Source organism: Mytilus californianus, unplaced genomic scaffold (genome assembly GCF_021869535.1).
Source record: "Mytilus californianus isolate M0D057914Y unplaced genomic scaffold, xbMytCali1.0.p SCAF_12, whole genome shotgun sequence".
NCBI lineage: Eukaryota > Metazoa > Mollusca > Bivalvia > Mytilida > Mytilidae > Mytilus > Mytilus californianus.
The window spans coordinates 1,309,829-1,598,186 of NW_026262604.1; the positions used below are offsets into that span (position 1 = coordinate 1,309,829).

Here is a 288,358-nt window from a genome sequence, read left to right on the forward strand (position 1 = left end):
TATATATATTATCTTTTTTTTTAAACTTTATATCATCTTAAATTCAATATGAAACTGAATTAATGTCGTCTGTTTGCTAAGTACCGAGCATGATCTTTTCCCGAATATGACTGTTTTGCCGATTGTGAATTTGCATTGCTATACGACGTGTCTCGGTATTTTTACATCCTACATTCATGTATTTAGTTATGATGTTTCTTTTGTGGATTCTGTTCGATATCGTGTTATGTCTTATCGTTTGTGGTTTGAATTCTGTATTATCGGTACATCACATATGTCTTATTTGTCAGTATAGGCGAGTTAATTTTCATTTTCCATGGATAAAGTATTGTGTGAGTCCAAATACTTATGACGTCGTCATAGCATTTATTTAAAATAGCCTTTCAAGACCGTCATAATCATGATAATTATTTGGACTAGTATTGTGAAAATAAATGTGAATTTTTAGATCTAGTTCCATAAAATTGTTTGAATTTCAAGATTTTATATACGTCACAAATATACGTCAATGTTTGTGGTGACCTGTGCTGTCGTTAAGGTGTAATACCACCATTGATTTTCCCCTATTAGTCTTTGTTAAATTTGCACTTTTCAAAAAATAGCGCAGAATTTATCTTTGTTTCAAATAAAGAAATACTTGGCATGAGTAAAGTTGTATTCTGTCCAGTACTATAGAAAAAATTTCACATAACATTTAATTGCAAATAAGAAAATAATTGTCACTGAAAGTTAACCAATCAAATTTTCCCCCTTTTTTAACCTGTGTACAAGCTTAAGTAACCATGTAACCTCAAGTTTCCAAAATATTCTATAGAAACCCCAAATAAAGAAATAATGGTGCTTTGAAATACCCAAGATATATGTTTATGACTCAGAAATGTTTTACTGCAATGAAATGTAGGATCAATTACCTACAACTGTCAAATTCAAGGGAATATTTTTTTTCGACCTATTTTCGTATGCAACCGGATGTGACGTACTATGATTTGGTGGTATTACACCTAAAGAAGACTTTTTTGTTAAATAAACTGAATGTGACTTTTTCCTTTGTAATACTGGTTATTTCAAGCATTCCTGTCAAGTTTTGTCATAATCAGTTCGATAGTTTTAGAAAAATCTAGTATAATGTAAGACGACATCTACAGTGATTCGAGCAAAATTTCTTCGAAAAATTCAAACCAAGCCGCATCATGATAGAATATAGTGTGGACCAATAAATGATCAAATATTTATCTCATCTGCCTACAAACAGTTGAATATGATACAAAAGATGACTTTAGGATGATAAATACTACCAATGGACCTCATTGTCTTCCTTATAAGGTCTCTTTTGGTCCATTTATACCTCTCATTTCCTCAAAATTTCAACTTTTTAGGCCAATAAATAAAACTTTTGGGGTAACTTTCACTCATTTATGATAGAAATGTTATTATAAATGATTAATTGAAGTATTCAAGCTGAATGAACTATCCGTATAAAAGTTTACTATCTCCAAGGAGGTTTCAATAAGTCCTTACGTAAAACTTAAATTTACGCCGCGTTCCAGAGAAGGACATAAAAAACTTCTCTTTTGGTGAATAATTTGTTGTTTCTGCTTTAAAAATAATTTCATTTACTTAAAACTATATATTTATTAAAGTATTTCTTAGGAAAAATTTTCTAGTATAGCAGAATATAAGAAATAAGGAGAAAAAGCTCCCCAAGAATCTCAGTATGGCTTGTTCTGTCAACTAATATTCATGGTAAAGTACTATTTCAAGGACATTTTCTCATAAAATGTATTTTGGAGACTCAATCCACTCAGAATATTTCATTATTTGTAATATTTCACTTAAATAGCAAGAAATTTTAACACATGAGAGTACTCACAAGGTCAAAGGTTCATGTACAGCTTCCCATATTAGGTGTAATACCACCATTGATTTTCCCCTATTAGTCTTTGTTAAATTTGCACTTTTCAAAAAAAATTGTGCAGAATTTATCTTTGTTTCAAATAAAGAAATACTTGGCATGAGTAAAGTTTTATCCTGTCCCGTACTATAGAAAAAATTTCACATAACATTTCATTGCATATAAGAAAATAACCATCACTGGAAGTCAACCAATCAAATTTTTCCACTTTTTTAACCTGTGTACAAGCTTTAGTAACCATGTAACCTCAAGTTTCCAAAATATTCTATAGAAACCCCAAATAAAGAAATAATGGTGCTTTGAAATACCCAAGATATATGTTTATGACTCAGAAATGTTTTACTGCAATGAAATGTAGGATCAATTACCTACAACTGTCAAACTCAAGGGAATATTTTTTTTCGACCTATGTTCGTATGCAACCGGATGTGACGTACTATGATTTGGTGGTATTACACCTAAAAGCAAGATGTCCGTTGTTTTTCTGCGGTTCACATGTTGTGCATGTTTTAATGCACTATTATATTATTTATTTATACGTTTCTCTGTGCTAAGTGTTCTTGCGTTTGTATGTACTGTATTCCTGTCACTTAGTATTGCCATATAAGCCGGAGGTTTGGCTAGCCATTAAACCAGGTTCAACCCACCGTTTTTTTCTAAAAATTTCCTGTACCAAGTCAGGAATATGGCAGTTGATATCAAATAGTCCGTTTCTATGTATGTTGGCGTTTGTTTTTGTTGCAATTCAGTGTTGTTCCGTTGATTTCCTTTTCCTCTTATAGTTGATGTGTTTCCCTCGGATTTATTTTGTAATCCGGATTTATTTTCTCTCAATCGAATAATGTCATTTGAACAGCGGTATACTATTGTTGCCTTTATTAAATAATAGTTTGTATTTTCTAACTTCCTATGGACTTTAACAGAAAGGCTGTCCCACGAAAATTTTATAAATTGTTTGCAAGTTTATAAAGGTTAAATGGAAGATTTTAGAAGTTGTATGAAAAGACAAAGTGAATATTTGAAAAAAGAAAAACGATTAATATTTAAGAAAATCAGACGTTTGAATGTTCTTTTGTTTCTTATTAGATCGCTATATTCATAAGTTATTTTTAACAATAATGACGAAACTTAATTTAAAAAAATGTCACTTGTTCATTAATTTCACGGTATGAATGTTAGATAGTCTTTGTTATGTGGATGCGATATTTTTTTTAATTTTTTATAGTATTTGAATTAAAATAGATTGTAATTATCATTCTGAAAACGTTTTTTCATAAATTGTTAAATACAAGCCAGATAAATATACAGATAAATCTTTATATATTTCGATTTCAGTTGTATGAAAAAACAAAGTGAATATTTAAAAAGGAAAAACCATTTAAATAATAAAACATCAGACGTTTGAATGTTCCCTAGTTTCTCATTAGAACGCTGAATTCATAAGTTATGTTTTGCAATAATGACGATAATCAATTTACCAAATGTCATTTCTCATGAATATTGCAGTGTAAATGTTAGATGATCTTTGTTATGTGGAGCGTTAATTTTTTTTTTTTTTTTTTTTTGTATTCAAAATAAAATTGATTGTTATTATCTTTATAAAACATTATTTCATATTTAGTTTTTTTTTCAAAAAGCCAGATAAGCATGCACATACATTTTCCGAACTCAATTTTAACAGTTCCCTGAAAACTGCATATATAGAGACTCATTCACTTGTCGATCTCGCTAGTGTTATGCATTGGCACTTAATTAAACACACTCAAAGTATTTCGGAAAAAGCGGGGGGAAAATTAATTTCTTTTCATGGTAATTTAATAGGCACAATATGTACCGTCTGGCATTTTGATGTTTGCGGTATACCATCATTTCCGAAAGTTTATTGTTTTCTCTTTGGTATTAAATCAATAGTTAAGATCCATTTTGTTACATCTTTGTGCTCCGTTTATTTGGCAATCGTCAATGGCAGTCAGAAGGGTTTAAGAACATCAGTTGTTCGACCTGCTAGTCAAATGTGTTTTGTTAAAATATACTTTTCCACTTTTTTGGTCTTTTGGAAAATGTTGTTTGTGCTGTATTTAGACCCCTCTACCAAGAAATTTGTTTTGCATGCACACGTATAAAAATTGCGGTTTTTATCCAACGCAATCATAGGTTTGAACGTTGTTTTCAATTTAGACTTGTTTATATTTTTTCGTTTGGGCTTGTATTATATTTGCCTTCGGGTTTATATGATCCGTTCATTCTTTTTCGACTCTTAAAAATTCAAGAGTCTATCCTAAATTGAGGTAAATTATATGGCCTTCCAAATACCGTTTCGATTCCTAACATCACTGAAGAGACATTAATTGTCGAAATCCGGATATGGTGTTCTAATTTTTGCACCTTATGTTTACGATATACCATCTTTTCCGCAAGTTTATTGTTTTCTCTTTGGAATTAAATTAATAGTTAAGATCCATTTTGTTACATCTCTTTGTGATCCGTTTATTTGGCAATCGCCAATGGCAGTCAGCAGGGTTTAGGAGCATCTGCTGTTCAACCTGCTAGTCTAATGCATTTTGTTAAAATATACTTTTTCACTTTTTTGGTCTTTTGGAAAATGTTGTTTGTGCTGTATTTAGACCCCTCTACCAAGAAATTTGTTTTGCATGCACACGTATAAAAATTGCGGTTTTTATCCAACGCAATCATAGGTTTGAACGTTGTTTTCAATTAAGACTTGTATATATAGATATATATATAAAGTGCCTAGAAAATCAACCTAACGATGTTAGAGTTGATCTGATTCTTAACTTCCTCCTCAAGCGGGGCTGGAACCTGTACTTTTTATTTCTAACTTCTACGACAACACCGCCTAGCATTGCGCAGACACCTTATCCCCTCCTCTAACTATAGCTGATAAAAATCAGCATTCTTTTAGGGAGATGTTACCTTCTATGGATATGGTGTACAATATTTTGCACCTCATGTTTGCGGTATACCATCTTTTCCGCAAGTTTATTGTTTTCTGTCTGGTAATAAATTAATAATAAGATCTATTTTGTTACGTCTTGTGATCCCGTTTTTTTTTTTGGCAATCGCCAATGGCAGTCAGAAGGGTTTACGAACATCAGTTGTTCGACCTGCTAGTCAAATGTGTTTTGTTAAAATATACTTTTTCACTCATTTGGTCTTTTGGAAAATGTTGTTTGTGCTGTATTTAGACCCCTCTACCAAGAAATTAGTTTTGCATGCACACGTATAAAAATTGCGGTTTTTATCCAACGCAATCATAGGTTTGAACGTTGTTTTCACTTTAGACTTGTTTATAATTTTTTCGTTTGGGCTTGTTTTATATTTGCCTTCGGGTTCATATGATCCGTTCATCCTATTTTGACTCTTTCAAAATTCAAGAGTCTATCCTAAATTGAGGTAAATTATATGGCCTTTCAAATACCGTATCGATTTCTAACATCACTGAAGAGACATTAATTGTCGAAATCCGGATATTGTGGACAAATTTTTGCACCTCATGTTTACGATATACCATCTTTTCCGCAAGTTTATTGTTTTCTCTTTGGTAATAAATTAATAATAAGATCTATTTTGTTACATCTTGTGATCCCGTTTATTTGGCAATCGCCAATGGCAGTCAGCAGGGTTTAAGAACATCAGTTGTTCGACCTGCTAGTCAAATGTGTTTTGTTAAAATATACTTTTTCACTCATTTGGTCTTTTGGAAAATGTTGTTTGTGCTGTATTTAGACCCCTCTACCAAGAAATTAGTTTTGCATGCACACGTATAAAAATTGCGGTTTTTATCCAACGCAATCATAGGTTTGAACGTTGTTTTCACTTTAGACTTGTTTATATTTTTTCGTTTTGGCTTGTATTATATTTGCCTTCGGGTTCATATGATCCGTTCATCCTATTTTGACTCTTTCAAAATTCAAGAGTCTATCCTAAATTGAGGTAAATTATATGGCCTTTCAAATACCGTTTCGATTCCTAACATCACTGAAGAGACATTAATTGTCGAAATCCGGATATTGTGTACAAATTTTTGCAGCTCATGTTTACGGTATACCATCTTTTCCGCAAATTTATTGTTTTCTCTTTGGTAATAAATTAATAATAAGATCGATTTTGTTACATCTTGTGATTCGTTTATTTGGCAATCGCCAATGGCAGTCAGCAGGGTTTAAGAACATCAGTTGTTCGACCTGCTAGTCTAATGCGTTTTGTTAAAATATACTTTTTCACTTATTTGGTCTTTTGAAAAATGTTGTTTGTGCTGTATTTAGACCCCTCTACCAAGAATTTAGTTTTGTATGCACACGTATAAAAATTGCGGTTTTTATCCAACGCAATCATAGGTTTGAACGTTGTTTTCAATTAAGACTTGTATATATATATAAATATATATATATATATATATATATAATATATTACACTTCTATTACATTACCATTCTGGAAAAAGAGTCGGTTCACAATGCGACAAATTTTACAAAGAAAAAAATATGATACGACTAGCAAAACAAAATAGTCCTAATTTATGTTGACATGACAATTTTTTGACTATTCTGTTTAAGATTTTATATCTTTAAGGTTTATATATTTGGCCCTAAAAACTCGGTATAAGCGTTCCTTACAAAATGTATTTAGGTACGCCTGAAGAAGGTTGTTCTATAACGTACCATGAGCATTTAAACCGGTATCATGTATGTTCGTACACAGATCTCAGATCTTCCATTAGAGAATATTTTTCCTTCATCAACGTTATTCACATAGTTGGATGGTACTTTATTTTCATATACGAAAAGAAATATATCGGTGAGTATTTCAGGGGTGGGGTATGTATTGCATATTACATCCCATGATGTGTGAGGAAAACGGATTAAAATAGTATAATTTTGAAATTTTACTGAATTAATTGTTTGTTTTTTGTAAATGGTTGATTATATCTTTTCTAATCAAATACATTAAAACTTAATAATTATTTATAATGTGCTTCACTTGATAAGTATGAAATTTTCATCAGCTACACCATAGTTACATCACGAACAGATGCGGTCCTGTATGAAGAGGAAAGATACTTTACGTCAAGGACCAGTATGTAAAGGTTGAAACATTTGGAAAATGTTAAGCTCGTATAAATATTTTTATCAAAAAGTGTCGTAGTTCAGTCGTTCTCCGGGTACTATACGTATAAATTATCTGTTATATGAGATAAATATAAAGTAATAAACAAAAAAATCCACTTTTTTAATAGCTTCAGACCTTCGCCCACGTGACTGCGCTGACCTCCCACAAAGAAGTTGTTCGGGGATATATACAATATATCCATCAAATCAGATGTTTGATGTTTACTGTGACATGAATACAGCAGGATTTGGTTAGACTGTAAGTGTAAATGTAGATGTAGATTTTATTTAACTTTTTTTTACTGTACTGGTATCATTTTATTGATACATAATACAGATATTAATGTTTAGTGTAACTTACTTTTGAAAAATTGATGTTCGCTTTGTCGAACAAGTGAAATGAATACCAGTATATCTCCGCGAAAGATTTCACGACACATGTGTCGCATCAAAAGATAGTTTAATCAAATAAAAACACGACAATTACAAGTTTCCTTTTTGGGTTTTTTTTTGTAAGTGCTGTTTCCCTTTTCCTTTTTGTCTTTAAGTATTTGCTTTCTGATAGGCTAGATACAGACTTTTGCACTTTGTATTTTTTTTACCGGTTTTATTTTGGTTTTTTTTTCATCAAACCCACGAAATTTGTTTAAGCTAACTGTTTCTTTTTTCTGAAGTTTTATTCCAATTATTTTTATCATCTTAACTTCCAAAAGAACGTTTTTTTTTGACTGACAGGTTTAGCCATGTTTGGAGTTTCATAACTTGATGAAACTCGATTAGAAGTTAAAATAGTAACAAATCAAAATTCAGAAAATAAGCTTCTATCAAATTTGAAAATATTATAAACATATTACATTATTCAAAATCTGTCTCTATTGATTTTCGATTGGAAGAGGTAAATCAATTAACCACACATAAACGTATATGACATGTACGATATCAATTTCAATGAGGAAAACACTCTTTACCCTGATCAGATATATTTTATTAATAATGTTTGGATATCTGGTGAAGATTTAAAATACAGTTAGGCATATTCAACTAATCTATCAATGCTTGAGGACCATTCAGTTTCAGTTATCCTACTACAAATGTAAATATATAAAAGTTTTGATTAGTAACATATCATCTTTCCAAGTATTCGGGGGAACACTAAAAACATAAATATGAAAGCGAAAGAGGTACAATTAGATACACATATTAATAGCTATACATTTGTCATGTTTGTAAAAAAAAAACTAAAAAGTAGAACGATAAATCGAAATAACGATGCTGCAACCACACACAAATTTACTTCTGAGTCAGTGGAAATGAACTGATCGTTGAAAATGCCGAGAATGTGTTTTATTTAATTTCATTATTATTAATGGTATATGATTTTTCAAAAGGATTTACAAAGCAGAATGAACGGAAATGTTGATTTTTACAGAGAGTTGAGCGATTATGAGATTGGATTTGGAAATTTGAAATGCGAGTTTTGGTTGGGTAATTTTCTCTTAAACATTCATTTTTAAAAACAGCTTATCCATTCAGCACAGCTATTTTAGCCATCTTTATTAAATTATTTTTACCTATTCGAGGACAAAGTTTTCAGCTTTCATGAAGACAGATTGATCAATAATTTTCTGTGTGTAAGAATATCAAGCGGAGACAATTCACGTTTGATTTAAAGGTTATTATTTGAGCATATTCCTGACTTGGTACAGGCATTTCGAAATTGGTGGATTAAAACTGGTTATATATCTAGCTAAACCTCTCACTTGTATGACAGTTGCTTAGAACTGAAACAATTTCTTACCAAAACAATTAAGTACAAACTGAGTATCTTTCACAAATAACACTATCAAATTAACCCATACAGTCATTTTAAGCGCAGTTAAGACTTATAGGATTGAACAAGAAATGATAAGCCGCTCGATTGACATTTTTTCGTAGATTTTTTTCTTATTTCATTTTTTCACAGGCAATGATTTCATAAATCTAATTTCTTCTGGAAACTACAAGCTTTACATACACCTTGCAGATTTTGAAGGGATTTCGAGATATGCAGAGTATTCCGAATTCATTGTCGGAGATGCCACAACAAAGTATACTTTGAATATAGATTGATATATTGGTGATGCAGTTATAACTTCACAATTTCACATGAGTGTTTTGTAAACGTTTAGGAATTTTTGGTTCTCAATGCTCTTCAACTTCGTACTTTATTTGGCCTTTTAACATTTTTTTATTCGAGCGTCACTGATGAGTCTTTTGTAGACGAAACGCGCGTCTGGCGCAAATACTAAATTTCAATCCTGGTATCTATGATGAGTTTATTGAATAAAGGGACGTGTGTGATATATTCCAATAAGGTGTCAATCCAAAGCCAAACAACCTTCTATCTGCATAATAAAATCCGGAATTATACTAGCTCAAAATGGTTGTTTCATTATCATTGAAACAAAATTGATTAAAGCTATAACCGGTTAATTTTTACAAACTTTTCATAAAATTCGTATTCAGAAAAGAGGGACGAAAGATACCAGAGGGACAGTCAAACTCATAGATTGAAAATAAACTGACAACGCCATGGCTAAAAATAAAAAGACAAACAGACAAATAATAGTACAGAAGACACAACATAGAAAACTAAAGACTAAGCAACACGAACCCCACCAAAAACTGGAGGTGATCTCAAGTATTCTTAAACGTTTTTTAATTCATTCACAACGATTTGAAATAATAGAATACAAATATTATATAGATATCAGCTATGTTGGGTACGAAATTTCTTCTTTACGAATTGAAGGAGAACGAATGCACAATGTTTGATTGTATATTTATATATTCATATATATCGATATCGAACGATTAATTTAAGTCGTTCTTCCTCATAACCTTGCTGCAGCAGTTTATACAGTCTGAGTTTATTTGAAGTTGCATAATTTCTCCCAGAATTGTGATATATACCCCGTTATTCTATCGAATTCCTAAAGTGTGCAATATGAACATCTTGTTAAACGTGATGGTTTCGGTTTATAGCCGGGTACTCTTATATTTCCTGGTTATAGTATTGTCCTGAACATGCTTATAATATTTCCAGCTTTATATAAGGAATAGGTGAAACATACCAGAGGGACATTCAAACTCATAAGTCGAAAATTAACTGACAACGCCATTGCTAAAAAAGTAAAAGACCAACATACAAACAACAGTACACAAAACACAACATAGAAAACTAAAGACTGAGCAACAGGCAACAGGAACTCCACCAAAAACTGGGGTTGATCTCAGGTGCCCTGGAAGGGTAAGCAGATTTTGCTCCACATGTAGCACCCGTCGTGTTGCTTATGAAAGTACAAAACCGGTGATATGCCTGATTCAGTAGGTCATTTTGAGGAAAATGGGACGGGATTGAAGTAACTACAATTGGGATATATCCGTCGTCGTCCGTGAAACAGATATTCCATAATTGTCACAAACTGCGTGAAAGCTGATACACTGAAACAGAAAGTTCCCAATTGGTAAGCTGAAATCATCTCTTTTGTCGTAAAGTGTTGTGTTCAACCAACCTTCATTGTCGACTGCTAGATGTAAGTCAAGATATGAGTCAGACTTAACTGTATCTGTTGTATCCCTAATCTCGATTTCGATAAGATAGATGCGCTCAACATAGTCACTTATACATGTTATAATGCATACAATAAACAATCATTCAATAGTATTTGTTAATATATTTTGGAAAGATCAAATATTTCACAAGAGAAAAGTATCAAATTCAAAATACATTCAAGGCAGATCGGGTTTGTTCCACAATCTCGGATTGTAAATTGCAATTTGACTTATTCTTTAATAAGATATGCAAATTTTGAAACAGGAATGCAACTAAGCAGTCTTTTTTTTATTTACAAATTGGCGGGAGATACCAAATGGGCATTCAAATCATCAGTCGAAGACGAAACTTCTGTTTACGGCCCAAAAAAAACGAAAACAAGTCAAAGGACAAATAATTAAACAGCCTATAAAATACGGCATAGTTAATTAAAGACTGAGCAACATAGACGAGTGACATTAACCATAAAATTTTATTTTTAATGCACCCACCTAACATACGGCTAAATCATATACCTTTCGTAAGCACATCATCTGTACTATCTTTTTTGCCCGGTCGTCAAAAATTCGTATGGTGCAATTGCCGTCAAATCGCGATGAAATGGCAAGGACAGACAATTTCTAATTTTACAAGATGTCAGCATTTTTGCATATTCTGTCTTCTGAATAATAATATTTTGTATGGAAATGTGAAAATCTGTTAGAACAGTTATTTATCAAAAGCACGTTAAAATGTTAATGTCTGAATTTTAATAAATAGCGCCGTTTTCCAGAATTTCCAGTGAAAATGATAAAAGTGCGTGAAAACCAAAATTTTTGTCTGTGATTCAATTGTAATTCACCATAAAACCAAATAACATATTTTATTTAGTGCTAAGGATGTTTCAGACATCATAAAATTACTGCAATTACGCTTCTTGTTAATTAAACAGCCAATTATAAAAACCCATGCAGTTACCCAAAATACCGCCATCTGCAAAAGATAGCCTTTTTAGTTGTTCTATGTTAAAACAAATTGTATGTTGTCAATATTAGGTTGAAAAAACACAAATCTTAAAAGTGCAAAAAGGTTAAAGGATTTAATAAACAGAAAATTCATGCTTTAAGGGGAAAGTTTGGAAACGACACTTTTGATATTTCAATATTTTTATGTGTTTTCTTGTTTGCTTAAACTGCATGGCGCATCGACTAAGGAAGTGAAAGCTTTTATATAAACTAGCCACTGAAAATGTTCTTTAAGCCTGGCCGAAGTATTCAATCCTATCAAACTACGTAATTTCATGTTAATAAATTGAGACATGTTGCCATTATATTTACGTACATTAATTTTTGATTTGGAAATTCTAGGCTAGCATTTCGCAATAACAATACTTACACTTCCTGAATAGTTAACATATTAGTACATTGTAATATAAAGATGATTGATTGATTGTTGGTGTTTAACGCAATTTTCAGCACTTTTTGCTTCTCAAGTATGTTGCGGCGATCAGTTTTTAGTGGTGGAGGCCAATGGAGTGCCCAAGGAACGACCGACCTTCGGCAGAAACAACTGGCAATGCCCGTCAACAATACATAAGTTATATTCATTAGTATCAAGGAAGAAATAACTGTGTAGGTGTCACAACAACAAAATCTACCAATCAGCATCAATAGCCTTTTGTCAAAGTAGGCAACATCTTACTAAACAAAGGAGTTTTGATATTTATGTTTACTTCAGCTACATGTCACAAATAAATTTGCTAAATAGAAACTGAAATATAAAGGCATTTGAACCACTTTTCTTATAAATTTAATTGGCCATGGTTTTGCATTAAAATTTCAATGTTGATGTGCAACATAATATTTTCATTTAAGTCATTCAGAAAAACAGAGCGCTATTTTGGTAGATCATCTTTCAAGCATTGATTGAAAATTCGCATATTAAAGATAGTACATGTACATTAAGAATATATATATGGTTAAAATGAAGTTATTTTATTCTAACATATGTATACAGTTGTGAGAAATGAAAATTGTGGTTGAATTTATCCAGTTTTTTAATTGATTTTATGTCATCTAAAATCAAATATAAATTTTGCACCAAGCTCCCTGTTGTTGATCTGACAGCAACTTTTGGCGATTTTCTCACTTTATTTTCATATTTTTTTAGTTGGGGTTCTAATTGTGCGAAGATCTCACAACAATAATAAGTGATATTAGTTAGATAAACGTACAAAATGGTATGTATACATGTAAGTGTAAAAAACATGAGTTAAAACAATCTGACTAAAATTCAGATATATCACGACTCGCCTGCTCATATATCGTATGAGGATAACGAAATCAGAGATTTACATTTTAATTAGATTGGGGTTAACTTTATGAGATAGCTTAAAAGCAGGTATGTTACGGTAAATTTGAAGTGCTTACTATTTAAACTCTATTTCAATATGTGTATTGTGAAAAAAAATCCTTTCATGTATCACCTCCATATGTGCACTTTTAAAATTTGAACTTCACTAAAATCTACCAAGCAATGTATGAAGAATATTGTTCATTACGAAGTTGTTTTAGACTAACTGATGGATATATGAATGGAAAGAACAAAGAAAAAAGGACGAAGGGACAAGATGATTCCTACATTTCCGCTATATATTATATAAAGGGGGAGAGAGAGAAGAACGAGGTTTGTGACAATTGTTTTCCATTCGTTTGATGTGTTTGAGCTTTTGGTTTTGTCATTTGATAAAAAACTTTCCGTTTTGAATTTTCCTTGGAGTCGGTATTTTTTGTCCTTGATTTAACCTTGATTTAACGAAAATTGCACCGTACGAATTATTGACGACCGGGCAAAACAGAAAGTACGGTTTATAAGCTTTCGAATGATATATAACATAGCCGTATGTTAGGTGGGTGCATTAAAGTCGTTAAATATGCGTCTTTTTCAAATGTATCACTCGCCTAACAGGAGGCCCATGAAATACCGTGTGTGATTTAAGGTACTACTCAAGATTGAGTAGATCATTCTATTTACATAAATAAAAGGTATTTTAATGTGGAATATATACAATATTGTGAAAGCTAGAAGCTATGTGACCAAAACTTTATATTTAAAAAGAAAATAACAGCACACGATAAGTATAACGATAATTCTAATGCTGTTAATTTTGACGCTTAAAAATTGATTAATCAAAAGTACGTTGTCACGAAACACATTCCATAATCAAAATCAAATTATTCATAAAAATTGCACACATTTATGGCTCCCTTAAAGGGGCACTAGCTACGAGATATATAAAAAATCTAAAGTATGATATATTTTGTTCACTCATTAATGTAAGTGAAATAGTGAAATAATAAACTGTTATCACAGAGATATGTCTCGCCTTTTTGTAATTTTGATAATGCAAATGTTGAAATTAAAATAGCAATACTTTAACATGTAAGTTATGCAAATATTCAAAGTCGATGAACCATGACTGAACAATCTCCATGGAATGAGATGTGCCAATGCTAATACAACTACATACCAAATACCATTGGCTTATTATAAGTCTCTCCTTTAAAAAAAACCTAAACACAAACATTAACTTGTAAACTATGTAAAAGTTTCAAAGTCAATGAACCATGATCAGGGGTGGGGCTATGTAATCTCCATGGAAACGATACTTGCAAATGCCAATAAATTTGCATACCAAATATCATTGACTTAACATTAGCAGTTCATCTTAAACTGATCTAGTCACAAACTAATACATGTAAACTAAGCAAAAGTTTCAAAGTCTATAGACCATGACTAAGGGGACAGAGGCAAATAATCTCCATGGAAATGAGATATACCAATGCTTATACAACTGCATACCAAATATCATTGACCTACCACTAGTGGTTCCCCATAAATTGACCTAATCACAAACTAATACATGTAAACTATGAAAAATTTCAAAGTCAATAGACCTTGACTGAGGGGGCGGGGCCAAATAATCTCCATGGTAATGAGATGTTCCAATGCTAATACAACTGCATACCAAATATCATTTACCTACCACTAGTGGTTCACCATGAACTAGACCTAATCACAAACTAATACATTGTTGACGCCGCCGCCGCTGACGCCGGAAACAGCATACCTATGTCTCGCTTTTTGACTCCGTCAAGGCGAGACAATAATTCGCTTTTAGCAGCCAGAATGGTTCAATTTTGTCAAATTAAGCTAAGAAACATTGTTGATGAATTATTCACTTGCAAGTGAATAATTCGACCTCATTGAATCCGTATGCATGTGAACTTCAATTTAACCCCTTAGCTAGAGATGGATAACGCATGCATTGTACGTGTTCGGTTATCTAAAGGGAAAGAATGTCAACATTAAAAGTGAAACAAAGGTAAATCATTTGATTGACTGATTCGATCCACAAAAAATCATTCTTATATAGGTAAAAACGATTATTAACATATATTTTTAATCTATAATATGAAATTAAACAGAACTAAGTCTAGTAAAATCCAAATGCACGAGTCAGATTTCTATTTATATCTTTATTTATGTTTATATCGCTTAGTATGTGACCATCGGAGGTCTTCGGAGGTCAACTCGATAGTTAATTAGATGGCGTCAAGACTAAAATACACACGAAACGAAGCTACATAATATCGAGGCCATGCCCTGTAAATTGTTTATTTTAGACTTTTTATAATTTGGATAATTGTTTTACATGGTTATAAATCGAATATGAGAATTTGAGTCAAATCGGTGAACATGAATTTGACAGCTAGTGTCCCTTTAATATATATAATATATCTATATAAAACAGTCACATTCAAAAACAAATAAAATATATAAGAAAAGGCGTGAATACGTCAAAAAGAAAGCAGCCCAACATCTGAGCAAAGCTACAACATCTCCGGAAGTACTAATTCGCGATAAAGGTTTAGCAAACCTAAGACTTACCACCTAATCAAATACGTATTACTACGAAAAAGAAATACCACAAAAAACACAGTAAATTTGGACAGGTAAATCAATATTTCGTGGATTAAACTTGTTGCTTTCCCATGTCGATATTCTCATCAGAATTTGTGGATTTCTAAATGTGTGTTTATGGTTTTTGCTATGGGGTAGGGTGTTTTTCTATTATTTATATGTATTATGTTGTATAAACGACATCTCCTAGTTAGTTTCTGTGTTATTGTTTTACCTTTTCTCTCTATGGCGATAAAGAGCTTGATGAACGTGACCTACTCAAATAGACTTATTACCGGATTTTTACTAACATAAGCAACACCACGGGTGCCACATGTGGAGCAGGATCTGCTTACCATTCCGGAGCACCTGAGATCACCCCTTGCTTTTGATGGGATTCGTGTTGCTCAGTCTTCAGTTTGCTATGTTGTGTTTTGTGTACTATTGTTTGTCTGTTGTTCTTTTTCTTTTTTTAGCCATGGCGTTGTCAGTTTATTTTCGACTTATGAATTTGAATTTTCCTTTGGTATCATTCGCCCCTCTCCTTGACATTATATAAAAACTTATATGGCGACTTCTAGATGTGTAATCATACATTCTCTCTCACACACCACAGAAGAAATTACGTTATAACGTTTTTCCTGATTTGTAGGCATAAATACTTATTGGAATATGCAAGAAAACAATATACCTTCATATCTTATTTTTAAGGATACATCTATTTCATTTTAATAAACTTGGTTCAGGTAATAAAGCATGAATTTAGTTTTGCAATATTTTTCAAAAACAAATGAAATAACTTTCTTACGAAATGAGTTATTATCATCCAGTGTTGGCAAAGTGTTTCTTACATAAAAATATATGGAAGTCAACTATATCCAATCTTTATTTATTTGCCTAGGAGATATCCTTAAGTACCATAACGGCATGAAGTTTTCTACTAAAGACCAGGATAATAGGATAGCTTCATTCAGCTGCGCACAAACCAGTAAAGGAGCATGGTGGTACAACTCATGTTATCAAGCTCATTTGAATGGGGAATATTTAGGAGGACTGCACACGAATTTTACTCAAGGGATGTAATGGGGAGCATGGAAAGGCGATTACTACTCATTAAAATCTTTAAAATGATGATCAAACGACACTAAGAACAATTTTGTGAAAGACTCTGTTTCAAAGTACACAGTCAATTGAATTTTATAAAAGTGGTGCAATTACGAAATCTATAAACAGTTTGAAGATAATCAAAGAGTATAACATACATGCTTAATATAGAGAAATAAACTTTTGCATTGTGTTTGTTTTATTTTTTCTTATCAACTATCTTTTTACTTTCTGTTTGATGAAAGATCAATTTTAAAAAACTATGAAACAGAGTAGTTAACAAAGTATAAGATAATGCTGGCGTCTTCGTGCTTCTCTTATAAATCCAAAATCAGTAAAGAAACTGATGAAAATGACACAATAATTCTGGTACTCGAAAAATGCAAAAAACAAAACATTCACAATTCGTTGCCTTAGATTTCTCTTGTCCAGATTTTGAAGTTATTATTCAGATATTTTCAAATATTTTTCCTGTAGTCAATCCAGTGTGTTAAGTAGCTTTTCTTACAACTAAATATGTTGTTGTTTGGTACAGGTAAATATCTATCTCTGAACAGTCTGGACACAGACTGAACATATATTAATTGAATATAATTTACGGATCACTTTAAATATAGGGTGTTCGGGATATGCAGAGTAAAGCGAGTGTTGTACTGCTACATCAAACAATGCTTTGAAAGTCAATGGATATACTGGGACTGCATTATTTGTTTGTCAAATATAAATGAAGATATGGGATAAACGTCAATGACACAGAACCACATTAGACATCATTAAAGCTATACTAAGGTTCTAATCATACTAGTACAATTTCTTCTTTGATAACAATTGAAACAAGCTGTAAGAATGAAACACCTTTTATTTCAACAAAATGTAATCGGTAATGTGTTTCTCACACTTGCCATTCAGAGTTTTGTTGTTTATCTGAAATTTGGTTATTAATTTGATAGAAAAGGAATATATACCTTTTGTTCGAAAATTAAGTAAAGCATGTTGTAAATAAAGGCAACCGTAGTATACCGCTGTTCAAAAGTCATAAAACGATCGAGAGAAAACAAATCCGGGTTACAAACTAAAACCTAGGGAAACAAATCAACTTTAAGAGGAAAACAACAGAACAACAGAAACACTGAAGTGCAAAAATCAAACGAACTCCAACATACATAGAAACGGACAACTGTCATATTCCTGACTTGGTACAGGACACAGGACATTTTAAGAAAAAAAATGGTGAGTTGAACCTGGTTTTATGGCTATCCAAACCTCCCGCTTATATGGCAATGTTAAAAAACATCTCTAAAATGACAACACTACGTGACAGGATACAGTACAATCAAACGCGAGAACACTCAGCACAGAGAAACGAATAAATAAATAATTGAAATTCTTTTCACAATACTAGTCAAAACTATTATCATGATTATGACGGTCTTGAAATGCTATTTTAAAATAATGCTGTGACGACGTCATAACTACTTGGACTAACACAATACTTTATCCATGGAAAATGGAAATTAACTCGACTATACTGACAAATAACACATATGTGAATTGTACCGAAAATGCAGAATTCAAACCACAAACGATAAGACATAACACAATATCCAACCAAACCCACAAAAGAAGTATCATTACTAAATACAAGATGTTGGATGTTTAAATACCGAGACACGTCGTATAGCAAAGCAAATTCACGCTCGGCAAAACAGTCATATTCGGGAATAGGTCACGTTCGGTACTTAGCGGACAGACGACATAGATGTTAAACCACAATCTAAGACGTGGTAAGAAATGTCGTTAGTTAATAGTTTAGACACAGACACATCGTATAGATCAACCAATTCGTGATGGTCTCCATAAAATTTACGAAGAGTCATTTTTAATTTTTCCTCCTCATAACTCTGTCGGAGCAGTTTACTCCTTTATATGAAGTCCGTTTAGTCAGATTTAAAGCAATTAATCGATTAACTAAGATTATGTTAGCCTATAGTATATTTAAGACGAATATTAAACTGATAAAGTAATTAATGAAGTTGTAGACGAACCCATAACATGGAGACATGCAAACACTTTTACTTGAAGAATTTATTTTTGTTGGTTGTCATGTTCATTCACAGACCTTTATTTGACAAAAAGAGGTTGTTGGTAGCAACTAAATTTATTCTCTGGATGTACAATCCATTCAAATGCCAATTATAAGAATGACAGTGTCTGAACTTGCAGAAAATATAATAGTGCATTAAATTCGAAACAAGAGAAGTTAACCGATGTTCACATTTATAAATCAATTCAGAGGTAAACGAATGAAAACTTAGAGAATCGCATGAACTCCAATGTAGACAAATTCAAAAATGTGAATACACGGTTATTTTCAGCTTTCATGATCAACGTGAGATGTGAGAATAGTGATTGTTTACATCGGGACTTGTCAGTCCTCGATAATATCGGGACTTTAGAAGCTATTGCCGATCTTAAGTCTGTTATCATGGGTATCGATTCAAAGGTAACACTCTTAACATCAAGGCGAGACTCTGTTGAAAAAAATTTAACGCATCTAATTACTGAGGTCAGGTCAGAAGTTGTGCAAGTAAAGTCAGATCTTAGTACTACACAAACTGAGGTGGAAAAGCTTAGACATGGACCATTTGATTTTCGGTGGGGGGATGGGGGCTGAGTTTTTATATCAAGCCAGATTTTTTTTTATCATGCAAACCGAGCAAGAATATTTTTTTCAACATCATACATGTCACACTTGCTGAAGATTAAGCCAGAATATTTTTTTTAGCAACTGAAAAGGCTAGATTTTGGGGTCAAAAAAGGGCGATTATTTAAAAAAAAAACAGCCCCCCCCCCCCCCAGAAAGTCAAATGGTCCATGTATTGGACTAGATCACAACGAGCTAGAGAGAGGTATAGGGCACATAGAGTCACAACTCAATACTCTAGAAATGGGCAAACAAATGGGATCTCTGAAAAAAAGCATTGACGACAAACTTTTCGCATTGAAAGAAAATCAACTTTTTCTAGAGAAACATGAGCGTAAATACAATATTCTCATTAACGGTATGAAACAAAAACAAAATGAGGACATATGGGAAGTAGTAGACAATTTCTTTGTGAAGGAGCTGGGGATAGAAAAGTTTAAAGCAGAAAGTTTTCCCATTGCAAATGCCCACAGGATCCCATCAAGAGCCCCAGTTGTTGGCCAAAAAAGACTAGATGCTAAAATTGTCAGATTTATGCACTACTCAGACAAACAATTAATAATGAAAAATGCATACAAAGTTGCGAATAAAAAAATCAGAGTAGTAGATGATTTACCCGTTATAATGAAAGAGGCAAGAAACGATCTGGCAAAAGTTATAAAATAAGAAATGACGAGAAATTACAAACCAGAATAAAAGTAAGAGGCATAGTCCTGGTCCTAGAAACACGACTTAACTCAAAGTATGTGTGGAATACGTGCAAAACAATTAGTTGCGTCAGATGATACAAGTACATGTATTACTGCGACTACAGAAATTGTAAGTACATGCTGATGCAATCTTGTGCTTTTCTTTTTTTGTTTCTATGACTGAAAAAATTTTCATACAACTTTAACATATTAAAATGTTCAATCTTTTGTAGGACTTGCTTGTCAGTAAGTATATTGCTGTGTTGAACTTGTTTTTGCTTGTGTTTTTTCCATTATGCTTTTGTTGAAGTTGCAATCACAAAGTATATACATAGGCTGCATGTTAGTTCATAGTCTTATTATTTAAGCCATAATTTCATTTTTTGTTGATTTGAACCCCCATTTGGACCAACTTAAAAACTGGGCCCAAAAACAAAAATATAAATACATGTTTAAATTCACATCATTTCAAAGAACACCAAAACATTCAATTTTCGTTAAAATCATCCTAAATAAAATTGAGAATGGAAATGAGGAATAAGTCAAAGAGACAACAACCCGACCAAAGAGCAGACAACAGCCGAAGGCCACCAATGGGTCTTCAATGCAGCGAGAAAATCCCGCACCCGGAGGTGGTCCTCAGCTGGCCCCTAAATAAAATTGTGTGCTAGTTCAGTGAAAATGGACGTCACACTAAATTCCAAAACATGTAAATGAACTAAAATTTAAAAAAAATACTAGACTAACAAAGGCCAGAGGCTCCTGACTTGGGACAGGTGCAAAAATGCGGCGGGGTTAAACATGTTTTGTGAGATCTCAACCCTCCCCCTATACCTCTAGCCAATGTAGAATAAAGAAATACATAGCAATACGCATAGTAAATCTCAGTTTAAAGTTTATTTTGGACCCTTTAACCCTTAATGTGGACTAATTTGTAAACAGGGTCCAAAACCAAAAATCTAAATTGATGGTTAGATTCAGAATATCAATGAACCCCAAGAATTAAATTTTTTGTATATCAAAGTTTCATTTTGGACCCTTTGAACTAATTTAAAGTCGGCTCCAAAATTCTAAATCTAAATACATCGTTGGATTCAGCACATTAAAGAACCCCAAAAACTAGACTTCGAACTTATCTGTCCTCATCTGTGAAAATGATCAAAGAATAAGCAATTTATACAAAGTTTTAAAAAAGTATTATTTTTTGCCCCTAATGCCTTATCGGTTAGGGCCATAACCATTAATCAATCCCAACCTTCTTTTTTGTTATAGAACCTTGTATAATTTCATAGAGATCCATAGATTTGTACTCGAGTAATTGTCCGAAAACCAGAAAATCCTTTTTTTTTTTGTCTCATTTTGGCCCCTGATTCATATAGTTTGGGCCATAACCCAATCAATCCCAAGCTTCTTTTTGAAATATGGAACTTTATGGTACAATTTCAAAGTTATCCATACACTTATACTCTTTATTGTCTGGAAACCAACTGTCTTCGAAAAACGACAACAACTTCGCCATGCAATTATATGTTTGCAATTTTTGCGGTCGTATACAAACTTTGTATTAACCAAAGAACCATGAAAATGAGGTCAAGATCAGATGAAACCAGCCAGACTGACATGTACATATTAAAATCATTTCATACACTACATAAAGTTGACCTACTACTTATAGTTTCTGAGATACGGACCTAATCACGTAATTCTAACCTTAATCACTGATCCATGAAATCATATGAAATGAGATGGAGGTCATGTGAACTCAAATACTGTAACTTTCGTCACAGACAAAAATTCGTAAGGGTTCCGCAGAACCCAGTGTCTCGCCTACTTTTTCTGTTAATCGCAGGCTCAACAAAAATGAGGAAGTAAATCAATAAAAATATTCCTCTTGATACTATCTTTTGATTGTTAGTTTATGAATCTAATAAATGTTTAAAAACTTTAACTGCAGACTGAATGTAATGTTAACTGGAAGAAAACAAAATTTCCTTCTAGATACTAGCATTTGATCATAAACAAGCTTCTGTCTAAGTTTGGTACAAATCAAAAATAGTAAAAGAAAGTTATTAAAATTTTAAAAACTTTAACCACAGAGTGAATATGTTGTTTCCTGGCAGAAAATCTAAGTCCATTTAAAAGTAAAATACGGAAAAAATGGATTTATTTTTTTACAAAATTTCCTTCTAGATACCAGCTTTTGATCATAAACAAGCTTCTGTCCAAGTTTGGCACAAACCCAGGATAGTTTAAGAAAGTAATTAAAATTTTAAAAACTTTAACCACAGAGTGAATGTAATATTTCCCAGCAGAAAAACTAAGTCCATTTATTAGTAAAATACGGAAAAAATGGAATTTTATTTTTACAAAATTTACTTCTGGATATTATCTTATGATCATAAACAAGCTTCTGTCCAAGTTTGGTAGAAATCCAGGATAGTTTAAGAAAGTTATTAAAATTTCAAAAACTTTAACCACAGAGTGAATATTTGTGGACGCCGCCGACGACGACGACGACGCCGACGGAATGTAGAATCGCTATGTCTCGCTTTTTCGACTGAAGTCGAAGGCTCGACAAAAATCTATTAATTAGGAAGGCGACTAGAGCTTTGAGAAAAATTTATAATAAAGTGCTGCGCTATGAAATGAAGTCGAGGTCATGTCTGACGGACATGTAAACGATGCAAGGAACCCATATACCAAAAACAGTTATTCTTATATTCATAAGTGTGAAATTCATTTTCCAAAAAACTATAATTACTATAATTCTTTTTAAGCAGGCGCTGAACCATGAAAATAAGGTCAAAGACAATGGACATATGACAGACGGAAAATTTGTATCATAAAATATCTGCATACAAGGTATGAAGCATCCAGGTCTTCAACCTGCTGAAATATAAAGCTTTATACAAATAGTTTATATCTCCGCTGCAGCTGCCGCCAGATAGTAATTCTCCGTCTCAAATACTGTAACTTTCTTCAAAGACAATAAAATGCTTCGCTGAGCGCAGCCTGATACGACCGAAGAGGTCGAAACCCTGAACAGTTGGGGCAAATTTGGACACAATATTCAAGCTTGATACTGTCTGAATTTGGATTGTGATCAAATTTTTGATACAATATAGGTTTCTTACACAAAATAAATGTGAACAAAGATCTTACAAATCTATTGCGCAATACTGTGAAATTTAAGGTTTCTTCTTTCTTCTTGAAACTTTTCAAAAATTTGAAATTTGCAAAAATTTTGAAAACAAAATATGAAGCCCTTATAAAAAAAAATTGGAACCCCCCACCATTTTTGAATCCCTCCTTGGAGCAATTACCTCCAAACTCAATCCCAGCCTTTCCTTTGTAGTATGGAACCTTGTAGTACAATTTCAGAGAGATCCATTCACTTAAACACAAGTTATTGTCTGGAAACTAGAAAAATGCTTGTTTTTGGCCCTTTTTTGGCCCCTCATTTCCTGCATGTATGGAACAATTACCCCCAAACTCAATCCCAGACTTCCCTTTGTGATATGGAACTTTGTGGTACAATGTCAGAGAGATCCATACACTCACACACAAGTTATTTTCTTGAAACTACAATAATGCTTGTTTTTGGCCCCTTTTTGGCCCTTAATTCCTAAACTGATGGCACCATAACCCCCAAAATAAATCCCAACCTTCTACTTGTGGTATTAAACATTGTGGTACAATTTCAGAGCAATCAAAATACTTATACACAAGTTATTATCCTGAAACTAGAAAAATGCTTGTTTTGGGCCCTTTTGGGCCCTTAATTCCTAAACGGTTGGGACCATCATCCAAAAAAACAAACCCAACCTCCCTATTATGGTATTGAACCTTCTTAAACAATTTCATAGAGATCCATTCACTTAAACTAAAATTATTGGACGACGACGACGACACCATACCATTATATGATCCCAAAAAAATTTTTGCGGTCGTATAAAAATCCATTAATCAGGAAGGTGTCTAGTGTTTTGAGAATAATTTATAATAAAGAGCTGTGCTATAGATGCATAATATGCATGTCACGTTTTTGTATGAATACAGTTCCATAACTCCTCAATGTCATATTAGAAATTTATAAAAAAAAAAAGAATTAAGAGGGAAGTTATTTTAAAGATATAAAACAGTCACCAAAGTTTCATGAAAACTGCTAAAAGCACTTAAGAGTTGTCTGAAAACTTGAAAAAATATCCCCTTTTTTATGAATAAAATCCCATAACTCAGAAACAAATCTAAAAGCTCGAAAATTCAATAGGCAGGTCACGTCAATAGATATAAACAATTTACCAAAGTTTTATGCAAATTGGTTAAAGTGTTTTTGTTAATGTCCAACATGTTAAGGACGAATGAACAGACGGACAGACAATGGTATACCATAAAACTTCCTGTAAATGGACGTATAAAAATAGCGTAACAGATTTTCTCACATGCACATTTTTAATCAAAAACAGTATTGGGTATCAAAGTTAGTTGTTTAGCATGACAAAGAATCAAATTTTTAACTATGAATAAAAGTAAAAGACGACAGAGTCAAAAGTGTGTAATCATCTCCGAATAACATTGAAAGGTGACAGAGTCAGGTGTGAGTTATCATTGAAAACAACTAAAAGGTGACAGAAAGAGACTCCTTCATATTTTCATCACAGTGTCAGTGAGTATCTTTTAAAAAAATAAACCATAAGAATTAATGGCATGTGACAAAAGCACTTAAAAATTGTGATGTCACGCATATCAATTATATCCTGGGAACAGAATGCAAAATACTACACATTTATATTATAGTATAAATTGTCCGTTAATTTACATTTAACTCAATGAGTTAATAATTTGTTACAATCAAGCTTTCATATAACACTGATTTCCTTTTTCCTGCTGTTTCAAATGATTTAACAGTTCACTATTAAAGGAGAACATAAAACAACAGCAAGTGAATAATCAGTTAAGACTTGATTAAAATTTTGATGTCCATGGCATATCTATCGTTTGTCGTCTATACAAAAATATGTTTAATTTTGTTTTATGCTAATTCATCAGAATCACTGAATCCCCCTATTTTTCAGGATACTTTCTCCTCGAGTAAACATGTTGTAGAGTGTTTTAGATAATATTTATTTCCTTGCTCTAATTAGCCTTTTAAACTGTTATGTCTACAAAAAGCAAGTCCGCTTAGCTGGGGAAAGACTGGATAAAAGATGATTCTTTCATCATTTTTCCCTGCCAGACAGACATGTCCACCTTTCAATCATTCCATAACCAGATGTTCGTTTACCCATTGTTAATAGTATCTGAGAAAGACCAAAACACAAAAAATTACAATTGACCAATGAACCATGAAAATGAGGTCAAGATAAGATGATACCCCTCAGAAAGACATTTACACCTTACAACCATTCCTTAAACCAAATACTGTGGATTCATTTATTTTCGTGGGTACCAATTTTCGTGGATTCAGAAAAACTTACACTTTCGTGGATATTTAATTTCGTGGTTTTACCAAAGTCTGCATACAGGCCAAAGGTAAATTTAAAATTCGTTGAACATTTAAATTCGTGGTTCACCTGTACCCACGAAATCCACGAAAATTGGTATCCAACGAAAAATAATGAATCCACAGTACTGTAAATTCAGAAATTATTGTGTGCATTTATTATTGTGATTTTTGAAGAATTATCAAAAATGTGAGATTAACTATTGCGATTTCTTGTAAAGCTGCATACAGATATGTGTATCAGAAATTATTCACATTAATAACAACCTTGCAATAATTTCTGAATTGAAGCTGTTATCCTAATGCTAGCAAGTTAAGGGTTTGGTTGACTTGCTTACTTTGTTTGTATAAATGTTTGCTCAAGCATTGAAATTAAGATTGACATCTGTTATCAATAGATAGGCGGGGCTTCAGCCTGTATACATTATACTTATAAATATTATTGGAAGTTATGCATACAAGTTGAAGCCCGGCCTATCTATTGATTGCAGATGTCAATCTTAATTACAATGCTTGAGCAAACATTTATACAAACAAAACAAGCAAGCCAACCAAACCTTTAACTTGCTACCATTAGAATAACAGCTTTAACAGTTATGTTGACCTATTTCTTATAGCATCTGTGAAACAAACCAAAACACAAAAACTAAACATCAACAAATGAAGTATGAAAATGAGGTCAAGGTCAGATGAAACCTGCCAGTCTGATATGAATACCTTACAATCATTCCATACACCAAATATAGCTAGAAAGGGACCTAATCACGTAATTTTAACCTTGATCACTGATGCATGAAATGAAGCCCAGGTCAGGTGAACCCTGTCTAATGGACATGTTGACCTTGCAAGGATTTCATAGACCAAATATTATTATCATATTACTCATAATAAGTGAGAAAGTCACATGATAAAAAAACTGTATAATTTTTATAAGCAGTCACTGAACATGGTTGTGTGGTCAATGACAATGGTCATATAATAGTTTGAAACTTGTAACACAAGGCATCTATATACAAGGAATGAAGCATCCAGGTCTTCTGCCTTTTGAAATATAAAGCTTTATACAAATAGTTTACGTAACGCCGCTGCCAAGGATTGTAAACCCTATATCTCGCATACTGTGACTTTGGTCTCAGGCAGGACAAAAAAACTATAACGAATCATTAAATGTTCATGTTCATCTCAGAATAATCTCTATTTTCAAAAATGTTCATATATGCACAAATACCATTATTCCATAGCTAAAAAATAAATTCAATAATAAAATAAATAAAATGCTTCGCTGGGGCGCAGCTTGATACGACCGCAGAGGTCGAACCCTGAACAGTTGGGGCAAGTATGGACACAACATTCAAGCTTGATACAGCTCTGAATTTGGATTGTTATTAAATATTTGACACAGCATAGGTTTCTGACACAGAAAGAATGTGGTCTAAGAACTTGAATTTTTTTAATTTACCTATTATGGTCCAATGTCCAAAATCAAAATACATGGTTAGATTCAGCATATCAAAGAACCCCATATATTCAATTTTTGTTGAAATCAAAAAAAGTTTAATTTTGGACCCCAACTTGGACCAACTTGAAAACTGGGCCCATAATCAAAAATATAAACACATGTTTAGATTCAGCATATCAAAGAACCCCAAGAATTCAATTTTTGTTAAAATCAAACTAAGTTTAATTTTGGACCCTTTGGACCTCAATGAAGACCAATTTAAAAAACGGGACCCAAATTAAAAATCTAAAAACACGGTTAGATTTGGCATATCAAAGAACCCCAATAATTCAATTTTCGATGAAATCAAACAAAGTTTAATTTTGGACCCTTTTGACCTCAATATGAACCAATTTGATAGCGGGGCCTACAAATAAAAAATCTAAATACATGGTTAGATTCAGCATATCAAAGAACCTCATATATTCAATTTTTGTTGAAATCAAACAAAGTTTAATTTTGGACCCCAATTTGGACCAACTTGAAAACTGGGCCCATAATCAAAAATCTAAATACATGTTTAGATTCAGCATATCAAAGAACCCCATATATTCAATTTTTGTTGAAATCAAACAAAGTTTAAATACTGGACCCTATCTTGGACCAACTTGAAAACTGGGCCCATAATCAAAAATATAAACACATGTTTAGATTCAGCAAATCAAAGAACCCCAAGAATTCAATTTTTGTCAAAATCAAACTAAGTTTAATTTTGGACCCTTTGGACCTCAATGTAGACCAATTTAAAAAACAGGACCCAAAATTAAAAACCTAAATACACGGTTAGATTTGGAATATCAAAGAACCCCAATAATTCAATTTTAGATGAAATCAAACAAAGTTTAATTTTGGACCCTTTTGACCTCAATATGAACCAATTAGATAACGGGGTCCACAAATAAAAAATCTAAATACATGGTTAGATTCAGCATATCAAAGAACCCCATATATTCAATTTTTGTTGAAATCAAACAAAGTTTAATTTTGGACCCCAATTTGGACCAACTTGAAAACTGGGCCAAAAATCAAAAATCTAAATACATGTTTAGATTCAGCATATCAAAGAACCTCATATATTCAATTTTTGCTAAAATCAAACAAAGTTTAATTTTGGACCCTTTGGACATTAATGTAGACCAATTTGAAAACTGGACCCAAAATTAAAAATCTAAATACACTGTTAGATTCGGCATAACAAATAAATAAATGTGATCAAAGATTTTACAAATCTAATGCGCCATACTGTGCAATTAAAGATTACTTCTTGAAATTTTTCAATATTTGAAATTTGAAAAAAAAATAATATTTGAAGAATAATTCTTTTTAATTTCTGAAATCTGAAATGAGAAAAAATTGGCCCCCCACAATTTCTTTTTATCCCCCCCCCCCTTTTTCCCCCAAAAAAATTCTTTCCCTCAAGATATGGTCATAATCTCAATTCAAATTTCCAATGGAGTTGGCAACCATAATTACCCATTTAAATTTACCATAGTGCTAACTTAATCTATTTCATAATAGAATTAATAAAAATATAGTGTCAAATCTTTCATATGGATTTTTTTGTAAAAAAAAAAGATGAAAACATTTGCAGATATTTTTACTGGTCTTCCTTTATAAATATGCATTTCTTGAAACATAATTTAAAAGCAGTGTAAGGGAAGTAACCAAAACGTTGTATTTGGATTACCTCCCTTACACTGTTTTAGATTATCTTTATTGTTCATTAACCATTACTTTATACATAATTTAAAAGCAGTGTAAGGGAGATAATTTCAATGATGTATTTGATTTATCTCCCTTACACTGCTTTAAATTATGTTTTGTACTAAAGTATTTGTCCATTAACCAGGACAACCTTGTTTTTCCCCCTTTTTTGCCCCTAATTCCTAAACGGTTTGAGCCATAACCCCCCAAAGCAAATCCTAACCATCCCTTTGTGGTATGGAAACTTGTAGTATAATTTCAGAGAGATCCATACACCGTTCCACAGTTATTGTCTGGAAACTAGAAAATGCTCATTTTTGGCCCCTTTTTGGCCCCTAATTCCTTAACTGTTGGTACCATAACCCCCAAAATCAATCCCAACCTTCCTTTTGTGGTATTTAACCTTATGGTCAAATTTCAAAAAGATCCATTCACTTAAACTAAAGTTAGAGTGCGAAAACCAATATGTATTCGGACGACGACGACGACGACGACGCCAACGTCATACCAATATACGACCACAAAATTTTTTTGCGGTCGTATAAAAACAGAACTGAAACAGGTAGAATTTTTCTGGCCTGATCTAAAATTTTAACATGGAAAAATTAAAGTCACTCCATGATTTCACTAGTTAATGAAGCTATTCCTATTGCAGCCATGGCAGAATCCAGTTATGTTCTTCAGATGCTCATCAAACAGTTAAAGAACAAATGTGTTTTTCTATATGAATCTTATAAACATATTAGTTAGTCAATTCCACTAAAGCTTCTACAATGTCTCCTTTATGCTCTCGTAGCTTTCTTTCTGCTAAAGATCTACCAATCTCCATTTCAAGTACCTGTAAAAATAAAATTACACCCATCATGTCCATGGTCATATATATATATATACAAATTTAAATTGAAAACAACGTTCAAACCTATGATTGCGTTGGATAAAAACCGCAATTTTTATATGTGTGCATGCAAAACAAATTTCTTGTTAGAGGGGTCTAAAAACAGCACAAACAACATTTTCCAAAAGACCAAAAAAGTCAAAAAGTATATTTTAACAAAACGCATTTGACTAACAGGTTGAACAACAAATGTTCTTAAACCCTGCTGACTGCCAATGGCGATTGCCAAATAAACGGATCACCGATGTAATAAGTGGATCTTAATTATAAATTTAATACTAAACAGAAAACAATAAACTTGCGGGAAAGATGATATACCGCAAACAAAAGGGGCAATGGTTTTTGTACACCATATCCTGATTTCGAAAATTAATGTCTCTTCAGTGATGTTAGGAATCAAAACGGTATTTGGAAAGCCATACAATTTACCTCAATTTAGGATAGACTCTTGAATTTTGAGGAGTCAAAATAGGATGAACGGATCATATAAACCCGAAGGCAAATATAATACAAGCCCAAACGAAAAAATATAAACAAGTCTAAATTGAAAACAACGTTCAAACCTATGATTGCGTTGAATAAAATATATATATTGTTTTAGTGCTTCAGCTTAATACATATATAATATATGTGCTTTATTTATGCATGAAAGGACTTGTGTTTGACATGTATCTATGGACATATGTGTGTATATCTGTATTGTGCATGATATGTCTTGCATATATATAATTTGTATTTATGTTTAGTATCTATGTTGGTTTTAAGAGACCTGATGAGATTATGTTGTATTGTTGTTATATACATGATATAGGTAGTGACTCTAAATAAAGCTTTTGATTTGATTTTGATCAGTCAAATCATAAGTACCATCAATGCTCTTTGGATTTTGTAATCATAGACGTAATTATAGGTTTAATAACGAGCCTTTAGCGAGTTCATTATTACTTTTTAAATTAAATAAAGAGAGTTGGTATTTAGCAATATCCAATTCTAATGAGTTGTTCAACATATTTCTCTTATAAATAATGGACACTCTCAATGTGTTTAATTCTGTGAATCTTTGATCTTGTCTTTTGCACATACCACCATCACGTCATATATAGATATAAGAAGATGTGGTATGAGTGCCAATGAGACAACTCTCCATCCAAGTCAAAATTTATAAAAGTAAACCATAATAGGTCAAAGTACGGTCTTCAACACGGAGCCCTGGCTCACACCGAACAGTAAGCTATAAAGGGCCCCAAAAATTACTAGTGTGAAACCATTCAAACAGGAAAACCAACGGTCTAATCTATATAAAAAACGAGAAACGAGAAACACTTATGAACCACATCAACAAACGACAACTACTGAACATCAGATTCCTGACTTAGGACAGGTGCAAACAAATGCAGCGGGTTTAAACGTTTTAATGGTACCAAACCTTCACCCTTTTTCTGAAACAATAGTGTAACATCACAACATAGAAAGACACACTATAAAATATCAACTGAAATAGCTTAACTCAATCAAATATGTCCTCTTCCAGCTTCAAACTTTAAAATCATACATTTTTAAACTTTAAGTACCCTTCAAATGTAATTAAATTTGTCAAAAAGAAGATTTCCAGGTGTAAAGTGTGAGTGTTTTGTATATTCTTAAAGAAATCACATATATGTCCGTTGCTCTGGACGAAATATGTATTGTCTTAACCAAAGAAAGTTATCAATGACCAGGGATAATTCTACTACATAATTTAGGACCGCTTAGCGGCTGTAAAATTTGCAGGCGACCCCAAAAAAATGTATGCAAAAATAAATTCCCCATTCAGGAAAAAAAAAAATCGATATTTCGGGAAATGTTTCTGTTGCTGATTTAGGCAACTATAATTTTTCATAGTTTTGTTGTCAAAGCGTTTTAAAATCTGTACAAGAATGCTGTCAACGATCGCATTTTAGTAACAACAATTCAATTATGTCAACGTGTGGTAAACAATTTCAGCAGCGGAATCAGACCCCTCATATACAATTGACGAAAATACTATGGGAGTATTTGATCTCATAAAAGTAATTCAAATAATTATGACGTCTTGAAAGGCCAATCAAATTTTTTTTGCTGTGACACCTTCCTACGACAGCAAAAAAATTAAATAACCTTACAAAGACGTCATAATTATTTGGACTAGAGTAAAAGCAGATCGCCCAACAGGTTGATAAAAAAAGATGTTTTTTGTCAAAATGGGTCTCGTAAAAGCAGACCTCGGCAGAGACCAAAATTTAAATTTTGATATATCATTGATGAATTTAATGGGCGCCAATCTCGTAAAAGCAGATCGCCCAGCAGAGCTGATTATATAATATGATGGAAACTTGTTTTACCAAAAAAAAACAAACAAAAATATATATATTTTGTCTGGCTTAAGACAAAAGTCTGACTGTCTGAAAGTTTTTGAAAATACATGTTGATAGATCATTCATGAAAAAGGATGTCGATACACTATATGACTATGGAACTGTTTCAAAAGTTGTGTAGATGATCCAAATAATATTATAATACAAAGGTTCAATGCTTAAATTTCCTAAGTATAATAGTCCCAGAGTAAAACATACATATTTTTAAAACAGCAAGCAAAAATTACAAAACATATCTTATTAATTAAGTACTAAAACTTTTGTAATTGCTTTTCTGAATTCAACAGTTGGCCATTTCAATTTGAAATCCATTTACATCAAAGGTAAATTTATAAAGATGACCTGTTGTTGAAAATATTACCCAATGGATGATTTTTTTTTCAGTGGTATATCTTAGCTGTTATATATGTAAAAGGTAACACCATAGCTAAGATGCAAGCCTACAAAAGATAATGCATCATGTGCAATGATTTTCATGTAACAACTTCCCTGGTCTCAATCCACTAAATGTAAAGCGAACTGGCAATCATATATATATAACATCACTGAAGAGACATTAATTGTCGAAATCCGGGTATGGTGTACTAATTTTTGCACCTTTTGTTTGCGGTATACCATCTTTTCTGCAAGTTTATTGTTTTCTGTTTGGTATTAAATTAATAATTTTAAAAGATCCATTTTGTAACATCTTGTGATCCGTTTATTTGGCAATCGCCAATGGCAGTCAGCAGGGTTTAAGAACATCTGTTGTTCGACCTGTTAGTCAAATGCGTTTTGTTTAAATATACTTTTTCCCTTTTTTGTCTTTTGGAAAATGTTGTTTGTGCTGTATTTAGACCCTTCTATCAAGAAAATAGTTTTGCATGCACACGTATAAAAATTGCGGTTTTTATCCAACGCAATCATAGGTTTGAACGTTGTTTTCAATTTAGACTTGTTTATATATATATATAATTTATATTTAAGTGTACAGAAATGATCATTTCTGTACACTTAAAATACTTTGTGTATTGCGTCTAGATGTCCTTGTTTAATTCCTACGAGAAGGTAACACCTCCCGAAACGAAAGCTGATTTTTTATCAGCTATAGTTAGAGGAGGGGATAAGGTGTCTGCGCAATGCTAGGCGGTGTTGCCGTAGAAGTATGAAGTGAAAAGTACAGGTTCCAGCCCCGCTTGGGGAGGAAGTAAAGAATCAAATCTACTCTAACATTGTTAGGTTGATTTTCTAGGCACTTTATAAATATTCTAAAGCCTGGCATTTCTTAATCATAAGAAATCCGATGGACAAGGTATAATTTACAGTTGTCACTACACATAGGCAGACATACATATATATAAATTTACAGTGATTGTATGCTTCTAAAAATAGAACAGCATCCTGTAATTATACTAAAGAGATGAGTAGATGATCATTTCTGTACACTTAAAATACTTTGTGTATTGCGTCTAGATGTCCTTGTTTAATTCCTACGAGAAGGTAACACCTCCCGAATTGAAAGCTGATTTTTGATCAGCTATAGTTAGAGGAGGGGATAAGGCGTCTGCGCAATGCTAGGCGGTGTTGCCTTAGAAGTATGAAGTGAAAAGTACAGGTTCCAGCCCCGCTTGGGGAGGAAGTAAAGAATCAAATCTACTCTAACATTGTTAGGTTGATTTTCTAGGCACTTTATATATATATATATATATATATATATATATATATCGAAATCAATAGCCGGTCCAGGATTATTCCAAATGTCACAAATTTGTACAACAGTGTACAGGTAAAACTAAATACATTTTCCATTTTTACAGGAAAATAATGTTATTTCCTCAAAGATTTTATGCATAAAAAAATTCCCAATTGGGATGAAAATTCCAATTTGATGGTCAAGGGACCCATTTGAAAACAGCTGGAATCATCCCTAATGACCTAACCAATAGCTAATGGAAATGTTGTAATGTTGTCTCATGATGCTGGATAAACCAATCAAATTAACACAATTTTGGTATATTTTTTTTTGTATCACACTCTGTGCAGTGTCATATGAAAGTATCTATTGAAGCAAGAAATAGTTAACAGGCCACAATCATAAGAGAAAGCCCTTTCTGACACAATTATCAACCTATTTTTTTATTACTATACATGCTTTATGCTTTTATGTAATTCTACAGTATTCATGGTGTAGGTGCCAGTTTTGAATTTTTACACATTTTTTTATCCCCTTAAATACTCAGTTTATACAGAAAACTAATGGGAAATTGTCTCCCCTTTCATAAGGTTGGTTGATTGTTATTTACCTAATGGCAGTGGCATATCATGCATATGTTGACAATATTCAGGATGAAATTCATTTAAAACAGAAGTGGCTGCTGTCCAGATCACTGTTTCAGAATCTAATGATTTCTTGGTAACTTTTTCAAAAGCTTACAACAAAAAGTTTTGATCAGTAAGAACTCAGACATACTGTGAAAGTACTTTTATTTGTGGGGTTCCAATTTTCGAGAACATTGAATATAAGCAAATACACTATGAACAATATAAACAACTTCAGACAAGATTTTAAAAATCCTTAAAAAAATTCTAAACTTTACGATCTTTAACCTTTTAGTTTTCATAAAAATAATATTTTTTGATCGATGAGAGTCTGACAGATTTCCCGTGGTGATATGCCGGATGATAAAGTGTTCATTTTCTCTCCTCATAATTCTTATACAAAAAAAAGTCATATCGGGCTTGCTCTTTTATTTGAATAGAATTAAATTCTACAATTTAAAGTACATTTGCAGCATTTTGCTATGTAACTGTTTTCTTTAAGTGACATTTTTGTGGCCCAAAAAACACCTTCATTTTGACCTTTGATGATTGTTAATCTATTGCTCTCAGGTTAATTAGTGTCATCACTTCTGAGTTCAGGTGTTCAACAATTAAAATTGTTTACTTACATGTAGCAATTTCCTTCAATCAAGACAATTTTTAATCATACAAGCTTAAATCCAAAAGCAATTATTCTATTAAAAATTTAATGAATGTTGACGAACAAGTAACTTAGTAAAAGTGAACACCTTATTTTGCTGCAATGTCTTCTTTGCTTCTTCAGAAAACCAAAATCCATGAATTTAAGAACCCACAAACATGTAACTTTTGCTCAAACCACGAAAACTGGTACCGACAAATAAAAGCACTTTCACAGTAAACAAGTTTTTTTTTTGGTTTCTGACTTAAAGTTCTAAGTCAATTTATGTATTATGATGAAAATGTGTTCACTTTTTTTGGACTTGCATGTTTAAGTCAGAAAATTACAGAATTCAAAGTCAATTTATGCTTAACAAGACAGGATGAAAACACTTCAGGATGAAAACACTTTATTTTACTTTGTGGCCAAATTTCCTCACCTCATGACAATAAAAACTTTTCTTAAAATTTACAAGGACCTGCACTATCTCCAAGTAATGATCTGATTGAACATGTGTTCCTCCAGTGTAAATTATGTTTCAGTTTTAGTGGAATTAACATATTTAACGGTTGTGTTAGAAAGTAAATAAACATTATCTCCATTTTTAGACAATCATTCATATTTTTCTTCATAAAACAAACCATTGCCTTACAATGTCGTCTCAATTTCATGTTGATGCTTGGATATATTTGTTCATTGGTCTTGAAGTTAGCCAATTTTAATAACATATTGACTTGTAGTTCTCTATAAAGTCAATAATCACAATACTTTGATTCATGTCAGATATTTTTGCCTAACATTAATTGATTTAAATTTGTTGAAGTCCTATTTAATTTTTAAAGAAAGGGAGACAACCTATGAAACATAAACATTTAGATCCCTATTAAAAGAAAGAGAGAAAACACATTAAACATAAATATTAAGACCTCTAAAAAAAGAAAGGGAGACAACACATGAAACATAAAAATTTAGACCTCTATTAAAAGAAAAAGAGACAACACATGAAACATAAACATTTAGACCTCTATGAGTCAAAAGCAAAATTATTTATGTCTGAACTCTTGACTGTTGATTGGTTTAAAATGTCCATAACATTTTCAACCAATGATGTGATGTTATTTACATTTCGGTTGAAAACAATTAAATTACCCATAGTTCTTTAGATTCAGAAATGAAGAACTGCCAGTCCTTCAGAACTCAAGTTATAGTAAAAATTGATAAATAATAAATGATAAATCAATTAAAATGGAAAATGGAAAATTAAATACTTGTATGTAGTCTTCTTTTCATAATAACCTAGAAGGACTTTTTTTATTAAGGCCGAGAAAAAATTGTTCAAAGGTAAGTTTTTAAAATTTAATTTGACATAGGATATATATTCATTGATACTGGTGCAAGGTTTTCACTTTAACATTGCCTGTTCAGGACTGTCAATCAAACAGCTAGTGTATTAAAGTATAAAATATAGATATGGCAAGGTTACCCTGAACAAATCATTTTTATTAAGTCTAACTAATATGCTACACTGTACATGTATCTGGCTTCTGTTAAACTGTGTTCCTTACATACATGTATCATCTAACTGACTATCAGACAATATTTATCCAATGTAGGAAAATGTAAAATTTATTTGTTCTACTTTACTAACAGAGAGAAAAGCAAGGCACGCAGAGCCAAATACATTTTATATTTTGAATATACGAATATTGTTTTTATCCTGCAATTTAACATTTGCACTTAAACGTCAGAACATATTGTTTTGTTTACTTCTTAACCGTTCAATTCATTTTTTAATGAAATCAACATGACTTAGTTGCGGACCGCAATGAAGACACCAAATTGAACTATGACTAAAACAGTAATTTGAATATAACCAGACACTCACAACAAAAGCAGGATACCAGGAGACTTAAACTTATACTATACGTTTATCGCTTCATGTTATCTGTCAACCTCTATTTGTCATGTTTGTAAAGTAGAAGGGTTGATTGCAGGATAAATCTAATAATTATGCACCTTTCATATTATAAAAATAAGGAGATGTGGTATGATTGCCAATCATGCCAATGAGACAACTATCCACCAGAGTTCAAATAAAGTGGATGTAAGCAATTATAGGCAACCGTACGGCCTTGAACAATGAAAAAAAACATACCATATAGTTAGCTATAAAAGGCCTCGACATGAAAAATATGAAACAATTCAATTGAGAAAACTAACGGCCTAATTTATAACAAAACCATGTACGAAAAACAAATATGACAGACATGAACCAACGACAACCACTGAACTACAGGCATAGATATAAAAAGATGTGGTATGAGTGCCAATGAGACAACTCTCCATCCGAATCACAATTTGTAAAAGTAAACAATTATAGGTCAAAGTACGGCCTTCAACAGAGCCTTGGCTCACACTGAACATAGTCTATTTGCCAATTCTGTAATTAGACATCAATTTTTTTAGTTGCTGGCCTTCGGAGGGACATACATTTTCATTAACAATGAAGAGCTAGCAGAAATACCAAATTTATCTGCACCTTATGTGTGTTATCTTAGTTTTCAAATATTTTCATTTCATTTAATCTTTTGTTAGCTCTAAACTTTTGATATCAATAGTTATTTTTTGTTGAAAATTGATTAAAATGGTTATATCATGTATATCACTTTCAACATATAATGATTGGCATGTCCATTTTTCCCCCGGATAGAACCAGTATACAGTTGGCAAAGCGAAACAATCTGCCTTTAAAGTGTGTATAACAGAATCAAATCAGTAATTGGCAAATGGACTATTAACTTAATATTATACTTACAATAAGATCCACATCCTCTTTACTTATTTTTATCTTTGACAATTCTTTTTCTCTTGCAATAAATTCTGCTCTTTCTTTGGTCTTTTTCTCTGTCAATTTGTTCATAGCCTGAAATTAAAAATTTCAAATATGTGTTCATTACAATCTTGTTCCATTAGGGTTACAAATTCAACACAATATCTTCAAACTGAACTAAATGTCAAAATGTCTATGTTCTTCTGTGTACCTTTGTATCTACAGTTGTTTATCAGAATAAAGTTAACCCGAATAATTCAGTCCCTCCCTGTGATCGACTCTCCCACTCGCGAGGGCCTGAATTCTTTATACAATAAAAACGAATCACGAATCCAGGATTTTGATAGGTGCTCTCTGTGAGAGAGAGCCAATCAGCTAATAGCTCAATGTTATCGAAATAGGTAAATCCCGAGCTAATTCCGAATGATTATTTGACGATTTTTTATTAACAAGGCCTTCAGGCGTTAATGTAGCCATCGTAGATCAGTGGAATAAAACGACTGAATTATTCGGGTTAGAATAAAGTATATATATATATAACTCAATTGGATCAAAAAGTATTTTTCCAATAGGTAAAAGTTAAATTTTGCAGGTTACAATACACCTTATTGCTTTTGAGTCCAATCCAGGAAAAACAGTAACGTAGACAACTTCCTGTTTGGGTCAAGCGTCGTAAAAACAAAGGTCATCAGTAATGAGCTGAGGGAAGAAAAAGTTTAGAAAGCGAACATTTTGAAACTTTGATACATTGTAGATTATGATCAACTTTTTTAAAACACAAAATAAAATCATAAATGCTTTGTTTGAAGTGTTTATGATGGTTTAAACATGTCTCTTTGAAAAGTTTTTATGCATAATACATTCTGACGATTTTTCGCTTAAAACCTTTATTATTAACTTTTTGAATAAATTGATTAGATGCAAACCGCTGAAAGGAGTAAGTTCTTGAATGGTCAAAATTGGCCCTAAGATTTTGATGATCAGGCCAAAATACTACAACTTTCACATCGAAACAGTTGTGATATTACTATTAATACAAAATAACTTCATTTTGGCACATCACATTAAAAATGGAGAAGTATTCACTCCTTAAGTATGCATTATTTGTGTTGTAACGTCAATTTTGGTCAAATTTTCAATAATTCTTAACAGTATTTAGGATAATTTACTTTGGCCGGCACCTATGATCTAGAAAGTTTTTGTGTCTAGTGATTCAATTTCATCATTGGCAACTTTTGGTTACAGAACATTTTGGATCGTAGGTTGCGACCAAGGGTTTCCTTGAGCTTTTAGGTCCAAAAAATACACAAAATCATCGTATTTTGACAATATATCCAAAATATGCTGATTTTGTAGTTAAGAATGTACTCTTATATGCTTATGAAGAGATTTATTTTAAGAAAGAAGTAAGGCGTTTGAAATAGATTCATTTAGAAACCAAATTATGGCCATTTGAAAACTTTATGATAAAGTTGACATTCAAGGCCATATTTGGCCTAAAATGAACCTTGTCCTTTAAAAAAAAAAGTAACTTTTAAATAAAGACAGACGCTCAATATTCGTTACAAAATAGTTTACCTGTCAGGGGTTCAAATTAGCGGTGGTCCGAGGTCCGTGACCTTCCACTATTGCAATCGGACTTTCATTTTTGTTACTAGCTACGCCCGACGGACCTTCGATTTGAAAGAAAATAAAAATTAACTTTGCCAACCCTTTTAACAATCAGTATCGTCATTTCAAAGCCATATTACTATTGACATGGTATACCCCTCGAGAGCGTACTTCAAACCATTTTAAATGTCGGCAAAATAAGTTTGTTAACCCATTAGAAGTGATGAAAGTTGCCTTAAGTAAATTTGTAATTCATTCAGTGCATTAAATATGTCATATTCCTTCCAAAATGCGTTTCAGACATCGTTTAATTTTGTAAATTTTCTCGTCCGTCATTGAAATATTTGTACAAACTACTGGTCGTATTCGGGAAAGGACCAGCTATGAATGAAATCCGGATTCTAAGGATAATGACTACGGACCCATAAATGGCACATCTGACAGAAGAATATTGACCCCAAAGCGAAAATTAAGCATTTCACGCTTTATTTTCATTTTTGATGTAAACAAAGTTCTTTCTTTATTAGTGCTAGATATTTAGTTAGTAGTTTCTGACAAGAGAGGAACTAATATAATTGTGTAACATATGATGAACTTACACAGCCAGGGGCGGGTCCAGGTGAGGGCGCAATGGGCGTACGCACCCCCCCCCCCCCCCTAATCTTGTTACATTAGTGCACTTCACAATTATTTTATGTTTTTTAGCAAAAAAAGGTACAAAAATATTTGATTCTACGCCCCCTCTTTATAATATCATAGAAACGCCCCTGACAGCTATGAATTTGAACTGTTACTTTAATTGTATACTCGGTTATGACTTGAACAGTATAAAAAAAGATACATATAGCCCTTTATAGAAGTCACTTCTCCCTATGATCTGAAGTAGTGTAAGCCCTGAGATAATGGTATAATTACCAATAATTGAGACAACACACCCACTCACAGTGACACCCTCCCCAATACCAAAAAAAAAAGATTATTTGAGTTCATAATATACTTGTAAGACAAGTTTATTATTATACATGTTATACCACAGTGACACTGACAGTTTAGTGCTACATTTATATGGTTGCCTGGCAATAAATTTGTAAACTGAACAAAATATTGCATGCAGTTCAAATATAATTAAACAAGCTAACCTAAGACCAAAAACATATTAATTTTGTATCTTACTGAGTTATGAAAAATTTCAAATAAAGTAGGACCTGGGATTTAGGTTGTGGACCTTTCAGTTTGGAGTGTCAAAGGTCCTGGACCTTCCAGTACCAAATGTTAATTTGAACCCCTGCCTGTTGCTTGTAAATTATGAATGGATCTTATTGTTTTAAATACGTTTTTCTGATAGTCTCAATCTGTTTTGCTAAAATGTAGTTAGATTTAAACCAGGAAAGTTTTTAATCTAAATAAAATAAAATGCTTCGCTGGGGCGCAGCTTGATACGACCGCAGAGGTCGAACCCTGAACAGTTGGGGCAAGTATGGACACAACATTCAAGCTTGATACAGCTCTGAATTTGGATTGTTATTAAATATTTGACACAGCATAGGTTTCTGACACAGAAAGAATGTGGTCTAAGAACTTGAATTTTTTTAATTTACCTATTATGGTCCAATGTCCAAAATCTAAATACATGGTTAGATTCAGCATATCAAAGAACCCCATATATTCAATTTTTGTTAAAATCAAACAAAGTTTAATTTTGGACCCCAACTTGGACAAACTTGAAAACTGGGCCCATAATCAAAAATCTAAACACATGTTTAGATTCAGCAAATCAAAGAACCCCAAGAATTCAATTTTTGCTAAAATCAAACTAAGTTTAATTTTGGACCCTTTGGACCTTAATGTAGACCAATTTAAAAAATGGGACTTAAAATTAAAAATCTAAATACACGGTTAGATTTGGAATATCAAAGAACCCCAATAATTCAATTTTTGATGAAATCAAACAAAGTTTAATTTTGGACCCTTTTGACCTCAATATGAACAAATTTGATAGGGGGCCCACAAATAAAAATTCTAAATGCATGGTTAGATTCAGCATATCAAAGAACCCCATATATTCAATTTTTGTTAAAATCAAACAAAGTTTAATTTTGGACCCCAACTTGGACCAACTTGAAAACTGGGCCCATAATCAAAAATCTAAACACATGTTTAGATTCAGCATATCAAAGAACCCCAAGAATTCAATTTTTGTTAAAATCAAACTAAGTTTAATTTTGGACCCTTTGGACCTCAATGAAGACCAATTTAAAAAACGGGACCCAAATTAAAAATCTAAAAACACGGTTAGATTTGGAATATCAAAGAACCCCAATAATTCAATTTTCGATGAAATCAAACAAAGTTTAATTTTGGACCCTTTTGACCTCAATATGAACCAATTTGATAGCGGGGCCTACAAATAAAAAATCTAAATACATGGTTAGATTCAGCATATCAAAGAACCTCATATATTCAATTTTTGTTGAAATCAAACAAAGTTTAATTTTGGACCCCAATTTGGACCAACTTGAAAACTGGGCCCATAATCAAAAATCTAGATTCAGCATATCAAAGAACCCCATATATTCAATTTTTGTTGAAATCAAACAAAGTTTAAATACTGGACCCTATCTTGGACCAACTTGAAAACTGGGCCCATAATCAAAAATCTAAACACATGTTTAGATTCAGCAAATCAAAGAACCCCAAGAATTCAATTTTTGTTAAAATCAAACTAAGTTTAATTTTGGACCCTTTGGACCTCAATGTAGACCAATTTAAAAAACAGGACCCAAAATTAAAAACCTAAATACACGGTTAGATTTGGAATATCAAAGAACCCCAATAATTCAATTTTAGATGAAATCAAACAAAGTTTAATTTTGGACCCTTTTGACCTCAATATGAACCAATTAGATAACTGGGTCCACAAATAAAAAATCTAAATACATGGTTAGATTCAGCATATCAAAGAACCCCATATATTCAATTTTTGTTGAAATCAAACAAAGTTTAATTTTGGACCCCAATTTGGACCAACTTGAAAACTGGGCCAAAAATCAAAAATCTAAATACATGTTTAGATTCAGCATATCAAAGAACCTCATATATTCAATTTTTGCTAAAATCAAACAAAGTTTAATTTTGGACCCTTTGGACATTAATGTAGACCAATTTGAAAACTGGACCCAAAATTAAAAATCTAAATACACTGTTAGATTCGGCATAACAAATAAATAAATGTGATCAAAGATTTTACAAATCTAATGTGCCATACTGTGCAATTAAAGATTACTTCTTGAAATTTTTCAATATTTGAAATTTGAAAAAAAAATAATATTTGAAGAATAATTCTTTTTAATTTCTGAAATCTGAAATGAGAAAAAATTGGCCCCCCACAATTTCTTTTTATTCCCCCCCCCCCCCCCCTTTTTCCCCCAAAAAAATTCTTTCCCTCAAGATATGGTCATAATCTCAATTCAAATTTCCAATGGAGTTGGCAACCATAATTACCCATTTAAATTTACCATAGTGCTAACTTAATCTATTTTATAATAGAATTAATAAAAATATAGTGTCAAATCTTCCATATGGATTTTTTTGTAAAAAAAAAAGATGAAAACATTTGCAGATATTTTTACTGGTCTTCCTTTATAAATATGCATTTCTTTAAACATAATTTAAAAGCAGTGTAAGGGAAGTAACCAAAACATTGTATTTGGATTACCTCCCTTACACTGTTTAAGATTATCTTTATTGTTCATTAACCATTACTTTATACATAATTTAAAAGCAGTGTAAGGGAGATAATTTCAATGATGTATTTGATTTATCTCCCTTACACTGCTTTAAATTATGTTTTGTACTAAAGTATTTGTCCATTAACCAGGACAACCTTGTTTTTCCCCCTTTTTTGCCCCTAATTCCTAAACGGTTTGAGCCATAACCCCCCAAAGCAAATCCTAACCATCCCTTTGTGGTATGGAAACTTGTAGTATAATTTCAGAGAGATCCATACACCGTTCCACAGTTATTGTCTGGAAACTAGAAAATGCTCATTTTTGGCCCCTTTTTGGCCCCTAATTCCTTAACTGTTGGTACCATAACCCCCAAAATCAATCCCAACCTTCCTTTTGTGGTATTTAACCTTATGGTCAAATTTCAAAAAGATCCATTCACTTAAACTAAAGTTAGAGTGCGAAAACCAATATGTATTCGGACGACGACGACGCCGGACGACGACGACGACGACGACGACGCCAACATCATACCAATATACGACCACAAAATTTTTTTGCGGTCGTATAAAAATAACTTCCAAAAAGAACGATTGATGTCCGGTACAAATAGTTTACAGGGGTTAAAAAAATTTGTTACAGCTCACTAGCCCAGGACTTATTGGTAGCAGGATTTTACTAGCCCTGTTGAAAGAGCTGCTAGCCCATCAAAACTGACCTGCTAGCCCGAGTATACCTTTCAATTTTGGAGTGGGTATCCCTTGTTTTGAATGCGGCATTATACACAGTATTTGATAAAATAAATCAAATAAATTTTTGTTTTATTAATTATAACAAGGATCTCTAGACATCTTTTTGGATATCCCTTGTACTATGGGTTGTTAAATATTTTCGGGCACAGAAAACATGTTCATTGATATTGTCATGTTAAACCAGTGGTTCAAATCGTATATTTGTTGTTCCCACATACAAAGCAGACTTTTTATCAGCGTGATCGGGAAAATAACAGCAATATTCACAAAACATCATCTCTTGTTTATCATCAGTAACAGTCGACCTTGCCCATGGGGAATCTTTCTGTCCATGACACTATAAATGTTTTTTTCCGCTTTTCCTGGTCATATTTGGCATTTTTTGGGATAAATTTTCAGCCTCATTACCCCCTTCATCTACCGTTTTTCGTTTTGAAACTGACAAAGTTCCTGTGGTGGCCGTACTAAAATGTTTAGAAATAATTTGTGCATGGTTTCAAGCTCAAATTAACAGCTGTCCGACAAGACAGGTCAATATCGATCATTACATCATACATCCAAGTACCATTAATTGAAAATCTCGGCATAAGCAATGTACAATACCCCCTGTATTGAGAAATTGATATTGAAAGTACGTGAATTGCGATCAATACATGATACCGGTCCACCCAGAGTTAGTTGTTCTATTTTTAAAACATGTACAAAATCGGTTCAAATATTGGAATCCAGGATGACGTACGTAATTGAATCTGATTGGCTAAGATAGAATAGTGATGAGGGGATTTTCCACTTACTATTTTGGAAATGCCAAGAATTGTTTGTTACTAGTTCGTCGGGCATATTCGGTAACAAGTTTTAATTGCCCGAAGTGTAAAAGTCTAGTCCCGGGCGTCGGGCTAGTGGATTTTTTAACCCCCACAGGTGATCACAGGTTAATCATTCCTGTTAGAAACTTAATTAACCTTGATTGTAATGAGAGGGGATTATAGTAGGGCTTGTTTATAGAGTACTGTCACTTTTATGACCGGAAAAGTGTGGCTGTTGAAGGCACAAGGTCAAGTCAAAATGGTTGATTTTTCTGATTCACATGAACGTTGATATGGTAAACCCATGTAGGATGTCCGTTTCATGTTTTGCCAAGTCAGACAATGTCCAATAAATTTACATTTGTCCGGCAAATATGACCGTTTTGGAAGCCTTGCTATATATCCCGATTGGAATAAATAGCGATAAGGTGTATAACAAGTCAGGGGAATTACTGAAATAAGGGAATTTTAAATCACTCATTTAAGTAGCAAATTAGAAATTCTGTGATTTTGTAGTTTTACCTAAATTTTAAACATTCAGGTTTAGATTATACCTAATATACCTTATCACTATTTGGGAATCTGTGACACTTTACCCAGGAATCTTAGACACTTTAACTTTTGCATACCTGCCAACATTTCAAAATGCCCATGGGGGTTTTATGTGCAAGTTGGCTCTCAATAGTCCTACAAAACCTTTAAACTAAAGGGGCCTTCAAATTTATTTTAATGTTGTTTATTTGCTTCTTCATACTTTTACAATCCTATACCCATGCATGGTTAAATTGATTCTATTGATTTAAACTGTGGACAAAATTGCTCTTTCAAAATTTCCAGTTGGAAGCCTCAATCATGTCAATGGGGGAAATCCCCCGCAAATAGCAACAGTTGGCAGGTATGCTTTTGACGTCTTACAACAATCACTTTTCCTTCATAACGTCAGACATTTTCTATTGTGATGTCAAAATTTAACGGGTACCTTTACGATATCCAGTAATGGCGGAAAAATAGCGATAAGGTGTATTATTAGTCATGATAACTGCAGGTAACAATAAAAAAAATATCTTATTGTTACCTGCCATTTCCCTATGAAATAATTTGGGTCCTGTCCGGATATACATTTCGTAAATTAGTCTCAATTAGTAATTATTTGTTATTGTTACCTTTTGTGGGTAATCGTAGCCAGTACCTATTTTTATCTTAAGTGTTTTGTAAATTATTCTGACAAATGAACAGTGCTGGGAACAGTATTTATCTAACGTCAATATATATGTTCCTGAACAGTGTCATGATCAACAAGATCAAAGGCCAGGTTCATTCATATCAGACTTGAAAAATCAAACTCGTCACAATAAAATACTATTTCAGTTTTGAACTTCGATTCTGCATTTTGTTTTAGAAAATTATGCACCACTTACATCGCCAATACTTTGTGCCGAGATTTCCGTTTCTTCGACATAATCAGTAACTTTTTCTAAATCTGCCGCCCCTGAATCATGTTTCTTTGATTTGTCCTTTTTACTGTCATCCTCTTGATCAGGCTCCTCTACTTGTTCTTCTTCAGTTGTCATGTTTTTTACTGAAAATTAACTCTTACAGTACACAAATAACGTGTATTTTTCTTTTCGGTCGTTTTCACGTGTGTTGTTTTGTAAGAACGATAACTCTGAAGAAAATAACTGAATACCGAATTAAAGTATTGTTCAAGAACGGACAACAATTGCGAAGCTCCTGCTAGAGGAGGAACATAAAGAGAAGGTTATTTCTTTTTATGATTGTATGTGATTGTATTTTGCATAGGCGGATCCAGGGGGGCCTGGGGGCTCCACCCCCCCCCCCTTTCGTTGTAAAAATTTGGTTGATTATATAGGGAATCACTGAAGCGTGACTGGAGCTGGGCCCCCCCATAGGTCAGTCAGCGGGCCCCCCTCTTACAAAAAGTTCTGGATCCGCCACTGTTTTGTATATGTTTACCTCTTGTTTCACATGACAATAAGAAGTGATTATATATACCAGTTCACACAATGAATTAAGCTTGACACGAACATTATTTGAAATTATCACAGATAAAGGCTCAAAGCCTCAATAAAATTAATCATTGAAAAAAATAAATTCATTCACTATTAGAGATGGATTTTAATTTGTACGTCAAATTTTTTTTTTTACTTGTACTTTGAAATATATTTCTTTAAGCAACTTTTAACGAATAATTTTCTGGTAGCGAGTTCAACGCTTATTTTCCCTTTTTTCTGTAACTCTTTCCAATGCAATATGCTTCATTTAAAAACACTCTGTCACATTAACATCATAAACATGTTAAAAGGACCCAACCTCACTGGAAATAAGTTTCATTATTTTTTGTGGATCGTCCTAAGGTATGAGACTGCAGTGAAAATCTAGTCCATTTAATAATTTTACAGGTTAGTCAAATATTAAATTAATGAAAATTTCCATCATTTTATCTTTTATTTTATAGTTTTTAGGGCTCATAACTGTAAATCATTTTAATGTCTGTAACTGTAAAATATTATTCATGTCGAGTGCTATATCTGTATGTCACTTTACTTATTGTGTCACGCCTTTTTTTTTGTCAAATTTTTCGATTTAAGGTAAAACTGTGCATTTAGACTTTTAAATTGATGGGTCACAAAATTTTGGAGAAGCGACAACAGATTTCAAACCGTGGCAATTTAAATGAAGGAATTTCGACTTTCACAAAATTGTGGGTTTAAATTTTACGGTTGGCAATGTTCAGATTTCAAATAAATTAAACCCCAACTATAAAACTAAATAAACAGCTACAACAGTTATTACAGGCCGGTGTGAAAACACGCGGGACCCCATCTCCTCTTTTAATAAAAAGATCCTTTTTAATGTGCAATTTTTTTTAAACCATCAGTGACCGGTAAATATGAACATGTGTAACACAGAATGTAGGACAAAAAGTCACAGGACAAAAACATGAAAAAGTCACAATTCAGTTTTGAGATTATTTTTGTATTTTTATTGATTTATTATATAAAGCTACTTTGTAAACAAAATTTATTCTGAAAAAAAACCAATAACGATCGTATAATTGTTAAGAAAAAAAAATTGACAAAGTGTCTTGGTACTTATAGGGCTTCATAGTGTCAAGAAATATATCCTTTGAATGTTTAAAATTTGATAAAATTTCCTTGATGAACGATTTCCTTTACTGTAAAATGAATATATGAAAAGAAATTATTTTAAGAGCTTTCTCTTATATATTCTAACAATTTTAAACAAATTATTTGTGACTTCAAGTTAATGTCCTGTGACTTTTTGTCCTATCAAATTTGTGACTTTATGTCCTGCGACTTTTTGTCCTTGGACTTTCTGTCCGTTTACCGTAACACAATGCGGATCATAACTTTTCTTAATTGCATAACGACAAATGTGTATTGCATTAACAGACTATACAGATGGTGTTACAATTATTTTGACAATCGTTATAAAATAACCGTTGGAAAATTTATCGTTAAGGATGTACTTAGGTGATCTAAGGTAAAATTAAATAAATCAAGAATTCAAAATTGATACTTTAAACTGGAAGAGTATAAACTAAGTATCAAAATAAGCTAAAAAAAATTAATAGGTCATGAAGCTCCTTTTCGAGATTTTTTATTTATAAAATATGGCGGGAAAAGGCTGACTCGGACTTTTACCTTATATTTGCATTGGTATTATTTTGGTCTCAAATCAAAAGAAAGAAAATCAAGAATCTGCTTAAATTTTGACAAATGACCTTTTATTGGCTATTAAGTCTTATGTTAAAAGATAAATAGGTGTTGTGGAGAAAAATATTCTACCTTGTATCGTATGGAAAAACACCAAGGAGTCCGAACATTTGACACTTATTCCAAAACCTCACCTAAGTACATCAATTACAGAAGTGACCATATACAAATTGAAGTGAATATCATTCCAGTACGTGTAACTGATACATGTATCCTGTCGGCAAATAATAACCTTGTCCGCAACACGGAACCTAAAACATAAGATAGTACATGTATCCTGTAGACATTTAATCATGAACCTTGTCGCATACCGCTATAATTACTAGGAAAGAGAGAGACAGAGCAGATTCCACCAGGTTTACCCCCCCCCCATCCCCTCGTAGGGTAGGCAGGAATTCATTCACCATCAGAATTCATTCTAGTCAGGATCGAAAAATTATACCACTATACGATTGCGTGTCCGTGTGACAAATTAAGAACTTTCGACATGTTCGAACAATTGAACATTTGAACCTTTGAATCATTCATTAAATTGTATTTACATAATAAATTATGTTTGTATTATAAACCAACTTCGTTATAAAGCAGTTTTAGACTTGCGGTAGGCACATGAATATTTGGTTGGGTTAAACATGTTAAACTAGTGTTTTAGATGGTAAACCCTTTCAAATTTTTGACCGATGGACTAAGTACGTAAAAGAACAAATAATAACAATCAGCACATGAAAAGCAATGGCGAATCTGGTGCTGATTGCAGATCCATGATTGTCGCTGTTAAATTTATTACAATGTTCATTACTTTAATTTTGTATACCAAGCGGGCCGCCGTCCGTCATTTTGCTCATGGCAAGTCTAAAATTTCAAACTTACGGTTACAACTGACACTGACGCCATTTCAAATAAACTGTTAACACAGAGATATGTCTCGCCTTTTTGTAATTTTGATAATGCAAATGTTGAAATTAAAATAGCAATACTTTAACATGTAAGTTATGCAAATATTCAAAGTCGATGAACCATGACTGAAGGTACATGGCTAAACAATCTCCATGGAATGAGATGTGCCAATGCTAATACAACTGCATACCAAATACCATTGACTTATTATAAGTCGTTCCCTATAAACAAACCTAAACACAAACATTAACTTGTAAACTATGTAAAAGTTTCAAAGTCAATGAACCATGATCAGGGGTGGGGCTATATAATCTCCATGGAAACGATACTTGCAAATGCCAATACAAGCAGTGTATCTTAAACTGATCTAATCACAAACTAATACATGTAAACTAAGCAAAAGTTTCAAAGTCAATAGACCATGACTGAGGGGGCGGGGCCAAATATTCTCCATGGAAATGAGATGTGCTAATGCTTATACAACTGAACACGAATTAACATTGGCCTACCACTAATGGTTCCCCTTGAACTGACCTAATCACAAACTAATACATGTTAACTTAGCAAAATTTTCAAAGTCTATAGACCATGACTAAGGGGGCGGAGCCAAATAATCTCCATGAAAATGAGATATGCCAATGCTTATACAACTGCATACCAAATATCATTGACCTACCACTAGTGGTTCCCCATAAATTGACCTAATCACAAACTAATACATGTAAACTATGAAAAGTTTCAAAGTCAATAGACCTTGACTGAGGGGGCGGGGCCAAATAATCTCCATGGTAATGAGATGTGCCAATGCTAATACAACTGCATACCAAATATCATTGACCTACCACTAGTGGTTCACCATGAACTAGACCTAATCACAAACTAATACATTGTTGACGCCGCCGACGCCGGAAACAGCATACCTATGTCTCTCTTTTTGACTCCGTCAAGGCGAGACAAAAATGAAAGACGACAAAAAGACTAACAAAATCAACAAGACACTACAGAAAACTAAAGACTGAACAACAAGAACCCCATTCGGGTCGGACGATCTCAGGTGCTATGGAAGGGTAAACAAATCTTGCTCCACTAGAGACACCCGTCATATTAATCAAATCATACTGCCAACGCCTAAATATGGCGGTATTTGTCAAGATCTTTGCCAATTAAATATTGAATAAAGCCACGATCACATAATTAATCCAGATTTCATTGTTTGTGAAATTAATCTTTTATTTTTTATAGATTTCCTTTTAAAGATTACAAATATCTGAACGAATGGAAAATATATGTGAGACGTTTCGGAGGGTGTAAAAGAAGTGATTTAGATAAGTGAAAAAGAACGAGTAAAAGTATTTGCAAAGTATGTTAGATAACATATAACAATGTGTTTAAAAATACCATTGAAAGTTCCTTATATGATAAAGGACGTGATATAAGTTTGAATTGCATGTGCAAGAATATGTCACATTTCCAAGCGAGATAACCCAATCTGTTTATATTGGACAGTAGATAATTAACGTTAACTCCTTCCAATAGATGTCGTTGCATTTACTAATCTTGTTAAAAACAACAGAGACATGTCTCTGATAAAAATTAATTAGCGTCTTCACGGGAGTTATAAATTACGATACTTGAGTTAGTGGTCTTTAAAAGGACTATGATATTGAGATCAAAACCGCGTCGAGATTATAAATCAATGTACGAAGGGGAAATTATTTTGAAAAATTAGGGAAAAAATCCATATTTTTTGTTAATTGATCGTGAATGACATTTTTTAACAAACAGTCATAAAAACGTATCTCATGAGTTTTGATGTTCATGTATCTTTAAAAATACCATCTAGGAGGTTATATGACATCCTTGTTACCAAGAAATTTAATATTTTCATTTGTCCTTATGCAACAGAGCTGACGACGAAATTGGTACCGAACCGTAGCTTATTGCAGTTTAATCACCATTAGTAATGAAATTATATGACATAATATCAGCTGTGTTTTTTATAAACATATTAACACAAGCAAACACAAGTTTGTCCAGCTTTCTGACAATAGGCTATATAAATTCATTCATTTCAGTACAATCATTAATTTATGCCTTGGACAAATAAGTTGCTTTAACATGATGCTATATATGTCTTTGAAGAAATAACTTACAAGCTAGATGTTTTTCATTTTTAAAATTTTTTATGTAAAAACGGCTAAACATATCTCAACCATCTTTAGTGAGGTAAGGCGTAAGCAGACAAAAGGTTCAATAAATCAAATTTAGACAATTGGTGAAAATTAAAGATATAAATTCTAAGACTAAATAATTGAAGAATAAGTCATTCAACAGTTAAAATATATTTTTATTGATATTGATAAGTAGAGCTCTCTCTCTGATTGATAAGTGAAGATTTATCAATTGTAGTAACTAAAGAGATCATCATGAAGCGAGTTAGGTCGCAAGCGCGCTTTTATAGTGGGTCTCCCTTTTTATGTGTGTTTAGGAGTAACTCTTATTTGAAAGTTTTCTTTCATATTTCAACTTATTTTCACTTATCTAAAATTTTCTAACTGCTATCAGTGCGATTTAATACTATCAGTATTTATATCTGATGTCCCTCTGTCCTTATTTTCAACAGTGCAATAAAGGTAGAAAATTTGTCTGAATTAAGTCACGGATAAAAATTCACAGGACAATAAGAGACGACATCAAAAGTTCAATGTAGGATAAACAAACTTAATTCACATAGTTTTTTCACTGGCCCCCGCCCCCTCTTAACTTAATTTGGGAAAAATTGATTGACCAATACAGATATATGTAAAATCGATGTCAAATAAACAAAACTTGCAGCAATTTTTACCCCCACCCCCCTCCCCCCCCCCCAAACTATTTGAATTAAGTTTTTTATCCTACATTGATCTTTTGATGTCGTCCCTAAATCAAAGCTCATTTATGCGATTCATAGTTTGTCTTTGATAAATAAATCGCCTTTAAAAAAAGCAATTTACATTGTTCATGCACAATTGATTATAAAAACTTAGGAAACATTTTTCTTGTTTGAGATTTTTTTCCACACAGCAAGAAAGATCGAAAATTTAAATTAAAAAAAATCTGGGACACAAATTCGTCGGACAAAACTAAATAAATAAATATAAGTTAGTTTTTATGAGTCGTGGCATATGCACCAGACAAAAGGTGTTTTGAAATACAAGGAAACCCCAACATATCAACGAAGAAGGGCTTCTTGTGCTGTGCATAAGATTAAAACTTGATACCAGGTCTTCAGCAATCGGCTTTTTAATATTCATTTACAATGACAACACATTCATCATTATAACAGAAACCAACATTCAATGTGTTGTAAGCGTTACATTTTTTCACACAAGAACATTTTGAACAGTGTATTTCTAAAATGACTGAGAGACAACTTACGTGTGTTTTGTATTGCACCATTAAGTAATTAAAAAAAAACATATATAGAAAATGACAAATTAAAAGAAATAAAAAAGTAAAAGCTGCAAATTAAACTATCTATACATAGATAACACTAATCAATTTACTTCCATGGTCAAACTAAAGAGCGAGGAACACGATTCCCTAAAAAGAGTGATTTGAAAGATTTTTTGCATTAGTTTTCGAGTTCTCAGATTTGTTTTAATAGTTCCACCACATTGATGTAATGTCATTACAGGATGAAAATTCCACAACAAACCGTGCATACATTCATTACATGTACATATGTCACCAATTAACACAAGTTGTATTGTATCACATTCAATTTAATAAAACAAACAGTGGCATCCAGTTGAGCATATATAAGACATCGATATCGTAATTGGAGATAGGAAAGACAATCAAGCGACAGGGTGCCTGCTGATAATAAAATTCATTTGACAATATATCAATTTCGAACTTTTTTAATATACCACCTTTTCATTTTCTTTAAATATTATCGAAATACAAATGATGGAAAAATGTTTTACGGGTGAAAAAAAATTGAACAGCGAATCGTTTATTATTATTTAAATGTAAATGTATACGTAATCATTTATCATTAAATACGTTTCACCAAATATGAATAAAAAATATCTTTATAGTCTCTATTATATGAAATTATACGAACTATGAACTATCATGAACAAGAACCCTTACAGTAAAACTCCATTATGTCCTTTGAACAGATGAGTTATCCCGACGAATACAATTTAATATAATTAAATATAATTTTATTTTGTATTCAATATTTATCGTTTCTATTTGAACAATAAAAAATAGCCGCAGTGAACACTTTGAATATGAACTTATTATGTATTATTTCATTTATTTAAGAATAACCGGAATTTATTTTACTTGTATAACAGTATGATCTCGCTAATGTACGTTGTTTTCGTATATTACATTTGTGTTGGTTATTTTTTTTCAAAGACAACTTTTCAAAACGCCGGAGACCTAAGAATTTCTTAATTTAAACTGACTTTTCTGACATCAAAATATAGCTTATTGACAGGAGTATTCAACAGTATGTGTTAATAGTATTTCCTCCGCATATTAAGTGTGCTTCAATTTTTTTAGTTACTGTTGTCTTGTTTCTTTTGAGGTAATTCATCGATATTTACTGATGTGAGTAAGGGAATTTAGATAATGAAATTTCAAAAAATCGGAGACCTAACAATGAGATAAGATAAACTGGATTTTTTAATACCACCAGAAAGGTAAATCTATGTAGAATTCGGTCGTATGTGTTAATAAGAATTCAGATGATTAATAAAAATAATATGAAGAATTAATGAAGGGTACCCATTTATTTTCCCATTACTTTCTATGTTAATCGAACATCATTAAAAACATTGCACCCCGGGTGTCGCTGATAAGGGTAATCGGCCATTAGTGTCCTTCATTCTTGGGTATGTCTGTTAATGACAAGTGTTTTTACAGGCAATGTAACACCTTTGTTCGATAGAACAGCTGTCAATCAACCATGGACTGTAACAATATCGTTCAACCTTGAGTGGTAAAATAACAACCATTCGTTCTGATTTTAAATCAGATATTTAACTTTCAAGGGGATTTATTACCAGCTATATATGATGTCAAATATAGGGATCACTTCTTCATCTTGTAAATATTTCTGTTTACCTACCCAATAGGGGTAAAAGCGCGTATTATACACGACTAAATACGGTAAGTGATTATTTACCGCTATCTAAAGAATCGATATAGAAAGCCAATTCAACGATAACAAGTTTCGTGGGTCTCTATACTCTACATGTAACTGCATTTTGTCTACGGTTTTCTTTTTAAAAGTGTAAATTCAAAATTCACTAAATATGAGTCTTACTTCTTACTTATGAAAAAAAAACTTAGTATATATATAAACATTGGAGTATATATTAAAAAGACGATTTATGCTTAGTATCGACTACATAACATAAACTGTCGACACAGAGATATGTCTTACATGTCGGCAAAAAATTCAGACAAAAGTCGCTGGACCATGAACTAGTGGGCAGGCCTAGGGCCTCGAAATGTTCAACAAAATGAGATGTACAGACAGTAATGTAACTTAATAGAAAATATCGTTGTCTATTGTAAGTAGGACCTGTCAAACTTACTTTTTTTTTAAAGCAGAAATGTAACATTGCCGAATATTGGTAATTAATTAAAGGTCACTGGACAATGAACTACGGGGCCAGGGAGTCGAAATAATCGTCAAAATGGTATGTACTGATATAGTAATGCAACGTTATGGAAAATGTCATTGATCTATCACAAGTAGTTCCTATCAAACTGACTTAAGCAGAAAACTTAACCTTGAAAATTGATTATTGATTGAAAGTCACTGGACCATAACCTAGGGGACAGGGCCTAAAATTAGTCGTCAAACTGATATGTACTGATAGTAATGTAACTTTATTGAAAATATCATTGATCTATCACAAGTAGATCCTATCAAACTAACTTAAGCAGAAAACTAAACATTGAAAATTGCTTATTAATCAAAAGTCGCTGAACCATTATCCAAGTCGAGACAAAAACCATTAGAATGTGAAGCCATATAACGGCCAAATATTTAGTGTAGCGAATATTAAAATATCCAAGGATTCTTACTATATAGATCCTTGCAATATCGTACAACACACTCAACTTATCATATTTTTTTTTTAAATGACAAGGACTTCATCCACGTTTTCAAACAACATAAGGAGTTTACTCATGGTTTTTCCCCCATCTTAAATTATTGGCCGTTTATTTGGTTGTTTTTTCATTGTCTGTATGGTGTATTTTGTGTTGCTAGCTATAATTTATGGAAGTATTGTAAAGATGGATTGATTGATGATTGCTCAATATCAGCAGCAAATATTATATAAAATGCATATGAAAATATATTGATTTTGTACTTGACAAACTAGTCCGAATTTGTGTTGACGTCCACAGGTTGTTTTAGAGGACTGGTTAGGGCCGTGAGACCATTAATCACGCAGCTACTGGATGTAAAGAAGCCATCCTTCCTTCCAATAGGCTTCATGAAAATGAGATGCAGTGATTATACGTCAAGGTCAATTGCATCCAAAAAACATTGATCCTCCCCCCCCCCCCCCCCCCTCAACTCCCAGTGTCACACCATAATGTTCCTGTGTAACTGATATAACTACATTTTCTATTCAATATTTAAAGACGGTTGTAACTTTCAGTCAAAAGGGTAGATGTACTATTTGATGGTGCATGGATTGGTGTATAACGTCCAGTGACAACTATTACATACATATCAAGAAAAGAACATGTTGATGATAAATGAATATATCTGTACTAGACCCACACGCTCAATCGAATTTTTAACGTTCTAGTTCACAAGGTAACAGTCCGCATGAAGACATTTCACCCTACTCGGGCATATTATTTCGACTCCCGAGTCTACCAGTGTTTGCTACGACTCCTAAATACTGTTGTCTTAGCATAAAAGCAGTAATACCAATTTTCAAGTCTTTGGTTTGCCCTGGCTATGGTTCGACACAAGACCTCCCGACCTTGAGGCGAGCACGATACCACGAGCTTGACCGAGGTTGTTTTTCACCTGCGTCAAAAAAGCAGGTTAAGTAACCGCTGAAGTCCGTCCGCCCGTCTGAAAAACCTTGGGTAGATATGTAGTCTATGAATAGGTTTAAATTACAGCCATTTTTTTGTGTGTATCAAATTATGGTCCTCCCAACTTCAAATTATCAGGAACTCTACCCCCTAAACATCAAATGCTGGATCCGCGCCTGTAAATTGCCCTGCGGCTGTGTATGTTGAATTGTAGCATGTAAGCAATTTTTACATCTGCCGTGCAGCCACTTCCTGTTTTCTGCTGGTAGTTTGAAATTTTACAACACTCATTGCCCAAGAAAAGTTTGTTATTGACTTCTATGAAAAGGAAGTTAAACGTGACGATCTTATATTTGGTCTGCAGCTTGATTTTATTGAATTGTAATGTACAGCGTGTAAGCAATTTTTATATCTGCCTTGCAGCCACTTCCTGTTTGACTATAGTTTGAAATTCCCTCATTGTACAAGGAAAATGTTCCGTCAATTCGTCAAATTTTACTTGGCTTCTATGGGAGGGAATGATCACTTACCGCATGATTCAGTGACCATGTCACTTCAAACATTTGCATGCAGAGAAGCAGGTCCAGACCCAGTATTGGTCTTGTTAGATTGATGGACTGTTGGTTGCTGTCCTGTAAAAGGGGTCGTCCGGGATGAAGGTCTGAGAAATTTGGACTGCCACTGGAAATTGAGAGTGCACTGGATTGGGACAGAAAATTTGACTCGCAACAGACCACCTACGGACCAATCAAAAGATTGTTGCAAGGGTTCTTAACGTGCAGAGAACGTGGCATTCTCTTTTCAAGCGTTATCGGATTTAACGTCCCCATTCTGACCGAATGTGACTGCGAATTTGTACATCCCGCACAGTCAAACGGGCGCCTCACTTTGGAGGGAGTTTTATTGCCAGTTGGAAGAAGACTAAAGTGATCGTATTTCTATTCCCCAGTCACCATTGGGGGTGTTAAATAAGAAGAGATAACCTTAATACATATATGTAGATGTACATTGTAGCGAAATATATAAGTTATTTGTACGAGAGCTTTATTTGATTTTTGAATTCAAGGGACCAAAATTGACTTTTTCATACCTCCTCCTTTCCTAAATAAACTGTTGACACAGAGATATATCTCGCCTGTCAGCATAAAACTCAGAAAAAGACAATCTGATGAACAGCAACATTGCCAATTTATTCAAAGTCACTGGACCATAAACTACAGGACAGAGCCTCGAATTGGTCAACATACTAAGATGTAGAGACTGTTTTATAACTTTATAGAAACAGTCATTTTCTATTGTAAGTAGTTCCTAGCATCTTAACCTATAGTGAATAATACAGGGAAAATTGGTCCTACCACATTCAAAACAAAAAATAGAGTAATTGTTGTATGGTAAATGTATAATTTTTTTTTAGGAAACATCAATCAAAACCACAAATTTTAATACCAAACAAAAGGCAAATTTGTGAGAGGCAAGGTTTGAAACCCAACAAACCAAGAATACTTTTTCTGCAAATGAAATCCTTCTATTAAAGCAGATGAAAATGGAAAACTTAAACCTATATCATGTATATACATATCTCAAATAAATTTGTTCATAGATGATATATTTCCAAGCTGAGAATAAGTTTAGCCATTTTGTTAGTATTTTAGTTCTAAGGCAATACAAAAAACGACACATTTAAAAGTTTTTAAATACATTTTGAATACAATAAAAGATAAATATCCTAATATTCTACAATATATTAAACACACATATATGTATACGAATTAAAATGGTGGGACTATGAGATTTCATGTTCAGAAAAGTTGAATGAGTCGACTGATGAGTTCAGGCATGTTGACTGATTTGTATTTCGTGTACAGCTGATAATTTAAACTTTTTAGTTTCTCTCCATCTATAGTTTACTAAAAAACCCACAAAATTGTTAAAAACCATCATTAAAGGACAAAAACTCCTATAAGGAATCAATTGACAGTTTCTGCCACGTTGACTTACTAGTAGATCTTGTTCTGTTGGTCTTTTTTGCTAAATACAACTTCTTTTCATCTACCAAATTTTTTTCCAACAAAACACAAAAACACAAAAAAAGGGCATAGCTCCTATAAGGAGCCAACAAACAATTTGGCCATGTTGACTTATTGGAAGATATTGTCCTTCTGATCATTTTTGCTTCATCTACTATAGTTTACACAAAAATATTAAACAGAAAATTGTTAAAGATTGTCATTAAAGGGCAATAACTTTATATAATGGGTCAACTCATAATTTGGGCCATGTTGCCTTAATAAAAGATGTTGTCATGTTGTTCATTTTTGCCATAAACAGTTTCTATCTTCTATAGTTTAAAAAAAAATAACACAGAAATGGGTAATACGGGTCTTCCAAGGGCAATAACTCCTTATAAAGAGTTGACTGTCAATCTCGTCCATGTCCAATAATTTGTATATCTTGTCCTGCTGATTAATTTAGCTGTTCACAGATTCAATCTTTCTACTCTAGTTTCAGAAATAAAAAAAAAATGTACAATGTTCCGTATTTCTATCTAAGTTTTGAAGATACATGTAATAGCAAAAATCACCAAGTGATGGGAAAAGCTCACACTGGCCCTATGCTATGGGCCAGATGAGCAGAAAAAAAAGAGATTTATGTAGCTAAATTAAAGAAACATGTATTAAAATACTTTTCATTAACTACTTTAACATCATAAATGATAATTAAATAACGGACAAATAAATGATTTAGATAAAATGATAAACTGAAAATTGATTTGAGGTAGTAAAATTTTTACCTGTATTACAATGTTAGACATGATTTATAAACACCAGTTGATCAGTGGTTGTCTGGTTTATGCTCTAATGTTGTAATTATATTTGACAGTAAAACATACCAATTCTTATCTACTAAACATAAGTACTGTAAATTCAGAAATTATTGCAAGGTTTTTATTTATGTGGTACATAACACTACAGGGAGATAACTCTGTAAAATTCAGCTGAACGTTTTAATCACATTCTATTGTTAAGGAAATATTAAGCTTCTCAATGATCAAAATTAGTGTTTATCAAACTGCTATATATCAAATGAAATTTTTCAGATTAAGGGTGTGGTTCTAGTTTTTTGAAATTTTTTTATTTTTGTCAAAGGGTCAAGGTAAATATTTTGTCAAAATTTTGTGAAAATTAAACGAGCCAAATTAATTTTAGTCAAGGTGTTTGGTACCCACTTAATGCAAATAATACAAACTTAGTCATTATCGCAATAATAAGCATAAGAAAACTCATTTTGATATCTAATAGTCAGGGGAATCAAATTGTGATTTTGTAGTTTTATCAAAATTTTAAACATATAGGTTTAGATTATATCTTATTATTAGTAAAATTGATAAAAAATGAACCGTTTGCTTCTTTTAAGTAGCAAGGTTTATGCCTTTGATGCAATCAGTTAGCTGTAAATTCTATATTTGTTGAAAACATGCTATAATGAGGGCTTTACATAATGAACTGATACTTTCTTAACATATTTTTCCCAGCAGTGGGAGTATTTTTCCTGTAAAATTCAAGGTTTCATCTTACAGATTATGTAATAAGATTTTACTGTTTGCGATCAAAATTTCACTGTTCAAATGTGTTGAAATTAGTGGGGGTTATTAAAATAATAGTACTTAAAGAAGTGATTTTTTTTTAAGAAAATAGAGGTATGATACTTAAACAAGTGATTTTTATGTCATTATCCCAAATTTAGTACAAGGGTCATCACCTGACATGAATGGTCATCCTATCAACACAGATGTTATTTGTACTACTTAAATAGGTGATTCTTACTCTTACTTCCAACATTTGTGGACAAAATGTTACTTGAATCAGTGATTTAGAAATCATTCATTTAAGTAAGTCCCTTGACTGTCTAATACAAAGATCTGTATGCAGCTTTTCATGAAATCACAATAAAAAATTTCACATTTTTGGCCTTTCTTCAAAAATCACATTAATAAAAACACGCAATAATTTCTGAAATAAAGTTCTGTACCATTGGACATATTAGACATTGTACGATTCCAACTGCATGTAAAATCAGACGACTTTATTGACTTTGGAATACAATAAAGTCAACCAACCAAATGTTCTAAACCATTGTTTAACACGCCCCTGTTTTTCAATCAGCAAGTCAGCAATATCATAATATTTCAGTTCTTGAGCTAGTACTAATGGAGTCTTTCCTTCTATTGTCATTTCACAGTTGGCTCCATTTTCAAGTAATAAAGAGACTATATGTTTATTCCCATTTAGTATAGCTTCCCACAGACATGGGTGTTCTTTCCCATTTGTGGCGTTAACATCAGCTTTATTGTGTATCAAGAGTTCTACCATCTCTAAATGTGACAAATGTACTGCAATGATCAAAGCAGTGTGTTTGTCAGTAGTTTGTAAGTTCACATTAGCTCCTGCACTAATTAGATACTTAGCAACATTCAAGTTCCCAAGTTCTACTGCCCTAAAAAGTGGACTGATGCTGTTTTTATTACAAAAATTTACATTTGACCCAGCATCAACGAGGCATTGTATTAATGGAACATCTGCATGTCGACATGCAGCAAGCAGGACTGATTCGTCATCCTGGTCAGTTGAATGAATATTTGCCTGATGATCCAGCAAACACTGCATATATTCTTTTTTACCATAGAAGGCTGCTATCCATAATGCTGTTTGATCTTTAATATTTGTTGCATCAATTTGGGCATCTGAGTTGAGTATTAAGACTAATAGTTCAGAATGTCCTTGTCTAGCTGCAGACATAATTGGGTAAAGACCTTCTGCAGTTGCCAGATTTGGATCAGCTTTGTTTCTCAATAGAAGTTCAATGAGCTTTGCATCACCATGAATGGTTGCCCTCAAAAGTGGACTAACACCGTCATTTCTGCATTGGTTAACATTAGCATTGTTCTGAAGGAGTATAGTTGCTATTTGAAGTAATCTCCTTTGCACTGCAACAAACAGTGGTGTTCGTCCCCTATAAGTAGGTATATTTACTGAGGCTTTCATTGAGAGAAGATATTTCACAACTTCAATATTTCCTCTTTCAGATGCTTCAAATAAGGCAGTAGCACCCTCGACACCTCGGTAATCTATATCTGCTCCATTTTGTATCAAAACTTTCACTACTTCTAAGTGATTGTTCAAAGATGCCATTGAAAGTGGGCTTGGAGGAATGTTATTTTTGCAAGGAATATTCTTCTCACAGATTGATTTTGAACTTATTGTTTCATGATTGCTGATATTAACATTAGCATTATTTTCGATCAACATTTGGATGATTTTGACCTGCCCTTTTCCAGCAACTACTGTCAATGGTCTGTACCCATTATCCATACTATGATTCACATTACATTTTCCTTTAATTAAAAGTCTTGCAATTTCTTCATGACCGTTTTGTAATGAAATGATAAGTGGAGTCTTACCAATTTCTGTTGATATCTCTGTATCAGCTTTATGATCCAGTAAAAATTGCACAATTTCTGAACTTCCAATTTTACAAGCAATGAACAATGGTGAGATACCCTTAATTTCAAGCCCAATTTTATCAGTCTCACCTAATAGTTTCTGATGTTTGCATAAGTTAACATCAGCTTTTGATTTATGTAGAAATTTTACAATTTCCAGATGTCCTTCATGACAAGCAACAAACAGTGGAGATGCTCCATTTTCTTTGCATTTATTGACGTCTGCACCATTTTGAATAAGAAGTTTTACAATGTCTACATGTCCTCTTTGTGAAGCAATGAAAAGTGGAGTCACATTTTGCTTGTTAACAGAATTAATATGAAACCCCTTTGCAATAAGAAACTCTAATACATCAATCTGACCTGAATATGCAGCAACCCAAAGAGCAGATTCTCCTGATTCTGTCTTTTTAGGATATATAAGTCTTTTCTTGTGCAAGAATTTTACCAGTTTAAGGTTTCCAGTAAAACACACAAATATGAATATTGGGTAGTATCTTTTATCATTTTCATCGTCCTCAGATGCCCCATGTGGATATTTTATCAAAAGTTCACTCAAAATTTCAGTTCTTCCTTCTAAAACTGCTAACGAGACACACAAGTTATAGTTCTGCATAATTTTTTCTTCAACATATTTTGGAAATCGTTCTAAAACATAGCTAAAAATTCTGTCTAATCCTTGAGCCATTAGCCAATGAAAAGTACTAGTCTCCTCCTGGTAAAGTAAAGAATTCATGTAAGAAAGATGGAACTTTGCTATTTCATCCATGTCATCGGATGAACTGGTAAGGTTTGGAAACGAAACAATTGCAGAATTGCTTCTTTGCAAGAAATTTCCACAAGCTTTTGAATAATCGCCACTTTTCTTCATCATCTTTTCAAGATCATCATCATTCATTCTTTCAAACTGTTTGATCAAAGCATCTTCAAACGATCTATCTTGCATTTGTTTATTGAAAAACACATCTTTAATATTTCCATCCATAATATCTGCAAACATTCTTTTGAAGTAATCATCTTCTAATGAACTTTCAAGAACAATTACATTCTCGTCATAATTTTTAAGACAACCAAAAAGTCTTACTCTTTCTCTAATAAATGTACATGAAGAGTATTTCAGTAAGCAAAGTCCAACAGTTGGCCCTATTTTTGATGACAGGAAGTCAAACATCTTGTCATGCAGGCTTCTGAACTTTCCACTGACTTTTCTTACATAAATATTTTCCAAACTCTCAAGTTCTTCCATGATACTTTGCCTTGAAGTGCCTTTTGGTTGACCTACTTTTCCACAGATGGCATCAAATTTTTCTTCATCTTCTTTATCTACTTCTAATTCTGACAACATTTTCACACTCAAATTGTCATCAAAAACAACCAAAATTGCTAATGCACAGAATTTTAGTGACTTTTTGTTCATTTTAAGTCTTTCTAAATCTTTGCTATATTCTTCAAATGGATTTGAAAAGAATGCCTCAGGATCGTTTCTCAAAGATTTGTTTTCCCCAAACAATTCACATAAAAGGGGAAAACAATCTTGACTTTCCAAGCTTTCTTGGCTTATCTGAATTTTATCAGCTTCATCGTTTTCAACATCATCACCTTCATTAGAAAGATGCCTCTTTAAGATTGCCTTTCTTTCAGATAAACTTAATCTATGATGTGAACTATTAAGATTTACTATATACGGGTCTAAGAATAACATCATTTTAAAGCATTCATCCTGAGAAACAATAAGTCTTGTATTAATTAGGAGTTTCATATCTGTGTTATCAAATAAAAGTTTTAAATCATCTTCAAACCTGATCCATTCCTCAATAACAGCGGTATCTGCATAATATTTTCCACAAGCATTGTCACACACAAAAACTTGTGATATATTTGGATTATGATATCGGAAAATGTCACCTGGCTGTATAATTGGGAGTATTTTATACCCCATGTTCCTAAGTTTAAGAGCCACATGATGTATGACTGCAGATTTCCCAGCCCCAGAATTCCCTGTTACCAATACGCATTGATTCTGCTCAATCCCTGTCCAGATAGCATTGTATGAAGCTGTTTCTATAAACTTTTTGTCCTTCTCTTCCCATCGCTGTATTTTCTTGTCAATTATATCTATAAATTTAAACAGATACAGTAAAGGATTAACATGATGCTGTGTCTTTCGTAGTGCATTTCTCGTAGAAAATAAATTCAAATTAAAAAAATCCCAATATCTTAAAAAGATTTTTACAGTGTACTACATTTGTGACATATATCAGAATTATATTAAGTCTACCAGCTTTTACTCAAACTAAGGACAATTCCATGTTAAAAGGGGAGACTAAAATTCAGTTTGACTGCTCCAGACATACTTATTTTTAACATTTTCAACTGGACCAAATCACTACTTTTAACTAATACTTCTTCACCAATTTGTTTGAACATGTAATTTCGTCCCCTACTTACTATTCTAAGTATAAAATATAAAAGAATAAATTTGAAAAAATTTCCACATTTAGGACTATATTTGTAAACAATAAAAATCAGAGGATAAGAATCTGTGTCCCTTGACAAAGAGAACAACGTTTGAATGTCCCTCCTTGTGTAGCACATATTTTATAAGTCCAAAAGGCAGTAACTGAAGTATTTTGTTATGTTCTTTCAAATTTTTTAATAAAATTTTTACCAAAAAATGTAGCTATGATAGCACATAAAATGCAAATTTGTATATTTCTATTTACATTGGTTGTGAGAACTGTAAACACAGTTGATTGTTGTAATAATTGTAAAAAAATATTACATGTAAATTTCAATACAAATACACAGAGTCACAGATGAATCGACAGATTCTGATATTTTTATGTCCCCAGCACCACATTGCAACAGCAGACAGAAAAACAATGAAATGATAGGGGAATTCCCAATCTTACAAAGAAATGGCAAATTTTGTGATCAAGTCAATAAGTTATAACTATAAAAAACACCTTTGTATTGGAGAATGAACCCTCCAGCCATTGTGGATCTTAGGTGAAAGAATATGTTGTTATACATCCTAGGCTTTCAACTATTCAGCTTTGAACGTTCCTGGTGAAGGTTAATCCAAAAAGTGCTTAATTCAGATGCATGAAATTTGTGAAGTATTATTTTTAATTTTTAATCTGAAAACACTTTCACAAAATGTTAATTTCAGTCTAAACACTCATTGACATATATACCAATGCCAACCCTGTCATACAACTTTACTGGAATGTTTTTAATTATAAATCAACAGTAGTAATTTCTAACCTTGCTCAGCCCAGGGTACTGTTTTTTCTCGTTCTTCTCTCAGTTCTATTCTCAGCTGTTTAAGTTCTTGATTCGTATTAACTACTTCTCTATAGACTTCTCTATCAGAACCATCCAAACAAGCTATTCTCAAATCATTACAATCCTGGTCATACCGACCAAATCCTAATCTACTAATCGCCTGAAGAAGAAGAAAACTGTCATAAATGCTAAGCCATATAAATATTTGCATAATTTGTACTTACATAATGGCTAAGATCTTTTAAAACAATCAATCACTTTATACCCTAGGTTAAATAACTGAATTCAAAGTTACCTAAAGACTTAAAAGTTGGATCTTTTAGCTTCTCCATCAAGCTTGCAGCTTTCATGATGAGTAAAAGAAGACACCATTTAAATTGGAAAATCAAAATAATATGTGATGATTTAGCAATAGATCCCTGAGTAAGAGAATACACCATTTAAATTGGAAAATCATAATATGTGATGATTTAGCAATAGATCCCATGTTCTCTAAGGAAATGTTATGTTGAGAATGTTACTATGTCCTGTGTTACTGAACTTGATCTATGTGCATTTTCAACATAGAACATTATTCATGACTAGGATTTCATTTTGTTGATATCATTTTGATAACATATCGCTGTTAACATTTTTCTTTATCTATTGTAGTTTTTGCATAACTAGCAAAAATTGGCAAAAATCGTCCTCAGAGGGCAAAAACTATAAAAAGGATTCAATTGAAAATTTCAGCCATTAGATATACAGTTGAGGGGCCAGCTAAAATTATTTGAATTATCTGATGTTCCGACTCATCGAAGGTCGAATGTGCCTTAATAAATTTTAAATGTATGAAATACGGTACGAGATTTGTGTAAACTAGATATATTGCACATTGTGCCTTTTTTTATATTGTGTATTTAAGCTCCATATTTTTTGGTCCATTTTAATAATTAAACACACAGAACAGACACAAAACATTCACAAATAAAATCAATGCACAAATATTAACAAAGGTCAGTCACATAAGTGATGGAATCACTCACAAACAATTCAGTTAGAGATGACTCATTTGTTTATACATAATATATAATGTCTTGCTTATCATTTTTGCTTTTTTAAGTTTCTATCAATTTATTATAGTTTTTAAGATAAGCAAAAATACAAAAAAATTACAAAAATCATTTTACAACTATGTCTCTTAAAAGTAGTCAACTGAATAATTCAGCTATGTGTTGACTAATTTGTAGATCTTGCTGATCATTTCTGTAAGTTAGGCTTATTTTTATCATGTTTATCTATGATACTTTCAAATAATAGACAAAAGTGCAAATAATTGCAAAAAAATCATCATTTTAAGGCAATAACTCCTAGAACGAGTGGACTGAAGATTTTGACCAAGTTGACTTATTTATAGATCTTGTCTTGTCTATGATTTTTACTTTTTACAGTTTCTCTCCATCTATTTTGGTTATCAAGATAATAGGCAAAATGGTAAAGATAGTATTTAAGGTCAATAACTCCTTTAGGAAATTTAAACCTGATCCAAAATGGACAAACTGATGGATCATTAGCAAGGAGACAGCACAACACCAACCCAATAACACCAAAAATCTAGAAGTCATATGATCAGACACAAAATTTAAGCTAGATAAAATAAAATGCTCCGCTGGGCACAGCTTGATACGACCGCAGATGTCGAACCCTGAACAGTTGGGGCAAGTATGGACACAACATTCAAGCTTGATACAGCACTGAATTTGGATTGTGATTAAATATTTGACACAGCATAGGTTTCTGACACAGAATGAATGTGGTCTAAAAACTTAGAAATTTTTAATTTACCTAATCAAACCAAATCATTATTATTTGCTTTTATATATAAATCAGAAATAACCAATTTAAAATTTAAAATACCCCCCCCCCCCCCAAATTTTTTGAACCCCCTTATGATTCATCATCCCCAAACTCAATCCCAGCCTTCCCTTTGTGGTATGGTACCTTGCAGTACAATTTCAGAGAGATCCATACACTTGAACACAAGATATTGTCTGGAAACTAGAAAAATGCTTGTTTTTTTGCCCCTTTTTGGCCCCAAATTCCAAAACGTTTAGAACAATTACCCCCAAACTCAAACCCAGCTTTCCCTTTGTGATATGGAACCTTGTAGTACAATTTCATAAAGATCCATACACTTACACACAAGTTATTGTCCTGAAACTAGAAAAATGCTTGTTTTTTGTCCCTTTTTGGCCCCTAATTCCTAAAATTTTGAGGCACTTACCCCCAAAATCAATCCCAGCCTTCCCTTTGTGGTATGGTACCTTGCAGTACAATTTCAGAGAGATCCATACACTTGAACACAAGTTATTGTCTGGAAACTAGAATAAAATGCTCCGCTGGGGCGCAGCTTGATACGACTGCAGAGGTGGAACCCTGAACAGTTGGGGCAAGTATGGACACAACATTCAAGCTTGATACAGCACTGAATTTGGATTGTAATTAAATATTTGACACAGCATAGGTTTCTGACACAGAATGAAAGTGGTCTAAAAACTTAAATTTTTTTAATTTACCTATTCAAACCATTTCATTATTATTTGCTTTTATATATAAATCAGAAATAACCAATTTAAAATGGAAAATTTTAGAGAAAAAAAAGGAAAAAAAAATCCCCCCCCCCAATTTTTTGAACCCCCTTATGATTCATCACCTCTAAACTCAATCCCAGCTTTCCCTTTGTGGTATGGTACCTTGCAGTACAATTTCAGAGAGATCCATACACTTGAACACAAGTTATTGTCTGGAAACTAGAAAAATGCTTGTTTTTTGGCCCCAAATTCCTAAACATTTAGGGCACTTACCCCCAAACTCAAACCCAGCTTTCCATTTGTGATATGGAACCTTGCAGTACAATTTCATAAAGATCCATACACTTACACACAAGTTATTGTCCTGAAACTAGAAAAATGCTTGATTTTTTGCCCTTTTATGGCCCCTAATTACTAAAATTTTGAGGGAATTACCCCCAAAATCAATCCCAGCCTTCCCTTTGTGGTATGGTACCTTGCAGTACAATTTCAGAGAGATCCATACACTTGAACACAAGTTATTGTCTGGAAACTAGAAAAATGCTTATTTTTGGCCCCTTTTTGGCCCCTTATTCCTCAACTTTTTAGGCAATTACCCCCAAACTCAATTCCAGCTTTCCCTTTGTGATATGGAACCTTATAGTACAATTTCATAAAGATCCATACACTTACACACAAGTTATTGTCATGAAACTAGAAAAATGCTTGTTTTTTGCCCCTTTTTGGCCCCTAATTCCTAAAATTTGGAGGCTATTACCCCCAAAATCAATCCCAGCATTCCCTTTGAGATATGGAACCTTGTGATACAATGTCAGAGAGATCCATACACTTACACACAAGTTATTGTCATGAAACTAGAAAAATGCTTGTTTTTTGCCCCTTTTTGGCCCCTAATTCCTAAAATTTTGAGGCAATTACCCCCAAAATCAATCCCAGCAATCCCTTTGTGATATGGAACCTTGTGGTACAATGTCAGAGAGATCCATACACTTACACACAAGTTATTTCTGGAAGTTACAAAAATGCTTATTTTTAACCATTTTTGGCTCTAATTCCTTAACTGTTGGTACCATAACCCCCAAAATCAATCCCCACCTTCCTTTTGTGGTATTGAACCTTATGGTAAAATTTCATTGAGATCCATTCACTTAAACTAAAGTTAGAGTGCGAAAACTAATGTGTCTTCGGATGACGACGACGACGACGCCAATGTCATACCAATATACGACCACAAAATTTTTTTTTGCGGTTGTATATAAATTTGTAAGGGTTCCGCAGAATCCAGTGTCTCGCCTACCTTTTCTGTTAATCGCAGGCTCAACAAAAATGAGGAAAAAAATTAATAAAAATATTCCTCTCTATACTATCTTTTGATTGTAAGTAGCTTCTGTCCAAGTTTGGTAAAAATCCAGGATAGTTTATGAATCTAATAAATGTTTTAAAAACTTCAACTGCAGACTGTATGTAATGTTAACTGGAAGAAAAACTAAGTCCATTTATAAGTAAAATAAGAAAAAATGGAACAAAATTTTAACAAAATTTCCTTCTAGATACTAGCTTTTTTAAAATCATAAACAAGCTTCTGTCCAAGTTTGGTACAAATCCAAGATAGTTTAAGATAGTTGTTTAAATTTTAAAAACTTTAACCACAGAGTGAATGTAATGTTTCCTGTCAGAAAAACTAAGTCCATTTATAAGTAAAATACGGAAAAAAAGGATATTTTTTTTACAAAATTTACTTCTGGATACTATCTTATGATCATAAACAAGCTTCTTTCCAAGTTTGGTAGAAATCCAGGATAGTTTAAGAAAGTTATTAAAATTTCAAAAACTTTAACCAGAGTGAATGTAATGTTTCCTGCCAGAAAAACTAAGTCCATTTATAAGTAAAATACGGAACAAATGGGAATTTTTTTTTTACAAAATTTACTTTTGGATATTATCTTATGATCATAAACAAGCTTCTGTCCAAGTTTGGTAGAAATCCAGGATAGTTTAAGAAAGTTATTAAAATTTTAAAATCTTTAACCACAGAGTAAATATTTGTGGACGCCGCCGCCGACAGAATGTAGGATCGCTATGTCTCGCTTTTTCGACAAAAGTCGAAGGCTCAACAAAAATGTTTATTTTTGTCCCCTTTTTGACCCCTAATTCCTTAACAGTTGGTACCATAACCCCCAAAATCAATCCACACCTTCCTTTTGTGGTATTGAACCTTATGGTAAAATTTCATAAAGATCCATTCACTTAAACTAAAGTTAGAGTGTGATTACCAATGTGTCTTCGGATGACGACGACGCCGTCAACGTCATACCAATATACAACCGCAAAATTTGTTTGCGGTCGTATAAAAATGCTTATTTTTGGCCCCTTTTTGGTCCCTTATTCCTAAACTTTTTTGGGCAATTACCCCCAAACTCAATTCCAGCTTTCCCTTTGTGATATGGAACTTTGTAGTACAATTTCAGAAAGATCCATACACTTACACACAAGTTATTGTCATGAAACTAGAAAAACACTTGTTTTTTGCCCCTTTTTTGGCCCCTAAATCCTAAAATTTTGAGGCAATTACCCCCAAAATCAATCCCAGCATTCCCTTTGAGATATGGAACCTAGTGGTACAATGTCAGTACAATGTCAGAGAGATCCATACGCTAACACACAAGTTATGTCTGGAAGTTACAAAAATGCTTATTTTTGGCCCCTAATTCCTTTACTGTTGGTGCCATAACCCCCAAAATCAATCCCAACCTTCCTTTTGTGGTATTGAACCTTCTGGTAAAATTTCATAGAGATCCATTCGCTTAAACTAAAGTTAGAGTGTGAAAACCAATGTGTCTTCGGACGATGACGACGCCGCCAACGTCATACCAATATACGACTGCAAAATTTTTACCAACAAATACCAATTTTTCAGTCTTTGGTTTGACCTGGTTGGGGTTCAAACCCATGGCCTCCTGTACTGGACAATGATAGAGGTAAACATGCTTTCACAAAACCACAGCAACGATTATATTGTACCTGAGATAAGTCATTCCATGCTGTATTAAACTCAGTATAATTAAATGTTCCATCAGTGTTATGAGCAATAAGATTTCTGTAATATTTGATTCTGGCCAAATCGGCCCCTTCTGTTGTATCATGATTATTTGGTAGCTGATCAAACCCTGTTCCTGGTTTTCTTATAGCAGGTATTGCTATGTTTCTGAGCAAACAGATGAGCAAAGTCAAATCAAAGGTACCAGATCCTACAAATATAGATAAAACATATACAACCATGATAATTGTGCAACTGGTTTTTCTAAATTCTTGGGGGGGGGGGGGGGGGGCGGCCTCGTTGGCTTAGTGGTCTAAGTAGTATAACTACTGTATAAATAACTATCCAGTCAACACTGAGGTTGTGAGTTTAAACCCCTCCTGTGCAGGTGCACTCGACTACAATCTTAATTGACCAGGATTGTCAGTTTTCTGACCTAAGGTCTGTGGTTTTCTCCAGGAACTCCTGCTTCCTTAACCAATAAAAACTGATTGCCATGAATTAGCCCAATAGTGTTGAAAGAGGCATCAAACACCAATCAATCAATCAATTAATCTAAATGTCTTCTTTTATAAAATTAAAGTGTCTAGCAACCTTGAAAATAATGATTTATGATGTTTTCTTATATAACTTTTGTAAATCCACAGAATCAAAGTTAAAAGAGGGTACATGTATGTTGAGTGCTAATTATAATAATGTACTGTAAATTATTGCAAGGGTTTAGATAATGCAAATAGTGCAACTGTGTGAGTTTCTCAACAATAAGAACTCACATTTTGATATAAAACAAAACATACATTTGTATGGAGATTTTCCTGAAATCACAATTATTAATCTCACATTTTTGCCCATTTTTCAAAATATAACAGAAGTTTGTGTTGGGTAAAATTTCTCAAAAAATATGAGTTTGATATCCCAATTCAGGAGCCTCTGGCCTTTGTTAGTCTTGTATGTTTTTTAATAATAATGTAAGTTCAATTATATGTTTTTTAGTTTTGTATGACGTCCATTTTCGCTGAACTAGTACACATTTTTGTTTAGAGGCCAACTGAAGCCTGCATCCAGGTGCGGGATTTTCTCTCTGGGTTGAAAACCCGTCGGTGGACTACGGCTGTTTTCTGCTCTTTGGTCGGGTTGTTGTCTCTTTGACACATACTCCATTTCCATTCTATTTTAACATTGGACTCAAATCTTCAATTGACTAGGATTGTAAGTTTTAATGTCATAGGTCCTGAGTCTCTGTGAGCACTCTGACTGTCTCTGGCAAAAAAAACTGACTGCCATGATACAGCCAATAGTGCTAAAAGTGGTAGTAAACAAACAACAAGAGGCTGTTAGATTGATTTTCTGCATGAAAATGATAATTGCAAATCTGGACCCCCCAAACAGGATCAAGTAAAAAAAATATTTGAATTTTTGTAGGGTTCAGAAATAGTTTTACACTAGTCATTTTTGGGGCCCTTTATAGCTTGATGTTCGGTGTGAGCCAAGGCTCCGTGTTGAAGACCGTACTTTCACCTATCATGGTTTACTTTTACAAATTGTGACTTGGATGGAGAGTTGCCTCATTGGCACTCATACCACAACTTCTTATATCTAAAATCAGTCTAAGTATCACTTTTCCCCACTTAAAGGTCTGCAAATCAACATCAATAAAAGCTAAAATCATGAAAATCAAACTTGACCTTTATTTAGCATGTTGTTTAGTAACAGGGAATTTGAAAAACCATTTAATGAATGACTATTATTTATTTTGAATTTATTGAACCATAAAATTAATTTTTGACTCTTCACATTGAATAATCCGCGAAGCGGATTATGTAAAATGTGAAGAGTCAAATATTAATTTTATGGTTCAATAAATTCAAAATAAATTATTGTCATTCATTATAAATAAATTTCTATCAAAAATAAGGCTCAAAGAGCTTTTTATATTATTTATATTAACAATAACAACGTACACACATGTTGGCGTATGAATACACAACGTCAGAGTGGGCGTGTCGCCATAAAAATTGACAACATTGAAAATAAAGGAAATACTTTTATCCAATCAGAAGACAGTAAATACACCAAATTTATTTATTATTGATTTGACCAGATTTCGTCAAAGTGTTTTCAAGTTATTGCATGGACACTGTTTATATTTTAATTAGCAGCCGCCCATCCTTTGTAAACATGGTAAATCACCAAATTAATAACTGGTATTATTTTTTTTGAAAATCTAGTTTAAAATCCATCAATTATCATAATCAGGTTTTTTTCACACCGTTTTTTTTGTGTGTGATGTGATGACAAAATGGGCAGTTTAAATTTTCACTGTGTATAATTTTCGCTGAATGGGAAAAAATATGCAAAAAAATCAATGTATTCACTCAGAACTGTTAAAGATGTAAATAACACAAACTTGATTGACTGACAGAGAATTGATAACAAGTAATACAAACCGTGATTTGTGATTTCGGGGCCTTTTATAGCTGACTATGCGGTATGGGCTTTGCTCATTGTTGAAGGTACATGTAGTACATAGCTGTTAATTTCTGTGTCATTTGGTCTCTTGTGGAGAGTTGTCTCATTGGCAATCATACCACATCTTCTTTTTTATATGAAATACACTTAATCATGTTAATGTTTGGGTTATGACAACAGTCAATTGATGATCGCTAATTTCTGTAACATTTTTGAAGATGTCACTGATTGCTGTGTTGTTAAAAGGGATTACATGTATAATTATTTTATTTTATTGATGTCTTACCAGTATTTACTGGATACAACAGATCCCATTGTGCTTGGTTGATAATTTTCTTGTCATTCAAACTTTTCAACTTGGAGACTTTTCTGTGTAAGATATTCGTCAGATCTGTTGGTGGAAATTTGTTATCAAACAAAACTCTGACAGCCTTAGGTGACAACTTAATGACTAGGATGGTTAGCCGTAGGAAGTTGGTTTCTTCTTCTGTCAGCGACATGACAACAATACATCCAGTATAACTGAAAGAAAATTGTTTTGAACACATGACACGACACAGAAATTGATCAAATTGGTTAAGGACACATGAGTGTATGGTGACATGTAAGGTTTTTAATTTGCCTCCTCAAAATGGTAATATACAGAAGATATCGTGAAAACAAATGCAATCATTCTGTGAAAATTTTGCCTCAGCCATTATATATATATACTCTTTGTAAACCTTGAATGCTCACCTTTATTTTGATCATTCACCGAATTAATTTATATAACACACAGCATTTGTATACAAAATGGACAATAGATAGATCTCAACATTCTTGACATTTCTGTCCCCAACCAGATTTTCTTTATCTATAGAACATGTAGAAGTTTTCAAGATAATTGTCCGAACTTGTTTTACCCATTTGTTCTATTTTTTGCTGTGTTGGCCATGTAAGCTGGCAGGCAGGATGATCAGACACAATTTTTAAACTAGATACCCCCATGCATGATGATCGTGGCAAAGTTTGGTTCCAAATATTGGCCAAATAGTTTCAAAAGATCAAGTGAGCTAAAATGGAAAAGGCAGAGACTGAGAGTCGGTGTCAATTTGGTCTGATGATTCTGAGTTCAATAACAGCTTTTAAGAGCTTTGCACATTATCTAGACACCCGTCTGTTGTGGAAAATTGTGAATTCTAGTCACTTCAGCACCTGGTCAAATTGGCCCACGGTATAGTCAATTCGGCATCTAGTCAAATTGGGAACTGGTAAATTGGACACCTGAGGCAGTTACTTCGGCACCCATGTTTGCAAGTAAAATACTCCGTTTTTCCCCCTATTTAAAAACATATATGTTTAAACTCGACAATGGTGCAATTAAGTCAGTTTAGCCTTTTATTACTTCTAATTTTCACATGATCAAAACACAAGGACTCATTTAGCAGATATATATATATACATGTACATGATTTTAAGTCATGTAATTCAAATAGCTTTTTTGTATTTCCTATCTATTTGTATAATTATATAATTTATCGTTGGTACTTGGATTTTTATGTTTACTAGCAATGTGCAGTATACTATTCATGGGATTGTTTACTATACGTACCTGGATAGTGTACTGCACATTGCTAGTAAACATACAAAAATTAAGTAGGTGCAAAAGTTAGTCCTTTAAATTGTATACAAGAAGACAGGAAATGCAGAAAAAAAAACAATTTTAATTATAATGATTAATTTTTTTTATATCTTCATCTATGATTAAACAACAGTTTGGGTAGTGGTGTCTTTGTTTTATTTATTTTTTTTGTAATTATAAAACATCAAAAACTACATGAAAATGGTTAAAACAACAAACAGGTTATTTTTTTTAAGGCACTAGCTACATTTTTTTAGCTATGATAACCCACAAAAAGTAAAAATAAGAAATAACTATTTCCGAGACTAATTGCCGAAAAGCATTTCCAGAAAGGACCCGATTTCATACGGAAATTGCAGGTAATATAATTTTTTATTGCTACCTTAGGGGCTTAGATTCAAACAACTCACTTTTCGTAATAATACATGTAGATATGAGTGAGCAAGATGTCTGATTTGTGGTCGCTGAAAAGTTTATATCCATTTAAGATTTCAACGGTTCCAAGATGCAAGTTTGCAGTTACATAGAAAAAGTTCTTATAAAGAACAGGATATCACTGAACATGCTAAAGAAGGATATATATAGCAGAATGGAACTGTTTAGTGTGCTGTATAGATGTGCATACAGCATGTACAGTATATATGGATCTATAAGCTGTGACAGTTGTCTGAAGTGGTATTACCTGAAATGTGTTAGCCTAAATAATGTTACATACTGACTGTGCTGGAAGTGCCATCAAAATATGTATCTAAACGAATTCTTATTTATGTATAAATGTACTTTCAATTTATCATTATCGACTGTGTGAGACCCTCATGGGTAGTCAAGGTCGTTTAAAACCCCCTTATGTTTTTAATTTATCATTGATATGTTCAATAAATAATTTTCTATCAATATAAATTTGTTCAAATATGTAAAACAAAATATATGGGGCACAACACAAATACAATACAAAATATAAAGATGCTACACACAAAAAAAGACATAATTAGCAAATAATATATGTAAAAATAAGAAATAGTTATTGTTATTTCCTAGACTTATTGCCGAAATGTATTTCTGGACAGGGACCGTATTTTGTATTATAATCCTATGACATATGACTGCACATTCTTAATCAATTTTTATCGTTTTTATACTGATATTTTCATTTTTTTTTGTAATGTGTTTCTTACTAAAATCATGAAAATTGCAGGTAATTGGTTTTTTTTTTTTTATTGTTACCTGCAATTTTAGTGCGAAATCAGCATGAACAGGTCCCTGTCTAGAAATACAGTTCGGCAATTAGTCTCGGAAGTAACAATAATTATTCCTTATTGGTACTTCAGGGGTTAAAAAAATTCATGGTAATTGAGCCAGTGTCTTTTTTTCAATTGGTATAATTTCTGAAGATTTTTTTTAAATGAAAACCAATCAAAACATTATTAATAGAATATCATGAGAAAACTGAAAACAACAAACCAATTTATTATTTTTCGTTCTTAATTACATGTACTGAATTTTTAATGATGTACGAAATGTACATATTTCATTAACCTCTGAAATTGTATGTTTGGCAAACATATGTTCCCCATAACAAGGATTATACAAATCCTTGTCCATACCTCAAAAAAAAAGGAAAGAAAAAGGTAAAAATAATATTACGTCTAGATGCCCATTTAATCAGGTGCCGATTAGACTTTTTCTATATGTGCTGTATCGACCAGGGGCTGATTTGACTTGTACCCGAAAATCGTACATTAGTCATTACAAAAAATGTATGTTGACGTCTAAATATTCTTCTTCATTTTGCTCTCATAAATTATAATTTATATAATTCATTCATATGACATATTTTGACTATAATTTCGTACACATAAATTACTTTCAAATTCCTATGGCAGTTTATTCACTGTAAAACCATGTCTACTCATTAGTCTCCACATTGAACTGTTGAAAAAAAGGAGCAATGACCCATGTTCAGTTAAAATATCTCAATTTTCTTCTCCTGGTTCTGGCGCATAATTGGACACGTACTTGAACAATGGATAATTTCTGGAAACCAGTGTTTACTAAAAGTAAAATTAAAACAAAGACGGACAGAATTGATTATCCGTAATTTATTTGTTTTGATTTAGGCAAGGATTTGTATAGTGAGTATACAAATCCTTGATTTAGGGAGCTACCATTTGATTTTTATTGGGGGGGGGGGGATGAAATTTGGAAAAAAGGCAGGACAGGAGTTTTGAGTCAGGACCGAATAGAGTGAAAGGCAGGACAGAGATTACAACAAAAAAAAATGCAGGACAAAATTTTTCATCCTAGCCTCCCCATAAAAATCAAATGGTAGCTCCCTTATATCAGTTAATTGTCAAAATATGAAAATATGACCAAGAAAATAAAGAATAGAGAATAATGAGGTGTTAAAATATAAAGAATAGAGAATTATGGGTACAAAGTATAAAGAACAGAGAAAAATGGCCTAAAAAATAAAGAATACAGAAATGAAGGACCACCCATCCAGACCTAAGTAGTCCAAACCCTATATTTTTTTGAGATAAAATTATTGAAATATTCTTTATTAAGCTGAGGACAACCCATGCTTTGCAAATTTAAGGGGGCACACGCCCGCCACGCCCCCGCCTGAATCCGCCCCTTCTAAAGTCACTAACCCCCAAGGGTGACTGGGGAATAGAAGTATGGTCACCATTGGTCTTCCTCCGACCGGCAGTAAAACCCGTGCTAAAGTGGGGCGTCCGTTTGGCTGTGCGGGATGTACAAATTTGCAGCCACGTCCGGTCAGAATGGGGACGTTAAATCCGATGCCTCGTGTAAAGAGAATGCCACGCTCTTTGCACGTTAAGAACCCTTGCAACAACTCTTTGAGGGGTCCGTAGGTGACCTGTTGCAAGGCTAAATTTCTGTCCTTATCCAATATACCCTCATTTCCCGTGGCAGTCCAAATTTCTCCGACCATAATCCCTTAATCTATTACAGAACCTACCTATTGTATTTATTGTGAACTTGTTCTTGTCCTGAATATGCATGAAATATTTGCCACTGGACGTTAAGCAACCAACAATCAATCAATCAATCAATCTAAAGTCACTAGGACCCAATACATATATAGCACTACAGATCGAGTCACTGAGGTGCTTGGGTCAAGGATTTGGATTTTTTTTTTTTCATAAATAAATTGTTTGCACTGAATATTAAGTTTTCTATTTTTCTATTACCTTGTTTTTGGGTGAATTCTTATACAATTCCTTTTTTACTATTTTAGTTCCTTACTTTATATTAAAAAAAACAACAACATAATTATGGATAGTAAAATAAGGGATTGCATCAGAGTAGAAATTAACCCAACACAAGGTAGGACAATCATTATAGTGTTAAGGGAGCTACCATTTGATTTTTATGGGGGGCTAGGATGAAATTTGAAAAAAAAAACGCAGGACAGGAGTTTTGAGTAAAAAAAAAAGGCAGGATGACAATTTATGTAAAAAAAAGTCAGGATAAACTAATAAAAAAAAACAGGACCGAATAGACTGAAAAATAAAAAGGCAGGACAGAGATTACAACTTAAAAAAAATGCAGGACAACATTTTTCATCTTATCCCCCCCCCCCCCCCCCCCCTAATAAAAATCAAATGGTAGCTCCCTAAGTATGTTTTATAGAAAATTGAATATTCAGTGCATTAACAATCAAAAATAATATCCAAATCCTGTATTCAAGCGCCTGAACGCAGAGTAATTAAAACAATATATAAAATTGTACTATTTGAGTAGGAGCTGTTAACCCTTTTAATACACCTGAGATCATCCCTTGTTTTTGGTGGTTTTTAATTGTGTTGATTTGTCAACTTTTAGTTTTCTGTGTAGTGTTTTACATTCCATTGCTGGTCTGTTACTCATTATTTTCTGTTGCTTTAAGCGCCAGTTATGTTTCCTTGACATGTGCCCCTTATATAAATCTCCCCTTTTTGTTTTGTAAAGAGATATAAGATGTGGTATGAGTGCCAATGAGAAAACTCTCCATTCAAGTCAAAATTTATAAAAGTAAACCATTATAGGTCAAAGTACGGTCTTCAACACGGAGCCTTGGCTCACACCAAACAGCAACCTATAAAGGGCCCCAAAAATTACAAGTGTAAACCCATTCAAACGGGAAAACCAATGGTCTAATTTATATAAAAAACGAGAAACGAGAAACACTTATGAACCACATCAACAAACGACAACTGCTGAACATCAGTAAAGACATAGATACAATGTAATGAATTGTCAAAGTGGTAAAATAAAAGTTTGTCAAAAATGTTATTTAATTTAATGTTGTCAAACAAAATATTCCATACACCCCTGATTACACCAAGATGTCAATTGATAATTTTGGTGATTTTTATTATTTGTAGATCTTTACGTTCTGGTCATTTTTATCTGCTAATGTTTCTCTCTATCTATAATCAGTAGATAATAGTTTTCTTACTATTTTACAGGATACATATCCGGACTTGCTGATCATTTTTAATCCTTTGGTTTTTCTCTAACTTCTCAAGTTTTTAAGACATCATACCAAAACTGCAGTTTTATCCCTGATCTATTTTTATCAACAGCAGCCATGTTTTTGATGGATCAAATCTCTGTATAGTATACAATTGTTAAACTAAATTTCCTAAGGATCATTCAGGTAAAGTTTGAACACATTTGCCCAAATAGTTTCCAAGGATAAGATTTATAAAAAAATACGACAATGGACAGAGGGACGGACAACTAATGACACCAAGTGTTGAAAAAAGCTCACATGGCTTTAAGGAGGCCAGGTGATCTAAAAACAGACATTTTCATGAAATTTTTAGGTTGAATGGCTTAATTTATGTTAAAAGTAGGTCAGCTAAACAAAACATGCATATATTTCTCATTGTTGAAGGCCTTGTGGTTGCCTATATTTGCTTATATCTGAACTCTGGTGGATAGTTGTCTCATGATCTCATTGGCAATTATACCACATCTCCTTACTTTTATATATAAATTGCAACTGATAATATTAAACAACACATATTATATAAAAAGATAAACACTTATTTCAATTTTATTAAATTGCATTCAGTAATATCACTTAGGCATATGTCCGCAATGTTGAGCAGCAGTTTGCCAAGCATTAATAATTTATAAAATCACTGCAATTTTTTTAAAAGATTGTCTCTATGTAGCTGGAGAGCATGATTCTTATTACAAAATCACATTGTCTCCACCGGGACTTGAACCTGGGACATCATGGACATCTGTGTTACAAGGCAGTGCTCTAACAAACTGAGCTAAAGAAGTACTGCCTTAGCTCAACCGCTTACCACTGATTAAGTATCTACTATTCAAGGGAAGCAATCCTGTCACATCTTATCAAAAAAATCTTTCTAAATTTTAAGTATGATTACCTGAATATTAATGATTATACAACAAAACACAAATATGTGTAACCATTTCTTTTTCATATGAAAGCCACTGTTACCATGGTTACTACTGTATACTACTACTGATAACATATGTCAGTTTTATTGTTTGTATTTCATGCCAAAACCATTTATTGTAAATATGTTTGTACATACAACTATTGTCTATCCTGTTTATTGGACATATATATAATATATGTATGGTACTAAAATTCAGCAAATAATTATTAACAGAGATGACAATAAAAATTTTAATTTTACCTATTTTATGTTCTTTTTATCATTATTATCAATTGTTTTTAGAGATGCGAATCTAGGTTGTTTATTGGACACAATTTTAAAACAAGGCATGCTGACTGAGTAATTTGGTTTCAGCTCTCAAAAGCTTTTAAAACAGTTTGAGAAGCCTGATAATGGATGTGAAATGATCAGATAAATAATGAATTTCAGAAAGTTTATAAAAAACAAAAGAAAAACCAATCCAGGTTTTCCATGTTTTTCTTTACTTTCACAGATGAACGAATTGGTTACCATCCAGTGGCAAATATTACATGCATATATCAGTAAAATAACATGTTGATGTGATATGATTATTAACCCTGCTTTGTACTAAAATGATGTGCTACCCGAGTCAGATTTTTACCGTGCTAGGTTCACAAGGTTCATTTATCAATGTATCCATTTCAAGGAATCAATTTATTCATTGATAAAATGGACATATTGATCTAATTTTGTCCAAGATTCTGGTTAGAGTATAAGTTATTAAATGTTCCAACAAGTGGATTTTCACTACCATAGGTTTCAGAAGTATGTCTTTCTGTATAGTAATTCATGGGAAATCCATGAACAGTGTTCAATTGATGAACATTCTGAACAGGTTCTTCATGAGATGTGTTCAAGTGATGCACGTTCTGTACAGTGTCCCTATGAGAAGTGTTGCTATTGGAAACCAAATTCCCATTAGACCTGCACACAGCACTATAAATGTGATCAGAAAAACGAGTTTCACATGGCATGTATATACTTGAAGGATCTACATCAATTGTTGAAAAATTATGCCGTGGACGAGGATCATTTTCAGTTTGATGAGTTAAAAGATGTTTTTTAAGGGTTCTGTTGTAAAGAAATGACTTGTTACACACAGAACAGGAATATTTCTTATCATTTAAATGGATTCTCATGTGGATCTTGAGCTGTTTCCGGTCTCTGAAACTTTTATTACATTCCAAACAACTAAACGGCCTGGCACCAGTATGCTGCCGTATATGATAATCATATTTTTCTTTGTTTGGTAAAATCTTTTGACAGTAATCACAGGTATAGATTTTATATCCCCTTTCTTTGGCAATTTCTAAATGCTCTAGAACCAAATGTCTTCGGACAGCAGCAACACTCAGCGCTTTAATTCCACAAACATCACATTTCAACCCATCTTCCCGATGTGTGCGTTTATGTTCATAAAGTCTATGCTTTTGTGTGTAAAATTTCCCACATATATCACACATATATGATTTCTTTGGTAGATGAACAGACTGTTGGTGGTTGCGCAATGCGTCCCAGCTGCGGTAAGTCTTTGGACAAGATTTACATTTGTATGGTCTTTCTCCAGTATGAGATCTACGATGTATCTACAAATAAAAACATGTCAGCCATGAATAGTTATTCCTTCATTCTTAGCTAAAAGCAATATTTTTTGGTATCTAAAATGCAAAATGATATATATTATATATACAAAAAATTGTACATGTCTGGGCCTTTTATAGACGACTATACCATTATGTATTTTCTCATTGTTGAAGGCTGTATGGTCACTATGGTGACCTATAATTACTTATATCCACTTCATTTGAATTCTGGTGGATAGTTCATTGGTTGTCTCATTGGCAATCATACCACATCTCCTTATTTTAATATTGAAATTTAATTTAAAGAAAGACAATTGCGATGTATTTATGCAGAATTTATATCCTTCATGTCCTTATGATAGTTCCTTCTTTATAACTATAATACACAGTTATGACAGTAGAAAGTCAATTTAAGTGTAAAACATGTAAAATTTATATATACCGTAAATTGGGTTATTTTGGTTGTAGTTTTTATAAAGTGCTAAAATTAAACACACGAAAATAAAGCAAACACTAAAAATTGAAACGCCAAAATCACATACCGGTACGACAATGTGTAATGGTAATTGTTGGGGAAAATGTTTTATGTTATTATATCTTCCGTATATTTCCTACAATTCTATATACATAGCCAAATCTGCAAATAAATACCTGGTATACTTTTACAACAACACTATATAATTTTTACTTAATTGTCAATTTTCTGAAATTGTTAATAAAACACAATATGAATTTTTATTCACACATGTCATAAATATGCCAAGCTATTCATGCTATTGCTGATTAGACGCCGTTATTGGTAATTAGAATATCAAAACTCCTTGTAATCCTTTATCTTCAATTGATTAACATATGCTGCCAGATGCATAAGGATTAAAATTTAAATCCTTGATCATCAATAGAGTAACATGTACTGCAATAGAGATGATTAAAATTTATTTCATATGATATTTGTAAAAAATAAATAATCTATTTAAAAAGTGATTTTAATGTTTAAGATTTTATTTCATATTTTCTTTCAGTTTTGAACCACAATATACGGAATTATTTGCAATTGCATCCATATCAGATTCCTTCCTTAAATTAACTTTGTCATGTTTCTAGTTTGAGAAATTCAATGATATTTTGTCAATAAATAGGTAAATAAAGGCAAATATGAATGACCTTGCTCACTACTATTGTTCTAAAATTAAACATATCAATTGGACGAAGCACCAAAATTACACACACCAAAAATAAACACACATGCCTTTCGAGAGAAAACCGCCAAAATATCCTGACGCCAAAATTTCCCAATTTACGGTACATGATATTGTAAAGTCATGCAATTTTAGTTTCTTGTGTATAATTTGGAGTTTAGTATGACGTCCATTATCACTGAACTAGTATACATAATTGTTTAGGGGCCAGCTGAAGGATGCCTCCGGGTGCAGAAGTTTCTCGCTGCATTGAAGACCCATTGGTGGCCTTCGGCTGTTGTCTGCTCTATGGTTGGGTTGTTGTCTCTTTGACACATTCCCCATTTCCATTCTCAATTTTACTTCTGTTTTTTTTTTATAAATCATTAGCTGACTTCTTTTAAGTTTCTAGCGATCGTCCAATTATTAAAGATTATTTAACTTCAATCAAGTTTTAAGACTTGAACCTGTTTGAATGTTGTTTATAAATTATTGGGGTTTTTGAGCATTAGTATTAACCAACAAACATGACAAATGTGGCTATCTTACCTCATTCTTAGACTTGGGTGATTTTGATCTGGACTTATGGTACAGACACTTGCAATGCTGATGTTGAAGACCATAATTGACCTTTTTGTATTTTGTCTCATTAAAAATAATAATACCCAATATCTCATCTCAAAACTGGAATTAAGAAAGCCTGATCTTCATAGTGAATATTTTTCCATTTTTCCTACCTATTCAACCAAGTTTTTAGCAATTTTTAGTAGCCTAATAGCCTTTAGCATAGACTTAGTGGCTACAGCTACATACCGGTTAATAATCATTTAAAGAAAGATGGTAGATCTAGAAAAATTCATAGTAGTCTTAAATATACCTTCAAAGTTGTCATATCTCGGCAACACTGACCACAGAATTCACACACATACTCCTTCAATTTACTGTGAACTAGAAAATGTTTCTTTAGACAGGTACTAGTGGCAAACCCTTTACCACATTCTTGACAGCGATGTGGCCTCTTCTCGTCAGGCAGATGTAAAATCATGTGATGTTTAAAAGTCTCTTCATTTTTACAAGTTTTACCACAATGCTGGCATTTAAAGGTTGACTGATTGTTGTGTAACTTTACATGACGTGCAAAAGCAATTCCAAGTTTAAAAACACGACCACAAAATTTACATTTAAAGGATTTTCTAGCAGTCCCACATTGTTGACTGCTTTTACTGGATATGTTTTCTTCTTTACCTCCCTTTAAATCATTTGAAGTGGTTTTATTTTTAGCTTTTTTATCTTCATCCATTATATCTGGATTTTTTAACAATTTCAAAAATAACTCTCTTAAATTTTTTCTTCCGGTACTCCCAGCATTATCATGATTATTTGTTTGATTGTTATCTTTTTCCATCACATCTTCATTACTTGAATCATAAAATTTTCTGATATCATGATTAATTCCGGACTTTTTCTCATTTTCCGAATGTGTCTCTTCATGCTCCTTGAGTTCCAGTTCATCGGGGAAATACCTATTACAAATCAAACATAAATAATAAGCATGGCTATCCTTCATATGTTTTCTCAGTAGCTCTAGGTTTTCAAATTCCTGCTTACACATAAAACAATGTTTTCTTTCCTTATGGGACCTCATGTGAGTCTTGTAATTGTTATTAGTGCCAAATGCACGGTTACATAGTTCACACCAAAATCTAGCAGAAGAATCGGCATGAACCGCCACGTAATGGTTCCTGACGCCATTTTTACTTTTGTATCCGCGTCCACAAATTGTGCACTTAAAAGGGTTTATGTCACTGTGTTTTTCGCTAATATGTGTTTCAATACTCATATCTTTGACATGAATCAGTTCATCACAAATGCTACAAATTTGATATTCCTTGTGGGAACGGATATGATTGACATAGGCAATTTTACTGGACCAGTTCATCTGACAGATTTGACAGGTAATTGAATAACTAGGCCACTGCGCTCCTATTCGATACAAATCAATGTCAGTTGCCATATTTTCTTTACTTTTGTCTGCACTGAATTGTGTATTTCCTTGAGTTAATTCTCTTTCACAGCTGCCTTTTGTTTCTATTCTACTTTTTCCTACTGTTGATGATGTGGTTTTTCTTTGCACTCTTGTTGTTCGATCATTTTTTACAGACTTTGACATTTTTCTTTTCTTAGGGGCAGAAGTATTGAAGGTCTTTTCCTTTGAGCTGAAAGAACAAACATTAAATAATTTAAACATTTAGGTGTTTCAAGAATTAAATGTACGGGGGATGAAAGGTGTCTAAAATTAATTTAAAGTGGGTAAGAATTGGTTCCAAAGAACTTAACATGAAGTAAAATTATTGGATGGGGGTTTAACTTCCCATACAAAAATATAGTAAATGTTTTTTTGACTTGATAAGAACACTTTCCAAAGGAAAGCAGTGAGTTGAGCTAGGGTCAAAAATGCACATTTTAAACATTCAAAAGATTTATAGAAAAAAAATACTACTAAATTAAATTAAAAAACACATTGTGTACTAAAGCTTATATAATAAAGATAACTTGATTTAAGGCCCCAAAAAAGTATATGTGTGTTTCCTGCCTTCTGACCGACTCTAAGTTTGATCACCGACCCTAAAAGATTTTATTGCCTTTCCAAAACATTATTCAAGAAATAGTATTTAGTGTTGTTAGAGTAGACTATGAATCCTATTTCCGCTGGATAATTTAGTCAAACTTGTATTAACAAGTTTGACCAAAATCAAGCAAAAAAGTTGTTTGGACATTGGAAATTACAAATATACCATTGTGCATGCACAAAATACTGGATGTGTTTTGTAAATTGGGATCAAACATGGAGAAAGCAGATTTGTACTGTGACCTATAATGGTTTACTTTTATAAATTTTGACTTGGATGGAGATTTGTCTCATTGGCACTCATACCACATCTTCTTGTATCTATTGTCAATTTGTACAACGAAATATCACACTACCCAGACACATTACTCAAAACTATAAGCAAAACAGTCTTTGCTCTTAAACCTAAATGCTGCATGTAATGTGGAGAAGCTGCAAATACCAATTTTCAAGTACCGGGTATTTGGTTTGATCGGCCAGACTTACAACCAGTTTCATATAAAAATTAGATGAGGTATGATTGCCAATGAGTAAACAATCCAACAAGAACCAAATGACATGGAAGTAAGCAGTTGTAGGGGTTCTTATGGTTTTCAACAATGAGTAAAACCTATACCGTATAGTAAGCTATAAAAGAGGGATGAAAGATACCAGAGGGACAGTCAAACTCATAGATCAAAAACAAACTGACAACGCCATGGCCAAAAATAAAAAGACAAACAGACAAATAATAGTACAGATGACACAACATAGAAAACTAAAGACTAAGCAACACGAACCCCACCAAAAACTGGGGGTAATCTCAGGTGCTCCGGAAGGGTAAGCAGATCCTGCTCCACATGTGGCACCCATCATGTTGCTTATGTTATTACAAATCAGGTAAATAGTCTTATTCGGTGGGTCACATTCGTGAAAAGGGAAGGGTATTGTAGTTACGACATAAGGAACATATCCAATATCATCTGTGAAAAGGTTATTCCATAACGGTCAACCAACTCTTGATGGCGTCTGTAAAATTTACGAAGGGATGAAAACGCCCGATATGACAATATATAAAGCATTTCAAACAAGAAAACCAGAAGCTTAATTTATGTTTTAATCCACACTGCTACAGTTTATTACCTGATAACTATACTATCAACCGTTCTGATTTTTGGTTTTATAGTCTTACTTCTTATTTCTTCTTTTTTACTAATTTCAGAATCTGTAATTACAAAACTTCAAATATCAAAACAAGCAATTTTTTGTATGTTGTTTTTAAGGGGTTTTTTTGTATGCTTTAATGTTTTTTGTTTTTGTGGTTATTTTTGTTATGCTTGGTTTTTTGTTTTTGTGTTGTTTTTTTTTGCTAAGTTAAATTTGTTCAAAATTCTTGCTTTTTTTACTTGACAAATCCTTTGTCTGTACTATCTAGATTTTTGACCTGTCCTTTCAGATACATATAAAGGAGTTCACTTTAAACAATAATTAAATAAATAAATTTCTAGAATCTCACTCAATTCTTAGTGCTAGGGATGCATTTACATGTATTATTATTGTTTTACATATTTTTGTAAAATCTCCCAGTAAAATAAATAAAAAAAATATATGGGGAGATCAAAATAATAAAAAAATGGAGGGGGGGGGGGGGGGGGGGGGCTCTGATAAAGAGCAGGCTTCAGACCACAATTAATTCCCTTTGTTCGTGGTCTAGGAATATAGTTCCCAATTTTTATATGGGGTATTTCTTCCTAAGTATTCTGACTACTGTTTTCTTTGAAATGTTTACTATTTAAGTGGTCCTATCAGTTGCATATATATATATTGAAATAAGTAAAACATGTGAAAAAAAATTTATTGTTGAAAGTGAAAGTAGTGATTTGGCCAAAATGAAAGTAGGGTAGAAATTAGCCTTCGTCATTTATTCAAGATTCAAATCCTACCATTGGCATGTTAATATGGCTCTCAAAAGAAAAAGCACTGATGGATTGTCCTGGGACAAGCATATTTTGTTCAAATAATAATGGTCTATAAGCAGTTAAATTTATTTCATGTTTGAAGCGGTGCAATTTTTTAATTCAATTTAACTTTTACCAAAAAATGCATTGTAACCAATGGGAAGAATAATTGTGGTCTGAGGCCAGCATTGTGACCTTTCAAAAGAAATATACAAATGTGATACCACATTAGTATAGTTTTGTTCATTGCTTTGTTAAATAGATATTATAGAAAAATCATTGGATGAAGTAATAGTACAGTAAAACTCTGCAATGCCTGAAGTTTGTCAACAGCTACCCTGCCGTTTCTTGAAAAAGAATGCATTTCTTATTGTTCAACACTTACATGATATTGTTATTAAAAAAAGGGGCATTGTGTGTAATTCCTATTCACTTTTACAGAATTTTTATTCATTATCTGGATTAATGTGTGCAAGTTCTTTTCAAATTTTGATGATTTTCACATTTGTCAATTTAGAGTTATGGAACTTTGTTTATGGAAAAAATTGAATTTTAGATGACTGAAGTTTGTTTTGACCAACTCTGAATTCTTTGTCATTTGTGAGGTATCAATTTTCGTGTATTTACTGGGTATAGTTGAATGAATACCAAATCTCAAAAAGGCTAAAGGGCATACGATACAGTTACAGGGGAGGTAATGACATTGCTAATGTAAAATGTTATTTTTCGCAACGTCAAACTGACACAGTGTTCTCCCCAAAAATTTTGGATAGCATCACATTTGGCGTAAAAAAATAACCTGTATTTTTTTATCAATGTCATTTGACGCGTGGCGGCGATGCTCTATTTCCTTTCTGTTATATATGTTTATATTGTTCAATTCATAACTGAGAATACAATTAAACTTTAACCATGATAACAGTTGTTTCAGTTTATGTTTTCTATATTCATTTATAGTTACAGAATTATTTTTTTCCTCTTGGGCCAAATAAAAATATATGTGTGGTTCCAGTTACCCTACCTACCCAACTAAATGAATGATTGAATGAATGAATGGTTTATTATAGTACAACCTGTATATATACAATACTAAATATCTAGCCAGACAAAAATGAACTGGTTTTTATATAAAAAGGGAAGAGAAAGTATCATATAGCAATAAAATTCAAATTAAAAAACTTTTTTCTTTATCATGTCTATGAAATTCCTTGTTTCATGGTACTCAATGAATTAGTCCCAGTTGTTTCTTTATATCAAAATGATATTTTTAACAAAGTTAGACATATTGGAAAAAGATGCATTTTTCAGCAGATTTTTATCATTAACTTGAAAACGAGTATGTTCATAGATCTCTCTTTTTTTTTATTGACATCTGGCTTGAATATGTATTATAGTGTGTGATAAGATTTTGTGAGGGAATTCGATGTTTGCTATACCATGGTTCATTTAAACACACTTCATGACAATTCCCCTGAATAAATCAGAATGAAAGTTTTTGCAGTATTTTAAAAAATGATTTTGCTATGTATCCTTGTATGATATGTTAACAAATTGAGGCTTTAAGAAAGTTCATTTTCTGTTTAAAGTCAATAGTTTTGTTGACTTTTCAAGTCCAAACTTTCTATTGCTTTAAATACACTAATGATAGATGGAAAAACAATGTCAATACACACATATAGGTTTCTGAATTTCTAAAAAAATATTTGGATGATGAGTGTTTTGTAGTAATAACAAGAAATTGTATTAAAAAATCTCTCATTTTCTCCCAACCCAATTTGCCCCTAACACTTAGTTTGATATGGACTGGTCAGTGTTATTAAGACAAGGATGGCAACTCTAGCTCCGAAGTCATAAAATCTTTAGGAAATTATAAAACTACTGTGGATTAACAATTATACTGTTATGGTTTGTCTTAAGTTTCTGTATTATAGGGTTATTGCATGAATATTGGGGAATATTGTCCCGAGTAGAATTTTATATTGCACGAGCTTGCGAGTGCAACATATGTTCTACGAGGGACAATATTCCCCAATATTCATGCAATAACCCTTTTATTGTATAGCAATATAATATTTGAAAGTAAAAATTGGTTTAAACTAAGATTTTGTCATTGATGACGTCATTAATTTTGAAGATTTATTGCACTAGTGCAAAATTAGAATTTATTGCACGCTAACTTTTGGTTACTTTCTGTGGGAAATATTATATTGCTATGCAATAATAATATATATTGTACTCAAAGTTTAAGTCGAATTTTAAAAATTCATTTTTTTTTTAAACTATAAAAGCAATGTTCTTCAACTATCTAGAGTCTGTATATGTTACACCAGTCTTGAGAATAATGGGAAACATCAGTGAAGAAAAAAGAAAAATGTCTTAAAAATTAAAGAATATAGAAATGAAGATCCCCATCCAGACCTCATACTTAATAAGTCACAATTTAACTTTGCTAGACGTTCCTAATTTGAATGTTTTTAAAGTATAATTATATTCTCTATATCCGAAAACTGGTTAACTATTTGCACTTCTTTTTACACACTCATGTGTGGTTCAATTGACCATCAAACTATTCACTGGACGAGTTCATGATGTTTTTATGAATGAAACAAAAGGTATGAAAGGTTCAACTTTGCAATTCTTACTTTTTTACGATTTTTTTGTAATACAGTGAATTTTTACAATATTGAAAGACCGTATTCTTCAGATATTTGAGAAACTTTACAGATCAGGTGTTTTCATTCTTTGAAAAATATATTACTTTGAAGAAAAACATTGAAATATATATTATGCACCTCTATGCATGATAAAAAGCTTGTGTGTTTTAACAGAAAATAGCATTTTTCAGCCTCATTAAGCTATTATCAGTCCAATTTAATCCAAATGAATAAAGTCAAATATGACTGATATGCCTATTTTTATACATAATAAAATGCTTTGCTGAGCGCAGCCTGATACGACCGCAGAGGTCGAACCCTGAACAGTTGGGGCAAATTTGGACACAATATTCAAGCTTGATACTGTCTGACTTTGGATTGTGATCAAATGTTTTACATAATATAGGTTTCTGATACAAAATAAATGTGGTCAAAGATCTTATAAATCCATTGTGCAATACTGTGCAATTGAAGATTTCTTCTTGAAACTTTTCAAAAATTCGAAATTTTAAAAATTTTGAAAAAAAATATGAATCCCTTTAAAAAAATTGGGGAAAAAATCCCCCCCCCCCCCCACCCAACTTTTTGAAACCACCCTTGGAGCAATAACCCCAAAACTCAATCCCAGCCTTTCCTTTGTAGTATGGAACCTTGTAGTACAATTTCAGAGATATCCATACACTTACACACAAGTTATTGTCTAGAAACTAGAAAAATACTTGTTTTTGGCCCTTTTTTGGCCCCTAATTCCTACATGTTTAGGGCAATTAACCCCAAACTCAATCCCAGCCTTCCCTTTGTTATATGGAACCTTGTGGTAGAATGTCAGAGAGATCCATATTCTTACACACAAGTTATTGTCTGGAAACTAGAAAAATGTTTGTTTTTGGCCCCTTTTTGGCACTTAATTCCTAAACTGTTGGCCCCATAACCCCTAAAATGAATCCCAACCTTCTACTTGTGGTATTAAACATTGTGGTACAATTTCAGAGCAATTGATATATTATACACAAGTTATTATCCTGAAATTAGAAAAATGCTTGTTTTGGGCCCCTTGTTGGGCCCCCAATTCCTAAACGGTTGGGACCATCATCCCCAAAATCAATCCCAACCTTCCTTTTGTGGTATTAAATCTTCTTCAAAAATTTCATAGAGATCCATGCACTTAAACTAAAGTTATTGTCCGGAAACCAATGTGTCTTCGGACGACGACGACATCATACCATTATACGATCCCCAAAAAATGTTTGCGGTCGTATAAAAAGTCAATTTGATCAATTTAAGGCCAGATTCGTCTACCCCATAAGATTTTGTTAGGCAATATAAGATTATTTGTACCAATTTTTAGGAACAAACCACTGACCAGATTTTTAAAATTACATAAATATGTACAGCAAAAAATGCTGTTTTTTTTCTAAAATCATGATAATTTATTGAAAATGGATAATTTCCAAAAAAATGTTACACAAATTTATAGCATACTTATGCAAAGAAGATATTCCAAATGATTTCAGAAAAATCTGTGCATGTTTATGTTTTGCAACAAAATAGTTAGGTGTGTCTATCCAACACAAATAAAGGAACATAACTAAGGGGTTATCACTTAGTAAATTTTTAAGATGAAATGCCAAAAAGAAGTTTTATCACAACTTTTCTATGTGAAATTTGTAGTATTTTAGCCTCATTGAAAAAGCATCTACGGGTCAAAACATGCCCTTCTTGAATCTAATTCTCTGTGTTGTGTTATATTTTTAATCAATATTTCATAATTTTAGGTGTAATACCACCATTGATTTTCCCCTATTAGTCTTTGTTAAATTTGCACTTTTCAAAAAATTGTGCAGAATTTATCTTTGTTTTAAAAAAAGAAATACTTGGCATGAGTAAATTCTTATCCTGTCCAGTACTATAGAAAAAATTTCACATAACATTTCATTGCATATAAGAAAATAACCATCACTGGAAGTTAACCAATCAAAGTTTCCCCCTTTTTTAACCTGTGTACCAGGGCTTCCAAAATTATTTTTAGCCAGCCGGACATTTTATATATTATCCCGATTTTAATCCCTTAAGACTAAATAAACAAAAGGCAATTATGGTAATCAGTTGCAGAGGTGGCCATCCCAATGATTGACATTAAAAAAAGACGATATTAAACTTTCTTTGATTCAAATTCGTAGTTCTGACGTAAAATGTTAAATTGGCAGTGCATCATTTGAAGTGTGCAACATCAGCGTACTTATATCTCCCTTAGACTCTTTATTTGTGCAAAATAACGTTGTCAAAAACTTTACTTTCGTTTTTAAATCTAATACCGGATGTTATCTTGACAATGGTAAAACATGGACCAGAGACGGAAGTTTCTACGTTATTTCTTCAAGAAAATATTCGAAATAAACGTGAGATAAAGGTATCAATGACAATTTAAGCATTTTTTGAAGAAATTAGGATGCAAAATTAAATTTCACACCTGCGCACACGTGTACTTGTTCAAACAGACATGTCTCTAGTTCAAACAACGTGGTTATGACGATTTTTCATTTTCACCTTTTAAATTTTTTCATCAAATCATATTTGTAAACGTATTTCTGATAATTAAAATCTTTTTGACTAAATTAATTAGATGCAAACTGCTGAAATGTAAGAAAATAACTTTGAACAGACCGATCAATGTCCGGTTCAAAATAGTTTACCTGTCACCTGAACAGGTAAATTTCAGCTGTTCGACAACTAATTAGCCTTGATTAAAATGAGAAGGTATTAAAGTAGGGGTTGTTTTGATAGTACTTAATGATCATGTCACTTTTATGACCGGAAATGTGTGGCTGTTAAAGGCAAAACGTTGGGTCCAAAAGATCGCGAATTATGTTAAAATGACCGTCTCTTAAAGCCTTGAAAACTAAAAAGTGGATGACCGTTTCATGCTTTGCCCAGCCGGACTTTTACCGGACATTATACAAATGTCCGGCATATATGACCGTTTTGGAAGCCTTGCTGTGTACAAGCTTTAGTAACCATGTAACCTCAAGTTTCCAAAATATTCTATAGAAACCCCAAATAAAAAAATAATGGTGCTTTGAAATACCCAAGATATATGTTTATGACACAGAAATGTTTTACTGCAATGAAATGTAGGATCAATTACCTACAATTGTCAAATTCAAGGGAATATTTTTTGTTTACCTATATTTGTATGCAACCGGATGTGACGTACTATGATTTGGTGGTATTACACCTTTATAGTATTTTAGAAAGATTACTATTCCATTGACAAAAACAAAAATTATTTGTAGGGGTAAAACACCTAAATTTTTGGAGTTGGTTGCTTAGTTGGTTGGGGGTGATTTTTTTATCTTTATTGATTTATGTCATTCATTTTTACATAGGTGGGGGGTTTTAAAGTAAGTGGTGTTCGATCCCCCACCCTACCCTTAATGATTTTACTGGTTTAAACCTGGTCACTTTATGTTTGATGGAACAAGTGGGGAGAAATAATGTAGACTCCTTGAATGATTCCAATATTGTAATCCATAAAAAATACTGTTGGTTGTGATGCATAATTCATAATAAAGAAAATTAGACTTTTTCATATTCCATCTTTTCACTGAATTTTTTGTCAGAGGTATCTTCCATAAGTCAAAGTTTCCAATTTATCTTTTTTTTCTTAATTTTCAAATGTTTTATGTTATTAATGTTTCATTGCATGTCTTAGAATTTAGTCTGTTCCATTAAAATGATGAGAGGGTAGGAATTGAAAATTCATTTCACACACAACCCATGGGTAATTTTTGGTTATATCTCCATTTGTTATATGCAAAATAACTTTAATTATGTTGGTAGTGGGGTGATTTTGGATGTCCTTTCCTATCCACCACCTCCCTCATTTAATTAAAAAAGCCCTCACATAAAAACTGAAAATATACATGACAACCCTATTGTATCCGTGAGAGATGCTTATCAAAGAATGAAGATGTGAACATCAATGGGAGACAACTCAAAATAATTAAAGTACTTATCAAGTATATTTACCTGAATATTTACCCAATTTTTGATTCTTTTCCTGTAACTTTGTCTTTGTGTTTTTCATATTTATAGGAGGATCTTTCATAGTTTCCTGAAAAAAATATAACTTTTTACATTAAGAAAAAAAGATATTTGGTTTATACCGTAATGAAACAGCAAACCATCATTTGAAGTTCACATGCTGAAATTTCTCTCCTGAATATAAGAGTTTGATCTAAATTTACATCTTACATGTAGATGCATACTTTTTTTTCAAATGCCAATTTTATGACAAATTTTCCAAATTCTTCATAATGCACAATTGTTTTAAAATTCCACTGTAATGGCATCTTTTTAACTCAATTTTGGTCAATTTTATCAAAATATTTCACAAAATAAGTCAGTAGGTAAAATATTTGTAGTAAATAAATTGCTATTTCTTAATAATATTTTTGTGGAAGGGAAATTAAAATTTTGGGGTCAGAGTTTGACACATATAGGGACTCAATCAGAAACAGATGTACTTTGCCTGATAGATCGAGGTCAAAGTTTACTTACATAATCTGAATAGTCTTCTGTATCCTCATCTGATGACTGGTTTCCTACAACTGACTGATTCACCTTTTCCCAGCTCTTATCTTGAACTTTCACCTCATCTTCATTTTGGATTGAACCAGTTGAAGCATACAAAGACACTGTAAATAAACCTCTGCTAAATTAAATGAAACTAGATATCATTGAGATGGGAGCCATCTCTGTGGGCCCCGCTGTGAATAATGTGTGGTAAAAAATTTGTATCTTTATCATTGGACATGGGGTTGTCAACTGAAACCAAATTTTTTGACCTTGACCTTTGACCCAGGATGTTGTACATAAATTATGACACACACTCTGGTGTTGGTTTATATACATGTCAAGTATAAATTTTGAAATCATAACGGTTCTCAAGATATAGAGCGGACACGATCTTTACCATAGGACATGGGGTTGTCAACTAAAACCAAAGTTTTTGACCTTGACCTTTGACCTAGGAAGTTGTACATACATATTATGACACACCCTCTGGTGTTGGTTAATATACATGTCAAGTATAAACTTTGAAATCATAACGGTTCTCTAGATATAGAGCGGACACAATTTGTTACAGACAGACAGACAGACGGACGGACGGACGGACGGACGGACGGACGGACGGACAGATGGATGGACAGACTGATCACTATAGGGCATCTGCCATTCGGCGGGGCCCTAACAAGATTACTCACTAAGGCCACCCTTAAAAAAATTGTTGTTTGATGTTGCCTACCCATGCCTTGTAGGGTTTGGTTAGGTAGGAAGAGATTTTATTGTTTTGGCCAACAACATAAGTTACATATTTAAGACAAGAAAATGCATTAAAACATTACAGGGAAAAATCTTTTCAAAATAATTTGAAATGATTTGTGTCAATCATAAACTTTTTCAGGTAGGCTGGTTTTTAGGTTGGAAGGTAAACAACATCAAACAATTTCAATTTTATTTTTGGCCTAATATAAATGATATATATTCCCTGCTTTAAGTGTCCAATAAACTGGTAGATGATGAGTTATTGATGTGATAACACATTATATCATGCTTCTCTTTGCCTATATTACCCTACTCAATCACTCTGTAATTCTTGTATCACAGTTTTGAGATGTGAGCAGAACTTATCAGCGACGTCACAATGTCTGAGTGACGCGAAGTTATCAATAATAATAATAATAATAATAAATTCTTTATTTAAAGAGGGTAAACACAGTTAGTTACAATTACTAATCTTCCCTGAGGCCCTCATATACAATACATGTAAAAAATAATAATAAAAGTCAAAAAAGCAAACATACAACATATTAACACAATCGTATAATCATGATAGTTCAATATACATGTATGAATTCACATTGTATGAGGAGACGTCATCAAGCTTCTTTATGTGAGGGGTTAAACTATCTATAACAGAGGGGAAAAAGACAAAAGTTAGCATGATAATCAGATAATCAGGTTTAATGTGTATAGATATCAGATTATTGTAAAATGTCTGCAGCTCAACACAATGTGAAGTTGTTTGCTGATTCTCTACATTCACTTGCAAAAATAAATGCGGAATGTGTCCATAGGACACATATGATGCCCCCGCTTGTTTATTATATAAAGTTATAAAGAGACATAACTGAAAAACGATAATAGTGACGCTACCCAAATCCGTACTGGATCTGAGTTTTGTGGTAATAAGCATTGTGTATAAGTTTCATAGCATTTGGTTGAGGCAAATTAAAGTTAGAGAACGGAAACAAAAAATTCAGCAATTTTTCCATTTGAAAAGGGGCCTAACTCTAGAACGGTTAAAGTGACACCCCCAAAATTCAAACCTGATCTGTATTTTGTGGTAGTAAACATGGTGAATAAGTTTCTTAGCATTTGGTAGAGGCAAACTTAAGTTAGAGAACGGAAACTAAAAATTCAGCAATTTTTCCATTTGTAAAGGGGCATAACTCTAGAACGGTTAATGTGACGCCACCAAAATTCAAACTTGATCTGAATTTTGTGATAATAAGCATTGTGTATAAGTTTCATAACATTTGGTTGAGGCAATCTAAAGTAAGAGAACGGAAACCACGTTTGGGACGTATGGACGGACAGACAGATGTAGTCATCATGTACGTAGAGACGGATAAGGATAAAACTTAATGCCCCCTCCGCATGGGCAGGGGCATAAAAAGGTTAACATTGCAGCTGATATTTTAAATTATAAATGTGTAGAAAACCTTACTCTAAACACACAGTACAGCATGTTCACTTAAAGCTTCATACCAAATTTCAATTGCTTCTGGTATGAAGTGTCATAAAAACATGTGATGAATGTTTTATAGGACAGACATACAGACAAAGGTACCGGTAAACCAGTATACAACCCCTTTTTAGGTGTTGGAGTATAGCTAAAAAAAAATTACAGTAACAATAACAGCAAATATCATTAAATATACTCATTGGAATTCAGAAATCAAGTTACCAGAACAACAATAAATAATAAGGTAGTTAATACGGATTTATTCTATAATTTTGACAATTTTTTTATCCTGAGAACATAGCAGGAGATCTTTTTGTCACAATTTATATTGACAGATTAAAAAAAATTAGACATTTTTGGCCTAAAAAAAAGGATTTCAATTGGAAAATAACACTGAACACAAGCCTTTTTTTTTGCCCTAGCATTATATATAAGTTTACATTTTTTTCGTGCTTCTTTAATAGTCTAAACTCACAACAAAAATCTTTAAACTTCTGTAAACAATCTGGATTCTTGTCAAGAAAGGTATCAACTGGATCTGATGTTTGGCATGTTGTTTTCTCTGTTTGTCTATTTATTGACATGACAACGGTGTCATTTCCATAGTCCTGTAGCTTCTTACACTAGAAATAAAATAATACACTACAAAATTCTGACACATGAGGTGATGATGATGATAGCATTTAACGTCAAGCAGCAAATTAATATGCATATCGGTATTCAGGACTAGAACATGTTAATGTATTTATGAATATTAACCCTGCTTTGTATTACAACAACAACAACAACTCGACCAACACGTTGAGCCAGATTTTTAATGTGCTAGTTAACAAGGTAGCAGTCTGCAGAAAGACATGTCACCTTACCCGGAAACATTATTCTGACTCCGAGCCAACCATTCTTTTCCAGATTTCCTAAACGCTGCATATTTAACAGGAAAGCAGCAAATACCAATTTTAAAGTCTTTGGTGTGATCCAACCAGGGTTCAAACCCACGACCTCCTACACTTGAGGTGAACATGCTACCACGAGACCACCAAGGCAGTTCTGACATACATCTTACATCATTGTGCATAATTATGGAAACTGTCATGTATATTATAATATGGTAATGTTATAAGAAAACATTTCTATATCATGTATATGAAAGCATTTTTGTGCCTGTCCCAAGTGAGGAGCCCCTGGCCTTTGTTAGTCTTGTTTTTTTTAACTTTAGTTCATTTATATACATTCCCCATTTCCAATTTCAATGTTATCCTACTTTGTAGATCAACTTCAAAGTCAGATTTTGAACCTACTCCCACACAAGATTGGCACAAGATTGGTCAGGTTCAGATCTCACACTTTCAATGCAATAGGTCATAATCTTTCATGAGTTACCTCCCATAATTTTTTTAACCAAATACTTTCTTATACAATTCAGATGAGATATCATACAAATGTTTTCTCTTCACATAAGCATTTCAAATTTCCACTTCTTCTTAAGCGCTAAATGTATCCATAAATGATTTTTAGATGTAATTATATTCAGAGTTGTGCATCTACATTTTAGTCCCTAAAACAAGCCATGGGGCCAAGTTCATGCATTAATTGACTTGTTCTTTAAATAGTGTAAATAAATTAAATATGCTAGCCTAGAGGGTAAGATGAACTTTAGCTAAGCTTCTACTCTATAAAGTCTGCTTGACATAGGCCAGTAGAAGACTGTTTATTTCTGTCAGGCCAAATAAAATAGTATGTGTGGCTCCAGTTACATCTAAAAAAAAGTTAGGGTAGGCAGGTAGGTATTTTTTTTAATTTTATGTTGGTTTTTTTTTACATTGAGTCTATGGGAGCAACATTCTGACTTTAACAGTGCTTAATGAAAAATAACAAAAAAAACTTTTGGGTAGGCTATTATTAAGACTAAAAAGTAGGGTAGGTAGGGTAACTGGAACCACACATATATTTTTATTTGGCCTCAGAACACACTGATGCTTCTGAAATAACAATCACCAGATAAAGTTGAAGGAGTTAGCAATTGGAATCTAAAAATATAAAATATTTCAGAACACAGACTTCTAAATGCTAATACAACTGCTTACCTTATATCATTGACTTAACATTAGCGGTTAAACTGATCTTATCATAAACTTAACATGTAAACTATGCAAAACATTCAAAGTAAATATACCATGACAACGGGGGCAGACCGCAGACGCCAAATAATTTCCATGGAAATAAGATGAGCCAATGCTAATGATCCTACATACCAAATATCCTTGACCTATCATTAGTGGTTCCTCTTGAATTGATCTAATCACAAACTCATACATGTAAAGAAAGCAAAATTTTCAAAGTCAAATACCACGAATGAGGGGGCAGGGTTGAAAAATCTCCATGAAAATGAGATTTGCAAATGCTAATACAACTGCACTCCAAATATCATTGACCTATCAATAATTGTTTCCCATAGACTGACCTAATCACAGAATTTTATCTAAAAAATATAATTTATAGCTTAAACCATTTCTGTTTTAATGGTTTAATGTGATTATTATTACCAAACTTCTAGCTTCCCGCCATATATCCTCTTCAATTTCCATTGTCTTCCTGTCTTTTTTAAGTTTTATGAATACGTGCTCTAGGATAGAGATCTGAAATATATAGGGATAACTTCAGTATAAATGTATATGTGTCAGTTTTCTGACAGAACTGTTTGAACAAAAAAGTGTATTAAGTGGCTTATATACAAGACATGATTATGGGGAGATACGTCAATACACTGGCTGTGTTTGGATATACACATAAGGTGGTCTACAGTTACCCATAGGTACCTTTAGGTGAAATCTAGACACTTCAGCACGTAATCAAATCAGCACCTCATAAAACTTCTTTCATGCACGGGTAAGCATGGTAAGTAAAAGCAAATGTTTTGTATTTTTGTCCCTCTCTTCTTTGAGCACTTATGCTTGTAATGCTAAAACAATAAAATAAAGTTTATTTACAGGTATTTGTCATGTTTGTCATGTTTGTTGTCTTTAGAATTGTGGGGATCAACTGATAACCCGGCACTGGCCAAGCTGCAAACACAAGCTATATGTACTTTTGATCTTCATTCAGAAATTATCAAAACTTTCATAAAATATTGCAGGGACCGTACATCAATCATGTCAATAACGGATTACCTTAAAGCATACACAAAATAAATTCTTGTTTAACAGTTATATAAATTGTTAAAGCATTTTAATTATAATATCATTTTCTCTTAAATTTTAATGATACCATGAAAATATAGAGATAAAATACAAGGAAGTGATTTGTCTTGGTCAAGAAATGTGCTGACGCCAAAAATTGTTTGAAAAGGTGCAAAATTATATTTGAAGCAATTGCGCTAGATTACAGCTCTGAAACCCTTTGACCCCTTTGAGTATACCCATGGTTTTGATTGATTGATTAGTGATTTCTTTACTCCTCATCAGCACAAACTGGTACCATAGTCCAAAAAATTAAAACGTCTTGAACATTGTTGAAAGGCTATCTTAATTTTTAGCTGTGACCCCTAATCCTACAGTGCCCCTCATACAACTACACAAAAAGGCTATTATATATATCGTGGCAAGTCCTAGTCCAAGATTACTCTGCCCAGCCCTAGCTTGCCTGGCAAACCAGCCGTTGGATGTCAGAGTAATCTCGGACTATAGGCAAACTAGTCCATGGTTTGCAATATTACTTCTCAATATTAAACCATGGGTAAACGAAAAGGTAATTACCTAAAAGCAACTATAGGCCGCCTTATACGTAACTTTTTTTTTTATCATAATCATGTATATATATATATGGCACTGGCTACGGTTACAATATTGTTACATTGGAGACTAATTGCCGGAATGCAGGGTTGAGTAAGGAACCGATTAATTACGAATGTAACAATAATATTTGGGTCTACGGTTACATTGCGTTATTGCTACATTAAAGCACTGCAATGTACGATGGGAATAGTAATAAATATGTATTAAAATAAAACTTGAAAACTTTTTTTTTATATTTACAATATTGCATACAATATTTTGAATTTTTTTTCACAATCATGACAGTTTCTACAAATCTATTATGTTGTTTTTGGAGCATGTTTTAGTTCGACGCATTTTCGGTGAAACCACTCTAAGCAGCCATCACAAACCAGTGATATGGCAAATTTTGTGCATGCTCTATATTGCATACCGTACAATTCCATTCTGCATTTTCCCTTTATGAAGTTTAAGAAACTTTCAATGTCTGAATGCCATGCTTCAGGTGAAAAATATTTTGTTACTCTTGCGATGTATACATTTTCGTCCAATATTTTTTTTGGAAGCATGTTAGGTTGTTTAAATACAAGTCAATTGTGAAAGCAATTAATGTTGACATTTGCCGACAGATTGAAATTGATGGAAACAGTGTTTTCATTTTCAGAGTCCAGATATTTTGTGATCTTATCAGTCATGACAGTACATGCTCTAATGAACAGTTCATTAAGTGTTCATCAATAGTGATATTGAACTAAACTGTAGTAGTCATGATTTTTAACAACACCAAAACAATCAATACTTATTCGCTGAATAATATTATTATTATATATATTATCTAGTACATATCGAAGAATTAAGCAACATAACTATAGAAGGTTTAAGTTTAATAAATCTATCATACATTGCAGTCTTTAATGTAACAATAACGCAATGTAACCGTAGACCCAAATATTATACACCTTATCGCTATTCCCGCTTGACCCGAGAATCTGTCCCGCTCGAACTTTTGACGTCATACAACAATCACTTTTCCATTGTGGCGTCAGACATTTTCTATTATGACGTCAAAATTTTACGGGAACTTGTGTGATGTCCAGTAATGGCGGACAAATAGCGATAAGGTGTATTGTTACATTCATAGTTAATCGGTTCCTTACCCAACCCTGCATTCCGGCAATTAGTCTCCAATGTAACAATAATTTTTATATTATTGTTACATTTCGTAACCGTAGCCAGTGCCATATATACTTCTAGAGCACTACAACTTTCAATGTCTGAATTTGTCAATGATATTGTAGTGACATCACCAGGGGCGGATTCAGGATTTTGGAAAGGGGGGGCGAAGTATGTAAATTTTTTTTTGACCTTTTTTTGCTAAAAAAACATAAAATAAGTGTAAAATGCACTTTATTAACGGTTCCTGACGTAAGGCATGTATATTTTATAGTTAAAGTGTAAGGGTTGGACATTTTTGATGCCGTATTCTCCCCATTAATTGTCTATTATAAAATGATTGGATGGATCCAAAGCTATGAACTAATATATTTGATGTGGGACTTGACATGGAAAATTCTCGTTTGTTGTATGTTGAGTTAGCATAACATCACGGATTTCTTGTTGTAAACAAGATATACGCCGGGCTATTCAATGAAATTTACAATACGACCGACATGAGTTAAGAAAGACAAACAAACAATTTTTATCCAACTGTTTGGTTGAAATGTTTCACCTAACAAGGGAAGTGAGGGGTTTCAAATCAACCAAAGGCTACAAATGAGTCTGAAATGACAACGAATATATGAATGACGGTCGACAAATGGAGACATAAAGGCCACACCCAGCAGGCAGGTTGCAGTCGGGCTTTGAAAAAGTATTCATTTTATCATTTCGACGAAACAGACTTTCCGGTCAGATATTGGATTTATATGCAAACCCCCGGCCCCAAAAAAATTACGCCTGTTTTTTTATTCATCATGTTCATTTAATGCTAAATAATTCTGTTGGAAATTTTTGTTTCTAATAGCAAAAAAAGTGGACAAGATTATTGTTTTTAATCCAGATACGGCCAGAATTTTTGTTTAAGGCAAAAATCAGGGTCAGAATTTTTTCTCTCAAACATCTTAAGACTGCCCCTTCAAATCAAATGGTCCGTACCTTAGACTTTAAATCTATCTAGAGCTTATTGACTGGGGATCATTATTCAGCTATGTTATTAATAGGCTGGGGCTTGTTGGGTTAAACATGTTTTCGTAGGTAAATAATATTGCTGTGGAACTTTTTTTCATGAAAGTGTAATAGAGTATTACTTTCTGTTCGGTGGAAATGTGAAATAGAAGTCAATAAATACGTTCTTGCACAATCCTTTGTCGCTTTGAAGGTGTCATGCTTGTCATCCTCAGCCTACGCAATGTGTTACTGTAATTTGAATTTCAAAATGACTGAGTGACGTTTTTTCGACGCACTGGTCAACTCCACCGTAGGCTAGCGAATCACATCATCAATAATACATTGTAATATATTACAGTAAATACGAGCGAAACATATCTTTATAAGTAAAGAATTGACGCATAAAAATTAAATACGCGGAAAATGGCAAAGTTCACGAAGTCTAGTCTGATTAATCATTTCACAAACTGAAAAAAAAAAGTGCAAGCAAAGGGGGGGCCTCTACGCCCCCCTCTTGATCCGCCACTGAATGTGATTCACATCAACACAACATCAAAGTTTTTGCATGAGTACTGTTGATTTACTATCTAAAATGTTGAATACATTTAGTTAGCTACTTCATGTGATTTCTAGGGCTTCAGGCACGTCTAATCGTTTGTCTTATTCAGTTATTGTCTGTTCCACAGTAAAAGCAGTTTGATGTTTACGGAAAATTTCCGTTTCGGTTTACACATTTATAATCTGCGGTCTCACTAATTAGCGACAAGAAGCGACAAGAAGCGTCAAGAAGCGACAAGAAGAATAAATTTAGCGACAAGAAGCGACAAGAAAACTTAAAATAAATATATTAAAAAAATATGCATTGACATTTTTATTTTACTATACGGAAAGCAAAGTGATTTTAATTTTTTTTTAAACATATTGATAGATATTGATAAATATAGAAATTTCCCTGTCATAGTATGATATTAATTTTTACATGTTCTTGTATTTTAGAACAATAATATATTTATTTAACACTCTCTTTGTCTAAAATATAATAAACTGACTGCATGCAAAATGCATTATACGTGTATCAGTGTCCAGAAAAGATAATGTTAATAAAACATGAATATTTTATTTGGGTATTGACTTATCAAACGATATGTATACTACAATGGCCCTCACTAACTGAGCGTCGCCTCAAAACCAGACTAATCATGTTCTATAAAGTAATACATGGACTCATCGCAATTCCATCACTAGTCCTTATACCATCAGATACTAGAACAAGAAAATCACATACCCAAACATTTCGGCAAATATCCACCTCTAAAGACAGTTACAAATGGTCATTTTTTCCGCAAACAATCATCCAATGGAACATGTTACCACAAGTTGTAGTAGCATGTCAAACAATTGAAACCTATAGAGATCAGTTGACACCAACTGTTCTCCACAACATAAATTAACTCTATAAATACCAATGTACATATTTTTAATCACTTGTTGTCTTTGTTTCATGTAAATATCACCAAGTATTCTACAAATTTAAAGATAAATTTTTGTTCTATATAATTTTAATCATATACTCCGCGCATGCAACAGTTCGTAATCTTCAATATAAATGAAGCTGTAACTGTATACCAGAAGAAGAAGAGAAGTATGATGTTTATGTATAGTTTAAAGTTGATTGAAGATTAAAGGTAATTAAAGACAATGTTGAGTGTTCAACAGTTGCTCACTATTTACAATTATTGTATAGTATGGCGTGTGTAGTTGTCACGTATAGTCTGACGCGTGTACAAAGTTATAGGTGTTAATTGACTGTTATTGTAGCAATACAATAAGGGACACGCATCCTTTACTCCAACCATGATTATAATTTGTCCATCCTTAAGCGTCATTATGCTTCTATGAAAAGAAGTAATTCTTACAAGACTGAAAATAATCAGCTGGTTCGAAAAAAAATGTCTGGCCATTCTCTTGAAACCATGAATAAAGCAATAGCAGAATACATAGGTACCTATCCTATTAAACAAACAAAATATTGCTGATTATATATGCAAGCTGTCATCAATATTAATTCTTTGAAAGAAATTGTTCAGATCACAGGCAAACCACCAAATGTTATCTTGGCTCATTAATTTCTTCATCTATCAATATAATAAAAAAAAAATGAAAATCTCTTTGTCGCTGTCAATGCATATGTTTTTTAATATATTTATTCTAATAATATTTTTTTAAGTTTTCTTGTCGCTAAATAGTCTTTCTTGTCGCTAAATTTATTCTTCTTGTCGCTTCTTGTCGCTTCTTGACGCTTCTTGTCGCTAATTAGTGAGACGCATAATCTGCATCGACGTCTCTCAGACACTTTAATTAAACAAAATTGGTAAAAACCTCAAAAATTTCTCAAGCCATGGGGGCAACTAAAACATAAGCTATAAGGTATCATGCTATATATTTCTCTTGAATGACGCACAATAGTATATGACAATGAAAAAGAAGAACAAACATTCCACAAAAATTATACCACACACAAAACTAACATCACTAAACGTAAACAAATGAACACCTATTCTTGAATAGCCTTGCCAGACGTCATAATTCGTAGGAAGGCGTCCCAGAAAAAAATTAAAATAGCCTTGCCAGACGTCATAATTAGTTGGACTAAGTCTTGAAAAGCTATGCATCGCAGTAAAGCATCAAAGCAAAAAAAATAAATCAGCCTTTCAAGACGTCATAATTACTTAGATCAGAGACATATAATACAAGAGATTCGCAACTCTAGTAGAGTCTATATAACAGCCAATGAAATGACGTGGCCACCGGAAAGCCGATTAATCCGATGGATTTATGGGTAATAACCCGTATTGTTGTGTAAAAGGTTCTACGCCTCACGATTTTTCTAATGGATAATGCCGATACCTTTCACAGCTAAAGCATGCAAGTATATCTAAAAGTTACAAAAAACTAATTCTAATAATTTGTTATTGATAAAATGTGTTCTAATGATGAGATTAATCAAATACAAACAAAGTTAAAACTCGGCCCATTTTACTTCACCTATTGCCGTAGAAACCATTTGATCTCCCAATTTTTTTCTTAAAACTTGAAAATATGTTAATAAATATATAATTTTATGGGCCAATAGTACTCCCAAATGTTGTTTCGTGAAAATAAGACTATTTTCGTAAAATTTGATCCAACAATGTGGCGATTTTTTCTGATTGATACCCGAAATTTTTTATTAAACTGGCTAAATATTGAAATTGTTCATGGACAAATTTCCTTAAATCAGTCCTTCTTTTTTGTGCACTATGAAATTTATAGCCTGCATTTTGTTAGACATTTTATTCATTTTTCATTCTGTTTATAGCAAAGTTGTTTATTTTCTCCAGAGACATATATTGTATTGTATGTCTCTGTTTTCTCCTATTCTGAAGTCATTGTTTTTTTCTTCTTTTTAGGGTGCCAAGATGAACGAATGCTGTAAATTTACAAAAGGAGTTAAATTTTCCTAGTAAAGGAAACATTCTGCTGGTCGTAATATTATGAATGAGCTTCATATGCATCTGTTGTCGTTTCAGACTACGCTTCTCGTTCAAAACATGAACCTAATTCATTTTTAAATTAAAATCGTATTGAGGACATTTCAATGGTGACTGCAAAAGATATATATATATATATTTGATAATAAAAGATTTTATTAACACCAAGGATTTGTATATGTATACACATAAACAATCTTACTTTTAAATTGCCATCTCTTTACCACAGAATAAAAAACAAAAACCGCTACAAATGATTAAAAGACAAAAACCACTACAAATGATTGTCTCGTGGAAACAAGGTTATAAAATACTTCTTAAATAGTGTCTTCCGTGTTGCTTTGATGTATGACCTGTGTTTTTTTATAGATTTTTTGTTGCTTCGAGGACACACATATCCATCTATGTATGCAGTATTGTCAATTGTTTTTGTTGGTGGGTCTCTCGCTTATGTTTTCGTCCTTTTCACTATCAACAGAGTTCGTTATCAGTTTATTCAACTAGGAGTATATCTAAGTCGTAACTATTAAGATTGTCATCCCACGAAATTAAGATTGTCATCCCACGAAATAAAATCGGAATTTTCCATATTGCGTGCACATGAATGAAGCTTTATTCAAATGAGAAATTAATTGTAATTTTCTTAAATATTAATTCTCAATACACACTTCCAACATGAAGAAACCATAAATTTACCGACAATCATTTAAAAAAACAACTCAATGCAAGCCTATATGATAAAACTGTCAAACAACACTTAGAAATCAAACATTTACCGACAATCCTACAGGAAAAAAAACTCAATGAAAGCCCAATAAATGAGGAATATAAAAATAAATAAAATTTTAATAATTTATAAATATCAAGAATAAAAAACAAAGCCTATCATGATTAACAATTAATTAACAAATAAATTAAGTTTTTTTCCATGTGAATTAATTATACATTTTGTGACTTGTATTTTTGGAAAGAGTGTGGACACCTGTGGTGTGACAACTTCTTGTTTACAAGGTGTCAATTAAAACTCATTATTTATAACATGTTCGTGATTTACCTGGTCATCGAATAATTCAAACCTAATATACATGTCACACTGTGAAATTATGTCTCCGAGACAGGTGTATATTCAATAGAAACCCATTATGTAACTATCAAATAAAATGAACTCTGACACAATTTATCAAGTGTTAATTATTTAATATCAGTATTTTTTTTATACAATATCAAATTATGTCTCTTTTTCAATAATACAAATCTAAAATCAAAATTACATTAAAATAAATAATTATATATGTACTTATGTATGATAAATTTAACACTGAAACAGTTTATGTTATGCTTAAACATTCGTCCTTACTTCGAGTACTTTTAATACTTTTATTAATGACTTTATTACCTAAGGAGATCTCGCGAGGTTTAACTAGTGGCCGCGTGTTATTACGGGATTTCGCCGAGTTGCGAATCTCTTGTATTATATGTCTCTGCTTAGATTAATGAACCCCACCTAGTCCAAATAATAATGGCGTCTTGAAAGGATATTTTTATTTATTCTGCGACGCCTTCCTACATGTCCTACGATTGCTATTATAATTTTTTTTATAATTTTGATTAAATTTAAATTTGATTAAAACAGCCTTTAAAGGCGGTATCAGGTTGTTGCAGCCCCAAACCGATCTGGCCCCAAGTCGATCCTACCCAAGTCGATCCGTCCCACGTTGATCCAGGCCCATGTCGATCATTCCCCATAATAAAATAATGAATAATTTATATTAATTTCGGATGATTTTGGTGACATATTTGAATCGTCATTCCGGCCCCATTTATCCTGATTCAAATATGTCACCAAATCATCTGAAGTTAATATAATGAATTATTTATAAATTATAAATTATTAATTTGAATCAGAATAAATGGAATTTGTAAAAAGTATCAATGCTTAATGACAGCAGGTAAGTGAAGTCAAAGAACAACCCATCCTATCTCCTCTTTTATAGCAAGGATTTGGCAAATTAAACAAAATTTCAGAATTCTCAATTTGAGAAGTTTTTATAACTTTAAACTAAAACATTTTCAGTTTGTATACATCAGATTGGGGATCGGCTTGTACAGTTTTGTATGCAACGATTTGTTATCATTACATCAGTTGTAGGACTTGTTAAAATCACATTCAATTGAAAAAATGTGAATTACTACTATAATATTATAATGCTGATGGTACTAAATTCTGTTATAAATAAATAAATTATAATTAAGCATACCCAATAGTCTTGAAAACTTGTAACACAAATATATCAACATAATTGTTTTATACTGCATAATCATCTGTATTAATTTAAAGTGATTCAAATATTTTATATAAAAAATAATATTATATTTCTATATGAATCTGAATATACATTTTTTTTAAATACCAAGCCATTAGAACAATTTCATGTATCATATAATAGTAAAACAAACTCAAGTTACATTGTAAACAAACTTTAATTTTCTATATTTATCTTATCTATTTATAACTCTGTATTGCTACTTTCACTTTTCATTGTTTCTCTCACCATGACGACGTCAAATTTCTTGCACCACTTTGAGTACTTCAGGGATTAAATTCTGTATAAAAATTGTCCTGATGAAGCCTGCCTTGCAGGCGAAACATGTAGACATAGATAATAAAATTGCAGATCTTTTGAAGTGTTGTTGTCAATTTTAATTATTATTTAAGGATTGCATTCATTTGCATGATTTGACAACCCGGCATACCAAGGTATCCACTTCAGGGACTCTACCAAAACGATTTCACAGGCGTTGGTTCACCACACGGAATTTAATTTTTTTTAAATATTCAATTAAACATGATAAATGTCTCATCTTATGAAATTTTATTTTTAAATATTCGTCAAAGGCTAACTTTTTTACTGCCCACCTTTTATATTATTATAAAATTCATTAACACTGAATTCATATATATCTTTATTTTTATTCCTTATGAATATTGCTATATTGGGGATGGATCGACTTGGGATGGAACGACTTGCGATGGATCGACTTGGGGCAAGATCTACATGAAAGCTTAAAGACATCATAATTGTTTGGACTAAACCCCACCAGAACCAAGTGCTAATACAAATAAGGTGCTATCATCATGTTGGGTACAAGTCAGGAAAAGTGGGGTATTCACTGTTTTCAGGGAACACCCCAGTTTTCAGGTGTTAAAAAAACCCAGTTTACAGGGACTTCCTTTTTCTATTTCAATTTCAATAGAAAAATAAAGTGTATCCTGTATAAATGCTTCTTTTGCATTGACCATTCTGTGATGGGGTTTGGGAAATTGTTTTAATGCCCCCGCCGTAGCGGAAGGGGCATTAAGTTTTACCCTTGTTCGTATGTACGTAACATCCATAAGTCCCAAAATTGGTTTCCGTTCTCTAACTTGAGTTTACATCAACCAAATATTATGAAACTTATACACAATGCTTATTACCACAAAACACACATCAAGTTTGAATTTTGGTGGCATCACTTTAACTGTTCTAGAGTTATGTCCCTTTATGAATGGAAAAATTGCAAAATTTTTAGTTTCCGTTCTCTAACTTAAGTTTGCCTTAACCAAATGTTATGAAACTTATACACAATGATTATTATCACAAAATACAGATCAAGTGTGAATTTATTGGTGGCGTCACTTAAACCGTTCTAGAGTTATGCCCCTTTATAAATGGAAAAATTGCAAAATTTTTAGTTTCCGTTCTCTAACTTAAGTTTGCCTTAACCAAATGTTATGAAACTTATACACAATGTTTATTATCACAAAATACAGATCAAGTGTGAATTTTGGTAGCGTCACTCTAACCGTTCTAGAGTAATGTCCATTTATAAACTGAAAAATTACAAAATGTTTATTTTCCGTTCTCTTACTTAAGTTTGCCTGAACCAAATGTTATGAAACTGATACACAATGCTTATTATCACAAAATACAGATCAAGTTTGAATTTTGGTGGCGTCACTCTAACCGTTCTAGAGTTATGCCCCTTTATAAATGGAAAAATTACAAAATGTTTAGTTTCCGTTCTCTAACTTGTTTTTTTTTCTCTCACTCTGGACAAACATGACAAACACTATTACTTTACTTAAATCAGAAACATGTTATATTTTTAAATTACATACAGGAACAAGAAAGTTTTGTTACTAATGATCTTGGGTTTTACAGAATAGAGAATAATGGACAAAAAATATAAAGAAAAGAGAACAATGGACCAAATGTGGTGCTTAAATATATAGAATTGAGAATAATGGCCAAAAGAGTTTAAAGAATAGAGAAAAATTGCAGAAATGGATATACAATTACAATGTACCCAATCCAGACCCTCCGATATCATATATACCCAAAAGGATTCAAAAAAGAAAAGACAAATTCATCTTACATGTAGGTCAACTTTGCATGAGGGAGTTGGTACTGTAGTTTCTAAATTATTTATTAATTTATCAACATTCAAATGTATATTGATAACAGCTTTATTATATTTATGATTATTATTTTAATCTTTGTAGGAATGATGATTAAATGAACCACAATGTCCTACACAGTTGACCTTGAACAGTTAGAAGATGAAGAAGTATTGTGGAATATTTTAGAGATTTTGGTAAGACATTTATTGATACACAAGACTTTAGAATTATACACAGGTAAATCTGAGGGGTTGAAATTACAAGAAAACAGTAGCTAGCTATATATACAAAATGATATATATATATAGTGATATATTTAATTTACCGGTATGCACAATGTAGGGAAATGAATATTGGCTCTTGTCTCTGAAAATTACCTTTATGTTTATACCATAATATAGCACAAGGTTCCCAGGTCGCATTTTTGAGAAATAACACTCAGTCACAAACTTTCGTTATATTTCCATTTGTCCAATGTCTATCTACTGAAACATGTACATGTATGTTATGTCTTAAATCTATATGAAATAATCTACAAAATGGTGTATAACACATCCATTTCTTTTGTCGGAATCATTAAAGTATATTGGTAGGTTTTTTTCAGAGTACCTATGGAAATAATTATTTTAAAAAGCAGAGAATGTGTGTAGAATGAAAGGATTGCTGATGATTTATATTTATTGTTTATTGGATTTTAAATGCAGGGATATTTTCAGCATGAATTGCTCAGAAACATCAGCATTCACATGAAAATCCCCAACATGACAAAAAGTCATTATTTACGGAATCCTTTTTATATATCTCATTCCTTATGTTTTAGACTTTCAAATGTTTTGGCCTCCAGCATCACTAGATAGACGTTTATTTTTCAAAATGCGCATCTGGTCCAGATAAATTAGTAATGTTAATTATTACTCTACTACATCTTGTCAGTGGTTGTCTTCTATTGACTCATTTTGTTTTTGTTAGGGAGCTACCATTTGATTTTTATGGGGAGCTAGGATAAAATTTGAAAAAAAGGCAGGACAGGAGTTTTGAGTAAAAAAAGAAAGCAGGATGAGCAACTTTGCAAAAAAATAAGGGCAGGATGACAATTTAAGTCAGGATAAACTAATAAAAAAAAAGGCAGGACAGAGATTAACAACTAAAATAAAATGCAGGACAAAATTTTTCATCCTAGCCCCCCCCCCCCCCCATAAAAATCATATGGTAGCTCCCTTATCTGGAAAATTTGGTTTTGATTGCATCTGTTTATTTGATCCTAACTTAAAATTAGGAAGATTTAGAGCTTGACCTACATATATGCTGTATGAGGGTTTGAATGCGGGCTCCTTTATTTCTTTTTTGTTTTATTTTTCAGACCACTTTTCTCTAATCATTATTTATTTTGCCTTTGTTTCTCTATTCTTCATGATTTAAGACCCAATCTTCTCTTTTCTTCTTTTTTGTCTATCATCCTCTTTTTTTTTAGGTCTATTTTTCACTCTTTTTTTAGGCCTATTTTTCTCTCTTTTTTTTTTTTTTGCCTATTTTTCTCTCCCTTTAATCTGCACTTTTTACCAATTGAAGACCACATTTTTACCTCTAGAACTGCTGTAGATATCATTTTAGTTGTTGGAAAGCTGTCTTACAATAAATACATCACTTATCCTTCTTACATAAACAGAAGATGTACATGTGTATCTAAGAAAATCATTCAGTCACCTACAAACAATACCTATTATTCTGTTCTAGAATAAATGAATACTAGTGCAATCACGTAATATTTGTTTTTAATTAGATGATAAATTATTACTGGTATTTTTCAAAGTATAAGATTAAGATTTATATTTTTTCCAGGGTAAAAAGTTAAATCGAAAAGGAAAAGAATGTATATTTTTAGTTTCTGGGAAAAACAACGAAGCAGTAATGAGTTGGACCACAGAACTAGGTGGATATTTTTTATCAACATATCCAAAATGGTCATCAATGTTTCAAGACTTTTGTAATACTGGTAAGTTTAAAAAATATATTTTTCATGCCATGCTCCTTGGGCGGTATGGACTTTGTTCATTGTTGAAGGCCTTACAGTGACATAGAGTAATTAATATTTGTGTCATTTGGTCTCTTGTGGACAGTTATCTCACTGGCAATCATACCACTTTTTATATGACCGCAAAAAATTTTTGCGATCGTATATTGGTATGACGTTGGCGTCGATGTCGTCGGAAGACACATTGGTTTTCACACAATAACTTTAGTTAAAGTGAATGGATCTCTATGAAATTTTACCATAAGGTTCAATACCACAAAAGGAAGGTTGGGATTGATTTTGGAGGTTTTGGTACCAACAGTTGAGGACTTAGGGGCCAAAATAGGGCCAAAATAAGTATTTTTCTAGTTTCCAGACAATAACTTGTGAAACGGAGTATGAATCTCTCTGAAATTATACCACAAATTTCCATACCACAAAGGAATGGTTAGGATTGACTTTGGGGGTTATGGCTCAAACTGTTTAGGAAGTAGGGGCAATTAAGGGAGGAAAACAAGGATTTCCTGGTTAATGGACAATTTAAAAGCAGTGTTAGGGAGGTAATCCAAATACATTTAAAGTTTTTTTTTTAAATTGGATTACCTCCATTACATTGCTTTTAAATTGTATAAAGATGTTGTATTGTCTTGAGGTGATAAGCTGTCAATTAATTTTTAGAAGTTACTATTAAAGGAATATTAATTTTAGCCATGATTATGTATGTCATTTTCTATTTTAAGACTTTTATGATGTATTTAAATTGGTAATTATGACCATATCTTGAGGGAAAGAATTTTTTCTGTTCAGGGTTGGACCTCTGCGGTCGTATCCAGCTGCGCTTAGCAACGCATTTTTTTTTTTTTTATATCCTTGCTCATTTTAACATGGCATTACTTTTGTCAATATCTTTACACTGAATGAAATAGATGTGTAAAATGAAAACAGATAAACTGTAAACCAACTAATTTTCGCAGGATTTTATTTTATTTAATATAAATTGTTGCGAAAATGTAAAACTTTTAACTACATCAAGTAAATTTTAATAGCACCAAATTAAATCGCCGGAAAATGGGCTAATAAGGCTGAACGAGAAAGTATCTGCGAAAACAAATTGGTTTACTGTAATGCCTACCTACCTATGTTAAGCAAAGTAATGAGCATGTTCAAAAAAATAATTTGAATTTAATAGGCAAATTTAGAACTTATGACCCATAACCATTTAACTTCAAAGGGGGTTATGGTTTTTTGTCTGACCGCGAACATATTTTATGTCCCCGCCGTAGCGGAGAGGGCATTAAGTTTTACCTTGTCCGTCTGTACGTACATCCGTCCGTACGTCCCAAAGTTGGTTTCCATTCTCTAACTTAAGTTTGCCTCAACTAAATGTTATGAAACTTATACACAATGCTTATTACCACTAAATACAGATCAAGTTTGAATTTTGGTGGCGTCACTTTTACCGTTCTAGAGTTATGCCCCTTTACAAATGGAAAAATTGCTAAATTTTTCGTTTCCGTTCTCTAACTTAAGTTTGCCTCAACCAAATGTTATGAATCTTATACACAATGCTTATTACCACAATATAATATACAGATCAAGTTTGAATTTTGGTGCCGTCACCTTTACTGTTCTAGAGTTATGCCCTTTACAAATGAAAAAATTGCTGAATTTTTCATTTTTTTTTTCTAAATATCAAGTATTTTTAAGTTTGGAGTTATCTTTCCTTGTCCATGATTATAGTTGAATCAACTACAATCAATGCTTTATACAATGCAATGTTTAATTTTACCTTCCACTGATAAATTTTTACCCTTCATTTCTAAAAATAATTTAAAGTCTTCTTTGAAAATTGGAGTTATCTTTCTTTGTGCATAATGGTAGTTGAATCAACTACAACCAATGCTTTATACAATGCAATATTCAATTTTACTTCCTACTGATAAATTAAAGCAATCTTTACCATTCAGTGCTTACAAGCACTTTGATTACTGTTCTAGAGTTATGCCCATATACAAATGAAAAAATTGCTGAAATTTTCGTTTCCGTTTCTAACTTGAGTTTGTCTTAAATTAATGTAATGAAATGTATATATAATGCTTTTTACCACAAAACTCAGTTTAATTTTTTGTTTCCGTTTTCTAACTTTAGTTTGCCTCAACTACATAATACAGATTAATTACGAAATTTGGTGGCAACACTTTTACCATTCTTGAGTTATGTCCCTTTATAAACATAAAAATTGCTGAACCGTTCTAGAGTTATGGGTATTTATAAATAGAAAAATTGCTGAATTTTTAGTTTCTGTTCTCTACTTAAGTTAGCCTCAACCAAATATTATGAGACTTACACACAATGCTTACTACCACAAAACTCAGATCAAGTTCAAATTTGGGTAGCGTCACTTTTACCGTTCTTCAGTTATATCCCTTTATAACTATATGATATGCAAGCGGGGGCATCATCTGTGTCCACATGAACATGTGGACACTATCCACATTTATTTTAGTTTTGGACGCTATCAATCAAATTTTTTTTCTTCAAAATTAACACTTTAAGGTATGGGGATAATCTGGATTCCGAAAATTTCAGCAGTAACACAAATGTCCATTTTGATCTCCAGCATTGTTAAAATTACAACCGACATTTCAATTTTAATTGTGGCATCCATTTTATATATGCAACCCATGATCTATTGGAATAAGAACATGGCTTTGTTTCCGAAACAAGAGGAGAATGTCATATTAGGATGCAATATATGCATAAAATAATAATAACTTTACATAGATGAGATGTATAATAAAATTCCTTCATTTTGATCATGTTGATAGGCTGACAACAATAATGTGATGTTCGGGGGGTTATAACCACCAGAACCTGCAACCTCCCCCCCCCCCCCCCCCCTTCCCTAGGCCTGGATCCACAACTTCCATGATAACATTACAGCAATGCTTAGAAATACTTTTAAACAAATGAAAAGCTTGATTAACTTGCAATTGCTTTGATTTATAAATAAAATATTCTTTTATAATGGAATGCATTATTTTATATTTTTATCTAAAGTTTTAAAGAGATTATCAAAATTGAGAATGGAAATGAGGAATGTGTCAAAGAGACAACAACCTGACAATAGAGAAGAAAAACAGCCTTAGGCAACCAATGGGTCTTAAGCTTCAAGACTATATATAGATCAAAATGGCAATCAACACTAACAATGACTAACATTCATTAAATAGTGAAACTTTATTTATTTAATTTCCTTTGAAATTTTGTTTTACATTTTTAGGTGAAATGCCCATGATGAAACAGCAAATGTTACCAGGTGAATTGGAGAACTATACAGCTCTGAAAAATGTTGAACAATTTAAAACATTTTCAATAAATAGCTCTCTTAAGAATACATGCAAATGGCTTCAAAGGAAAGACAACTCAATGTTTTTCATTAAAGACATTAAGATAAAAGTAGAAAGGGACATGAACCATGAAGAAATTAAACATTCATATAAAGATGTCAAGATTGAAGACAATTCTCAACATTCAGATGAATACAATGTCGGTATAACAAATTTTAACACTTCCTGCTTGGGCCCCTCTTGTTCAAATGCCTGCAGTGATGATAACATCCACAATTCAAATGAAGTTAGTGGTGAAATGACAGACTGCAACACTTCCTATTCAAATGTCCTAATTGAAGATAACATCCAAGGTTCTCTTGAGGTTGGTGATGAAATGACAAACTTTAACACTGTCTGTTCAAATGTCCTAAATAAAGATAACATCCAAGGTTCTATTGGGGTTGGTGGAGAAATGACAAACTGCAACACTATCTGTTCAAGTTTCTTAAATGAAGATAACATCCAAGGTTCTATTGGGGTTGGTGGAGAAATGACAAACTTCAACACTGTCTGTTCAAATGTCTTAAATGAAGATAACATCCAAGGTTCTATTGGGGTTGGTGGAGAAATGACAAACTGCAACACTATCTGTTCAAGTTTCTTAACTGAAGATAACATTGAATGTGCAAATGAAGTCCCTGGCAGATGGAAGGAACACAACATGTTATATTCAAATGTCCTCAAAGAAAAACTAAAGGACATCATTCATAAAAGAACAAATTTGAATAATTCTGTTGATAACTGTACATTTAGAAATGTAAGCACAAGCAAGGCTGAAACTGACCACATTTATGTTTCGATTGGGAACAATATTGAAACAGTTACAGACCAACAAGATTCAGATAACTCTCAGAATAAAGACAAAAAAAGAAAAAAGGGTTCAGGTGGCTCTAGGAAAAAATACAAAAAAAGAAAAAAGTCTTCACGTGTGTCCTTAAAATGTATCCCAATTTTACCGAAAAAAATTGATGACAATGCTTGTACCGTTCAATATTTTAGGTATGGTGGTATTATACAAAATTCAACAACAAAGGAAGCTTGTACGCCTCTTACTACAGAAGTAAAAAATAAAGCAGACGCTGATAATCGTTTTATGGATAAAACATCAAAACAAAATTTAACAACAAAGGAATCTCTGTTGCCTCTTATGAAAGAAGTAAAAACTAAAGCAGATGTCGGGAATCTTTTAATAGTTGAAACAATGAAGCAAAATTCAACAACAAAGGAAACTGTATTGCCGCTAACGAAAATAATAAAAAATATAACAGAAGCTAGGAATCTTTCAATAGATAAAACATCTAAAAATGACGAAAAATGGAAAATGTCACCAACCACGGAACCTTTATTACCTTTTTCAACTGTAGTCTTAACTAAAATAGATTGCAGCAAGTTCCCAACAAAAGAAGAACGAACAAAGAATTTTGTTAAAGAAAACGTGATGATTCATGTCCCTCCCGAAATCTTAGCAGATCAAGTTGTTTCTGATTCATTTAGAGAATTAATATACCAGGACACAAAGGTGAAAGATAATAGTATCGAACACAGTTACAGCAGGTTGAGTCCAGATTTAAGAAATTGTGCACCTATTAAATATTCTTGTAAACTGTGCACAAAGAAGTTTGATACATTACAGAGCTACTATAACCATACAAATTCACATACAGTCTGTAATCTGTCGTGTGGTAGTTGTATTAATGTGTTACCATTAGAAAATCAGAAACTAGAGGATTTCGTAAGCCTTGAGTGTTTTAAATGTGGTAGAAAGTGTGACCATGTGTCATTAAATTCTTGTTTTCTGTGTGAAAAGAAGGCTGAAACAAAAGAGGCTTTGAGAGAACATTTAAAAAAAGTACATTGCATGTACGTATGTTCTGAATGTTCTAGGTATTTTATAGACCGCACATTAGCAGAGAAGCTTAATGAAACTTTTTGTAATCTTGCTTCATCTTATTCTACATCCTCTCCTCACAAAGATGCATCATCTAATGCTACTTCCTGTCTTGATATTCATGATATTAGTGCATCATCTACTGGTAATTCTGCTTCCTGTTTTGATGTTAGTGAATCTTCATTACAAGAGGACATGAGTTGTTCACCGGTGAAAGAAAAAGCCGACGATTTTGCTGATAACCATGATAACAAGGGAAATGATCATGAAGATAAACCATATCTTAAGCTTGATTTTGAATCATTGCCTAATGCAACAGAAAAGGGTTCTGGAAAAAATGAAAACGAAAATGGATTTCAATTAAATCAGGATCCGGAAGAAGAAAAAAGATTACTAGTCATTTCTGAAAAAGACACTGCTCATATGCATAATCAGTCTAAAATATGCAAATTTTGTAGCATGAAATTTTCAAACACATTTTCTTACCACCAGCACCTAACAAGTTTTCACCGATCCAAGTTCAACACTAAATGTATACATTGTGATGTCATCTTTAGTTCTAGTAGGTCTTTGAGCCAGCACATGAGCATACATATACCCAGTAATGAAATGCCTTACAGATGTGATGTCTGCGGAAAAGGTCTCTTTTCAGAGAGGTCTCTAAAACAACATAATTGTGCACATAAAGTTAAAAATAGACCAGAGTTTATGTGTGAAATTTGTGGAAAGAGTTATCATCATAAGCAAACGTTAGATGTATGTATTATTAATGATAGGAGGAAGAATTACGTGGTATGATTCCCAATGAGACAACTCTCCACTAGAGATTAAATGACATGAAAGTCAGTCCAGGGTACTACTTGTTCAAGTAATCTTTATTTACTTGAAGAAGTAATCAATAATATACTTATAAAAAGTAAATTTTGTTATGTTCATTAAATTTTCTTAATATTTTGAATAATCTCCCCTTAATTTTCTAAAAAATCTACTTGTTTATGTGAAAGTAATTTTTTGTTACAATCCCTAAAATTCTCAAGTTTTTGTGATGTAAACAGTCATGACAGTCAAGGGTATAACTTATATTATTATTAGAAAAAAATAACATACATGTCATTATTGTGGGCTAAAATATAAAGAAACTGTGATAACATATGTATGTTACATGTTTCAAAGTGGCAATATACATCCTCTGTTTTGTTGAAATGTCTACAAGTACTATTGACATTTTTATTGTCTTTATGTGTACTAATCTTTAGTAAGATATAATAGTTCATAGTTTGGCATTCATGCATAGTAAACCTATGTTATTACAGAAAAAATATGCCCGTAATAACTAAAGGGTGTTATTTCAGCTTCTCTACACAACTTCAAAGCCTTTGCTCAGACATATATCATGCTTAATCACAATGTATTTTAATTTATTGTAAGAAATAATGATCAGAGCATGTAATGAGGTTCTGTGCAAGCTTCCAAGTAATTACCAAGTGTCTCATATATATTTACATGTAATAAGTTACATGCCTGTAATAACTATAGCCTTGTTATTACAGCTAAGTTTAATTGCTTTAAATCCTTGTCTCATTGATCTACCGTGGTTGATTAAAAAAAGTATTAATATAATTTGAAAATTAGTTATCAAGGCTATGTATTAAGTTACTGCGCAAAGTTTCTAGAATTCCCAAGTTCCCACCAAAAATAAAAATATTTATGATTATTTAACAAATAATAAACATATGTTACTACAGATGAAGAAAATTCTAGAAACTTGAGTAGACAACTAATGAAATTATCTGTAATAACAACATGTATGTTATTTTCTCTAATAACTTATTTAAGTTATACCCTTGACTGGTAAAAACATGCCTTTAAGAATTTTTCTCAGGTTCGTTCGTAATTTTTTATTAGAGATCAATGTTTCATCTCATTAATTCAACAAAGAAACTAATTGCACAAAGATCTTAAGTAATTGCGCAAGGCTTTCAAAAATTGCCACTTGCGGGGCTTGTAAACGAGCAATGTTTTGAAGATATCAGACAAATGAGATGTTCATTGTCCATGAAATTACACTTACATGAGGGTTGTAATGGAGGTAACTACATGACGAATAACGGTAAAAATTCATGCCAAATGACGTTAACAGTAATTGTTGGTGTATGACAATATATGAACCAAACTCAAGTCTTGTTTAAGGAAAAGACTTTTTAACTTCAAGGGAACAGGGCTATGGTATTTTCCTTAAAAAAAATTATTCTGATCCCCAATTGGATGGGAAAAAAATATTGTGGTCAAGCAGATGACATAAAAAAAACACTTCTGAATACAGATTTTCCCCATACCATGCCATACCTTAAAATGTTTAATTTTTAAAAATATAGTTTGATTGATTATAGCGTTGAAATTTTTTTTTTTAAAGTTTGCACTTTAGGCAAAAAAAAATTCTTAATCTGACTTAAAAACCATACCCCCCTCCACCTTTTTGAGGTTAAACGATTGCTCCCTACATGAACTGAAGTCTTGTTTTAGTTTGTTGTTTTTCTTACAGGTCCATAAGAAGTATTACCATACTAACGGCAGCGTTGGAACCTACAAATGTGGTAATTGTAGGACGTTATTTTATTCCCGGTTAAAGTTGAATATTCATCAGTCTGCATGTAAACCTCATGAACTATGTGATGTGTTTCAGCAAACATGCAGAGCATGTGGACAATATTTTAAAGAACAGAGTGCATTAAATTTGCACATTAAAAAAGCACATCCTTTTCTTTGCTTCTTTTGTGGGAAAAATTTTAGATTTTGTGTTTCATTTGAAAACCATATGAAAAGACACACAAGCGATCAACAGTTTCCATGTAAACTGTGTTCGGCAAAATATTATGAAGAGAATCTGCTTGATATACATATGAAAAAGACTCATGGACATAAGGGGCAAGCTTCGTCTAATCACGGCACAACTGGTGACAGTGATGACTTTCAAATAGCAGGATATCACCAGGGTTGTAAAATTCTAAAAGTGTCTTAATAAAATGTATGAAATATTTGTTATTATGGTTACAAAAAAGACTTTAATTTATCATGTTTATTAAAATCTTTGAAGAAGCATTTTGATGGTCTTTAAATTGATGAAGGGCCTAGTGATCTTTTCCCATCACTTGGCATCAGTTGTCTATCGTCATTGTCCGTTTACTTTTACAAAGATCATCTCCTCTGAAACTAGTGAGCAAATTTAACTAAACTTGACCACAATCATCATTAGGGTATCTAGTCAAAAATATATATATATGATGACCCCACTACCAACCAAGATGGCTTGCATGGCTAAAAATAGAACATAGGGATAAAATGTTAGTTTTGTCTATTATTTTGAAAACAACTGTGAATAAACATGATAAAGAAATTTTGATAGGCATAGAAATGTTCAGAATGTTATGCTTTGCCTATTATCGTTATACATTAATACAGTCAGACAATTTCTTATTGGAAATATATATTGCACTAAAATGCTGAATTTTACTACTTTTTAGCTCACCGTTCCGAAGGAACTGTGAGCTTTAGCCATCACTTGGCGTCCGTCGTTGTCCGTCGTCGTCCATCTGGTGTAAACTATTTCAAACATCTTCTCCTCTGAAACTACTGAATCAATTCCAACCAAACTTAAGCTGAATGATCCTTAGGGTATCTAGACAAAAGTTGGTGTTTTATTTTCTGTTTCGTCAAAAAACATGGCCACCATGGCTAAAAATAGAACATAGGGGTAATATGCAGTTTTTGGCTTATATCTCAAAAACCAAAGCATTTAAAGCAAATCTGACATGGGGTTAAAGTGTTCATTAGGTGAAGTTCTATCAGCCCTGAAATTTTCAGATGAATCTACTAACCCATTGTTGGGTTGCTGCCACTAAATTTGTAATTTTAAGGAAATTATGCAGTTTTGGTTATTATCTTAAATATTATTAATGATAAAGATAAACTGTAAACAGCAAAAATGTTCAGTAAAGTAAGAACTACAAATAAGTTGATATGACCAAAATTGCCAATTGACCCACTGAGACCCTTTAAAGACAATTTTTCACAATTTGTTCATCTAGTTAGCTTACTTTAAAAAATCTTCCCCTTGAAACTGCGGAGTCAATTTCAGCCAAACTTAGGCTGAATGAGTTTCAGAGTATCTAGTATAAATTTCGTATTCTATTTCCTTGTACGTCAAGAAACACTATGGCTAAAATGGAACATAGGGGTAAAATGCTTTTTTTTGCTTTTGAAGAAAATATGACAGATACAAAGAACAATTAAATGTAATTTTTAAGCCACTCATTATATATATATTGAAAAGCAAAAATAATCATTGATGAAAGATTTAATCAAATAATTACAGGTGAGTGATGCAGGCTCTTGAGAGCCTCTTGTTTCATTTTGACAATTATCTAGAACACTATATGTAATAGATAAGAGAAACTTTATCCTGCAAAACTGATGAGCAATAGTCAAGACCAGATCTTCAAGTAGGTCACTTATAGTGGAAATTGTCAATCGACTCCCTATTAGAGTTATTGTCCTTTAATGACAAATTTTGTCTTTTTTTTTGCGTTTTTGCTTAAAACCTTTGAAACCACCAAAGATATATAGAATTTTTTAAACAGCAAAAGTGATCAGTTGGACAAGATCTACATATAAGCCTAATAGCCAAATTCTTCAGTCCACTGGTTATTAAATAAAATTGAGAATGGAAATGGGGAATGTGTCAAAGAGACAACAACCCGACCAAAGAGCAGATAACAGCCGAAGGCCACCAATGGGTCTTCAATGCAGCGAGAAAATCCCGCACCCGGAGGCGTGCTTCAGCTGGCCCCTAAACAAAAATGTATACTAGTTCAGTGATAATGGACGTCATACTAAACTCCGAAATATATAAAAGAAACTAAATTAAAAATCATACAAGACTAACAAAGGCCAGAGGCTCCTGACTTGGGACAGGCGCAAAAATGTGGCAGGGTTAACATGTTTTTTGAGATCTCAACCCTCCCCCTATACCCTTTAGCCAATGTAGAAAAAACAAACACACCACAATACGCACAGTAACACTCTGTTTAAAAGAAGTCCGAGTCTGATGTCAGAATAGGTAACAAAAGAAACTAAACAAAATGACAATGATACATAAATTAACAAAGGACTACTAGCAGTTACTGACATGCCAGCTCCAGACCTCAATTAAACTGATTGAAAGATTATGTCTTCATCATATGAATTAAAAAGAATATCAAGCACAATCTCTCCCGTTAGGGGTTTAGTATAATACCATCATAAAATATATGAGAAGAACATAACCCGTATCATGCCAACAACTGGTTTTAGAATAAATATGTTAATTTCTGATGCAAAGACCCTATAAGTGAATCAATATTAAGGCCAAAATATGCAATCTTTAATGACCTGACAACAGTATCGTAACTATATCCCTTCTTAATAAGTCTGTTTAAAGGTTTTGTTAGCTTTTGGTGCTTTGTAAAGAATATTACCATAAAAAATTGGATGTGAAATACCTGAAAGTATAAGATGTCTGCATGTTGAATTATATTTACGAATGATGTCCTTGTATCGAAGATAAAATTAAGTAAATGTTTTGACTAGTTTGTGATATCGAAAACCCTGGTAGTTAATATTGCTTTTTGATGATGTTTTTGTTTATTATTATATTGGAAACTGTAAAAGAGAGATAGAAACTTTCAATACATAAATGATTAGCAAGATAAGATCTACAATCAGGTCAAATTCTGCCAAAAAGTCTGTAGATAGATGTGATAGCCATTCAATTATTATTTTTTTGTCTCGCCTGCAACAAAAGTCGCAGTAAGAGAGACATACATGCAGGTATAACTATAGGGCAGCGGTGGCGGCGTAAACTATTTGTATAAAGCTTTATATTTCAGAAGGTAGAAGATCTGGATGCTTCAAATCTTGTATGCAGATACCTTATCTTACAAAGTTTCCATCAATCATATGTTCATTGTCCTTGACCTCATTTTCATGGTTCAGTGGTTATTGTTAAGTTTTTGTGTTTTGGTCTGATTTTCTTATACTACATGCATTAGGTCGACTATATTTGGTGTATGGAATGTTTGTAAGGTGTACATGTCCAACTGGCAGGTGTCATCTGACCTTGACCTCATTTCATGGTTCAGTTGAGTTTCGGTCTTTTTTCTAACACTATATGCAATAGGTCAACTATATTTGGTGTATGGAAATATTTTAGGATGTACATGTCAGTCTCTCATGTTTTATTTGACCTTGACCTCATTTTCACGGTTCATTGCTTAGTGTTAAGTTTTTGTGTTAAGGTCTGTTTTTCTTAAACTATAAGCAATAGGTCAAGTATATTTGTTGTATGGGAGGATTGTAAGCTGTACATGCCTGGCATGGTGCATCTGACAGTGACCTCATTTTAATGGTTCGTACGTCAATGTTCAGTTTTCTTGGTTAAGTCTGTTTCTTAGAAACTATAATCAATACGTATGTCAACTATATTTAGTGAATTGAATGATTGTAAGGTGTACATGTATTTCTCGTTTGGTTTATATGACATTGACCTAATTTTCTTGGATCATGTTAAGCTTATGTAATAGTTGTAGTAAAGCTTTCTATTTAGGAATATCAACATAATATCAATGGCTAGTTAAAAAGGGGAGACATTTCAGCGTGTGCACTTCTGTTTTGTTTTGGTTTGTTTTTCAAATACTAATAGAAATAGGTCAGCTATATTTGGTATATGGAATAATTGTGAGGTTCACATGTCTGTCTGGCAGGTATCATCTAACCTTTATCCCATTTTAATGGTTCATTGGTCAATGTTAAGTTTTTTGTGTTTTGGTCTGTATTTCAATTATCATACGTAATAGGTCAACTATATTTGGTGTAAAAAAAATTGTAAGGTGAATATGTCTGTTTGACACAATTTGTCTGTCCTTGAATCAGGAGCCTGTTGTTTAGTGGTTGAGGTTTGTTGGTGTGGTTTTTCAAGTGGTTCTCGTTTTTATACGACCGCAAAAATTGAAAATTTTTTGGTCGTATATTGGTATGACGTTGGCGTCGTCGTCGTCGGCGTCGTCTGGCGTCGTCCGGCGTCGTCCGAAGACACATTGGTTTTCGCACTCTAACTTTAGTTTAAGTGAATGGATCTCCATGAAATTTTACCATAAGGTTCAATACCACGAAAGGAAGGTTGGGATTGATTTTGGGGGTTATGGTACCAACAGTTAAGGAATTAGGGGCCAAAAAGGGGCCAAAAATAAGCATTTTTGTAACTTCCAGACAATAACTTGTGTGTAAGTGTATGGATCTCTCTGACATTGTACCACAAGGTTCCATATCACAAAGGGAAGGCTGTAATTGATTTTGGGGGTAATTGCCTCAAAATTTTAGGAATTAGGGGCCAAAAAAGGGGCAAAAAACAAGCATTTTTCTAGTTTCATGACAATAACTTGTGTGTAAGTGTATGGATATTTCTGAAATTGTACTACAAGGTTCCATATCACAAAGGGAAAGCTGGAATTGAGTTTGGGGGTAATTGCCCGAAACGTTTAGGAATTGGGGGCCAAAAAGGGGCCAAAAATAAGCATTTTTCTAGTTTCCAGACAATAACTTGTGTTCAAGTGTATGGATCTCTCTGAAATTGTACTGCAAGGTACCATACCACAAAGGGAAGGCTGGGATTGAGTTTAGGGGTGATGAATCATAAGGGGGTTCAAAAAATTTGGGGGGGGATTTTTTTTTTTTTCTTTTTTTTTCTTTTTTTCCTTTTTTTTTTTCTTTTAAAATTTTCCATTTTAAGTTGGTTATTTCTGATAAATATTTAAAAGCAAATAATAATGATATGGTAGGAGATACACACCAAACAGGATGTGTAAATTATTATATAATAAGTATTGTGCAATAGCAAGAAATTTTTAATTGCACAGTATTGCACAATTGCAAGAAATCTTCAATTACACAGTATTGCTCAATAGCAAGAAATCTTCAATTGAACAGTATTGCGCAATAGCAAGAAATATCCAATAGCACAATATTGCGCAATAGCAAGAAATTGTCAATTGTACAGTATTGCACAATAGCAAGAAATATTCAATTGCACAGTATTGTGCAAAAGAAGATACTTCGTATAAATTGCTTATTTCTTGATCAATTTTAATGGGGTTTTATTCTTGAATTCTTGGGGTTCTTTAATATGCTGAATCTAACCTTGGAATTAAGTTTTTGGATTTTGGGCCCCGTTTTTAAATTGGTCCACATTGAGGTCCAAAGGGTCCAAAATTTAACTTTGTTTGATTTCATCAAAAATTGAATTATTGGGGTTCTTTGATATGCCGAATCTAACCGTGTATTTAGATTCTTAATTTTTGGTTCCGTTTTCAAATTGGTCTACATTAAGGTCAAAAGGGTCCAAAATTAAACTTAGTTTGATTTTAACAAAAATTGAATTTTTAGGGTCCTTTGATATGCTGAATCTAAACATGTATTTAGATTTTTGATTATGGGCCCAGTTTTCAAGTTGGTCCAAATCGGGGTCCAAAATTAAACTTTGTTTGATTGCAACAAAAATTGAATATATGGGGTTCTTTGATATGCTGAATCTAACCATGTATTTAGATTTTTGATTTTTGGGCCCCGTTATCAACTTTGTCCACCCACATTGAGGTCAAAAGGGTCCAAAATTAAACTTTGTTTGATTTCATCAAAAATTGAATTCTTGGGGTTCTTTGATATGCTGAATCTAACCATGTATTTAGATTTTTTATTTGTGGACCCGCTATCAAATTGGTTCATATTGAGGTCAAAAGGGTCCAAAATTAAAATTTGTTTGATTTCATCAAAAATTGAATTATTGGGGTTCTTTGATATGCCAAATCTAACCGTGTATTTAGATTTTTAATTTTGGGTCCCGTTTTTAAATTGGTCTACATTAAGGTCCAAAGGGTCCAAAATTAAACTTAGTTTGATTTTAACAAAAATTGAATTCTTGGGGTTCTTTGATATGCTGAATCTAAACATGTGTTTAGATTTTTGATTATGGGACCAGTTTTCAAGTTTGTCCAAGTTGGGGTCCAAAATTAAACTTTGTTTGATTTCAACAAAAATTGAATATATGGGGTTCTTTGATATGCTGAATCTAACCATGTATTTTGATTTTGGACATTGGACCATAATAGGTAAATTAAAAAAATTGAAGTTCTTAGACCACATTCTTTCTGTGTCAGAAACCTATGCTGTGTCAAATATTTAATCACAATCCAAATTCAGAGCTGTATCAAGCTTGAATGTTGTGTCCATACTTGCCCCAACTGTTCAGGGTTCGACCTCTGCGGTCGTATCAAGCTGCGCCCAGCGAAGCATTTTATTTTATATAGATTAGACCGTTGTTTTTTCCTGTTTGAAGTGTTTTACACTAGTTATTTAAGGGCCCTTTATAGCTTGCTGTTCGGCATGAGCTAAGGCTCCGTGTTGAACGCCGTACTTTGACCTATAATTGATTACTTTTTACACATTGTGAATTTGGGGGAGACATTTTTATTTGGCACTCATGCCACATCTTTTTATTTCTATTTGTCGTGGATCTTTAAAAATGTTAAGTATGATGTGGTTCTTTTAGTAAGGGAGCTACCATTTGATTTTTATGAGGATGAAATTTGAAAAAAATAGGCAGGACAGGAGTTTTGTGTAAAAAAAAAGGCAGGATGAGATTATTTGCAAAAAAAAAAGGCAGGATGACAATTTATGTAAAAAAAAAAGTCAGGATAAACTAAAAAAAAAAGGCAGGACCGAATAGAGTGAAAAATAAAAAGGCAGGACCGAATGGAGGGAAAAATAAAAAGGCAGGACAAAATTTTTCATCCTCATTTTCATGATTCGTTGGTCAATGTTTATTTTGTTTTTAATTTTGGTCTGTATTTCAATAACCATAAGCAATAGGTTAAAATAGCTTTGGTGTATGGAATAATTGTAAGAGAAACATGTCTGTCTGAGAGGATTTATCTGACCTTGTCCTCGTCGTCATAGATCTTTAAAAAAGTTTATGTGATACGTGTAGTAAACCCAATATCTTAAAGATTTGTCTACTATGACTTGACTCCCTGTAATTACTCTTGATGATAACTGCCAGTAACTTCTAGTAGTGTTTTTTTAATTTATCATTGATTAATGTCATTTGCTTAGTTTCTTCTGTTACCTATTTAAACTCGGACTTTTCATGATAAACTGAGTTTCCCTGCGCGTATTGATGTGTGCAAGTAAAATCCGATGTTGTATATACAAGGTGATCTTAATGCGCTATACACATGGTCTGATTTATGGGACATGAAATATAACATTGATAAATGTAAATTAAACGATGCATTATGGAAGAGACAATCCAAATCATATTTATACTATGATTGAATGAAACTGAGTTGCATATAGGCCACCAACGGGTCTTCAAAGCAGCGAGAAAATCCCGCATCCGGAGGTGGGCCTCAGCTGGCCCTCGATAAAACCTCAATGTAATTCTTCATTTCGTCTATAAGACATTTTCCCAACGAATTATAAACGATTGGAACAGTTTATCCGAAAAGTTGTGTCTGCAAAGACCGTTGATAACTTTAAAATACAACTAGATCATCATTGGGAAGATGTTATGTACCAGTTCTAGTGATAGACTAGACAATTATCTTTAGGCCAAATAAAAATATGTGTGTTTCCTATATCCCTACCACCCTATATTTTATGCTTATAAATAGCCTACTTTAAAGGGTTTTTTTTTGTCATTTTTCAATAAGCAATGTTAAAGTCAGAATTTCTCTCCCATAGACTCAATGTAAAAAAATATTGTAAAATAAAAAAAATCCCTACCTACCTACCCTATTTTTTTTCAAAGAAGTAATAGGAAACACACATATTATTTTATTTGGCCTTATTACAAATTTTTATTGTTTCTTAAAATGAGTGGATTGGCATTAGGAGGAATTAAATACCGGTTCTATTTATGAATTTTTACTTTGATATACTAACCATTAAACTCATAAAATGCAGGATTGTTATAAATTTAGTTTTTAGAACAAGTACAAACTTGGGTGGGCTAAATAAGGATTGAATTTCCTTACACATTAGCCCTTAAAAAGTTCTGCAGGTATTCTACAGGTATTAGTTTATTTCGGCTTGAGGTATAAGGAATGTTTGAGATCTAAAAAATAATCTTCAACTCCGCCGCATTTTTGCGACTGACCAAGTCAGGAAACTCTGGGTTTTGGTAGTCTGGAATTTTTTCGGTTCATTTCTATGTTTTTGGCTCTTTGGTCGGGTTATTGTCTCTTTGACACGTTCCCCGTTTCCATTTTCAATTTTATTGAAATACGGTATGAGGTCCAGTATATACACACAAAATGTACACAATACGATACAAAGTTTTTTTAAAGGGTTGTGTATACAAACAAACAAATTACAATGATTATTGTCAGATATCTCTAGTCAGATATATGTATGGATAGATTTGTATGTTTTCGCATTGGCTATTTTTATTGTCTGCTCCGGCTGAATAGCAACTTATATGAGTTTTGCTCATGCATGATTTTTGCCAGTCTTATTACAGAATTTTTTTAACACTAAATAGATTTTTTATCGAAATCATTGAAGTTAAAAAATGAAAGACGACACTTCGTTTTCAAATAAACTTGAAATAAACGCAGCAGGTTTTGGAGCACAATGAAAGGACGACTATGTGCAAATTTGGAAACTTGTTTCAAAGACTATGAAATCTATAAAAATTGGAGCACTAAACAAAAAATTCTAATAACGAACTAGTCTTTGGTGCAATAAAGACTTAGTACTGCTGTGATTCAACTTAATTCTTTCAATCGATTTTAATCTAAATTGGAGTACACTTTGCAATATCAAGTGCTTGCCGCCGGTAATGTAGTGCATAAAAACCTCATTCAAATAACAAATAATTTTTAATTATAATATCAATTTTGATATGCATGCTTTACTTATGTATTATATTTTCAAACGGACAATCTTTTCAGAGACTTCTTATTAAAGGGGCATTAGCTGTCAAATTCATGTTCACCGATTTAACTCTAATTTTCATATTTGATTTATAACATACTAAAACACTGTGTCTAAACTACCCCGGCAAAAAATGTTTGGACTCGATGGTATCTAATATCCGGCACGGTGACGGAACATCAATAGACAGAAAAAAGGTAGTTTTCTGTTTATTTATTTGTTATTTTTATGATATCGAAGAAAATATATACATATATAACTATTTTCTATTGTGAGATGTAATATTTTCTACAACCGTTCTAGATTAACGGAGAAATAAGTAAAAATGCACGCCAAAATGACGAATTTGGTGAACCTTGCCTCGAATTTGTTTAATTTCTCCTTAAATTGTTCACATGGTACGGAAAGAAATGTACGGAAAGAAAGATATTGACATGGAGATTGCAAAACTAGTCACTTTGAGCACCTCAATCCTTGTATTTCTGCGTATGAAACGAAAGAAAAAGGTCATGTCAAAATGGAAGCACCCGGTTTTGTCAATGTTGTTTTCTACACAATGACCCGGTTTTGTCTATGTATAGAACCCGGTTTTGTTTATTTTATGAAAAACAACGTTAACACTGGTACCCTGAAACGAGAAAAAATTAATTTACAAATCGCTGATCATGTGGGTTTCCAAACCAGATAACTCAATAAAGCGTGTGGCCAAGTTTAATTAAATTGTTAAAGAGGAGAAGATTTTTGTAAGATAATTGGCAAAAACGCAAAGAAATGGTAAACATCGTAATTAAAGGTCAATAATTCTTACAAGGGTATCGACCAAGTCGACTTATTCGTATATATTGTCTTGCTGATCATTTTTGCTATATAACTTTTATATGTTTCAAGATAATAGACAGAAATGGAAAAAAGGAGAAATTTGTCATTCAAGGACAGTAACTTCTATAAGAATTCGTGTGAGAGTTTTGATGTGTATAGACAAAAGGTAGAGCTCAACATTATGAACATATCTGCCCCTGTTAAATTTTCTCTATCTATAGCTGTTTTCAAATAATAGACAAAACTTGCATCCCCTATGTTCTATTTTAAGCCATTTCGGTCATCTTTGTTGACAAGCGGGGGTCATCAAAAACTTTTTAAACTAGATACCCCAATGATGATGAAATCAGTTAAAAATAAGTTCGTTAGACCTTTTAAAACCGACATAAGATTGTGGATAAGGTTTGTTAAATGTATTGTAGCCCAGTAATTTCAGAGGAGAAGATTATGTAAAAAATTAACGGAAGACGACGGACGACGGGGGCCAAGTGATGAAAAAAGCTCACTTTTCCCTTGGGGTCAGGTGAGCTAAAACCAACCAAGAATTCCAAACAAGATTGCACCGTTCTTAAATTAAAAAAAAGTCTCACATTTCATAATTAAGGCTTACACGAACGAGATAAACTAATCAGACATGTCAAAACAACTTCAATTGCGATTTTAAAAAAAAAAATAAGTACTACGTATTATTTATATAGTCAGGCCTTCTAACTTCTGACATATGAAACTTCATACAAATAGTTCAAGCCTCCACGAATTTGCATCCCTTGGTCTCGCATTCCGAAATATCAATATGAATTTTTAGAATAAACATGATAATCCTTCTCACATACATCCAATTTCACGGGTGTCCCTCATTTCATATCATGTTAAATTTTAAGTTGGTATACGATTTAGTTTATAACATCAGTGGCGAATCCAGGCGGCGTATAGGTCACACGCCCCAACCCCACCTTTGATGGCCCAAAAAAATTATATCTTTTTTTTTACGATTTTTTTTTAGCACAATTCGTCCAAAACATTGTTCGCTTTGCTACACTCTGCGGTATGTAAGCTGTTTGAATTACGCCCACTTTGAAAAAACCTGAATCCGTCCCTATATATTGTCAATAATATTTTGACCAACATCAATGTACGATAATCATAACACGATGGAGAGATAACAGAACCGTTTATTTATACAACTATTAATAAACTATCATTATTGCATTTTCTCGATGGCCTGAGACTATTATAATACTAATTTATACTTTAGTATTATAGTTACAATTAGGGATAGATAGATTTGATTTTTAATGCATGATTATTGTAATCCTTTTGTCACCATAAACATTCATTTTCTATGGCGATTCTGCAAGCATATATACATTTGTTTGATTATCATGCCTTATAATGAACATTTAGCCTTAAGAAGAGTTTTTTTAAACGATCATAGGAAATAGTATACCCCTAGGTAGATTGGATTACTTATAAAGATAACCATCCTAGTGTGAAAAAAAATCACATATCAAATGTGCGTCCTTCAATTTTTAAGACCATAAACTCTAATTTTAAGTTTAAACACTCAAATTTACATAATTCATAAAAAAAACGTTTAGAGGGCTTAAAACTCAATTTGCGGTTTAATCTTCATTTCTATCTCTTTCGCAGTTAGAGTATTATTTTTTTTAATGCAAAGCAAAATTATAATTATTTTTGTTCCAATAAAGTAGGAATTAAGTGTTTACAGATTCAAATAAATAACCATCCACCCGGCAAACTCCTTTTAATTGCTGAAGTTCAATTATGTTATGCGATTATGGAATATGCATTTTTTTTGTTGACAAAACCGGGTTCTGCCTTGTGAAATCTAGGACAAAACCGGGTTGTACACATTGACAAAACCGGGTGCTTCCATTTTGACATGACCCATTTCTTTCGTTCCATACGCAGAAATACAAGTATTGAGGTGCTCAAAGTGACTAGTTTTGCAATCGCCATGTCAATATCTTTCTTTCCGTACCTTTCTTTCCGTACCATGTGAACAATTTAAGGAGAAATTAAACAAATTCGAGGCAAGGTTCACTCAATTCGTCATTTTGACGTGCATTTTTACTTATTTCTCCGTTAATCTAGAACGGTTGTAGAAAATATTACATCTCACAATAGAAAACAGTTATATATGTATAAATATTCTTCGATATCATAACAATAACAAATAAATAAACAGAAAACTACCTTTTCTCTGTCTATTGATGTTCCGTCACCGTGCCGGATATTAGATACCATCGAGTCCAAACATTTTTTGCCGGGGTAGTTTAGACACAGTGTAAAACGTAGATCCAAATTATAAAACAAGTTGTTTCCTTTAAAAAAAGAAATGCAATCGTGAACCCAAATGCCTGTTTGATACGAAAGATCATAGTAATTGTTCAATAAAGATACATTGTTGTGCCTTATTTTTGTTGTATGAATAAAGGCAACAGTGGTATACCGTTATTCGATTAAGTAAAATAAACAACAACAAAAAAACGGTACCATCTAATCATGGCTTGGCCTATGCATACAGATTATCGCAACTTCTCGAAAATGAATTGATGGAATTCCAAAAAACTTGCAATGATAGATGGGAAATGAAGTTGTGCACCTGCTCATTTACTTTTAATCTTATTTATTACGGGGAGGGGTTTAATAAACATGTGACATGTGAGCCAAGGCTCCGTGTTGAAGACCGTATTTTGACCTATAATCATGGTTTGATTTTATAAATTGTTACTTGGATGGAGAGTTGTCGCATTGACACTCATACCACATCTTCTTATATCTATATACATGCACCAAAAAAAAATTGACTTTGCCATATTTAAATGTATTTATTGGAGATGGTAGTTGACACAGGTGTCCCTTGGAAAACTCACACATTTCCCCCACAAAAAAGACAAACGAATCTATAGTTTGAAAAAATAATCATAACTAGTAAATAATCTGAATCTTCCTGGTATTACTAGTACCTAAACAATTGCTAATTTATTCTCGAAATCTACATGTCGGTAATAATTTACGATAATTGTGATGCCAAACATCAAGGAATATATCAAACCTCATTTATTTAATTGCAATGACCAAAAGTTTTAAGTAAATAGAAAGTAATCGCCTCAGGCAAAAGAGTATCACCCAGTATACGTGAATAATTTTATATCTAAATAATAAATATAAGGACTCAAACGCATATTCATTAATTAACTGTTTCGATATGGCGGAACATTTGCATTTAAACCAGAGATGTCCCTGATTTAACACATCCCAAAAGGTGCCTTTCAAATTTGACTAAATTCCCAGGGTTAAATGGCATTTTTTATGAGATTAATAAAATATAAGGAGATGTGGTATGATTGTCAACGAGAAAACGATCCACTAGAGTTCAAATGAATAGGATATTATTAGTTGCATAGTGTTCTAGTGACCTAATACGGTATATATGGGGTCAGTAAATTTCATATGGTATGAGAGGTCGTCCAAATTGAATATATACTGCGTGAACCCTCAGGGGTACACGCAAAACAGTCTTAAATAAACAATTTACAATGCATGGGCTCGATAATATGTATCCGCATTTCCCGTGTTTTTTAGTCTAGACGCCATCTAAATAACCATCGAGGTGACCTCCGAAGACTGTCGACAGTCATATAACCAGATATAAACAAAAATATATATATAGATATAAATAAATTGCGAACCCGTGCAATTGAATTTTTCTGTGTATGTTTGCTGATTTCATAGGCTGAAGTATATGTTAATCATCGCTTTTACCTGTATAGAAAAAGAGTTTTCCTGGATCGAATCAGTCAATTAAATAGTTTTAAATACCCTTGTTTCGCTTTCAATGTTAATTGACCGCACGTGACATTCTAGCTTTTCCTTATAATAAATTAACACGCCTAATTCATGCGTACCCCATCTCTAGCCAAGGGGTTTAATTGAAGTTCACATGAATATAGACTCAATGAGGTCGAATTATTCCCTTGCAAGTTAATAATACATCAGCAATGTTTATTAACTTATTTTGACAAAATTGAACCAAACCAGCTGCTAATTTTAGAGAGTAATTATTTCACTATCTAACTTTCATTAATGATTGAAACAAATCAGATTTTATCTTTTTTTCTATACCTCGTAGTTTGTGTCCCGCCAGAGACATATAATACATGTATTATATGTCTCTGGTCCCGCTAAACATTTTTTAACTCGAAAAGTAGATCCTGGGAATGCGAATCGAGTGTTCCCGTTCCGGATCCGGTATCATATTATAATATTGTTATTCCAAGTCATGCAGACGCTTACGTTTGTTTGGACTGTTTCCCAAGTATTGACAATTATTTGAATAGAGGATTCAGTAACCACTGCTTAACGAGGCTTGCTTCCTCAAAGTAAAGACAATATTTTTTTTTATATCTCTTCGTGCCTTTTGCTCTTAAGAATTCCTGATACCTCGTCCCACCTTTCTTAAAATTTAAAAGTCACCACACTGACATACTGTCACTGATCCCACTCTGACATGTCTGAAGGAGTCACTCATGCTTGCTAACCTGGCAAAATATAAGTTATGACGTCTTGGAAGGCTATTTTGGTGTTTTGCTGTGACTCCATCCTTAAATATATGTTTGAACTACAAGCTAACCAATCCAGTGATGAATAAAAACTGCAAACAAGAATAAAAGACAAATAAATACTTTTTGTCGAGCTTCGACTTTTGTCGCAAAAGCGAGACTGATTGATCCTATATTCAGTTCGCGTCGTCAGGTGTGGCGGCCACAAATAATCACTCTGGTTAAAGTTGTTGAAATTTTAATAACTTTCTTAATCTATCCTGTATTTCTACCAACTTGGACAGAAGCTTGTTTAAGATGATATTTTATATTTACTTATAAATGGACTTGGGTTTTCTGACAGTTATAACATTCACTCTGTGGTTAAAGTTTTTAAAATTTTAATAACTTTCTAAAAATATCCTGGATTTCTACTAAACTTGGACATTTTTTAACTAGATATACCGTTAGAATGAAATAGTTATATAGTTTTGCTCATTTTTGAAGGCCATATGATGACCTACAGTTGCTAACATCTACATCAGTTGATATCTGGTATCTAGAGAGTTATCTCATTGCCAATCATATAACATCTTCTTATTTTTATATTTATGTATTTCATAGGTGTCATTTGTTTGTAACTTTACGAAGATACCATGGACCAGGATGTTTCCAAGACTGATGACGAAGAAATGTGGAAAGATGTGGAAAAATTGGTATGATCAATATTTACATGATTTAGAGATTTTTAGATATAAATAAAATAAAATTTTACATTTCAGTCATAAAAGGAAAAATACAAACGATCTGTGCAAACCAAATATTACATATTAATATAATTAGACAAGTTAGATAGGATGCAAAATAAAAGTTAACCATAATTTTCAGTTGATTTAAAAAATTAAAAAATCTTATACGACTTGACTCTTTTCTATCTGAGCTTACCAGTAAAAATGTCAACCCCTGCAGTGCTATATATGATCCTCCTACAGTTGGAGCATCATCAAATATGTACATAAACAAACAAAACAATTTGTACCTCATAAAAACAAAAAAAACAGGAATGTTAAAAAACACACTACTGTTCAAAAGGTAAAATTGAAAATGGAAATGGGGAATGTGTCAAAGAGACAACAACCCGACCATAGAGCAGACAACAGCCGAAGGCCACCAATGGGTCTTCAATGCAGCGAGAAACTCCCGCACCCGGAGGCGTCCTTCATATTTGACTTTTGCTCCATCGACTTAACATGTTATGATGATGTTGACAATACAAAATAAAACATTAAAATACCCAATGAGTAATTGTATGCTCCTTTATTATGATTATGTTACCCTTAACCTTCCATCCATCCTTCTGTCAGTCCCATTATTGTTTCCACACTCTTACTTAAGTTAGCCTCTACCAAATGGGATGAAACTTATACACAATGCTCATTACCACAAAACACATGTTAACTTATCAAGTTCGAATTCTGTGCAATTACTTCTATCATTCTGGAGTTATCCACCTTTATTTATATGGATAAATTGCAAAAATTTTCCTTTTTCAGTCTCTTTTACTTTAGTTCGCCTCATCCAACTATTATGAAACATACACATTGCTCCTGTGGTTACATTCTCCATGTATTTCAAGCTTTATATTGAAAAAAAGATGTATTCATCCTAATTCATAACACTAAAGGCATAGTCAAGGCATGTTCTATTATGCCATTTTTTTTATTCCAGGGAAAAAGATTTCAAAGCAAAGGAAAGCAATGTATATTTCTGGCTGTTGGTGAAAATGGTGATGATGTCCAGAGTTGGTGTACTGAAGCTGGTGTACAGTTCATAACTCAATATCCTAAATGGACCTCTATGTTTCAAGATTTCTGTTGTAAGCTCAATATTACACTTTTCAGTTACTGTGGATTCATTATTATTTGTTGGATACCAATTTCCTTGGTTTTGTGGGTACAGCTGAACCACAAAATATAGTGTTCAACAAATTCCTAATTTTCTATAAGGTTCTATGCAGACTTTGGCAAAACCACGAAATCGAATATGCATGAAAATGCAAGTTTTTCTCAATCCAAGAAAATTGGTTCCCGTGAATATAAACCTAACAGGAAATGGTTTGATAAGTCCACATTGATATAAAATACATTGTTTATGTTTGAGATTTCTAAAATGTGTACTGCTGAACATTATTTGAGATACAATTAAATAGTGTTTATCATGTTCCACGTGGTGAGCTTTCCCAAAATTGTATTCTGCTACAACATGTTTTACACAAAAATGTTGACCATGTTAATGTACAAATGTACATGTAAGATGCATCTTTTTGGTTAAAAACCTTGTTAAACTCTAATTTGCTCCAAATTTTTTGGCCATTTTAGGTCAAATATTTCAAAGACAACATGTGTATGGCATTATTGTTACATGACAAGTGTACAATTTTAGCTCTTAATTATAAGCAACCACATTTTTCATACTATATATACTGTATTTTGAAGGGGCTGGAAAAATTTACTGTAGTTTATGCAGGCTCTTTTGTTGTTATGTGATAGTAGTAATAAAGCTTATGGTATTAAGTATCAATTGCATTGGTTCTATTCAACATGTGAACTTTTTATTTCGGTTATTCTTTGAATGGATTGTTTTTTTATTTTCAGCTTATTATCAGACCAGTGCCTGTACCAAAAAGGGAGATAAGCCAATACTAGATCAGTTACAGTTGATATCCAATAGGGGAAATGAAAGAACAAAAAATGATAAAATGCCCAATACAGAAAATACAGTTGGTTCTGTGATTACTTCCCATGATCAAACTGAAGACCAACTACTGACGCTCAAAAGCAAACAAGAAAGTACAAATTCGGATAATGCAAATGGGTCCATGGATGTCTTTGTTGGCCAAGATTCAGACAACTTAGTAACTATTGGTGATGGACAAGAAAGGACAGATACAGAAAATGTAAATAAGTCCATAGTTGCCTTTGTTGGCAAAGAGACAGACCATTTAGTAACTACTCTTAATGGACAAGAAAGGACAGATACAATGTCTGATACAGTATGTATACAGTGCACCCAGGGTGATTCAGTTAAAAACCAATAATCTTGTTTAGAAATGTCATTATGATTGTTGGTGAACGTATATGATTATGTCTAAATATTATAAATTGGTTTATAATTGTTGAGTTAAACGATAAAAAAATTACACACAGTTTCTTTCATTTTGTGAAATTTTACTTGAAAGTTTGGGTCCTTTACTAGAAAAATTGAAATTCATGCAGTTGTATTGAGGTTATCAACACATAAACTTCATAAAATTTCTTAGTCTTTAGTTTTCTGTGTTGTTTTTTGTGTACTTTTGTTTTTCTGTTTGTCTGTTTGTCTGTCTTTTTTTTTTTTAGCCATGGCATTGTCAGTTTATTTTCGACTTATGTGTTCGAATATCCGTTTAGTACCTTTCGGCTCGCTTTTACAGATTTCAAAAAACATTTACCGGTAAGAAAAATTTATGGAATACAATAATTTAATATTGAAATGATTTTGATGACTTTAAACAGTAAATTTAACAAAAATCTACCACACTACTTTTGATTTTTAGAAGAAGGAAAATAAGCCAGAAATTTCAAGATAATCATCAATTACAAATGAATTCATATTCATCTATGAGATTCTCTCTGGTCTGTTTATCAAATGGCAGGAGATCATCATATTTGAAAATTTTATAAAACTGTAAAAGTGAAAATAACTGACATTAGTTTGACTTTTTTAATTTTCCAAGAAATCAACTTGTATCTAATGCATATTACATGCAGTGTATAAAGCACAGGTTTGACTCTTGAAAAATCACTTTTTTCTCTGTAGACATAGGTATGCTGTTTCCGGCGTTGGCGACGGCGGCGGCGTCAACAATGTATTAGTTTGGGATTAGGTCTAGTTTGGGGTGAACCACAAGTTGTAGGTCAATCATATTTGGTATGCAGTTGTATGAGCATTGGCACATCTCATTTCCATGGAGATTATTTGGCCCTGCCCCCTCAGTCATGGTCTATTGACTTTGAAACTTTTGCTTATTTTACATGTATTAGTTTGTGATTAGGTCAGTTTATTGGGAACCATTAGTGGTAGGTCAATGATATTTGGTATGCAGTTGTATGAGCATTGGCACATCTCATTTCCATGGAGATTATTTGGCCCTGCCCCCTCAGTCATGGTCTATTGACTTTGAAAGTTTTGCTTATTTTACATGTATTAGTTTGTGATTAGGTCAGTTCAAGGGGAACCATTAGTGGTAGGCCAATGTTAATTGGTATTCAGTTGTATAAGCATTAGCACATCTCATTTTAATGGAGAATATTTGGCCCCATCCCCTCAGTCATGGCCTATTGACTTTGAAACTTTTGCTTAATTTACATGTATTAGTTTGTGATAAGATCAGTTTAAGATGAACTGCTAATGTTAAGTCAATGATATTTGGTATGCAAATTTATTGGCATTTGTAAGTATCGTTTCCATGGAGATTATATAGCTCCACCCCCTCTTCATGGTTCATTGACTTTGAAACTTTTACATAGTTTACAAGTTATGTTTGTGTTAAGGTTTCTTTAAAGGGAACAACTTATAATAAGTCAATAATATTTGGTATGCAGTTGTATTAGCATTGGCGCATCTCATTTACATGGGGATGGTTTAGCCATTGTACCTCATTCATGGTTCATTGACTTTGAATATTAGCCTAACTTGTTAAGTATTGCCATTTTAATTTCAACATTTGCAAAATCAAAATTACAAAAAAGCGAGATATATCTCTGTGATAACAGTTTATTAATAGAACTTTTGGTGATTGTTTTTGCTGAAATTTTTTAAATAAATTTTTATGGAATAGAATTCTTTATAATATTAGTTCTGAGCACTGATTCCAAATATCTGACAAAAATTCAAAAACAAGAGTAGCGATCAAACTTAAAGCACAGCTTGTTGGTCTTGTGCAGGACAGGGTATTTTCAAATTGACATATGTTATCAAGAAAATGTATGTTATACTTTTGAAAAGACATTTGACAGCCAATAGTCAATGAAAGTTTTCAAGCAAAATTTATAGAATAACTAATCGAAGAATTCAAATAGAGATAAATATTCAACGAGTGACCGCAACACATAATTCACGAATGCGTGTATCACATGAGTTAATTATCAGTGTTGTTCAGTCACGAGTTGAATATTTTTAGATATTTGAGTTCTTTGATTAGTTCTTTTTATTACATTGGCAAATGTTTTTTTTCTGACATTAAATAAAAAATGAAAGGAATTATATTTTTTTCTATGCATTCACAATTTGTTTTGATCCGACTTCATGACAACGCCTATTGTTGTATGACGTCAGAGGAGTGAAATTATCGGTTTTTATTTCACTGGGAAATCAATGTAATTCATTGCAACTAATGTAATAATTAAACTTATCCAGAAATGTCATATATATATATGCTTTATAATTTAAAAAAAATACAAACAAAATTACAAAATGAAAAAAAAATTGTACAAAATAATAAAAGCAGAAAAACTTATCCTGTGACTGTCAGGCAGAAATTTTTCAACAATCTAAAGTATATTTGTTGCCTATGTTTTTTTTCTTTGTTAATAAAAAAGACATTCTAGAACTTCTGGAATAAGTAAAATAAAAAGGAAAACTTCTAAATGATATTAACATTAAAATTAAATTTATTTTAATTTTAAATTTTCAGAATGAGATGGAGTGTGGGAATGATGTTGAAGATGATGACACAGATGATTATACTGTCAATGATGATTTTGATACTGATACCAATGTGATTAATCCTTCAAGTCAGAGCTCTGCAACAGGTAATGATAAAGTATGGCTAGGGTAATAGAATATTTTTAAAAAGATGATGTTTGTTTGTCATGCTTATGACAAAAATGCCATTGGATTAGAGTAATCCCATCTGTTTGGGGCAGAATTTTTTTTTAAAAGTTAAGTTTGACCTACTGTCTTTTTCAACAAACTTTAAGAGTTATTACCTTTATATGACAGTTTTTTCTATTTTTTTTCCTTTTTGTGAATATTATAAAAGATTGAGAGAAACTTTTTAGGAAAAAATGTCCAGCATGACAAGATCTTAAGGGCTATTCCATTAAAAAGGAGGTACTAGGGTCGGAAGGCAATTTTTAAGTACCCCCATGACCAAGAGGAATGTACCATGTATCTTAACACCAACCAACAGGAAGTCATTTCATGATAATACAAGAACCAACTGGAATATATCTAACTTATTTTTTACTGGTCCTTCAAAATTGAGAAGAAATTACCTCTTGGAATTGTAGATATATGTATACTCTATAAAAATATCTACATGAAATATCAACATTTATTAATGATAAAGAAAATTACTGTCACATTTTATTTGATTTTGACATGAAAATTTGTGAACTAAAAGTTATCTTGAGTTTCTGTAAAAAATATTTCATGCTTTTTCTTTCATTTCCATATATCTTTTGGTTTTCAATACTAGTGTTTAAATTTCATCATCATAGATGTATTTTGTCACCTGCCTGGAATTATAATTTTTTTTATTGTACTTGATTAGCAAACCCGGAATTACCCTTATCCGACCTGGAATATGATCCGGTATTGTAATCTTCTTCATTTCCGGTTTATGGCATCCATTGTTTTTCAATGTTGTTTTTGTCAGTCAGATACGATTTTACTCGTATTTAATTACTTGTTGGCGATTGTTTCAGTATAAAGCTAGCGGTTGAACAAAATTAGCATCGCTGTCATGAATAATAAAGATAAAAATAAATTTTGAGATCGTTTGGAAGTTTTGGTCCCAAATTGAAAATTAAGAAAAACGTAGGGTATTTGTCATTGCCAATAGGAATGGGTCCAGTATTTGGACCCTGTGGAATACTAGAAAAATCCCTGGAGGGGTATACGATCTCAATAGTAATATGGCTTTAAAATGACCATACTGATGGTTAAAAAGGTCGGCAAAGTAAATTTTTATTTTTTCTTTCAAATCGAAGGTCCGTTGGGCCAAGCTAGTAATCAAAACGAAAGTCCGATTGCAATAGTGGAAGGTCGCGGAACTCCGATAATTTGAACCTCCGAATATTATTTTCATTAGAATTTGACATCGTTCGTCATGTGCTTGTCATTAAAGGGAAGTAACTCTTGCACTTCCGGAACTGGTACCATAGGTAGAATACAACGTTGCGCTTGCCGCTGCCTAAGTCGCGGGAACAGTTATGTTTTCTAAAATATCACGATATGAGCAGGAGACAAAAACAATCGGTTATTTAAGTCCTTGCAAAAACAAATAATAATAAATAACGAAAAATAACACAATGAAACCGACATTCATGAAAACTGACTGTCAAAGAAGACCAACAACCAACAATACTTAGTTTCTCTAAACACCAAGGGCCACTGGCCATAAACGCTTCAACACATCAACAACCAACGGGATTTTTTATAATTGCCGTCTGACCCTGGTACATTCTTTTTAATGGAATAGCCCTAAGGATGTTCACTACTCTTTTTCAAAATAACAAGCTTTTTAAAAGATTGTTATAAATTGATAGTATGTAAATAAAGGAACTAAATAAGCAGAAAAAAATGAAGGTCTGTTTGCTTGTTTTCGAGATATAAGCCATTTGGCGGGAAATGATTCTCTCTAGATTTTTCATACATTTAACATTGGCACCTTTTTTCTTTCAAAAACTATGAAAAAAATAACAAGGATTTTATAAGATTTTCAAATATGGCTTTTGAAACTATATGTAATAAAATTATGAAAAGAAAAGTAAGGGTTAGCAGGCAAAATTTTTGAATGGCACTACATGGATAAAACTAGAGGATTCCGAATATCTGGCAAAATTTCAAAAACAAGAGGAGCAAACTGCTTTTAATAATACAATTAATAATATGCATGTTTTACCTAGTATTATGTAGACAGAATCAGAGTTGGACAGAAAACAGGTAATCAAAATTGAAAACAACACCTGAAATAATTTCATGCCTACGAAGGACTTTTCTTGATTTACCTTCACACTTAAAGCCAAATATTTGAAAGATGGGAATGTATAAGAACCAAAACAGTTGAAGAGCTATATCAGAACAGACAAAAAAAAAAGGCCAATTCCAAAAAATGATTTTCAATTTTTTATTGTGCTAATTAACAAGAAATGTCTGTTGTATGTTTGTCTCATACCTAACAGCTCACCGTGAGCTTTAGTCATCACTTGGCGTCCGTCGTTGTCGTCGTCCGTCTGGTGCAAACTATTTCAAACATCTTCTCCTCTGAAACTACTGAACCAATTCCAACCAAACTTAAGCTGAATGATCCTTAGGGTATCTAGAATAAAGTTTGTGTTTTATTTTCTGTTTCGTCAAAAAAACATGGCCTCCATGGCTAAAAATAGAACATAGGGGTAAAATGCAGTTTTTGGCTTATATCTCAAACACCAAAGCAGTAAGAGCAAATCTGACATGGTGTAAAAGTGTTCATTAGGTAAAGTTCTATCAGCCGTGAAATTTTCAGATGAATCTTATAACCCATTGTTGGGTTGCTGCCACTAAATTGGTAATTTTAAGGACATTTTGCAGTTTTTGGTTATTATCTTGAATAGTATTAATGATAAAGATAAACTGATTGATTGATTGATGGTTGCTTAACGTCCAGTGGCAAATATTTCATGCATATTCAGGACGAGAACAAATTAACAATACATACATTAGGTAGGTTCTGTAACAGGGGCGTCCGGGATAAAGGTCGGAGAAATTTAGACTGCCACGGGAAATGAGGGTATATTGGATAGGGACAGAAATTTAGCCTTGCAACAGGTCACCTACGGACCCCTCAAAAAGTTGTTGCAAGGGTTCTTAACGTGCATAGAGCGTGGCACTCTCTTTACACGAGGCATCAGATTTAACGTCCCCATTCTGACCGGACGTGGCTGCAAATTTGTACATCCCACACAGCCAAACGGACGCCCCACTTTAGCATGGGTTTTACTGCCGGTCAGAGGAAGACCAATGGTGACCATACTTCTATTCCCCAGTCACCCTTGGGGGTTAAAGATAAACTGTAAACAGCAAATATGTTCAGCAAAGTAAGATCTACAAATAAGTTTAATATGACCAAAATTGTCAATTGACCCCTTAAAGAGTTATTGCCCTTTAAGGACAATTTTACACAATTTGTTTATCATGTTTTCTAACTTTAAAAAATCTTCTCCTCTGAAACCACTTAACCAATTCCAACCAAACTTAAGCTGAATGATCCTTAGGGTATCTATAATAAAGTTTGTGTTTTATTTTCTGTTTCGTCAAAAAACATGGCCACCATGGCTAAAAATAGAACAATGGGGTAAAATGCAGTTTTTGGCTTATATCTCAAAAACCAAAGCAGTTAGAGCAAATCTGACATGGTGTAAAAGTGTTCATTAGGTAAAGTTCTATCAGCCCTGAAATTTTCAGATGGATCTTATAACCCATTGTTGGGTTGCTGCCACTAAATTGGTAATTTTAAGGAAATTTTGCAGTTTTTGGTTATTATCTTGAATAGTATTAATGATAAAGATAAACTGATTGATTGATTGTTGGTTGCTTAACGTCCAGTGGCAAATATTTCATGCATATTCAGGACGAGAACAAATTAACAATACATACATTAGGTAGGTTCTGTAACAGGGGCGTCCGGGATAAAGGTTGGAGAAATTTAGACTGCCACGGGAAATGAGGGTATATTGGATAGGGACAGAAATTTAGCCTTGCAACAGGTCACCTACGGACCCCTCAAAAAGTTGTTGCAAGGGTTCTTAACGTGCATAGAGCGTGGCACTCTCTTTACACGAGGCATCAGATTTAACGTCCCCATTCTGACCGGACGTGGCTGCAAATTTGTACATCCCACACAGCCAAACGGACGCCCCACTTTAGCATGGGTTTTACTGCCGGTCAGAGGAAGACCAATGGTGACCATACTTCTATTCCCCAGTCACCCTTGGGGGTTAAAGATAAACTGTAAACAGCAAATATGTTCAGCAAAGTAAGATCTACAAATAAGTTTAATATGACCAAAATTGTCAATTGACCCCTTAAAGAGTTATTGCCCTTTAAGGACAATTTTACACAATTTGTTTATCATGTTTTCTAACTTTAAAAAATCTTCTCCTCTGAAACCACTTAACCAATTCCAACCAAACTTAAGCTGAATGATCCTTAGGGTATCTATAATAAAGTTTGTGTTTTATTTTCTGTTTCGTCAAAAAACATGGCCACCATGGCTAAAAATAGAACAATGGGGTAATATGCAGTTTTTGGCTTGTATCTAAAAAACCAAAGGAGTTAGAACAAATCTGACAGGGATAAAAGTGTTCATAAGGTGAAGTTCTATCAGCTCTGATATTTTCAGATGAATCTGATAACCCATTGTTGGGTTGCTGCCACTAAATTGGTAATTTTAAGGAATTTTGCAGTTTTTGGTTATTATCTTGAATATTATTAATGATAAAGTTAAACTGTGAACAGCAAAAATGTTCAGCAAAGTAAGATCTACAAATAAGTTAATATGACCCAAATTGTCAAATGTGTCCTTGAGGAGTTATTGCCCTTTAAAGTAAATTTTTCACAATTTGTTGTATAGTTTGCTTACTTTAAAAAATCTTCTCCTTGAAACTGCTGAATCAATTTCAGCCAAACTTGGGCTGAATGAGTTTCAGAGTATCTAGTATAAATTTTGTATTTTATTTTCTTGTACACCAAGAAACATAGCCACTATGGCTAAAATGGAACATAAGGGTAAAACGTATTTCTTTGCTTTTGAAGAAAATATGACAGATACAAAGAACATTTCAATGGAATTTTTAAGCCTCTCATTAACATATATTAAAAAGCAAAAATAATCATTGATGAAAGATTTAAGCAAAAAATAACAGGTGAGCGATTCAGGCTCTTGAGAGCCTCTTGTTTAATTCATGTCCTGAACTTAAATTACAACCAACAAGGTTGACCAAATGAGAAAAAGAATTCTTAGGTAGAATCTATTTTTAAGTTACAAAATGACATGGCAAAAAAGAGTGAATCATTTTTCTTCTTATGTATTTCAGGTAAAATCTCAGAGAAAGTGACAGAAACAAAGAAGAGTGCAGATATATTGAAATTCAGAAATTCTCCAAGACTAAGACAATCTTCAAAAACAGGACATAAAAAGACTTCAAACAATAAAAATAATCCAATAGTGCATAATATCAGAACCAGAGGTTCTACCAAGGTCAACTTGTCTGAAATAAAAGATTGCCCGAAGAGGTCAAGAGGTCAAATTGAAGATAAAATTCCCAAATCCTTGACATCCTGTGTAGTTAAACTTGAAAATTTGTCGGATGGGACTTTGAAGAATGGGGAAGGAGTTGACAAAATTTGTGAGAATTTGTCAGTTTCAAAGAGAAGGAAAAGAAGTAAGGATGGAATTGAAAAAAGTTTGAATGACGCAGAGAATGAATTGCAAGTAAATAATAGTTTTTCTATAAGGGCCAGGAAGACAGCAGTAAATAAGAAGGATCAGATCAAAACACTAACCAATGAATTCACAGACATGTGCTCTACAAGGGCCAGAAAGTCAGCAGTAAACAAGCAGGAACAGATGAACATAATACCGAATGAAGATCTTAATGAATACCTAAATCGGAAAGAATATATCTGTGGAGTATGTTCAAACGAGTCTAGCAATTCTTTCAGCTATTACAACCACGTCAAGAACCACAGAAACTACCAGCTTTGCAAAGTTTGTGATGTAATGATACCATCTGGCTACGAGACCATGGAAAAACACCGAAAGGAGGTCCATAGTGATGATTTATTCTTCAAATGTCCCAAATGTAACAAGAAATTCAAAAGTAAACTTCAGTTGAAAACTCACTTCCCATCTCACGATTCTGATGTTAAATCTCTGGATAGAGATGCTAGTTTGTCTGACAATAGTAAAGTAATGGTTATGTCTAAAGAGCAGGAGCGTTTGAGCAAGATGCACCCAGATTTGCAAGAGATAACCAAATATTTAAATCGGACTGAATATACATGTAGTCTCTGTTCCCATGAGTATAACAATTCTGTTAGCTACTACAATCACATAAGGTCTCACAAGGATCACCAACTCTGTAAAGTGTGTGACATGATGATTCCTTACGGTGCCGAAAGAATGGAAAAGCACAGAAAGGAAATTCACGGAGACGATTTCTTCTTCAAATGTCCAGACTGTGACAGGAAGTATAAAAGTAAGCTTGGTCTGAAAACACACTTTATTGTTCACCATGCCGATCAGTCGGCTCGATTCACTTGCAGAATCTGTAAAGCCGTGTATGGGAATGCCTCAATGTTGAAACGACATGAGAAGATACACACATTCGAACATTCCTGCTTCATTTGCCAAGAGAAAATAGAAACAAATTTGAAACTGAAGGAGCACATGTTAGAAGCACATTCTTTCCATTTCTGTGTAACCTGTAGTCTGTACTTTGTTGACAGTTTGGAATTAGAGGAGCATGAACAAACTCACTTTAACTCAAATTCATCAGATGATGATGATCCCGCCACCAATTCTACTTCCTTTGAAGAGAGTTCTTCCTCTATGCCACTATTAGAGAAAGAAAATGTTTCTTCAGAGATGGAACCAGTAGAAACTGCAAGTAACCATAGCAACATACAAGCAGTTGATGTTGACAAGGAGAAAATGTCCGCCGAGGCTGCAGATACAGACACAGTAGCAAGTTTGATAATTGATTTGACACCTGAGTGTTCTGAGGTTACCATGGTTACATCAGACATGCCTGACATCAGTGTAGATGAAAATAATACAGCCTATGATGGAGTAGGCCAGATTCAGCAGAAATTTAATAATTTCGATAAAAAATGTAAATTTTGCGGAAAGAGGTTCAAGCATGGAAATGCCTTAGTTAGGCATGTAAAACTTCACAATAACAAGGCTAATTTCACCTGTGTCCATTGTGGACAGGTTTGTAAAACTGATGAGACATACAAGCGCCATCTCCTTGTGCACCTACCAAATGAAGAGAAGCCTCAGCATTGTGAGAAATGTGGAAAAGGTTTCGCTACATACTCTGCTCTGAAGATCCACTCTTACACTCATTTTGACAAAAATCACTTCATGTGTGAGTTTTGTGGAAAGGGTTACAGGGATCCTAAAATGCTGAAGGTGAGTATTAAAGTGAAGAGATTAATCAAGCATAACAATAGAAAGAGCTAAGGGAGCTACCATTTGATTTTTATTGGGGGGCTACGATGAAATTTGAAAAAAAAGGTAGAACAGGAGTTTTGAGTAAAAAAAAAAACAGGATCAGCAACTTGGCAAAAAAAAAAAGGCAGGATGACAATTTATGTAAAAAAAGTCCGGATAAACTAATAAAAAAAAAGACAGGGCCGAATAGAGTTAAAAATAAAAAGGCAGGACAGAGATAACAACTAAAAACAATGCAGGACAAAATTTTTCATTCTGCCCCCCCCCCCCCCCCCCCCCCATAAAAATCAAGTGGTAGCTCCCTAAGGCCAAAAAAGATATGTAGTCATATAAGGTTTTCTTCTTACAACTTAACCGGGTTGATGTCCTGAAAACAGGAATACATCGTTTCAACACAAAATCTGATATAGTTATTATACATATTGATTACTTTGGATTCATTATTATTCGTTGGATACCAATTTTCGTGGATTTTGTGGATACAAACAAACCACGAATTAAAATGTTCATCGAATATCAAATTTATATAGGCTTATATGCAGAATTTGGCAAAACCACAAAATCAAATATTTACGAAGTTTTACTGAATCCACGAAAATTGGTGCCCACGAAAATAAATTAATCCACAGTATTTGGAAGTCCAAATAAGCAATTTTTCATTTATAAAAAATTCAAAAATAAATGTGGTTTGGCTAAATTGTGTGGTCTATTTAGATAAAACAAGCTAGCGGTTACAAACACTGATAGGTGAAAAAAATTTGTAGAAAAACTCAAAACATAAGAACATGAAGAATCGGAGCTCAAAATTGGGATTGGTCAGGAAATCCCTAAACACACATTATTTTCTGGCCTAATGCATATGGTTCAGTATTGAATTTGATGAATGATTATTATAGGATTTCAAATTTTTCATCTATGGCTTTGCTTTACAGGGTTAATTATATATATAACTATAAATATATATGTTGTGGTAACACCACTGGGTTGATCGCTCCCAAAAATGTTTGTCAAAATTATCATGGTAATATATCTTATTTTGTAAAAAGAACTTTAAACTGAACTGTATTTGTCTCTTAATTATGTTTATATCATGTAAATCAAATTGATCAATGGTTTATAAGCATGATAAGTGTTCTAGTATTTTTTAGTGATAATACCATGGTTTTTGAAATGACACATTCATTTGACATTAAATTCCCTGAAATTTTAGCACATTTATAATGCATTCTATCATTAAATTTTATTTAATGATAGATGAGATTGTTACCCTGAGAAACATTGTCAATTGAGGTAACAATATACAATTAAGGCCCTCTGAGGAGGGGATATCCAAAATTGTCAAAGCTGCTAAGGGTTATTTTCCTGATGGCTGTAACTGTTTAATATACCGAACAAGTATTTGCATTCAATTTTGGCCCGTAAAAAAAGAATGGGTTAAAACGTTATTCATCGAACGTGAATAATAGGGTTATTCACTGGACAGTACAATTTGTTGAGGTTATTCACCGGCCCTGCCCATTTGGACGAAAAATATTTGAATTAACTTACACCACATGATCTTTTATTAGCCAATAGATTTATTCAATTATATACAGTAATCTCATTTTGTTTGTTTGTACATTTTATTCAAATTTCTTATGTCCCCGCCGTAGTATACACAATGCTTATTACCACAACACACAGATCAGGTTTGAATTTCGGTGGTGTCACTTTTACCATTCTAGAGTTATGCCCCTTTACAAAAGGAAAAATTGTTGAATTTTTCGTTTCTGTTCTCTTAAGTTTGCCTCAACCAAATGTTATGAATCTTATACACAAGAATTATTACCACAAAACACAGATTAAGTTTGAATTTTGGTTTCATCACTTTCACGTTCTAGAGTTATGCCCCTTTACAAATGGAAAACTTGCTGAATTTTTCATTTCTGTTCTCTAACTTAAGCTTGCCTCAACCAAATGTTATGAAACTTATACACAATGCTTATTACCACAAAACTAAGATCAAGTATGAATTTGGGTAGCGTCACTTTTACTGTTCTTGAATTATGTCCCTTTACAACTTTATATGCATGTGGGGGCATCATCTGTGTCCCATGGACACATTCCCCATTTATTTTATCATGCGCCGGCTGAGATCTGACGACTATTAGATATAGCTGACAAAAGTTATACTGTAAATTCAGAAATTATTGCGAGGTTTTCATTATTGCGAATAATGCGACTGGGTGATAATGGCAGTAATAAGAACTCTTATTCTGATATCTGATACACATAAGTGTATGCAGATTACCTTAAAATCGCAATAATAAATCTCACTTTTTTGTTCTTTCTTCAAAAATCGCAATAATTTATGAATTTGCAGTATTGAAAATTGCAAACATCTTATAGTTTTGAAATTTAATTATGCCTTTATTTATTTTTTCTTTCTTTCTCAGATCCACAGAAGAACACACACTGGTGAATATCCTTATCATTGTACCATGTGTGATAAAAAGTTCAGAAGCTGGGACCTGCTGGACATGCATAAGATCACCCACAAATCTCAACCTGATGTCATGTGTGATGTATGTGGGAAAACTTTCTCTCACCGTATAAGATTGGCTGCTCACAGAAAACGACACACAGATGAGAAAAAACATAAGTGTACTCTCTGTGTAAAACTATTTAAAAGCCAATACAACCTACAACAGCATTGCATTTCTATGCATATAGAATACGCCAAAAGTCGTGGGTGGAAAATGCATGAATGCAAAGACTGCGGAAGACTTCTAGCAACAAAAGAGCGCTTCCGTCGCCATGTAAGAATTCATACTGGAGAACGTCCATTTGGATGTGAAATTTGTGCCAAGCGTTTTGCTGAAAATGGAAACTTAAAAGCACACATGAAAATACACAATGATGATAAACAGTTCCAGTGTACATATTGTTCCAAAAAGTTCATACATAATCGTACATTGAGAAAACATCTTTTAATCCATGAAAAGCCTGTTCAGGAGGACACCTTTGTTAACCGGAGTCGATACACCCCAGATGAGCTACTAGCTATATCTATTGTCGCTGACTCAAATAATTACGTATTACAAAATAATCCATCTATTCCAGGACAACAAACAGTGACGGAAACTAGAAGTTATAATTTAGAGCTTAACAAAAAGCTTGAACAGAAAACTCATGCAGCAGTTCAGTCTGAAGATAAACTTGTCATTCAACATGCTCAGCAAGTAGACATACCTGTCGAGGCCATTCAGACTAATGATAGTGGTTTGAGGGATAAAATTAGACTTATGTATAACTGATGTAAGGCCATAAACTGGTTTATACATGTTATATGAAAGTATAATTAGTTGTCCATTCTTGTTTGTCTTCTTCTTCTTTGGAGACTGGAGGGTCCGATGGGGGTCCTTCATTTCCGTAGTCTTTAATTTGTTTGCTTAATTTTCTCCATTCTTTATATTTTCCCCCATTATTCTCCATTTTTTTGTCTCGCCTTGACGGAGTCAAAAAGCGAGACATAAGTATGCTGTTTCCGGTGGCGTCAACAATGTATTAGTTTGTGATTAGGTCTAGTTTATGGTGAACCATTGGTAGGTCAATGATATTTGGTATGCAGTTGTATTAGCATTGGCACATCTCATTACCATGGAGATTATTTGGCCCCGCCACCTCAGTCATGCTCTATTGACTTTGAAACTTTGCTTAGTTTACATGTATTAGTTTGTGATTAGGTCAGTTTATGGGGAACCACTAGTGGTAGGTCAATGATATTTGGTATGCATTTGTATAAACATTGGCATATATCATTTCCAGGGAGATTATTTGGCCCCGCCCCCTCAGTCATGCTCTATTGAGTTTGAAACTTTTGCTTAGTTTTCATGTATTAGTTAGTATTAGGTCAGTTTAAGGGGAACCGTTAGTTGTAGGTCAATGATAATTGGTAAGCAGTTGTATAAGCATTAGCACATCTCATTTCCATGAATATTTGGTCCTTACCCCTTAGTCATGGTCTATTGACTTTGAAACTTTTGCTTAGTTTACATGTATTAGTTTGTGATTAGGTCAGTTAAAGATGAAACTCTAATGTTAAGTTAATGATATTTGATATGCAAATGTATTGGAATTTGCCAGTTTCATTTCCATGGAGATTATATAACCCCACCCCCTCATTATGGTTCATCGACTTTTACATAGTTTACAAGTTAATGTTTGTGTTTAGCTTTGTTTAAAGGGAACAACTTATGAAAAGTCAATGTTATTTGGTATGCAGTTGTATTAGCATTGGCTCATCTCATTTCTATGGAGATGGTTTAGCCATGTAACTTCAGTCATGGTCCATTGACTTTGAATATTTGCAGAACTTACATGTTAAAGTATTGCTATTTTAAATTCAACATTTGCATTATCAAAATAACAAATAGGCGAGACATATCTCTGTGTAAACAGTTTATTTTTATTTTAGCACCTAATTATTCTCTATTGATATTTTTGGGCCTATCTTTCTCTATTCTTTATTTTTTTTACCATTTTTCTGCAGAATAAGCTCATTATTCATTATTCTTGTAACCCCATCCAGACCCTCAGACTTGTGTTGGTGTAGTCTGTTGTACCAATATTATTGTTTAAGATTTGTTTATTTGCATTTGTTAATATTGCATTGATAGATTGCTTGCTTACCATGCTAACAGGGGAAAATACACTGCTTATAAAAACACCATTGAAAACTGTGCAATAAATTGTAGTTTTAGTCACTCTCTCTCTCTCTAGTAAGAGTTGAATATTATTTTCATAGTTTATAGTTAAAATCATATCATATGTAAGAGGGTGTGGATGGGGGTTACAGAAAAGAGAATAATGGGTAAATATAAAGAATAGAGAAGAATGGACCAAAAATATAAAGAATAGAGAAGAATGGACCAAAAATATAAAGAATAGAGAATAACAAGGTGCTAAAATGTAAAGAATAGATAAAAATAGTCTAAAAAATTAAAGAATACAGAAATGAAGGACCCCCTTCCAGACCCTCATGTAAGTCAAATGTCAATAGGTTCTAATCTGATCAGAAATTTTTTTTTCAATGGAAGATTCAATATCAGTGTATTTTATGCTTACTAAAAACAATCTTTTATATTTTCTATAGTTCCAAAGCAAGAACTTACTTCACAGCTGACTTTAAGTGTCAGCTTTAATTGGGCAACTAATTATACTATTATATTAGTTGTAAATAACAGAAAGTTATTTGTTATTATTAAAATCATCCATAACTTTCATAGACTTTGGAAGGTTTAGAGTTTAACATATAAATTGTAAGACACCTGTCAATTTTTCGCCTTGACAGAATTAAAAAGCAAGATATAGGTATGCTGTTTCTGGCGTCTCATTTCCATGGATATTATTTTGCCCCACCCACTCAGTCATGGTCTATTGACTTTGAAATTTTTGCTTAGTTTACATGTATTAGTTTGTGATTAGAGTCAGTTTATGGGGAACCAATATATGTAATGATACTTGGTATGTAGTTGTATTAGCATTGGCACATCTCATTTCCATACCCATTATTTGTACCCTCCCCCTCAGTCATGGTCTGTTGACTTTACATATACTTACATGTTAAAGTAGTGCTATTTTAATTTCAACATTTGCATTTAACTATCAAAATAACATAAAGGCAAGGCATATCTTTGTGTTAAAAGTTCATTAAAAAACTGTATGTTGCCTTCTAGATATAATTGGTTATTGCAGAGACATGCCTTTTTTGTAGGTGTGAAATTTTATCAAAATATATATATGCTTAATGAATCTTGACAGTTGAACAGAAATATCATTCTTTCACTCATGCATGTTACTATGCATTCACAAGTCAGGAGCATCTGGCCTTTGTTAGTCTTGTATGTTTTTAAATTTTAGTTCATTTAAATTTATATGTTTTGGAGTTTAGGGTGACGTCCATTTTCACTGAACTAGTACGCAATTTTATTTAGGGGCCAGCTGTGGACCACCTCCGGGTGCGGGATTTTCTCGGCTGTTGTGTGCTCTTTGGCTGGGTTGTTGTCTCTTTGACATATTTCCCATTTCCATTCTCAATTTTATTCACAAATTTGTATATATTTCAATTTTGTTATTTACATTGTTAAATTGAAAAACATGTAATATTTTGTTATATTTGTTATATAGATATGTATAGATGATTATGTAAATAGAAAGAGATATAAACTGAGCAGCACAGAAAAGCTCTGCATATTTTTGAATTAATCAGTTTTATTAACTCTGATCATTAAATGTGTATGTAGGAAGAAAAAAAACACATTGGAAATCAGTATTAGACTGAAGGATAGAAATACATTTTAGATTTGGCAACTATATTCTAGTGTTATTTTCATTAACAAATATACCAAACTGGAAGATAAATTAAAAAAGGGGGAAGTCCATAAAACATGACAAAATCAAATGTAAGACTATATCAACCAGGGGAACAAATGGAAAACAACCGTCATAACTGTCATATTCCTGACTTGGTACAGTCATAAGAGATGGTCTGTTTAGGGTTTACAGAATAGAGAATCATGGGCATATAGTGCAGAATAACGGGTAAAAAATATAAAGAATAGAGAAAAATAGGCCAAAAAAATAAAGAAGAGATTAAAGGGTTGCTTAAATACAAAGAATAGAAAATAATGGGTGAAAAAAAAAAATAAGAAGAGACAAAATGGCCTAAAAAGTTAAAGAATACAGAAATGAAGGACCCACCTGATTATTGTGGGTAATTGATGATTTAAGAATGATGATTATCAGTATATAACAGTCCATTTGCCAATTACCGATTTGGTTCTGTTATTACACACTTTTTAAACAAATCACTTCCCTTTGTCAATCGTAGACTGGTTCTATACCAGACAAAATTGTCTTTTGCCCCCCACACAAAGCATAATAAGTTGAAAGAGATATATCTTATTTTTTACACATTTTTAGTGAAAAATAAGTTCTGTTATCAAAAGTATTTAACAACAAATTAAATGTAATTAAAAGATTTGAAAAACTTAAAGGTTACACACATTATGCACAGATAAATTTGCACTTTCCCGCTAGCTCTACATTGTCAATAAAAATTTATGTCCCTCCTAAGGGAGTCAACTAAAAAAAGGGATCTCTAATTACAGGGTCAATTACGGGAATTGGCAAACAGACTATTCTGATGTATTTTAAAGTGAAGATGAATGTATGTTTGTTTCCTGATTTTTTTTGACTGGATATTTTTGAATATACAATGTACTGTTAATTTAGGATATGTTTTGATTGTTAACATTGCTTTTGACTTAAAGTAAAATTTTGAATACAAATTGCTATCTTTTTCTATCGGGGGGTGGAATTTTTTTCTATCGACAACAGCCGCAAGTCTTTACTGAAAATTAATAAAAATTTGATAACTTGTAATAATTATCCATACATTTAAAACTTGGAACTCTGTCTAAACTTACCCCTATAGTCAGGAAAATTATTAATAATATAGAAACAAAATTCTAGTAATAAAAGTAAACTATGAAAATTTTTTATTTTGATTTAGCATTTAAAATTTTACTGTAAATATGGTTCTACTTAGCAATGAGCAATACAATGACATTAGCTTCAGCTTATAGAAGGTGGACAAAGTAGAAGTAGAAATTAAAGGGAGAACCTTTGAAAAGCATTGTCTGCAAACACAATCAGAAAGATAATATCTACAATAAGGTCAGAATAACCAAAATCATTTTTTGACTCCTTATATACTGTAAATTCAGAAATTATTGCATTTTTCGCAATAATAAATACATCGCAATAATTTCTGAATTTACAGTAAGTTATTGTCTTTAACATGTTTAAATGGGGATTTTTATCTTTTGTTGCATTTATGGCTATAATATTTTAAGAGAAAATGTTAAACAGCAAAACTACTAAGCAAGACTAGATCTACAAATAGTTAAATGACTGATATTGCCTGTCAACACCTTATCACACTTTTCGTCCATTTAGTGAAGGCATTTTGGCATAATATCTTTAAAACTTTAATAGGTTAACAGAAACTGTCACCCAAAAACGATCATCAAGACAAGATTTTGGCTCACACAGTTTCTATTCAACACAAAATATTCCTGTTGCATTGTATTAATTTTATGCAAATATAGTAAGTAGTACACAATTCAGGCTATGAAAGCTCCTCTAGATTGTTTACACAGACTCTATTGTTTACATACCCTGCGGTGAGATCTTGAAAAAAATAGACTTACAATTTTGGCCTATATGTATATATTATTAGGTTTTGCGCTGGATGCTAAGCAAACAATGAACACAGACATGTCTTGTGTTGTGCTTTTACACCACTATAACTCAAAAATGCTTCGAACAATTTTCATTAAACTTCGGTGAATTGTTTATATATATATTGACATAATGTTCCCTTTTTGATTTTCCAAAAAATTCTGATTTTACGTTTTGGAATATTGGGAATTTATTCATAAATAGATGGAGAATGTGTCCATGAGACACAGATGATGCCCCCGCTTGCATATAACGTTTTAAAGGGGCATAATGGTAAAAGTGATGCCACCCAAATTCATCAAACCTGATCTGTGTTTTGTGGTCATAAGCATTCTGTTCAAGTTTCATAACATTTGGTTGAGGCAAACTATGAAGATAGAGAACGGAAACCAATTTCGGGACGTACTTAAGTACGGACGGACAAGGGTAACACTTAATGCCCCCTTCAGTGACGGTGGAGACTAAAAAGGGGGATTTTCAAGTTTTTTGGACAATAACTCAAAAATGCTTTGAGTAGTTTTCATGAAACTTTGGTGACTTGTTTATATCAATCAAATAAGCTCCCTTTAGTTTTTTTTATAAATTTCTGATATGACATTGCGGAGTTAATTCGTTCCAAAATTGAGGCCACAAATGAGTTAAATTTTAGATAGCTTTGATAGTGCCTAATTGTTTATGTTTTGTGTCAATGAGTACCACTGTGTGCATGTCTTTTTTTTTAGCTCACCTGGCCCAAAGGGTCAAGTGAGCTTTTCTCATCAATTGGCGTCCGTCGTCCGTTGTCATCGTCTGTTAACTTTTACAAAAATCTTCTCCTCTGTTACTACTGGACCAAATTTAAACAAACTTGGCCACAATCATCATTGGGGTATCTAGTTTAAAAAATGTATCCGATGACCCTGACTGCCAATTAAGATGGCCTACATGGCTAAAAATAGAACATAGGGGTAAAATGCAAGTTTTGTCTATTATTTTGAAAACTGTTATAAGGGAGCTACCATTTGATTTTCATGGGGGGGGGGGGGGCTAGGATGAAATTTGAAAAAAATAGGCAGGACAGGAGATTTGAGTAAAAAAAAAGGCAGGATAAGATTATTTGCCAAAAAAAAAAGCAGGATGACAATTTATGTAAAAAAATAGTCAGGATAAACTAAAAAAAAAAGGCAGGACCAAATAGAGTGAAAAATAAAAAAGGCAGGACCGAATAGAGGGAAGAATAAAAAGGCAGGACAAAATTTTTCATCCTAGCCCCCCCATAAAAATCAAATGGTAGCTCCCTAAATAGAGAAAATCTGACAGGAGCAGAAATGTTCAGAATGTTGAACTCTACCAATTGTTCATATACATCAAAACTGTCAGACGACTTCTTATAGGTGTTATTGCCCTTAATGACAAATTTTACCATTTTTTTTTCATTTTTATACGACCGCAAAAAAATTTTTGTGGTCGTATATTGGTATGACGTTTGCGTCATTGTCGTCGTCGTCCGGCGTTGTCCGAAGACACATTGGTTTTCCCACTCTAACTTTAGTTTAAGTGAATGGATCTCTATGAAATTTTACCACAAGGTTCAATACCACAAAAGGAAGGTTGGGATTGATTTTGGGGGTTATGGTACCAACAGTAAAGGAATTAGGGGCCAAAAATAAGCATTTTTGTAACTTCCAGACATAACTTGTGTGTTAGTGTATGGATCTCTCTGACATTGTACCACAAGGTTCCATATCACAAAAGGAATGCTGGGATTGATTTTGGGGGTAATTGCCTCAAAATTTTAGGAATTAGGGGCCAAAAAAGGGGCAAAAAACAAGCATTTTTCTAGTTTCATGACAATAACTTGTGTGTAAGTGTATGGATCTTTCTGAAATTGTACTACAAGGTTCCATATCACAAAGGGAAAGCTGGAATTGAGTTTGGGGGTAATTGCCGAAACGTTTAGAAATTGGGGGCCAAAAATAAGCATTTTTCTAGTTTCCAGACAATAACTTGTATTCAAGTGTATGGATCTCTCTGAAATTGTACTGCAAGGTACCATACCACAAAGGGAAGGCTGGGATTGATGATGGGGGTAATTGCCTCAATATTTTAGGAATTAGGGGCCAAAAAGGGGCAAAAAACAAGCATTTTTCTAGTTTCAGGACAATAACTTGTGTGTAAGTGCATGGATCTTTCTGAAATTGTACTACAAGGTTCCATATCACAAAGGGAAGGCTGGGTTTGAGTTTGGGGGTAATTGCCTTAAACGTTTAGGAATTTGGGGCCAAAAAGGGGCCAAAAACACATTTTTCTAGTTTCCAGACAATAACTTGTGTTCAAGTGTATGGATCTCTCTGAAATTGTACTGCAAGGTACCATACCACAAAGGGAAGGCTGGGATTGAGTTTGGGGGTGATGAATCATAAGGGGGTTCAAAAAATTTGGGGGGGGGGATTTTTTTTTTTTTTCCTTTTTTTTCTTTTTTTCCTTTTTTTTTTCTTTTAAAATTTTCCATTTTAAGTTGGTTATTTCTGATTTATATTTAAAAGCAAATAATAATGATATGGTAGGAGATACACACCAAACAGGATGTGTAAATGATTATATAATAAGTATTGTGCAATAGCAAGAAATTTTCAATTGCACAGTATTGCACAATAGCAAGAAATCTTCAATTGCACAATATTGCGCAATAGCAAGAAATCTTCAATTGCACAGTATTGCGCAATAGCAAGAAATATCCAATAGCACAATATTGCGCAATAGCAAGAAATTGTCAATTGTACAGTATTGCGCAATAGCAAGAAATATTTAATTGCACAGTATTGTGCAAAAGAAGATACTTCGTATAAATTGCTTATTCCTTGACCAATTTCAATGGGGTTTTATTCGTGAATTCTTGGGGTTCTTTAATATGCTGAATCTAACCGTGTATTAAGTTTTTGGGTTTTGGGCCCCGTTTTTAAATTGGTCCACATTGAGGTCCAAAGGGTCCAAAATTAATCTTTGTTTGATTTCATCAAAAATTGAATTATTGGGGTTCTTTGATATGCCGAATCTAACCGTGTATTTAGATTCTTAATTTTTGGTTCCGTTTTCAAATTGGTCTACATTAAGGTCCAAAGGGTCCAAAATTAAACTTAGTTTGATTTTAACAAAAATTGAATTCTTAGGGTTCTTTGATATGCTGAATCTACACATGTATTTAGATTTTTGATTATGGGCCCAGTTTTCAAGTTGGTCCAAATCGGGGTCCAAAATTAAACTTTGTTTGATTTCAACAAAAATTGAATATATGGGGTTTGTTGATATGCTGAATCTAACCATGTATTTAGATTTTTGATTTTTGGGCCCCGTTATCAACTTTGTCCACATTGAGGTCAAAAAGGTCCAAAATTAAACTTTTGTTTGATTTCATCAAAAATTGAATTCTTGGGGTTCTTTGATATGCTGAATCTAACCATGTATTTAGATTTTGGATATTGGACCATAATAGGTGAATGTCCAATTTAAAATTTCTAAGTTCTTAGACCACATTCATTCTGTGTCAGAAACCTATGCTGTGTCAAATATTTCATCACAATCCAAATGCAAAGCTGTATCAAGTTGAATGTTGTGTCCATACTTGCCCCAACTGTTCAGGGTTCGACCTCTGCGGTCGTATCAAGCTGCGCCCTGCGGAGCATTTTATTACCTAATATCTTGATAACTATAATAGATACAGAGAAACTTTAAAGTGCAAAAATGATCAGCAAGACAAGATCTACAAATAAGTCCGATGGTCGAAATTGTCAGTCAACTCCTTATTGTTAATTATTACACGAGGGTCTCTATTGTTTTAACTTATAAGACCATTTTTCTCTATTCTTTATTTATTTTGACCATTATTTCATATTCTTATATTTCAGCACCCCATTACTCTCTATTCTTTATTTTTTTCTTATTCTTAATTTTTCTCTTTATTCTGCACCTTTGACCATTATTCTCTATTCTGTAAACCCCATCCCGGTCCTCATAGAATACATTAGATGTAAAGACTAGTCCATTCGAGCATTGCAGTGCATTGTTTTTTATTAAAGGGACGAATATTTAAAATTACATATATATCATAAATCAACTGATTCATACGAAAATCACTTGGAACGGTTCGTGGAAATCAATCTGTTATTTTTCCAAGAATTCGTGGCTATTGAAATGTTTAAAATCATAATAAAAAAGTTAGCTGTTAGTGAGATAATCAAATCAAACAAGGTTAGTACATACTTAGGTATAAATTATTATCTCAAAAGATAAATTGTACGATATTCATAAATATATTATTTCCCTTTTGTATAAAGTCATCCCAAAATCTTTCCTTGTCTTCACGGCAGGATGAATTCGGGGTTTTTAACAATATATTTTACAATATCCTTATGTAACTTTATTTGAATCTATTGTGGATGTACCTTTCAACATACATTTCCTTGGCTAGAGTGAGTTTTTTTGTTCTAACAGAGAAGTTGATTAATTAAATTCTTCTGATTTTAATATTTCTTATTTGATTATATCTGAATTAAGTACTTATTCTTATTTTACAGGCCCCATCTTTCGGGTATCGGGTTAAAATGTAGTTCGCATATTGAAATAAAATGCTTGCAGTCCATCCCAATTATTGGTCTATCCATAAGTAAATTCTAACATAGCTTTTGATATGCAGGTGAATGTATAAAGGTTGAATTGTTTCTGTATATAAAAGAGACATTGTTAGTATTGTTTTTTCCATTAGGCATCAATCACATGTCCCAGCACCCTCCGAGTATTGAGTGCTCGGTGTGAAAAAAAGTTTCTATGTATGTTGACGTTTGTTTTTGTAGCAGTTCAGTGTTTAGGTTGTTCCGTTGTTTTCCTCTTATAGTTGGTTTCCGTCGGTTTTGGTTTGCATGTGACCCGGATTTGTTTCAGTTAAATCGATTTATGACTATTGAACAGCTGTATACTACTGTTGCATTTATTAGTCCCCTATCGACGAAGTCGGAGGGGACTTAAGGTTTGCACTCCGTCCGTCCGTCCGTCCGTCTGTATGTCTGTCTGTCTGTGGCAAATCAGTTTTCCACACTTTTTTTCTTCATGCTTGAAGATATTGATTTGATATTTTGTGTATTGTTTTATCATGACAAGTTACAAATCAAGTTCGAATTTTGTTCCGGTCTGATGATTTTGTGCAGAGTTATGGTCCTTTGACTTAGAAAATTCACTAAAATAATTAGTTTTCCGCAATTTTTTTGTCATTCTTGAAGATATTGATTTAAAAATTGGTATATAGTTTTATCATGACAAGTTACAGTTCAAGTTTGAGTTTTGTTCCGGTCTGATGATTTTGTGCAGAATTATGGGCCTTTGACTTAGAATTCACTCAAATAATCAGTTTTCCGCACTTTTTTCGTCATGCTTGAAGATATTGATTTGAAAATTGGTATATAGTTTTATCATGACAAGTTCCAGATCAAGTTCGAATTTTGTTCCGGTCTAATGATTTTGTGCAGAGTTATGGTCCTTGGACTTAGAAAATTCACTTAAATAATCAGTTTTCAACACTTTTTTTCGTCATGCTTGAAGATATTGACTTGATATTTGTTATATATAGTTTACACCATGACAAGTTATAGATCAAGTTAGAATGTTGTTCCAATACAATGAATTTTTAACTGGTAGGGGACTTTGTTTTGCCATGCAATACTCACAGAATGCTTGTTTTTCTTCTAGTTACATGAAAGATAAGCTATAATTTGCTATTTCACCATAATTTAATAACAGCGAACATAAAAATATCTGTCCCCCAAAGGGTGACTGGGGAAAAGAAGTATGGTCACCATTGGTCTTCCTCCGACCGGCAGTAAAAACCCTCGCCAAAGTGAGGCGTCCATTTTGGCTGTGCGGAATGCACAAATTTGAAGCCACGCGTCCGGTCAGAATGGGGACGTTAAATCCGATGCCTCGTGTAGAGTGTGCCACGCTCTTTGCACGTTAAGAACCCTTGCAACAACTCTTTGAGGGGTCCGTAGGTGACCTTTTGCAAGGCTAAATTTCTGTTCCTATCCAATGTGCCCTCATTTCCCGTGGTAGTCTAAATTTCTCCGACCTTAATCCCGGACACCTCTATTACAGAACCTACCAATTGTATTTATTGTTAATTTGTTCTCGTCCTGAATATGCATGAAATATTTGCCACTGGACGTTAAGCAACTAACAATCAATCAACAAAATATCTGTATGCGGAGTGAATTTTTATCATTTTAATTCATATTTCAAATATTTGCAGATGCCGAATACTTTTCTTTTTGCTTTTTATGGATTTTTTGGCTTCACCGTTGGATTTCATTGTGACAAGAGCGCTGACCACTGCTTTACATCTATCGATATAAAGACTGCGTTTACGATGAATGGGAATGAATTTGGCCAAGTGTATGCAAAGGAACGACAACTGTTCTCGCCTAAGGAAAACGGTCCAGTTCCAATAGATAACATTATATCTGCTGATGGTTGGAATCTGACCAGAAACCTTATTACTGCCAATGGAACCATGCCAGGGCCATCTATTTTCATTTATCAAAATCAAACTATCACAGTGATTGTAAATAACCTTTTGATCAATGAGGCTGTTACTATTCATTGGCACGGCATAGATCAGCTTAAACATCCAGCTATGGATGGTGTTGCATTTGTTTCACAATGCCCAATAATGCCAGGTCAATCCTTTAATTACACGTTCCAGCCTCGTTTTGGAGGGTCTTACTGGTACCACTCTCATGTTGGGAACCAAAGAGATATGGGTTTATATGGCGCTTTTATTGTCCTCCGCAAAAAGGAGCGTCTACGAATGCCATTTATGAATCAGCATATCGTTCAAATTCAAGAATGGAACCATCAGTTTGATACAATGGCGTTACTAGATTTGAATGATAAACTATATGATACATCCCCTCATTCAATCTTAATCAACGGCCGAGGACAGTTTAAAGATATTCTTGCCCCCATTGAAACGTTCAATGTTAGGAAAGGTAGTCGATATTTGTTCAGACTTATTGCAGTTGGCTCCCATCGTACCCTCTTATTTTCAATCCCAGGTTTAAAACTAAATGTGGTTGAAACTGATGGATTTGAGGTTGTGCCGACTGTTGTAGATAAAATAATCATATTTCCTGCGGAACGGTATGATTTTGAAATAGATTTGGATTATGCCGAGGAAAGAATTTACAACATTACCGTAAGTGTTCTTTCATCACCAAATCTTACGGTTGGAGATACTATTGGACTTGGATTTCTTAATGTTCAGAAAGGAGATTCTTCAGCCATGAAATTTCACACTAATGATAACAAGTTTCGGGTATTAAATTGCCCGTTTCAAATCTATCCACAAAGGAAGAATTTTATTTGTGTCCCTGTGACTGACTTGAAATCTCGCAAAAATATAGATGATGAAGATTTTAATGTAAAATATGTCAAAGAAACAAATGAAAAAGCATTACATTTCTTGAACTTTGGATTTCCCGGTGATCATTCATCTATAAATGGACGTATTTTTCGTTGGCCAACAGTTGCACCTCTGACACAACCGTTTGAAACCGATACCGACTGTAATGGATGCAGTGATGAAAAAACCTGTACATGTAGCCATTCTTTGAACTTAAAATCTGGATCTGAAGTCATTATGGTTCTGTTGAGTCTTGGCCAAGGAGCAATGATTGCTCATCCTATTCATATGCATGGCCACACGTTTGAAGTTCTGAAGATGGTGTTTCCTGAAGTTACAAGTAATGGCAAGTTCGTATTCACACAGGACATAAAATGCAGCGATACGCTCTCTAATAAACAAAGCCAATGCAATAACGCCAAGTGGAGAAATGAAGCGTGGAATGATTACAATAATATTCCAGGAATAAACTTGATTGATTCTGTACGAAAAGACACAATAGTTGTACCATATGGGGGCTATGCAATAATCAGAATAGTTGCCAGTAACCCTGGGATGTGGTTCTTGCACTGTCACATTGATAAGCACATGGTCGAGGGAATGGCTCTTATGCTTAATGAAGCGTTTGAACATCAGAATAGATATATCCCTAAAGGTCTCCCAACCTGCCATAGCTATTTGAAGACAATGTCAGGAGTTGTTAGTGAATTGTCAGAAGAAGAAAACAGATCCAAAGGTATGTGGCTACAATCATTTGCGTTTGGTACCAATATTCGTGGATTGAGGAAAATTTGTATTTTCGTGGATATTTGATTTCGCGGATTTGCCAAAGTCTGCATTCAAGACTATAGAAAATTAACACTTCGTTGAACATGTAAATCCGTGGTCTACCTGTAGCCATGAATTCCGCGAAAATTGGTACGCCACGGATAAAAAATAATCAACATTATTAAATGTTATGATCAAATCAGCCCTAATACGGATCAATCGCCATATACAAAACCGATGGCGTATCCTTTCTGATATTAATATTGACAGCTTATAAAACTAGGTTCAATCCACCATTTTCTACATTTGAAAATGCCTGTACCAAGTCAGGAACATGGCAGTTGTTGTCCATTTGTTTGATGTGTTTTATCATTTGATTTTGCCATTTGATTAGGGATTTTCCGTTTTAAATTTTCCTCGGAGTTCAGTATTTTTTGTGATTTTACTTTTTGGCCCGGTCCGATTGTCTAATACGGGTTATTCACTTCCGGATTATTTTTTTTACGCCTCACCTAACTTTGTGTCCCTCTTCTTGGCGATTTGTTTCTTTATTATTATGAGGCTGACTTCATACAGGAATTCTTAGGAAAAAAGATAAGAAGCTAGCAACATCCTTTAACTTTACGTTCCGCTATATAGATGATGTTCTCTCACTAAATAATGCAAAATTTGGTACCTATGTTGAACGAATCTATCCCATCGAACTAGAGATAAAGGATACTACAGATACAGTTAAGTCTGCCTCGTATCTTGATTTACATCTAGAAATTGACAATGAGGGTCGTTGAAAACAAAACTTTACGACAAAAGAGATGATTTCAGCTTCCCAATTGTGTACTTTCCATATCTATGTAGCAACATTCCAGCAGCGCCTGCAGACGGAGAATATATCTCCCAATTGATACGATATTCCCGGGCTTGTATTTCCTATCATGATTTCCTTGATAGAGGATTGCTGCTCACAAGGAAGCTATTAAACCAAGAGTTCCAAATGGTGAAGTTGAAATCATCCCTTCGTAAATTTTACGAACGCCATCACGAGTTGGTTGATCGTTATGGAATAACCGTTTCACAGATGATATCGGATATGTTCCTTATATATGTCGTAACTACAATACCCCTCCCTTTTCACGAATGTGACCTACCGAATGAGACTATTTACCGGATTTGTAATAACATAAGCAACACGACGGGTGCCACATGTGGAGCAGGATCTGCTTACCCCTCCGGAGCACCTGAGATCACCCCCAGTTTTTTTGGTGGGGGTTAGTGTTGCTTAGTCTTTAGTTTTCTATGTTGTGTCATCTGTACTATTATTTGTCTGTTTGTCTTTTTATTTTTGGCCATGGCGTTGTCAGTTTGTTTTCGATCTATGAGTTTGACTGTCCCTCTGGTATCTTTAGTCCCTCTATTTTGGACGTATCTTTACACAAGATACATTTTCGTCATATTTTGTACCTTAGAGTAACATTAAAAAAGTTTAAATCACAATTGATCATACTGGTATTCCGTGTTGAGTAACAATTTGAAAAGGAAATATGCCAAAGTCTTTCCAGTAAAACGTTCGGCTATACCTCACTCTTTCAATTCCGTCGATCAATCATCAGAACGCAAACGTATAAAGATAAAGAACAGTTAAAATGTCGGATTTTTTTCTTTCCAGCTTCTTTATGTTTGCTAGATAAAATGATTTGATCGACGCAACAAAACGTTGCTTGAGATTTTTTTTAATATGATAATTGTTTGTGTTTCTGTTTTTATCACGGCTTACTAGTCGAGATCACTAACCACTTTACTCTATCAATGCATTAAAATTGTGACCTTTATAGATGCATCACATTTTCATCGGTCATATAGTCATACAATTGACGACCGAATTTCCGACATACTAGTAAGGGCAAAATCTTTCTGCTTGGATTACGAACAATGTGAACGGTAAGGTAAATTGACTCTAGGAGGCTGATATTTTGTGAGCTACATTGAGCATATCAAAATCAAACTTAGAGTATATGTCTTTTAAAAAAGTGCGATATCTTCTAATGACTTTCCCTGTTTTCGTCCTAAATATTTACCACAAAGACCTCCCCCCCCCCTAAAAAAAAAAACACAAAAAACGACCAGAACACCAATAATTGCACCAATCAATCAATGAAGATAATACATTGCACTATTGTAAATCTAACAAATGAACATAGCAAGAACAGATACGTCAACTTTATTCACGATCTACAACGAAAACAGTTATTGTAAGGGTGAAGGTTGGGACCTATTTAAACGTTTAAACCCGCTGCATTTGTTTGCACATGCCCTAAGTCAGGACCCTGAAGTTCAGTGGTTGTCGTTTGTTGGTGTGGCTCATAAATGTTTCTCGTTTTTTATATAGATTAGACCGTTGGTTTTCCCGTTTGAATGGTTTTACACTAGTCATTTTTTGGGGCCCTTTATAGCTTGCTGTTCGATGTGAGCCAAGGCTCCGTGTTGAAGACCGTACTTTGACCTATAATGGTTTACTTTTACAAATTATGACTTGGATGGAGAGTTGTCTCATTGGCACTCATACCACATATAGCTATTCACAGTAAAGTATATAAAAAAGTGATATTCATCATCTGTTAATTCTAAAATTGTGTAGTCTTTATGTTAACCGTTTATGTTGTAAATCTATTGCACTATGTTCTTTTTATTTTCAGATGCGGTGACAATCATTGTGTTAGCTGTTCTCCTAGGTCTGGTATCACTTTTGGTCATTATTTTGATTTGTCATATAATTCAGAGGAAACGATCAGATGACACTCCTGCCCGACAAACAGAGTCGGTACTTCTTTCATTCATCCCAGAACAGTGATACCACGTGACTTAGGATTACTTAAACCTGATCTATTAAATCCCGCTTTCTTTAATTTTCATGCTTTTTTCACATTTCTCGATCGGTGTGAGAAAATATTTCTTCGTTCAAGAGAAAACTTTATTCTCGGCAAATGATTAGTCGAAATGCAATTATGACCTCAAATATTCTTGGTTTCTTCTGACGACATGAAAAAGGTTCGGCAAGTCTCGCGCTTTACCTATGAAAATTTAAATGTCTCAAGTGGAGAAATATCGTAACGCACTTGATGCAGTGGTGGAATCTAAACTCGTTATTTAACTTAGTGTTTATAATTCAAAATTTTACATCAATAGTTTTGTGTTGATTAAGACTTTGATTAGACTCAAAAGTCTCAATATGAAATCATATAACTGTTAATAGAAAATTAGACTAAAACATGTTTAATAAATCCGATTTTTTACTATGCATGTCTATATACTTATTGGATCTGCTATCAGTTTATGTTGGCTTACTAAAAACAGTTGTGCTACAATAAACTCACTTTACACAACACTACCATTTTGCTGAGTTTAAAATAGTGCTCACGCATGAAATACATTGTTAAAGAACAATGAGTAAAATTGAGAATGGAAATGGGGAATGTGTCAAAGAGACAACAACCCGACCATAGAACAGACAACAGCAGAAGGTCACCAACAAGTCTTCAATGCAGCGAGAAATTCCCGCACCCGGAGGCGTCCTTCAGCTGGCCCCTAGACAAATATATATACTAGTTCAGTGATAATGAACGCCATACTAAACTCCAAATTGTACACAAGAAACTAAAATTAAAAATAATACAAGACTGACAAAGGCTAGAGGCTCCTGACTTGGGACAGGCGCAAAAATGCGGCGGGGTTAAACATGTTTATGAGATCTCAACCCTCCCCCTATACCTCTAGCCAATGTAGAAAAGTAAACGCATAACAATACGCACATTAAAATTCAGTTCAAGAGAAGTCCGAGTCTGATGTCAGAAGATGTAACCAAAGAAAATAAACAAAATGACAATAATACATAAATAACAACAGACTACTAGCAGTTAACTGACATGCCAGCTCCAGACTTCAATACATAAAATAACAATTCCAGTTTAGAGCTTTGTAAATCTCCCTTTTACTATAAAATGGTTTTATTTTACGGATATAAAAAATCTCGATTTCAATTTTGCATGGGTTGGTGTAAAGAATGACTGTTTTTTTCAAATATCTCTCTATTCCATTACATAGCATCAAACAATGCATAAAAAGGGATAACATGGGTCAACAAAAATAAATAAAGACCGACCAGATCAACCACAAACACCGGACTTCTCCGAAAATGAACTCGCGAACAATAGTGAAAGTCCAGGGCCGTAACTAGCCTCTTTTAAAAGTGAGGCAAGATATATTCGCCGAGCAAAGCGAGGCTAAACAAATTTCGGCGAGGGGTCTGGGGGCGGCTCAAGGACGCTCAAGGCCCCTAGAAGCTCTGGAAAAAAGACGCAAAATTGTGCCTTCTGAGCGTTTATCGGACCCGTTCTTAATCTAAAACACAAGTTTTGTTTTTTAATTATGTTTTCGACAAAATTCTGGTCTCAAAGCAAAATAAATAGATCCATTGTAAGACTCTTAGTTTTTAGGGACAACATCAAAAGACCGATATGTAGGATAAAGCACAAATCGTATTTCACATAATTAAGTGTGTGGCTGCTGTTTTATTTTTAATTGAGTTTCGGCTTGCAGAAAACGTATTATACCTGTCAATTATTTTTTTTTCAAATTAAGTTAAAAGGGGGCTGATTATCATTTATTTAACTATGTGAATTCAGATTTTATAACTCATTTCAGTTACAACTTGATGTAGTTCCTAACTGGGATAAAAGGGTACACTCAGGGTAGAATCAGGAAAACTGTTCTAAGACCTCATTGCTATATTTTATACCGGCTGATTAATGTCGGATCTGTCTGTTCTGGTCTTGTATTGTGTTTTGACTTTGGTGTATGTTTTTGTGACTTTGAAATTTATTCACAATACAATACTTTAAGTACCGCTTAAGTCGACGCTAGGGGCTGTCTTGACCTTGCTGTAGGCTATGAATGATTCGTTCATTGTTGAAGATCCTTAAGCGACTGTCAAGATGAAGAACAGGAATAAAAACCCTGTTCATTGATAATTTGTACTTTTTCTATGTAGCGTGTGCGATTTTGTCCCATGCATATTTACTCCATATCCCTTTATTTTCTATTTAAGGGCCTGACCACGGCTTAATGCAAGTTTAGCCCTTCAATGTAAAAGGTCGTATAACAATACACGATTTTTCTTTTTAAATGATTTGATTCTTGGAGATTGGTTGTCTCACTTTAATTTAACCCATGTCAGCTTTTTAGTTTTATTTACAGAAAAGAGAGCCAGTCTTGTATTCTTTAATACAAAGTTTAATTTTCCATGAAAAAAAACGACCAATTTTTCTATGTCCGGTAGCATCGAATCTTCTCAAACCATTTTTTTAACAATATCTGGAAATCGGTGGACATGCAACACTGCCATACCACGTATCTCAACACTGCCATACCACGTACACAACCTTTCACCCGTCAACGTTGATCTTTCCCAAGTCTTAAGTCTACGCAAAGCAGAGAATGAACGTTTACAACATACAGATGTCACGAGAAGAATCAACAACAGCTTAATATTGGACAACTGAAGCGTTTGTCATGAAGATTAATTGATTGATTGATTGATTGATTGACTGATTGATTGATTGATTGATTGATTGGTGTTCGCTTAACGCCGTATCAGAACAAAAAGAGCTAATTTCAAATATTTTTACAATTTAAAGTAGGTTTTAAAATTAGACAAAAGGTCCTTAGATATAATAAAACTCAAGTTTAAATCAAAATCCCTAACGAAATTCAACACTAAGACAATAGCCATAAAGAAGCGCAATAAACGAACAAAAGACAAACCCGGTAACAGATAAGACACATAACGACAAACAATAGACCATCAACACTGAAAACTAAAAATAAATGAGAAACATGGATCCCGAAAAACTGGGGACGATGTCAGAGGGTGAACAGAACTTGCTTCTTGCAAGACACTCGCCGTGAAAACATTTTGATATGAAGACAAGCTTTTGTTTCAACTTATCATTTTTTTTTCGAAATTTTCAACATGAGGCAAGATGTATACGTAAACTGACACTAAAACCATTATTCTAAGTAGCTTGGTAAAAAGTAAAATAACAAAAATACCGAACTCCAAGGAAAATCAAAATGGAAAGTTCCTTATCAAATGGCAAAATCAAAATCTAAAACACATCAAACGAACGGAAAGCAACTGTCATATTCCTGACTTGGTACTTAGTAAAGCACTTCGATCGAAGATTAATTGGGTTAGTACGCAACATTTAAAAGATTGCATGTTTGTACACTGATGTCAAATAATTCTTGGACAACAAATTTTAAAATATTTAGGAGTATTCTGACATGCAGATGACCATTCTTATTAATTTGGTCAAATTGAATTATAGGTCTCATAGCAAACTTAAGTTATTGTGTGACATGTGAACTTGTTATGATAAATGTCTTTATAAATCATGAATAAATTTATATCTGAAGCCTTTACAAAAATATTCTAGCTACAAGTATCATATAAATTCAATATTATATAAGATCCATGTGTGGAGACAAGCCAAAGGGATATGGACACCATACAATAATTCCATGCAACAAATATACATGCAGTTGACTTATTCCTTATAATTTATGAGAAGAGAAAAATACCTAACAATGAAAACTTAATTAACTTTATTGACTAATGAACCCTGCAAATGAGGTCAAGGTTAGATAAAACCTTCAAGACAGTCATGTATACAGTTGCATGATTTCCTGATTTGAATATGTGTCATAAAATTATATAGGATAGTTGCACATTGGGGATAATTCTTCGGTTTCCTTCAGCTCTCATGCATGCAGTCATGGCGTATTACAATAAAGATTGGAAACGGGGAATGTGTAAAAGAGAACAAAAACCCGTCCAAAGATCAGAAAACAGAATAAGGTCACCAATGTGTCTTCAACACTGCGAGAACATCCCGCATCTGGAGTCGGGGCTTCCGCTGACCCCAAAATAATAATGTATACTAGTTCAGCGAAATAAACGACACACTGAACTCCAACAACACATGAACCAAAATTTAAAAAAACACACTAACAAGGGGTAGATGTACCTGACTTGAGACAGGCGTAAAATGCCGCGTAAAAGAAGTCCGAGTTCAAATGTTAGAATAATGTCCATTTCTGCCATCTTGTTTTCCGGGATGCATATATCGTGAGTACTTATATGAGCTTTAAGGAGGAACTATTAAATGAAATATCGGTTAATATGCAAAATTTGTAACTAATCAGAAATCCTCTACTTTTTATGAGTTTTGATAAATCAAGCCCAGTATACATTATTGGTCACCAATGACAACATTACATCATTATTTTACAAGAAAATCTACATAAAACATCTATGAGTATTAATGAAGAACAGTAATTATAACATTCTATACGTTCGATATATTTCTGTCCGTTAGATGTAGAACAACACTTTCTGCCGGTGTTGTAAAAGTCTTGAGCTTTGTTTTCACTCCCGTTACTCCTGGCGGTAAAGATATTTTGAAGTTCTGTATAACCTGAAAAAGATAACAAACAGTATTGGTGACCAAATCTGTAGTTTATTAAAGAACGAAAATATATTTAGCTTTGCTTAAAAAAAGTATCATCGATGAATCGAGTTTGACATGCTGTATAAGAAAACACTCGTTCATTGATGAAAACAATTTGTTTAGATATCTTTTGTCTTTTTGTTGTCTTTCGGTGCTCATATATCTCAAATCTCCCTTTTAAATTTAACTCGCATTGTATTAGTTACCTTACCTCCAATACATTTCTGGGAATAGACTGGTTAACAGCAACCGCGTGGAGACCGTGTATATTCCATATTGGGTTAGTAAACGGGGTTTATTTCAATACACGGTTGAAGTGGTGTTACGTCCCTTTATTAAAACAACACAGTGTTGGGAAAAATCTTTCAACAACTCGGTGTTTCCCTCAACACTGTGTTGTTTTTACAAATGGACGTAACACCATTACTAACCATGAATTGAAATAAACCAAGCCTACTTACCCCATATGAAATATACACGGTCTCCACGTGGTTGCTTTTAACCAATCATATTCTTAGAAATGTATATAGGAGGTAAGATAAATTTCCATACAAAATGGAGTAACTAGTTACCTCAAAGGTTACATCAGGGTTAAATATATTTTCCTTTTCACTCGCCATACTCACATTTTAATTTTAAATTTTAAATACTCTTGCATAACGGGATATTACCATGTTCCCCCCAACCTTTCATGTTTAAAATTTTTCGAATTTTAAATTACCTTTGCGACACCAATGTGCATTTCCGTTTCTGCGAATCTTTGTCCGATACACCCTCTTGGTCCAAACCCGAAAGGCATCATTCCGAATGGAAAGTCCTGACCTTTGGCAATATCGTCTTTTGTACCACGAAGCCATCGTTCAGGAATATATTCGGTAGGTCTCGGGTAAAATCTGTCATCCATTGTCATGGAATTCATATTTGGATGGACGAGTGTCTGCAAGTAAGATCAAAGGTCATCACAAAAAAAAAATAAAAAAACATATCCGGGTACAAAGACAATATATATAAAAATAAGGAGAAGTGGTATGATTGCCAATGAGACAACTGTCCATCCAAGTTCAAATAAAATGGATGTAAACAATTATAGGCAACCGTACGGCCTTCAACAATAAGAAAAATCCATACCGTATAGTCGACTATAAAAGGCCCCGGCTTGAAGATATGAAAAACATTCAATAGAGAAAACTAACGGCCTAATTTATAACAAAACAATTTACGAAAAACAAATAGCGGTATGACAGACATGAACCAACGACAAACTCTGAACTATAGAATTGGGAAAGGCACACAAGGATGTGGCGGGGTTAAACATGTTTCTGAGTGCTCAACCCTTCCCCTAACCTAGGACAATGGTGTTACAGCACAACATAAAAACAAACTACAAAAATCAGTTTGAAATGGCTTAACTCATCAGATCGATACACAACAGAACAAAAATCAAACAAAATCACAGACCGGACGGAATATGCACTGAGTTACTTTAACCAGTAACAGTATGACATGCACAACCATAAACATATTCATTAAGAATTATTAAAGGAACAAACAAAGCCTTTCAAAATAAAATTTAAACAAACGAAAACAAACAACTTCTTGGATTAAATCTTCAACGTGAGATTGCACGGATAACATACTGTCTCATTTCTATGTTCAGTAAACCGATAAATCTTGGTAAAACTCACCATAAAAACCTCTGGCAGATGGGACGTCCGTTTGGTGTGCGGGATGTAAAAGTTTAAAGCCACGTCCGGTCAGAATAGAGACATTACATTCGATGACTCGTTAAGAGATAGTGCCATGTTTTCTTCACGTTTGGAACAATTGCTCTTATAAGGGGTCCGTTTGTGGTCTGTTGCAAGGTTCAATTATATCCTTTTTCTGTGGTGATATTTCAAATTTCTCTTATTTTTCTCTCGTCCCGAACATGCATGAAATATATGCCACTGGACATTAAGCAATCAAAATCAATTAATCACAAGGCTTAATTCTGTTATATAAATGCAAAGGCAATCGAAATTTGCATGCTCTGGCTGTAACTTTGTATATTATATCTGGTTAGGCCTTCCCAATATTTTTTTTAGAACAAGCGCTATTAATGAGTCTTAAGTAGACAAAAGATCATCTGATGTGCCACAAAATGATATGATTCAATTTCAAGAATGATTATTTTCCCACTAAAACCCTATAGAAAAGAATCATGTTCAACTTTAAGTGATGTAATTGAGAACAATTTTCCAAGTCCGCGATCCAACTGATTCATTCACTCAAACGAAAATATTCTTCGGAATTAGGGAGCAACCATTAAACTTCAAGGAGGGGTATGGTTTTTTGACGGAGTCAGAACTTTTTTTTTGTCATCTGCTTGACCACAATATTTTTTTCCATTAAATTGGGGATCAGAATTTTTTATTATGATAACACCATACCCCCTTTTTTTGAAGTTAAATGTTCGTTCGGAGTCAGTTCCCTTAGTAATTCATATTTTGAGTTTACCCCGCATAATGACCAAATTCAATGAGGACCTGGATGGATGTTCGTCGTTACTGTTATTCATAAGAAAATGAAAGGATATGGAGTAAATGTACATGGGACAAAATCGCACACTATACATAGAAAACATAGAAAATAATCAATGAACAGGGATTTTATTCCTGTTCTTCATCTTGACAGTTGATGTAGGGTCTTCAACAATGAATGAATCATTCATACCATACAACAAGGTCAAGACGGCCCCTAGCGTCGACTTAATCGGTACTATTGATAAAAATAAACCACAGTTCACCTTCTTGCTCCCCACTCGCCTCGGAGTGCCAACTTGTGCGATGCTTGTGTATGACGAAAGCACCAGGGATACAAGAAAAGTGTTGTAATTTTGAAAGACATCGATCGCCGCTAAAATATGCCTTGAAGTTACACATGTCGGGAGCGGTCAATGAATTACATAATTCATAAGGTCATTTCCCTTTTCTTTAATTTGTTTCTAATTGTTCTCTATTTTTTTATTTTTTTCTCTATTATTTTGTTTCTTCTCTTTGTTTTGTCCGTTATTCGCTAATATGTAAATAAACCCCATCAAGATCCCTAATGAAACTATTGATAGCATAATATTTACGTTTTTGGGTATATGATAGCCTGCTAATACAATATCTTCTTCTAGGTATCGAATAGCACCAAGCATCAATGGAAACACTAACCTGCCAAATATCAATTCAACCAAGTCAAATTAAACTGATTATATGCGATGTTTGTTGAGAACAGTTAAGTTTAACAATAAGTGTAACGTCTATTTCAATAAAAAACTTCAGGTACTATGTATTGTATATACGGTGTAATTTACGGTTAACTAACATTAGCAATACGACGGGTGAAACATGTAGAGCAGCATCTGTTTACCCTTCCGGGGCACCATAGATCACCCCGCGATTTTGGTGGGTTAGTGTTGCATTTGCTAAGTCTTTAGTTGTCTATGTTGTGTTTTGTGTACTGTTGTTTGTCTGTTTCGTCTTTTTTTGTTTTTAGTCATGGCGTTGTCAGTTTATTTTCTACTTGTGAGTTTGAGTGTCCCTTCGGTATTTTTCGCCTCTCTTTTACAAGTGTGTGTGTCTTCAAGTAAAACTACTTCAATTTTCTTAGTTTATCTATCATGCATAATTATAAGTATTATTGTTTACAAGGATATTAATATATTTTGCCTTACCTTTGAGATTCTTTGACACAGGCTTTGAGGTAAGACATTTCTGCTAGATGTTCCTTCGTAAGAGTATTTTCATCACACATAGTTTCCTTTATTTCTTGGAACAACCTGTCTTGTTTTTCTGGATTTAATGCTAAATTGATTAATACGAAGGCGATTGTATTTGCAGTCTGAAACAAAACAAAATACGAATGTTTATATATTGAACATGCATGCATGAGGGTCTAAATGGGTGTACTTATTTATTTCTCTATTCTTTATATTTTAACACCCCATTATCATTATTGTCTATTTCTAATTTTTTATTTTGGCCTTAATTTTCTCTATTTTAACTTTTTGGGTCCATTTTTCTGTAGACTAGGCTTATTATTCTCTATGGTGTAAATACCATGTATACCCTCATGTATGCCTCTCCTAATATATAAATCATTTCGTCCTGTTGCAGGTGTCGGTTTTTGTTTTCCCTTCCATCTAAGTTTTACCGGAATGATCCTTGACCGAATCATAGGCTGTTTTGTCATGGTGCATGGAATCATTAAGCACAGGAAACGGACGATCGACGGCGATGAATATCGCGAGTGTGACCTTTCTTTGAAATCACAATTATTATTTTTCAACAACTTGCTATGAGACTTGCTACAGAACAAAATGAGAGAGAAACGAATTTTATCATACACCGTACAACCGACCCATACAATATTTCAACAACCCGACGGATCCGATCACGCACGGCTGTAAAACAGCGTTTCCGAAATATGCATTTTATTTTCTTCCTTAAATAATCTTCGATAAACCTAGCTTTGTTTTACGCCTTTGCTATAGTTAGACAGACACAGCGACTCAGTGTGATATTTTTGTTGTTGTTAATCTTTCGAAATGACAAGATCTTTTTATTAGATATTCTACGAATTTGTTTTTGATAAGTATAAGCACAAATAGTCAGAATTTCAAATCTCATGACCAAAATCGTTGTAATTCCTTGTCTGCTACCGTGTTTTCAAAATGTAAACGGAAACATAAGATACACCATGCACCGTCGTATTCTCAGGCGGTCTAGGTGTTCCCTGTAAAATGTCATTCCCCAAATATAAATGCTCTTAATGCGTTACTTTTGTCAATTTTATTGTCAAATTAAAAGATTATAGAAGATTTCAAAAATAAAAATAAAACACTGGGATCTTTTATAGCAAACAATAAGAGTTTTGCTCATTGTTGAAGTCGTACCTCGACTTTTATTTGTTTTCACCCTCGTCCTTTGGTCTCGGGTGTGTGGTTCTCTCATGATCACTCTCGTGAGCAATGACACTTCCTTATTTTTATGAGACAACTCATGGGGTGTCCAAGTAATCACATAATCACAAATTATTTGCCAATATAATCTCATAATCATTAATTATTTTTTTAAACAAGATAATCAAATAACCCAAAATTAAGTCCCAGATTATCAAATAATCCTGAAATATTTCGTCTGGTAATCAAATAATCACTATAAAAACGACCAAGTAATCACATTATCAAAAACCCCATGATGGAGGCTCTTTTATATAGAGCTAGACATATAGGATTTTTTTTAAATACATACCGAGTCAATTCCTGCTATAAACAAAGACATAATAACGCTATTGATTTTATCATCCGTCATTCTTGTGTCATTAATTAGCGAGTATATGAAGTTCGGTTCGTCCTGAAGATACTGATCGAGTTTACCTTCTCTTTGTAATTTTTCTAACATTTTTCTTTGGTCTGATATCTCTTGCCTACCTATCCTAAAATATAAGATGAATGTTAATAGTCTTTTGTTAAATTATATTTTATTCAATGCTAGACTTGGAAGATCTTTAAAAACAATGATTTACACTCTCATCATAATTTATATTCGATATCAAAAGGTATTATTTTCAATTTTTTGCGCATGCGCAAATGCGTATCTGTACTAAATACCGATCACTTGTAATAGAACCACCTCCCTCTTTCACAACATGCACAAACCGGCAAAATAGTAAGAATATCACAAGGTGGCATGGGGAGGACCATTTGATTTTCGAGATGGGGGTGTGGGGAGAAGAATTTTGAAAATGAATCTCCTGGCCTGGTTAAAATTGAGAAGTAATGTTGTCCAAGACTTGGTTAAAAGGAATATTCTGCAAAACAAAATACAGCATTTAATTGTGTATAACAGCGTCAGAACCACAAAAAATAACATGCACAGGTAGAATATTACATCCGGAAAAATCCTCCTGGTCCCTCCAGATTTTTAAATGGTCGTCCACCAATAAAATTATAGCATAGTCGAAGAAAAAATAATACTTTGTCAAAAAGAAGAGATAAAATGATGCATGTAATAAACAGTCCACAAACAAACTACACAAACCGGAAACAGAAAATCGAAGAAAGAATTAATACTTTAACAAAAAGAAAACCGATAAAAAGATAAACAACAGTCCGCATATACACTGTCCATTAACCCAAGATTGAGTAACACCAAACACACCTAAAACAGTGAGTGAATTCAGTGGATTCTAAAGGTTATCCCTTAGTTCAACACTTTTTGAACATTTTTGTTTATTGTAATTCATTTTGAATAATAATTTATTCATGAATACAATTGGTTGGGCATCAAACAGGTTAAGCCTATTAAGGTCTTTCTACGAGGCCAAAATACGTTCGAATGATAATGTATTTAAAACTAGATATGTACACGAATGGCCCCGCTCGCAAAGAGAGAAGAACGAATATAACTAATATTTGATATTCTGGGGAGGGGGTAGGGGACAGGAGGATTTTTTGTGGATTTATTATTCATCTTATTCTATTATTTCAGCTCTCACCAGGCCATCATATTCATATTCAAAATCCTCATGTCCCCCACCCCCACCCCAAACAAAAATATCAAGGGGTCTTCCCTTTATTAAACACAGGTTTAAATTGATTGGTTGTTGGTTGCTTATTTTTAACATCCAGTGACAAATATTTCATGCATGTTCATGAAAATTCGAGTTTAAAATATTCATATTCCTTACTTGGTACAGGCATTTCCTTATGTAGAAAATGGTGGGTTAAACCCGACAACAGACACAAAGCACAGAAATAAGTGTAATTGCAGTTACTGCAAGTTTGTTCAAAACTAATTGCAACTAACACTGAAATAAATCTAATTCTCCCAGACTAAAATATAAATCAGTACACAACTTGGCCAACGGGTTTAGTCTTAAACAGTCTGAGAAACGACATAATCATGTTTACCTTAGCTCCTATACATGCAAATACATTTTTTTTTAATTATACATGCATATACAATTAAGGTTTTCGAAAAGTGGTGGTTCGAAGGTATTGACCATCGAAATTTTGCAATAGAAATAATAGTTAGGACCAACAGATTTTCTTCACGGAACACCAGGGAAAAAAGATTTTGAAAACTCACGAGCACAGCGATTGCGTCCAACCAATATTCTTTGCTTTTACACTTATTGTATTATTAGATCAATGCCAAAACTAGTACACTATAAGTCATGCCTACCAAATGAACTGACGTATCATATTTTTTTTAGTAAATTATTGTAAACTTCATTTATTTCATCCAAAATAAAGAAAAAATCTGCTATGTTCGACGGCAAATTGAATTTTTGTTTCATTGCTTCTTCTACAGAACATCTCCAGAAGAGGTCCTGATTCATTTTTTTGAACTCTTCACCATTTAATTTCAATATTTCTCAAACGATCACAATTTGCAGTTCGCTTGTCGTAGTTTCGTCAAATGAACGTATTTTCGTCATATTTGATATAACTTTTAATCAAAAACTTTCGACAATTTCGATTAAAATGATAGAACTTTATTCATAACATTCAGAAATGTTTTCACGAGTCAAACAGGTGCTTCCTTTACGATGAACTGCGCATGCGTGAAAGTATTCTTATGAATTTAAAGACACTAAAACGTAAAAAACGAAATAATTAAGTATCAAACTAAACGAGAGAGGCAAGTATAGTTCTTATTTAGCAAATTTAATTTAAAAAAGTGATAATTTCCTGCATTTTTTAAACACGAACCAATCCGTAGATGAATCCGGATTCATTCTAAATTTATTATCCACTTGTCACTTCCCGTTTTCATTTCATTTGGAAATCGAAAGTATATGTGATCTATTCATGACAAATTTACAATTTATAGTCATTAGAATTGTTCCAATAAGGATTTGTACAAATCCTTGGTTCCAACTTTAAGTTAATATTAGTTGTTTTTTTTTTCTTTTTCTTGTAACGATCTTTTGAGTTAATCCAATTACGACTGATTTTTACAGTTTGTTCTTATGTTGTACTGTTACATCACTGTTCCAGTTTAGGGAAGGGTTGAGCGCTCACAAACATATTTAACTTGTCACATTCTTTATGTGCGACAGTCTGTCCCAAGTCAGGAACCTGTAATTCAGTGGTTGTTGTTCATGTTGTTGGTTCACGTCTGTCGACTCATGTTTGATTTTTTTGTAAATTGTTTTGTTATATATAATTAGGACTTAGTTTTTCGTTTGAATTGTTTCAAATTTTTCATGTCGGGGCCTTTGATAGCCGACTATACGGTATGGGTATTTTTCACTGTTGAAGGCCGAACGGTCGCCTATAATTGCTGACACCCACTTCATTTGAACTCTGGTTGAATCATACCACATCTCTAAACTCGTGTTTCCCTAGCGGGGGGATTTTGAATGTGAATACGGTGGCCTGGTAAGAGCTGAAAAATAGGCATGCTTAGCGACAGATTAAAATGAATAAAAAATCCTCCTGCCCCTCCCCTCCACAGAATATCAAATAGTCGTCCCCTTACTGTTATATTTTCCGTGTAGTTCTTATATTTATCCAGCTTATAGTCCCAACAGGGATATCCTACTTAGACTGCCATACCATAAAATCGATTATCATACAGCTCCCATTCAATTATAACAGAAACTGACATTTTCTGGCTCACTACCGAAGAACAAAAAACACGCCCTTGGTTCGTTAACAACCAGCAGAGCGGAACGAAACGTAAACTCGATCTGCAACTCGTCACAGTAGACTGGCATACTAATAATCAGCTCAATATGTGAAGGCGTTGAGAAAAAAAAGTCCGTATAAATGTTCTTTGCGGAATAACAGAATGACGGACAAGTGCAAAACTATATGGCCCCGACCACTAAGATGCGGGGCCATAAAAACTTATACCACCGTCGTTACTGAACGCTACGTTAATCTAAATTTTACTTCCCACGAGAAAAACGACGGGTGCCAATTTTGAACAAAAACTACTTACATTTTCCGGAGCACTTGAGTTTACACGCGTTTTTTTTTTGTAAGATTCGTGTTGCTCATGCAGTATTTAATATTCTGTGTAACGGTATGTACTTGTTGTTTGTCTTTACGTCGTTTGTTTCTTGCCATGGTGTTGTCACCTGTTTTTCTCTTGTTTAGAATTATTTTTGTTTATCAATATATCATAAAAAGGATAGAAGGAATAATCTAACATTTTGTACAGCACAGACGACCGGAGCATCTTAACCATTAACACCTGACTTTTCTGAAAAATAGACGTTTAAACATAGGCGAACAACAACCAACAACACGTGTTCCATATCGCCCGTATAGGTCAAGGCGCAAATTGTGGTTCCTATCATCCATTTTTTGCATGTTTATAATTCCACCTTAGCCAAAGATCATATGTCGTAAAAGAAAAAAAATCTAAACGTTTTAGGTCCGTCTTCAACCTGACCTGTCTTTGCTTTTGCTTTTGCTCCGGAAGTCACTTTCGCAACAAATAGATTTATTTTGATCCCACCTTTACATCCTTGTTAACCTCATACAAACGTGATATAAGAATGTTAACACAATACACAATCAGGGCATTGTTTATAAATTGGTGATGCATGCATATATTTCAAAATTACCCAAAATATACATAAAATATTTACCTATGAATATCCAAATATGTCTTTTCGAATCTTTTATAAAGTTTGGTTCTGAATAGTTTGTATGTCTTGAAAGGCATGGTAAACGATGTCTGGAAATCAATGAAGAATTTTGTGATAAGAATTACAATTTCTGTATCTGAATTACTTTCCAAATACCCAAGTCTTCTGTTAAAACAAAGCATCGCCACACCTGCAAAAAATAAAACAAGGGTATACTACTCATATATCGGTATTGTAACCGTAAGGATGTTCGCTACTCTGATTCAAAATAACAAACTTTTTAAAAAGACTTTTATAAAATGAGAGAACTTATAGAACGGAACTAAAGAGGCAGAAAAATGCAAGGACCGTGTGCTTGTTTTTGAGATAAAAGCCATTGAAAATTTGGCGGGAAATGCATCTCTTTAGATTTTTCTTACATCTAACATTGACACCTTTTTTATGTCAAAAACTATGAAAAAATATCAAGGATTTTATCAGATTTTCAAAAAATGGCTTTTAAAACTACATGTTATAAAGTGATGAAAAAAAAGTAGACGTTAGCGGCCAAAATTTTGAATGGCATCATATGGATTAAACCAGAGGACTCCGAATATCTGAAAAAAGTCAAAAACAAGAGAAGCGAACATCCTTAATATGAATACGTAACTTTGATAAAAAGAAATTAACTCTTCGTCCGCTACTCTATTGTCAAGGTTACGATTTAGAAACATTTCCAACGAAAAATCTTACGAGAATTTTAAATGTTTTTAAATATATGTAACATAAAAAAGAAGATAGTTGTTTAAATTAAAAGATAGACGAAAGGTTGGGTGGATTGGGGTATATATATATATATATATATATATATATATATTGACAAATATTACAAACATAAATTAAAGCACATGTTAATACGAGAATAATATTAAATATGCTTTGTTACACCACTGTCCCAGGTTATGGGAGGGTTGAGCGCTCACAAACATGTTTAACTCCGTTACATTCTTTATGTGCCTGTCTCAAGTCAGTAGCTTAAAATTCAGTGGTTGTCGTTGGTTCATGTCTGTCATATTTATTTTTCGTCAATTATTTTGTAATAAACTAGGCTGTTAGTTTTTTTAAATTGAAATGTTTCATATTTTTCATGTCGGGGCCTTTTATTGCCGACTATACGGTATGCTTTTTTCTCATTGTCGAAGGCCGTACAGTTGTTTATAATTGCTTACACCCACTTCATATGAACTTTGTTGGATGGATGTCTCATTGGCAATCATACCACATCTCCTTAGTTTTATTTTGTACTAGATCTATACGCTGCGACGAATTTTTAGTTTCTAGTTCAAAAGGTAACAATACTCAGGGAGACGGATCGCTCAAACCGAACACATTAATGAGAATCGGAGATTGCCAGTCTCTGCTCTTGCTCCAAATATCCGCATGCTTAGCGATAAGCAGCAAATACTCATTCTCAAGTCATTAGTTGGTCCCGGATGGGGATTGAATCAACTTCCACTTGACAAATATTCTGCAATTAGTACATTTCGAAAGCATCGCGTTTGAAAATTAACACATATCAGAATAACGTGCGTGATCGCTTTATGGGAAATCCTTCCACAATACGCAGTGTTGAAATTTGAATTTCAGCAAATAACCTATGATAAATTTAAAAACTATTTAGATATTAATAATTCTTAAAGAGGCAAAATCTTAGATAGTCTATGCTCCTTTTGTTGATATCATTCTGAGATCGAGCAAAAAGTATAATCTTGAGATGTTGCCCTTTACAGAAATAAAATAATTTTTACTGTATTTTCAAACACAGTTTCTTGTCCATGAAGGATCGAAGGAACTAAGTCCGATGATTATAGGGGGTATGTATGGGATTTACAGAATAGAGAATAATCATAGGACAATACTACCAAAACATGGGTTAGAACAATAAAGAATCGAGAAAAATAGGCATGAAAATAAAGAAGAGACAAATTGGGTATTAAAATATAAAGAACAAAGAATAATTGGCAAGAATTATCAAGAAAATTAACCTTAAATTCAAAGAACACACCAAATGCAGACCCTTTTTATACATAAGAGATTTTTGTTTAGACTGTTTATGGAGTTTTAGAATCAGAAAACAAATGTCACTTATAAATGAAGATATGCATGCATACTAACTTTCAGTTGTATAATTCAGCAGTTCTTTAAGCAGATCGTCTACACTTCCTTTCTTTCGCAACTTCTCAACAAAGTCATTCGTAACTTTTTCGATCAACGGCACATAATTAGCAACAACTGCTGGTCGAAGCATCTTTTCTTGTGATGGTTTTCTGAGAGCAGCCCATTCATCGCCTTGTCTGAATTAAAATGAGCACATTTATGAGAGTATGGATAGGGGTCCTTCATTTATGTATTCTTTGATAGTTTAGATCTTTTTTCTCAATTCTTTTTTTTTTACTCTTATTATATTCTATTCTTTATTTCTTACCTATTTTTTCTCTATTCCTTATAGTTTTGCCCTTTATTCTTCACTGTGTACCCTGTAAACCCCACTGGCCCCATCCAGACTCTATTTTATATATATGTCGCATTATAGCTGAATGTGAAATTGGAGTGCGTCTAATTATTTTGCCATAAAATGTTCAAATTATTTGGACAGATAATTGTCCTTATTTTATGTTTTCAACAATATATCTATTTAAAAATATTCATTTACGGATACAATCCTCCCCCAACATTGTTTGCGAGGGTATAAAAAGAAAATGTTGGAAATTCTTGATTCAAATGTAGTTTTTGTGGACGCATGCACATTGACTGCGTAAAGTTATTCCAGCAGACGATAATAATTTCGAAACTGCGTTTTCAACACTAATGCGCATCTATGAAACAAAAAGAGCGTAATATTATTTTGCATGTTATGCTTTTTTGTCGAATACTAAAAGAAATCTACGAGCTAGCATGATAAAAAATCATACATTATCGAGTAAAAATATTGATTTTAACAGAAGGTTCTCCTTTTGTTTTATTTAAGCATTTTTGGTTTTTGTATTTCATTTGACCTTCTAACTTGTTTGATTCGAGCGTCACCGATGAGTCTTTTGTAGACGAATCGCGCGTCTGACGGCCGTACAAAATTATAAGCCTGGTATCGTTGATTCAGTGGTAGCCGACCGTGCGAGGGCTTTACAGCCAGTCAAGGTCGTTAAAAACCCCAATAAGTTGATTGGTGTTTTTTTTTCTACTTACAGTGTTCCAAGATCTCTCGGTACACCACTTCTGTCATGGAAAGTCTCACTAAGGTCTAACCCAACCCGAAGGTGTTCCTTGAAAGGAAACTGGAAAACTGTTTTGGCATAATCCGGATGGTATACATAAACTATGTAATCTTTCCCCATCCGTATTTTAACAATGTCGCCATACTTGTCACGTGCGTTGCTTAAGACATCAAGTAAATCATCAGGAACGTATTTTGCTACAAAACAAACATTAAAAAGATACATGTGGTTACATTTCAACGTACTATAACAGAAAAATGTGCATTCATATTTTTAGTCCTCGGTGGCCGATTGATTGACAGGGGTTGTTTGATTTATGTCCAGTGGCAAATATATCATGCATGTTCGGGACGTGAACCAATTAATAATACTACAATAGATAGGTCCTGTAATAGGCATCGACCGTGATGACAGGCGGGAAATTTGAACCGACTCTAGAATATTTGGGCATATTGGATATGAACAGAAATTTAGCCTTGCAACAGACCCACTTTGACGATGATTTACTGTCGGTCGGACTGAAAAGGCCAGGGGTCGACCACATTTCTTTATCTCAACAGCCCTTGAGGTGACCAGAAAAATATATTGTGCTGCAACGTTTGTTTTACGAAAATGTTAATGTGTTTAGTTTAATTAGTTTAAACATATTTTGTTGTACAAAACAAATGGATTAGACACAAGTTTTTCAACTTAGTTCTGTCTTCTCCATAATATACATGAGTATACATTATATTTATATTGCACATTACATAAATTTGTAATTTTCTAATAAGCATGAAGGCATGAAAAATAATTAAATAAATAACATTAATTGTTATTACAATATTTATAAACAAGAAAATAATAGAAACGGCTCAATGGATATCAAACGTTTTAATTTTGAATAATCAAACACACCCAAGGTGTATACCAAACGATCGGTCGAAAGGGAAAACACCTACTGATATGCGTGTGTTTTCAATGACATTCTATTTACATGTATAATTTGTAAATATTAACGTGCAATATATATTATTGTGATACGGATATTAAATTCTGACGTTAAAAATACAGATAAAGAGTTGACAAGAACATAGATTTAATGTAAGTATCCTTTTTGTATTAACTTAATAATTGAAATCCATTGAGACGTAACACTATGTTAACCGTTTATGAACAGCAAATCGATCATTCGAACAATGCAACGTCTGTACTGTAGTAAATAAAACAATAACAAGCAAGGTTGTTATCAAAGTGAGAAACGTTGTGTTTCTTTTATATATTTATGTACTGAAGAAAATATTACAAAATTGTGATTTGTATCCAAGTTATCATTACCAAACAATAACAAATCAATTGTAACAGGAATGTCTAAGTGGGTCAGTTCAATAAGCATAACATTCCCTTGCGATGCAAAGTTATTGCAATATAATAAATAGTGTTCAACACTTTCACTAATGTAACCACATGCACAATATGAATCCTGTACTAAATTGGCCTTGTATAAATCCGCACTAAGTGCACTGCACTTATTGCGAAGCCTTACATGTAATATAGATAATAATTTATCTCCATAAAAATAGTACCTAGGAGGTTTTACATTATGAAAATACAATTGTTGCAACTGTAACTTGAAAGGAGAGAAAGTAGGAATTTGACGAATATGCAAATCTAATTTATTCCACAATGTAATAGAAGATGGAAAATAAGACTGTTGATAAACTGATAGACGGTTCGATGGTATATTTATGTTATGTCTTTTTCGCAGGTTATAATTAGTAGTATCTGATACATACGGAGGAACCAATGCTTGTAAATAATCCGGTGTTTGGTTATTTACAATTTTATAAAACATGGTCAATTTTTTAACTTCCCTTCCTACACTTAATTTCTCCCATCCCGTCTCTATATAAATAGAGTTAATACTAGCATAACATGGTAAACCGGTAACTATACGTGCCGCTTCAATCTGAATCTTTTTTAACCGTTCGGAATTAATTTGCCCACAGTTGTCCCAAACTTCAGATGAATATTCCAAAATGAGACGAATAAAAATCATATAAATCTTTTCAAGATATTCCCTTTTTAGTTTAAATTTTTGTTTCCTCAGTACGTTTACTTGTTTTGACATCTTCTCTATCAGTTTATCAACATGTTTATTCCATTTACAGTCACCACTAAAAATAATACCTAAATGCTTATGTGTATCTACAGGAGCTATTGAGACTCCACCAAAATCAAAAGTATGGACGTTCTGCATATTCCTAGTATTAAAAATCATGATATCTGTTTTATTAGGATTAAATTTTAAATAAGCCTCCACTTTTCAGACCAATTTTGCAAATTATCTAGATCAATATTTATTAAAGTGTTTAGACGTGTAACATCAAGTGCAGTATGGCCAATAGATGTGTCATCAGCAAAAAGTCTACTGAACCCACTTAGATCATCTGCAATGTCATTTATATAAACCAAGAATAATAATGGACCAAGTACCGACCACTGGGGCACACCAGCTCTTAAGCAGCCCATTGTGGACAGTAAATCTTTCATAACCACTCTTTGTGACCGTCCCGATAAGTAACTTTTCAACCAACATAATAAATCCCCATTAATGCCCTATTTTTCGAGTTTATATAAAAGACCTTTGATCCAAACTGTATCAAAAGCTTTACTTATATCCACAAATGTTATACTAGTAATTTGCTTGTCGTTTAATGCCTTTACAATATTATTAGACAACTCGATCAACTGGTGGGTAGTAGAATATCCGGGAGTGAATCCCGATTGAAACTTGTATAATAGGTTATGTGAATGCAAATGATTAAAAATATTTTTGAAAACTATTTTTTCAAGAAGTTTGCTAACACAAGATAATAAAGAGACAGGTCTATAATTTGAGGGCAAAGATTTATCACCACTTTTAAATAATGAAATAACATGTGCAATTTTCCACTGGTTTGGGAATATTTTATCCCGTAATGACCTATTGAATAATAAACATAATGGTTTTGAAATTTGATTTCTGACAGCAAGTTACATTCTGTTGCTTATAATATGTTAATGTGTGTAAAATATCTTTTCATATTAGGTTTTGGTTCGTATCAATTTTGCCCAAAAAATGTCCTTAACATTTACATTTAGCCCTTCTACGGTGGTGGTCAATGACCACCCACGAGGGCATATTAGGTGAAAATATATGTGTTGTAACATAAGCCAGATTTGCTGCAACAAATAATCAAGATTATTTTAAACTAATCATATATCAATAAAATTAACATGATTTGACCTGTAATGGTTTACTTTTATAAATTTTGACTTGGATGGAGAGTTGTCTCATTGGCACTCATACCACATCTTCTTATATCTATTTATGAAATTAAAATTTACGAATGACATTTTTTTAAGTCACAGGAGCTATCAAATGACGCACTCTTGTTCTTTTTGCACATTTATATAACTTCAAAACAACAATTAGTTCCTTAAGAAGGTTAACATAACTTACTAAAAGGTTTAAAATGGAATGCTGTTCCTAAAAAAGGAATATTGTATAATCCTTTTGGTCCAGGAATTTGACTAAAAGGTTTTACTTCAGTTGAACCTGGATCAGAAACTTCACCTACTTCGGCAGCTGATGTTGTCGATGCTCGATGTGACACTGTAGTTATACGCAAACGTAGGTCCCGGATCCCTCGGCTACATAATCTCAATGACCACATCTTAATGTCTTAATCTGAAAACGGTAGGGCTATTCAATATAAATAATCTTTATTGCAAAATTACACCCATATGGGTCAAGCAATACAAACAAACAATGGAACAATTGAATACAATTCAATGCAATACAGCATAATAGAACATACTTTAAGAAAGAGGTCAATTTACAAATTTATGTCAAAAACACAATCATAAACTTGTCTGACTTGGGTCTGACCCCCTCAGCTTTAAAAACGGCTTAATAAAGACTCCAATATGACAAACATATTCAGGGGTGAGGTTAGGAATGTAGTAATTAATGATCGCGATTGGGTCAGCTGTTTCTGTTTTACCCATGAGATCATACCAAGTCTGTAATGGGTTCTTCTTACAGACTCCAATCTTATTTTACCAGGATTCAGTGTAACTTTTCAGCCGAAGTTGGTTCTCCCTGGCTTTCACCACAAATTGAAAATGAAGAAGAATATAGTAAATAGCGGAAAGTGGCGTTAAACACTAATAGGCAATCAATCTTACTATTAAGTCTTCTCGCCATATTTAGTTTTTTCTAAAAAAAATATTCTGATTCACAATTCGAAAGAAAAAAAATATTCTGGTCAAGCAGATGACAAAAAAAAATATTTCCTGAATCCAGATTTTCCCCATATCTTATATATATATATAGTGTTAAATTTTTGAAAGAAATAATTTGGTTGATAGCGTCGAAAAACTAAATAAAAATTCTGACTCAGAAAAAAAACCATAACACCCCCCTGAAGTTAAATGGTTGTTCCCTTAAGACAGTTAATTTTCTTGTCACAATATTTTGGAATTTTTAATTAACTATATAAAACAAAAATATAGATTCTATATAAATGTATTTCACAATTAAACTGGTATGAAGTATTATAACACCTATAAAAAGTGTACATAACATGTTTGGTGTTTATTCAATACAAATATAAACAATGTTTTATTGTACATGTTGTAATTTATGTATATTTATATCGTATACACACAACTGCTGACGTCATATTTTGCTATTTCTACACGTTTATATAATATAGATAACTAGGTCGTACAATTTGTATATAATTAACCTGAATTTTACAGATAAGTGAATGGAATGGTAAAGTTTACAGTGAATGAAACATTTGAGTTTAAAATATTATAAAAATTCTTTATCGGTTTAGTTTCATCCAATGAAAATCATTATCATTAATTTGCATAAATATTGATTAACTGACAGATAAAAGTTAGATTGTTAGTAAAACTTACCTGGATGTTATGAATGTACTGACCTTAGCATGTTCCATATGTTGACCTGACTGATCGCCGGTAATTGACCGTTATGGTGTAGTTTATAAAATAGTAGCTTTTTTAAAAAACTTGCCGTCTAATAGCTGATTATATTGAAAATTGTTTTTACCATTGTAGTTTCATCCATTTAGAATGGTCCTTTTCACAAATTACGTAGTGTTGAATTTTATAAGTGTGAAACGAAATAAAACCAAATGAAACATAATGGACAGAAGGGAAAGAAATGGAGCAATCAAAGATAATAATAAAAAAAAAAAACAACAATGCCACGGAATTGTTTAGTGGTGACCTTTAAAGGCAAATAAAAAATGAATGAAAGATATCGAAAAATATATTCGCTCCATAAATAAATTGTTGTGTATACCAACCCATAAGCATACCACGTCAACATCAATAAACAAAGTTTGCTTCATATATATGTGAAAGTTTAACGGTCTGGGCTATTATGCATACAACCACTTTAATTATATCCCACGCAACGAGTTGCGGAGGGTATAATGTTTTTGACCCGTCCGTCCGTCAGTCCGTCATTCCGTCAGTCCGTCAGTCCTGTTTCTTGTCATCGCAACTCCTCTCAGACCACACAACAGAATTTCACGAAACCTTTTTTAATAATAAGGACATACTATGTAGTTGTGCATATCGACAGGAAATTACGATTCAATTCTTTTTCTAGGAGTTACGCCCCTTTGAATTTATTTACTTTAATGTACTACTGCAACAGTTTGTCATCGCAACTCCTCTCAAACCACACAACAGAATTTCATGAAACTTTTTCAGATATATAATAAGGACATACTACGTAGATGTGCATATCGACAGGAAATTACGATTCAATTTTTTTTCCAGGAGTTACGCCCCTTTGAACTTATTTGCCCAATATACTACTGCAACCTTTTGTCATCGCAACTCCTCTCAAACCACACAACAGAATTTCATGAAACCTTTTCAGATAATAAGGACATACTACGTAGATGTGCATATCGACAGGAAATTACGATTCAATTTTTTTTCCAGGAGTTACGCCCCTTTGAACTTATTTTCCCAATATACTACTGCAACCTTTTGTCATCGCAACTCCTCTCAAACCACACAACAGAATTTCATGAAACTGTGTAGATAATAAGGACATACTATGTAGATGTGCATATTGACAGGAAATTATGATTCGATTTTTTTTTCTGATACAATTTTTTTTCTTGATTTTATTTTATTTCTCCAATGACAATGTGGGGACGTGGGGTATGTGAGCGCGCTCACTAAGGTTCTTTAATTAAGATATCCGATTGTAGTACTAATTTATCGTATGATATGTAGAAAATTACGTCCGATCGGAACAAATCTTAGCTCAAGTACTAGTAGTTTCATGCATATCAGCCCTGATGCCTAATGGTGTCAGGGACTAAAACGAGAGGATTTGTTTTTTTTATATCAAAGAAAGCCTCTTATGATCGGATTAGGTCTTTCATACGATATGAAACAAACGAGCATCGTTCGTTAAAGGATCTCTCATGCTTTATTACTTTCTGCAAAATTTGGTTCACATTCGCTGTGTAAATCGGCCTATTATCAGATTTGGGTTACTGGGTTGTATGGTCTGTTGTTTGACTGTTATAGTTGGACTTTACCAACAGCACACCTTACGGACTTAGGGGGATGAGTAAGGGCCTGAAAACAGTTATAACAAACACAGTGAAGTAGGTTTTAGAACTTGTATCTTCAAAAGCGCATGAGAAAGTCATGTATAATTAATAACAATATAATAGTATATAATGCAAATAATAGAAACATCTAATTCATATAATTTTACAATATAATTGATCAATTAATATCTTTGGTACACACACTTTACGTTAATGCATGAGCATATGCATTTTAACTGACGAACACGGATGCTTATAATATTTCTTATAAATAAAAGCTTATTTAGCATTCAAATATATGAGCAAGATGCGGACTAAATCTTAAATGTATGAGCATAATGCAAGACCTAATATTTGAACCTAACGGAGCATAAAGAATGTGCTGAACAGCATAAAGTATTGAATGCATAATATCTAAACAATGGACATGAATAAACATGTTGAATTCTTTTATCTTTCGAATTATAAACATGGTAGAGCAAATATTGCGCTTGTAAAAACTTAAACTATATAAAACCTATAATCAATTCCGACAATGAGCATTGGTTGAGAAATATTCGAAATCGAGACAAACTTATCATTACGAAACTAATCGTGAATATTCAAATAATATAAATATTAAACAATATAATATGAAATGGGGAAACTAGCTTTTTAAATATATATGCTTGCTTTGTATAAAAAATTCATAACTCGTAATAATATAGGACTAAACGACAAGAATAGTTTACGATAAATAATTACTTATTAAATTAACCTTCACATGTGAAAATTACGCATAACGCGTTTATTACATAATCAACATCTTATCCTTGCGGAACTGACCTTAATTCTTATTAAGCAGAGGCGGATCCAGGGGGTGGTCACCCGGTGCCGGTGACCACCCCCTGGGTTTGCAAAAATGGTGCACCATGTACCCAAAAATTGTGAACCTTGAACATTTTGAAAAACAAATTCTTTGATTAAATCAATTTTTCTATCGTAATCACCAGTCATAAAGTTGTCATTACTTACCTTAAGACGAAATACATGTACCTTGACATGTATGTTTACACAATGAACATGTCATCAACGATCGCTAATTACTTGGTCGATTTCTTCGATGTTAAGGTGTAAAAATGAAGAGACAGTCCTCAATCTTAGATGTTTTTAGCAGGTAATTCATACTTTTTACATTACGTTTATCTAAATTTTTAAAGTTTGTATAATAACTTTTCTCGACCAATAATGTTTTTTTACTGTGGTGCCAAAATTCAAATATAATTTTAAAGTTTTTAAGTCACATAAATATTCTATATTGAATACCCCCGTTTCTATCATCTGTTTGTCTAAAAGTTCCGATCATTCCAATTTTTTAGTAACTTATACCCTCTTTCCTTCAGGAAACGCCACAAATCAGCCCCTCTGAAGTACCAACGACTTGTAATGGACCTAGCATTGATACGAACAAAAGTGATCAGATTAAATAAACAACCCCCGACTTACATATAAGTACAAACGACATTGGTTTTGTAAAGCAATCAACACGTATATTAACAAACGAAGAGAAATTTAATTTGATAAGAAATCATTTCAAACCCGGAATACACTATAGGGGGCCAGCTGAAGGACGCCTCCGGGTGCGGGAGTTTCTCGCTGCATTGAAGACCCATTGGTGGCCTTCGGCTGTTGTCTGCTCTATGGTCGGGTTGTTGTCTCTTTGACACATTCCCCATTTCCATTCTCAATTTTATAACTTTCACATAAAAATATATGCAGGAAAGAACAGACTGTTTCAGCTGAATTGACTGAATCGCTATGATCGGCTAGTGTACTCAGCTTCAAAAGAAGGAGCTTACTGCATATACTATGCTCTGTTTGGGGTTGATAATTTGGGGACATTATCATGAAAATTCAAACCTGGAATACACTATAGGGGGCCAGCTGAAGGACGCCTCCGGGTGCGGGAGTTTCTCGCTGCATTGAAGACCCATTGGTGGCCTTCGGCTGTTGTCTGCTCAATGGTCGGGTTGTTGTCTCTTTGACACATTCCCCATTTCCATTCTCAATTTTATAACTTTCACATAAAAATATATGCAGGAAAGAACAGACTGTTTCAGCTGAATTGACTGAATCGCTATGATGGGCTAGTGTACTCAGCTTCAAAAGAAGGAGCTTACTGCATATACTATGCTCTGTTAGGGGTTGATAATTTGGGGACATTATCATGCAAACAACTAACAGATATGGCACATGCAAGTACAAGACTTAACGATCATTTCGGCCGTGATGAAAAATCATGTAAAAAAAGTAATACTGAAGCTAGAGCAAAAGCTCAACTTTTTCTTGACAACATTGAGCAAAGGACTACTGATATGCAAACATTTATTGATAGAGTAATGAATGAACGTATAAAAGCAAACAGAACTGTTTTGAAATCTATATGTAAGTGTGTTTTGCTTTGTGGCAAGCACAATCTTCCATTAAGGGGCCATAGGGATGATGCAAAACATGTTTCGGACAGAAGTTTCAATTCCGGGAATTTTCAAGCACTGATTGACTTCCGTGTAGAGTCTGGGGACTCTGTTCATAGAACCTTAAACCGTTTCTTGATTTTTATAACTCTGACTTGCCTAGTCCATGTAGAATTTCTTCGGAAGTAGATAGGTGGTTGCATTTCTGGAAACATACCAAAGATACATTGCCAAAGTCAGCTGCTGAAACCATTATGAAATGCAACAAACTTGATTATCCGAACATTTATGCTATTCTCAAAATTGTTTGCACAATGAGTGTAACAAGTTGTGAATGTGAGCGTTCGAATAGTGAGCTCGGGTTACTAAAAACATTTTTACGTGCAACAATGGGCCAGGATCGACTAAATAGACTTGCACTGATGCACGTGCATTTCAATTTAGATTTAGGATTTGATGTGATCGTTGACATGTTTGCACGCAGACATCCAAGAAAAATGAAATTAGAATCAATTTTATAAATCATGTGTAACTTGTGTATTCTATAGTTGTAACTATTTTCATGATATCAATAAAAAAAATTGAATTTTAATTTAAGATTTCAAAAGGTGATCACCCCCTGACAAATTCCTGGATCCGCCCCTGTTAAGTATGAACAAGCGATAAGTTAAATTATCCTTTCCAACATGCGAGCGTAAAACTAAATTTTATAACGCGTTTAAAAATACCCTTGAGTACAGAAAGTTTGTGTAGAATAAACCAACCTTTTTTTTTAACATATATACATCTATTTACACTGATCGAGAAACAACAATTTGATCTTAACTTCTTTACTTGCAGAACTCATAGATATTTAATTTCAACTTACTAAATGAAATGGAAACGAAACTTTACGAAGTTTCATGATTCAATTGAATAAAATAATGAAAGAAACATATTAACTTTGAATAATTAAAATACTTGACTCACCTGAAAACGGTTATAACAAACACAGTGAAGTAGGTTTTAGAACTTGTATCTTCAAAAGCGAATGAGAAAGTGCCACTTTTGAGACCGAAATTCACTTGTTCGATTTTGCGTTACTGTTTCAGGTTCGACCAATCAGATTCGTTAAACACCTGAGCCACTTAGTTACCCTGATAATTTGGGGTAAAAAGGGGCGTGGAAATACCTTTGCTGGACAGGACAAAGAACCCTAATTGACCAGGTTACCTAGACATATGTTGTTTACACAACAACTTGTTTGTGTTTAAAGGACAATAGACTTAGTAAAAAACATGTCTAATTGTGTCCACTTAGCTTCTCGCTAAACGGTTACATCCTGGTTTGCCCACTTTTAATTACCCCAATTATCAAATGGTTATATAAACAAAAAAGACAAAAGGTTTATTGATTGGAAAATTGTATAGTCTGTTCCAGTTGTGTTGCTATTTAATATATAGATATAAGAATATAGATACATATATCTCTGTAAAAATTTATTGGATAAGTTCGTTTGCAATTGATGCATATTAAAATGTATTTTTTTCTTCCTATATTTGGTTGTGAAATTTTCATTGAATTGATTCTTTGAAGGAGATAACTGATGAAAATAAATAATAAATTGATTTTAATATATTTTTCAATAGCACTGAAACAACTAACATTGGCAATATTACATAAATATCATTAGCACTGAAATTTATCATTAATAATGCATTGAATGTAGTATGAATTCTATCGCCATCTTGGATAGTAAAATAGCAGAGAACAATAGGCATCATGATAGGTCCATATTTTTAATCAAGTCAGCAAAATGTAATGCAGGGATGCAATTAACTAATGCGATTTTTCATTTTAATGAACAAATTTATAAGATTTTAACTTATACATTGTGTAAATACTAATATTTTTACAAACGTAGATTATTTTTGCTTGATTTTCAAAGTTTTTAAATTGGCATATTAAGGGTGGTAACTCTGGAAATAGTACATTTTCTAAAAGAATCTACATGAAATTTTGCTATTTTATGTTTTAGCAAGAACAAACGAATGGTGACACTATCTTTTCTTTTGATATTCTGAAAGCATTTTCTAAAAGCTATCTTCTCGTATTTTATTTTACAATTCTATCATTAAGTTTATCTTCTACTCACATAATGATGCTTTTTCCTGTATAATCCATACACAATGTGTCATTTTGTCACAACCTGTAGCTTGAGAAAAAGGCATCATCTGTGTCTCATGAACACATTCCCCGTTTATTTTATTTAGCATGAAAAAGTTATAGATATCCTTTTTCTCAAATTTTAAATATTTATTTCACTCTAACCTAAACAAATTTGTTTTCATAAATTAAGATAAAGATGAATAGATAGAAATCTGAACACAATTATTGTCCTTTGTTAGTTTATAAATATTTTTTTTTTTTTATTTTATTTTATAATCCCATTTAAAATTGGTATGACATGTATCTCTTTTTTAATGTACTTATAGTTTTTATTATAATATTTTGTCCTTTTTAAATCTCAATATTAATAATCTTATAAAATTTATCTCTTTTCTAATTATATTCATAGTTTTTGTTTTAATATTTTCCCTTTTTAAGTCTCACTATTGAATCAATTTTCAATCAAAAATATGTATTCTTTATAAGATTTTACAGGTGAATTACAGGTAAATAATATGCCTTAATTAAAGAAACAGACTTTAACTGTTAAAACAACAATTCCCCCTATGTTTATATATGCAAGTGATTAAAAGTGGGCAAACTAGGATGACACCCGCTAAACATCTTAAATTGATAAAAATAATGCCAACAAAGAGAAAATCTAAAGTGACAAATGCCAAAGTAAATATCTGTTAAATTTGAACTTCTTATCTTAAATATATCGAAAATATAAAAATGATTTCCTTCAACAATAATGAACGAATATAAAACAAAAATACGTTTAATCAATACTGCAGCTTCGAAATGGACTTTAGATAAATAAAATATCTTAAACTTATTCCTTTTTGCTGAAAACTAAATTTTCACAAAAATATAAAATGAGGTCTAAAATGACTCCATGACACTATCATAATATTTTTTAAAATGCGTCTGTTACCGTGGTTCTGTGTTTAAAATCGAAAATACACTAATCTGCTTTTGAACTTAGAATGGCACTTAATGAATGTTATGAACATATTGCCAAATTTTTTTATTCCCCCCCCAAAAAAAAACTGTCGCAGGGGCCAAAAAATTTCATGATTTTGTCTCTCTGCACGGTTATATAAAAAATGTTCCTTGTTCAATTTTAAGGATGCTTTGTGCTTTTTGAATCATTCGGTCCATTCTATAATTTGAGGTAAAACACGTATACATTAAACTTTTATGTCCATATGACAAAATCAAAAGTTCAACACATCAAACGAATGGATAAGAACTGTTATATTCCTGACTTGGTACAGACATTTTCTTATGTAGAAAATGGTGGATTAAACCTGGTTTTTATAGAGAAATTCGATCAGCTGACCATTATAAAAATATGTATCAATGCTTACTCTAGCGCACACAGCAGCACAGGTGTTTTTTCCGCTACGACATCAAAAAAACCTCTTTGAAGTCTGCTGAAAAGGAACCCCGCACAAAGACAAGTTATAAAAGACATTAGTATTATTCACTGCAATTCCTGTCTGAAAAAGAAAACAAACAGACTCACCTTAATTTCTTTTCAACCCCCCCCCCCCTTTTGATTCTACCTGATTGTCAGCTTTACGTAGCCGGAACGTTTAGAAATCATGAAATTGTCAAAGTCGTTTCCGACACAATTGTTAATGACTCTGATACGGATGTGATTGTTCTGTGTGTACATTACTATACAAACAAATGACACATACAAACGAGTTGTGGGTGCAGACGGGGAACATTAACAGTGTAACATGTGTATAGGACTGGAAAAAAATTCATTTGCCTATTTACCAACTATGGAGGGACCTGATGGGGGGGGGGGGGGGGGGGGGGTCTCATCAATAAATTTCCATGATCACGGATAACGATAATATAAAAAAAAAAATCTGTAAAAAAACGGATCACGATAGCGAAAATGCGCCGATCACGAAGAACGAAAATAACCCACTAGGCCCCTCACTATGAAGTTGCCATTCCAAACTATTTGTAAACAGTTGCCTTTTGTACAAGCTCTTACCGTATGAGACACAACTTATTCTCTGTTTGGAGTAGTAGGTAAGAAATCAGTCTAAAGGACTTTGAATGATACGCACTATGATTTCAGTGGTTTTCGGGACTTCCGACAAAGACGAAGCCCGTGTATGTGTACGAAAGTTAATTTCAAAGCTTTATGATCAGATACAAAAATATTTCACCGTGATATGAATAAAAAATGAAATTCCCAATCATATTCATTGACAGATGAACCAGAATAAAGTCCTTGCTGAATTCTGTTGTTTGGACCTCTTTAATGGTATTGGCTTTATTGTAATTGTTTGCGAGGTATTTATTGGTTTTTATATATCACGTTCAAGGTAGTAGACTTCAAGTAAAAACAATATTTGTCATTCTTTCCAGAGTTTGAATGTCACCAGGCAAGGTGACTATTGTAATATTAATAGAATATGTGTTGATCTTGGATTATGGAACAAGTGTTTGAAAACCGTCAATATTCATATCAATGACAATTTGAAAGTTTATTTTTACATTTTCGAGATAACTCATTGTTAATTGATTTTAAAAGCTGTCTGTATCTGAAATTTAACATAAATTGCTACATTTATCGTTACATTTAGAAAAAAATATAGAAGAACAAAATTTACATATTATTTGATCTTTGACATAATTTTATGCAAAACTGTTACCACATTTCTTTTTGACGATATTGATATTTGGAAAGTAATTATTTTGACGAATCCAATAATATATAATATAGCCATATATTATGTTTGACAAATAAATTCTGAAAATATCAAGTCTGGTCACCGTACTATCAATTTAGTCTACTGAATCGACGTTAACCGACACACCACCTGTCCCATCAATCCAAACGGAAAAGAAAAAAAAAACGGTCGTACGTAAATTTCAGGATAGTTGGATCAAAGAATTTTCTTGGTTGCAATATGATCAAAATAAGGCAGTAAAGACTTGTAGGTTTTGCCAAACACTACCAAATATTGCTGGTTCAACTTCAACACAGAGATAAGGAAGGATCCGGAACCTGAACTACACCCACTGGCCCTCAGATGATGAAATTGAGGAATCAGAATGAACAACTTAAACTCACCTGTTTAATAAAATTAATATAATGTTGAATATAAAATTTATGTTACAGTTGATTTATACAAACTATTTTCTACACTCGACAGCATAAAAGCACAGAACAAAAACTTGAACACTTTTATTTCACAAGGGTTGTTTAGCTGGAAAAAATGTAGACAACCTGAAATTATTTCCTGGCCTCTGAAATTTTGATTTGGCCACTAAATTTTCATGTCTGGTGGTCAGTTGGCAACTCTATTTTAGAAGCTACTTTTAAGGATACTATTAGTCATGCTCTTCATTGTGACGACAAATAAAGATTGTAAAGTTAAGATAACTGTCAGAATTAGAGTTTCTGTATCTTTGGGATCTACGGTCCTCCAACCAGTTTTCAGAATTAGAGTTTCTGTATCTTTGGGATCTACGGTCCTCCAACCTGTTTTCAGAATTAGAGTTTCTGTATCTTTGGGATCTACGGTCCTCCAACCAGTTGTCAGAATTAGAGTTTCTGTATCTTTGGGATCTACGGTCCTCCAACCAGTTGTCAGAATTAGAGTTTCTGTATCTTTGGGATCTACGGTCCTCCAACCAGTTGTCAGAATTAGAGTTTCTGTATCTTTGGGATCTACGGTCCTCCAACCAGTTTTCAGAATTAGAGTTTCTGTATCTTTGGGATCTACGGTCCTCCAACCTGTTTTCAGAATTAGAGTTTCTGTATCTTTGGGATCTACGGTCCTCCAACCTGTTTTCAGAATTAGAGTTTCTGTATCTTTGGGATCTACGGTCCTCCAACCAGTTGTCAGAATTAGAGTTTCTGTATCTTTGGGATCTACGGTCCTCCAACCAGTTGTCAGAATTAGAGTTTCTGTATCTTTGGGATCTACGGTCCTCCAACCAGTTTTCAGAATTAGAGTTTCTGTATCTTTGGGATCTACGGTCCTCCAACCTGTTTTCAGAATTAGAGTTTCTGTATCTTTGGGATCTACGGTCCTCCAACCTGTTTTCAGAATTAGAGTTTCTGTATCTTTGGGATCTACGGTCCTCCAACCAGTTGTCAGAATTAGAGTTTCGGTGTATTTGCTTGGAATTGGTCTTATACCAATGGGATCTATACCTTGACGACTTGTGATGTCTTTAATCGATGTTAACGATACTTTATACTTATTGTCCAAGACATTAAACCATTCCCTGGCTATGCCTGTCAGGTGGAACGGGAGAATCAAGATGGCTGACACCTCAGGCATGCCCTGTAATGTTACAAATGCCATAAACATGGCCCAGAATTCTGTGGCATTGCCCCTACCACTAAACGACTCGAAATTCACATGGTATCTGTGACCATGGTTACTAGCAAAACCTGGTGGTGGTGGTATTATGTGTGGCCCAGTGTTCACAGTGTTAGATGAGGAACCTGCTGTGGCTGTTGGTAATGGGGCTGTGTTGACTATCTCTTCCGGTTGTTCATTGTCTGTGGCATTAGTGGTAGCATTATTTGGTGCAGGCATATTGATGTTCTTTGATCTCAACCAGTACATACGTTAATTCTTTGGGATCTTTCAGTCCTCCAACCAGTTGTCAGAATTAGAGTTTCTGTGTGTTTGCTTGGAATTGGTCTTATACCAATGGGATCTATACCTTGACGACTTGTGATGTCTGGAGCCAAGGCCTGAAACAATATTCAATAAAACTTGAAATAGTTTTATGTCTTTATTTCCAAAGAGCGCATGTAAAAGTCTAATTATAATAGCAGTTATAATATAAAATGACAAACAATATTCATAAGTATAAATCAATATAATAATGCAAGTATAATTCCATTAGATAATGCAATAGACCTATCATAATTAAATATTTCATAAATATTCTGAAACATGAACATAATGTGTATCGCAATACTTAATGTATGAGCAACATCTCATTTCTTTTGCATAAATATTCTAAACATTCAAATATAAACATGGTAGAGCATTTTTAAGGTATTTGGTTAAACTTTATTCTAAACACTGAGAATTAAATAAAGGAATAATATAAACGTCTTTCTTATGAAACTCCAATTCAAACAATGAGGTTACTTATCTAACCATATCTCCGTTAAGGGGGAATAACTCTTTTTTTAATCTGTTAAGGAGGAATAACTCTTTTTTAATCTGTTAAGGGGTAATAACTCTTTACACAATAAAAAAAAGGGGGGGGGGGGCAATTGTAGAATAGAAACTTTTCTATCATGAAATCTTGTTACGCAATGAAATATATATAATACTTTGTTGTGGGGAACTAGCTATAGAATATGTCTTACATGTATACTTGCTAAAAATAAGTTTACGCAATAACGTGCTATTTATAGAAAAATAACAAACCATGCGTTTGCTGACAATAACATGTCAAATAAACTGCACATCAAGAAATCATGCCTAAAAGGCTTTCGAATTATAAAACCTTACCATTGAAAACATTATAACTTCAATGCAATAGTGAATTTAAGGTGAATTATTATTTCTTATTTCTTGTCAGTGCGACAAAACAGGCGGATGTTATAAATAACTATAAAAACATAAAATAAGTATACCATTTTCCGATCAGAACCAAAAACTTTTCTTTAAAAAACACATTATTTACAACTATTTACAATTATAGCATAAAGAAAATATCTTGATAATTAACTTCTTTATAAAGATAATAAAAGATGAAAACTCTTATTAAATAAAATAACTATGAAAGTGCTGAAGATTTTACAAAAGGAAAATAAACCTATTTCTATTCAAAAAGAATAAAGCATTAGCAAATTAATAATTTTATCAGAAGTTACTTTTAGGTTATGAAAACCTTTAAACAAAATGCTTAAGATTATATTTAACAAAATAAAATTAACTTTGCTTACCTGAAACAATATTCAATAAAACTTGAAATAGTTTTATGTCTTTATTTCCAAAGAGCGCATGTAAAAGTGGCGCTTTTTGGAAATAACTTTTTAGATTCGAATTTGTGGACTGTTTCAGGTTTGTCCAATCAAAATTAACATTTAATCAAAAACCATGACAACTTTAGTCTAATTGACAGAAAATGGGTAGGGTCATAAGTGACGCTTAAGACTAAAAAATATCTTAATTACTTATGTAATCCCGCTATCAATGTTTACTCTATACCCTATTTGAGCCGGATATTAACAATAGAAACAATCCGAAAAAAACCTTATTACATGTCGGCTTCACTTTAAAAATCATATCTGTCAACACATTCTGACCATTGTCCGATATCTTCTTACGTAATCTATATACAACACAATAAGGCTTACTAAAAGGAAATATGTTTGTGTGAAAATCAAAACTAAAGCTATTAAAATGTCTGTCCAGAATTGAAATAAAATGTTTAACTAAAATAATTTGCTTTAAACTTAGAACTTTTCCAATTTTTACTGAAATTAAGAATTTCACAAAAATAATAAAATCTGTTCAAAATGATACCATGACAACTCCCCCTTACTTCAGTTGATTTCGACCCGAAATCTTGACATATTCCTGTAAAATACTAAGTAAAGTAGGGGTTAGTCAATTACACATACATGATAACTGTGTATTGTTCCATACATACAAAAGTAAACATACAAAATATATATACATACCTAAATATTCAATAATTGATCATAAACACAGGTCCTGAGTTACAAGGTCTTTAATTCAAAACAATAAATGCATCTAACTATTTCTGAAAAAAGTTGTCTAAAAAAATACCTTATCACTTAAAACAATTTGGAAAATATTCAAGAGGTTGAGGATTCAGCACTACTTATGGAATAGAACTAATTATTCGGTGAAATGAAATATATTAGACAAAAATTACTGCAGAAATACAGTTTAATTTAAGATGTTAAAATTCATTATTAAAATCTAATAGTTGAACAATTAAAAAGAAATCATAAGAACAATTTGCTTTTAAAATAAAATTGATTATTCTAAATGTGGAAATAAGGAAACAGAAGTTTGATTTGAAGCTTGTTGCACTTTTTGAATAGTTCGTGGTGGATTCAAAACTGAAGCAAACCCTTGATGTGTAACTAATACATAAGAATCAAATGTCTGAGCTAATATTTTGTTAATTCTATGCCTTTTAAATACATTAAGATCAATTGTAGTAGGAATGTTCACAGTCTTGTTGGTAAGCTTGTTTGTAATAACAAATGATGAAATAATAACATATAATTTACTCTGATGAAAGGATGAAATTGATATATCATCTACAGAAGGTATACTGTCGTAATATGATGGACACACAGATAAGCTAAGCAATGGTACTGTAACACAGTCAGCACCTGATGTAATCTCTAAGTAAATGGTGGTGCATTTGGACTTTCTTGATCGATACAAAAAACAAATCAGTACAGATAAAAATATGAATACAATTACACTCAAAATCACTGAGGCATGTAGCCAAGAAAATTGAGAAGCAAAAAATGTCTCTAGTTCTGATGCACTTGTAGTAGGTGGTGTGAGTTTCTTATATATAAATGATGGTATTTCTTGAGATTTTACTTTTGAGACTTGTTGTATGATGTGGAGGATAATTGCTTATCACTAAAATATTCTTGCAACAATGCTAAATTTACAGGATATTGAACTGACACTTCTTGTGTGTTGTTGTAACATTGGACTAATCTTGGTGATAAATATAATGATTTTGTGGAAAGTGAACACTTGCATGGTAAACTGACAACACAATCTTTGCATCCTGGAAGGAGATTTTGCTTGTTGTGACAATTAATAGCAAGCTTATCACTTTGATACACCAATACTGATGTGGAGCTCAATTCAATGATGTCATGTGTTAAATGATTTTCCAAAAATCTGAAATTGCACAGGCTTTTGACCTGCTTCTTGTCATTGTTGAATAGTGCAATGGTGCATTGTTTAACATGCGATGGGACAAGTGCAATATTGAAACTGCATGTGATAACACTTACATGCTGGCAATTAGTTAATTGGTTAGAAGATAAGGGGAGATAATAATCATGCTGGTGGGTAAGAGCAAGAAAATCTGGTAAATCAAGCAGTTTAGTTGCATGCTTCAGAGTGTTATTTACTGGAACAGGTAGAGAAATTACTTTAAAAAGCTGAAGAGGTTGTGAATGTGATGAAACTGGAAATCTGAGTGTTAGGTATAGGATGGAGTGGTTACGCATAAACATAAAGTTACGGTTAGTATAGTAGAAGGAAGGATGTAACTGTGTTAGATAGAATCCTGGATACGATTTTGTTGATATTCCTTGAACCTTATGGAGTGCATGTGTTAGGGTTTGTTTTAGCAATAATAGTGGTGAGACTCTGCCCATGACAAGGCTTTGCACTGCGGCTTGGAACTGGTCCAAATTTCTTCGTAATATATTGCCTGTATTAGTGAGGTTAATGAGTATTTGGAAAATATTAAACATGGATTGCTGTAAGGTAACTAATGACAAGTTCATTGAATGAGCCAATGTGGCTATCTCTTTTGAATTGATTTGAATTCCAGACATCAGATTGGTTGTCCTATTGTCCATTACTGACATATAGGATGATAAGTGGTCACCATGCTGGTGTAGAACGTCAGATAATAATTCAGTTCTCTTATTGAGTGCGTTTATGTGTCTAGCAAGTAAATTTACATCACTCATTGTTGATGTACCAAAAAGACCTTTAGCAAGTGAGCCAATGAATGGTAAAAATGAACGAATATTTCGTTTTGATGACAAAATAGTACTGTGAGGAATTAAAGTATGAATGGCTTTAATTGTATCTAATAAGTGCATTTCTGTAGTTTTATGTAAATAACTTATAAAATTTACATTGCGTTAAATGTATTACAATCATGAACATGTGTTTGTCTCTGACATAAAGGTAACTCTTCTGATAAATGAATGTTATGGGGAATTTGAACCTTAAATGTATGAAGCCATGATTCTTTGGCTAAAACAGGTTTGCCTCTTCTTTAAAGATGACCCCATAATTAATTATTTGGATTATGTCTTTTTCTACAGTATAATCAGCACCAACTTGAACAAAACACAGGACCACCATTAGAAAGTACATCAGCCCATGCCAACTAGCCACGAATTTACCTACAAATATATTAAACAAGGGAAAAATTAGATGTGATGAAATCAAGGTGAAAGTATGCAGGCCTTACATACAATCTAGCACTATGGATCAACAGAGAATCTGTTTAGGTTTAATTCAACACATCAAATTTCTACCTTACAAAAAAAAAATAAAACCTAAAAGTCTGCCGGCATGGCTAGCTAGTTAGCAGTGAATTGAATAATACTGTCAATGGGACTATCCTTCGATGTCAAGTAACTTGGAACTGATAATACATTTTACTGAGTACTGGAACTGAGTACGGACTTTAAGATAATGAGTACTAATGAGTTCACTTATTGATGAGTACTAACTTGTACGATTACATACTTGTGCAATATAAAGTGATATGAACTAAAATCTCAAATCATTAAACTTAATTTGAATGATAAAAAACTTGTCTTAAATAACGCATGAATACTACATGTACTATGAGCAAAACTAGTTTTTTACTCTTTTGAAGAAAGATTTCTTTCTTTTGCCTTTCTGGGTAAATCTCAGATTTATTTCCTCTAACATGGGAGGGTCAAAACTAGTATCTGGTTCCCATGTGCGTGTCTTATCAAGCCATTCTACTCTCATGAACCTTTTACCATTGCAAAATTTACCTCTTTTAATTTGATGAAAATTAAATGTTTGATTATCAATACGAGGCTGATTTGTTTGATTTTCTATAACATTTTCTTGATTAACATTATTTTCAGGTTGTAAGTTAACATTTGGCAGTTCATCAAGAGGTTCTGAATTATCTGCAGTGTTTTCAGGTTCCTCTTGCACTTGTGTTTGTGCTTGAGGAGCTACATTTGCATTTTGATCTGGTGCATTGTTTTGGTGTTGTTGTACCTCAAACCGTTTGCGATGAATATTTGGGTCATAGTAGCGCCTAAGATTTGTGGCATTTATCAATGATTTCAATTCTTTATTATTAGATATTTCTTTCAATTTGTATGTGAAGTTTTGACCTTTTTCCATAATGCGATAAGGACCAGCATGTTTGTCATGTAATTTGCGAGACTGACCTTTAGGGACTTTATTTGTAGTAATCAAAACTTGGTCTCCAACAGAAAAATCAGGAATATTTGATTTAAGGTCATGTCTTTCTTTATCTTTTTCTTTTTGTTGCGCATCTTTTTGTTTTGCAATTTCATGCGCAATTTTTAAATTTGCCAAAAAGCCTTCTATATAATCTTTGACATCTTGACATAAATTGTCTTTTGGTTCTAATGCTACATCAAAAGGAAGTCGCATTTCTTCTCCAAACATCATATAGAAGGGTGAATATCCTGTTGTATTGCAGGATGGTGATTTTCTATATGCCATCATTATAAAAGGGAGAAGGGTAGGCCAATTTGACTGGTCCTTATCACAATATGCTCTTAAACATGCTGCTAATGTGCTATTTTGACGTTCAACAGTACCATTTGTATTTGCATGATATCAACTTGAATGGTGTTGTTTAACCTAGAAAACTTCACAAATTGCTTTGATAACCTTTGTCATGAACGATTGACCTCTATCACTAAATAAAATTTTAGGACTGCCAAAACGGGCAAAAACTTCTGAGCATAATATGGTTGCTACCTCTTTTGCTGTTTGTGTTTTCATAGGGAAAGCTTCTGTCCAACGAGTGAAAGAATCAACTACTACTAAGACATGTTCAAAACCTTGTGGTGTTTTTGACAAAGGACCTAGTATATCAACATGCCAACGATGAAATCTACCAACATGAGGCATTGGAGACAAAGGTGGTTTGTTGGGGTTGTAATTTCTTTTGGCACGTTGACACCTATCGCAAGTTTTTATGTATTGATTTACATTTGCATGCATTTTTGGCCAATAATATTTTTCCATCATAGAAGAATAGACCTTATCAGCACCTAAGCGGCCTCCGCCTAGTAAGGAGTCATGATATGAGTGGAGAGCCTCTTCTCTAAGACAAGTTGGCAATGCTATCTGTTTAATTTGTCTTAGTTCCTTAGGTAACTTCCTACATCTTCTCTGATATAAATAATATAAAAATACCATTAGAAATAGAGTAATACGGGCTTTCAGATACAATTGCACGTCTGAGTTTCTCATCCTCAGGAAGTTCCCTATCTTGCAGATATTTAATGATATCAGAAAAATCAGGACATTGTTTTTGTCTTTCAAACAGAGAGATAGGATTAGCTAAGTTTTCAGGAAGTTGATCAGCTTCTAGGGCAGATATTATAGGACAGTTTTCAGGAGATTCATCATCATAGTAAAAGGTAGTGTAAGTTTGCCAACCATTTGGTAGGCAGTCAGATTCAGAATCTGGCTCAGAATCTTGTCTAGCGTTTGTTACAGATCGTATAGCCGGTGCCTTATCATATGGCCTACGGCTTAAACAGTCTGCAACTACATTGCGTTTGCCTGGTCTATGAATGATATCATAGTCTAAGTCTTGTAACTTTAGTGCCCAACGTTCTAGTCTCCTTGATAATTTGGCAGTTTTTAACCAAGTGAGTGCTCTGTGATCAGTTACTATAGTGAAGTGAGAGTTAGCCAAATAAGGACGGTAGCACTACAAAAGTCAAAAAGTCTGAAAAGACCAGTTTTTGTCTGAATTTGCATGAATTTTTACTCGACATTCTTAATTTGTCTGAATAATTTAAAAAAATTCTTGACATAGTATGAATTTGTCTAATAAGGTTCTTGATTTTTCTTGACAAGTGTCTTGACAGTATGAACATTGTCTTAAAATTTCTCGACACTTCCTGTATCATCTGATAAGAGTCTGGATTAGTCTCGACCAATTCTTGACTGTCTTAAATTTGTCTCGATCTGTCTTGACATATTCTTGACATTCTTACTAATGTCTGAATATGTCTCGACATATTCTTGACATTCTAAATAATGTCTGAATATGTCTCAACACATTCTTGACAGTCTTAAAAATGTCTTGACACTATCTCAACAGTATAAATTTCGCCTGAAATGTGAACAGACTTATTCTGCACTGTTTATGACATTCTATTGCTGTTATATACTCCTTTTTATTATGGCTTAACTAAACTTTGAAGAATCAAGGATTAATTTGGTATATATAGTAAGATACCCTTTTGGTGCAACTAAGTTGTAATACCCTGAATAATCCCCCATATAGTTTAATTTTGATTTATTTTTATTAAACATTTAAGTAATTGTTTTCACTTGGAATATAAGTAGAAGGTATTGACAAACAGCATTTAGATTTTTGCCGTTCGCAAAACTGCCAGTCAAATTTGCTTTACTAAAATAGGTGTCTTGTATCTCTTTTGGACCCCACAATTCATCTTTTGGGTTTGTGTAGCTAAAAAAAGAGGGGGGGGGGGGGTGGGGGTGGGGGTGGGGCTTTCGTTTAGGTCAAAGAATTTGTTCCCATCTTGATTCAAAAACCTTATTCATTTTTTAGAACAACCCAAAAACATTTTTTATTCAAATTTGAGTGTTGAATTTTATAATTTTTTATCAAAAATAAATATTAATAAATAATAAAAAAACTCCTTCCTGAAAAGAAAAAAATGTTTAGATCTATATTATGCATGTTTGTTTGAGAACCATTTCTATAGAAATCATTGATGGGACCCATTATAAATACATTTTTTTTATTATTCCTGGAGTAGATAATAATTTTCTCTTAATCTTTGGGAATTATTCAATTTGTTTTTATGTTAAAATAATTAACTTCATAATTTTGATGAGGAATATCCATTTCAATTCAATTTGTTTTCATCAAAATGATGATTTTCATTTTCATCTATCAACAAACTTTTGTAGTGGCATGGTCGGTCAACTGATAAGTTGTATGGCTGATTACAGGTAAAGTTATAACTTCTATTTGACAGTTGCGTGTACTCTGGGGTGTGGAATACCTTAATTTTATGGGGAACATCCTGTCCATGTGTAATACTTGATATATTCCAACAGATGACATTACACAAATTTTTCTTCTGTTAAATGAATGATTTGTATATCATCATAATTTGCTATTTATATAAACCACATTTTTGTATAATAATTATTTACCATATCAACATTGAATATTATGAATGTAGAATGAAATATGTCTACAGTATAATTGGTTTGAATCATTTAATTTATAAGATTTAGGAATCAAAATTTGTAATTATTTAAAAACCCACATTGAAATTGTTTTATATCAACACAACCACATTTGAATTATTTTATACTTTAGATTTCATAGCCATATTTGCATTTGTAAAAATATTTATATACCCAAATTTTTAATTATTTTACATGCCCAACTTTTATTTTTGTTGTAAAGAAGTGTAACTTGAAACAACAGTATATCATATAAAGAGAAATAAAGATTAAAGTTATATCATGAATATTGGTCATGATTTGTAAAACTCAGAACTGTCAAGTAAATTTAAGACACGATTCAAAATGTTCAGAATATGTCAAGCCATACTGAGAAAAAATATGAATGTCGAGAATATGTCGAGAAATTTCAAGACAGTTTTCAAATGTCAAGAATTTGTCAAGAAATTTTAAGACCATATTCAGAATGTCGAGAATATGTCGAGTAAATTTCATACAAATTTAATATAAATGAGAATTTGTCAAGAAAAATTAAGACACAAGTCATACTTTTGGAGAATGTCGAGTAAAAGTTCATGCAAATTAAGACAAAAACTGGTCTTTTCAGACTTTTAGACTTCTGTAGTGTAGGATTCAACGCCTCTAATTATGGCTAAACACTCTTTTTCAGAAGTATAGTACTTTTTCTCAGCATCACTCAGCGCTTTACCACCATAAGCGACAACATACTCTCTATTTTGATCATCTTTCTGTCCCAAAACATAGCCTATTGCTTGATCATATGCATCACAAGTTAAAATAAAAGACCTATTTGGATCTGGGTAAGATAGAATTGGTGAAGAAAGTAAAGCCTTTTTCATTGTTTCAAATGCTTGTTGACATTTAGGAGTCCAGTTAAAAGGTGCATTTTTGCGCAGCAATGCTGTCAAAGGAGACACAATATCTGAATGACCTTTAATAAAACGACGGTAGTAGTTAGCCATACCTAAAAAAATCTGACCTGTTTAACTGTTTTTGGAACAGGGAACTCACTAACTGCACTCGTTTTTTCTAAGTCAACCTGAACTCCATTTTTGGAAATGATGTGGCCTAAAAATTTGACTTGCTTAACGGCAAAATTACATTTTGTTGGCTGTAGACGTAAATTTGCCTGTTTTAACCTATCAAAAACTTGAGTAAGGTGTTCAAGATGTTCTTCAAAAGTATTGCTGAATATTAAGATGTCATCTATGTAGACTAACAAAAATTTCCAATTTAAACCTCTAAATATTTGAGTCATGAGACATTGAAAAGAAGTGGCTGCATTCATTAAGCCATAACTAAGGCGATTCCATTCATAAGCAACAGATTGTGTGACAAATGCACTTTTATGTTTTGTCTCTTCATCAAGTGGAATTTGCCAAAACGAACTTTTAAGGTCTAAATTTGTAAGGTAAAGAGGTTTTGCTTCTCCTAATGTGTCAAAAACACTTTCAATATGGGGTAAAGGAAAGTTCATAGGTACTGTGACCTTGTTGACCTTGCGATAATCTATCGCTAGGCGCCATGTACCTGTATTTTTCTTAGGAATCATTACTACTGGTGACAACCAATCAGAATTAGACTCCTCTATAATATTATGTTTCAATAAATCTTGAATTTGGCTTTCCATTTCCCTTTTAACTTGAGGCGACTTTCTATAAAAATGTTGTTTTACAGGTCGTGCACCAGGGACAGATACAATTTTGTGTTTGTATACGTCTGTTTCACCTAATTCTGTTAAATTTGTGGCAAAGCTTGTTCTGTTTTCTTTCAAAAATGATTTTAACTTTGCTTTCTCTATTTCTGTTAAGTCAGATTGTGTTAAATCAAATTCTAGGTCAGATTCTGAGACTTTACTTGGTGTGTTTACTGATGAAACAGATGGAGAGCTTTCATCAAAGTTCTGTATGAGCTCAGTATTGACTTTTTCTACTTTTGCATTTTCTTGTGTGCTCTTAACCTTAAAATTGAGAATGGAAATGGGGAATTTGTCAAAGAGACAACAACCCGACAATAGAGCAGACAACAGCCGAAGGCCACCAATGGGTCTTCAATGCAGCGAGAAAATCCCGCACCCGGAGGCGTCCTTCAGCTAGCCCCTAAACAAATATGTATACTAGTTCAGTGATAATGGACGTCATACTAAACTCCAAATTATACACAAGAAACTAAAATTAAAAATGATACAAGACTAACAAAGGCCAGAGGCTCCTGACTTGGGACAGGCGCAAAAATGCGGCGGGGTTAAACATGTTTTTTGAGATCTCAACCCTCCCTCTATACCTCTAGCCAATGTAGAAAAAACAAACGCACAACAGTACGCACAGTAAAACTGAGTTTAAGAGAAGTCCGAGTCCGATGTCAGAATAGGAAACAAAAGAACATAAACAAAATGACAATACATAAATAACAACAGACTACTAGCAGTTACTGACATGCCACCTCCAGACCTCAATTAAACTGATTGAAAGATTAGGTCTTCATCATATGAACATCAGGCACAATCCCTCCTGTTAGGGGTTTAGTATTATACCATCATAAAATATATGAGAAGAACATAACCCGTGTAATGCCAACAACTGGTTTTAGAATAAATATGTTTAATTCCGATGCAAAGACCCTATAAGTGAATCAATATTAAAGCTAAAATATGCAATCTTTAATGACCTGACAACAGTATCGTAACTATATCCCTTCTTAATAAGTCTGTTTAAAGGTTTTGTTAGCTTTTGAGGTGAATACTGACATTTTTGTGCTTTGTAAAGAATATCACCATACAAGCTTGGATGTGAAATACTCGAACGTATAAGATGTCTGCATGTTGAGTTGTATTTACGAATGATGTCCTTATACCGATGATAAAATTTAGTAAATGTTTTGATTAGTTTATGATATCGAAAACCCTTGTGTAATAATTTTTCAGTAATACATAAATTTCTCTCGCTAAAATCTTACATTTTTGTCAGTTGGGTTAAGTAAACTTATATATGCTTTACCATTTTTAACAGTAACCAATGACTTTGCTGCTATTATGTTTAGATGCTCTATATTTGGAAGTGGCTCTAAAAGTACAGTTGAACCTGGTTGTTGATGTGAAACAGAGACACTAATTAAAGTTTGAGAAAATTTTGGTATTGTTACTGCCTTAAGAGTTCTTACTAAACCTTCACTTATACTAAGTTTACTTATTGTAGTAACTGTGTGATTTTCTACAATTTCTAAAGTATTGTTGTCAAAATTTAATTTTGCTTTGTTGTTTTTCAAAAAATCAACACCTAGTATTAAAGAGTGGTGTAATGGTGGTAAAACATGTACTACAGTTTTGAATTTTCGATCTCCTATTTTAATTAGAATGTCTAATTTACCCAAAACTTTAACATGTTCACCATTAACAGCTATTACTTTAACATCTTACACAAGTTATGAAAATATTCAAAGTCAATGAACCATGACTGAGTTACATGGCTAAACAATCTCCATGTAAATGAGATGTGGCAATGCTTATACAACTGCATACCAAATACCATCATGACCATTGACTTATCATAAGTTGTTCCCAAATCTAAATACAAACATTAACTAGTAAACTATAGAAAAGTTTCAAAGTCAATAAGAGGGGGTGGGGCTATATAATCTCCATGGAAACGATACTTGCAAATGCCAATAAATTTGCATACCAAATATCATTGACTTAACATTAGCAGTTCATCTTAAACTGATCTAATCACAAACTAATACATGTAAACTAAGATAAGTTTCAAAGTCATTAGACTGTGACTGAGGGGTGAGGCCAAATATTCTCCATGGAAATGAGATGTGCCAATGCTTATACAACTGAATACCAATTAACATTGGCCTACCACTAATGGTTCCCCTTGAATTGACCTAATCACAAACTAAAACATGATAACTCAGAAAAATTTTCAAAGTCAATAGACCATGTCTTAGGGGCGGAGCCAAATTATTTTCATGGAAATGAGATATGCCGATGCTTACACAACTACATACCAAATATCATTGATCTACCACTTGTGGTTCCCCATAAACTGACCTTAATCACAAACTAATACATGTAAAATAAGCAAAAGTTTCAAAGTCAATAGACCATGACTAAGGGGACGGAGCTAAATTATCTCCATGGAAATGAGGTATGCCGATGCTTACACAACTGCATACCAAATATCATTGACCTACCACTTGTGGTTCCCCATAAACTGACCTAATCACAAACTAATACATGTAAAATAAGCAAAATTTTCGAAGTCAATAGACCATGACTGAGGGGCAAGGCCATATTATCTCCATTGAAATAAGATGTGCCAATGCTTATACAACTGCATACTAAATATGATTGACCTACCAATTGTGGTTCACCATAAACTAGACCTAATCACAAACTAATACATTGTTGACGCCGCCGTCGCCGCCGCCGACGCCGGAAACAGCATACCTATGTCTCGCTTTTTGACTCAGTCAAGGCGAGACAAAAATGCTTCTTTTTGGCCCCTTATTCCTACATGTTCAGGGAAATTAATCCCAAACTCAATCCAAGCCTTCCCATTGTTATATGAAACCTTGTGGTACAATGTCAGAGAGATCCATACAGTTACACACAAGTTATTGTTAACATTGTGATGTACTAGATGTTGAGTTTCATTTCTTTTTTAAATGTAAAAAAAAGGAACAATTAAGAAAAGAATTTTTAAATGAAAATAAATATTATAACTTAAAATGATATAGATAAATTAAAACATATTTTCAATCCTGAAACAAAACAGGACACTTACAAATTAGGCTCCTTTATAAAAAAGTCACTAAGACTGAGGGCAGGGAGTCCTTGATATAATTTGAATCTCTAATATATATATATATATTGATTTAAAGAAAGACAAGAATTATAGTTCAAAGTATCTGCATTGTTTATTGTCATTGTTTATATGTAAACTGTATATCATGTATAATGTTTTAATCCATTGTCCCATTATGGGCGTAAAAGTGATTTTCAATAAAGTTTATAGTTTAAAGTTAATTTTTATTTTTTTTAATTCTTACTATATATTTAGCAATAGAGAAGTCAGACTCCAGCCTCTGTAATTGGGCCTCTTTACGTTCAAGTTCCCTATGAATTTCCTCTGTGTTCAGACTCAGTCTTTAGATCTCTTCTTCCCTTGACATCAGCTGGAAATACAAAAGATAGGTTTAGCTAAACAGTCATTTAAGAATAAATGGGTAAAAATATGGATGAGATATTTTGTATAAAGCGATCTGCTACAGTCCCTTCATGACGCCAAATGATAAGAAATGCTCAATAAGCCCTTCGGGATGGTGAGCTAAAAAAAAATTACAGCTTATCATCTCAAGACAATCATCATTTCTTAATACATAATTTTCAAGCATTTTGTTATCAGTAAATTAAAAGCAAACTAAATATTACTAGTATGTTATATACATATACACATTCATGGATCTACAATCTGTCGATACCTGTATCTTGGCATTGCACAAGGTCATGTTTTTCTCCGACTGTTTATGACGTCTTTACACTAAATCCAGTGGATGTTGGATGTGTACGGATTGATAATTTAGTCTTAGCTGCATGATTTTTTTATTAGTTGTTAGTGGCTTTGAACTAGCTGTCAGTTAACTGCGAGTACTCTCAGATCGGTTCAGTGTCTTTTTGTTGTTGGGATGTACAAGTACCCGGCCTCGTCCACTTGTATTTTTGTTCATCTGATCAGTTAAGCCTTTTTCAACTGATTTTTATAGGAATCGTTCTTATGTTGTATTGTTATACCACTGTCCCAAGTTAGGGGAGGGTTGGGATCCCGCTAACATGTTTAACCCCGCCACATTATGTATGTATGTGCCTGTCCAAAGTCAGGAGCCTGTAATTCAGTGGTTGTCGCTTGTTTATGGGTTACATATTAGTTTTTCGTTCATTTATTTAAATAAATAAGGCCATTAGTTTTCTCGTTTGAATTGTTTAACATTGTCATTTCGGGGCCTTTTATAACTGACTATGTGGTATGGGCTTTGCTCATTTTTGAAGGCCGTTAGTTACCTATAGATGTTAATTTCTGTGTCATTTTGGTCTCTTGTGGAGAGTTGTCTCATTTGCAATCATACCACATCTTCTTTTATATAAGTAAGGTAATCAAACATATCTATAAAAGTTTTCTTTAAATGGAATTGGAGAACCTCCCTTACACTGCTTTTAAATTGTCTAAATTGTCCTTTAACCAGAAAAAAACCCTTGTTTCCCCCTTTTTTTGCCCCTATTGGCTAAATGTTGTGAGCCATAACCCCCATAACCCATCCTTGTGTAGTATGCAAACTTGTGGTATAATTTCAGAGAGTCATTTATACACTTATTGTCTGTAAACAAGAAAAATGCTTCTTTTTGGTCCCTTATTCCTACATGTTCAGGGAAATTAATCCCAAACTCAATCCAAGCCTTCCCATTGTTATATGAAACCTTGTGGTACAATGTCAGAGAGATCCATACAGTTACACACAAGTTATTGTTAACATTGTGATGTACTAGATAATGAGTTTCATTTCTTTTTTAAATGTAAAATAAATGAACAATTAAGAAAAGAATTTTTAAATGAAAATAAATATAATAACTTAAAATGATATAGATCAATTAAAACATATTTTCAATCCTGAAACAAAACAGGACACTTACAAATTAGGCTCCTTTGTAAAAGTTACTAAGACTGAGGGCAGGGAGTCCTTGATATAATTTGGATCTCTTATATATATATTGACTTAAAGAAAGACAAGAATTATAGTTCAAAGTGTCTGCATTGTTTATTGTCATTGTTTATATGTAAACTGTATATCATGTATAATGTTTTAATCCATTGGCCCATATGGGCGTAAAGTGATTTTCAATAAAGTTTTAAGTTTAAAGTTAATTTTAATATTTTTTTAATTCTTACTATATCTTCAGACTTTCTTCTTTAGCAATAGAGAAGTCGGACTCCAGCCTCTGTAATTGGGCCTCTTTATGTTCAAGTTCCCTATGAATTTCCTCTTGTGTTCAGACTCAGTCTTTGGATTTCTTCTTCCCTTGACATGAGCTGGAAATACAAAAGATAGGTTTAGCTAAACAGTCATTTAAGAATAAATGGGTAAAAATATGGATGAGACATTTTGTATAAAGCGATCTGCTACAGTCCCTTCATGACGCCAAGTGATGAGAAATGCTCAATTGGCCCTTTGGGATGGTGAGCTAAAAAAAATTACAGCTTATCATCTCAAGACAATCATCATTTCTTAATACATAATTTTCAAGCATTTTGTTATCAGTAAATTAAAAGCAAACTAAATATTACTAGTATGTTATATACATATACACATTCATGGATCTACAATCTGTCGATACCTGTATCTTGGCATTGCACAAGGTCATGTATTTCTCCGACTGTTTATGACGTCTTTACACTAAATCCAGTGGATGTTGGATGTGTACGGATTGATAATTTAGTCTGAGCTGCATGATTTTTTTTATTAGTTAGTGGCTTTGAACTAGCTGTCAGTTAACTGCGAGTACTCTCAGATCGGTTCAGTGTCTTTTTTTTTGTTGGGATGTACAAGTACCCGGCCTCGTCCACTTGTATTTTTGTTCATCTGATGAGTTAAGCCTTTTTCAACTGATTTTTTATAGGAATCGTTCTTATGTTGTATTGTTATACCACTGTTCCAGGTTAGGGGAGGGTTGGGATCCCGCTAACATGTTTAACCCCGCCACATTATGTATGTATGTGCCTGTCCCAAGTCAGGAGCCTGTAATTCAGTGGTTGTCGCTTGTTTATGGGTTACATATTAGTTTTTCGTTCATTTATTTAAATAAATAAGGCCATTAGTTTTCTCGTTTGAATTGTTTAACATTGTCATTTCGGGGCCTTTTATAGCTGACTATGTGGTATGGGCTTTGCTCATTTTTGAAGGCCGTTAGTTACCTAAAGATGTTAATTTCTGTGTCATTTTGGTCTCTTGTGGAGAGTTGTCTCATTTGCAATCATACCACATCTTCTTTTATATAAGTAAGGTAATCAAACATATCTATAAAAGTTTTCTTTAAATGGAATTGGAGAACCTCCCTTACACTGCTTTTACATTGTCTAAATTGTCCTTTAACCAGAAAAACCCTTGTTTTTCCCCTTTTTTTGCCCCTATTGGCTAAATGTTGTGAGCCATAACCCCCATAACCCATCCTTGTGTAGTATGCAAACTTGTGGTATAATTTCAGAGAGTCATTTATACACTTATTGTCTGTAAACAAGAAAAATGCTTCTTTTTGGTCCCTTATTCCTACATGTTCAGGGAAATTAATCCCAAACTCAATCCAAGCCTTCCCATTGTTATATGAAACCTTGTGGTACAATGTCAGAGAGATCCATACAGTTACACACAAGTTATTGTTAACATTGTGATGTACTAGATAATGAGTTTCATTTCTTTTTTAAATGTAAAATAAATGAACAATTAAGAAAAGAATTTTTAAATGAAAATAAATATAATAACTTAAAATGATATAGATCAATTAAAACATATTTTCAATCCTGAAACAAAACAGGACACTTACAAATTAGGCTCCTTTGTAAAAGTTACTAAGACTGAGGGCAGGGAGTCCTTGATATAATTTGGATCTCTTATATATATATTGACTTAAAGAAAGACAAGAATTATAGTTCAAAGTGTCTGCATTGTTTATTGTCATTGTTTATATGTAAACTGTATATCATGTATAATGTTTTAATCCATTGGCCCATATGGGCGTAAAGTGATTTTCAATAAAGTTTTAAGTTTAAAGTTAATTTTAATATTTTTTTAATTCTTACTATATCTTCAGACTTTCTTCTTTAGCAATAGAGAAGTCGGACTCCAGCCTCTGTAATTGGGCCTCTTTATGTTCAAGTTCCCTATGAATTTCCTCTTGTGTTCAGACTCAGTCTTTGGATTTCTTCTTCCCTTGACATGAGCTGGAAATACAAAAGATAGGTTTAGCTAAACAGTCATTTAAGAATAAATGGGTAAAAATATGGATGAGACATTTTGTATAAAGCGATCTGCTACAGTCCCTTCATGACGCCAAGTGATGAGAAATGCTCAATTGGCCCTTTGGGATGGTGAGCTAAAAAAAATTACAGCTTATCATCTCAAGACAATCATCATTTCTTAATACATAATTTTCAAGCATTTTGTTATCAGTAAATTAAAAGCAAACTAAATATTACTAGTATGTTATATACATATACACATTCATGGATCTACAATCTGTCGATACCTGTATCTTGGCATTGCACAAGGTCATGTATTTCTCCGACTGTTTATGACGTCTTTACACTAAATCCAGTGGATGTTGGATGTGTACGGATTGATAATTTAGTCTGAGCTGCATGATTTTTTTTATTAGTTAGTGGCTTTGAACTAGCTGTCAGTTAACTGCGAGTACTCTCAGATCGGTTCAGTGTCTTTTTTTTTGTTGGGATGTACAAGTACCCGGCCTCGTCCACTTGTATTTTTGTTCATCTGATGAGTTAAGCCTTTTTCAACTGATTTTTTATAGGAATCGTTCTTATGTTGTATTGTTATACCACTGTTCCAGGTTAGGGGAGGGTTGGGATCCCGCTAACATGTTTAACCCCGCCACATTATGTATGTATGTGCCTGTCCCAAGTCAGGAGCCTGTAATTCAGTGGTTGTCGCTTGTTTATGGGTTACATATTAGTTTTTCGTTCATTTATTTAAATAAATAAGGCCATTAGTTTTCTCGTTTGAATTGTTTAACATTGTCATTTCGGGGCCTTTTATAGCTGACTATGTGGTATGGGCTTTGCTCATTTTTGAAGGCCGTTAGTTACCTAAAGATGTTAATTTCTGTGTCATTTTGGTCTCTTGTGGAGAGTTGTCTCATTTGCAATCATACCACATCTTCTTTTATATAAGTAAGGTAATCAAACATATCTATAAAAGTTTTCTTTAAATGGAATTGGAGAACCTCCCTTACACTGCTTTTACATTGTCTAAATTGTCCTTTAACCAGAAAAACCCTTGTTTTTCCCCTTTTTTTGCCCCTATTGGCTAAATGTTGTGAGCCATAACCCCCATAACCCATCCTTGTGTAGTATGCAAACTTGTGGTATAATTTCAGAGAGTCATTTATACACTTATTGTCTGTAAACAAGAAAAATGCTTCTTTTTGGTCCCTCATTCCTACATGTTCAGGGAAATTAATCCCAAACTCAATCCAAGCCTTCCCATTGTTATATGAAACCTTGTGGTACAATGTCAGAGAGATCCATACAGTTACACACAAGTTATTGTTAACATTGTGATGTACTAGATGATGAGTTTCATTTCTTTTTTAAATGTAAAATAAATGAACAATTAAGAAAAGAATTTTTAAATGAAAATAAATATAATAACTCAAAATGATAAGATAAATTAAAACATATTTTCAATCCTGAAACAAAACAGGACACTTACAAATTAGGCTCCTTTTTAAAAGTCACTAAGACTGAGGGCAGGGAGTCCTTGATATAATTTGGATCTCTTATATATATATTGACTTCAAGAAAAACAAGAATTATAGTTCAAAGTGTCTGCATTGTTTGTTGCCATTGTTTATATGTAAACCGTATAACATGTATAATGTTTTAATCCATTGGCCCATATGGGCGTAAAGTGATTTTCAATAAAGTTTTAAGTTTAAAGTTAATTTTAATATTTTTTATATCTTACTATATCTTCAGACTTTCTTCTTTCTTCTTTAGCAATAGAGAAGTCAGACTCCAGCCTCTGTTATTGGGCCTCTTTATGTTCAAGTTCCCTATGAATCTCCTCTGTGTTCAGACTCAGTCTTTGGATCTCTTCTTCCCTTGACATCAGCTGGAAATACAAAAGATAGGTTTAGCTAAACAGTCATCTAAGAATAAATGGGTAAAAATATGGATGAGATATTTTGTATAAAGCGATCTGCTACAGTCCCTTCATGACGCCAAGTGATAAGAAATGCTCAATTGGCCCTTCGGGATGGTGAGCTAAAAAAAATTACAGCTTATCATCTCAAGACAATCATCATTTCTTAATACATAATTTTCAAGCATTTTGTTATCAGTAAATTAAAAGCAAACTAAATATTACTAGTATGTTATATACATATACACATTCAAGGATCTACAATCTGTCGATACCTGTATCTTGGCATTGCACAAGGTCATGTTTTTCTCCGACTGTTTCTGACGTCTTTACACTAAATCCAGTGGATGTTGGATGTGTACGGATTGATAATTTAGTCTTAGCTGCATGATTTTTTTATTAGTTGTTAGTGGCTTTGAACTAGCTGTCAGTTAACTGCGAGTACTCTCAGATCTGTTCAGTGTCTTTTTGTTGTTTGGATGTACAAGTACCCGGCCTCGTCCACTTGTATTTTTGTTCATCTGATGAGTTAAGCCTTTTTCAACTGATTTTTATAGGAATCGTTCTTATGTTGTATTGTTATACCACTGTCCCAGGTTAGGGGAGGGTTGGGATCCCGCTAACATGTTTAACCCCGCCACATTATGTATGTATGTGCCTGTCCAAAGTCAGGAGCCTGTAATTCAGTGGTTGTCGCTTGTTTATGGGTTACATATTAGTTTTTCGTTCATTTATTTAAATAAATAAGGCCATTAGTTTTCTCGTTTGAATTGTTTAACATTGTCATTTCGGGGCCTTTTATAGCTGACTATGTGGTATGGGCTTTGCTCATTTTTGAAGGCCGTTAGTTACCTATAGATGTTAATTTCTGTGTCATTTTGGTCTCTTGTGGAGAGTTGTCTCATTTGCAATCATACCACATCTTCTTTTATATAAGTAAGGTAATCAAACATATCTATAAAAGTTTTCTTTAAATGGAATTGGAGAACCTCCCTTACACTGCTTTTAAATTGTCTAAATTGTCCTTTAACCAGAAAAACCCTTGTTTTCCCCCTTTTTTTGCCCCTATTGGCTAAATGTTGTGAGCCATAACCCCCATAACCCATCCTTGTGTAGTATGCAAACTTGTGGTATAATTTCAGAGAGTCATTTATACACTTATTGTCTGTAAACAAGAAAAATGCTTCTTTTTGGTCCCTTATTCCTACATGTTCAGGGAAATTAATCCCAAACTCAATCCAAGCCTTCCCATTGTTATATGAAACCTTGTGGTACAATGTCAGAGAGATCCATACAGTTACACACAAGTTATTGTTAACATTGTGATGTACTAGATAATGAGTTTCATTTCTTTTTTAAATGTAAAATAAATGAACAATTAAGAAAAGAATTTTTAAATGAAAATAAATATAATAACTTAAAATGATATAGATCAATTAAAACATATTTTCAATCCTGAAACAAAACAGGACACTTACAAATTAGGCTCCTTTGTAAAAGTTACTAAGACTGAGGGCAGGGAGTCCTTGATATAATTTGGATCTCTTATATATATATTGACTTAAAGAAAGACAAGAATTATAGTTCAAAGTGTCTGCATTGTTTATTGTCATTGTTTATATGTAAACTGTATATCATGTATAATGTTTTAATCCATTGGCCCATATGGGCGTAAAGTGATTTTCAATAAAGTTTTAAGTTTAAAGTTAATTTTAATATTTTTTTAATTCTTACTATATCTTCAGACTTTCTTCTTTAGCAATAGAGAAGTCGGACTCCAGCCTCTGTAATTGGGCCTCTTTATGTTCAAGTTCCCTATGAATTTCCTCTTGTGTTCAGACTCAGTCTTTGGATTTCTTCTTCCCTTGACATGAGCTGGAAATACAAAAGATAGGTTTAGCTAAACAGTCATTTAAGAATAAATGGGTAAAAATATGGATGAGACATTTTGTATAAAGCGATCTGCTACAGTCCCTTCATGACGCCAAGTGATGAGAAATGCTCAATTGGCCCTTTGGGATGGTGAGCTAAAAAAAATTACAGCTTATCATCTCAAGACAATCATCATTTCTTAATACATAATTTTCAAGCATTTTGTTATCAGTAAATTAAAAGCAAACTAAATATTACTAGTATGTTATATACATATACACATTCATGGATCTACAATCTGTCGATACCTGTATCTTGGCATTGCACAAGGTCATGTATTTCTCCGACTGTTTATGACGTCTTTACACTAAATCCAGTGGATGTTGGATGTGTACGGATTGATAATTTAGTCTGAGCTGCATGATTTTTTTATTAGTTAGTGGCTTTGAACTAGCTGTCAGTTAACTGCGAGTACTCTCAGATCGGTTCAGTGTCTTTTTTTTGTTGGGATGTACAAGTACCCGGCCTCGTCCACTTGTATTTTTGTTCATCTGATGAGTTAAGCCTTTTTCAACTGATTTTTTATAGGAATCGTTCTTATGTTGTATTGTTATACCACTGTTCCAGGTTAGGGGAGGGTTGGGATCCCGCTAACATGTTTAACCCCGCCACATTATGTATGTATGTGCCTGTCCCAAGTCAGGAGCCTGTAATTCAGTGGTTGTCGCTTGTTTATGGGTTACATATTAGTTTTTCGTTCATTTATTTAAATAAATAAGGCCATTAGTTTTCTCGTTTGAATTGTTTAACATTGTCATTTCGGGGCCTTTTATAGCTGACTATGTGGTATGGGCTTTGCTCATTTTTGAAGGCCGTTAGTTACCTAAAGATGTTAATTTCTGTGTCATTTTGGTCTCTTGTGGAGAGTTGTCTCATTTGCAATCATACCACATCTTCTTTTATATAAGTAAGGTAATCAAACATATCTATAAAAGTTTTCTTTAAATGGAATTGGAGAACCTCCCTTACACTGCTTTTACATTGTCTAAATTGTCCTTTAACCAGAAAAACCCTTGTTTTTCCCCTTTTTTTGCCCCTATTGGCTAAATGTTGTGAGCCATAACCCCCATAACCCATCCTTGTGTAGTATGCAAACTTGTGGTATAATTTCAGAGAGTCATTTATACACTTATTGTCTGTAAACAAGAAAAATGCTTCTTTTTGGTCCCTCATTCCTACATGTTCAGGGAAATTAATCCCAAACTCAATCCAAGCCTTCCCATTGTTATATGAAACCTTGTGGTACAATGTCAGAGAGATCCATACAGTTACACACAAGTTATTGTTAACATTGTGATGTACTAGATGATGAGTTTCATTTCTTTTTTAAATGTAAAATAAATGAACAATTAAGAAAACAATTTTTAAATGAAAATAAATATAATAACTCAAAATGATAAGATAAATTAAAACATATTTTCAATCCTGAAACAAAACAGGACACTTACAAATTAGGCTCCTTTTTAAAAGTCACTAAGACTGAGGGCAGGGAGTCCTTGATATAATTTGGATCTCTTATATATATATTGACTTCAAGAAAAACAAGAATTATAGTTCAAAGTGTCTGCATTGTTTGTTGCCATTGTTTATATGTAAACCGTATAACATGTATAATGTTTTAATCCATTGGCCCATATGGGCGTAAAGTGATTTTCAATAAAGTTTTAAGTTTAAAGTTAATTTTAATATTTTTTATATCTTACTATATCTTCAGACTTTCTTCTTTCTTCTTTAGCAATAGAGATGTCAGACTCCAGCCTCTGTTATTGGGCCTCTTTATGTTCAAGTTCCCTATGAATCTCCTCTGTGTTCAGACTCAGTCTTTGGATCTCTTCTTCCCTTGACATCAGCTGGAAATACAAAAGATAGGTTTAGCTAAACAGTCATCTAAGAATAAATGGGTAAAAATATGGATGAGATATTTTGTATAAAGCGATCTGCTACAGTCCCTTCATGACGCCAAGTGATAAGAAATGCTCAATTGGCCCTTCGGGATGGTGAGCTAAAAAAAATTACAGCTTATCATCTCAAGACAATCATCATTTCTTAATACATAATTTTCAAGCATTTTGTTATCAGTAAATTAAAAGCAAACTAAATATTACTAGTATGTTATATACATATACACATTCATGGATCTACAATCTGTCGATACCTGTATCTTGGCATTGCACAAGGTCATGTTTTTCTCCGACTGTTTCTGACGTCTTTACACTAAATCCAGTGGATGTTGGATGTGTACGGATTGATAATTTAGTCTTAGCTGCATGATTTTTTTATTAGTTGTTAGTGGCTTTGAACTAGCTGTCAGTTAACTGCGAGTACTCTCAGATCTGTTCAGTGTCTTTTTGTTGTTTGGATGTACAAGTACCCGGCCTCGTCCACTTGTATTTTTGTTCATCTGATGAGTTAAGCCTTTTTCAACTGATTTTTATAGGAATCGTTCTTATGTTGTATTGTTATACCACTGTCCCAGGTTAGGGGAGGGTTGGGATCCCGCTAACATGTTTAACCCCGCCACATTATGTATGTATGTGCCTGTCCAAAGTCAGGAGCCTGTAATTCAGTGGTTGTCGCTTGTTTATGGGTTACATATTAGTTTTTCGTTCATTTATTTAAATAAATAAGGCCATTAGTTTTCTCGTTTGAATTGTTTAACATTGTCATTTCGGGGCCTTTTATAGCTGACTATGTGGTATGGGCTTTGCTCATTTTTGAAGGCCGTTAGTTACCTATAGATGTTAATTTCTGTGTCATTTTGGTCTCTTGTGGAGAGTTGTCTCATTTGCAATCATACCACATCTTCTTTTATATAAGTAAGGTAATCAAACATATCTATAAAAGTTTTCTTTAAATGGAATTGGAGAACCTCCCTTACACTGCTTTTAAATTGTCTAAATTGTCCTTTAACCAGAAAAACCCTTGTTTTTCCCCTTTTTTTGCCCCTATTGGCTAAATGTTGTGAGCCATAACCCCCATAACCCATCCTTGTGTAGTATGCAAACTTGTGGTATAATTTCAGAGAGTCATTTATACACTTATTGTCTGTAAACAAGAAAAATGCTTCTTTTTGGTCCCTTATTCCTACATGTTCAGGGAAATTAATCCCAAACTCAATCCAAGCCTTCCCATTGTTATATGAAACCTTGTGGTACAATGTCAGAGAGATCCATACAGTTACACACAAGTTATTGTTAACATTGTGATGTACTAGATAATGAGTTTCATTTCTTTTTTAAATGTAAAATAAATGAACAATTAAGAAAAGAATTTTTAAATGAAAATAAATATAATAACTTAAAATGATATAGATCAATTAAAACATATTTTCAATCCTGAAACAAAACAGGACACTTACAAATTAGGCTCCTTTGTAAAAGTTACTAAGACTGAGGGCAGGGAGTCCTTGATATAATTTGGATCTCTTATATATATATTGACTTAAAGAAAGACAAGAATTATAGTTCAAAGTGTCTGCATTGTTTATTGTCATTGTTTATATGTAAACTGTATATCATGTATAATGTTTTAATCCATTGGCCCATATGGGCGTAAAGTGATTTTCAATAAAGTTTTAAGTTTAAAGTTAATTTTAATATTTTTTTAATTCTTACTATATCTTCAGACTTTCTTCTTTAGCAATAGAGAAGTCGGACTCCAGCCTCTGTAATTGGGCCTCTTTATGTTCAAGTTCCCTATGAATTTCCTCTTGTGTTCAGACTCAGTCTTTGGATTTCTTCTTCCCTTGACATGAGCTGGAAATACAAAAGATAGGTTTAGCTAAACAGTCATTTAAGAATAAATGGGTAAAAATATGGATGAGACATTTTGTATAAAGCGATCTGCTACAGTCCCTTCATGACGCCAAGTGATGAGAAATGCTCAATTGGCCCTTTGGGATGGTGAGCTAAAAAAAATTACAGCTTATCATCTCAAGACAATCATCATTTCTTAATACATAATTTTCAAGCATTTTGTTATCAGTAAATTAAAAGCAAACTAAATATTACTAGTATGTTATATACATATACACATTCATGGATCTACAATCTGTCGATACCTGTATCTTGGCATTGCACAAGGTCATGTATTTCTCCGACTGTTTATGACGTCTTTACACTAAATCCAGTGGATGTTGGATGTGTACGGATTGATAATTTAGTCTGAGCTGCATGATTTTTTTATTAGTTAGTGGCTTTGAACTAGCTGTCAGTTAACTGCGAGTACTCTCAGATCGGTTCAGTGTCTTTTTTTTGTTGGGATGTACAAGTACCCGGCCTCGTCCACTTGTATTTTTGTTCATCTGATGAGTTAAGCCTTTTTCAACTGATTTTTTATAGGAATCGTTCTTATGTTGTATTGTTATACCACTGTTCCAGGTTAGGGGAGGGTTGGGATCCCGCTAACATGTTTAACCCCGCCACATTATGTATGTATGTGCCTGTCCCAAGTCAGGAGCCTGTAATTCAGTGGTTGTCGCTTGTTTATGGGTTACATATTAGTTTTTCGTTCATTTATTTAAATAAATAAGGCCATTAGTTTTCTCGTTTGAATTGTTTAACATTGTCATTTCGGGGCCTTTTATAGCTGACTATGTGGTATGGGCTTTGCTCATTTTTGAAGGCCGTTAGTTACCTAAAGATGTTAATTTCTGTGTCATTTTGGTCTCTTGTGGAGAGTTGTCTCATTTGCAATCATACCACATCTTCTTTTATATAAGTAAGGTAATCAAACATATCTATAAAAGTTTTCTTTAAATGGAATTGGAGAACCTCCCTTACACTGCTTTTACATTGTCTAAATTGTCCTTTAACCAGAAAAACCCTTGTTTTCCCCCTTTTTTTGCCCCTATTGGCTAAATGTTGTGAGCCATAACCCCCATAACCCATCCTTGTGTAGTATGCAAACTTGTGGTATAATTTCAGAGAGTCATTTATACACTTATTGTCTGTAAACAAGAAAAATGCTTCTTTTTGGTCCCTCATTCCTACATGTTCAGGGAAATTAATCCCAAACTCAATCCAAGCCTTCCCATTGTTAAATGAAACCGTGTGGTACAATGTCAGAGAGATCCATACAGTTACACACAAGTTATTGTTAACATTGTGATGTTCTAGATGATGAGTTTCATTTCTTTTTTAAATGTAAAATAAATGAACAATTAAGAAAATAATTTTTAAATGAAAATAAATATAATAACTTAAAATGATATAGATAAATTAAAACATATTTTCAATCCTGAAACAAAACAGGACACTTACAAATTAAGGTCCTTTTTAAAAGTCACTAAGACTGAGGGCAGGGAGTCCTTGGTATAATTTGGATCTCTTAATATATATATATATATATACCAGTCATTACCTTTAAATTCTTTACAGGAATGTGCTGTTGCCTGAAGAGGTTGGTCTGATGATGTGTTGGTTTCATTGACACTAACATACGCCTGAACATCCATCCATACTTGATCGCCAATTTAAGTTTTAGTGGGCGTGATATTGCTGGTTTTGGTATACTAGTATAAATTAGCCCTGTCAAAGGGAAGTTTTCTTGATTTGTGCACTATTTGCTTTGATGGGGTAGCTATGATTAGGAATGGATGTATGGTTGTATGTCTCCCATCAACAACGTGGTTGCTGCACACATATGCATGTTTTTTTTACATTAGCAACGGTATAATCTTTCCTGCCACAAGCTTTTACCCTTTGTAGAGTTTCTGCAATCTTGTTTTTGGCTTTGGTATAGGGAAGAATTCCACTCCTGACATATGAGGTTTATGCTTGTACCGATCATCGTTGTTGCATGTTCCCCAAACACAACGTTTTACCATTGTTTGTAACTTTGTTTATATTTTCGCGGAAAAAAACTTGTCGGGTATCACGTGACGTTGGCCGCCTACGGTACGCATAACCGCTTACATCAAATTTGATGTGGGGTCGACTATTGTAAGGATCTACCAATCAGAAAACGCATGTGAGTACCAATAATAGACCTCTTGAAGTTTTCGATTTTATGTGTATTGTTAGGGTTGGTGTCTTCCTGAAAAATACGGTCTCATTTTGTTCAGAATTGCAAAAAATAACTGTCCGTAAACTTTTCTATTTCAGATTAAAAGTATCCACATATTTAAGGCCATATTTTTAGACAGTTACTACATCATATATGTCAAGATTTGTTCTGTGGAGGATGTAAAAGTCAGACGATTAGCCTGCACAATAAGTGACATCTGATAAGAAAGCTATATAACTAGTGGAAGTCAAGGAGAAGGACTTGATTTAAGAGGCAGTGATTTCGATATAATGATTATTTTAAGTGTGATCAATGGACATCTCAAGCACAACCATGGATATACAGACGACGTTTAACATATCCATCAACGGAATCATTTAAAAAATAACCCCATGTGGTGTCTTATGTGTTCCGATTGGTAATCAAGGATCCTGCAACGATATTCTCCAATTCCCGTAGCAGAAAACTGATTAAAGACATGTCAATCATCTAAAGGCTACCTCTTCATGTAATTTAGCTATAGCGATTTTTTTAAACTGTATTTAAACCGGTTTTTTAATTATCCCTCAAGTGTTTTTGAAATGAAATTACTTCGATTGAGATTTTAAGATATCTAATAAATCAGTCAAAACTAAAATAACCAAAATTTCCTTTGAATTTATAATTGAATTTCGTGACTTTTTAAGTAACTCTTTAAAATATGGATGTAATATCAGACCTTATTACAGGTATTGGACATAGTCATGTTGTTATAGATCATATAAAAAAGACAGATATATTTAGAATCCATATAGATATATTAAAATGTCCGAGAACTTCGTGATGTAACTGCTCAGATTCACTTTCAGACGAAGCCTAAACCATTACACAAACTTATAATAAAAATACACGCAACTATAAAACTTTTATTTTCGAAATAAGAGGCGACATTATTGGAGCTGCAGGGAGTTTAAGGACTGGAGATGCTATTCCTCTACACGCTGTCTGTGGAACTTTTCTGAAACAACGCGTGGATTCAAGCCATCAGCAATTAAAAGAGCTGAAAACAGAAGCAGATGCATTCTCTTACTCTATGCGGATTTTAAAAATTCACTTTTATAAGTTTATAATTCACCAACTTGGAATGTTAAACAATATTTTATCTGAATTTAAACAGAGCTCAAAAATAGTGTTATTAAGAGTTTTGTGCAGATAATGCGATCTTGAAGATTTAAGTGAGGATTATCTTTTCTTCAATTGATCGAAAGAACTTGTATTTTTCATTTCTTTCCAAGCAAGTTTTAATAAAATAATTATGAATTTTTCGGATTAATTTTAGCTAGAATCCATGAAAAGGTTGTAGGTTTCAGTCCTTTGGAGACTCCAAAGAAGTTTTATTTTTAATCCCTTGTTTTTGTTATTGGAGGGGTGTTTTGTTTAAACGTTAAAAGCTTAGGAAAAAGGAGGTGACAAGACTGTAATTCACGAGACTTTATTCTATAAATATCGATAAAACCTTATAATTTCCTCCATTTTTTCGTTTAAATGGCAAGCAACATAGTTTCTCAACAATCTGTAAACATGGGCGGGGAAACCGAATTCCGTGTTTAATTTGTACAAACAGTTCTTAGGGTAAAGGAAGCATGCTCAGTATTTTTTACTTGGATCTGTATGACAAAAAAATTGTGAAAACCCGATTTTATAGAATTTGTTAAAGACTGGAAGAGTTAGATCTGCTATTATCTATCAGAGATCTGGATTCTTTGACAAAGAGCCTAAGCAGTTGTGTTCCAAGAGCAGTTAACCATTCATACACTAATCATAAGCACAGTCACAGCTTTTTGTATAATGATTTTATTTTTAAATAAAATTATTCTTTCCTACCTGTTTAAAAACGATGATTTGCTTTAATAATTTGTAGAAAAGAACATATTTATCAGGGGTAAAGGTTATGAAATTGTAGATCTAAAGCTTTGTATAAGAACAATATATCATACTAGCCAAAAGACTGGATATGGACACTGCAGTGAGACATTAAATACCAAATGGAAATACTCATTACAGTAGAATAAACTATTTATTGCTGATCTACATCTTCAATAAAAAGACTTGTACCATAACCAAAAGTTACAAGAAGCCAACTTCAGTAGTTCTCTAACCTCACACGCACATAATAATTCACAAGGTCAACTTTAGTAGTTCGCTTAATGATTAAGATTGATTGATTGATTGATTGATTGTTGGTTGCTTAACGTTCAGTGGCAAATATTTCATGCATATTCAGGACGAGAACAAGTTAACAATAAATACAATAGGTAGGTTCTGTAAAAGGGGCGTCCGGGATGAAGGGCGGAGAAATTTAGACTGCCACGGGAAATGAGGGTTTATTGGATAGGGACAGAAATTTAGCCTTGCAACAGGTCACCTACGGACCCCTCAAAGAGTTGTTACAAGGGTTCTTAACGTGCAAAGAACGTGGCACTCTCTTTACACGAGGCATCGGATTAAACGTCCCCATTCTGACCGGACGTGGCTGCAAATTTGTACATCCCGCACAGCCAAACGGACGCCGCACTTTAGCGAGGGTTTTACCGCCGGTCGGAGGAAGACCAATGGTGACCATATTTCTATTCCCCAGTCACCCTTGGGGGTTAAAGATTAAGAGTATGGCGTATTAAAACAAGACACGTCACGTGTAATTGTTAATTTGACATCGGTGCTGGAACCCCCAGATCGATCACCATCAACGATCTGATACTGTTTAAGATATGTTGTCAGGCAGGACAACATCAAAAAACAAAACTTGAAAATTATTTAGTTGGAAACATCAGACAGCGTGAGAGAAAAAGGCAAAGAAGAAATATCAGGAAAAGACATGTGTAATCCATTGCACGGACTATACGATATAAACTGCCATATTCCTGAATTGGTACAGGACACTGGAAGAAATGGAAAGTTGAACCTGGTTTTATGGCTAGCCAAACCTCCCGCTTAAATGGGAATGTTAAAATGTGGACTGTTGTAAACCCCATTTTTTACACTTTTACCTATAATGTCTGTTTTGTTCCCACATTGTTGACAATATATTATAGAATTTTAGCGACTGTCATAAAGTGAATTATCTAGCTGTAAAATCAAGTTTAAATTCACCAATTTCTACAATAGGAAATGACTGTACAAAGTCATTAATATGACTTTTCTTTTCCATTCGTTTGATGTGTATTAGCTTTTGAGTTTGCCATTTGATAGGTACAGTATTTTTAACTGTAATTTATAATCAAAGTTAAATTAAAGTTTAAGTTTATATAACTATCTATTATAGTAGGCAAAGAAGACACAATTTATCATAGGTAAATCGGGAGGTATTAACTAATGATTAAACGAAAATGTTCATTAACTAGGCACTAATGACGCCATCATATTGATTGATTGATTGTTGGTTGCTTAACGTCCAGTGGCAAATATTTCATGAATATTCAGGACGAGAACAAATTAACAATAAATACAATAGGTAGGTTCTGTAATAGGGGCGTCCGTGATTAAGGTCGGAGAAATTTAGACCACGGGAAATGAGGGTATATTGGATAGAAACTGAAACGTAGCCTTGCAACAGGTCACCTACAGACCCCTCAAAGAGTTGTTGCAAGGGTTCTTAACGTGCAAAGAGCGTGGCACTCTCTTTACGCGAGGCATAGGATTTAACGTCCCCATTCTGACCGGACGTGGCTGCAAATTTGTACATCCCGCACAGCCAAACGGACGCCCCACTTTAGCAAGGGTTTTACTGCCGGTCGGAGGAAGACCAATGGTGACCATACTTCTATTCCCCAGTCACCCTTTGGGATTCTATGTCGGTCGAAAGATTAAATCAATTGCATGAACAATTCCATATATGAAACACTGCGAATATGACTAACTTGGATAATGTGCTATATCAACGACCGTGCACACACAGGAAATGCCACTATATACAAAACTCTGCACATTACATACATTCTATAAAGACACAAGCATTATCTACAATACAAACATGTGCATTATAGTTGCAACATTGACTCAATCAACCAAATACTGACTTTTTAAAGTTTTAACTGTCAAATTGGCTACATGAAAGTTATAATCCTATACTAAAGTACAAATTGACGCATTGAACAAAGATTCTACTGTTGCCATCTCTTCAGATTCCACCACAATAAAGCTCTTAACATGTCAAAGCAAATGATAAACAACGGTCATCTTGCAGACTTCAAACTTGGTACAGGCTTCTTATGTAGAAATAGGTAACTTTACCCTGGTTTCATAGCAGCCAAATCCTGACTCTTGAATGACCGTTGCTTAAAATTCCATTACATTGCAAATTGACACCCAGGTGTGATCACATTAAACAGACATGTTAATAGATAAAAATGTTCAACAGGAGAACAGTAGTCGACACCAGTCCTGTAACATCAAATATTGCCGTACAATTTCAATCTTCAAATGTTCAACAAAAACACGAAAGACACTGTACATGTATACAACAAATGTAAGAACAATGTCGAAAATTAATGTGATCAATATCAACACACAACAACTACTACATTACAAGCTAAAATTTAGAATAAAAAAAATTGTGTTTTCAAAATCAAGTTTATTAATTCATTTTTGTTTTCCAGGCCACAGTTTATGTGAAGGTTCTGAAATTGAATGAGACAAAACCAGTGCAGACCAGATATGGACCGAGATTCATCCAGAAAGGCGTAGTAGGTGATAACACTGACGCATGTAACATCACCATCAGGAAAAGCCATATTGGAAGTGTCCAGGGAAACGTTTCTATAGGATAGAAGATTGCATCTCCAGCTATTACAATGAAGAATTGAGTTTAAACACAACCAACGCAACAAAAAGTAATGAAAGCGGGACGAAAGATACCAGAGGGACAGTCAAACTCATAGATCGAAAACAAACTGACAACGCCATGGCCAAAAATATAAAAGACAAACAGACAAATAATAGTACAGATGACACAACATAGAAAACTAAAGACTGAGCAACACGAACCCCACCAAAAACTGGGGGTGATCTCAGGTGCTCCGGAAGGGTAAGCAGATCCTGCTGAAAAAGAGCCATTCGGAGAAGAAATAACAGATTCACCACTACTCATTCATTTGAACTCGCCCAAATTGCAGTATCTAAAGCCAAAAAATGTTCAAACATCAACTGTTTAAAAAACATCAATTTTGAAACGCCAGATGTAACAATGAGATGCCTTCATTGCAACATGAAGCAAAAGGTGTCCAACCTGACATCAACTACAGCACTCTAGAAGACAAAAACCAACACAACCTTCAGTCTGTACGACACAGAACTGCAAGACTTCCTGAAACATCAGAATAATGCATCTCTATTCGAAGATCCTGATCTTCTGGAAGATTTTATGTTGCAAATTAAATCTTTTATCATCCAACATGATAATAAGAACAACATCTTTAAAATCTCAAGACCCTTGTAAACACAAATTCTACCAATGGAAACAATTTTATCATATTCATATTAATCAGACTAGCTACATAACAAATAGTCTTATATTTAGATGACTTTCCACTAACAGAAATTGTTAAATGAAACACATTTTGACAGTATGAAATACTTCATTTTCTTTTATGCATCATATCGTATGACAAAAACTGACAATTTCAATATATATATAGTTATCAAAAGAAAAAAAATCTGTTTCACTTTCTCATTATTGTCAACAAGACTTCATTACAAGCAGTATTTGCATTTAAAAGTTCCCTGATTTTTCACAAATAAAACCATAAAATGATTTTCTGTGGACCGAATTATTAAGAAAATTTATGGACCAAATATATATTGTTGACAGAATTTGGTTGTCTGATGTGAATGTTTTTTTAAAAGAATGCTGTTGAACGAAAAAACCCTTTAATTTTTTGTTAGAACCTTTATCATGATTACAAATAAAATACAAATAGTATTTTTTATTTGATTAATCAGACCATAAAATCTTAGAAATTATAGTTTCATGTTTATATTTTTACAAGGTATACTTAAAATACTATAGTAATAGTATTGGTATTGTTAACGTTGCAACTTGCTTGCATGTAATATTTAAAAGAGGGACGAAAGATACCAGAGGGACAGTCAAACTCATAGATAGAAAACAAACTGACAACGCCATGGCCAAAAATAAAAAGACAAACAGACAAATAATAGTACAGATGACACAACATAGAAAACTAAAGACTAAGCTACACTAACCCCACCAATAACTGGGGGTGATCTTAGGTGCTCCGGAAGGGTAAGCAGATCCTGCTCCATATGTTTAAGTTGGGCCAAATGACAATATGCATGTACATTTCAGTTACCCAACATACAGTTGTTCAAACCCCTTGATCCTAGAACTTGAACACTCTCCTATAGCTAACTTGTCAATCCAAACTTGCAAGGTGTATATGAACCACAAATATATTTTTATTGAGCCTTAACATAAAATTACAATTTTTTCCCAGGTTCCAAAGACTACCAATCTGATCCCTTAAAATAAAGCATAAATATTTGAACCTGCAATAATGAAATTGCATAAAGTATTAATCTTCCAATTTTCAGTGACATTCATGTCTAAATCTGACAAAAATGTACAAAAAAATTAAAATAATATTGGTACGAAATATATCACTCTATAATAGACTGATTGATTTATTGCTTGGTGCTTAACGTCCAGTGCACAGTCCAAACGGACGCCCCGCTTTGGCAAGCGTTTTACTGCCGGTCGGATGAAGACGATGTGACCATACTTCTATTCCCCAGTCACTCTTGAGGGGTAGTGCATACTGAGACGTAGTCCTCCAGTAAATGTCTCTGATTAATGGCCAGGCTAAGTTTTATTGGAAGTCGTTTCGTTTGTTCGTTCTCGTCGTCCTGCATACTGACTTTTACATAAGATATCAAAATAAATATTCAGATATAGCCATGGCGGTGTCAGTTTATTTTCGATCTATTAGTTTGAATGTCCCTCTAGTATCTTTCGCCCCTCTTTAAGATCAATCATGGTACTAGACACGAGAACACAGCTTTATTTCACGTCTCACGCATGCGTTAACAAGCGATCCAAAGATACAACCTCAATTTTATTTATCTCAATGTAGTAAGATGACATTGGTTGCTGGACATTCGAAAAAAATAAAAAAAAAAAACAATCCAAAACAATGTCGATTTAATTATAACATTTTAGTTTCACTCCTCAACGAAAATTATGAAAAAAAAGAAGAAATGGCCTGTGTGATGCAAGCTTAAAACCAGATTGATTGATTGTTGGTTGCTTAACGTCCAGTGGCAAATATTTCATGCATATTCAGGACGAGAACAAGTTCACAATAAATACAATAGGTAGGTTCTGTAATAGATTAAGGGATTATGGTCGGAGAAATTTAGACTGACACGGGAAATGAGGGTATATTGGATAGGGGCAGAAATTTAGCCTTGCAACAGGTCACCTACGGACCCCTCAAAGAGTTGTTGCAAGGGTTCTTAACGTGCAAAGAGCGTGGCACTCTCTTAACACGAGGCATCGGATTTAACGTCCCCATTCTGACCGGACGTGGCTGCAAATTTGTACATCCCGCACAGCCAAACGGACGCCCCACTTTAGCACGGGTTTTACTGCCGGTCGGAGGAAGACCAATGATGACCATACTTCTATTCCCCAGTCACCCTTGGGGGTGCTTAAAACCAGATACACTAGGTTGTAAAATAGTTGATTTTCAAATTAATTATAACCTGCGTTTAAGACCCATAGGTGGCCTTCGGTTGTTATCTGCTCTTTGGTCGGGTTGTTGTCTTCTTGACATATTCCCCATTGAAAATATTGTTGTGTGTGAACTTTTGTCACAAACAAACCATCGGTGACTTACAGAAAAATACGAAGGGAAACTATGTATTGTTAATCAGATGTTACCTCGTCTTGGTAATGCGAACAAAAGTAAATAATTGTTTTTGAAAATATTTGAACAGCCCGTAACCAATCTATGAAGCAGATAGGATACATGAACTTATCAGCAATAGGAATTAGAAAATATTAAAAAGTCTTCGCTTCGCCATATATGCATGCTCTAGATTGATTGATTGATTGTTGGTTGCTTAACATCAAGTGACAAATATTTCATGCATGTTCAGGACGATTGATTGATTGTTGGTTGCTTAACGTCCAGTGGCAAATATTTCATGCACATTCAGGACGAGAACAAATTAACGATAAATACAATAGGTAGGGATTAAGGTCGGGGAAATTTTGACTGCCACTAGAAAATTAAGGTATATTGGATAGGGACAGAAACTTTGCCTTACAACAGGCCACCTACGGACCCCTCAAAGAGTTGTAGCAAAGGTTCTAAACGTGCAGAGAGCGTGGCATTTTCTTGACACGAGGCATCGGATTTAACGTCCCCATTCTGGCCCGACGTGGCTGCGTACTTGATACATTCCGCACAGCCAAACGGACGCCCCACTTTGGCAAGGGTTTTACTTCCGGTCGGAAGAAGACCAATTGACCATATTTCTATTCCCAGTCACCCTTGGGGTATGCTCTAGATTGAACTTGAGCACGAGTTGATATCACATCCTGATTAAATGTTTGTACCATATTCATACAAAGGTTGGAGACAAGTTAAGATTGATTGGTTCAATGGGAAACTGAAGAATCTAAGGAGGGTAAAACAAATTTTCTCTGCAGCAAGGCTAGGCTTTCAGATTTATCAGATTAAATTCAGACAGATGTGAAGAAGATTTTGTGTATTGAGCATGTTATTCTTAATGTAACTTTAAGAATAAGTACACTAAGTGTCAATGAATGTTAAAAATTATGGGAAATACATTTAATCTTTAAGCTTTTATTTTCATGCGACAGCTTTCTTATTGTCTACCATAGAATAATTGCGAAACCTTTTCGAAATATTGGGTTAACGTCGATCTTTAACTAAGTACTCTATTTGGCCTTGGCTTTTAAATGTTTGATTCGTGAGTCTTAGACAAGACAAGCCTCCTGCGTACACAAGTATTCGCCCTTATATCCTCAATGAGTTTATTTCTAAGTTTTAAAATGATTTTATATAAAGTGCATCCTCATTCAAAGAAATAAATATCTCGTCACTGTATTGGGACATGTTGATCCGTAACTTTCAGACCTGCGACTTTCGGTCCTACGTTCGCTGAGGGTAGAACATAAATAGGTAAAACGAGCTCCTGGTTTATTTAGTTGTAACTGCCAGTTGAAACAGATCTGTTCATAAAAAACATTTCAAAACACCGATCGAACACCCGATATTCATTCATTTCAAAATAATAGACAATATTTTATTGGCACAAACGCATTTACAATAAATGGTAATGCCCGAATGGATAAACAATTTACATGGTAGTAAAATACAAACAACTATATATTTGTGAATAAAAAATTAAAGGTATAATGAAAATCTATTGCAATACATTACTTCTTGCATTTAAACAACTTGTTACGAAAGAGGAAGATAGTTTAGTGCCGTATAAGATTTATTATTAAGTATAAGATTTATTTTATTTTTACCGCACAATGTGGTTATAATTTTGAACATTTTTAATACAAAAGTCTCTCTAATACTGGAGTAACCTCTGCAGTGTAGCAGCGTGTGCTGTTTATTTTCAATTTCGCCACTTTTACAGATTTCACAAATTCTTTGATCTCTGGGCACTTTTAGATATCTTCCTCTTTCAAAGGCAAGGTTATGAGCACTAACTCTTAATTTACACAATGGTGATCGATCTGATCTATTTCTTAAAGCATCAACATAACCTGCCCGTTCACTCATTTTGTAAACACTCTGGAAAAATGTTAATTTTGGGGATGCTGAAATATTTGCATGTTGTTCCTAAAAACTCTGATCAATTAGTCTTTGTTTTATAAAACCAAAAAGGGGTTTAATAGTAAGGTTAAAGTTTGACAAATATGATAAACCTAAATTTTGAATAATAATATTTAACCTTTTAACCCATGGGTTGCATTTTTGTAGCATTTGGTGAACTAAACTTCCTTCTGAAGTGATTAAATGATCCCAGAATTTAATACTAGATAACATTATCCTATTTTTCTATGGCAGTCAATTCTTCTTTTTACGATATTACTAAATACATCGAAAATGTGTTGCTCCGTCAGTGTACGTAAAATGACAAAATTTGTCATTTCATTTCATTGTACATAGAAAGATATTTCAGTGTACTTATATTGACAAAATTATTTTCATTTCATTGCGTTGTATTGTAGACTAAGAAAGAATCATATCGTACTGTAAATGAAATACAGAAGTTAGCGCAAATTTTCAATGTACTTAAAATGGAAATTATTTTTCATTTCATTGTACAGAAAGATTGTAAATTATTCAGTTACACTGGCAGAAGAACTTATAATGACAGAATTATTTTGAATTCGTTGTGTTGTGTTTACAGACAAAGAAAGATTGTAAAATGTAAAGTCATTATGTACTGTAAAAGAAATGCATAAGTTTAGTGCATAATTTCACTCTTGATTAATAAAACAATTACAGTTAAATCATTTCCGAGGTATATTCGACCAACGTGGAGCAGTAAATGGCTTTAAACGATACTGTGACGAAGTCTAAAAAGTGTGGTACTGTGTGTACTGGGGTATTATGTTCGTGCGATGGTAATGTTATAATCTCCATTCGATACAGTATAGGCTTGTCTCTTGACGTTAACCCAACACAGTCGATGAATGCCAAGTACATGCACTTTTTACAAGATAATCCAGTGGTTATGGTAACGTGTAAGTCCTGGACACCTTGGTCACGTAAAAGTTTATGGATCCCTGTATAGTTAGACAATTTGCTTAAATAAATCACACTGTAAGGTTGATATTTGTATTAGCATCAAACATATAACAAAGTTCACAATAATAACAGATAGTAAAAGATATTCCACTCCGTAGACTTTATACTACAACTTAACTTCTCGACTAACTACTCAAATCACCTGTCTCTGATTCTCCGATCCTTCCTTATGACTCTCTCTCTCTCCTTTTATACCACAACTCCATTCTAGATCTTTCCAATAATCTGATGAAATATGTAAACTAAACGATAATAAACTCTCTGATGAAATGTTTCTGATGTAACACTTGTATATGAAATATAACACTAGGGCACCAGTAATAGGGCACTAGTGCGAATGACCTAAATAAACATCTGGCATAAGCCATTAACCTAAATACGTTGTTAGTCACAAAAGGAATGTATTACTTTTAGAATGATCCTGATGAAATCATGAAAATGCTGACTATAAGAGTCAAGTAAATGATAATAACATAACTAGATGAATTATAAAACATTGCTGAGGACAAAATTCATCACACAGCCCCCTACTAAGCATTGAACTTTCACTGTTCAATAAAAATATAATGCGTAACAAAAATGCGCATATAACAATGTGAAAAGTACTCAAAATATTCAAAAACAGATATATCTGAGTTGCCCGCATATGTGCGATAATACTTGGGACGGTTAAACTTTTAACTTTGAAAAATATATATAAAAAAAAATCAACCTTAGAAAAATATAAAAACACAACCTGAACACAAATATGACTTGACTAGATTATACATACATCTTGCTTAGTGTACCAAAAAAAAAAAAGAAATTGGACACAGAGCACACAAACACAATTTGGCACTTTTAAAATAAATGGCACAAGACTGCGATTATCTTTTTCGCATAATAATATTAAAAAAAAACAACATAAAATGACTATACCTATACAATCATGACTGGATATATTTATCAAAAGTTAGAGACAATGTCTAGCTCCAGAGGTAGGGCTGTATACTGAAAAATAGGCACCAGCAAAAGGGCTATCAAAAATGACATTTAATACAATAATATTTAGATGAGGGTACCAGTATTATGACCTTCACATTAATAAAATAAAAATACTTAAAATCTGTAAATTACATGTACAAAACAAAAATAACTGCATTAATGTTATATCGTGTCTACCAGTATTCTAGTCTGACTCAATATCCTCATCACTGTCTTCGTCAACCACTCGTACCTTAACTGTGGATGGAACCTTCCTGATTTCTTCTAGGTGAGCGAACACCTCATCTGCCGAATTGATAACAAAATCCTCCCAGTTGAAATTGTTCATGTCTATATGGCTGCTAGTTGCCATCCTTTGTTCTCGCACAGTCACAAGTTCTCCTTTGTCATGATCCCAAAAGGTCTTTTTAATAAGATTCAATGAGATTATATCAACTTTCATCTCTTTCTGTCCGGCTGACGTACCATTGTTATTTATGTCTTGAATAACTTCATTTACCTCGTGTTTAACCTTCTTTGAACTGCTCGGGCCAGCGGAATTAGCTTCTACTGTTACTTTTATTTCCTTTCCCTCAGTTTTGACATTCCTTTCCTGGGCTACCTCGCACTTGACCACCCCTCGAACGGGATCTAGTTTCTCTCTGGGAATTAAATCAAACGTAGCATTTGAAACAAATCCTTTTGCTTCCGACTCACTGTATTTGTGTGTACAGCAAAGATGTACTTGTAGATACTCGCGTCTATAAAAATATCTGCGACAACCAATTTCAGGACACACAGTTGCTCTGACATTTTCCTCATGATGTCAATTAATGTGTCTATTCAAATTACGTTTGTTTGCAAACTGTTTACCACAATCGGGACACAGAACTGGCATTTTCACAACTTCTTTTGTCAATTCAAGAACAAAATCTGCCAAATGTGGTGGAAGTTTTACTGTCCTTTTCCAAAATCTTTGCGCAATCGTTCTGCGCAACCCATCCGGTGCTTCACTAACTGAGGAACGTATACGGGCACTTGATTCCGGGTGGATTTCTGGAGTACTCGGGCAAATCTTTAGATTTTCATTGGGCTGATTTCCCGCTTCAGAGGGCGGAGTTAATATGATTTCAGCATCATTCCCACGGTCAAATGACCTAGATTCATTTAAAGTTGCATAATCCTCTAAACTGGGAAATTCCGCAAGGTCAGCATTTCCGGAGTCAACAGGTGTTATGTCGAACCAATTAAATTCCTTGTCACCGATATATGGTTTCAGGTTATCTCCGTGCACTGTGACTGGATTAGAGTTTTTGGAAAACTTCAGACGAAAAATAATGTCACTCATCTTTTCTATAATTATCCAAGGGCCCGTCCAGTGTCTTGCAATCTTTGCCTTTTGCCCTGGTATATTCTTCTTCTGATTTCTCCACACTCGGTCTCCAACTTCATAAGTTTTGCTCTTAACGTTACGATCGTAACGCATACGCATCTCTTCCCCATAGACTAGGTGGTGTGGGGTAAATCCGGTGCTCTGATGTGGCGTTGAATTGTAAACCATCATGAGATAGTCTAAGTATTCATCCCAGTCTCTTTGGTGTGGTTTTATATCTATGTAGAGCATGTCGTTTATGGTCTTGTTCATCCTTTCTACCATTCCATCTGATCTGGGGTGGAGTGGAGTTGTCCTCGTCTTTTTCACCTCCATCAGTTTACAAAGTTCTTGAAAAAGAAGGCTCTCATATTGTCTCCCTTGGTCAGATTCACCGCTGGATTCAGCAACTAAGTCAATTTCATCTAGTGATAGAACACCGTCCTGGGAACAAACACGGAAATGCTGATGCCATGTCAAGATTAGTGACATCGGATGGAGAAATATGTAAGCAGTGTGCCATGCCATGGAATTATAGTTATTCTGGACCAGTGAAGTCAGAAATTAAAGAAATGAAAGAAGGCGAGGTAGCGACGTTATCAGATGAATCTGAAAATGAACCAGAGAGACCCGAACGGGCAGGTACGCCCGATCGAGCAGATGTACCCGACCATAGCTCGCCCGGGCAAGACGAAAATGCTCCCGGAGGAGCAAGTCCTGTTAGAAGGGGGAGGAAGCCAAATAGACCCAAGCAAGCTAAACAAAAAAAGAAACCAAGTTCAGAATTAGACAATTTAGAGTTTATTCGCCAGCAGCAAGAAGAAGACGATGTATTAAAAGAAATTTTAAAATTGAAATTAGACGATCGTGAAAAGCCCGAACGGGAAGAGATATGTTGTGAGAGTAGGGATTTCAAATCGTATATTGCAAGATGGGAACAACTAGTAGTAAAGAACGATGTGTTATGCTTACTATGGCAAGAAGATGTTGGAAAACCGAGGTTAAAAATATGTATTCCGAGATTGATCACTGATGAAGTACTATGGTATTTACACGATGCAAAAACGGCAGGTCATCAAGGAGTAGCGAAGACTCTAGAAAAGGCCAAGATCTCTCCATTTTATTGGCAAGGGATGAGAAAATCTGTAAAGTACTATGTGAGCAAATGTGAGATTTGTGGTGAACGCAAAAATCCAGCATTTAAGAAGAGACACCCTTTGAAATCACATGTAGTAGGAGCTCCTTTTGAGCGTATTGCCACCGATATTGCTGGACCGTACCCGTTGACAGATAAAGGAAATAAATACATCCTAGTTGTTGCAGATTATTTTTCCAAATTAACTGAAATATACGCCATTCAAGATATACGTGCAGAAACGGTAGCTGACACAATATTTAGGGGCTGGATAAAACGATACGGTTGCCCCATGCAGCTACATTCTGACCAAGGGAGACAATATGAGAGCCTTCTTTTTCAAGAACCCCCAAGGGTGACTGGGGAATAGAAGTATGGTCACCATTGGTCTTCCTCCGACCGGCAGTAAAACCCGTGCTAAAGTGGGGCGTCCGTTTGGCTGTGCGGGATGTACAAAATTGCAGCCACGTCCGGTCAGAATGGGGACATTAAATCCGATGCCTCGTGTAAAGAGAGTGCCACGCTCTTTGCACGTTAAGAACCCTTGCAACAACCCTTTGAGGGGTCCGTAGGTGACCTGTTGCAAGGCTAAATTTCTGTCCCTATCCAATATACCCTCATTTCCCGTGTCAGTCTAAATTTCTCCGACCTTAATCCCTTAATCTATTACAGAACCTACCTATTGTATTTATTGTGAACTTGTTCTCGTCCTGAATATGCATGAAATATTTGCCACTGGACGTTAAGCAACCAACAATCAATCAATCAATCTTTTTCAAGAACTTTGTAAACTGATGGAGGTGAAAAAGACGAGGACAACTCCACTCCACCCCAGATTAGATGGAATGGTAGAAAGGATGAACAAGACCATAAACGACATGCTCTCCAAATATATAAAACCACACCAAAGAGACTGGGATGAATACTTAGACTATCTCATGATGGTTTACAATTCAACGCCACATCAGAGCACCGGATTTACCCCACACCACCTAGTCTATGGGGAAGAGATGCGTATGCCACTAGATTTATTGACAGAAAAACTGGAAAATAACGAAGAAAATGGACTTGCGACGGAGTATGCAGTTACCCTTGAAGATAATTTAAGGAAAGCACAACGTTTTGCCCGAGAAAACCTAGGAGTGGAAGCGAAACGGCAGAAGTCGATCTACGATCGTAACGTTAAGAGCAAAACTTATGAAGTTGGAGACCGAGTGTGGAGAAATCAGAAGAAGAATATACCAGGGCAAAAGGCAAAGATTGCAAGACACTGGACGGGCCCTTGGATAATTATAGAAAAGATGAGTGACATTATTTTTCGTCTGAAGTTTTCCAAAAACTCTAATCCAGTCACAGTGCACGGAGATAACCTGAAACCATATATCGGTGACAAGGAATTTAAGTGGTTCGACATAACACCTGTTGACTCCGGAAATGCTGACCTTGCCCGGGAATTTCCCAGTTTAGAGGATTATGCAACTTTAAATGAATCTAGGTCATTTGACCGTGGGAATGATGCTGAAATCATATTAACTCCGCCCTCTGAAGCGGGAAATCAGCCCAATGAAAATCTAAAGATTTGCCCGAGTACTCCAGAAATCCATCCTGAATCAAGTGCCCGTATACGTTCCTCAGTTAGTGAAGCACCGGATGGGTTGCGCAGAACGATTGCCACCAATGTGATGAAGTCTAAAAAGTGTGGTACTGTGTGTACTGGGGTATTATGTTCGTGCGATGGTAATGTTATAATCTCCACTCGATACAGTATAAGCTTGTCTCTTGACGTTTACCCAACACAGACGATGAATGCCAAGTACATGCACTTTTTACAAGATAATCCAGTGGTTATGGTAACGTGTAAGTCCTGGACACCTTGGTCACATAAAAGTTTATGGATCCCTGTATAGTTAGACAATTTGCTTAAATAAATCACACTGTAAGGTTGATATTTGTATTAGCATCAAACATATAACAAAGTTCACAATATTAACAGATAGTAAAAGATATTCCACTCCGTAGACTTTATACTACAACTTAACTTCTCGAAAAACTACTCAAATCACCTGTCTCTGATTCTCCGATCCTTCCTTATGACTCTCTCTCTCTCCTTTTATACCACAACTCCATTCTAGATCTTTCCAATAATCTGATGAAATATGTAAACTAAACGATAATAAACTCTCTGATGAAATGTTTCTGATGTAACACTTGTATATGAAATATAACACTAGGGCACCAGTAATAGGGCACTAGGGCGAATGACCTAAATAAACATCTGGCATAAGCCATTAACCTAAATACGTGGTTAGTCACAAAAGGAATGTATTACTTTTAGAATGATCCTGATGAAATCATGAAAATGCTGACTATAAGAGTCAAGTAAATGATAATAACATAACTAGATGAATTATAAAACATTGCTGAGGACAAAATTCATCACAATACCATATTATTGGACTATAACCTCAAATACCTACAACGACAACACTATTTTATATGAATGTAGGACAGAAAGTCACAGGACAAAAAGTCACAATTCAGTTTCGAGATTATATTTCTTTAAACAAGAAAACACCAATTTAAAAAATAAATTTTTTGTTTTTTCTTGAACGATCATATATGAAGCAACTTTGTAATTGAAATTGATTAAATAAATATCAATAATGATCAAACAATTGTTATGAAAACAAAATGTCAAAGTGGCTTGGTACTTAAATGGCTTCATTGCGCCAAGAAATATATCCTTTGCATGATTACAATTTAATAAATTTTCATTTGTCAAGGCTTATGAACAATTTCCTAAACTTAAAAATGAATATATGTAATAAAAAGAAAATATTTCAAGATCTTTCTTTTATATATTCAAACAATTGTCAACAAATTATTTGTGACTTTTTGTCCTGTGACTTTTTGTCCTATCAAATTGTGACTTTATGTCCTGTAACTTTTTGTCCTGTGACTTTCTGTCCGTTTACCTTTTATATTACCCTGGATGTCTAATCACATTCAGACAAAGCCGTAAGGCGGGGGTTACCAGGAATTTTTAAAGTCGTGTTTGAACAGATACATCATGACTAGAGTAATGATATTGATTTCGAAACAGAAATAAGAGGCGGTATTAGGGAGAAGGGAGGAAGATGAGAATGTGAAGAAACACTCGTTAACCGACAATCAAGCACAGACGGTTCCTAAAGATAATCACTCTGAGAGTAGCGAAACACACCTTCTCGTGAAAAGTTCGATACTTTAATTGATATCAGTATACCTTCAAAATACAGAAATAAGGTAAAACGATTACTACATTACCTGAAACAACAATCTTCAAGTAGTGTTGTATTGGGGATTCTAGATAGTTTTCTTGCAATATATTGCAATGTCAGGAATGTGTGACGTCATTCAGTATGTAATGAATGTTGTAGGTTAGGAATGTGTGACGTCCTTCAGTATGTAAGGAATGTTATAGGTTAGGAATGTGTGACGTCATTCAGTATGTAAGGAATGTTGTAGGTTAGGAATATGTGACGTCATTCAGTATACAAGAAATGATTGATATGTTTGATATTTTAAGAATGTTCTTTATTGTTCATTTGGAAACTTGTTATCCATAAGAGACGTTGGCATTATTACACATTCAGTAAACTGTCTCTGTGTAAAAGCGAAAAAAAATCATTGGGAAATTTGTAAAAACAAATAATTTCAATTTCGCTTTAGTAAGATCACTCTTTTTCACAGATGGATATAGACACCGATGCATACTGTTCAAAGTTGTTTACATTCAAACCTATGCACCCAACGAAAATGTACTACATTGACAGGGAACAATCGTTTGAGAATTGGCCTAGACAGATGTCTCAAAAACCACAAGATCTTATTCGGAATGGATTCTTTTACACTGGAATGAGTGATAAAGTTACCTGTTTTTACTGCAATGTAACGCTAAAACAGTGGGAGAAGTCCGACTGCGTAGAAACGGAGCATTTGAAATGGGAACCTAAATGTTTATTCGCTAAAATGCTGTCTGACAAGGTTCCATTTTATAGCTATTTCACTAAGTAATGGGTTAGACAGTAGTAGTGTTGTAATGGGAGTTAGAGCATGGATGTTGCAATATAGTGCAATGAAATGTTAGGAATGTGTGACGTCACTTAAAGAATGTGGTATTTAAGGAATGTGTGTCACCATTTTCAAATAAATGTGGTATAAAGGTCATTTAATATTTAATTATACCGTTTATCATTCATCACAATGAGTCTTAAATTTGTATTTGGAGATTTGCTCTCTATTAGAGACGTTAATGTAATTGTACATCAAGTCAACTGTCTTTGTGTGAAAGCTTACGGTTTATCAAAACAAATTTCAGTGAAGATAGAGATACACCTGGAACTATTCGGGTTTTTAAGTCTCATAATCAGCTTCGACCAGATATCGTTTGCTTTTTAAGCCAGTGGGATTTTGGTACAACGTTTATCATCCACAGAAAGATCCCACCATATAATGATACACGAGACAACAGAATCATTTGGTTCAAACAGTGCTTAGAACGACTTAAAGAGTTAAACGTTAAAACTGTTGGATTACCTGATCACATCGGTTGTGGATTGGGAGGAGGAGATTGGGCAGCATATTTCGAAATCATAGAAAAGTTTGCAAAAGCGAATGACATTAATTTTGTTATAGTAAGACCCTCATTTGCACACAAATGGATATAGAAGCAGATGCATACTACTCAAATTTGTTCGAATATAAACCTATACACCCAACAAAAATATATTACATCGATAGGGAACAAACATTTGGGAATTGGCCAAAACAGATTGCTCAGAAACCACAAGACCTTATAAAGAACGGATTCTTTTACATGGAGATCGAGTGACATGGTTTTACTGTAATGTGACCTTAAAGCAGTGGGAGACATCTGATTGCATAGAAAAAGAACACTTGAAATGGGAACCAAATTGCTTATTTGCGAAAATGGTGTCTTGTCAAGTGCCGTACCATAGTTTTTTTTCTAAAGAGGCGTTTTGAGAAATGCATCATGAATTTATCCAAATTCCGAAGATTCTTTAAATGTTTGGAATAGTTCTGTCAAAACTATTTACGGAATGTAAGTTTATTCAGTATATAAGAGCATTTACACTGCTGTACTACACAGAGACTCATTGACGCTGGCAATGGACATAAGTGAAAACAGTATCAGTTTCATGCTCAGTATTTATAACATTAAATTTGCTTCTAAACTGAGAGAAGATGTTTTAAACTTATCAACAAAGCATTGCTATGGGTGTGAAGTGGAACATCCAAGTCAGACGCAACATACATGTTTAATGTGGACAGAATTAGAACATTTGGAGATGCATTTTGAAGAAGCCCTTGTTAATGTTAACCGTAAAGCAGTGGTACAAATGTGGCAAGATGAAATAAAAAAAAATGGAATGCTCTGGATGGGCTAATCGTAACACTAGACATAAGTGAAAGAGCTAGAGAAAAATTTGTTGAATTGCTGGAAGATGTTGAATGGCGTAAAAAGAATTTACCTAAACCAGATAGACTGTACAATGATGTACAAAACTTCTCGCAACTGTTTCAAAGATTCTTTGCATACAATTAATATACGGGTATATATTCAGCTCCTTTGTGGAAATTTGAAACATTTACAGTGACAATGTATATGCGTATTATACGCAATTCAACTTATCTAAATGCGATTTATCGCGCAGAACCTTTTCAAAGAAGATTGATGATTGAATTTGCAGATATGGATCAGTTAAATTCCATATGTGATATAGCTACGGATATAATACAAGGACAGCTTTTCCTTGAGAACAGGCACAGACAAAAACTGAAACAGTACAGAAACGTGATTCGTGCTTTAGCAAGTCGCAATATTAATACTGTGAGGAAACAAAGAACATTGTTGGCTTATCATGGTTTAATTCCGTTATTGATTTTCCCAATTATACCGTTCCTGGACTGATGATTATTTATAGTCTTGATAGACAAAATCAATTTATTATTTGATGTTATTTTGAATGTACTACTTGTAAGTTTTACTATTTATATTAAATTTGTCAACCTACTGTCCTTGTTGAGTTGTACTTAAATAAAACATTTTCTCGTTTCATTTTTCAGAGATAACAATGGTGAAAAGAGTAGATCAAATCAAGTTGGATGCCATTTTAAAAAAGATTTATTACTTTATTCCAGGTGGGGGAGCATACTTAGGACCGGATAAGCTTTATCGAGTTCTAAAAATACATGGAATCAACAATATTGGCAAAAACTCAGTCAAAAAGTGGTTGCAAAACTAGGATGATTACAGTTTACAAAAACCTACACGAAAAACTTTTAAAAAGGCTAGAGTTGATGAATCCTGCATTGATGATCAGTTCGATGCCGACTTTGCAAATTTATCAAGTATTTCACACGAAAACAGTAATTTTAAGCACCTACTTGTCGTTGTGGACATTTTTTCAAAGTATTTATGGGTCCAACCACTAAAAATAAGACGGATAATGGTAGTGAGTTCACTTCAAAGGTCACTCGAGCATATTTAAAAGAAGAGAACATTTATTACTTTACAACGCAAAATTCCAACACGAAAGCAAATTTTGCTGAAAGGGTTATTCAAACATTAAAAAATCTGATGTTTTCGCTATTTTACAAAAAACAGAAATCACCGCTACATTGACGTCCTTCAAGATCTTGTCAAGAGTTACAATGCAACCCCCCATAGAAGTCTGAATAATATTGCACCACAAGATGTAACTGTAGATAACGAGGCAGATATATGGGCATTTATGTATTTAAAACCACGGAAAAAAAAACCTAAACATTACACCTTATCATTATAAAATTGGTGACTTCACGAGGATTTCACATAAAAATATGGTATTTGATCGATCATACGATGAACATTTTACGAGGGAAATTTTCAAAGTTAGTCAGCGCATGCAAGGAATTCCAGTATATAAGGTTGTAGACTTTATGAATGAAGGCGTCCGTGGCCACCTATATGAAAGTGAAATGCATTTCTGAGATGGATAGTAATAAAATGTATGTCCCAGATATTCAAAAATGGATAAACTTCTACAAAAACCCCACCAATGAAATACATAACTCATACCCAGACCGCAGGGGAGGTCAGACGAGACAAATTGGTGGATCATTGACGGGAGGAGAAAGGTCGGTTGTGGTACCCATTGAGAAAAGATTGATTGATTGATTGTTGTTTGCTTTACGCCGCATTTGCACAGAAAGGCTATATCGCGGCGAGAGCTAATTCGAATATTATAACAATTTAAGGTATGTTTTTAAAATCAAACAAAAGGTCTTTCAATAAACTAAAATTCTAGACTAAAGCAAATTGATTATTTACAAATAAAAATCAACACTAAGATAACGTGATAAAAATTAAAATCGTTTTAAATATAACAACATTTTTATATTTTATAATATATTCCAATTTCTTTTAAGAATGAAACAATATTTGTAAATGGAATATTATTAAATAAATCATACATATTATTGACATTGAAATGCTTCTTCCGAATATCAGCAAAGTCAATACAATTGATTAAAACATGTTTAATAGTATACTTGCAGTTACAAGGTATACATTGTGGTTCTACTTCATTTTTTAAAAGATATTCGTGTGTTATTCTAGTATGACCAATACGACATCTAGAAATAACACACTGATCTTTTCTGCACATAAATTTATTGAAAGGTTTACATAAATTAGGTTTAATTTCATGTAATTTATTACCATCTTTTTTACTCCATTCATTTTTCAATATATTAAAAACATATTCTCTAATATTAGATTTGAAATCGGTATATGGTATATCACAGTTAAATAAAGGGTCACCCAGGGCATTCTTTGCCTCAAGGTCTACAGCTGTGTTTCCAAGGATTCCAACATGACTCGGCACCCATAGAAATAATATTTCTTTAAGAAGAATTTTTAAATTCCTCATTACATATAAAATTTTGAGAATTGTTGGGTTTTTAATTTTAGTATTTTGTATAGCTTGTAAGCATGAAAGTGAATCAGAACATATAATAAATTTGGATTTATCTGAAGAAGCAATAAATTTCAAAGCCAAAATTATTGCTTCTGCTTCAGCAGTAAAGATCGATGCATCAGATGGCAAACGGAGAGTCATTGAGAAAAGATCAAACGCAACAAAGGAACCAGGTCCAGTTACACTTCAACTAGTTTCCCCATCACAACAAGTCGTGGAGCAAGCTAAATCGGAGCTGGCGACTGTGAGGAAAGGTATAAAAAGAAAAACTGCATCGAAATTAATCAGTAATTCTAGAAAACGTCGAAAAGTTAAGACGGTTAGAAAATATAAACAAAAAAGCCAAAGTGTAAAGAAGACAACAGTTAAACGATTGAAAACGACTAAATCTAAACCAAAGAACCAAAGAAGAAAAACAAACCCAGATCAGTAAAGAAGCGGAGCCTTAAAACGAAGAAAAGGGTGAAATTTAACGACATTTTATCTTAATCATGGCAGCCCTAAGTATGATAATTTCAGAGAGGCACAACCTAGTGAACTTAGTTTATTTACTATACCCCATACCAGTCGGCAGTGGAAAACATTTACTTCCAAGAAGTTCGATCAAATTCGCAGTTGACTGGTAACATTATCGATTTGGAAATAACTGGTAAACATGGGATGGAATTCGTAGATTTAAATAGATCAAGACTTTATGTAAAGGCCAAAATCGTGAAAGGAGATTGTACAAGTTTAACCGAGAGCGAATATGTTGGTCCAGTTAATTTATTTCTTCAGTCCATGTTTTCGCAAGTGGACGTAACAATGCAAGGACGAATGATATCATCGACTACGAGTCACTATCCTTATAAAGCCATGATTCAGACATTGCTGTCTTATGGAAATGGGGCGAAAACCTCTCAACTCACATCTCAGTTCTGGGTGAAAGACGTTCCAGGACATTTAGACGATAACGATGTTAACGGTGGATCAAATAGATCTCTCAGTCAACGTTCCCAGTATTTTTCACAGTCTAAAACTGCTGACATGGAAGGACCTCTGTACCATGATCTCTTTCATTTAAAGCGACTTGTTTTAAATCAAGTGGCGATAAATGTTCGATTAACCAAAGCAAGACCTGAGTTCTGTCTTCTCACAAACGAGGAATCCCCCGACTTTAAAGTTTACATTGAAGACATTGTTCTTAAAGCGTGTAAAGTAAAGATCAATCAAGCAGTTATTTATGGACATGCTGAAATACTGAAGACAGTTAATGCCAAATACCCCTTTACTAAATCGGAAGTGAAGCAAATAGCTATCGCAAAAGGAACAGTAAATTTTTCCCAGGATCAACTGTTTCAGAACACCAGACCAAATAGAGTTGTGGTCGGCTTTGTCAATGCCAAAGCAGCTGCAGGTGATTTCTCGAAAAACCCATTCAACTTCCAACACTTTAATCTAAACCAAATAGGATTATTCGTTGATAATATTCCAGTTTCTGGGAACGTGATGAGACTTAATTTCAATGCTTCAAGTGGAAGAACAATCATACCAGCCTTTAACAACATGTTTGAAGTGACAGATAAATGGATGAGAGATTCTGGTAACCAACTAGACAGAAATGATTTCGCAGGTGGCTATGCCTTATATTGTTTTGAAATCGAACCCAATTTTGGAGATGATGGATCATATTTACATCTTTTAAAACAGGGAAATATCCGATTAGAAGTTCAATTTGAACAGCCATCGAAGAAGCTGTCAGCTGCATAGTGTACGCAGAGTATCCCGGATATTTCGAAATAAACGCTGCCAGAGACGTGGTTTAAGAAAAATGAACACCAACCAGCTACAATGTGCTATTGATTGCGATGTCAAAATGAATTCGAAAATAATTGTTACTTATTCTGCCGATAACATACCAAATAAGCCTCACACACTACCCTTTCGATTTATAGTGAACACAGACCCTCACAATCTTCCAGGGCAGCATTGGATTGCTTTTTACGCTGACGAACATGGTGTGTTGGAAGCATTTGATTCGTTTGGCCTTTCACCGAGTAAATACTCACCATTTATGAAGCAGTTTATGCAAACTTTTAACAGCGTGGTGGTAAATAAACAGAGAGTACAAAGTTTAGAATCGAATGTATGTGGACAGTACTGTTTATTTTACTTGATGTGTCGATGTCGGGGGTATTTCATGTCAGATATCATAAATATTTTCAGTAATGATTCACGCTGAACGATCAGTTTGTTTATAGATTTATAGATGATAGATTTTAATTGTTGTATGTATTCCTATTCATCATTTTGTCAGATTTGTAAAAATAAATTGTAAATTATCAAGTCCTTGTTATTCTTCCGCATAAATACTAAGTATCTTCTTATCCATTTATTTGACAAAAGGATCTCAGTAGAGATGGATGCGTGGTGGGAACGAGAGAGTTTAGTTAAATTTGAATCCCAAACTTCTATTTTTATTGCAGCTCCTAGTGGGGCAGGCAAGACTGTTTTAACGAAAAAAATATTAGAACATGCCGATGGCATGTTTAAGGTTCCGCCATCCAGAATATTTTTTCTGCTATTCCATGTGGCAAAAATTCTACACCGAAATGAAAGATGAAATGAAAAACATACAGTTTTATCAAGGTCTGCCTACTATGGAAGATTTGAGCGAGTGGGGTGCTGAAGAAGGTCACAAAATTTTAGTCTTGGATGATCTTATGATTACGGGGGCAGATTTTGAAGAATTGGTTCATATGATGTGCGTGGGAAGTCATCATTCGAACATTACAGTGATTTTTTTATTACAAAATATTTTTCATAAATCAAAATCATTAAGAACAGCTTCCCTTAACTGTCACTACTTTATCTTAATGGGATCGAAAAGAGACCCCCTTCAAATTCAAACATTAGGCCGACAGATGTTTCTGGGAAAAACAAAATATTTCATGGATGCGTATCAGAAAGCCACGGCCACCGCATATGGGTTTTTGTTAGTAGATATTAACCCCCACAGCGATAAAACATATCAGTTGCGCACAAACATTTTACCAGGACAGGACACAATCGTTTATCAACCCTCAAAATGAAGAAAGAAGAACGCAATTGTCTCATACAATTTTTAGTAACATGTTCCACCCAACAGCTCGAGTTCTTATTAAACACATTTACAAAGGATCAACTCCAGGTGATCATGGAAATAATATACAATGTGGTTAAAGGAGTATGTCCTATATCGGATAAGAATAAAACAATTCTGATGAAACGCAAACGACTCATTCGAGCAGTGTTATTGCCAAAGTTAACACCTAATCAACGAAAAAAAGGTTTACAGAAAATAAAACAGATTTTACCGATATTTTTAGAGGCTAGCTTACGATATGGCTCGTGAAATGATTTTAATACCAAAAAAGAAAATACGAACAGTTACTCGATAAAACAAGCACATCTAAAATAGAACCTACAAAGCCCGAAAATATCAGTCAAAAAGATGAAACAAATAGTGAAAAGGGGCAAAAGGGACCTCGTGTACAGATGACACCGAAAGACTTTTTTAAATCTAAAGACATCTCAAATTCAACACCAAAAGATATTATTAAATCTAAGAAGCATCCTCAAAGCAGATTGAAGCAAGTGAGGATTAAGCCGAACAGTTTAGTCAAACAAAAATGGCTAACATTCCATGTGTGATCAGAATGTGCTAGTTGAATGATGTAATGTGAAGTATGATGGTCACGTGTTTTGAAATATTTAAGTTTTTGCCTCTACCCATGCGCTTAATTATGGTTTCAACTACAGTATAAAACGGGTGAATTTCACGTTAATAGCAGTTTCATTATGGACCCATCTGAACAGGTGGATAGGTTTTTGGGATGCTTAATTGAAAAATATCCAGAGACGGATACTAAGTTGCAATTGGAAATACGCAATCTAAAGAGGAGATTGGTAGAATTTAACGAGTCTGACGATGAGGATTTAGTGCAAGAACTACAAAGAATAGAAAACAAAAAACGAAAACTGGAGTATGTGTGTGATATTTGCAACAAAGCATTTCGTCAGAAATACAATAAAAATCAGCATATGAAAACTCACTTCATGAAATTTAATTGTAATAAATGTTAAAAGTCCTTTTCAAGGGATAATTTGAGGAAGCGGCATGAAAAAAACATGTAAAAAAACAGACAAATTCAAACTCTAACACCAAATTTACATGTACGCATTGTGGTGTTCCATTCGACACTTAGGAGCTGTTATTCAAGCACGCCATTGACAACCACCCCCTGAACGGACAACAAGGTGGGGAAGCAAGGAATAAAAATGACATTGTTATCCATAACCAAGTCCCTACAGTTGACACTTCAAATAAGAATAATCGTTATGTTCGAAAAGGCGCACTCGGTGATAAAGTTTATCAGACGACCATCATTCCAGAAAAGGGGGAAAAATATGACATACTGGGATTTTTTACCGAAACCAAAGGTGAAGTAGACAACGAGTTGGTGATGCGGCGGGATAAGATCCGAGATATAAAATGGTATTTGAACGTAAGAGTTGAAATGGAACGGAACATTGATGATGGAAGGAAAGAAAAAGTAGCCCCCTATTTTCGTAGTAAAACATATACCGCTTTAGCAAATGATGAGAACGATCACAATCTTAATGAGGCATTTCAAAAAATGAATGCATCTTTGGAGGAATTTATTCACAAGGGATCGAATTGGGTTGTTAAGAAAATCATATCATTAGAAGTCAATACTGTGAAATATTCACCCATTGCTGGTTCTAGCTATATGGAACTTCCTACCAACCTTCGTTTTTCTGGTGGTTTGGTAAATGTTAAAAATGAGGATCATAACTGTTTCTTGTGGAGCATATTAGCAGGTCTACATCCAGCTCAACGAAACCCTAATCAAGTTTAACATTATAGAAAATATGAGCTCTCTTTGGATTTAAACGGAATCGACTTCCCCGTTTCATTGTCTAAAGTGGAAAAATTTGAAAAACAAAAAGACTTATCCATCAACGTGTTCGGGTGTGAAGATGGGCTTGTATTCCCACTATACCTTTCAAAAATGGATAATGATTATAAAGAAATTAACTTATTGTACTTATCAAAGGAAAATAATTCTCATTATTGTTGGATCAAGAATTTCAGTCGTTTCCTTGGACACACACGAAAGCATCACGGTCAACTTCACTATTGCCATCGATGTTTACATGGGTTTATTAGAAAAGATTTGCTAGATAAACACCGACCATACTGTGACAAATTCGATTTTCAAAAAATTGAATTACCAGAAGGGAAAAATATTCTCGAGTTCAAGGATTTCCATAAAAGTATGCATGTTGGATTCACGATTTATGCTGATTTCGAGGCACTGACTCGGAAAATGGATTCATGTTTACCTGATCCAAATATATCATCTACAACACATCGCACGAAATTTGAAGCTTGCGGTTATGCTTATCAAGTCGTATGTACCAACAGTAACTACACCAAACCCCCAGTTGTTTACATTACAGAGGTAAAAATGCTGTGGAACGTTTTTTTTTGAAGATATGTTTAAAGAAGAAGAGTATGTTAATGCTATTTATGGTGACATTGAACCTTTGATCATGACCGACGAAACAGAAAAGAAATTCAAAAGTGCAACTCATTGTAATATTTGCAGCGGCAAGTTTTCTGATGGTCTCATCAAAGTCAGGGATCATTCTCACATTGGTGTGACTGGGGATCGATATTCGGATAACTATAGTAATTACAGATCAGCAGCTTGCCAGGCCTGTAATCTGAATTTGCAAAATCCATCATTCATCCCCATATTATTTCACAACTTTCGCGGATTTGATTCCCTTTACTGATAGAAGCTGCCGGAAAATACAAGGAAAAGAAGATCGTGTGCATCCCAAATAATATGGAAAAGTATATTTCCTTTTCTGTTGGAAATTTAAGGTTCTTGGATTCGTACCAGTTCATGTCGGAAAGTCTTGAGAGGCTGGTAAAAAATTTAGCTGTAGATGGTCTAACTCATTTTCACCACTTTAGAAAAGCTTTTCAATCCGATGAAATAGCCAAATTGCTTCTACGTAAAAATGTCTATTGTTATGACTATGTAGATAGTCATGATAAATTCGAGGAGGCTACGTTACCCCCTAAAACGGCTTTCTACAACAGCATAAAAAGAGAGCATGTTTCTAATGATGACTATGATCACGCACAACGTGTCTGGACCGCTATGGACATGAAAACACTTGGTGACTATCACGACCTTTATCTATTAACTGACGTTCTATTGCTGGCAGATGTGTTTGAAAGATTCAGGACAATGACAATAGAATACTATGGACTTAATGCTGTTATTTTTACACAGCCCCTGGACTTGCTTGGCAAGCTGCCTTAAAAATGAGTGGTGTCAGTTTAGAATTGCTAACATCACCAGACATGTATAACTTTTATGAACTTGGTTGTCGAGGTGGAATAAGTATGATTAGTCAAAAGTATGCTTAAGCTAACAATAAATATGTTAAAGGTTATGACTCTACTAAACCTAGCTCTTATTTGATGTATTACGACGCCAATAATTTATATGGTTGGGCTATGTCACAACCTCTCCCAACTGGGATGATGCGATGGTTAGATGCGGATGAAATTCAAGAATTCAACTTGTTAAAAAAAAACAGTTGATGGTCCAAAGGGCTACATGCTTGAAGTCGACTTGGAATATCCAAATGAAGTACATGAAAATCACAATTCCTACCCTTTAGCCCCCTCACACAAGCACGTGGTGGACGAAGAGCTTTCACCATACAGTAAATCATTGAATGAAGATTTATATGGTGAACACCATAGAAGACCTAAAACGATCAAACTGGTACCAACGTTGGAAAACAAATGTAACTACATTACCCACTACAGAAATCTACAGTTATGTATCAAATTAGGAATGAAAATCAAAACGATCCATAGGATCATAGAATTCGATCAATATCCCTGGCTAGCAAAATACATATCCTTTAATACAAAGAAACGTCAAGAATCGAAAAATTGCTTCGAAATTAATTTTTTTAAATTAATGTGTAATTCTGTCTTCGGAAAAACCATGGAAAACGTAAGAAACAGAGTTGATATCAAACTCGTCAATAACGAGCGTAGTTTTAGAAAATATACTAGCAAGCCTTCGTTTGAGCGGTTTCAAATCTTCAATGAAGATTTGGTTGGAATTCAAAACAAGAAGACGAATTTATTACTCAATAAACCCGTCTATGTGGGAGCAAGCATATTGGAACTTTCTAAAATCGTTATGTATGATTTTCACTACAACGTAATGAAGCCAAGATATGGAAAATATCAACCTTCTCTTCACTGATACAGATTCTCTGATGTATGAAATTTTCACTGAAGATATTTATCAGGATATGATGACGTTTAAAGATTATTTTGATACTTCGGCATATGATGTAGAGAACAAACTCCATTCAACAGTTAATAAAAAAGTTGTTGGGAAAATGAAGGATGAATTATCTGGTAAGTGTCTGATTCAAATAGACATACCCACATATTTATTTTCAAACAATAAGTATAAAATACATGTAGAATTGTCTATGAAGCAATTTTTTTTTATAAACACAGAGATAGGAAAAATTATAGGACATTTCGTGGTCTTCATATATGAGTAAAACCATGTTGATTAATATGTTATTAAAAGTCCTGATATAGCGGGATGTAACATATTTATGGAGCAATCGATTACAGTCACTTGAAAACAGGGTCCCATATTTGTAAATGTTCATAGAGAATGCTAGGTGGTAAAAAGTCAAGTGAAAGTAATTGATCTGTACTTTTTCATACTTTAATTGTTTTCATACTTTAAATGTTTTTTGTTTGTTTTTTTTACATTATAATTACTTTTAGATTTTATCCTTTTCAGGTGTCCCTATTACGGAATTTGTAGGGTTGCGTCCAAAGATGTATTCCATAATCTACGATGTTGATGGAACACAGAATGAAAAACGAACAGCTAAGGGAATAGCCAAGTGTGCCATCGACCAACAAATTAGACATGAACATTATAAACAGTGTTTGTTTCAAAACAGAATGACTTTAAATGATATGAACTTGATCCGTAGTGATAATCACATTCTTTATGTTAATCACGTTCGAAAAACTGGACTGTGTAACTCTGATGATAAGCGGTTTTGGAAAAATTCCATACACAGTTATGCGTTTGGACATTATAAAATTCCAATTGTAAATAAAAGCTCTAATGTATACTGTAAATGAAATTATTACAATAAAATATGTGTACTTGTTTATTTAATTGATGCTCATAAGAACTACAGAAATAAAGCTGAACATCACAAGACTACCGTTCACACAAATGTAGTCACTGTAGATGGTTAAAAAACTCCATTGGATTATAATTCTCCTCTCCCGGGATTTTAGGTTTTTTGTTTACCATATCACCTTCATTACTGTTCATGGATCTCTTATTAGAATGGTTAAGCACTCTTATATGTTGCGCTGTGTAAGGTGGTGGTGGAGGCATGCCTTGAGATGTCAACGGAAGCAGCCCGTTTGCAGATTGTGGTGAAAGGTCTAGTGGAGGATGTTGCATAGGTTGTTCTTGTTCATTAAAAGAAATGAAATTAAATAAGTTATTTTTGAAAAGGGTTTTTGAAAAGGTTGATACGTTTAGATTGTATTTTTATTGGCGTTCGACTGAATTAAAGATGGATGAAAATGAAAAACTTACCTCACATTCTTTAAACAGCTGCTTCAATGCTTCCTTCATATTAACTAGTTCACAGAATTCATCATAACCAAGAGAGCATCTTCCTGGGTTTCTAGGATTGTTGTTGTATAAGTTTATATAAAAATAGTCATTCACTTTTGTTAATACTATAGCCATATTCCTCCCGAAATTGGTACGCATCTCCAAATTTCCCTTTATTCTATTTTTCTTTACAAAAGCGTAACTTTCCATTATGTTTATTCTTAAATTAGCAGTATACGAAGAATAAAAATATGTAGTTTTGAGTTAGGTGTTGGGTTTATATATAGTATTAAAAAAAAGATTTGGTAAGGTGGGGGTGGGTATTTAAGCTACGTCCCTCTTCATTTACCCAATTGAATTGATGAATGCATATTTGATCGCATGTAGATCTATTCCCATTGGAGTACAGTTCTCTTCAGGGTTTTCTGACGATGTTCGCACGGTCTAGAAAATGGTGATACATTTAATGTCAGGATAATGTTTTTAATTCTCTAGCTTATTAACTAATTAAAAACAAAATGGAAGATCTGAAAATGGGAAAAGGATTTTCTAATTCATTATAAACCGTCATCATTTACGGAAAAAAATTACAGTTTAAAGTTAACCACCATATATGATTTATCAAAACAGGCGCTTTGCTGTTTGAGTTTCTTCGGTGGGTCCAGGTAATCATATTTATATAGTAGATATGATTGCATAAATTATGTGGTATGGATATCTTATTTAAACATACTGATGGATTTTGTAATGTATTTTATGGTAAAATTTTCCATTCCTTATTTTGAAGTCGGACTTCTTTAACTGTATTTTAATTGTATGCATTTTGCACCAATTCTTAGTCAGGAACCTCTAGTTTTTTTTTGTCTTGTATATAGGGTCGGTGTCTCTTTGACACATTCCCCGTTTCCATTCTTTATTCTATTAATCTGTTTACTGGATCTGAACACAATTTAAATTTGCGCAGAAAAGAAAATCACTAACAAAACATGTGAAAAGATAAATCAAAATCGCACTATGTTGACATAAAACGAACAGAAAACCACGTTGGATAACAAAACATATAACAAGAAACTACCTTAGCCATTGAAAGACATTTATTCAGCGGTTTTATAAATCTCACCATATTTTGTGTTTAGAGAGAGACAACTCGTGATATTCGTCAAAAAAATACCATTCGGAACCTAGATTTTAATAGATTCATCAAAGCCCCTAGAGAGGTCAATATTTCCCGCGCAAATAAACCACATGACAATTTCTGAAAAAATGGCTGTCTCATATTTTCTGTGCTTATTTATCCTTTATTTACAAAGTGTTTGTGCAGTTCGTTATGATATAACGAGAGTGTGTGAGAAGGAATTTGATATTAACTTCAAATTCACGGGATATGCATGTTCTTTTCAAGGAGAGGGAACATACGTTTTCAACGACCAGGACTCCGATGTTACCATAACTATAAGCTTTGATATGATCAGCAAAAACACTTGTTTTGATTCAAACTACTATACGCAAACTAGAAATTCGACAAGGGGTTAAGGAACTGTGTGAAAACATTTTTTCCACAAACAGAGGAATTCACATAACTATAAACGGACAGGAATGTGTAAGTACATGTATGTCTCACCACACTAACAAAGTATGCATACACCCGAAAGAAAGCGTGTCCCCTCCAAAAAAGAATGTTCAAATAATTTCTTTTCTATTTTTTAAATATATGAACGGGTATTTGTTGCTTTTAAGATGTGTTAAAGCTTTACTATCCACGTCGCAAGACCTTGTTTTTCTGTGAATTGAGTTTTAACTGGTCTTTTTTTTTTTGGTGTCGTTCTAGCTTTTATACTTTGTAGTATGAGTAAAATTATTATTCTCTATGTCGAAGTCCCAGTTTTTTTTTCCGTAGAAAATTTATGCATAGTGATACCCCAATGCACTAATTTAGATCCCAATCCTTAAAATATTGAAATTCCCTAATACTCTATACAACTACAAGCCCCCATCCTTTACAATGCATGTCCACCATCCATTCAACCAATCCCACTATCCTTCAAAAAAAAAAAATTCTAGGGAAAACACCCGAGTCCCATACTGTCATGATTGTGAGCTAATATTGCTTACACCCACAACATTAAGTCTGGAGAGTTGTTTCATTGGCAATCATAACACATGTACAGCTTTCGTGTGCTTAAAATCAGAGTAAAAAGCTGGTTTGTAATAGAAAATTTTTGACCTAAAACTGCTATTGTATGTTTTCTGTTTAATCTGCACTTGCTTCGAGTTGTTTTCTGTTCACACTGAAAATGTATTACTGTCTACATTGCATCACATTGACTTCAATTAGAAAACAAGAAAATATTTAATCTATATTTTTTTTCAGAATGATACATCAATATTTATATAATAATGACATTATATATATATATTATAATTAAATGTTTATATTAACTGTAGTGACATCCTTCGAATTCAGTCCAAATGGTTTCCATATCTGAAAAAAAAGTTATAGCAATTAATTATGAAGTCAATGTGATGCAATGTAGACACTAACAAAGTATGCATACACCCGAAAGAAAGCGTGTCCCCTCCAAAAAAGAATGTTCAAATAATTTCTTTTCTATTTTTTAAATATATGAACGGGTATTTGTTGGTTTTAAGATGTGTTAATTCTTTACTATCCACGTCGCAAGACCTGAATTTTCCCTAGAATTTTTTTTTTTTGAAGGATAGTGGGATTGGTTGAATGCATGGTGGACATGCATTGTAAAGGATGGGGGCTTGTAGTTGTAAAGAACTGCACAAACTGCACAAACACTTTGTAAATAAAGGATAAATAAGCACAGAAAATATGAGACAGCCATTTTTTCAGAAATTGTCATGTGGTTTATTTGCGCGGGAATAAAAAATCTTCACAAATAAATTTTAATACCAAAAACAATTTGTATTAGAAAGAAAAATTGTTAAATGTATTTGTAGAATTTAAAGATATTATTTTATGCATTTTCATCAGTTCAAATATTAAACTACAATTTTTTTTATCCTAACAGACAACTGATCATGATGTTTCCTCCACAACTTTCACTGCCGCAGAAAAAATTACAATAATTCAAACTGCCACCGAAACAATGGAACCCATGACAGAAACAATGACCGTTACAGTAAGTAGAATTTAAATCATAGGTATTTTGTGTATAAACACACACAAACGAATGTTAATATTTACAATCATGAATATATAGTTACCAGAAATAAACTGAAAGTGTGATAGAAATAATGTTCATGCTAGTCATTTTACGTATATGTAGCAAATATGTTTTTTTACGAAACAGTATAAATATTTTATTCTTACAGGTATCAGAAGCACAGGTGTCTTCTTCAAAGGCAGCAGACAAGACTAATACACATACTTATGTAAGTAATTAAGCAAATATGCATACCTTAAATACCTTCTGTTACTCATTTTCATCTGTGGGATGCTCATTTTCATCTGTGGGATGCTCATTTTCATGTGTGGGGTGCCCATTTTCATCTGTAGGATCTATATGTTCTATAGTTACTAGCTCTGAATATTGTGGTGGATTTGATGTGGGGGAGCTGAGTCTTGATGGGCTGGGTCTTGATGAGCTTGTGTGACTTCCAAGAATACCCCACTCATCGAAATGTATTTGGGATTGTGTTATGGCTCTGTTCATCTTCTCTCTACAATTATATGATAATTAAAATTCATTATTTCTTTTTTAAATTGTTAAATTCTGAACAATGCATTTATGTGTCCATTTTCAGACTAATAATCAAGCAGGCTTGGATGATGAAAGATTGGCATGGTTGTATTCAACTGTAAGCTTGATTATAGGTAAATATTTTTAAAAATACATAGTGTGATCATAGAAATGTGTGAAAATGTCAAGCAAACAATAATTTGGTATACCTATTTGTTTAAAAAAAAAAAGACTTGTTGCACACCATATCCTGATATTAAAATATGTAAGTAGTACATAAATAAATGATAGCAATACCACCTTTTAAGGTTTTTAACTAACTTCATCATTAACAGGAAATAACTCATTATCCCCCATGTTTTTCTTTCAGTTATTGTTATCGCCCTGATTGTCTGTTGTTATAGATGCTTGAAAGCCAGATCCCGAAATTCATCAAAGAAAACCAACCTGTTTGAACTTTCATCTGATATACATTTTGAAGTACCTGGAGCCATTAAGATAGATTAATTTTTGGGATTTAATTTTTTGAGTATGCATTCTAACATTTTCTAAATCACGTAGAAGTCATTATTCTGAATTTCAAATATATTGATTCTTACAGGTTACTCTCAGATTATGATTTTGCTGACTCTGCTTATATTACGCCAATTGTTTCCTGAAAATGAATTTGTCGTTCAATTAAACCAACTTGTGAGGCGTATACCAGCTATAGCTCGTGGCATTAACGGGAACAGACAAAATAATAGACCTGAACCTCAGCAAGACGGACAAAATAATCAACAAAATGTTAATCAGAATGTGAATCAAAATGTGAATCAGAATGTTAATCCTATCCCACCCCAGCAATGTTACCTTTCTTGTATCACAAGTGCCACCATCTCCAATACTTTTCTACCAATCCCGTCCTTCTTTTCCCTCATCGCCTCTATCAGGTCATACAACCAAAGTAAAATATCCCCCCGATAAAAATACAAAACATCAACCCCTGTTTAGGGGTTGCATGCACTAAAGTGTGATAAATTGTAGCTATATCCTGATCACAGTATTCCATGCTATCTAAGCACGATAGCATGGTTAACACCTCTTTTCGGCTTGAATCATCTAAATTGCATATCATACATGGTTGGTGGCAAACCACCAAGTCTAAAATTTCCTCCTTGTGATATTTCAATCTATACATAACAGATTCCATCTTTTTTTTTTTAATTAACAAATATTTGCAAGTATGAAATAAGTTTAAATATTTGCAAGTATGAAATAAACATGGATTTCTCAATATATATAGTCTTTGGAGGTAATTGCTAGTGAAGAAGTGTGATCAAATTAAATACCAAAATTCTCCCCCATTGTCCTATTCTATAAATTATATGGGTAGTGCAACCTTTAAGTCCTTTATTTAAAAAATGATATGAACAGGGCAACTATTAGCATATGGATTAAATCTGCTTCCGTGAAAAGGTTACGAAATAATAACATAAAATTTGGTCAATTTCAGCAGTTCATTATAAGTTCAGTTTTGTACAAGTTTTATTTTAGAATGCATATTCAAAGAAAGAAATCACTGTAGTTTATATTTACAATATTGTTCCACAAGCATCCTTTTTTATTCATTTTATATCTGACATTCCACATTATTAATTTTAATTCCCCTCGTCACTCATCAGACAGAAACTTGGTTTATTTCTAAACAGTTTCAAACAAACATCCTTGCACGGAAAAAACATGAAATAAGACATAGTTTCACGTTGAACGTGAAATAATTTCTGTCATGAACGTTGCACGAAAAATAAAGACTGTTGTGAACCTTTTGTGACTGAGTCACTGTCTTCTTGTATATATAAACTCTCTATTTTACTTGTTATTCCCGATTTAGTATACACATTTATGATGTAAATGGTTTACGGCTTTTAAAAAAGTATTTTTTGACGATCCCTGCCAAGTATTTGAATTTTCCTTTGAAAAATACCGAGCACGCAAAATAAGCATTTGAAAATCACAATGCACGTAAAATTAAATAAGCAGAACACGTTGAACGAGGCACCTGTCTTGCACGACTGAACGTTAAATAAAAAAGTAAAAACACGTTGAACGTGAAATAAAAAACGGCGATCACGTTGCACGAAGATAACCCTTTACCACCCTCTTTATATGGATAACACGTGTTACTACTGCTTACTAGTGTTCCTTGAAGATAACAGTCCAACTGAGAAAATAATGCAAAAAATAATCCGGTCAGAATGGGGACGTTAAATCCGATGCCTCGTGTAAAGAGAGTGCCACGCTCTTTGCACGTTAAGAACCCTTGCAACAACTCTTTGAGGGGTCCGTAGGTGACCTGTTGCATGGCTAAATTTCTGTCTCTATCCAATATACCCTCATTTCCCGTGGCAGTCTATATTTCTCCGACCTTTATCCCGGACGGCCCCTATTACAGAACCTACTTATTGTATTTATTGTTAATTTGTTCTCGTCCTGAATATGCATGAAATATTTGCCACTGGACGTTAAGCAACCAACAGTCAATCAATCAACAGAAATAAATCAACATATCAAATTACAAATTATTTTTTATCCTCATTATTGTTCATCCATTGATAAAATGGAAAAATCTATTAATACACTCCATGGTGATGTAGGTGAATTTTCTTCCATCTTTTCCACTATCTGTAAAAGATATAATAACACATTTAAAAAAAAAAACATATATAATTTCCGTAAATTAATAGTCTTATTTCAATTTGAAAATCATGTACTTTGTAAAGAATATTGCTTGGATTATTCTATGTGAAATACCCCCATTCTATTCCCGTTCATCACGTGATAAGATGATTACGTCATAAACACTTTCAAGCTAGAAGCGTCACTACTGTTTTCGTAATCGCCATCTGTATTTCATCATCAAGATCATGTTTTCAATTATTATAGTTATTACTGTTGTTATGCAGACAACACACAGTGTAGATATCATGAACTGTTACCGAGTTTCTCCAACAAAATATGAACACAGTGCATTATCAGATGAATCCAAATATATTGTTACTCCGTGAAAAGGATATTTCACATCTTTTATCTGTTCCAAAGAATAAATTTGATAAAACCGAACTTCCTGCACCTCTTCTGGAATAATCCCGGAGAAATATGTGCCATCCCCTCTACAGTCTAATACTGCTTCATACCACACCAGTGTGATAATAAACAAACATAGATGTGAGGTGAGTGAAAAGTTTTTTGAATTATATTATGTAATATATGTCTGTTCCGTATATGGTCATATTATCACGTGGTTTTGTTTACGATATCCTTATATGGAATACTATTAAAAATAGATTAGGTACTTACGTTCTCCCCCTCCAAATGGTTGCCAATTATCTTTGTAATATCTTCCAACTGAAATGAATACAGATATATTAATTAGTTTGAAATGAATCTTTATTCTCTGAGAAAAGAGAACATATATTAAAATTCACATTTTCAAAGAAAAAAAAAATGATAATAATGAAAACATACACTTGCAATTTTTTAAGAGAATGGGTTTTCATTATATTTAAGAATCCATTGTATCATCACAATGAAAAAAAGTAATTTGAACTAGATATTAAATTAAAATCATTTTTTTTTATACATACCACTTCATTCTCTTCACCCCCTGTTAAATCTATGGGGTTGCCTGGTGAGGTGATGGGTAGTCTTCTCTTTGCCTGAAAAGATAATTTCATTAGATAATTAAAATGAGTAGGTGATATATTCATAATATTTCATTTTAAGGAAGGGAAACAATTGAAAACGACATACTTGCAATTTTTAAAGAGAATGGGTTTTCGTTATATTAAGAATCCATTGTAATAACACAATGAAAAAGTAATTTTGAACTAGATATTAACTAAACCTTTAGTTTTTAATACATCCCAGTAGTAGGGACGGTTGGTTTTTATGCAACCCAAAAACACGTAGCGCTGTGGCGCACCCAAATATGGTCAAGCCCCGCCCCTTATCTAAACGTCCCCTCCGGCTGACCTAATATGGTCAGCATTCAAACTTCAGATAAGACTAGGACGACACAACATGACTCATAAGTCCATATAAGGTCTGGAACCCATCGTTCCTACTTTCGATCAATTGGAATGATTCATATCCACAAATAAGGTAAGAACGTTACAATATGACTCGTCTGACGTGACTCATTTTGATCGGGGAGGATTCCAAACGGAAGGGTGATATCCATATACGGACATGTAACGAATTGACCAATGCCAAGGACGGGACGAAAGTATAAAACGACCCCGTCCCCTCATCCTAGTTTCATTCACAAGTCGATCGAGATGGAAAAGACACGTTGTAACATTGAGCTGGGAATTATAGATTTGTACAGGCCACCGAATGGAAAGAAGAAATAAGAATTGATATCAGGGAGTGGGAATTGAAAGACGGACAAAGAGTTCCCACAAAACGAGGACTCAGCCTTCCTCTGCACAGATGGAAAATGTTGGTCGACAGTCTCGACTTTTTGGACCAGGCCATCATGGAAAAGAGGGAGTACAAATCCCACCTAGGAAGAAATATGTATGCCACAATAGGACCCAACAGTGTTTGTGTCGATCTGATGCAGCATAAGACCTACTGAATACGCCAAGCTCAAAGACGTGGCAAGTATTATTGGTGACTTTGTTCCAGAGTTAGGTTCCGTCTTGATTCCCTACAGTTCGGAAACATCAAAACCAGCTGGGATTTTTAACATGTTCGGAGTGCATTCCAAACCACTGCACGGAATGGTGAATGAAAGTGACAATGATAATGAGATGTTTTTTTTTTTTTTTATTTTATATGTAAATGCAAAGACAGGATAACTATTTGTTTATGTTATATATAAATATATATTGGTTTTATTAAATATGTCAATTTTGAATTCGATTTGCCCTGTTTCTTTCACGAATTCTCAAGAAGTATTTTTTACCGTTTGCGCATTTTACAAAGGAGAATATGAATGGAAATTCAAGAAGTATTTTTTCTGATCTCATTCGGCTATAATATATTTTTAATTTAAATAGTCAGAAAAAGTACTTTTCGAATTTTCAATCATGTGTTTGACCCAAGATGACCTGATACACACGAAAAAAAACTGTCTAGATTAACTGTAACATTTTCCCCCAGACCTATCAAACAAATGCTCAGATACTTATCTGATTTTATCAATGAAGACTCGATACACACGAACTTAAATTTCTAGAAGTATTTTTCCGTTTGCAAGGGAGTGTATGAATGGAAATTCAAGAAGTATTTTTTTTAGATTTTCTTTGTTAGAACATATTCATATTTTGACCAACACATGGTCATCGCGTGACTCCATCGATATCGATTCATCTCTCCTTATATGGCCAGATACATTTCGCTAATACCCCAAGGCAAATATGACTCATTGCATATTTCATAATATAGACTCGTGGATAGTGTTTTGACCCATCGTTTTGACATGGTCATTGTGTGACTCAATCGATATCGATTCATCTCTCCTTATATGGCTAGATACATTTCACTAGTACCCGAAGGCAATTATGACTCATTGCATCAGTCCCTTGATATATGATAAACAAACTTGACTCATAACGCTTTCAGCTACATGTCCAAATATAGTATGGTACATATTATCCAATGAAAATCATTGTTTTATACTATTGTACCAAATGAAAATGCATGTGACAATTACACAAGAGTACATATAAGCAGAAAATGATCGATATCTTCATTTTCATGATGGAGCTTCAATGCGATGTTTGTAACAAAACCTTTTCAAGACAATTCGACCTAAATAGACATAAATTAGCCGTTCATGGATCTAGTTGCTTCTCCTGTGGTAAATGTGATAAAACTTTTAACAGAAAGGGTGCTTTACTACGACACCAGAATTCCTGTTCATTAGAATGTAAATATTGTGAAACAAACTTTCAAAATAAAACAGACTTAGTCCTGCATGAACAATGTCAACACGCGGACAAAAAATGTATGTGTAACAATTGTGGAAAGAAATATTCACAGAAAAGAGATTTAAGGAAACACCAACAGTCATGTTCTGAAATGGTAAGTGTGTTTTACCCTTTGAATCAAAACAGAACCGTGCAAAAGTAATATCAAAATATCCAGATTAATTTCATCATATCATGTTTAAAACGATGCCAATTAACTGTTTTGTCAAGATAATAGAAAACTCTTTTAAACAAACAAAAAATGTTTCACTTTTTCGAAATTATAAATTTTTGAGCGTGTTCGAACATTTATTGATGGTGAACCAAAGTTTTCCGTTAAGAAATTAAATATACAAAGAATTAACGTTTTTGAAGTATATATTTTGAGAATGCATAAACATTTATTTATGAATCAATAACTAAAATTTTCCGAAAGAAATTAAATATGTATAAAGATTTTCCGAAAGAAATTAAATATATATAAAGATTTAACGTTTTTGAATTAGAAATTTTGAGAATGCACACACATTTAGTTTAATTATGGAAAATAAATAAAGTATCCGTAAGAAATTAAACTGAAACAGAAATCATATACAGTTTTAACGCATTTATTTATAAAGTAATGATCAAAATATCCAGATTAAATATCATGTTTCTGAATAATTTATCCTGACGAATAATACACACGCGTGTGCATTTATGAATTATTATCAAAAGTTTTCCGTTGAGACATTTAATTGAAACAGGATTTATATAAATATAAGTGAAAGATGAAATTGTAAATTCCGGGTGAATGAAAAAAGTTTTTTTTTCACTGTACAAAGAATTGAAGTATTCCTCAATTAAATAGAAAATAGAATTAGCATTAAAAAGACAATGTTCCGAGTGAATACATATTGCACAAATCTGTAATGATGCAATATAAAACAAACCTTGAAAGCTAAATATCCCAAGTTATGGTAGAATTCCATACATTAGAGAGAAAATCCATAATATTCTGATGAAAAGCATAAAACGACTGTGAACACTTTTCACTTTTTATTTTTTATTTATTTTTTTTTTTTTTTTTTTCGGAGGGAGGGGCCTGAGGTATACAACCTCAGGCCTAATGTATATTTTGTCTTGCCTCTTCTTTAATTCCTCTTGTTTTAGATATTCAACCTCCCTCTGGAGCGCAAAAGTTGCGCTCCAGAGCACTTCCACATCGGGGTCCATCCATTCTATGGTCTGAAAAAAAAAAAAAAAAAAAAAAAAAAAAACATTATTGAGTATACGATTTTAAGATAAAACGTTTTAATTTAAATGAAATGAAGAAATGAAAATGAAATATGACCCAAATTACGCATGTAAATGGAACATCGCTTTTATTGTCGTTGATTAAGTCCCCGTGAGGTCTTCAAACTCATTTATACGTCGTGTATCTATTGTCTAGCATTTGTATGTCTCATACGCATACTCCATATTTTAAATTAATTTATGGTTATGATTACAATAAATTAAAGATAACCAAAATTTGAAATGAACGTAATTATAATTAAGGTAAAGAACGTATTAATACTTACTCGGGATGGACCCCTTGAAGTTGATGGTCTGTTGGACGAGGGGGGCTCCCTCGTCCAGAGGGTTCTTCTTGTTGGAACTACATAATTCTGAAATACAGAAATAAAAAAATATAAGTGAATTATAAATAAATATTTTAAATAAGTGACTGTCATATAAAAGATATATTTAAATAAGTCTAAAGATCATAAACGGAAATACTTGAAAAAAAAAAAAATAAAGACAGTTATTAAGAACAAATTCATGAAAAAGTTCGAGCGTGAAACTTGAAGGGAATCTAATTTATAAAGGATAATTAAAATAGGTAAAAATACTTGCAATCACGGTATATAAAATTTATTAAAGATGTCAATAAACATCTTCCGGATTCTCATATACATTTATTCCACATTTTAAATCAATTTATGACTATAAGTTTACAATCAATTAAAGATAGCTAAATTGAACGTAATTATAATTAAGGTAAATAACGTATTAATACTTACTGGGGTTGGGCTCCTTTGAATGGGTCCAATGGAGCAGGGAGGATCCCTCGTCCAAAAACCACCCTGTGCTGGAACGTGCCAATTCTGAAATACAGAAAACATATAGAAAAATTATAAACAGAAAAGTATAAGTGTCTGTCATATAATTCTATCAATGATATTCTTCTCCTTTTGTGTGAAAATCTCCCATTCACCATTACGGGCTCTTGATTCAGTAATAAAATCTTGTATAAAAGCTATATTTAAAAAATCTATGTATACTCGTTTCTTAAGGTCATAAACGGAAATGCGTGTGTCAATTAAGACGGTTACATGAACAAAAAGTCCGAACATGAAACTTTCAGATAATTTCGTATTTATAATTTATAAACATAGTTATTTAGACTAAATACATGAAAAAATATACTTACGAATTTTGGTGTACTTTCCATATCTGAATGAACTAGAAACAAAGGAGTTCTCTTTATATACCCCAATTATTTTACTCATCAGAATTATCTGTCCCGGAACAAGTTTTAATGTTAAGAGTTAATTGAAAAATTCCTCACAAATAAATTAACCCTTATCTAAAATTGCAATAAGGTATATAGACATTCCGAATTAATTAAACCATCATTATTTGTCTCGGAACAGGAATTACTTTGCAGAACGAATCGAAAAATAATAATAAATATTCTTTTCACATTTAAAATAAAAAAATCCTCAATGAAGAAGAAAAAGGGTTAAACATATTCACACAACATTATAATAATTCCGACTTTCAAATAGAATACACAATCGTTAATTATTCAATCGTCAGTCATTCCAAGATTTTTATTTACAGAATTAATCGAAGATAACGGAACTCCATATCTAATTAATAGTATGTGTGTGTACCAGTTGTATGCAATAAATTATCTATCTAGCTAATTTTAAGATAGCTGATTAATGTGGAATTATTGATCCAGGGGAGTTAACAGATGTATGTTAAATTATCGGAATAAGTAAAGCAGAGTTATCTCCCATATGCAATATTAGAAAACACGAATTAGCCGGGTTTTTATTCCGTTTATTAAAAGTGTAATTGTGTGATCCAGTTGTACACAACTATCTATCTGGCCAATTTTTAGATAGCTGATTAATGTGGAATTATTGATTGATGCAGGTTTCCGGTAAAAGTAAAGCAGAGTTATTTCCTATATATGACAAAACACGAATAAGCTGAAGGTTTATGTCATTTCATTAAGTAATTTTCATGGAAATAAGCATTTTAAACACAAAATAAACAATTACGAAAACGAATCATTTCACTTATTCCGTGTATATATAAATATGAATTTTTTATTGTGGAAAGAGAGCTAACTCTGTCTTGACTCCACAATGAAATATAGGAAAACACTAGTTGTCTTCCATGTGCGTAAAATCAAAGTACTGATTGCAGGACAAATCTACTACAAATGGACCTTCAACAGACCCCGAGCCGGGACCCTCGGAAGGATTTTGGTGTCGCCGATGCACGGCTAGATTTCCCAATCGCCGCGAGTTGTACCTACACGGCATGCAACATCACTATCAGACAGGTGCCGGGGGTTTACAATCTCGACCTTGGACCCACGATGAAGCCCCTTGGGAAGTGGAGGAAGACGGAGCTTTGAAGACCGTTTACGAAGCCAATGCACCCATCATCTTAGAGAATCACAGCGAGAGTTCCGTGACATCAACTTATAACGTTCCAATCACCAACGATTTCACCGTCCCCCAACTCATGGAGCAAGCCGAACGTCTCTACGATCGCCAGGGTCACGCCTTTCGTCTGAACTTGGAATTTGGTTTGATATTACGGCACACGGAAACCGGAGAATACCGTTACTTTCGTCCATTCCAGAAAGAGTCACTCTTTCAGCGTTCCGTCTATATATCACGCCGTAAAGACCTCAACCGGCTGAAATTACGTCTTGAACGCTTTAACGTCACAGACTACATCTTACGTCAGAGATCCAACAGCAAATGGAAACCGTATTTAGTCACCAACGTCCGATTCGTACTGTACAATTTAAACTATCCCTTGGGAAATGCCGTCCAACTACCGGACTACATTTTACGATCAACGTCCATCGTGGCTTTAGATAAAAGTCGAAAGGGTAGGCAGTACAAAGACCACCTGTGCGCCTTCCGTTGCTTGGCCGTCCACCAAGGACACCAAACGAACCAACTAGAAACTCATTCCAAGGCTTTATTCCAGCGTTGGATTCAATATGCCGAAGACAAGCAACTCGATTCAACAAATTTTCAAGGACTCCCGCTCCACCAGATGGCGTATTTCGAACATTGTTTTAACATCAACGTGAATGTGTACCACTTACGGGACGACAGGGTAGCTCTCACCGTCTACAAATCCCGTTGCCATTATCCAGACTCCATGCACGTCAACCAATTTGACCATCATTTATCGTACATCTCGAACTTAGCGGCTTATACCCAAAAGTTCCAGTGCGGGACGTGCGATCGACATTTTAAATTCCTTCACAGCATGAAACGTCACCAAGTGAAATGTACCGGGCAGACCGTCTACCGCTTCAAAGGCGGATTTTATTCCAACCCAGAGATAATTTTCGACAAACTGGAAGAACACGGCATCCGAGTCCAAGATCGTTTATTTCCGTGGTTTGTCGTCTACGACTTCGAGGCCATGCTGGTTCCCATCAAAGAATCAAATTCCGATAAACTCACCTGGACCCAACGCCACGATCCCATCTCAGTTTCTGTCTGCAGCAACGTCGAGGGATTCACCAAGCCACATTGTATCGTTGACCCCACCGCCCAGTCATTCGTTCAACACATGGTCGACTACATGACAGAAATTGCCCTGATCTCACATAAACTAGCTAAAGAGAAATTTGCCGACGCTTTTGATCAACTGGACGCTGACATCGAGAACCCATACCGTGCCTTGCTAGAAAACGACGATGAAGAAGGATATAAACTGGACTCATTCATGGACGACGAAGAACTTCTAGAGGAAAATAAAAAGCAGAAGAAGGTCTTCGAAAGACTGAAAGAAGAGCTGGACGCTTACTGTCGCCAGATCGTCGTATTGGGGTTCAATTCGGCCAAATACGACATGAACCTCATCAAGACATACATTGCCAAATCATTGCACATGCACAAACCGGGGGAAAAATTTACAGTGAAACGAAACAACAGCTACGCCTGCCTGGCCAACGAGACCTCCAAATTTTTAGACATTACCTCGTATCTGGCACCCGGATTTAGTTACCAAAAGTTCTTGAAAGCCTACGAAGTCACCGAAAATAAAGGATTCTTCCCCTGCGAATGGTTTGACAGCGCCGAGAAGTTACATCATCCGACACTACCTGCCCACGAAGACTTTTACAGCTCTACCAAAGAAAGCAACATCTCGCCGGAAGACTATGCTTATTGTCAAAAAGTGTGGACCGAGAACAACATGTCGACGTTCCGAGATTTCCTGGTGTGGTATAACAATCTCGACGTCGCACCTTTCGTACAGGCCGTGGCAAATTTACAGAAATTTTATTTCGAACGGGAGATCGACCTCCTCAAGACCAGCAATTCCGTCCCCGGACTAGCACGCCGGATGCTCTTCGATACCGGTCGATGGGCCGGTGCCTCGTTTGCCTTGTTCGACGAAGCCAACAGTGACCTCTACTTCACCCTCAAGAACAATTTGATCGGCGGACCATCCATAATCTTCAATCGCCATCATGAAGTCGGGCAAACGTTCATCAGGAACAATTTTAACAAACCCTGCCAGAAGATCCTCGGTTTCGACGCCAATGCCTATACCTCTATTGTATCGACCAAGACATGCCGACGGGTCCGTTCGTTCGCCGACGATTGGAGGACGGCTTCAAACCTGAAAAGCGGGATAAGTATACCATGATGTACGACTGTATGGACTACCTCAATCACTCACAGGGTCTCGACATCCGACATAAACTAAACACCGGAAAAGAGAAAAAGATCGGCCCGTATCCAGTCGAGCCAAATTCGACAAGACCGCCAAGACCACAGCGTTCATCCGGGCGCAAGGCTATACAGTCGTCGAGAAATGGGAATGTCATTTTCGTCAAGACGTCAGAAGAAATGGTCAATTGAAATCCTTCTGCGACTCCCGAAAACCGGCGACCCCGCAACGATCCGTCACCGAAACCGAGATTCTAGAGGGGGTAGCTAGTGGTCGACTCTTCGGTATGGTGGAATGTGACATCCGGGTACCAGAAGAATGGCCATCGAACTTTCGACATCCGACCATGTCTCCATACCAATACTTTGAGGAAATGTCGCCATTGTTCTGTACCACCGACGTACCTTTCCAAGTCATCGGGGAGCACATGCAAGACCACGTTCGCCGTTTCGAGTTGTCGGAAAAACCTCGTCGACTGCTGGTGGGGGGCATGCGAGGACGCCAGATGTTAATCGCCGCTCCGCTCCTGAAATGGTACATCGAACACGGCATGCTCGTCACCAAGATATACCAAGTCGTGGAATTTAAACCGAAGCGAAGTTTAAGGGATTTCGTTAACGTCGTCAGCGACAATCGACGACTGGGAGACGCCGATCCCGACAAGACCATCATCGCCGAAACCTCCAAACTTCACGGCAATAGTGCTTACGGCGGAACCATCATGGACCAGGAAAAATTTAAATCGGTGACGTACGTGGAAGGCGAAGGGCGGGTGATGTTAGAAGCAAACAAGCCACAATTTAAAAAGATGACCACCCAATTGGAACAGGACGAGTATTTCGAAGTGGAAAAATCGAAAGAGAAATTGGACATCAACCTTCCCATCCAAATCGGCTATTTCATCCTACGGTATGGCAAACTAAGAATGTTAGAGTTCTATTTCGATTTTCGGGACGTGTTTGCAGACCGCTCCGATTTTCAGTACTGTGAAATGGATACCGATTCCGCATACATGGCCCTGTCCGGACCCGACTTGGCCAGCATCGTTAAACCACACACGCAAGACGCCTACCAACGCCAACTGATCGGATGTTGCCGAGACGATTTTGAACCCGATTGGCTCCCACGTACGTGTTGCACCAAACATGCCAAGTACGATAAGAGGACCCCCGGACTATTTAAAGTGGAATACGAGGGTGACGTCATGATCGGACTATGCTCCAAGACCTATATCGTTCAAAAGTCCAAGCTCGTCTACACTTCGAACACAAAGATGACAGCCTTTCGACTTCTCAGACGTGCCAAGAAGCTCCCACCGAAGCGCCTCATCCATCGTCCGCGTCTCGTCCGGGATGTCAAATTCAGTTCAAAAGGCGTCACCAAGAGACGGGTCAAGGCACCCATGACCACCTTTCGCCACGTCCTCAATACACAACGCGTGGGAAACGGATCGCTTAAAGGATTCCGAGCCAGAAACAACGGCATAGCCACTTATGAACAGACTAGAAATGGCTTCTCTTATTTTTACTGCAAGAGGAAAATTTTAAGCGACGGTGTGAGCAGTGTTCCTCTCGATTTAGAACTGTGCCCCGTTCCCATGGAAATCGACGAAAGCGAAACGCCCATGGAAATAAACGAGCCCAACTGTCATGGACGACGACGATCGATATCGGATTCATCTATTGGAAACTAACTTTGATAGTGATGGTGAATGACATGTATATAGTGTGTGACACAAATTCTGTGACCATTTTTGAAGTTTTAAATTTGATAGATTCAATTTTCCAACTGTACTCATTTTATCGTGTGTAAATCGAAGTGGTATGACATTGGGTAATCATGTTTTTTGTTTTGTTTTTGTTTTTTATACAAGTTCCCATATATTTCCTATAGTAAAAATGAAGACTCGAAAGAGCAGTGTAGTTCAATTTTTTAACCGAGTAAAAACACATTCTTGATAAATGTAAACGATCAGAAATGACCACTGGGGTAAAATGAAAACGTTCTAAAACGTAATGGAAATTACACGAGACTGGGACCATTTTTCTGTGAACTTTAAAATTTGATAGCTAATTTTTCCAATTGTATTCATTTTATCGTGTGACCATGTTTTTTTTTTTTTTTTTTAGTAACCATACATTTCCTATGACTCGAATGAGTACTGAAGTTCTTGAGTAAAAACACATAATTGGTAAACGAACAGAATTGAAAAAACACCATGTAAATAATTTGTGTGTACAATAAATGTATATTGTGTATAATAAAATGTATGTTGTGTATGTTTACTATTGTTGTTCATCTGGCCTGACGGAATGTCGAAAACTACTTTTCGTCGTTATCTCCCCTCCCTTCCTTGTCATAACGAAAAATAGTTCTTGACTTTCCAGTCTACAATAAAAAAATAAATCAACTCGCTAGTCTTATCTACATTTTTATTCATCCACATGTTACAAAGACATATTTAGAGCGTAATCCATGGTTTATTGTCTTTGGTCACTTGGTCTTTAGCCGGAATTCCGGGAGGTCCTAGTTTAGGTGTCTTCTTCTTTTTCTTGGATCCTTGGCCCGTCTGCGACTTTTCACGATCGGCTAAGAGTGTGTGGTAGCGATCGTAAGGTACCAGTATCATTTTCTCCATGAGTCTACGATATCCAGAAGATGAACGATGGCCGTTGTTCCCTTTTGCAGAACACGAAGTCTGTCTTTTCTCGTCGACGTTTTTCTACCCAAGATGCTGATGATCTTTTTGAATCTCTTCAATTTGACTTTCTCCGAGGGTGTCAGGACGATCGTTCCTTTGATGACGTTGTGGGCTATTCCGCTCAAGGCTTTCAGTTGTGATTTGTCGATGGTCTTTAACAAGGCCTTTCGCTGATCTTTCTTGGCGGTCCGCAACAGGTGTAGAAAATGGTGATGGGTGTCCAGCAGTCGACTCATGCCTGATGACTGTGGTGTGTTCGTTCCTCTTATACTTTCTGTGGAATGTAGATCACCGTATCTTCTCCCGGGAACACTTTGGTCCTCAATCGATAGGTATCGTCGGAATTTGGCGCCAAATCGACGATTAAGTAGCCGTAGTCTCTCGAAGTGGCGTCAGAAAAGCTTTTCATCAGTATCTTCCAACGTCCTGGATATAGTTGTCGCCCCAAGGTCACGACCTGGGAGACGTCTCTCACGTTTTTCATCAGAACCAAGTACGTGGTGTTGAGGGCGATGGTCCGCGACCTGGATCCTTGTACGTATAGGTTTTGGGTCAGAAACAAGACGCTCAATCGTCGGTGGTGGCATCCCTGTGTGAATAGCAGTTCCATGTCGACGTCGCGCACTACTTGATGCATCAGATCATCTAGAACGACTAACCGATGACGTCTATCGGCGGAGAATTCCCGGACCGTGAAGGCTTCGCTGCTGACCAGGGCCACGATCAATTGACTGGGAACGTCTCCCTGGAACAAATTGTTCTCGATGAATCCGTACACTCCCTTGGATACTGAAGCCGTCTTGAAGTGACTGGTTACGAACGGATACATGGCCGTGGCGTCTCCCAACAATTTGCTGTGGGCCATTAACACTCCGGCGTTTGGTGTCTGTAGACACAGTTTGAAGGCGGGATCCAGGATCTGCACTCGGTAAGCCGCGTCGTCGTCGCTGGACATCAGGCGAAAGGCGTTCTTACTGGGCCACAGCTTCAGGGTCAACGGGATGCCGTTCAACAACAGGCGATGTTGACGAAACACGTCCAAATGTAAAGGTCCTTCCATCTCCAGGATCCTGCCTTCTCGGGTGTATAAAGAGCGACGGTACAATCCCTGGTTCGCTCCAGCTTGCACGTCGGCCTCGTCCAGATGTCCAGCCGAGTCTCTCTCAAAGAGCTGCGAATCTAATAGTACTTTATCGCTGGCTCCCGTCTCCAGTAAGGTGTCGATGTAGGCCTTGAATGGATAATTGGATCCCATTTGCGCGACGGGCGTCTGTTGAAGACTGCATTCCACCTCAGAAAAGAGGGCTTGAAGTGGCAGGTTGACTAATGCCACGTTAGTGTCTTTGGCGACCGAGGTACCGTCGGCCTTCAGGAGACGTAGTTTGACTTTCAGGACACTTTTCTTCAGATCCATTTAGGCGGCCGATTGGGGTGGAATCGAGAAATCCAAGGGAGCGTCCGCACTGATTTGATTCGTCGGTCTAAATTCTATCCATTCTGCGTTGGCCGGTTGTGGGGAAAACAAGGACAGTTCGTCTTCGTGATTTTCTTCCAAGTGGTTCATGATTCATCCAGTTGGTTGAACGTTCGCCTGCGCTTTCGCCCTCTTATAACTTTCGGAGGGGCCAGTTCCGATTTGGCCATCTCGAGGGTCTGCGCCAACGGCGTCACCAGTTGAACCTTGGGCGTCGACTCTGGGCGCCAACGGGCGCCGCTGCCCACGATGTATCGTCCCTTGTGGTCGGGTCGGACCCTTCCTGCCGATAGGTCCGAGAAATGTTGCTCCCACTTTTTGTGATCGGGAACGTACGGTATCCAGCGTTGTGACTTGTGGTCGTACACTTCTATCGACCCCATCTCCGTCTGCGGAGGTGAAGCGTGCAGTACAAGCAGTCGGTTTTAAATCGGCATGCCCGTAACTGGTCGTCTCTTATAAAGATTCGCACCCGATTCAAGTCTGTTTGACGTAATCTGACGTAATAAGGTTTGGTATACTCCAAAGTTCCTTCCTCGACCGGTTCGGTGGATCGCAAGAGCGGCAAGAAACTGTTCCGCGCGTAGGATTCCTCTACCACGTCGGCACAGACGTAGAGTCGATGGGTTTGGCGTTCCGGTTGAGACGGTAGGGCGAGTTCCGTCAGTGCGCATTCCCACGTACCCTCCAGCAGGAATCTCTTGGGAAGATCCACCACGAAGTCCCCGGCGTGGTTATCGGAGTGGGCCTTGAGCGAATCGCCGCTGTACAGGTGCAGGTAGACATCCTCCATCGTGTCGTCATCTCGGTGTCCCGCTAGTCCCCTCTTATGAATGTCACTGTTCCCCAGAACGCAGAGACAGGACGATGGCTCGATTGAGGTACTGGGATCTCATCAGACGCGGAATCGTCTCGTGGAAAGTCATCAGGGCGTTCTTTTTTCTTTGTAGAGATATTCTACCATCGATCAGTTGACGGATGAGGAGAGAACGCTTTCTAAAGTGGGAAGCGTCTTGCTGAAGGACGCGGATGAATCCTTGGACGATGAAACGGACGACTTCGGACACGGCCTCCATCTGTGCTCTCGTCATGAATCGCACCAATAGCTTTCTCGCGGGTTTGTTCACCTGTCCTAGTTGTAGGTAGTGAAGGTGTTCGTATACGATAGACTGGTCCATGATTACACGGAAGGTCGTGGTTCCGGTCTCTTATACTCTTTCAAAGACGTCAGGGGGATCCAACTATTGAATTTCGCCGGCCATCCCATCCACTTTACCAACGCGTCCTGGCGTCTTCGGCGAATGACTTTTTCGATACGGTACACCGTCTCCTCGGTGACCTTCACTCTGATCAGCTCCGGTTGGTAAAACGTGTCCTTCAACGTGTAATACGATATGCCTTCTTTCGTGCCTCGGTCGTCCACCACGAAATACTCCATCGTCCAACGTTCGTCGTACTCTCGATCGAACGGCTGCCTAACGTGCGAGATGCGGACGGTGTCTCCTTTTCGGAACTTGTAACCTCGTGTCGCTGGTTTCACGTACTGTTGCGTCGGGTACTGGAGTTTCCACAGTCGGGCTTCGTCCTTTTTAGTCAGCGCACGGGGAGCCATCTTGATGGAACGGTGGTAGGCGGCATTATAAGTCTGGGTGGTGTCGTCCAGGACGTCGATCCAACGATGCGTTTGATGACGGGATAGGTATCGGAAGAGTCTAGCCTTCAACGTCTTGATGCATCTTTCGGCGTAGGAAGTTTTCTGTTCGTTCTGGGTGTAAAAGTAGCCAACCTTCTCGGCTTTCAAGAGACGTTGGACGTCCTTGTTCCGGAATTCCAGGCCTTTGTCGGTCCTCAGTTTGGTAGGCTTTGTACCACGACGGAATATGGTCTCTAGCGCGGACGACATTTCTTTGCCTCGAGTCGATCTTAAGGGAAACGTCCGCGCTAGGCGGGAGAAGACGTCTATGACCACTAGGAAGTAAGGGTATCCGTCGTTGTCTTTGGCATACGATTTCATCACGGCGGTATCGGCGTCCCACTGGTAGTCGATGAACGGAGCAATCACTTTTCGTCTCCGAAACTTTCTGTTGATCTGCTTGTGTAGGCCGAACGTTTCCTGCGTTTCCAACTATTTTCTGATCTTGGTTCTTTCCAAGACGAACTTTCCATCTTTGCGCACGGCTCGATACAATTTGTCCAGTCCGGCAAACGAGCCCGGGAACCGAGGGTCGTAGTACACTTTTTCCAAGTACGTTTTATAACTCATCTCGGCGTTAAACTAGCGGGCACTTCTTTCCTCTTATCATTGAAGAAACTGTTTGATCATGTCACATTTCCATGTCTCCAGGTGTTCATCGTGGAGGTACCTTTCCATCTGTTGATGACGCAGGGACGCTAATATGGCAAATACTTCGTATCGCTTTTCTGCAAAGAGTAAACGTATATACGTTCCATCCATTTTAAACATTTTAACCCCACTCTCCTCCTCTTATGCATTCCAGTTCTAAAATCACCGGATATATGGCGTCTAGATCTCTGTGGTGTTTGATCCCCGTAATCAGTATCTTACCGGATAAATGACAGATGTAATGAAGTCCCTGACGTCGAAACATCACGGCGGGTTCGTAGCTAAAATGAAGTGGTAATCGATGAGGGTCTATTCTTCCGCTTAATTGATGGGAGGCAGACGCCGTGATCACTCTGACATGTCTCAATTTCACTGCGAATCCCAGCTTCTGAACGATTCTGGCGTAACGTCGGAGTCTCTGTCTTCCTTCCAGAAAGGATGAACACTTTCCGTTACAATTAATCTGTCCGGTGGAAAATAACATACAGTTCCCTTTGATCTTCCTGTGTTGCCAGATCATTGCGGAAAAAGACCGGGGTTCGTAACGCACGTTGGCAAGTGTTTCCGTGAGATGGCAAAGATCGACGGAACACCCTAAATCGCCTTGCACTACCACGTTCGTCAGTCTCATTCCAAGAGTGCTACCAGAGAAGTACAATCGCTCGATCTAAGCGCTTCGATGAAGGCACGAAAAGCCGACGGTCGCCTTCTCATCAAAATCGTCAACAGTTGGTAGACTTTATTCTTTTGTGTATTTTGAAACAAGATATCTTCTACGTGGTCGTTAGAGAGGATGCGTTCCTCTTGTAAGTATGGTACAATTTCTTCGACTGGCGTTTCGGTCACCAGAGGAAGGAAATGTTTGGCCAGTATCCTTTTCTCGCGTGCGTTCATGAGGACGGATCCTACAAGACTGAGACGATCAGTCTGAATCCGTCGTTTGTGTGTGTGTGTGTGTTTCTACATTTTGATTGGACGCGAACTTTCATTCTGACAAAACATAATGTATGACTCCGACGTGGTTCGAACACGTAACCTTCTGAACTGGACTCAGACGCGCAACCATTGCGCCACGGAGTCTTTGTTTTGACAAATGTAAATTTATAATGTCAACCTTGAGTTCCGTTTTGATCCCAATAGGTCCTTGCCATTGGTCGATTCGATACATGTCCGTATATGAATATCCTCCCCGATCAAAATGAGTCACGTCAGACGAGTCATATTGTAACGTTCTTACCTTATTTCTGGATATGAATCATTCCAATTGATCGAAAGTAGGAACGATGGGTTCCAGACCTTATATGGACTTATGAGTCATGTTGTGTCGTCCTAGTCTTATCTGAAGTTTGAATGCTGACCATATTAGGTCAGCCGGAGGGGACGTTTAGAAAAGAGGGCGGGGCTTGACCATATTTGGGTGCGCCACAGCGCCACGTGTTTTTGGGTTGCATAAAAACCAACCGTCCCTACTACTCATACCACTTCATTCTCTTCACCCCCTGTTAAATCTATGGGGTTGCCTGGTGAAGTGATGGGTAGTATTCTCTTTGCCTGAAAAGATAATTTCATTAGATAATTAAATTGAGTAGTTTATATATTCATAATATTTCATTTTAAGGATAGGAAACTATCTATTCTTCCTACCCCCCAAGGGTGACTGGGGAATAGAAGTATGGTCATCATTGGTCTTCCTCCGACCGGCAGTAAAACCCATATTTTGTTACGGTATCCCTTTTTTGTTATAGTACATTTTTGTTTTGGATAATGTATATGTCATATAATACGGATACTATGTTGGAAACAATTTGTGAGAGACTTTTGGAGAATTTTCGAGTCTGAAGAAAAAAAAATTTCATTTTTTTTTTATCTGTTATAGTTAAGGAGATATATGACAAAATAGGTTCTCCTACCCATAATTTGTTTTGCTAGCCATGGTGGTCGTGTTTTCTATCTCGAAAGTCTCGTATTTTGGGTATATGTATGATTGAAAAAGGGATATGGAGTAAATGTGCATGAGAAGCAACTGAGCAACACTTATTGTTATTCTTCATCTTGAAGTCACCATTGGTATTTTCTTCCCTTTACTTAATACCTTTTCTACATAGAACTTGTTAGAATGAATTCTTTTTTGTTGATTTATAAAATTCAAATGAACTATAACAATACATAATTGCAAATAAATTTGATAAATGCCTTTTGTTTAACGTCCACCACCACACAATTTAATCTTAATCGGTGCCTTATATACATTCGTGTAAATTCGGAATTCATTGTTTGATTGATTGTCGAGAAAGCCAGGATACAACGTATAATATAATAAAAAGAAAACACGATGAATTATTCAATGCACTAAAACTACCGTGTAACAACTTATACCACAAAGTTTTTTAATCGTCCTATTATCTTCTTCTCTATCTTTACTTCCTTCAAAGGATAACCATGATTCATACTTGTTTAACGTCCACCACCACACAATTTAACCTTAATCGGTGCCTTATATACATTCGTGTAAATTTGGAATTCATTGTTTGATTGATTTTGCAACTTCTTGTTTTCGTGCTTCTGAAAAATTATTGAATTCTATGCCTTTCGTCATTCCCTCTTCCACATTTTTTATCATTTCCCTGTAGTATTTTCTTTTGACGTCACCGTTCATGACTTTTTTGTTGACTATTGAAATTAGTCCTTTGAGATTTAGATATTAAGCCTTATCAAGAGTCACTCTACTTGTTATTACCCTGCAAAAAAAAAAAAGAAATATAAAGTATTAATATTATTAGTACGTAGATCACTTCATATCAATTATCTATTTTTATACAGTAAAACTAAGTACGATATAGATGATATATTTTTAAAAGCAATTTAAAAACAAAACAAAATGAGAATAAGTGATCATTGTTTGGAAGTCGAAAGGAAGGAGGTACAAAAAGATTAAAGAGAAAATCGCATTTGTCAATATTGTAAATGACGAAAATGATTCGAAAATTTTATAAAGAAATATAAAAGATACTAATTTGGAAGGTAAACATTTTAAGGGAGTACTCTATATCGGAATTTGTGTAGCTTACTGCTCCTTTTATTAAACTGTCTTTTACATTGAGGAAGGTGTATGTTTTATTGTGTTATATGGTTGTAATGTTTCAAACTCTTAGGGTATAAATGTGCATTTATTCAATAAATTAAATTAATTTATCGACCGTCGGACACGTCATGAAAAAAAATCGTGCGAACGAGCCATTTTTTTTTATTTGTTGTTTTTTCTTCACATCAACATTAATTTTTTAGCGAGGATTTTACATTTCATTAGGAAATAGAAACAGTTTTAACATTATAAGCAAAAATCAATCAAATTTATGCATAAATGTTGAAGTGTTGTCAACAAACAATAATAAAAAAATGAACTGCAAAATAAATATTTCTATACTATACTATACTATACTATACCTCAATTCAAACATGTCAAATATTTTTAAGCAATTCGGGGGTATTAATATTATTTTGGTTTGTTTTTTTTAATAATAAAAAGATCTACAAATAATATGCTTTATACTTTTACTTACTTTATATGGAATGGTCCCGCTCTTTCTGTTTGGTTATTGCTAAAAAAAGATTATTTTTAAACTCAAGGTCTTTCAAAGAACTTTACAAAGATTACAAAATATTTATTGAGTGTACATAAGTTGGTAAGTATTACCGACTGTTTCAGGTCATTTATTCCAACGTATGTTCCGAAAAGAAATTACATTTTATTGGCGAAATTATTGTCCTACAAAATAGACCGACATGTAACAAGATATGAAAAGGCGGTGAAAGAATTCTTTAAAATCATTTAAAATCAGTGAGATACTACATTTGTTAAATAACTGAGATACGTACACGAATAGTCCCAATGTCGTATCATCTAAATCAATTTTCTTCAGCGAGTTCTTTTTTAAAAGTGTTTTTTTTTATATAAGAATAGTTACATTATTATAGACTTTTTGAAGAAAAAAATCAAGCTCGAAATTATGTACGCAAATCTATAAGTTTTTTTTTGTAAAATGAATTTAAATATTAAAAGAATTAAAATAACTGTTACATATGTTTGAAATAACTGTATTTAAGCTTACCTTCCGTCGATCATTCTCTGGGCCATTGTAATTGTAAAGTCTACAGATATTGAGCCCAAGTACGAGGAGTTAGTAGACAGTAGGTTTCTTTTAAAGCCCAAGAGATTTCAAAGGGGTAGAACTGTCTATTGAAAGTTTTGGCCTATGGACATTAGTCTTCAACTGATCACTGTTTACATGACGTTTCACATTGTTAAATCTTCAACAATTTCTTTCAAGTCAGTAATAAATCCATCACTTACTGACATCATCACTTATTCAGCTTTTATTTTCTCTAAAATCTTGGAATTGTAAAATTAAGACAATACTCTTCAGCTGACCACTGGTTGCATGACGTTTCATAATCTTAAAAATTATCTTTAAAAATCACAGATTGTGGTAAAACCACTAAATCAAGCTATTGCTTTTCAATTTTTGTCTTATCCACAATATTTTAAATTTACTTGCACTAGAAAATTTTAATCTGTTCACCAACTTTTATGGTTTTTCTTTGTTTAAAAATAATAAATAATTTTAAGGTGTCAAAATTATCTTTTGTGAAGATTGATGTTTTCACACAGATTTTAAAGAGAAATTATGATGCCAATGATTTTTCCGGTAGGTAGCTTAATATTGTATTTAATGTTAAGTTTCTCTTGAAAAATATGATATATATTTTTATAAGAAAAAATAAAAAAAAAAATAAATACAAATCGATTAAAATTACTTCAAAGTCAAAGACATTGACGGAATAAAAAGTTTCTTAACTGTTTATTTAAAAAACAAGTGTTGTCTGTATACTGAGAGAAATGTACATTATCCTATTTTAATATTTGTTAATGTACTTATTCAACTTAATACCAAATTTGAACTTGTTATTTTTCGTACACTGTATTGGGACTGTTAGAGGTTCTCCTTGCAAATTATACAAAACGGAACGGATATAGGTGTCTGGGTCAGGGATTGCGTCCAATTTTACACTTATTTTTAATTGTGAACTGTAAAGGGGTGTAATTTTGTCTCTCAAAGTTCCTGAATACTTTTGTAAATTAAATGCTACATATTTCATTATTTTATCATATACATGTATTATAAATAATTCAATTTCATAATTTTCGGCAATTTTTTAACATTTTTCCTTTTATGATCTACAACAAATATGTTCGTATTCCAAATAAACTGTATCCCTTATTACGCTTCTTGTCCGTAATATGTCAAAAATGGCGAAACTACTATCTTTACTACTTTTAACAATAGTGACGAATAGTAATGCAAACCAAGTAATGCATTTCTGTGGACCAAACATAACTATTGTAGGACAGTTAAGAACACCTTTGATTAAAGTGTACGGAGAATCGTGCAATTGTTTCATCTTCTATCCTTAAGCACTATGGAAGCCCCAGGTTTACGACAAGGATCACCCCGAATGCAGTTGGAAATGTTCCCTTACATCATGTGGTATGTATTTTATTGAAGCAAATTTCCTACAATTTCACAATCAAAAGATTTATGGTATGCATTACATCATAATCATTTTCGAGAATTTTGCATTATTTAAAAAAAAAATACCACTGGGAAAAACTCCTTTTAGAGAATTCTGGTGAATAATACAGAAATCGCCGTATGAACAAAGAAA

General features: G+C 33.8%; 9 protein-coding genes, 1 long non-coding RNA gene and 1 other non-coding gene across 29 annotated transcripts in view; 5 read left to right on the forward strand and 6 right to left on the reverse strand.

Moving 5' to 3' along the window:
- Window positions 1-23,351: 23,351 nt before the first annotated feature.
- LOC127721195 (uncharacterized) lies at window positions 23,352-91,219 on the forward strand. Its single transcript, XR_007991072.1, has 2 exons — window positions 23,352-23,442; window positions 91,043-91,219. It is a non-coding gene; the product is annotated as an uncharacterized LOC127721195 (long non-coding RNA).
- LOC127721191 (huntingtin-interacting protein K-like) lies at window positions 26,740-46,387 on the reverse strand. The gene is made up of 3 exons (XM_052227876.1): window positions 46,147-46,387; window positions 37,820-37,927; window positions 26,740-29,616 (listed from the first exon to the last, which is right to left on the reverse strand). Exons 1-3 carry the CDS (start codon window positions 46,297-46,299, stop codon window positions 29,521-29,523), a joined length of 357 nt encoding a protein of 118 aa, XP_052083836.1. The 5' UTR covers window positions 46,300-46,387; the 3' UTR covers window positions 26,740-29,520.
- On the reverse strand, window positions 59,760-76,927 carry LOC127721184 (uncharacterized). 2 transcript variants are annotated; one of them, XM_052227851.1, is made up of 5 exons: window positions 76,790-76,927; window positions 73,602-73,837; window positions 70,831-71,057; window positions 65,219-65,399; window positions 59,760-64,066 (listed from the first exon to the last, which is right to left on the reverse strand). In XM_052227851.1, exons 2-5 carry the CDS (start codon window positions 73,813-73,815, stop codon window positions 60,525-60,527), a joined length of 4,164 nt encoding a protein of 1,387 aa, XP_052083811.1. In that variant the 5' UTR covers window positions 73,816-73,837; window positions 76,790-76,927; the 3' UTR covers window positions 59,760-60,524. The 2 variants fall into 2 exon arrangements, with proteins under 2 accessions (XP_052083811.1, XP_052083810.1); XM_052227850.1 differs by lacking the exon at window positions 76,790-76,927 and having other exon boundaries at window positions 73,602-73,990.
- Window positions 79,974-103,814, reverse strand: LOC127721186 (zinc finger protein 665-like). 4 transcript variants are annotated; one of them, XM_052227857.1, is made up of 8 exons: window positions 103,736-103,814; window positions 99,740-99,832; window positions 97,672-97,819; window positions 94,946-95,082; window positions 94,427-94,499; window positions 86,917-86,998; window positions 84,043-85,381; window positions 79,974-81,990 (listed from the first exon to the last, which is right to left on the reverse strand). In XM_052227857.1, exons 2-8 carry the CDS (start codon window positions 99,779-99,781, stop codon window positions 81,088-81,090), a joined length of 2,724 nt encoding a protein of 907 aa, XP_052083817.1. In that variant the 5' UTR covers window positions 99,782-99,832; window positions 103,736-103,814; the 3' UTR covers window positions 79,974-81,087. The 4 variants fall into 4 exon arrangements, with proteins under 4 accessions (XP_052083817.1, XP_052083814.1, XP_052083816.1 ...); XM_052227854.1 differs by having other exon boundaries at window positions 94,415-94,499; XM_052227856.1 differs by having other exon boundaries at window positions 94,415-94,499; window positions 103,750-103,797.
- A 1,658-nt stretch (window positions 103,815-105,472) lies between these two features.
- LOC127722232 (uncharacterized) lies at window positions 105,473-120,944 on the forward strand. The gene is made up of 5 exons (XM_052229128.1): window positions 105,473-105,559; window positions 111,206-111,297; window positions 112,943-113,096; window positions 116,398-117,390; window positions 120,937-120,944. Exons 2-5 carry the CDS (start codon window positions 111,229-111,231, stop codon window positions 120,942-120,944), a joined length of 1,224 nt encoding a protein of 407 aa, XP_052085088.1. The 5' UTR covers window positions 105,473-105,559; window positions 111,206-111,228.
- A 4,473-nt stretch (window positions 120,945-125,417) lies between these two features.
- LOC127721187 (uncharacterized) lies at window positions 125,418-168,833 on the forward strand. 2 transcript variants are annotated; one of them, XM_052227859.1, is made up of 4 exons: window positions 125,418-125,585; window positions 158,918-161,576; window positions 163,624-165,511; window positions 168,234-168,833. In XM_052227859.1, exons 2-4 carry the CDS (start codon window positions 161,520-161,522, stop codon window positions 168,386-168,388), a joined length of 2,100 nt encoding a protein of 699 aa, XP_052083819.1. In that variant the 5' UTR covers window positions 125,418-125,585; window positions 158,918-161,519; the 3' UTR covers window positions 168,389-168,833. The 2 variants fall into 2 exon arrangements, with proteins under 2 accessions (XP_052083819.1, XP_052083818.1); XM_052227858.1 differs by lacking the exon at window positions 125,418-125,585 and having other exon boundaries at window positions 158,367-161,576.
- Window positions 135,553-156,389, forward strand: LOC127721185 (zinc finger protein 845-like). The gene is made up of 7 exons (XM_052227853.1): window positions 135,553-135,643; window positions 136,427-136,518; window positions 137,531-137,678; window positions 138,457-138,854; window positions 141,534-141,651; window positions 146,920-149,021; window positions 151,499-156,389. The coding sequence occupies exons 2-7, from the start codon at window positions 136,459-136,461 to the stop codon at window positions 152,357-152,359; spliced, it is 3,687 nt and encodes a 1,228-aa protein (XP_052083813.1). The 5' UTR covers window positions 135,553-135,643; window positions 136,427-136,458; the 3' UTR covers window positions 152,360-156,389.
- Window positions 168,834-172,032: 3,199 nt separating the features above from the next.
- On the reverse strand, window positions 172,033-191,119 carry LOC127721188 (cytochrome P450 10-like). Its single transcript, XM_052227860.1, has 10 exons — window positions 190,969-191,119; window positions 189,477-189,704; window positions 185,964-186,189; window positions 184,896-185,074; window positions 182,742-182,931; window positions 178,385-178,568; window positions 176,806-176,972; window positions 176,221-176,302; window positions 173,827-174,042; window positions 172,033-173,072 (listed from the first exon to the last, which is right to left on the reverse strand). The coding sequence occupies exons 2-10, from the start codon at window positions 189,688-189,690 to the stop codon at window positions 172,944-172,946; spliced, it is 1,587 nt and encodes a 528-aa protein (XP_052083820.1). The 5' UTR covers window positions 189,691-189,704; window positions 190,969-191,119; the 3' UTR covers window positions 172,033-172,943.
- Window positions 191,120-202,005: 10,886 nt separating this feature from the next.
- On the reverse strand, window positions 202,006-227,199 carry LOC127721190 (uncharacterized). 14 transcript variants are annotated; one of them, XM_052227863.1, is made up of 7 exons: window positions 226,981-227,199; window positions 223,169-223,309; window positions 221,258-221,404; window positions 219,355-219,495; window positions 217,450-217,590; window positions 215,558-215,683; window positions 202,006-206,400 (listed from the first exon to the last, which is right to left on the reverse strand). In XM_052227863.1, exon 7 carries the CDS (start codon window positions 206,089-206,091, stop codon window positions 204,835-204,837), a length of 1,257 nt encoding a protein of 418 aa, XP_052083823.1. In that variant the 5' UTR covers window positions 206,092-206,400; window positions 215,558-215,683; window positions 217,450-217,590; window positions 219,355-219,495; window positions 221,258-221,404; window positions 223,169-223,309; window positions 226,981-227,199; the 3' UTR covers window positions 202,006-204,834. The 14 variants fall into 14 exon arrangements, with proteins under 14 accessions (XP_052083823.1, XP_052083828.1, XP_052083821.1 ...); XM_052227868.1 differs by lacking the exon at window positions 223,169-223,309 and adding an exon at window positions 225,070-225,216 and having other exon boundaries at window positions 217,450-217,579; XM_052227861.1 differs by lacking the exon at window positions 223,169-223,309 and adding an exon at window positions 225,070-225,216.
- A 49,202-nt stretch (window positions 227,200-276,401) lies between these two features.
- The window catches only part of LOC127722233 (uncharacterized), a 13,342-nt gene continuing 1,385 nt past the window's right edge, over window positions 276,402-288,358 (forward strand). The window contains exon 1 of the mRNA XM_052229129.1: window positions 276,402-277,761. Coding sequence (XP_052085089.1) covers window positions 276,402-277,761 — 1,360 coding nt within the window. The remainder of the gene's footprint in view (window positions 277,762-288,358) is intronic.
- Window positions 283,643-283,714, reverse strand: Trnaw-cca (transfer RNA tryptophan (anticodon CCA)). Its single transcript has one exon. It is a non-coding gene; the product is annotated as a tRNA-Trp (tRNA).

Coding starts and splice junctions, on each gene's coding strand:
- LOC127721185 (XM_052227853.1), top strand. CDS start 136,459: ATGGACCAGGATGTTTCCAAGACTGATGACGAAGAAATGTGGAAAGAT. Junction 137,679..138,456: donor TATGTTTCAAGATTTCTGTT/GTAAGCTCAATA, acceptor TTTTATTTTCAG/CTTATTATCAGACCAGTGCC. Junction 138,855..141,533: donor CAGATACAATGTCTGATACA/GTATGTATACAG, acceptor TTAAATTTTCAG/AATGAGATGGAGTGTGGGAA.
- LOC127721184 (XM_052227850.1), bottom strand. CDS start 73,863: ATGTGTTCAAAACAATTTTCTTTCAGTTATACTGGATGTATTGTTGTC. Junction 65,400..70,830: donor CATGGAATGACTTATCTCAG/GTACAATATAAT, acceptor CTTCTTCTTCAG/GCGATTAGTAGATTAGGATT. Junction 64,067..65,218: donor AGTACCCTGGGCTGAGCAAG/GTTAGAAATTAC, acceptor TTAAATTTATAG/ATATAATTGACAAGAAAATA.
- LOC127722232 (XM_052229128.1), top strand. CDS start 111,229: ATGTCCTACACAGTTGACCTTGAACAGTTAGAAGATGAAGAAGTATTG. Junction 111,298..112,942: donor GGAATATTTTAGAGATTTTG/GTAAGACATTTA, acceptor TATTTTTTCCAG/GGTAAAAAGTTAAATCGAAA. Junction 113,097..116,397: donor TCAAGACTTTTGTAATACTG/GTAAGTTTAAAA, acceptor TTACATTTTTAG/GTGAAATGCCCATGATGAAA.
- LOC127721188 (XM_052227860.1), bottom strand. CDS start 189,690: ATGTGGTCATTGAGATTATGTAGCCGAGGGATCCGGGACCTACGTTTG. Junction 186,190..189,476: donor ATTCCATTTTAAACCTTTTA/GTAAGTTATGTT, acceptor TTTGTTTTGTAG/CAAAATACGTTCCTGATGAT. Junction 176,973..178,384: donor TTATAGCAGGAATTGACTCG/GTATGTATTTAA, acceptor GTTTTGTTTCAG/ACTGCAAATACAATCGCCTT.
- LOC127721186 (XM_052227854.1), bottom strand. CDS start 99,781: ATGGAAATTGAAGAGGATATATGGCGGGAAGCTAGAAGTTTG. Junction 95,083..97,671: donor GAAGTTTAAAGATTTTTGTT/GTGAGTTTAGAC, acceptor GTTTATTTACAG/TGTCTTTGTATGCTTCAACT. Junction 94,500..94,945: donor CAGAAGACTATTCAGATTAT/GTAAGTAAACTT, acceptor TATTTTTTTCAG/GAAACTATGAAAGATCCTCC.
- LOC127721190 (XM_052227875.1), bottom strand. CDS start 206,091: ATGCACTTATTAGATACAATTAAAGCCATTCATACTTTAATTCCTCAC.
- LOC127721187 (XM_052227859.1), top strand. CDS start 161,520: ATGTTTAAAATCATAATAAAAAAGTTAGCTGTTAGTGAGATAATCAAA. Junction 161,577..163,623: donor AGATAATCAAATCAAACAAG/GTTAGTACATAC, acceptor AAATATTTGCAG/ATGCCGAATACTTTTCTTTT. Junction 165,512..168,233: donor AGAAGAAAACAGATCCAAAG/GTATGTGGCTAC, acceptor TTTTATTTTCAG/ATGCGGTGACAATCATTGTG.
- LOC127721191 (XM_052227876.1), bottom strand. CDS start 46,299: ATGACAACTGAAGAAGAACAAGTAGAGGAGCCTGATCAAGAGGATGAC. Junction 37,928..46,146: donor CGGCACAAAGTATTGGCGAT/GTAAGTGGTGCA, acceptor TTTTAATTTCAG/GCTATGAACAAATTGACAGA. Junction 29,617..37,819: donor AAGAGGATGTGGATCTTATT/GTAAGTATAATA, acceptor TTATTTTTACAG/GTACTTGAAATGGAGATTGG.